At 43.0% G+C, this 240,758-nt stretch overlaps 1 protein-coding gene across 8 annotated transcripts; it reads left to right on the top strand.

Annotated features, from left to right (window-relative positions):
* The first annotated feature begins 58,265 nt into the window (after positions 1-58,265).
* Positions 58,266-183,802, top strand: ZNF462 (zinc finger protein 462). Of its 8 annotated transcripts, none has more exons than XM_014596178.3 (13): positions 58,266-59,415; positions 110,279-110,530; positions 111,058-116,552; positions 117,586-117,750; positions 119,939-120,210; positions 123,064-123,182; positions 127,149-127,340; positions 155,562-155,817; positions 157,668-157,804; positions 168,879-169,102; positions 171,296-171,428; positions 177,155-177,269; positions 181,123-183,802. In XM_014596178.3, exons 2-13 carry the CDS (start codon positions 110,311-110,313, stop codon positions 181,325-181,327), a joined length of 7,533 nt encoding a protein of 2,510 aa, XP_014451664.1. In that variant the 5' UTR covers positions 58,266-59,415; positions 110,279-110,310; the 3' UTR covers positions 181,328-183,802. The 8 variants fall into 8 exon arrangements, with proteins under 8 accessions (XP_014451664.1, XP_019346235.1, XP_019346234.1 ...); XM_019490685.2 differs by lacking the exon at positions 58,266-59,415 and adding an exon at positions 59,761-62,276; XM_019490686.2 differs by lacking the exon at positions 58,266-59,415 and adding an exon at positions 59,761-62,276 and having other exon boundaries at positions 119,942-120,210.
* The last annotated feature ends 56,956 nt before the right edge of the window (positions 183,803-240,758 follow it).

Genomic DNA, 240,758 nt, shown 5'->3' on the forward strand with positions numbered 1-240,758 from the left:
ATACATAATAACTTTCTTTGTTTTACTATAATGTTGATGGTTTCTTCTATTTTCAACTTTAATTTTTGCCTGCTTCTCATAAACTGGCAAAAACTAAGAGATGCTAGGTTCCTTAGAGTACAGCTAAGGAATAGAGTACCTCTAGAGTACCTCTCTTTGTAACAAAAATTAAAAACATTTTTAAGTAAATTCAATTAGTAAATCTGTAATTATTGTCTGAATATATTATACTTTTAAATGTAATAAATATACCAAACATGAGCAAATCAAGTTATACATAATGCATTTTATATTCTTAAAGTATCAAAGTGAATTTAGATCTATAAAGGGTGCTAAGAAAATAAGTAATGCATATATTTCAATTTCCCCCCAAATTTCTGTTTTTTCCAACAACAACAACAACCCCCCCCACCCCCCACCCCGGGAAAAAAATGGTTTAATTCCATGGCTTCAAAATTTCTGGAAATTTTACATCTCTACCCCCATGTCACACCTACATTCTTAGCCCCACCTGGGGCTCATGCCCTTCCACTGTGTTAACACTTCCAGCTCCACCCTTGCTTTCTCATCCCCTCCTGGGCTCAAACTCTCTCCCTCTGAGCCCTAGGCCTTCTATTCCATGTTTTGCCTCCTTACTGCAAGGCCTTCTCCTCCCCTTAGTCCCTTCCTCAAACCTCCAGTTCAGATGTTAACCAGAGGCCCTGCTGCCCAGTAGCTCCTCTCTCTATGACTCTCAAGGCTAGACTGCCTGCCCAGCTTTAGCTCCTTTAAGTGATGTGACTCCTAACTGCCCCCTGGGACACCTGCAGGCTGCTTCTCAGGCAGCCTGCCTTCTCTTAAAATAGCAGGAGCACCAAACCTCCTGCTACAATGAGTTACTTCAGTCACCCTGACATCAGCTGGGAGGGCAAAACAGCAGTGCACAGGCAATCTAGGAACTTTTTGGAGAGTTTTGGAGACAACTTCCTGGTACAAGTGTTGGAGAGACCAACTAGGGGTCATGCTCTTCTTGACCTGCTGTTCACAAACAAGGAAGAATTGGAGGGGAATTTAGAAGTGGATGGAAACTTGCACAGCAGTGACCACAAGATGATTCAGTTCAGGATCCTGACAAAAAGAAGAAAAGAGAGCAGCAGAGTGTCAGCCAACATGGCTTTGTTGCTGGAAGGTCTTGCCTGACCAGGTGACTCATTGCCTGGACAAGGGAGATAAGGTTGATGTCATATACTTGGATTTCAAGAAAGCTTATGATTGGTCTCCCATGATGTCCTCATGGTCAAGCTGGAGAACTGTGACCTCGACCATCTCATGTTTTGATGGCTGGGGAACTGGTTCTGGAATCAGATCCAAAAAGTATTAGTTGATGGGAGAAAATCAATATGGCACGAGGCAACCAGTGGTGTCCCTCAGGGCTCAGTACTTGGGCCAGTACTCTTCAATATCTTCATTAATGATCTGGATTTGGGCATCAGATGTGGATGGGCTGGTTGCATTTAAAAAAAACCTTAATGGCCACGTCCACACATGCAAGTACGTGCACTTGCAGCAGCTCAAATAGAAGTGGTGCAAATTTGAGCCGGGGCTTTTTGGACATGCACTTTGTTATGGAGCAAATCGTGCCACTTGGGGTGCCTGTGCTGTCCTCAGCAGTATAAAAAGCTGCCCTGGCAAGTAACTCAGGGCTACTCGCTCCCAGGAACTTCTGGGGTCCAGGCAATTGGTACCTGAGGACACTACCCCTTGTGCCAGCTGGACTGCTGCAGCAGCCTGGAGAGTTCCCTGCACCCTCTACCCACTGCAGCAGTCTGGCAGTGGGGGCTGCTGCCTGGCTATGACCTGCTGCACACCTGCCAGACTGGGATGAGGCATCTGCCCCTCTGGGCCAGCTGCCAGTGGGCTGTGACTGCAGGGTTGGCTTCTGTGTGGCACTACTGCCATGTGTGCCCCCTGCCTGGCCACCTGGGCAACTATCACCCAGAAGATGTTCCAGGTGTGACGGCCTGCTTTGTACTATCAAAGTATGTCCTCCTGGCTCCATTTGACCAGGAGGTCAGCCACAGCCAGCTGGGCCCAAGGTGCCAGCTCTGAGCAGGCAGGGTCCTGCCACTGGCCTCCCTCGCAGGAATTCTGGTGTTCTGTATTGGAAAACTGAAAAATCCCTGATAAAAAAAAATCCCAAAGTCACTCTATAAAATACCTTGAAATCCATGTTCCTCCACAAGTAAAACAAAAGACCACAATAAAGAGAGAGAGAGAGTGAGACAGAGCCAGCAATCAGTTGGACAATGTTTTATTGATATATCTACAGTGTTAAAGCATGTCTGTTATCATAATAATAAAGTGAACTCTAACTACATGTTTCATGAATTAATGAATATATATTTTGCTGCCCTCCCACAGGGGCTACGGTCCCCACACAGTGGTTCAGTCCCTGCACAAGGGCTACAGCCCCCCAACACAGGTTTTGGCCCCCCAACAGGGGCTACGGCCCTCACACAAGGGGTATGGCCCCCCAACAGGGACCAAATGACCCCCACAGGGCTACCACCCCCCTGCAAGGCCCAAATGCCCCACCCCAACCGCCCAATTGCTGCCCCACCTGGCCCCATCCCCTGCCAGCTGCTGCATCCCCCCTGATGGCTGCCCCACCCAGCCTCACCCCCCAACTTGCACCCCCAGGCTACCATGGCTACTCCAGGCACCCTCACTTTAAAAACAAACATAGAAAAAAACCCAGGAAAAAAAATGAAAAAAAGCCTCTACTTAACTTAGAAGCAGGGGTGGGGGTGCTCCGGGGCCTCCTGGCAGAGCGCCCCACAGGCAGCATAGGGCAGTGGGGGGCAGGAGGGCCTGAACTGGGGCCACTGGGGCTGTCCGTCCACCCCACATTGCATGGACAGAGCCCCAGTCAGCCAGACAGCAGTTGGAACTGCTGGTAAATGCCGGGGTTTGTTTGTTTGTTTTTTTAAGCTATGGGGATGCTGGGGTGTGGGAGCAGGGATTGGTGGGGTTGGGGGGGCTGGGGGGGATGGGGCCAGGCAAGGCAGGGTTTGGGGGGGGTCGGGGGGGCTGGTGGAGGGAGGGGCCGGCCAGGGAAGTGATCAGGGGGGTTGGGGGGGAAGGAAGGGCAGGGCAGTGATCAGATGGGCTTGTGGGGCTGGTGGGGGGAGAGGCCAGCCAGGGAAGTGATCAGGGGGGTCACGGGGGCTGGCAGGGGGAGGGGCCAGCCAAGGAAGTGATTGGGGGAGTTGGGGGGCTGGCAGGGGAAGGGGCAGGGCAGGGAAGTGATCAGGGGTGTCAGGGGAGCAGGTGGGGGGTGGGGCCAGGCACGGCACGGAGCGGGAAGGCTGCAGGAGCAGGTGGGGCCAGCAGGATTCCCTCCCATGGTCCCCTCCCCCCTCCTCCAGCCCCTCCAACCACTTACTCACTGGCACTAGAGCCCCGGTGCTGAACACATGGTATGGCAGGCCAAACGTTTCAGCACCAGGGCGAGGGGCCAATCAGAGATGCTCTGGCAGCCAGAGCATCTCTGTGGAGGACCCAGCCTCCAGTTGCCTCAGGGCACTGTCCAGGACCATGCCCTGCCCTGCTTTTTTTAGATTCAGTTTTTTTATACCCCTGGATATCCAGGGGTCTAATTTTCTCCCCACGCTGCAAACTTGCAGTGCGGGGAACACTTTTTCATTCCCACACGTGCCTCTTGCCCCATCTCAAAGGGGCTTGAGATGGGGCAAAAGGCACGTGCATGCTGGTCTGGATGTGTCCAATGAGGGCATAGGAACAAATCACCCTGATGTGTAGGAAGAACAGCAAATAAGGCAGGCGACCAGCCTGGCTTAGCAGAGAACTCTTCAGTGAGCTTAAACACAAAAAGGAAGTTTACAAGAAGCAGGAACTTGGAGAGATACCTAAGGCAGAATATAAGAATAGTGCTTTGGCATTCAGGTATGAGATCAGGAAGGCCAAAGTGCAATTGGAGTTGTAGCTACCAAGGAACATGAAGGGTAACAAAAATGGTTTCCAGAAGTATGTTAGCAACAAGAAGGAAGGTAAGGGAAAGTGTGGCAATGTACTGACATATGTTGAGTAAAAGGCTGAAGTATTCAATTCCTTTTTTCACCCCATTCTTCACAGGCAAGGTCAGGTCCCACAAGGTGCAGCACAGTTTCAGGAGAAGGTGAGCAGCCTTCAAGGGTGAAAGAACAGGTTAGGAACTATTTAGAAAAGCTGGACGTGTACAAGTCCATGGGGCTAGATGCAATTGTATTCAAGGGTGCTGAGGGAGTTGGCTGATGTGATTACAGAACCACTGGCCATTATCTTTGAAAACTTGTGGCAATTGAGGGAGGTCCCAGACAATTGGAAAAGGGCAAATATAGTGCCCACCTTTAAGAAAGGGAAGTAGGAGGATCCAGGGAACTACAGACCAGTCACGCTCAACTCAGTCCCCGGAAAAATCATGGAGCAGGTCTTCAAGGTATCCATTTATAAGCACTTGGAAGAGGAGAAAGTGATCAGGAACAGTCAGCATGGATTCACCAAGGGCAAGTCATGCCTGACCAACCTGATTGCCTTCTATGATGAGATGAAGGTCTCTGTGGATGCAGGGAAAGCAGAGGTCATGATAAACCTTGACTTTAGCAAGGCTTTTGATCCCACAGGATTCTTGCAAACAGTTAGGGAACTATGAGTTGGATCAATGAACTATAAGGTGGACAGAAAACTGGCTGGAGCATTGGACTCAACAGGTAGTGATCAATGGCTCAAGATCTAGTTGGCAATCGGTATCAAGTGGAGTGGCCCAGGGGTTGGTCCTATGGCTGGTTTTGTTCAGTATCTTCATTAATGATCTGGAAGATGGGATGGAGCACACCCTCATCAAGTTTGCAGATCACACCAAGCTGGTGGGAGTAGTGGATATACTAGGGCCAGGATTGTGACCTCAAAAATTGGAGAATTTGGCCAAAAGCAATCTCATGAGGTTTAACTAGGACAAGTGCAAAGTCCTGCACTTAGGATGGAACAATCCCATGAACCACTACAGGCTTGGGACCAACTCGCTAAGCAGCAACTCTGCAGAAAAGGACCTGGGGGTTACAGTGTACAATAAGCTGGATATAAATAAACAGTGTGCCTTTGTTGCAAAAAGACTAACAGCATACTGGGCTGTATTAGTCGGAGCTTTGCCAGCAGATCAAGAGAAGTAATTATTCCCCTCTGTTTGGCACTGGTGAGGCCACATCTGGAGTACTGCGTCTTGTTTTGGGCCCCCACTACAGAAGGGATGTGGACAAACTGGAGAGAGTCCAGCAGAGGGCAACAAAAATGATAAGGGGGCCGGGGTACATGACTTATGAGGAGAGGCCAAAGGAACTGGGCTCATTTAATCTTTAGAAGAGAAGACTGAGGGTGGATTTGATAACAGGCTTTAACTACCTGAAGGGTGGTTACAAAGAGGATGGAGCTAGACTGTTCGCAGTGGTGGCAAATGACAGAAAAAGGAGCAATAGTCTCAAGTTGCAGCAAGGGAAATTTAGGTTGGAAATTAAGGAAAACTTCCCACTAAGAGTGTGGTGAAGCATGGGAACAGGTTACCTTGAGAGGTGATAGAATCTCCATCCTTGAAGGTATTTAAGGCCAAGCTCAACAAAGCCCTGGCTGGAATGATCTAGTTGGGGCTGATCCTGCTTTGAGCAGGGGGCTGGACTAGGTGACCTCCTGAGGTCACTGGCTGGACTCTAATTTTCTATGTTTCTATGATACTCCTGGCTCTAAAAGCCATGAAAAACCTGAAAATATCACAACCAGATAGTTACCTATAGCAATAAAAGAAAAACTATCCTGTCAAGTATGGCAGGGTACCTTTGGTGCCTGCCGCTTTAAGGGCCTGAGCAGGCAACAGAGCAGCCTGCAGGTGACTGCACTGCCAATCGGGAGTCACGTGGCCAGCAGGAGACCGCCTGATTGGAAGGAGAGCCTAGCTGCTAGAGAATAAGAGCAGGCCCTGAGCACTAGAGCCAGCAGTTGCTTGAGAATAGGGCCCAGGCATGTCAACAGACACCTGAGACCTGCAGGGCATAAGACCCCATAGGCCCAGTGATGGAGCAAAGTAGTGGCCCCAGTGCAGGGGCACAATGTGTGTAGTAGGGCCCATATGGGGGGCCTGAAGGGCTGTATATAGATGGCCTTACAAACAACTGCCTATCTTATTACAACAAAGGCAAAGCAGGCAGGGCAGACTACCCTAGACAGGTGGGCAGGCTGACCTTGTGACCAGCCTTGTGATGGCCCCCTGTCACTTCAAGTTTTCTGGCACTTCTGTTTCAGGGTCTGAGCTCATGCAAAGGACTCCAAAAACTTAATTTTGTCAGCACCATTACACACTGTGATGGAAGCCTAACTACGAGACCAAAGTGGCATGGGACCCATTTGCTCACCGACGTCTTATGGCCCTTTCCTCAGTCACAGCAAGGAAAGCAATCAAATTAAACTTATGGAAAGTAAATTCATTTTGGCTAGATGTCTGAGTCACAGAGGAAGGGAGACAAATGCTGGGTTACCAAGTACATTCAGAAGAGAATCACTGAGCAGGTCTACTTACTGCTTTTTGTAATGGCTCAGGGATGAATAGGCCTTCAAAGTGGAGGGCTGTTGCTGATGCTAGAAAACAGAGCTGGATGTAGCCAGAGTGGGACAGCTGTATTTTAAAACATATGACAATTTCTATAAGGCACAGTGATACTGCTGATATGAAATGTCTTATTTTAGTGGTCCTTTGCCCAGAGTACAACAATACCAGGATAATGTTTTAAGCATCTACACAATATCAAATGCAAGAGCAAAGAAAAGAAGCTGACTTTGTGCGTCACAAGGGATTCATTTGTGAAGAGCTGCATTTTTTTCCCCCAAAATACATTGACAAGTGTACATTTCATACTCTTCTAGGAGTTTGTTTGCTTGTCCTCAAATGACATAGATAGATGAATTGAGAGCCCTAGTTTCAGTTTTGAATTACTTGAAGCAGATTTTTATATTCTCTTTGGCATTTCTGGTGAATAATATAAATATAAAGCATAATATAAAAGTGTAACCAGCCTCAGAAGAGGGGTTGATACTGTAACTGGAAACCTAACTAAGAATCCAAAATGACTGATAAAATTGTATATGATTATAATTAATTATTAGTTACATGGTCTTGTCAGCAAAGATCTGTGACTCAGTGAGCACAATAACAGGGAGGGAGTTAATGGAAGAAGTCCATGGTGTCTCGAAGAGCAGGCAGCAGATTTTTAAAACTGATATTTATGTATAAAAAATCATTTGTAAAGGACATGTCCGACCTTCTACCCTCATGTGGGAGATTTTGTTTCTGCCCTCTGCATAATTTACATGAAATAGCTGCACATTAGGCAAAACTCAGTTTCTGTGTATTCAGTGAAGTTTATTAAATAAAAAAGGGAAGAGGTAGGAAGCCGCCTTCTTATGACATGTGGCTTTTTCTGGTCTCAAAGTAGATTAAGCTAAACCAGGAAAAAGTAACACCTCTTCTAAAACAAGAGTATCCACACACATAGGCAGTCTGGAATAATTTTATGCATAGACAAGCCCTAACAAGAGGAAGCAGACACGAAGTGGAAAGGAAAACAGAGGTATAGACAGGTGAAGGAGCTTACTCAGGATTGAATTGAGAAGTGGCTGAGCCAAGAGAAGAACATAGGTCACTTCACTCCCTGTCCACTTCCCTGTTCACTGGAGCAAACTGCCTCTCACTCATGAGAAACCCATCCCTAGAGTGTTTATAGAACGCCGATACACATGACCAACGAATTTACCATGCTGCACCAGACTAGTGGCCTCTCAAACACAGTATCCTTTAAATGTGCTCAGTCAGCTGTGTGTGGTTGGAATTATTTCCTGATTCCTGTGCTGACCCCTAAAGCTGACCCTCAGAGGAGGTGCCAGACATCCCTTTTTCCTGTCAGTAACTTTATGTTTTATACACAGAACATCTCAGTCCCCATCCTGCTCAAAGTGAAGCTCAAGGTAGTCAGTTATCCACTTGATAGAATCATTTTTTCTGTTTAGCTGTACATAGAATGAGTATCCCCATATTTGTATCTCTATACATTTAATTCCTGCATTGACTCTAAGGAAAGTTAAGCCAGAAATAATTAGGAAATACTTCTAAAATGTGGACTCATTACAGAAGGTTGTCAGCATTATGAGTTTCTTTGGACTGTAAATAAGGGTCCAGTGCCCAATGAAGTCAACTAGAGCATTTATGTTGTCTCCTGTGTGCTTTGGCTCAGTCCCTGTCTGGCCAATATGTGTTATTCTTAAGAACAAATATACTCCTATGATACATGACACTGTGTTATTAATATGTAATATTAATCTACTCTATTGTAAATAATACCAACAAACTAGGAATCTTTGCTGCTGGGAATTATTAATGAAACTGTCTGCAGTCTGAGTAACACTGCGCAAACCCAAATCATGCATAATATAAAAATTCAACTGCTAGTAGCAACACCTCAAGATATTGTTTGAACATGGGGAACACATCTTTGACGTGACTCCTGATGAGATTCTACTTGACATAAACAATATACTGAGTCTGCATTGGGTTCTTTGTCTTTGTGTCTGGTGGGTAAATTAGGGATAAGGACTTACCCAAAACAAAACTAGTGAGATATTAAAATGCTAAAATCTTTCTATCTTGGCTATCTATTTTTCTTTAAAAAACAAAACAAGCCCCCCTCCCACCCCCCCCCCCCCCCACACACACACACGCTCTCTCTTTTCATGGAATTCATCAAACTGAAAAAAAATCTACTTTGCTTACTTCAGCTCACAAAGGTGGCTACTTTTTTAAGACGTAAGAAGTGTAATTAACTGATGAAAATATTTGTCAGTGAGTTCAATGTGGGGGGAAAACCACATTGACTCAAATGCTGTCTTTAGATCAATTTAAATATTTGGAAAGAAGCCGGGACTGATTTAGTTTTTTCTATATTAGCATTTTTTTCCAGTTTGTGGGCTGATGAGGCCCAGGTGATTAAGGGCAGTGGTGGATTCTTCAGTAAACCAAATGCAGGGGGAGACTAGTTGTCCAAGTGGACTCCAGAAACAGAAGTATCAAGGAAATAATTTATATCTCCGTTGCAACACTGGGGTTGAGAGGAGGGTCAGTTGTGCTCATCTGGATTAATTTGTAAAGGATAGAGATTGCCTACCAGCTGTATGGGATGCCCCCACAGTACCTTACTTTACTTTGCTGCATCAGAAGAGAAGTATTCTCCACCCTTCCTGGGTAGTGGCGGAAAAGACTCACTGCTGCAGCCCCACTGAGTAGATGGGGAAACAGTGTCTTGGTTCCCCAACATGGGTGTCTCTACACTGCAGACTGCAGTACAGGGTAGAGATACCCAAGCTAGTTTTAAACAAGCAGCTTGGGTACCAGAAGAAGTAGGCGTGGTACACCAAAGATTGTGCAGACTCTTGTGTACTTATTCTGCCCCTTGGCACCCAGATTTCTTTAAAGCAAACTTAAGTATTTCTATCCTATCATGTGAGCTGCAAAGGAGATATGCCATAGTCTCAAGAAGCAAGGAGACCGATGCAGTGACAGTGAGCGTTTGATCTTTGGGTGATTAGCCAAAGGCAGTCCCTCAAATCTTTAGCATTTTTGCCCAGAAGCCACTTCTCTCATTTTCTTTTTCTAGGTGCAGAGATGCCTAGGATGGTGGGATGGGATCATTTAAGAATTTAGGGGAGAAAAAACAATGTACAATTAGCAACAAATATCTTCTGCTGGAGCCTGAGATCCTGTCTAGTGTTGTACTGGTGCTCTTGTGCCCCAGAGCTCAGAATGACAATGGCGTAAGCATGATACTTCTATAATACTGTAGTATGTTGATTAATCTCAGCAAACCACTACTCAGCCACCATGCTGCCTCTTTGACATAAGAAAATCACTGAACTGTGATTTGGAACCACATTAGTTCCTGTTGTAAGAGTTAATATAATATCAGTATTTGGGGGCAGGATTTCCAAGGAGGACTAAAGGAGAGGCTAGCATCTGATCCACCTGGTGACTCCTTTTAGAAATTCCCATGCTTCTTAGGCATTCAAATGAGGTTTTCATAAATGCTCACTTTTGCCCTAACTCTGCTCCCTTTAAAATCCGTGGGCATTTCACCATTGAGTTCAATGAAAACTTCTTTTGGCTAATACTGACCACGCTGGAAAATCCTGCCATAGAGTCTGAATCTTTCACTCTAATAGTTATGACCTAAAAGTTTATCGGAAAGGCTAATTTTAGCAAGAGAATGGGTGAGGAGAGGAACTGAGTGTATAACAGATAGATGTGATCTTGACAAAATTTAATAAGTAAATTCCAAGGCTCTGAACTCTCCAAATCTAGCCTGGTTATCTCAGTCTGGAATATACTACAAAGCTCTAATATTTATTTCACTGTAAAAGGAGCAAAGAGTTTTTCAAGATATATGGTACACAAGTGAATTAGAAACCTCACACTGTAGACACTGAGCTGCATAAATCCCTTTAACAATGTTATCTGTATATTTGTGAAAAATCTCTTTTTTACATATGTATCTGCATTATTAGCTCATAAAGAAAATTACTTAATCTTTGATCTGTTAATGGAACTACCAGTGCAATTGGCCAGATGCACATGAAAACGAGATGACAGAATATAGAAACAGAAATTTGCTAGCAACTGCTCCAATTTGGGGAGTATGTGGACAGCTTACAAATTCTGGATGATATCAGAGACTCTCTGTCTTTCTGGCTGCAAACTCCATTATAAAGGTGAGGTGGTTCCATGCAGTGGTTACAAAGGGCAGACAATGGAGTGTTGTTAATCTGCATGGTCTTGGGAGAATCATATGGTTGAAGGTTGGGGATCATCAGTTTCCCACAACTTCTCTGCAAGGTGTTGGGATCTTGAGCAGCAGAATTTCTCCAGAGACACAACAAAAAAATGTGTCAGTATAGCCCTTTAAAAAATACGTCTGAGAAGTTAGAGGGGGAATGGAGAGACACAGAAAACCTAGGTGGACCGAGGAAGGGCTTCACAGCAAGGAGATCCTGTTTAACTGTGCGATCAGCTAAGACAGATGAAAGCTGACCACAAAGGAGAAAGAGGCCACATGAGGCATGTGGGGTTGGGAAGTGAAAGAAGGGGAGCTGCCTGGCCACAGCATAATGCTCTACCAGGGAGAAGCTGCACCTGCATCACAGATGAAGGGAGGCTGGGGTCAGGGAAGAGAAGCAGCAGCAGCAAGGGTGCAGCTAGAAGTTGCCTGGCACATCTCCTAACTGCTTAGCCCTGTTGCAGTCATGGGCACATACAAAGCCATTGGGCTCTGCAGGCTGGATCCAGTGGCTCTGTGGGCCAGATCTGATCTGTGGGTCATACGTTACTGGCCCCTGCCTTAAAGGACTCTGCCTAAAGTCCTAAGAACTCTGAAAGTGGTGGGGAAACTGAGGCAGAGAAATACATACAGCTGGATTTTATTTTGTTTAGAGCTTTATTTTCCCTGTGCTAGCTAGTTTAATTGGGTTTAGCAGCCCTTACAAAGTCTTTATTACTTCTTTGCTTTCAACTGTTATATGTCTCTGAGGAGGTGAGCTGTAAACCCAGGGTGCCCACAAGGTTGTAACTTTGGGAAAGGGTGTAATCAGGCAATTGGAGGGACTGGGTGGCCAGAATTGGTCCTGAGACTATCGGGCCACTGGTCTGTAAAGTGCCATTTTCATGAAGAGGTAACCAAAAGATGGGAAGCATGCCAAATGAAGCCCAGGGAAGAGACAGTACTGCAGCTTATTCAGACTAAAGCAAGACTAGGAGCATGACATCTAATGTACTGGGATCTTAATACCACTGGTGACTGCCATGGGGAGTTTGTCCATGGCTGCAACAACACTTTTTAACTGCCTTTCAGCAATTGGTTTAGCTATATATGCAAGCATAAAAAATGAATATGAGCCAGCTCAGTACCTAGTAGTTAAATTGATTCTCCCTGGTTTATTCAGTTGTTCTTATGAGTAATTATTAGCACTAAAATCATTTCAGACTTTTTGAAGAATCTTCCCCTGTACATTCCTTCCTAGTCCAAAGTTCAGTGATATCCACAGGAGTCTTCATATTGATTTAATTGGGCTTTGGGTCAGGCCTTTGGATTTGGTCTCCCATACCACTCCTGTTTGGAACAGTGAGAATAGATTGTAATGGAAAACAGTCTCTTTTGAGTACATCCAGAAATCTCTTCTCTCTGTGGGTGATGGAAATATATGGAATGCACGGGGAAAAGTTGCATCCTCCCTTCTAGCAAACAAATGCTCTAGGTGATAGTCAGATTACAAAGAACAAAAGTGTCAGTAGGCACAAATTGCAAAGAGGACTGCAAGAATAACAGTTGATCTGAAATGAGAACCCCTGAGATGAATGATAATAAAAAGATTTTGATTGAAGGGAAGGGGGGGAAACAACACTGTTCTATTTTTACATTCTCCCTTTGCTTAATTCCAGGAAGATGACAAGTATAATCATTAAAAGTCTGTCTAGATTTTTACAATTTAGGCTCAGTGCTGCTCTCCACGGCAACCCCTCTTAGCATGTACTGCTGCAGTGTGAGAATCATGTTAGAACATACCCAGAGAGAAAAATAACTTCTTCTCACCTTCTGGCTGCCCTTCAGCTAACAGGGTTTTGTTTGTTAGCATCAGAAGCATATATTTTCATCTCCTGTTTGGAGTCAGCTCCAGAAAAGAATTTGCACACATGGGCGAACCACAACTCAAGCGAAGAACTCCGATTTGGCACTAATGAACTCAATTCTCTCTATAGCCAGCAGTTAGGCACATATCCACCGAATGTACAGTACTGTAGGTTAAATTGACAACAACTATTCTCCTGGATGTGGCTGACTGGAGATGTTTCTCATATTATTACTGAGACTATGAGAGCAAATGGGACCCAAAATCCTACTTCTATGCACCCCCCCTCCCCCACCCCCTGCTCAGCGCACTCTCCTTCACCTCTTGGGTACGTTTAATTGTTCAATGTGTCTGATATTGACACAGAACATTAATTCTTTTTGATCCTTCCTAATGTGAGAGCTGAAACAACCCTAACTGCTGATTTTAATAATGCCAGTTACAGTGATAGTTTGTTACCAGGTTCCTTGCTGTGAGGATCCTAATTTGTACGGGAAGCCATCCAGGTTGCCTTGTGAAGCACTTGGTGAATAGAGGGCTGACCAAAAATTGCTTCAGTCTCACATAAACCAATTTATATTAGTAATGGATTTGGTAGGCAGTTGGTAGGTAGCTCAAGCAACTTTAAGATTTCCAAAATTTCTAATGGGGACATACTAATTAGTCCTGAACTTTTGTTCCCTTTGGTGGGTACAATTATTTTACAGCCTTCATGGCCCAGGCTGCATTTCAGAAGGAAAATAAAAATAGCTCACATGCCTCTATATCATTCCTCTCTGTACATGCAAAATGTGTAAATGAAGGACAGGACTTGAGTGAAACTAATACCTTTACCAACATATTAAAAGCAACATGAGAGGCAGCGTGTGCTTATGGACAGAGCACTATTCTGTGACACTGGAGACTTGAGTTTTCTTCCTGAGCTTCTGTGTAGCATTGGAGGAATTACTTCACTTCTCTGTACCTTATTTCCCATCTATTTATTGTCTATCCTTCCAATTTAGAATGCTTAGAAAATTTACACTAGTTAGAATATTTATCTAGGAAATACTTTGACATGGCCTAGCTATTTTCTAGGTTAGATGGGAAACATCCCCATACCATTTATTTTGACTGTTTGACTGGATAGACTAGATAATGGGACTCTGATCTCAGTAAGGGGCTTGTAGGCAAGATAAAAACAAACAAGTATCTGTCAAACCAATTCCCTTTTACTGGATCTTTACTTTTTGGAACTTGTGTGAATTAAATCATCTTAAATTTCCACTGCATTTTTTAAACTTAAAGGCAATAATAATCGAACAATATACTGTATAAAATAAATCAAAAAGCTTTTCTTATTCTCTTCACTAGTAATGCTCTGTCCATGTATATGTTTATGTCTATGCCCTTTCCAGTTAGCCTTTTCCTTTATTTTCTTAAGAGAAATATTGACTGATGAGGAAGTGTGGCACTCAGCACCTTCCATACCTACACACTTTCGTCCACATTTTCATTATTTCAAATGAAAGAGTTGGTTTGGGTATCAGGTTTTGTAGTAGGATGCCATGAAGCCAATCCACAGCTCACTGATATCAACAGTCTTTTATTTGACTCCTCTTGGCACTGGATCTGGCCTGTGTGTTGTTAGTTGCTTTAAACATCTTTGTTTTTTAAATAGAAACAGGAGAAATTACAGCAGAGTCCATTGCTTCCTAGCTGTATGACTATGACTTCACACTTAGGGATGAAACCCCTTTTCAGTGGAAAATGGCTTTGTAAGTAAAATATTGCCTTTAAAAACTGTGCTTGTGGTGAAACACTATTAAAAGTGTAAACAAGGAGTTTTGTGCCATTGTGATTAATTCCTGTGCTTCAAGAAAATAATTTAATAGTTTCTAGGGTTGGAAGGGACCTGAACAGATCATCAAGTCCAACCCCCTGCCATGGGCAGGAACGAGTGCTGGGATCATAACACCCCAGCCAGATAGCTATTCAACCTCCTCTTGAAGACCCCCAAAGTAGGGGAGAGCACCACCTCCCTTGGGAGTCATTCCAGAGCCTGGCAGCCCTAATTGTATAGTAATGTCTCCTGATATCAAGCCTGAACCTACTCTCAATTTATGGCCATTATTCCTTGTTATCCCAGATGGTGCACGGGGGAACAGAGCCTCACCTATTTTCTGCTGGTCTCCCCTGGTGAGTTTATAGACAACCATCAGATCTCCTCTCAGTCTTCTTTTGTGGAGGCTGAATAGATTCAGGCCCTTTAGTATATTTTCATAGGGCCTGGCCTGCTGCCCCCTGACCATGCGAGTGACCCTCCTCTGGACCCTCTCAAGGTTAGCCACATCCCTCTTGAAATGCAGCAACCAGAACTGGACGCAGTACTCCAACTGTGGCCTGACCAGCGCTGCATAGAGGAGAAGGATCACTTCCCTGGACGTGCTTGAGATGCATCTGTAGATACACAACAGGGTGCGGTTAGCCTTACTGATCACTTCCTCACATTGGCGGCTCATGTCTATCCTGGAGTCAACAATGACTCCAAGTTCCCTTTCTGCCACCATTTTGTTGAGAAGAGTGATCCCCAGCCTATAGGTGTGTTGCAGGTTCCTTCTCCCTAGATGCAGCACTTTGCACCTGTCTGTGTTGAATTCCATTCTATTCTCATCTGCCCACCTCTGTAACCTGTCAGATCTAGTTGGATTCTGTCCCTCCCCTCCAGTGCTCCCACTTCTCCCCACATCTTTGTGTCATCAGCAAATTTGGACTGCGTGCTTTCCACACCCACGTCCAAGTCACTGATAAAGATGTTGAACAGCACAGGCCCGAGGACCAAGCCCTGGGGAGCCCCACTGCCCACATCCCTCTGGGTCAAAAACGACCTGTCCAGCACCACTCTCTGGGTGCAAACATCGAGCCAATTTGCCACCCATCTGACTGTGCAAGCATCAATGTCACAGTCGCCTAGTTTTTTTACGAGCATGGGGTGAGAAACAGTGTCAAAGGCCTTCTTAAAGTCCAGGTAGACGACATCTACCTCAACTCCCACATACAAGGACTTTGTGACCTGGTCATAAAAGGAAACAAGGTTAGTCAGGCAGGATCTGCCCACAATGTACACATGTTGGTTGCCCCTGAGCATTACCTCCTATGCTGGGCCCCCGCAGATGTGCTCCTTGATAATTTTCTCAAAGGTCTTCCTAAGGACCGAGGTGAGATTAACTGGCCTATTGTTATCTGGGTCCTCCTTTCTCCCTTTCTTGTAAATGCGGACCACACTGGCCCTTTTCCAGTCCTCTGGGACATGGCCAGAGCACCACAAGCGCTCATACAGCCATGCTAGGAATGGAATAATAATGAATAAAAAAATTAATGATTCCTCCTCTAATTCTTGAAATAGCAACAAAAAATGTCTTTGAAAATGGTGTAAATGGGTGAACTTGGTGTTTTGGATTTGTTTAAGGAAACTGAATTCTCTATAGGTCACATAGGTAAGATAATCAAAACTCTTTCACTAGTGATGCATCATAAATGTACTTATTTGCATTTACTGATGACTTTTTTCTGTACTGGAATTACAATATTCCTGCTGGGATTGTACCTTTTCGGCGCACCTATGAGGTCACCAACCTCCTCCTGGGTCCAGTTGGGGGCCCTGGCAGGCGGCACAAGCGTGTGCACGTGGGCAGGCTGGGGCTCAACAGGGAGGAAGTTGCTGACATGATGTCCCGCACTGGGTCTCTGGGCCCCTGCATGAATATCCCTGTGATGTTGGCCATGGACAGCCAGTAGCAGTGCTCAGCGCATGTGCAGAGCCAGTTCTGGGAGCTGTGCAGCAGAGGCACTTCAACACAGGACCTGCAAGCACAGGAGACAGCTGGGGGTGAGCAGCAGCAGGGAGCAGGTACTGGCCCGGCTGGCAGAGACACCCAGGCTGCAGCCCTGGGAGGATCTCAGGGATGGGCAAGGGGTGCAGCAGGCTGGAGCACTTAGCAACACTCACCTGTGGCTTAGCAGCAGCTCTGAAAAGGGGATGGACCAGGCAGAGGCAGTCTGTGGCCTGTCCAGGGGGGTACATGAGGCCTGCACTGGTCCTAAGGAGTGTACGGGCTCCAGCAGGCTTTTGTCCAGTTTTCCCCAAGGCACAAAATGGCTCCAGGCTTTTACACCCTGCAGCTAGGGGCTGTCAGAGAGCAGCCCAGCCCTGGACAGCTGTCCCCACAGTGGCTGGGCAAACCTGGTACTAACTGTAGCGCCGGGTCGCATCTACATGTGCGTTACTGCACATTAACTAATCATGACTAAATTTGATACCTGCATTTGCATTTGCAGGTATCAAATTTAGGCATGATTAGACATTTTTACTGCACAGTAAGGGTGCACACGTGTAGACACAGGTCCGTACTGCGCAGTAAATTAGGCTAATGCACATGAATGCATCTCATGTAGACATGCTCTATTTGTTCATTTTGGGGAAGAGTCAAAATACAGTTACTGTTTGAGGATGTTATTCAGAACTTATTTAGACCAGGGGAAAGAGTTAAACAGCCTTTGTATCAGAAGAGCAGCTTGAATTCTAAATTTGCTATCACTTTTTGTTTTTGATTCTGTTGTTCTTGAAAAGTAATGTGAACTCCAAACATTGATATGAGCCCTTAGTTCTAACAAACATTTCTTCCTGTCCCTACCCCACTCAGCATAGCAGGACAGGTTGGTGTACCTATCATCAAAATAAAGAACATAATTTATGGCATTTCATCAGCTGAACAGAGAGGTTAACTCACACAGATTGCATGAATTTGACCTTCTGGTTCTGCAAGGCATTTCTTTTAATTTTACAGGAATTGTGCAAGATGTCACTGGATCCTAGGAAATGCAGTGCAGGCATCCAGCACTCTAGCTGTAGACACTTCACACAATAAATATAACCTCCCTAATATCCTGTTAAGACCTCTGGGATAGGCAGGGAGCAGATCCCTAGAGAAGAACTTCTGCATTAAAGCAAGCTTGAGGAAGGGAATGCTTATGCAGAAAGCAATTTGCCATGTGAATAACCATTTTGTTTACTAATGTTACTGAAGCTACAAATGCACACAAGGTTTTTTCCTTCTGGTCCTAGTTTTGCTTCTGTTTTGCTTCTGCCTGACTCTGTGTCACAACCTAGAACATAAGTAACATGACCTGTCAATCAATTACTATGGGAAACAGTGATGATGATATTACAGATGCAACATTGCAGCCAGATTTGAATGTTGTATAAGCAGATGCAACTATGGAATTACACTCAAGTACACCAAACCTCATAGGGGACATACAGATATCTGAACTAATTAGAAAAAAAAGCATTGAAGGCTAAGAACATCAACATGAATGTGTATGTATGTAGGCCATAGGAAGTTAACTACTACCCTACCTGTCTTCTCATAAGGTCCACAGCTCTGAAAGAGGACAAGTCATCCAGGAAAAAGAGAATTCTTAACCATGCTGTACAGTTTCCAGTGCTGATATGTGTTATCTTCCATAAACACAACCATATTCCTGCATGTCACTGTGTGTTATCACTTTTGGTCTTCACTCTTTCCTAGGAAAATAACTGCTTCCAGTTGCTGCATGGCAGTGTGACATCGAATGCAAAACTGCACAGCACCACGAGTAAATAAATTCTGTCTGTCACCCACTTAGCTGTCTAAAAAGGACTGCTATAAAAATAAATTAGCACTGCCCTTGAGCATTGCTTAAAGAGTGAACATCTTACATGTGACTGCTAACTAAAGGACTTGCCATGGTCCTCCTTTTAGCAACAGAAACCTATACAAGCAGTCTCTTTCCACCTTGTACTTCTCCTTGAGAGGTCAGCCATTGTAAGAAATAATCACTGGGCTAATAAGGATCAAGCAAGCAGATGGATCAGGCCTTAGTAGCAGGGTCTAAAGTTATTCTGCAATAGGGAATGCCTTCTTTTCAGTGTTTGAGGCTTTATAGAGTTTTGGCCTTCAGGCAGAAACTAAGCTGGAAAAGCCCTATTTATTGCAGTTAATTCACCAGGCTCTCCCATGAAAATTCACTGTCCACTGAGACTTCAGCAAGGAATTGGTAGCTATGGACAAAGATCATCCAAAGGCCTATCTGAGCCTTTCTGGTGATATCACACCTGTGGACCAAGTCCTATTGGTACAAACCTGGTACCTCATGATCAGGAAGAAGAGGGGAATCCTTCTGCCCATTTTGATGAATAGGTAAGAAGAAAATTAGGAAGGAAAGGATGAGGTACACAGTGTCTTTGCTTAGGCCATCCTATTCCCATTTATGTAATGGGTAATGAGCTGGGATCCTGGTTTTCTCTGGTTTTAAAAAAATCCCCAATTTTTGGTGAAAAAAAGTAACCTCGAATCCACATTTTTCCATAATTTAAATGAAATACCACTTATATACAGAGTGATGTTTCATTTTAATTATTTTAAAAATGTGGATTTGGGGTTACTTTTTTTTAACCAAAAATTGGGGCTTTTAAAAATCAGACAAAACCAGGATCCCTGGTAAAGATGTTGCAAGGGCACTGTACAAAGATGTTTTTAAGATGTTATAAAGACAAGCTCTGTCCTCCTTCTCTTCTCTGATAAAATTCCTAAAAGTCTTTAGCCAACTTCTAATTCAAGCCTCCAAACCAAAACTTCAAAGCCACTGAGAGCTCCTAGAGCTTAGTAGTGAGGGAAAGCAGGAATGCTGGAGTTCCTGTTTGAAGCTTTCTTCCTAGCATTTGACCTTTCATCTCCAGCTGTTCTGAATGGTCACTGCCAGCAAGAGGTGGGCTGCTGCTGCTAACTCATGAGAACAAACTTCACTGAGCCCCCTTTGTGCCATGTGGAAACCCCTGGAGGGAGGAATGGACACCTGCTGAGTCAAACAGGTGCCTCTACCATTCCTTTGAGCATTCTCATTCCAGCTGTGTGATCTGCCATAGCATAAGGTGCTGTGCTTAAAAAGGAAGTAGTCGGAGGAGGCATAATGTGAGCTCCACTACCTGTCAATATAATCCAAGTTTCAACATACTAAGAGACTACATCTGCTTTACTTGCAGCAAATCTGAAGGCAGGTGCTAAGGTGAAAAGATGGTGTTCCCTGCATAGTTGCACATAGATCAATCAGTAGTTTTATAGCCAAAGACTCAGTATTTTTGCACTATTTGTTTTGCTTTGACATGCTGTCAACATCACTGACCAACCTGGAATCAGCACGATGGACAACCAACTTAGTTAGCAGGCACTGGAATGCAGCTTGCCAGAAGTATTACCAGCCACGGCTGAAATGTTAGCTGAAAAGCTGGGTGAAAGGAATCTGTTTAACAGGTGTGCTAGGAGTCTGGCAAGGAGACTTGGGCTGAGTCCAGTACCACTGAGCTTGTCTGAATGTCTTCTGTGTTGATTCACTGACTGGCTAGTGTTACAGGGGCTAGAGAAGGGGTGGAGAGAAGCTAAACCAAATGCTTCTTTGCTTGCAGCAGCTATTCAGTTGCTAAAAAATTCTCGTGGCCTTCAGTGTTCTTGATTTAGCTATTGTCCATCAGCAGCTACTCAGTTCACTGTATTTCATAAAACCATCAGCATGAAACGTGCCCGACCAAGTAATTTCCCTCTTCACTGGTGGTCTTTGTCAGGTGCTTCAAGGTGGGTCCACAAAACAATAATGAAGGTGCTCTGAAATAGTCCTGAATTTTGGCCAGCTCAGTATAGCCATAAAAATTCTTTCAGCTGTGAATATGACAGCTGCAAATACCTGTGGAACCACAGGTAAATCAATGAATATATGATAATAGCTTAGATCAGGGTTTCTCAACCCACATGTCGCAACCCAAAAGTAGATCACAAGAATATATGAAAGGGTCGTGAACAAACTTTAAAAATGGATCCACAAACTTTAAAAATGGATTCTCCTTTAAAGGAAAAAAATGTGAAAAACCGTGGCTTTTCCCTTGCAGGCTGACAGAGTTCCTGTCTGCGAGGGGCTTCAGGGATCGGCTTGGGGCCCCCCATACCCCGCACCCCCTGCCCCCCACACTGAGGGCTGGGACCTGTGGGCAGGGGGTAGCAGGTCAGGAGTGAGAGGCACTGAGTCAGGACTGGCCATCGATGTTTACAAATGAGTCCTGGTACAAAAATGGCTGAGAACCACTGACTTAGATCATCTCAGACTGTGGATCTATGTAACAGACTCTTTTTTTATTGGGTTACTCAGTGGAATGCCAGAATTACCTTAATCTGAGGATGTAAATTATTCCATCTTCCAGACTGTCATTTCAAAGCTGCCAGTGTCAACCTTCTTAATGGCCCTCTGAAAAATTATGATTGGAAGGGAGCTAAAAAAGCTACACTTGACGTCTTGAAACAATTTCAGGTAATAATTTGAGCAAGTATATCCTAAGTCCAAAGAGTACCCTCTGTGTCATCATGACTTCAGCAAAATGTCACACAGTCCATTGCTGGATACGACTAGCTACAAATACATAGAGACCATACTGCATTCTTTAGCATCATTGACTTTAGTTGGGAATCATGATCAGATGACAAGAAAATTAGTCAGCTCACTGATTTATGTTTTTCAAATATGATATTACCAATTAGTACATCAGGGCTTGATCTTGTACTGCTGAGGTCAATAGGAGCTTTGCAGCTGATTTTAACAAGCATGAGGATGTGATATTTAACCATGTACCCTCTGGTCCAAAAATAAAAATCAAAGTGTAATAAATACGAAAAAGTATGTAGTAAAAAGGACTTGGAGCACGCACTTATATACAAGTTTTACTGCAAAGTCTTATGCTAAAATTCTCCAAAATAGACTTATAAATTGGTGAAATGTGAGCAAACTTATGCATGTGTTTGCCTTTATACATTGCAGTTAATTCCGTTGTCTTTAGTAACACACTGAATTAAGTACACAGTAAAAACTACAGGATCAGGGACCTAATCTTTTAAATTCTCTAGGACAGATCATACCACCCTTCCTGCTGATGAGTATGGTCTTACTTCCTGAGTAGTCCAACTGATCCCAATGGGTGAATAATGGTGGCAGAATCCATCTTACTATGATTAAAGCAGAAATGATTTTTTTTCCTGAGCCTTGAAAGATAACCAAAGGAACTGGAAACACAGTTGAAGAAAAGTAAATTTACCTTTTAGGTAAATGATCATCTCTTACTCCTTACAGCGAGTATGTAATCAGGTCAGGGAAAATTGCTAACCTGAAACAATAATTATGATTTGCCTTTTGTGATTTGGCAATTAATTAGCATATGACTAGCAAACATTAGGGTTATACAAGATTGCAAATCTGTGATCCCAACCCCAGCTGGAGGCTTTGTTAGACTACACTGCTTACATAAGTTTTAATAAGTAGATTGGTAATGCTGGAAAATCTCTGTTATGGGCTTGTCTCCTATTCAAAGGGTAGGAAACATCCCATTCCTCTAGGTCTGAAGCAGGATTAATTGATTGGTCTCATAAGAACCTGAAAGCCATTAAGAGCATGAAGGATGAAAAGCAATTCAAACTGTTTTATTGCCATTTTCTAGTAAAGTACCAGTTTAGACTCTGGACCTACTGTGAAGCAGCAGGTTTCCAGATATTGACTGTGCTGGCATGTGCTCCTGGATAAAAGGAAATGCCTGGTTCCTAAAAGCAGAAACATCTGCTCAAGTCATGAACAGGCTTGCTAGCTGAGGCCAAATGGTTGTAAAGCTGCAGAAGTTCATGTGCTCTGCTGGTCTCACCAGTGGGTGTCACTGCAAATAAGAGACACGCATAGGACCACGCTGACCAAAACTTTCCTTCCAAAACATGATTTTTTTTAAATATTAATTTTAACAAAAAATAGATTGTTTTCTGGAGCATATCTCAGACAGGTTTTATAAGACAGTGAAAGCATTATTATTTCTCTTTTAGAAAGAGAAATGGTGCTTTAAGACAAAAAGCTAGTTGTCCAAGATTACTCTGAAAATCTGTGGCAGAGGTGGGTATTAAACACATGACTCCAAGTCCAGTGTTGTCACTATAAGACCATCTCTGGCATGGTAGTTTTCCTCCAACTTGTTTCCATTATTGGGTTTGGTTCCTTTGTCATGGAAAAAGGGTGAAATGGAGGAGAAATTTCACTGACGTTCCAGTAGGGCCCAACTAATCTGAAGTATGGGGTCAGGCCGAATGTTTAAGGTACCACTATCCACAGTCACTTTGTCCTCTGCCACCTTTCCTATCTGTTGACTTGTATCTGTACTAGTGGTAAAATCAATACTGCAGGTGTCCACTACTTTCCTGCCCAGCTCTCCACTCCCATTGAAACCACAAAGATGTTTAAAGAATGAAATAAATGGGAGGCAGGTACCTGAATATTTTTTGTGGATCTATTCCTGAGTATCTAATAAATATGAATCTTGCCGCCTTGCTGCAGTAGCTTCTTCTAAATTAAGATATGAGAGAGAGACTTATTTGCAATGGGAAAATTACATAAAAGCTGCAAGGACTGTATGAGACACAAATGTTAGAAGCAAGGATGAAATTCCACCCAGTACAGATGAGTCCACCCTATAGGTCTCAGTCCTACAAAGGCTTGGCCTGTGTTGAACTGTATACACTGTGAGTTTGTCCCATGGAAGTTGAGAGTGATTACAGCTAAATAAATGCTTAAGCCTTATGGAATGAGGGCCTCCTCCTCTATGGGATATGGCCCACAGAGGAGGATGAGAGCATTCCTCATTCTCATGCTGCAGATCTGCAGTGTTCCCTCCCTAACTGTTCATCCTTCTTCTCTGCTTGATCACCTTATACCGTCTTGCAGGTCTTGCTTCTCTGATTAGTCCCACTGGAGTCATGGGAACTGCTTTTATGAGTGAAAGCTATACTCATTTGCTCTTTCTTCTTCCTACTTGGAACACTGGAGAAACTTGTTTTAAGGCCCCGCTTCAGGAAAGAACTCAAGCATGTGCTTCAAATTAATTGCATACAGGATTGAAAAATGTGATTTAAAATGAAGAATGGATTTAAGTGCTATGCTCAATCTAAGCTTCCCTGAGAGTTATAAGTCTCGTTGGATGGATTCAACTATCTTGACTTGTCTGAGGGGTATAGGTTGTAGTTGTGTTAGTCTATGGACATAGGTAGATGAGGTTCTTTGGGTCAATCCGGTATCTTTTATTAGACCAACTAAAATAGTTGGAAAAATTCTTCTTTGCAAGCTTTTGGGTACGAACACCCTTCATCAGCCTGAGGAAATGTCTGAGATGAAGGGTGTTTGTACCCAAAAGCTTGCAAAGAAGAATTTTTCTAACTATTTTAGTTGGTCTAATAAACGATATCAGATTTACCCCCCCAAAACCTTGTTTGCCTGGAATTGTTTGCAATTCATCAGCTAAATTATTTTTTCCCAAAAGTCATAAATCATACACCATGTTGTATAATGGAGAATTTTAATTCTTGTATTTTTACTATAGACATCTGCAAGTAAATATTGATTGTTCTCTCTCTGAGTATTTGAGTTGATAAGTAGGATTCCATAACTCCCCTTCCCCCCATCAAGGTTCTTAAAGCCTTTTGTGCATTAAGAAAATACGTTAACTATAAAGAATTTTTGGTGCTTTCAAAGTTCAAGCAAAACTAAAATCAATTTCTGTAAAAATTTCAAGTTCCAGCAAACGAGGTTAAAAAGCAAAAAAGCAGAGGATGGGCTTGGTTTGTGACTGAACAAAAAATGTTAATCACAATTGTAACAAAGATTAATGTCTTATCCACTTTTTAGCCACTGAAAAATTCTGAGGCATAAGTAATAAAAGAGAATATTTTTAAGAAACTTCCTTTTTTGTTCCGAGTTCAGGATTTTCAAAGAGAAGACTCAGACCGTGCTTGTGGGAATGAGAAGCAAAGGGAGAGTTGTAATTTCTGTTCTACAGATTCAGTTCTATGGATTATACCAGTTTATTGCCATTTAAAAAAAAAAAAAGCAAAAGATCATCTGCATCACTGCTGTAGACAAATTAGCCCAGTGCCATCTGGAAAACTTCTCATTGCTTATACAGAATTTAATATGTGAGGATGCACTTACTACTCCATGGCCTTGAATATTATGTCAGTCACGTCCATTCATCCAGATGTTTCAACTGCAAAATATTTTAACAATGCTTTTCCAATTTACCTATCAACCATAATCTAAACAGAAACAGTTGATCTTTCTTCTGATTTTTAATCCTTTCCTTGTTCTATCCAGAAGGACTGCTTAACCTAAAACCTTAATCCATAAGCTTGGAATGTCTGTAGTCACTTGCCTTCATAACCATGTTAGCTTTATCACTGGATCATCAGCAAGTTCTATATGTATATATATATATTTTAAAATAGAAAAGTCAGTGTGCTAAGCCACACCTTTAACACTGCAGTCCTCCCATCCTTTCTTCCTGACACCTTTATAGTGGCTTTGTTGAGCCTAACAGTTGGGGTACTTTCTAATTTTAGATTCTCTTTGTTCACTGCAAAATACTCAAGGAACCAAGAACAAAAAGATACATTTAACTAACTTTGATGCATTGCCCTAAAGAAAGAAACATAAAGCTGGTTACAGTAAATGGACAGTCTAATATGGACATGAGATCCTGGCCCTGATGAAGTCATTGTAATATCTGTCACTAACTTCAGGTTTTTACACAAGACATTTACTGAATTCCACAGGAGGAATATCAGATTTGCCTGGCATTGGCCTTACTCTGCTACCCTTGACCTCACCTTAATTATATCCTTGTTCTCTTTTATTAACACTGCAACCCTGACTTTGAGATCAATTTCCTACTGTCCACACTTCCCATTCTTGCAATCCCTGTTCTGCTACTCTACACTTGTGGAGACTGGGGTTCCTTTTTGAATCTTATAGCCACTATCTCTCATCAACTGGAGGAATTCATGTGAGAGTGCATGAAGCTGTCCATCTCTACATGGGCCAAGGACTGCCTCAGAAGCATTCCTTACTGCTGCCAGCTTAGACAAGGCAGGGACAGACCTGGTTAGCACCATGGAACTCCTACTAATGAAAAACTGGGTTTCCTTTACATGGGATCTTGCTTATGAAACTTCAGCATAGCTAATTTCATCAATCAGAAAAGGGGTTTCCTTCCCATGGAAAATTTCATGAAAGATGAAAATATTGCTGTTTTATAAACATTTTCAATGGAAAACTGCTCATTAAGATGCAACAAAATAGTTTGAAATGGTTTCGTTTTCTAACAAAAAATGAAAATCTTAGAGGGAAGCAGACGCTTTCTGTGAGTTTTCATTTTATGAATGTCTCACATCACAAAAATGTCCTGATGGAATTTTCTTCACCAACCCTAATCAAGGTTTCAGACAGGATTAGAGTATACAACTGAGAAATGGAATATGTAGAAGGGAAAGAACTGAATCCAAAGGTATCTGTATGAATATCAGGTAAGACAGCTAATAGGAAGTACCCTCATGTAATGATATATTGAATAAAGCAGAAAACCTGTATTACATCCTCTGAGATGTCAAGGCCCGCTTTATAACGTTGTGATATTTATTTATACATAGATGGGATGGGAAGTTCACAGTACTGAGATGCTTTAACTCCAATATTCTAGAAATTAATTTGTTCCTATTATTATTACCAATACTATTTCTTAGGTATTTATTACAGCAACATCAGTCAATCAGAATTCAGCATCAGTCAAAGAAAAGATGTGATTTAACAAACCAGGTAAACCTAAACAAAGATGGATATGTTATTAAGTATTCTTGGAATAGTGTTATCTATGTTCATAACCAGAAAATCACATAAGATTGGCTAGAAAAGTCCTTTGATAAACTTACTACAGTCTTCCTTTTGAAACATTAAATGACTTGCAGGACAGCAAATCCACAGAATATATACAGCATATTTCTCTTCATGAAAAATCTAAAAAAATGCAGTTCTAAATGTGCTCTGAAAGAATAGCACCTTATCACCGTGTTGTTCTTTAACCAGACAAAATTATATGGAATACCCACCCCTGCCAAATTTAATTCTTTCACTGCTGGGGAACTGAAATGGAAAAATATGACTTAATTTGGAATCAAGCAAAACTCAACCAAACAACATAGGCAACATCAACATGGAACTGAGCTATTCACTACACCATAGACCTAAACAAAGAGGAATCTAAGGCTCTCAAGGGGTGAATTATTGTTATGAGGATGGTACTCTTAAGCCCAATAGTTACTAATGCCTAACCTTGTAAACTACTTTGCCAAAATACAACACGCAATCTCTTCATTTCTATAGAAGAACCTACACTATACTGAATTTGGATAAAAGGGATGGGATTGTGTGAAGACTGACTTTATTAAATACACTCCAGAAACCTGGCTAAAATCAAACTTATTATGTTTGGTTGATGGGTTCTATACTTTTCTCTACAGGTTCTTGTATCATGTTCATCGCTGAAGTACCTGAGCACCTCCACATAGTGCATTAAGCATTGTAGCTAACATCTGTTGCATATTTTCCCTTCTTTTCTTTGTTGAAATTTTTTAACATATGTATTTTTTAACTTATTATACACACACACTGTATATATATTTGTGTGTGTATATCTAAGAACATGTGCTGTGTGTTTGGATGAAAGAAAGCTAAGTAAAAAAAATATGCATTGTTCTGAGTGGAAGTTTTTGACAGTCCTTAGATCCTGTGGGAAATTCATTCTACTATTTTGACCCAACACCCAAAAAAGCTTTACCCCTAATATGGAAAGTTCCATTGTGCCAGAGGAGTGGATTATATTCTTAACTTGCATTAAGTGGAGAAATTGATCATAGAGAAGAGCAGCTCATGGTACATTCCACATTTGATTAGCTGAAAAATAAGGAATCTGTTTTGTGAAAGGGCAAAAGCACAAATAAAAAGCAAATGGATCTGCTAAATGGTAGAGGGGAAACTGCTGAAGCTACGAGTTTGGATAGGATTGGCTACCTGCGCTAGACAAGACTGGCATAGTAACAATGGGAGGGTGCCACAGGAAACTCACAGAGGCCTGCATGACTTCTTGCCTTGTATAAATAAATGATGTTTTAGTGAACTTTGCCAGATGGCAGGCAAGGCTATGATCTGGGTGGCAGTAAAAGGGGCTCCACAGACTTAGATCTAAGAAGGTTCCCCATATGTCCTGCATCTGCATGTGAACTCTTGGCCATACTGGATCTGTCTGAAATAAACAGTTCTTTCTCAGTGGAAACAGCAGGAGAATCCATCCTTCCTCTATGCAGAAGTATAGATCTATATGTTGGGGGATCAGGATAGATAGGATAAGGGAAAGATGGAAATAAATGGCAGGTGCTGAACATGACAACTCTGGGAGTACTTGCAAAGTAAGGTAGCACTCAGCAAAAGTGAAGAGTAGCAGAACTGGGCCATGAGGGTCAGATTCAAATCCCAGCACAGGCAATGGAAAGGCTCCCATTCATTTCAATGGGATTAATGAATAATGAATTATTCATGAAATGTATTATTCAGACAATAGTAGGTGAGCAGTTCTATATAACAGGAATACAATTACAAACGTGCAGCCCCAGAATGCATACTGTGCCTCTTTTAAAATATAAATCATATTGCAGGAAGCCTTTGGTCTTTGAAATGGGTCCTGATCCTTTCCTGACCAAATCAGAATATTTATGTACAATAGAGAAAATAATCCTTTGAAACCCATGATATCTGGCATGCTACAGTGGTTTCAGCCACAACCCAGATACAAGCGAGGAAATGCAGATTAAGCTACCCCTGTTTATTTCTAAGCTACATACAATAAGTCTTCTTTTTCAAAGAAGTCATATTAACAAGAATCCACATGACACATCAACTGTACTACAAGGATCATTTGCATCATCCGCAAGATCATACCATCTGCAGGTCAGCATACCTCATATAACCTGCTCAGGAGCTATGATGATCAGGCCATGTTTTAAATAAGAACACTTCTGCTCCTGAACTTCTGTTGATGGAATCTGAAGAATGCAGGACCTTGACTTTCCGCAGTATGTAAGCCACAAGGGACTCAAGTATATGCCTTGGGGACCAAATATATCAGATTAAACAGGAATTTAAATATTTTTTTCTCTCTCAACATTTGGGTCTTGGTCATGTCAAGCACCGAGCATTCTGGTCCCAGTCCAGCAAAGCACTCAAGTATGCGCTTATTTTTAATGTGTATTCATGGCTCCACTGAGATCAATGGGACCTCTTGCGTTCCTTTAGCTAAGAAGGCAGACAAGGTTCTTTGGGTAAATCTGATATCTTTTATTAAACCAACTCAAATAGTTGAAAAAAATTCTTCAAGCTTGCAGGCACTAACATCCTTCATCAGGCTGAAGAAGCATCTGCAGTTGGTCTGTGCTCTTCCTATTTATCTAAGAATGTACTTAAATACATTGCAGGACTGGAACTTTGATGCTTTGCAGGCTGATGCACAAAATGAACAATGAGCGAATCTAGCATGAGCAACACAGATCAAGCTGTAGTGTATGCTGCTAATTACAACACATGCTAAGAGTGTAAGATTTACAGCTGTTGAAGGTGCAATAATTAGCCAGCCAGATGATTAATTTCCATATTTATTATCTTCCCTGACCATGTCTATGTTAGCATTCAACTGAGCCAGGAAGCCCACTTTCCTCCAGTAAACTGGTTATTGAGAGGTCAATTCTGCACTGGGTACTGTTAATGGTACTAAAGCATGGGTTATGTATTGTAGCCATTTTCTGTGATGCTTTGCATGCTTGTTGTGGAACCCCCAATCTGGCATTTTTGACTTATGGGTAATGTTACTAGCTCTGAAAATACTCCTTTGAGAACTGCTCACTCAGCCAGTCTTTGCCAACTGTTTCTGTAAGGCCTAGTTATCTTCTCAGGCTTAGGCTAAGGAGTAAACTCTAATCTGTGTTAAAGTTATTTTTAAAATTGTATCACAAATATTTATTTTAAATCTATCATAGAGGGCATGTCTACACATGCTGATTTAAGGCTCATTAGCCATTTTTAAGGCACGTTAAAGGTGTGGGTCTAATTAAGGGTGTCACCCTTAATGCGCCTTAAAAATATCAATTTTAAGCTATTTGCACCTAAATTTGATACCTGCAAAAGCAGGTATCAAATTTAGGTGCAAATAGCTAAAGTACCTTAATGCACTTGTAGAAGCGCTAATGTGAATTAACACTGTGTATGCTGACCCACTTGGGACAACTTTAGTCCCAAGTAGGTCCTTAGTGCATGCACATGTAGATACATGCCTAAATTGCCTTAATGCACATTAGGCAAATGTGCATTAAGTTTAGGTGTGTATAAAAGCACATGTAGAGACATCCGAACTGTGAAAAAATTGAGTTTTTTCTTAATCTTTAAACATATTTCAATTACTGTGTCTAAAAAGTTCTAAGTTAGTGGAGGAATCTGTTTCGTAATTGGTATGTTAACTTTCAAAATTTATTATTAGAGCTCTGTGAAATATTCAACTCAAACTCAAGCACTTGAAATTTCCCATTCATTGGTATTTCCAGAATTTCCATGAAACTAGGGATATTGCAGGGAATTATTTTCACATATTCTAAAGCTTTACTTTAAAATGGTGAATTGTCTTTGGCTGTCAGCAAGTTATTAAAGTTTTATTTATAAATGGTTAATGAACAGCTAATGAATTGGTATAGAAACCAATAGGTAAATATGGGGGCACAGGGTTTAGCTCATGGGTACTCATGTTTGTGCATTCTTATCAGGTTGCTAATATAACTTTGGAATAAACAAGTTTCCATTGGAAAATGCAGTTTTCTCAATATGTCTGGTAATAAATCATTTTGATTGGTTTTATTTTGTTTTGATAATGTCAAAGCTTTATAAAAACAAAGCATGCTCTAGAATGCTATTCTGACTTTTATGTTAAAATTCTTTATAAAATATTTGTGTATAAACCTGTTCCTGGTTTCTGCCTTTATTTAAATGATTATTTTGGAATGTCTATGGAACACTTTGACTTTTCATCCTGATTCGGAACAAACACTAACATTTATGAATGGAAATCTACTATGTGGTATGAGGAAAATTTCTTCTCAGTTTCTCATGGTGTATTCTTTTAACCTTTGACCAGGGCTGGTTAGATTTCATTGTATGTCTGAAGTGTGTAAAACTCAACCAGTAGGTACAAAGCCTAATATACCTATTGTACACAGGAAGTTTAATAGAACGTTATGCACAGAAGGTTTAGTGAAACCATTTTTTTAATCTTTTACCATTTTGATATAAGGAAGTGTTAATGATTTATGTTCCCAAGAAAACCACAAAGAGGAGAATGGTCCTAGGGCTTTGAAAGAAGTTGTGCTCACCTGCAGAAAGACAGGTCTGTGTTTGTTTTCAAAGGTGTAGTGGGCTAATTCAGTGCCCAGAGCAGTAGGAGGGGGAGGAGGTGTATGCCAACCACTGTAGACAGGGGGAATGGGTGGGAAGAAAGGAAGCTCTCTGCCTCTGAAGGAAGCCACTGCTGATGCTGTCTGTTACTGCTGCTTTAGCAGTGTTGACTCTGGTGGAAGCAGCCCCATGGTGTGATCTCCCTGGAAGCCACATCTGGTGCCTCATTCACTCATCCTACCCCATTTATGTTTATTTTTCCTATAAAAGAGAAGCAATCAAAAATCCTTGGTCTACTGGACTTTCATGTTTTCCAGGTAGTTAAAACTGAGTTAGAAAATTTGAATCTAAATCCAGACCTGAATTTCCTCAGCTTTATGGCATTTGATTCCAAGGCTTTATTCTATGCCCTTTGTTTAATTTCTATTTTCTCTTTCACTTTTTTTGTAGACTTGCTCAGCACTGGATCTTGTCCATTGTTATCTGCAGGAATAAACCAAATGACTAAAGAATTCTTATTACTGACATAAATGAAAGATGCTGTCAGAATTAAAGAAACTTTTTTTTTCATCTTACCCTTTCCTTTCTGCTAATGAGGACATGCAGAGAATGAACAACATGACATGTTAGTAGAAGTAAGCTGGTAAATTAGGTAGGATGGTAATAAATGCATATTTTGTGAGCCAGAAAAAACTGAGAAGGAATTTGGCATATCAAAACAGGCCCTAGAAGAGAGAATTGGAGAGGGAAATTCTCCCCTGTGCAGAGAGGTAACTCAAGGAATAAGTACTGCCACACTTCCATAGCTTTAAGTAAAGTGTAATATAGGATAGTCTGTCCCTTTAAAGCCCTGTAGCTATCCAGCCCTGAAAAGCACTGGAAGAAATCAGCCTAATGAACAAGAATCTAAACTAGATCATAGATGAGGTGTCTGTTTTTTAGAAGGGACAGGCAATAGCTTATGGGACACAATTGCATTACCAGAGGTGAGGACTCCAATGGATAAGGATAGTCTCTGTGTAAAAGGATGAATTTTACCCAGTAAAAAACATATCACCAACTAGAAGATAATGTGTGTAATGCAACTCATTCTAAATTAAAATAAGATAGACAGGAGGTTTCCATAACACTGTTTTCCATTAAGCCTGTCATTGCTGTTCATCTTGGACACTAAGATATAATATTTTTTGTCAATATTAATTAATAGTCATCAAAAATATGTTAATAAAAGATCTGTAATTTCTTGCATTACCATATACTTGCAAATAAGATGCTCACCTTGATTTTGGGAAGGCAGAACGAAGAAAAAAGATTCTTGCAAGTTATGGCAGCATAGACCAGGAACAGAGCCTAATTTTTAGATCAGTTCCTCTTCCTCTCCTGCTCAGGCAAAAGCTATAGTTTTAACCCTTTTCCCAGCTGAATTATCAACAGTTCTTGGCTGCTTAACTAAAAGCTGAAACTAGATGTGGCTGAAAACTGGAATCCATGGGTGGACCTAGGATTTAAAAAAAGAGCTAAAAATTGTCTGCAGGACTGTGAAATAGCTACTCCTGGTCTTTCTTCTCCTAACTGACAGCAAAAGGATAGCTTGATTAGTGGAACATCAAAACCATTTAAAAGGCAGAGGAGGTCATTAACATTTGTGGAGTGAAAAGCAATTAATGGAAATCAGGTAGGTTATCATGGCCCATGAAGTCAGTTGACTCCCTCAGCACCATTGAAACCCCCCGGATCTGCCTTTAGTGGACTCCATACCTCCCTCCCTCCATGCAGCTGCTGGAGAAAGAAAATAAGCAACGGCCATCTTACAGCATCACCATGCCTCTATTCTGGGTAAAAAACCCACCTTTCTCACTTAAGACACGCACGCCAAATTTGGAAGCCTAGCTTGGGAGGGGTGTGTGTGTGTGGAGTAAATACAGTATATGTTTGTAAGGTTGTTGCAGAAGATTCTTGTCCTGCATATCTGAGTCTGAGTCACAGTCCACTTCCTTATATTTGTCTGCCATGCCTTGATGGAAAAGAAACAGGGAAGCTGATTGTTAGACGCAAAATAACATGGGGATGTGACCACTTCCCACAAATAGGTCCTCTTTGTGGCAGTGCACCTGTGGGGGCGCCTGAGAAGGCTGTGAGGCAGCCTGCAGGTGACTGCAGTGCCAATCAGGAGGGTGCCATGGCAATCAGGAGACTGCCTGATTGGAGCAGGGCTATACAATGGCAGGATAAAAGCAGGCCAAGCAGGCCCTAAGTAGTAGAGCTGGCAGTTCCTGCAGGGAGCCAGAGAGAGAACGTCACCAGCTGGAGCTGCTGTTCCCAGAACCTCTGAAGGTTCAGGGTAAGAACTATGGGGAAAGAGGAGGAGGTTCCTAGGGACCCAGTGGGGTCCCAAGCCCTGGGGACAAGGCTTTGGGCCTAGGGAGAGCATGGCCAGCCTTGCAAAAGGGGTTTAGAGTTGTGGGCCTACATGGGGGCTAGGCAAGCCCCTGATTAGAACTGGCAGGGGTGAGGCGGGGTGCTCAGGTGAGCCCAGTTGAGTGAAGGGTTGCTTCATATAAGATCTCTGGGGCTCTTGGCAAGCCTAGTATGAGGTATGGACTTATGGTGGGGCCCATCAGGGACCCTTATTGAGGAAAGGAGTCAGCTGCTTGCAGGATTGGCCTGGGGCTCTCAGGTGGCCCAAGCTGGGGCCAGAGTGGCTGAAAGGCAAGCATTCCCTCCGTGAGGGGTAGGCCAGGGTAGCAGAAAGCCCTTGCACCCTGATTGGCCGGAGAGCGGGTCCAGGCTCAAGTGAGTGAAGGTCTCTCACAGAAGAGACCGCTCGTGAGAGAGCAAAATAGGTTGGTCAGCAAGCAGGCTGGATTGACAGGGGCTGAAACCCAGCCTCCTGATGGGAGGAATCCAATAAAGGGGCCTGAGAGTGAAGGGGCCAGTGACTGAGAGTAGGCCATGAGGTGGAGGATGTATCAGTCAGCAGGAGTGAGCAGCTAAGAAGGAACATCTAGGAGCCTGGTAAGGGAGAGTTAAGACCAGGGCAGGTAGGCCTGCATGGTCCTGGGGAATGACCTAGAACTACACTCTGCTGGGGAGGATGGTGTGGTGGGGCTGCTGATGGCGGGGCAGTCCTCAGGAAATGTCACACTAGTGCCTCCCTAGTGAATGGCAAGTATAGGGCACTGGAAAGCCTCAGCCTCTGCTGCCTTTTGGGTGACCCTATGGAGGGGAAAGGCTAAGAGAGCACACCCTGACATAAAAACAACAGGCTTGGGCAAGATCACAGAGGCCAAGAGGGCCTGAGACCTGAAGCCTGAGAGTAAGGCTTGTGCAACAGCACAGGGGCCAGGAGGGCACGAGGCCCAAGGTCTAAATGAAAGTGAGGCCTAGTGAGAGGCCTGAAGGAGCGTGAGGTCCAGGCACATCAACAAATGCCTGAGGCCTAAGGGGCCTCACTGAGGGGCGGAGTAGTGACCCCCGAGAGGGGTAGAGTAAAGGGCTAGGAGCCTAATGAGGCAGGAGGCCCAGAGTGAGGGGGCATGAGTTGAGGCCCCAGTGAGAGGTATGTGGCCAAGGTAAATCTCTGGATGCCTCAGGCCAAGTTTTGGGCCCGAGGCTGAGTGCAGCCCAGCAATGGGCCAGTGGACTTAGGAGTGATTTGGGTGCCATCTGCAAGGCATGGGACACAGAAAAAGGGAGATCAGAGTAATGTATTATGCCCTTGACATCAGGGCATTAAATGGGCAGCCTCCTGCCTAGAAACATCTATTTATTTTACAACAAAGGCATGGTAGGTGAGTTAGGTGGGTGGACTGCCCTAGACAGGTGGGTGAGCCAATACTGTGACAGGCTGTGGGGATGGCCCCCTGTCATACTCTTCACAGAGCTCCACTTCCCTTACACCCTGTCCACACCACCTCATATGGTGAATATAAGATCTTCCACAACACCTACACCCCAAGCAGTCAGCTCGGGAGCAAATCCTGGCAAATCATGCCCTCTCAGGTCCCACACATTCTCTGTCAATTGCAGTTCCAGTAAATGCTTGGATGTGATCCTCCAGGTCAGCACCCACTTTCTCCCAGTCAGCCCTAGCAAAGTCCTTCGTAGGGGTCTCCAGGACCAAATCTCATAAACGGTCTTACCACAAGTCCAGAGTCCCAAACTGGATGCTAATGGTCAAAGTTCCTTATGCTGGCTATTTCCACTCCGATGTTTCTTCAGCCTGACATCTTTCTCCGATGAGCTTCAGTCCTCAAGCTGCGCAGCCCGGCAGTTCTAATTCACCACCGCCAGGCCTATTTGTGTGCCTCTGCACAGGTCCGCACAACTCCTGGCTAGGAGGTAGTAATCTTTATCCCCTCTCCAGGTAAGAGTGAGCCTTTAGCCTCATACTTTTAAACAGGTCAGCTCCTGTGATATCCAATTACCTTTGGCTCCTTTCCCCACATGACTCCCTGTAGCCAGGGAATATTCAGTCCCTGGCTTCAGGCACTTCCAGATTCACTCCAGGTCACCTGCCATGGCTGTCAGGCACAGCCAAAGACCCTCCTGAGTTGGGAGAGGATCCAGCCAACCCCTGAGACCCCCTTGCTTGCCCCAAGGAAAGGAACTGACTCTTCACTGCCCACAGTAAGTCTCCTAGTGGGGAAAATGGAGTCCCAGCACAGGTCTCCAACCCAGGAAGCAGAAAGCCCTGCCAGTGCCAGTCTCCTGCATGTAACAAAGGCCTGGGATTGGCTCCCTGTTATATTGGCATATTTGGCTTTATGGACCTTAGAAAGACAAGTGTTAGTATGTAGTACTACAAAACTATTATAGTTTGATGCGTCCTTGAGTACTTTTAATAATGTAGGCTACTTGCAGATGTTCAAAAAACACCAAAAATGGCACTTTACTTCAAACTTGGTGCGTTCCCACGCTGAGCCCTGTGCATGCTCAGAAGAGGCAGCGCCTTAGTTGGACCCAGCTTGCCTAACATCTATATATATTGAGATATTTAGTTGGGTTTTTTTTGGCACTTTTATCTAATAGCTGATCGAATCAGCTATTAGATAAAAGTGCCAAAAAGTCCTGTTGAAATGCCTTTTCTATACAGCCACTGCAGAGCTGGGTCAAAGTAACACGCTGCTGCTTCTGATAAAGCACATTTTTTTTCGAGGGGGAGGTAATTAAGCAGCAGTAATGCTTAAAATAAGCTATAGTAAAAACAGAGAGAGGAAAAAACCAAAAAGAGTACAGAAGGAAGAACAATGTTTCTTGGCAAAAGAAGGATGAGCAATGTCAGGTAATGGTCCATGCAGGACAATGTCACTAGTGAAATGAATAAAAGTGAAAAGTGAAAGAGAGACATAAGAAAGGTGGGGTGGATATATGTTTTGCCTGCTGTCATTAACAACAGTATGTTGTTGAAATCAGTGTCTGACACTCAACACCGGGAAAAAAACAGAGTAATGGACTCTCTTGTTTCTTCCTGGTAACAATAGGGTCTTCATCAAATACCAGAATTTCTTTACTTCATGCAACCACAACTCTAGAACAAGAATCTCTGGCTCATATAAGTCATCAGCAATCCCTCAAGGTTGAGGATGATTGCCTTCCATGATAGCCTTATCTGTGGGTTCAAAGATGGCTGACAAGGTCTTTCTGGGATCAATAGACTCTGTTGAAGCTCAGGCACATTTCCATCTTGGGTAGGTGGGTCTGAGTTCTTAGTTTAGTCCATGACATGCTGTTTTTGCTCCCATTTTTTCCATCTCCTGTTGTCACTGTATGGGTTCAAAATACTGAAATCCTTGTGACAGGTTCTTCCTTCATTTGGGATGGTGAGTCTGGCTGATAGTCTCCCATGAGGTGATGTTGATGTTGCATTTTTTCAAGTTGCCCTTGAGGACATCCTTGAAGCGCATTCTCTGCCCTCCTCTTGCGTACACCTTGACTGAGCTGGGAGAATAAAACTCTCTTCGGGAGTGGAGTCGGATATCTGAATGGCATGGCTAGCCCAGTGAAGTTGAGTTTGGATGGTCATCGCTTCGATGCTCATGGTGTTGGCTTCCAAGAGGCCGTTAATGTTGATACATTTTTCTACATACTAGATTCAAAGGATCTTCCACAGGCAGCATTGATGGTACTTCTCCAGTGACTTGTCTCCTGTATGCTGTCCATGTCTCAGCTCCATTCAGTAAGGTAGGGATCACAACTGCTTGATAAACCATGTGCTTGGTTTCGGATCTGATTTCACAATCTTCAAACACCCATTTGATCAGAACATCAGATAAGTATAGCTAGTAATGACAGAGAAAGGTGTGTCCAATCAGCTTCAAATTTGTTTTCTGGACTGAAGCCATCCATTGTTTGGACTGTTCAGATTTTGGTACGGCTGCTGGATATCTCTGGAGAAGGCTTTTGCATAGGTTTGCAAGGCAGAGAGCAATGGTAGCAGAATGTGAAATGGCTAATGAGGAGTCTTGGCTCATAGGCAGGGGCTCCAGAAATTGGATGAGTTCTGAAGCTGAAATGCCAGGGTGCTTTGCAGAAAATAGAAGGAACTGGAATGCTTTGTAATCTGAGAGAGGGATATGACCAGCCATGTGCTCGTAGTCAAAATGTCTTGGAAACTCAGGATAATTTTCTAAGACCTTGTCTACACAGGAAAATTGACTGACATTATTACAGTGAAATAATCATGCAGCTACAGTTATACCAGCCTATTTCCCAGTATAACTATGTCCTCCTTTATTGGTCAGAACTGCGAAAATTCAGCAGCTAGGAATGCTTGCAGTTCTACTTCTTGGTAAAGACAGTAAAACAACTCCTGACAGATGGAAGGAGTTTGAGTTAGGAAGCATAAGTATTTCTGACATACAGACGCTGAGACAGGATTCCACATGTTATGTTAGTGGCATTCATCATTTATTCAGGTTTGTGCCTATTCCTAATCCTTGCTTTCATGGTATTTCTAAATTGCTGTTTCTAAGGAAACACGGGAGATCTTTTTTATGTTTTTGGAAATGAGAGGGTGTTTAAGTACAGTTTCAGAACTCAAAAACTTTGTGATCCAGTGCTTGGTAGGTGCAATTAGAGGTCCTTCAGTGGACTGAGGTCTACTGATACCAACATAGGATGTAGCTCTTCCAAGGGTAAGTACAAGACAAATCTAGAAAGAAGTTTAGTTTTGTGTCCATAAGTTATACGATCAAGTGACACCTAAATTCTGCTGTAAGATTCCTGTCACTATGAACTAGAAATGATGTGGCAGCTTGATTTCAAGAATATTAGTCCTTGCAATACATACTGTAATATGGAATTTTATTTGCTGCACCTGTGGTCCCCTCCCCGTTTGTGTTCCATCATAAGTTAGCATTACCACTCCTGTGCTAGCTGGAGCTAGCTGGCCATCTTATTAACTGGGGACTGTCTCTCCTGGAGAACATAAGAGCATTCTGGAGTTATGGAGTAAGGGCAACAGTTGGATGTTTCCACTGAAACGATCACAATAGAAATGGTTTTAAACATTAATTAGAGCTGAGTTGCTAATTTTCAATAGTCTGACATTCTGATTGGAAAAGGAGACAATGTTGTCAAGGTACCCATTTTTGGACAGCCCTAATGCTGATGTTTAAGATTATCAAATCCAACAATGACAATGTAACACCCTATTAAGATGAATGAGACTGTACAGACCTCTCAGAACTATTGTTCTGCTAACTCCAGTGGAGATTCCTGCATCAGTTTAGTCTTAATCTGCATGTTAAGAGTTTCTCTTGCATTTAGGAAAATAAGTTTCTAGCCTGTACAGCTGCAAGCTTAGAGTCTAGAGCTCACTTGAGAGCAGTGGTTTCCAACTCAGGGTCACAGCTCAAATGAGGGTCGCAGGGGCAATGCCAGCGGCACCACACACAAAAAACGAGCTGCGTCGCATGTCGGGAGCTCCCCTGCCCCGGGGTTGCCGCCACCACTGCACTTCTCCCAGCACTGGGTTGCAGAAGAATAAGGTTGGGAACCACTGCTCTCGAGTATACAAGGCCACTCATATGAGGTGAGATCATGCTGAGATTTGAAATGATGTGTCATCTGTATGGTAGTGACACCCATCCCTACCTCTCTCTCTCATCTGACCTGGGCCTACAGTCACTGTCCTTTCTCAGTATCTGGCTGCAGTTGGGGATTGGATGTGGGTGAACCAATTGACACTGGATCTAGACAAGACAAAGATGATGATGTTGGGCAGTCTGCATGATCTTGTGGCGGGGACTGGGGCACTTATTGCTGTGTTCCAGCCTCCCCTTGTCACTCAGGTTTGCAGACTTTGAGTGCTCTTAGATCAGGGGTAGGCAAAATATGGCCTGCAGGCCTTATCTGACCCCCCAGTTGATCCTATCTGGCCCACCAGCTACCACTGGGAACCTGAAGAGGAAGGGCTGTACTCCACGCTGCTCCACTCTGCCACAGCCAGGACAGGGCTGAGCCACGCAGCATGCAGACTCGCCCCCCCACACCTCATAATCACCCCTGCTCAGATTCCTGTTGGCTCTGAGGCTGCACAGTCCTGACACCCTGGATGCCAGCAGCCTACCCACCCTCTTCAATGAGCTGCTAGTGCTCATTGTACAGCTAGGAGATGAGTCTGCTCATTGAACCACTAGAAAATGAATCTGGGCTGGCTACACGGGTGGGGCTAGGCTCAGGGAAGCTGCCTCTGACTTTCCTAGTGCAGTGTGGCAGCAGCAGCTCATTGTGGTGGGTGGGCAGGCAGGACAGCTACTCAGTGTGCTGCATAGTGCCCTGTCCCATGCAGGTCCAGCTGCTGGTGGCCACAGCACCAACAGGAAGCCAAGTGGAGGGGGATGGATGCAGGGAGACAAAAGAGTCTGTGCACTGTGTGGATCTGCCCTGGCCCTGGCTGTGGCACAGCAAAGCAGCACAGGGTGCAGCCCTCCCTCCTCAGGCTCCTCGTAGACGATGGTGTAGGGTTACCAAATTTCCAGGTCCAAAAAAGAGGACATCTGTCACAAGAGGGTGAGGGAGGCAGAGAGGATATAATTTTGGGGGGGGGGGGGGGGAGAGGGCAGTGACATGCCAGTGCCCTGCCCCTGCCCATTCTGTTGCCCCTCACTGACAAGCCACACTCCCTCCCCGCAGCCCTGTTGCTGCCCCTCACTCCCAACCCACTGTCCCCAGCCCTGCCAGTGCCCCTCACTCCTGACCTGCAGCCCCCTGGCACTGCCAGTACCCTGCACACCCAAGCCACAGTCACCCATCCTATCCCCCCTGCCCCCCTCCCAGCTCTGCTGGGGCCCCTCACTCCTGACTTATAGCCTCCGCCCCCGCAGTGCTGCCAGTGTCCTGCACTCTGGACCCACCGCCTCTGCCCTGCCAGCCCTGCTGGTGCCCTCACTCCCGACCTGCAGACCTCTGCCCCCCACAGCTGTGGTGCCGAAGCAGCTCCCACATTGTGCACACGCCTGCTCACTCTCTCTCTCTCTTTCTCTCTCTAGCTAACTATCTACCTCTACCTGGTTTGCTGGAGCCTGCTCAGGGAGCACACGACTCCCGATAGTCAATCGCCTTGCCCACTGCTCCCAACCCAAAGCAGCCAGCCTGGGAGAGCGGAAAACCTGGGCATTTGCTCTTATTTTGAAAACCTGCCCAGACACAGCACAGGGGTCCAAAAAAGAGGACGTGTCCGGGAAAACCTGGAGGCAGGGTAACCCTGTGCTGGTGGGCCAGATTATGATTACTGGCCTCTCTCCTGCCCAGCCTTCAACAGCTCACCAAAACTCCTTTAAGTGGCCCTTCAGCCCAAATAATTACCCACCCCTTTCCTAGATTCTTTGCTGCACCTGCATCTTAGGATAGCAACAGTAGCTATGAGTACCTTTCACTAATTCCATCTGGTAAAAAGGCTACAACACTTTCTTTTAGATTTGTATTCAGACCTGGCCACCATCACCCATGCCTTTATAATCTCAAGGCTAGACTACTGCAGTCTACTCTATGTGGGGCTGCACTTGATGATCATGCAGTAGCTGCACTGGCACAGAATTTGACAGCCAGCCTGCTGACAAGGGAAGGTCACCAACAGCACATAACTCCAGTGCGCCAGAAAACATGGACACATGTAACACTTAGATTTAAATGTGGTTTAAACCTGAAATGGACATCTGTTAAACCAGTTTAAAAATGCCTGGAATGACTCAAAGGTGTACCTGGAAAATCAGGTTTAAAGTGGTTCACAGTGCAGCAGTTCAGTGTCACATGTAGACATCAAGTGATCCATGATGTTGGTCTGGTGGGTCCACCAGGCATCCCACATTGCATCATTCCTCCCCCTGCCACACACTGATGCAAATGGCCACTTTGATATGCAGTCAGAACTCTGCTGTTTCCTTTTTTTACCTTTTGTTGGCACTTTTTATCAATGAGCTCCCTTGCACACCCAATCAGCTGTATCTTCATTCCCTAATCAACTATGGCCCCTCATTTTGACTCCCCATTCCCTGGGAAACCAAAAGTGTGGGTCCAAGCACTCCCTCTGCTGCTCCCTCCACTCCAGCCGGGTCAAGTCAGACAAGCATAAAGATGGTCATAATTTAAAAAGGAACTTTCTATGTGCGTGTCAGAATTTGCCAATTCAAAATCAAAACATTTTGGAAATACTTTGATCTGGTCCAAATTCTAAAGAAAACCTTCCTGGCTGCCTACTTACTTGCCCACCTGGCTTGTTGGCAGAATTTTACCTATGTTTCCCTTTCTAGTCTAGGCTCTGTACAGAACCTAGTATTGTTGTGGTGCCTTCTGGAAGGTTGAATAGCAAACTCTTCTTCTACATGCTGTTTCCCTGGGGTGAAATACACTTTTGCGAAATACTTGCAATATGTTCTGATAGAAACAGGTTTTGTTTCATGAAAAGTCATTGAAAGACCTCTATGAAAAAAAAGGAATTTTAATTAAAGCTTTTAGCAGCAGATTTGAAATTTGGACCCATTGGAAACTAAAGACCACATACCTAATTTTTAGCAGTTCTTTCACACCCACTAGCCTGGGGGTAGAGCTGCCACCATCCAGGGACGGGCTTGATTCTAGCACGGTGTCCCCTGGGAACCACAGGCCTAGTAGCCCTTGAGGGTACTTGACTCACTTCAAGAACTTGGGATGCTTCCCTCAGTCGGAAGCACAAGTAGTGGTCTCCCTTAGTCAGCCAAACCAAGGGGACCCCAAGGCATAATCTAGACCCACTCCCAATAAGTCTCCCACGCTAGGTACAAAAGAGAACTTTATTGGTTACAAGGATTAGGTTTGGAATAGGGTACAGAGTTGAGTAGTATCAGAGAAATCCCATAGAGAGAACAGGGTGGCTGGAGTAGCCTGTGATCACACATCTGAGTTACTGCAAGCTATATATGTAGTTAGGTCTCAGGTAACTTACTCACAAGTATCATCCAGAGGCAGGTGAAGATTCCCTCTGGAGGCAGGCCATTCATCGATCATGAGTTCTGAGAGAGAGAGAGCAAGTTTCAGATGGTCCAGCTCTTCTCTCTGAGTTTTCATCATGGCTACTGCCCCTTCTCCCAGGCAGTCCTTAACTTATATAGCCCTTATGACCTCATTTACATGGTCCAATGGAGGCCAGCACCTGTTGGCTGTCAGCCAACCAATTTGAAATGCATCACTGGTTGCTGGGCAAACTGGCAGTCTCTAGCCCACCAGGGAGCCCAAGCCCTCACCCAGGTATGTGATGCCAGTCACATAGGCAGAGGGAGCAGGTTTCCCCCCTCCCTCAGGAATGTATCTAGCTCAGGTTACCTAAAGAGATACGGTAAGGTGTGTACCCTCTGCAGGGCCCATACTTGCAGATGAAGATATTAGGAAGGTAATTGCCCACGTGACTAATCAGTCCAATTGCAGAGAGGCAAATCCTGCTGCAATGGTTACACGTGTATGGCTGATAGCTGCTAAATGAAGATGTACCTTTCCTATTTCTCCTCTTCTCCTTGATGCTGGCTCTGTGCTGACATTCAAAGAGGACTGTTGCCTTTTTAATTTGGAGCCTCCAGGCATCACAATCTGCAGGCTGTGTTTTCTACAGTTCGTGATCAATACCACAGGCACAAAAGGACTTCTTCAGAGTGTCCTTGAAGCACTTAAGTGGGGCCCCTCTGTCATGTTTCCCAGTCATCAGTTCCCTGTACAGCATGGCCTTTGATTAGCGGTTGTCATCTATCTGGGCCACATGACCTGCCCACCACAGCTGAGTCTGCAGGAGAATCACCTCGATGGCCCTTTGGTCACCCTTTGGATGACCTCCATGTTGGTGACATAATCCTGCCAGTGGATCTTCAGAATGGTGTGGAGGCAGTGCTGATGGAAGCACTCAAGGATTTGTACATGGCGGTGATATAAAACCCATGACTCAGCACTGTACAGCAGGATGGAGATAACAGCTGTGTACGCCTTAAATTTGGTCTGTGCCCATAGACTGTGACTATTACAGACCTGCTTGAAGAATCTACTTTTGAGAGTCTGTTGTCTACCTTCTTGTTGATCGTGGCATCATACAAGATGACGCTCCCCAGTACCTAATTAAAGGTATGAAAAAGACATGTTACTTCAGTTATGACCTGGATGTATCTCCAGAGATGCAAAGGTGGATCCATTAAGCTGTCAGAACCTATAGTAGACAGCAGCAGATGGCCTCATTGCAAATGTTGGCTCATTAAGGGCAGATGTCTGTCTACCATTACATCTTGAAGCGCTCATTACAGGTGAGGACTTTTACGTGAAGGCAAAATAAGATCTTGACTTGCCAGCTAACATGGCTACGAAGTTATGAGCCAACTACTCAAGAAGCTTTGGGAGATTTGTAAATGTTTAAGGTCAAGAGGGACCAGTAGATCATCTACTCTGATCTACGTGCATTATAATGCACTATAATGTGCCATTATAGTTACCCAGTTACCCCCATACTGAGCCACATATATTATGTTTAGCTAAAATATATCTAATGGAAAGGAGTCCACTCTTTGAAGTCAACAGGAGATGGATAATCCACTCCTTCCCTTCATAGTTTGTTCTAATGGTTTATCACATTCACTGTTAAGAATCTTTGCCTAATTTCTGGTCTGAATTTGGCTTTTACTTCCGTATATTTATTCTTGCATGCCTGGTTATTTTTCTCAGTGCAGCTTATACTTTTTAAGTCTCTAACCATCAGCCAATTCACTTTTGTGGCTGTTTTTCTGCACCCTTTCCAATTTTTTCCTGTATCTTTTTACAGTGAGACCCAGTAGCCAGATGCAGTGTTTCAGCATCTCCCTTACCAATGCTGTACACAGCAAAAACACTTCTTTCCTCCTATTCATTGCTTTCCTATTCCTACATCTGAAGATGTCCTCAGTCCTTTTGGCTGCAACATATATCAAGTGCTCATGCTGAGTTTCTTGTCCATTATGACCCCTACATTCTTAATTTTGCTCTACTCCTCATCTAAAGAACTGCATCCTTAGTTTTTCCTTCAACTCTTCTCTACATTTACATTTGTCAATAGAACAAATCTTGACAATTCTTCCTGCATGTGCCCATTTCACTTCATGCCCAACCTGTAAACCTTTGGCCTAAGTGTTTTTTCTTTTTGGTACATTATCCATTTTGCAAGCTTTCCAGACTCCCACTATGCACTCTTCAATCTGTCCAAAATAACTACTGCCAAAATTTGGTCTGGCATTCCAGCTACATCTCGGCCCTCTCTTCCGTTCCCTTCGCTGGTTCCCACTCAGTTTCTGCTTCAAATTTAAACTTTTTATCCTAGCTTTCAAAGCTCTATAAACTAGCTCTTTCCTACTTCTTTTGATCTTCTATTCCTTTGCTTTCCCATCCATATGAGTAGACAACACTCCAGGTCCTTCTCCAAGTCTATTTGTATTACAATAACAGGGAGAGACACTAAACTGAGATGGGAGGCTATTGTGCTAGGCTTTAGACAAATGTCATGCGCTCATTCATGCAGCCCCTTAAAGCCAGAGCACTCTCCTCTAGTATGTAAGATCTTACCCCCTCATAGCCATGCTTCTCCTTAGAATATCTTTTTCCAAGCCATCTTTAATGCTTACTTCTCCGAGAACAGAAAAAAAAATTATTAAAGTGCCGAAGCAGAAATCATGGGACTAACATATCTGCTAAATTTCTGTTCAGTCACATCACTTTTCATTAAAGTCCACATCAAACCTTTGATGTTACATAAGCTTTATCGTTAAACTAGCAAGCACCAAAGTGACCACAGCAGTATGTTATAAGTCTCCATGGTTAAAAGACCATCAACCACTAGCAACTGTCAAATCTCAGATGAATTAGTTCATTATTGAAGAAATAATGCCATTTTGCCATTTTCTATTGAGTTAAATTCAAATGTTAATGTAATGAAAGGACATGAAACATATACATGGAGACTCATTAGTATGAATAATTGTTATCTTACTGACAGCAGTGGAGTTTGTTGCAATACTGGTGCAACTGTAGACAAGTTTTTCTTCAAGTACACGGGTTCCATTTTTTGGATCTTCTTTTAGATTAATTACAATCTTCCTTGCTTGTATTTGTCTTCATCTTTTCTTTTCCTTTTTTAACTGGATCCATCCAGTCACTTGCAAACTAAAGATGGAGAATGAGTTCCCATAACGCTGTCTGAATTAGGATGTTTGCACGCTGCTGGCAAATGCCTTTGAGACAGGTTAATGTGGAAACTTTACCATGAAAAGCCCTGGCAAGAGTTTAGATTATAATGGCTGCAGATTGTTCTAAAGAACTGCTTACCATTAAATATGCAGTATTTTGTGTGGTTGTGGAACTGTCTACTTAACTTGCTCATCAGTTCATGAGTGCTACTGTAAAGATGGTGGTATCATTATAAAAGGTATCTTTTTTTAAAATCACAGCTACTACATCACTATAGCACTGTCACATCTTTTTTATTTAATTTCTATAGGATATTCCAGATAACTGTAAAGAATAGGACATGAAACATAATGTCCACTTTGTGGAAATTATACATACAGTATACATATGGCAGCAACAGGATATTGTAGAAGAAGAAAACAGATTAGGAACTTGATAGATGGAAAATACTTATTGTGGAGAGAAAATCAGTAATGGAAATTCAGTAATAAAGTGAGAAAACAAAAAACAGAATAAGCTTATAAAAGGGAAAACTTGCCAGGAGAAGAGGAACTTGACTTTAAAAATGGAATAAAGAAAACTTCAGTGAAGAAAGACACATTTGTAATTTCAATACATCATTATTTACAAGACGAGATATAAATTAATCCCTTCTACTTAAAGTAATTGGTAAAGATTTATTAACCCAATTAGCCTCATGAACCAGAGCATCAGCTGGTACAAACTAGTAGTCTATCCATTGAAGTCAATAGAGCCTACCAATTTACACCAGCTGAAGGTTCAGCTGATAGTGTGCAGAATCGAGAGTGAAAAACAATTATGCCATAAATACATAGGATAGTAATGGAGATGCCAACTTTAATACAGATAAAGGGTCAGATCATCATGGGTGAGAGAGACCTTGGCTTGTGTCGGTCATAAATTTGAGATTGTGACTATGTGAGATTATGGCTAAAATAAGTGTAGGAGAGTATGGTTTTAAGCAGTAATCATAATTGTATCTGGGTTAAAGAAATCTATCTTTAATACTGAAATTGTGTTTTAAAAAAGCACCATTATTATAAAGCTAAGAAATCTCTGTCTCATTCACCCTTTAGGAAAGTGCAGCTTTTCCAAGTTGTCAACTAAATGCTTACAAGAGAAAATTAATTAGAATTGAGCTGCATGTGCCATATGAGGGCTAGATCAAAAAAAGCTGGGGAAGAACCAACATATTGGTTACTAAGAAATGTAAACCGTAACTTAACACAGTTCAAAAGAGGTGATAAAAGGTACTGTTTCTTAGTACAAGTGCAAAAATGCAGTGAAAAAATAATCTGTGATCACAATGCTTCAAAGATGAAAGAAGACTGAAAACTTCCACTGAAGGTGCCCAAAAGACCTTGAAATTTGGGATAAACACTTAATATATGTATGAATACAAATATTCTCAAGTCTTGTATATTGAAACTGATTAGTTAGCATTATCAGGCACTCCATGTGGACCAAAGTGTCTTGCTCTTTTTCATGGTAGGTTTAAAAACACATATATCTCAAATCTATTGGAGGCTGTATATAATACAGGTAAAATATACTTTAAATAATAAAATAGATATAAATAACATAGAAGCATACATTAAAAAAAGCAGGAAATAGCAAGTGTCAGGTTGTTTGAAGGAGATGCCATTGCCTATGCTGCATCCAAATAAAAAATAATAACAGAAAGGGAAACTTGTTTTCTTTTTCTAATATGGTTAGACAAGCAAAGACAATTGCACCAATGTACATGTGACTTCCGAAACATTCACTAAAAATTGCCTTTCTAATTTGAGAAGAAATATTGTTGAATAGTGATTACCAAATAGAGCCAGAAAACAAGAGAACCATAAAATCCAGCCATCTGAGAAACTTCATTATTCCACTAGTCATTCAGGGTTCATCCATTGCAATGGAAAAATCTAGCTCCTTGTCTTGCTCCCTCTCTCCCTAGCAGAATCTTCTTGTTGGGGAGTGCATGGTCATGTTGGGATAGGGAATGTTCAGCAAGAAATTGATAGCCAATATCATGATCCTGAAAGTCAGCTGTTGTAAAGAGTTATCACAATTTCAATATTACCAACTCCATCTAAAACCCTTTGAAAGGCATATCTAATTGAAGTGTTAGTGAATCTAACTGCGTAGTTCTGAGAGACTGAATTTCATAATAATTATTTTGCATTTATCTTTACAGAATATCTTTAATCTAAAGCTTGCAAAATGCTTTGCAAGCTTAAGTTTTGCTTTTCTGATCACTGTCTCCTGTATAGTCAAGAGATGTTTCTGGTTGCCATAAATTCTTTAAACAATTTTTGCCACATAGATTTCCCAAAACCAAGTTTGTAATTTCTCCCATAATAAAGAATAAGCACTTCTGCAACTGAACATTTTTTAAACTGGGTTAAAATAGGATTTGAGAAATCCCATTAAAATAGGATTTGAGAAATCTTGGCTGTAATTTGGGGAATTACTTATTAAAAATTGTGAGCAATTTGTGATTGCTGTCATGATTAGAAAGAGCACAGCTTTCTGTTAGGTTACAATCTCACTCCCTTCAAAGTCACAGAGAGACTTTACATTGAGTCTAGAGGGAATTATTGACCTTTAAGAGCCAGATTTTATTCCATGTATTAGACACATAAGTGGACTTAGTACTTACATGTGATCTGATTCCATCCTACTTGAGTCTCTGAAAATCACATACCTCTGCAAAAGGTAGATGGGTCCTCCTCCTTCTCACTATTTTTTTCTTTGACTCAGTCTTAAAGATAAGATGATGGTATTTTACAAAAGTTAGATACATGAATTTTCAGGACTTACTTAAACAAGGTGGAATAACATTGCATTTAGACACCTAAATCTTCTTCTTAAAGGACTAACAGGCAGAATATAATCTTACTCCAAATCCATATTTCCTACAATTTGGAGGGTCTATATTTACAAGTTCTGGAGAGGAAAAAGTGACAGCCTTTTATGCGGGCAACACTGGGTGTGTTTACACTGTCACAACCAAATTAAGTAGTGCCCATGTCACAAACAAGTAAAACCATTCAAAACAGTTTTTTTCTGCACTAGGTTAACTAAGGGTTAACAATAATGATAGTAACCGCTTTTTTGCTGCGCGTGTCAAAAAGAATTTATAACTGCGACACCAACATGAAATAGAACTTAGCCTTCTGTGCTGTACATAAATCATTGTAATTGGTTGGAATGACAGGGGAGTGTCCGGGAGTGTCCCTATGATAACACCCTAGCAAAGACCGCTAGATAATTGGCGATTCTAATTAAATTTATGACATGGCGAAAAGCAATTGGCTATTACACAAATAAAACCCGTCTTCACTTCCGTGAAGAACGGGAGACCTCCGCACACACACCTGAAAAATCTCTGAACGTATGCGTGAGAATAACCGACAAATTGATCACTTGTCAGTCTCCCCTGTCTCGACCCAATTCTCAGACGTAAGTCAACGACCTGCCGGCCCGATCTTTTTCTCCATTTATCTGCCCGACCGACGAACTCTTATGCAGACCGACATACGACCTACGAACCTTAAGCTGTAACTAACCAAATATCTCTGACCTCCGCTATTCACCACCTTGACGGCATAAGTAAATAATCTTGCTTTGCAACCTATAAGCGTCCGCCTAATTAATTCCACTCCAAGCATCACAAGTACCCGCCTGACGGCCTTCTAAGGCCCCGGACCCTTATCTGCCCAGGTGGGAGTCAGGGAGAGCTGCTGGCCGGCTGCCCTGGGTCCCGACATACACATGCATTAATGTGCCATTGCTACTGTGCATTGTTTAGTACCTCTAGTATTAGTGCATTAGCACAACTTTTGCCATGACACACTAATGTGCAGTAGAATTAGTCTACTGCTAATTAAGCATCTCATGTAGACGTGCCTACTGTCTCTTTAGGCATGCCTACAGTGTACTGGACAATGCTAGAGAGTACCACTGTGAAAACATGCTCCATCCAATCACACATTTCTCTCTGTGTACCACATGCCAAAACTATGTCATGTATCTGCTATTATAGCAGCACTAGTTATATCAAGGGTATAGGACATTTTTTTAAGCATCTGTCCCAGGTGGAGCAGGAGCAAGTAAATTTCAAGGTGCACTCCCTAGCCTCATCCAAAACAGTTAAGACCAGTGGGTATCAACCTGGGTGCCACAAAATCCTGTAGCACCAGTACTATTGTTGCTGCTGCTGCCACAACCAAGTGAAACTGTCCTACACACCTCTTTTTAGGAGGTGTGTGGAGCCAGATTGGGAAGTGGCTGTGGCAGGCGTGTCCACTCTTGCTGCATCCACTTCTCGGTCCCACCTACACACACCTCTGGGAAACATGATACAGTTTCACCTGGCAGTGGCAGCAGCAGTCTGGAGAGGCAGCTGGCAGCTGGTTGAGAACCACTGTTCTATGGATTTATTTCCATACTGCAGCTGTCATCACTGTGGCCAGGTGGTACTGTCTGTCCCATGTGCCTCTGTTTTCAGGAGGCATGTGTGGCACCAGACCAGAAAGCAGCTGCAGTAGGAAAAGGGGTTTCTGCCTGCATTCATTTTATTTATAAACTAGGTAAACTGAGACAGTACAACCGTAGTTCTCAACCATAGTGCTGCTTAATTTAGAAAGGTTATGGAGGGGGTGCCTTGAACCTAAAAAAAGGTTGAGAACCATTGGTGTAGACTATTATTCCTGTGGTTCCTTGTCTGTCTGTCACCATGTATTGCCCCTTGACTTACATTAATATTGGAAATTCTTTGGGGCAGGGACCATGTTTTAGTTGTTGTATAGCACCTAGCATAACATCTCCTACCCAGTCTTGTCTTCTGGTTCTAGTCTGTCTGTTTGCCAGTGGGATTCTGGTCTAGGCTTGGGTCTCCTAAATTAAATGAATAATTGCTTAATGGTCTAAGCCAATGTTTCTTAACCTGTGGGTCACGACCCAAAAGTGCGTTCCCACACACTGGGGGGTTGGGGCCTAGGGTCACGGGGCAGAGGGTCAGGAGTGAGGGGCACTGGGTTGGGACTGGCCATTGATGTTTACAAATAGGTTCTGGTAAAAAAAAGGTTGAGAACTACTGGTCTAGGCTTCAGTAGAGGATACCAGGGAAGAAAAGGTCATTTTCAGAGCAGGACTGGGGAGGACTTAAAGGGCATGTCTACAGGACACGCTTAACTGCGCAGTAGCATAATTTACTACGAAGTAAGCATGTGCGTCTACACATGCATATGCTTACTATGAAGTAAACCTTGCTAATAACAAATAAATTTGCTACCAGCAGATGCAAGTAGCAAATTAACTTTCAATTAGTAACGGTGCAGTAGCGCTCGTATAGATAACTGACCGGGAGCATATTGGCTCCCAATCTGCTGTCCACCAGGGGGTGGAAGACTGCTCCCTGCCCCAGGGAGCTGCCTGCTGCTGGGGCAGACGCTGCCACCAGAGCCTGGACAAGGACATTGTCTCCCTGCCCTGGCTGCAGGGAGCTCAGAGTTCCTTGCTCTGAGATAATGATTGGGGAGTTGGGGCTGGTCCTTATCTCCCAGCACCTGCCCTGCAGTCACAGAGCTGATGCTGGGACATAAGTGTCTCCCAGTGCCAGCCCCATGGTCATGGAGCTGGCACTGAGTGATAAGGGTCTTCCAGCCCGAGCCCCGTGACCACGGAGTTTGGGCTGGGAGGTAAGGGTCTCCTAGTGCCAGCCTCACAGTGTGGAGCTGGTTCTGGGAGCTCCCTGCTGGCAGAGGCTGGGGAGCCTGTTCCCCACCCAGCTCCATGCTTGCAGAGCTGAGCAGGGAACAGGCTTCCTAGTATCCACCCTTTGTATGGGGCGGGGGCTTGGAACTGTTCTGGTCCCAACCCCATGCACTGATCAGGTGATCAAGTCACAGGGCTTGGAAAGAGCTGCAGGGATGGGGTAGGTGCCAGCAGCACCCTGCCCCAATCTGCCGGTGGGGCAGCTAGCAGTGACCTAGCTGCTAGCTGCCCTACTGGCACATTGGGGCAGAGGGCTGGGACCTGCCCCTTCCCTGCAGCTCTTTTCAAGTCCTCTGCCCCGATTGGGGAGCGAGGGCCAGGAGCTCCCTGCTGCTGGATGCAGGGTATAATATCCCAACCCTGGCCAGGAGACAACTGTTTCCCTGCCTAAAGCTCCCCCTGCTGGCAGCAGGGCCCATTGCAGGCCTGCAGGAAGCAGGACCAGTCTGCTGCCATTAGCAACATATCTGCTCCCGCTTCCCTGCATGTGTAGATGCCTGCCTGGGAGCATTTACTCACGACTAGTTTGCTCACAAGTAAACTAATCCCAGATCAAATGCATGTGTAGAAGCACAACTAGTTTAAGATAAGCATGTTCCTCTGTACCTTTCCTTGGAATAAATGACACTACTGGATCAGTTCTCTGATGTAGAGAACTGGAGACCATAGAAGGAAGCTTTCTGAATTGGGCAAAATGAGTGCTGTGGCCAAATTTTCTACTGAAGCTGTATTTTGATAGAAATTGGATGTTTGATTGAATTAAGGTTTCCAGTGTATCTGGTTTTTATAGTAAATTTGAGGGTGACAGGGGTATTTTGTTTGCTTGTTTGTTTGCTCGGACTTTGGTGGTAGTGGTAGTGGTGGTTGGAAAACTGAAGTTTTTGGCTGATAACTAAAAAGTCCTTTCTTTGAAGGGGAATAAAAAACAATTTCTGAACAGCTCTCATGACCTGTAAATCCTTCACATAGTGAACTATCATCAACCGCCATTTTGATACCATTCCCTTACATGAGGTTTTCCTTACGAGCTTCCTAATGCTTGATAGAAAGTAGCTTGCTCTGCATCTGAAAAGTGCTTAGCATGTTTTGAGATGACTTCTTATAAATAATCAAGACCATCAGTGATTTTATACCAGTGGTTTTATAACACTTTGGCCCAGGAAAGGGTTAGAATAGCATATTTGTAATCTTCCCAGAGCTGAGAATGAAACTTATTCAGTAGCCAGAGAACACAATATCTTAAGTGGAACCATGATACTCAGGCCTTCAGTGAATAAGATCAGATGCTTGCATGTCAGTTGAATAGATTGGAAACCTCTACACTTCTTAGATACAAAGGTCCATAAAAAGTATTGTGTAAACAAAAATTTCCTGGATTTCCTCTCAAATTCATGCTGACCATATTTGTGAGAGAGGGCATCCTCAGCTCTGCAGCTGGAAGACTATTAATCAGAAATTAATGCCAGAACCTACTTGCTACAACAAATTAAGAAAGTAACTGTCATGGTTGTCCAACACAAGAATCAGATAATCAAACTCCTCAGCAGAGAACCAGATCCTCAGAAAAAAATAAACTGCACATAATATGGAAAAACAATTTGAGAGTATTTTCCAAACTGAGTCAGAATGAGTGACATTCAAATAGTGTATGGATTAAAAAAATCAATTGCATTCTCTCTTCAAAGGTCTTTGTCTACATATGTAGTATGTTGAAGTGGATTGGCAAATGTGATGAACAGAGAAGGTCTATGAGTGCTTGATTCACTAGTGTGCTACTCCAGTCTTATGTGGGTTCTGAAAAATTAAGAATACAGGTTGCCGTATTGGTCTACAGGCAAAAGGAATCAGAACTCGTGGTAGAGGTGATATCTTTTAGGCCAACTGAATATTTGCAAAAAAGGGTTTGGAGCACAGCTACAAGGAGTCTGAGCTGAAGTGTGTAAAACCTGCCTTATAGTGAGAGACCTCAAATTCTTTATCTATTTAATTTATTGAAGACAAGGTTAAGAATTCACTTGATCACTCTACGAGTCCCTATTAGGGGAAAAAAACTTCTGATGTTAGATGGCTTTTTAATCTAGCAAAAAAGACTTGATGAGATACAATGGCTAGAAGCTGAAGCTAGACAAATTAAGACTAGAAAGAAGGCTCACCACTTTTAAAGGCAGCAGTAATTGTTGCAACAGACTGCCTAAGGACAAGGTGGATTCTCCATCATTTTCAGTCTTTCAATCCAGACTGGCTTTATCTCTAAAAAGATACATGATCACTCAACCAGAAGTAATGGGTTTCACACAGAAATTAGTGGATAAAGGTCTATGCCCTGCATTATACAGAAGATCAGACTAGTTGATTATGTTGACCCTAAAATCTCTGGATTCAGATACTTTAACAACATTCACTCTTTTGTGGATCCAGCAGATTCCCACCTGGTACTAGTTTAGAATATTTGAGGAGTGTCTGTATGTTCTCAGATTGCTTTCCATCCATAAGTTTGTCTCTTATATGAAATACTGGGCATGGAATACCAAGTACATTAATGGAATATATTAATATACTTTTTTCTCTTAATGCACACAAGACATATGAATCACACTGGCAGGTCACTCTGGCTTCACATAGAGATTATCTTTCTTAAGTAGATCAGTAGTCCTATGTATTCCAATATCCTGTCTCTAAAAGTAATCAGTGATAGAAGTGTCAGAGGAATGTATTAAACATCTCATGAAGAAAACCATGCCATAATATGCCCTTGTGGGGGGTGGCTGGTAATCGGTCTATGTTCTAACTATTTTATCTTATCAGTGAAAATTCTGACAATTATGTAAATGTCTAATTTTTTTCTTAAATACCGCTGTATTTTTTTTCATTGCTATTATCTGGTAGAAGTGAGTTCTACAGACTGATTATGCACCGAGTTTAGGATGCTCATTTAAATTTGTCTTCTAATTGACTGTCCCTTTCCTTCATCATAGGAGAGAGGCAGCTGATTGACAGCCATGATCCATTACCCAATTCATCAAAATTTAATAATCCTGATACGTACACACACACACACATATATGAATATATATACTTTTTATATACATACGTTCACACACACACACACACACACACATATGTATGTATGTATACGTTTATATAGGTTCTCCCATCCCACAGAACAGAAATAGGAAAAGTTCAGTGAAGCGCATCTATATATATATATATGCTTCACTCAACACGTTTACTGAAACCCCCTTCTCAAGACTTCCTTGCTCGCTTTATGTTATTGCTCACTGCTGCAATAACATAACATGGAGTGGTTGTTCTCACCAGGTTGTTCACAGTGCACCTAGCTTTCCTAACTAACAGTAGTGTAAGAGTGATGTTGTAGCTAAGATGGTCCATAAATTATGTAAGAGACAAGGATTTCCTAGGGTGGTCTCTTTTATTGGACCAACTGTGTAGTTGGGATAAAGTTAGACAAGCTTTTGAATACAAGGCATTCTTTGTCAGGTATTCTACTCCTAGAGACCTGACAAATAATGCCTTGCATTCAAAAGCTTGTCAAACTTTATCCCAACTATGTAGTTGGTCCAATGAAAGAGATCTCCCTAAGAAATCCTTGCCTCTAGCTAACAGTAACATTTGATGTAGAATCTCTATATAAACATATCTAAAAACCGGGACAGTATGAATGACCTTGAACTTCCTTTAGTGTTGCTGCTTGGCCACCTAGCTTTTGGTCCTCCTCCTCCTGCAAGGTCCATTGCAAAATTTCTCTTGGCTGCCATGGTGAGAAGAAGAGTGCTGCAATGTTAAGCCATGGATACAGGAATGGAATTGCCTTGAGACAGGGAACATTGAAGCCTCTGCCTGGGGCATCTGTGGGCAAAAGAATAACTGTACTAGAAAGACCTTGATGTGGATGAGTGATCTGGATGGATGAGCCTGGATAGGAACTGGAGTTAGGACACATTTGTCTTAATTCAAGGGATTGTGTTATATGGCTGCAACTTTTTTTTCTTTTTGGGGCCACTTAGTCTTTTTGGGAGATGCCCTGCTCATATGTGCATTGTATTAATAAATGTTCAGGTGAAACATGCTGTAAGCTGTAAAAATGAACAGGAGTATGTTTGAAATTCTTCATGGAATTACATGGTGATAAAAATATGATAGGGCAAAGAATACACAACGTAGAGATCTAGTGTCTTCTAACAAATTTAGCTGCTTTATACAAGCTCCAAGAATTCTTCTTCTTTAAAGTTAAGCTAGTTCTAGATTCTTTGGTTGTCACCTTAATAGTGTATTTGTTTACATTGTGGAAGTTGTCTTGTTGAGTCATCAGAGACAAAATGCCAGCACCAAGAGAAGTGCAAATTTTCCTCATTCATCTTAATGGGCTGTTAACTTGTGAGACTAATTAGGATCATTGAGGTGTTAACACAGTTAACCTCTTTATTGCTGGTCACCACACCTAAAACATTGCACTAATATGGTCATCTTCTATGGTGGAACCCACCTGTCACCTCTTGACACTTACTTCATTTGAAACTCTAGGACTGCAACTAACCTTTGTCGATCAGACTCCCTTCCCTTTACTGTACGTGGGGAGTTTATGAACTTCCTAATGTCCTTTTTGGATGGGCTGCAGTGTCTTGAGCTAAAATGGTGGGACTCCGGTGCATTTTTGAGGTAACTAGATCCTGGAGCCCCACAGAAAGCTCAGTTAATACCTATGCAAAAGTACACAACAAGTAACCCTACTGCAAATCTCTGCAGAAAGTCAACAGACTTCGTATAGTTCTTTTTAGATTGTCCACTGCATCCAGCAGTCTCTCCCTGGCAGTGTCCAGCAGCTGCTGCTTCAAAGAAAGGTGGAAGAACCTCAATCAGAAGGAAGTAAAAAATTAATCTTGTCCACAGGTAACAATTCCTCCTCACACCCATCAGTGTTTGCTTAAGTGGAAGCACGAAGCTTTATACCCCAGCCACCTCAAGAAACTTGCAAAGCTTGACCATGTCTTAGAGAGGCTCTAATATGTGGATCACCAGTGTATGTGATATATTTATGGCAAGCTTCCCTTTTCAGTCCTCTAGTCAACCTGTGGCAAAAAGGGGGATGGGGGTGGGAGGAAAGAGTGCAGTATCCTTCTGGTACATCGCATCCCAGGACCACCCTCTTTTGTGCAGAGAGGTCACAAGAACAGGACTCCTGCTTTCTCTTGGGGTGCTTCACTCCAGAAAAAATCTAGTTCAATGCAAGGAATTTTTTTTTTTTTTAATTTAGCTGGCAGGGCAAGAAGGAGGTCAGAGGGGGGCACACACTTCTAAATAAAAAGGAGAAACCAAGAGACAATCTCAATGAAGATTTTATCTCAGACTTGATGTGCAGCCCTAACAAGAACCTTCATTTTGAAATACGATTGTTATTTTCCTGGAGTCTAGCTTGACAGAAAAAGTCAGATCCCCCCCCCCCCTTAAATTAATATTAAAGACAAAGAGGTAAATTATCCGCTTCGGCGCTGAAGGTACGTCAAAGGCTCTGCACAGCCCTGGCGTTGCCTTCATGAGAGGGGATGATTTATAGAAAATTGCAGGCAGAACACATGCACATCCTGGCAGCCATAAAGACAGTCCCTCCCTTCCCTAATGTTCTTTTATCAGCTTCTTAGGAGGTGTCCGCTTCGTTTGTCTGCATGAAGCCATGAGAGCAAGTATGAATTCCCGGGATTTCCCCCCCACCCCCCCTTCCAGAAGGATTCTCTAAGTCCAACACTGCTCCTTCTGTCCAGAATCTCCTCTCCTCCTATTTCCAGCACTTGTTGGAAATGTCTGTCTTAGCTGTTAACTTGCACGGCTCAAGAGAGAGATTTAATGGGAGATCCTCCGTGTGTGTTTGTGCGTGTGCGTGTGCGTGTGCGTTGTACGGCGAGCAGGATCAGGGATGAGATCATGGGAGACTCTATGATTTAAATATCTGGTTTGTGCATGGCACGGTTTCGACTCCCCTCCGCCCCCCCAATGCCTGCGTTTGTTTTTCAGTTGATCGGCTGGGATAGCTAAAGTGAGCAGAGTTGCAAATTGCTGCCTCCTACATCGCTCCTAAAATCTTGACGCCCTTTAAGAAGATCATCTCAGCTTCACCACTCGCATAGAAATGCCTCAACTCACGGCCAGGAACTTCCCGTTAGCCCCAACCCGGGCGCGATGGAAAGAAGCTCTCCGGTTCTAGTCCGTCTCCCATCCATGCAAACTAGAGGACTAGGGATCAGGCACGTCCTTGAACTCTGATTACTTTTTTGTCTGACTACTAGGTGTTGATTTTTCGAGACCTCCGCCGCCCCCCCCTGCTCCCGCAGCCCCAGACTAAAGCCTGGAAGGTATTTGACTTGGCATGGGAAAGAAGCAATATATATATATATATATATATATATATATATATATATATATATATATATATATATATAGCAAAAGAGGTAGCTCCGAAGGACTCTTGGAAAATGACACTACGTTAACAAAAATCAGGGTAGAAAAAGCTTCATTTTTGCTCTCATGCCTTCAACATCGTGACACCTGATCATTCTCACTTCCCAAGGGTTTAAGCGAGCAGACGCAGAACTGCAGACAACTTGGGGTTGGAAGGTGGAAAAGTTATTTTAAGTGGGGTTGGGTTGTTTTTTCTCCCGTCCAAACATTTCCTAAATCTAGGAGGTGCTCTTGGTGCTCCGCCGTACAAGCTCTCTGTTCTCCTACCTGCTTGGGAGAAATAAAAAAAACGGAAACGGCCGTGTCTCTCTTTCTGGGAGAAGACTTCAAAATACGTGCCAGAAATGGACAATTCCAGCCTCTTGTCTCCACATCAAACGCGAACTGGAAGGGGGAATTAAACGCCAACCACGTGGTAGATCTGGTTTTATACTTTGCAACCTCCAGCTCCATTTATGTTCTTTATCCTGCTCCGGGAAGATTAGCCTCTAGATAGATGTTTCTGAGGGATCAGCTCGGGGGCACATCTGCCTGCAGGAGCGGGGTTTTGCCATGGCTGGTAGAAAGCTATGACCCAGCAGGCAAGATCCATCTGAGCGGGCTCTCCCGGCAGCGCCAGGGCTAATGAGTGCTTCTGTGCAGGAGGCTTTGTGAAGGCAACAGCTTGGAAAGGGAAGCTCTTCAGATCGCTTCCCCCCCTTCCTCCTCCTCCTCCCTGGCCTGTGAGTGACTCAATGTCCCAAACCTTAACTTTGTTACCACCTTCCCTCCTCTCCAGCTCCTCCATCTTCACCACCTCCTTCTCTATCAGCATCATCTTCTGCTCCATCTCCCTGCCTCCTGGAGCTCTTTCTTTCTGCCTCCCTCCCTCTTCCTTGCCTTTCCCCTCTTTCTCTCTCTCTCTTTCTTTTCCTCCTCTTCCCCTACACGTTGTTGTTGTTGTTAGAAAGGCTTCTTGCACCCCCTGGTGCTCTTGCGTTTTGTGTGGTAGGAGAGGAAGATTGTCTTCTTTCTCTCTCTCTCCCTCTGGTTGCTCATTATTCAGAGAGAGACACAGAGGGTGAGTGAGAGAGAGAGAGAGAGAGACGGATATCTCAGGTCATCTGCAGCTGCAGCAAGCCAGTGAAGGAGAGAGAGAGAGAGAGAGGGAGAGAGAGGGGGGGAAAAAAAGCAGGGAAAGATGGCGATCCTCCATTGCTGAGACCTGGCAAGGAGCACATGAGACTCACAAAACAACTTCCACAACAATAACAAGAAGAAGAGCTGGGCAGAGAGGAGGAGGAGGAGAGGAGGCGGCGGCAGCAGTGGCGGCGGCGGCAGTAGCTCCGGGACACCACTGTAAGTTCTTGCCATGAAAACCCATCTCCGGGTTGGCATGGGCAGGATCATCTCCCTCTCTCCTTCTCGGCTTTCTTCCGCTCTTTCTTTCTCTCTCTCTCTCTTTCCACCACCCCGTCTTCCTCGGAAACCCATTCATTCAGCCAAGGGAGGAAGGAGGAAGGGGAGAAAAAAAAGAAAGGGGGGGGGTGTTTTGTTTGAGAGAGAAGTCTCTCTTGCATGGAGGAGGAGAAGGAGGAGGAGGTGCTGGTGGTGGTGGTGGTGGGAGGAGGAGAAGGAGGAAGGCGGCTAATTAATTTTTTGTTGTTGCATTCAAGGGGGGGATATGGGGAGATCAGTGAGGTAGCAGCGGGGCTTGGTGGTGCCCGTGTGTGTGTGTGTGCATGTGTGTGTAAGGGCTGGATGGTGCCTGTGTGTGTGGACTTGGAGCAGAGACGGGAGAGACACAGAGGAGAGAAAAAGCTCCGTGCTGGCACGACCCAGGCAATCGGGTGACCTCTTTCTTTCTTTCTCTCCTTCCTTCTCTCCCTCCCCCCCCTCCTTTTTTCTCCTCCCCTCTTGCGAGCTGGTCCATCACCCAGGTATTTGGCTCCTCACCCCTCCCTCCCCACCGCCTCTCCTCAAGTTGGGATGTGGGGGTCTCTGGCTGCGTCTCCGGGCGGGGGGGGGTTTCTGAAGGGGGTTGCTTGGAGGAGGACAGCGCTAGCTGGAGAGCAGAAGCCATTACACACACGCTTCTGCTCTCTTTTGAGAGAGAGCGCGAGAGAAAGGGGGGGAAAGGAGGGGGCAGGAGCCCCACTTTTTCTCGCTCAGCTCCCGGGTTCCTCTGTCCTCCTGGCACGCCGGCAGGAAGGAGCTTCCCCCCATTCAGAGCAGCTTTGCTCTATCTCTTCCCCCTCTTTCCCTTTCTTTATCTCCCTGTCCTCCATTTGCAAGCTGTCTGCTTTGGTTCCAGTCCAGACTCCACCACACAAAGCTTCTCCTCGCACACACGCAGTCTCCAGGCTCTTTATGTCTTCTAGAGTAACCTTCCTTTTCTCTGAAGCATTGTAGTTTCTATCCTGCGGGGAGAAGGAGAGGGATCCTACCAGAGCTTCTGGTAGATGTGATGGGATAAGAGACCCCCCCCCCCCCCTCCTCCCCACCTCCCTCTTTTTTTTTTTTTTTGTTACTAAAAGTTTCATTCGTTTTTAATGTCTGGGATTGGAAAGACCTTCAAGTCTGGGGGCTTTCTACTGCTGCTTTTTGTGTGTGTGTGTCTGTCTCATGAAGCTGCTTGCATGTCTAAGAGGAAGTGACTAGTTTGGCAGAGAGCTGTGATCTGAGTCAGGTAAGCCATGTCATGTTCAGTAGCTCCACCAGAAAATGGAGGAGAGAGAGAGCAAGCTTCCAGTAGACAAAGCTGAGATAGGAAGTGCTCAGAACATTATGGATGCCTCTCCATTTTTTGTGTGTGAAGCTTTGCTGGCAATGGCTGGCTTGCTCATGGTATTTTTTTCCCCCCAAAGGTTTCTTCAGCTTTGCACTGTGCAAGATTGTTGATGGCTCTCCATTCTCTTAGGAAATGGAGTGGAGGAAATTTCTTAGATCCTTCTCCACATAGAAGAGCATGTCCTAAGGGGTTTCTTTCTCCAATTTTCATGTTGAGGTCAATGCTTTAGACTTTTCTCCCTCTGAGTAACCTTCATAGGAATTTAGGTGTTGATGAGTTGACCAGATGCATCATTTTTCTTTCATATTTTGAGGCAAGTTTCCATAGCTGGAGGCTGCTCGGGTTCTTCTGCAGAACACCATGAAACATCAGCCTCGAAGGTGATCCTGGTAGCCTTATTTTTAAGGTATTTTCTCTTGTGTTGCTCCGGAATGTTCCTTTTGGATGCATTTTAAATTGCAGTGGAACATTTTCCCCAGCTAACTTTGTTGCATACTGGAAAGCTTTTAGAGGTGCCCTGGGGCTGGCTGCTAATAGGAGGTTCTTAAGATACCATAAATGATAAGGGTTTTTTCCCCTCAGATTTTTAACCCTCAGAATATTTTTCATGTTCTTCAGTGACCCAGACTATTTATTTCTGAAACTTTTAATGTCATTATGGAAACCTAAGAACTTTAAAGTATGATGGCAGCTGAACAGAAGGCTTTTCTCCCCCCTGCTGCCTTTTTATTTGGAAGAGCTTAGGGAAGTCTCAAAGCCAGGAGACAGGAGTACCCATCACACTTTGCTAATCTGTTGTTACAAGTATATGCTTTCTCAAATTATAACCCAAAATGAAGTGCTGCAATGCTTTAGGATTCCAAAAGGACCATTACCATACTGGTTGAAGAATGGGTCAGCAGAGAGGTGTAAGCCATGTGCTTTCATATATGGTGTTTAAAATATCTGGGAGAACTCAAGAAAGGAAGTATGGTGTATGAAATATCTGAGTGAAATGAGTCTTAGAAGACCAAGTGAATGGATGTTAGCCATTAGCAGCTAACACAAGTGTGCCTGTGCAAAGGTAGAAAGACTTGTAAGATGGTGGTTGGAGTAGAACTTGATGATTCCAGCTGCCACAAGATTAAAAGCAACATAATTGTTCTATTTTCATTTCTGGGGGAAAAAAAAAAGTGTGTGTGTGTCTGTATATCTGCATGTGTGTATATAACACTGAACAGTCAAACCCTTGAATGCACACTGTTCAAGGGGTTGTGTGGTTCTAGAATGGTGGCTGCAAATTGGTCTTATTCAATTGCTTGAAATATCATGATCGGCTTTGAAACAACACATGTGGGATGGACCTTGGCACTTTTAACTTTAGATATATTCAAGCTTACACAGCCACTGCATGAAAGAGAAGGAGTCTTCATCTACTGTCTGATCAAAGGTGATCAATGTTTCATTTTGTCACCCTCCATATAAGCCTGATTTGGTGACTCAAGTTAATGAAAAGGCCCTTTACTAAATTTTGCAGACTTTGGATCAGGCCCTTGATGCATGTCTCTTCCCCTTGATACTGATTTCAGATGTAGAAAATGGCCAAGAACACTGCAGGTTTCTAAATGAGAGAAACCACAGGGCTATATGACCGTCTCCTCTGTCTTCTCTGATCTTAACACGGAAGCACACAACCTACTCTATCTGAGCTATCAACTCAGTCCTAGCAGTATAATTTGGTCTATAATTCATTGCTATAGAAAATGACACATGCAAATGGACAGTTAGTGTGAGATTTAAAAAAACTGAGCATCTAAAGGGAAGGCCTCCCCTACATGTTACAGTGATGGGCACTATAGAAAACCATAACTGTTACTATAGATGCACTATTCTGCATAATGTTCTCCATATTTGGATGAGTGTAGACTAGTTCTCACAAGTATGTTGGTTATTCAATGTGAGATTGAAATCCCTTGGGACAGGAGTAGTTTTGCTAATTAAGCTACTTTGGGTATCAGAGCAAGAATGGAAATTTATAGTAAATGGACTTCATAAGTGTCACTTCTGATGAAAAATGATAGAAGAATGATCTCTTTCTCATGAAGTACTGTTTATTCACAGGTATTTATTGAAGTTGATACTTGGTTCATTGGTTTAAACAATGAATTCAGCTCATTGTTGGGTGTTGTCATTAAACTTGTAGCATGCTATTGAAGGATGTGCAACTTGAAAGGCACCACTGAAACTGATAGAGAAAAGAGACCCCAAATAGCAAAACAGAAGTTATTAATTATGTTGTGCATATACTGGGTTGAGAATATGTACAATCTGGTGTGGCTGTGTAATCTTATGGTTTATGGGGAAATAAGCAAAAGTAAAAGGCTTTTTCGTTTTGTAACTGATTTACAGCAATGAAGTTAAACAATGAAATGGTTACTGTATTGGTTTGACTTAAAGCAAGACTGGTGTTTGCAAGCCATCAACCCATTGTGAGCGAGAACTGATGGGTATTGGAAGAGAATCATGCTCTACAAAGATGCTTGGACATCTGGCAGATGCTGGACCCTAAGGAATGGACAGTTTAATTTTAGTGTTAGAAAGGAAATGGGAAGTACTAAAATCTTATAATAGTACATTCTGCAGTTTGAGGAAGGTTACTCCAAAAACACAAGCATACTTCTTGAAATTCTGAGCTCTCAGAAAGAATAGTGAGCTAATAGCAGGGTGGTTTTTTTTGGATTATTTACAAACAACACATGTAGTGTTACAGTATGAATTAAGATTGCTCTAGTCTGCTGTAACAGTTGCTCTGCATGTTGTTGCAGATAATTTCTCAAATTAAGCTAAAGAGCACTCCTTTGTAGTAAGAAGCTGTGGAAAAAGGGCTTAGATCTGTGAAATTGGTGAATAGCTATGTAATATTCATTAACCAGTTTTGTCCAATTCTAAAACCATAACTAACCAAACCCAGGGAGGAAAAATGCAGGTAACAAAGTTGTTGAAGAAATGCTAAAATGTTGCAAAGAGAAAATTGAGGAGAGATACTGGTTGTGGGAGGAGACCCTTTTTGGCATATCAAGGAAAAGTCTACAGAGCAGGTGTTAGTTGTATCACTTATGTCTCTTTTGCTTGTTTGTTGTTCTGGACTTTGCTTTGTAGTTCTGTTACCTCACTGTATCTGCAGGCTTGCAGTGGTCTCCTGCTCCGATTGAAAAAATACAAGTTATAAACCTGTTCCAAACTGTCTTTTCCTGCCACTGTAGCAGGGTTGGACTGTTGTAGCTGTGATGATCCAGGAAATATGCAAGACTCAAGGGTGGGTTTTTTGGTTTTTTTTGGTGATCTCATCTACTGGATTAACCAACATAATCATTTAAGTTTGTCATTGATCAACTACTTTCACTATTAATCAAACTTCTCATTGGTGAGTTCCCCCCAGAATATTTGACTGTGTCCATCTAGACACATTTTTTTTTTTCCAGATGCTTGTCTCTGTGTTGAACTGCAGAAACCATGAAGTTGCTAAATGATAGCCAGGGTGTCTTTTAGAAATCTCTCAGAATACCAAATTTAGTATGAACCCATATAATTTGAACAGCAGTCTTGAATGTGTTAATTAAAGAATATGGGAAGGCAAGTCCAATTTACTGTTCAAAGAGTGAAAGTAGGTTTGAAGAAAAAGCAGGGTGAGATAGGAGTTAAGCATGCTTAAATTTTTTTTTTTTTTTTTTTTTTTGAGAGGGGGGGAACACAATTCCCTTAACCTAAAAGGGCGTTTGAGAAGGTGGCGATGCAAGTCTTCAGCTGCTGGCAGAGACACAGTTAACACTGTAAACGGTTGAACTTCAGCATGGCACTTCTCCAAATGAGTTGACTGTTGAAAATAAAATGTTCCAGAAGAACTGGGAGAACAGGAAAGAAGTTAAAATAGCATGGTTTGTATGCCAGTGCTGAAAGAAGAAAAGGGGGGGGAGGAAGAGAGATAGCTCAACTTATGATAATTATCTTGTTGGTTATAGTGAAAAGGGTTGAATAGAAGTTTCCAAATGAGGAGACTTGATTTATATAAATTCAGATTTCATTTTTGTCCTGTATTTTTTGGAAACGCTCTGTCTACTTGGCTGTGTTTGAGAGGTTGAACACATGTGCAAATAAAAAATAAATGAAATTATATTTATTGTTTTGGTGTTTATTTTTTAAGACAGTTCCACAATATTTAGAATTTACCATTTATCTCAGACTTCTATAAAGCTATCCTAGAAGTTGCAGTATGAACCCAACATTGGAGGTGTTTTGAGATATGGTAAGAATAGCTCTTCATTTCTGAGAATCAGTACTTAAATGGACACAGGCTTCTTGGCATTTTTTTATTTTTACTGTATTCTGTCTTCAACAAGAATAGTTTCATTGGCCAAATTGCTTTGTTCAGCTTGAGACACTTTCTAATTATTGCAATATCATCACTTCTTGCCTAATTACGAATTGAAGAAACATTTCTTAAGCTGTATTTAGAAAGAACTCCCCCCACCCCTCAAATGAAAGTTCATGATGATTTGGTATTCATTTTCTAGGCATCACCTGCTTTGTTTTTCACTGAACTGAATGTCAGGTCCAGATCCAGCAATTAAAATCTGTGCCTACTCACTTCCCTTTTTCCTTTTTGTCCTGAAAACCTCTGCAGTTTTGGGTGGCCTTCATGAATGCATGCGATGCAACCATGAAAAGATGAACACACAGGTGACTTCTGATGGAGTGGGAATTCATTAGGTATTGGGTGATGTCTGTTGATCTAAAGGTTTATTTTGTGAAGAGGGTGGAGATCCCTTGAGGAAGTTTCATAGTTAAGAAGCATTTCAGAAATTTTTTGTGTGCTGAAAGACAGTACAAGCTAGAGATCTCAGAACACATATCCACTGTGCTTGAATTGCGGGTCAAGCACTATTTCTAAGAACATACACTTGATAAAGCCAGTGCAAGGAGCTGTAGGCACAGGAATGATGTTGTCAATGATTAGGAAGGACTTGGGGAGAGCTTATCTGGATAGCAGTCACTACAGGGCCAGTGTAAGACCATATGCTTCTAGATGCACAGGATTTACAAGACTCCTCCCTTATGGTGAAAGTAGTTAATTTTAAGAATCCAGTTGTTGCTATTTAGATCTTCCATGGTGAAGAAGATAAAACAGTATTCTTAGGTTTTTGTTGAAATCTGTAAGACTGTTTCAGGATCTTGTGGGTGGAAAATTTATAGATCTTTATCCATCATCTGTTGCAGTTCTTTGTATGCAAATAATAACTTATTAATTGCTAAGCAAAAGAATGAGTGGCAGCACAGTATGGACTGTTAGAACAGCTTACAGATAAAACTTAGTATTTCCATTTGAAGATCAAGAAAAGATGTTGAGGCATTGCATTGCTCTTGCTAATTGGAAAAAAAAAAAAAAAAAAAAGCTTTGGAATGGACCTGGGAATTAGAACCCCAGCTGTTGTCATGAATGAAGAAGTCAGGCCTTCAAGTGATGCAGGGATTAAAATGTCAGGAAAAGGAAACTACAGCATCAGCACAAGTAGAAAATAGGCAGGGCTATTTAGCAAACAGAAAAGTCACCTAAGACATGATATAACTATGTGGAGAGGAATCTTGTTGGATAGTTATTGCATGAGGTGGAAAGGTAGTAGAATGGTTGGCAAGCAAAAACAAAGCAGAAATTGCAAAAAATGACTCTGTATGGTGGTTGAGACTGTAGTTTGTTCATGAATGTATTTTTCAATAAAATCTTCTCTCATAACAACAATGGAATTTTGTGACATGCATGGGCAATAAGAGTATCCATGATCACTGCTCATGCTGAATGAATAAATTCCCTACCCACTGATAGCTCCCAGGGCCTTGCATGGGAAAAGAGGGTAAGTGCATCTCACCTCCCTAATGTTGTAAATGGAGAATGAATGGGACACAGCTAGGAAATAAAATGAGCTGGACATTAACCGAAGGACTAACAGGTCAAAAATAGAGTGGTTATTTGTTACTGTGGAGGTCACACTTCCTTTCATTTCAATATCCGGTTATTTTCTAAGGGTAGAAGGAGGTGGCAGGGGGAGACAAAATTCTATATTTGTACCTGAACATATTTTAATTATTTGATGAATAACGCAAACAAAGGGGGTGAGGAGGTGAGGGGACAGGGGGGACACAAGGCTTTATGTGCCTGGAGGTTCAGGTCAAGAGTTGATGTCACTTAACATCCAGGACAGTGTATTTACCTTTTAGTGCCTTGAAAATTGGTTTACTGAAGACTTTAGCTGGGAAAGGGATCATTAAGACAGAGCTCATTGCAGTCTGAATGTCAGAGTTCAGCAGGGCTGCTGCTGAAACTAAAAGCAAAGTAAATACTTTTTCCTTTTAGCCTCCTTTCTCCTGTTGTTAACACTGACAATTCAAAGAACTCCATAGTTCTTTTGCTGGGTTAAGCAAAACTTCTAGAATGACTAGGGAGGTTGGTTGATTCATCAGGTTTTGGCTAGGTTTTATGTAAAGTGGATTCTCCATGGCTAAAAATGAAGGTTGGATTTCTCCCAGGATAAAGGTTTTTATCCTGGTATCCTACAACCTGGTACAAGCAGGTTGTTCCACTTTAAGTACCTGTAAAGTACCGAGATCATACTTTTTTCCCAGGACTTGGGAAGTGGGAGCTAATTCAGTTAACTTCCATGGGCAATCAGAGCCCAGGGGACTTGGGATCAACTGCCTGTTTTTAGCTCAGATGTGAAGGAATGGTTGTTTTGTGATGAAGGCATATTGCTGAACTAGACATGGATATTTTCTTTCCAGTTCTGTCAGGCTTTTCTAGTATGAACCTAGGCAAATCGCTTGTGGCCACAACTTTAAAAAAAAGTCTGGGGAAGGGGTTAGGGGGAGGGTTGCTGATATTTGACTTGAGATGTTTTTGTGTGTTGCTTTCTGAGAGTGGCTGAATTTGAGAAGACTAGCTCTTTTGAAAACTGGGCTTATATGTGGCTCTTGGCTGAGCATCCCAATAGTGAGGATATAAAATAGGGATAATAATCAAGTCAAAGGGATATTGAGAAGCTAAGACCTTTGGACCAGTTTCTGTTCTTCCAACTCATTTTGAAATTAAGAGCATTAACACTTCTCTTGCAGTTAGAAACTATTCAGTCTGTGGCAGAGAATGTCCCATTGCCTTTTGATTCTGGGATGTTGAATGTCACCATAAAAGCCTATAGATTTTATTATTTATCTCTTTACACTGTTGAGCTGCCCTGATGACACTTTGACAATAATTGCCTTTGGTTGACTAGTCACCTTTCTTGGACCTGTAATGGTTTATAGTAGACAGGGCTAAAAATATGCATACTATCTCTGGAGTTTACTGGTTATTGGCTTGGTGAGGTGATGTGGTTCAGGAAGGAAGCAGCCGCAAAGCAGTTATCTGTAAGCAAATCTACCATTCTTCTGGAATCCATTTTCCTGCATGTGTGAAGTACAGTGCTCTCAGTGGAGAGGAAAAAAAACTCAGCTGTAAAGTGATTAGAAATACCAATACTTTTTCTTGTCCTGGTGAACTGAAAGTTCTTAACATACATTTTAATTTTTGTCTTGCTTGTCTTCATTTTGGTAATATGTTGTGGCTAAAGGATGTTAGCAAGCTTGGAAATCTGTGTTCGTCCAATCTGGTTTGGATGATTTGTTTCCTTCTGATGAAGGATGATTTGTTTCCTTCAAACCAGATTTCGGTCGCACACAAAAGCATTTACAAATTGTTGACTGGAGGGTGAGGGGAGAACTAGAGTATGTAGACAGTTGCCTAACTAGTAAAATTGCAACTAACTACTAAATTGTTGCTATCTAATTTAGTACAGTTGCAAAAGGCAGAAGATTCAGTGATGGAAGAAAATGCTTCGGTTCCTTGCTGGTAGTGCATCTGCAAGTTAAATCCATGTAATTTCAAGGCTACATGTACCAATTCCTTTTGGTCTATTGACCTTTTATCTTCAGTTGGGGGGTGGGGAGAGGAGAGAGGGCATATCAGCTTTCAGCTATTTCAGGTCATCTGGAGGTCAAGTTCACTTGTCTATGATCCAGCATATTGTGTAAAACAGCATTGTGTGTGATAGTACAGTGACCTATGAGAGAGTATTTTACCAAGTCCTTGGGAAGTAAATACCACTTGAGGCCATTGTGTGAATCAGCATATATGATACCTCTTCTGGCCTCTTGGCCTAGAGGTTGTTATGCTTTAAAAACAGAGAGCGAAAGAGAGAAGGAAATAATACCTCTTTTTGGAGGTTGTGTGCTTTGTCTAGGGAAGCCGTTATTTTATCACATTCTATTAGACAAGGAAAAGTTGCTTCTTGAGGTATATTGACCTCAAGAGGTATATATTGTTGGATACACTATGTTCGTATAGGATCTAGTAGACTTTTGGATTCCTTTCAGTCAAATGCATAATCTCACTACATATTGAAACTGTTAGAGGAGCAAGTCAGTGTATTTTGGTTACCTAACTACATGAACACAATAAATAAAACCTGTATATGTTGTTTTTTAGTTTAGCACATTACATAAAATAGCAGAGGTGAGAGAATGAAATATACCTCTCTGCCATGCACCTCTCCTAAACATGCATGGCTCCCACCTAGGCAGAGAACAAGGTAATCAATATACTGTGACACCATGAAATTGCAAGGAATTGTGTCACAACTATTAATATTTTAATTATGATTTTATAGTCAGAAAACTTAATTAAAAAAAAAAAAGCCTTGAACCAGAAGCTGAAATGGCAGGGTTGTACATGGATTGACTTGAAGTGAGCAAACCAAATGACCACAGAGTTTTTCCTGGTAGCTACCTCCATTTAAACACTAGTTGTCCTCCAGGGCTAAGTTGCTCTTCATAGTGCATTCAACTCATTTCAGTGGCGCACAGTAATGTAAGGTCTGCTTGCCTGTGTCCTGGTCTTCTCTGTGGAGATGTTTATTTTAAGACTTCATGTCTACTTAGGCTTGCTAATGCTATCCTGTAATATCAGATGGGTTGTTGAGACCTCAAGGGGTGAGTATCTATTTTTAGTGTGTTTGAAGGGTAGATGATGTTTCAGATTGTGGAATGACTTTCTGGAAGGCTTGTTACCATATACTGAAGTTTTTTATGCCATGGCAGTGGAGTTCAGTCATATGACCGATGAAGCAGTCACTTAAATGGCACATACAAAAAGGTGTACAGTTCTTTCCTACTCCATGGGAAATTTTAAAGATTGATGGAGCTAAATTGCTACACTGGCTTTTTCAAAGTCATGAAGAAGGCCAGTTTATCTTTACAGGTGAAGTAAGCATTTTCATGATTTGCAAGATGCAGGTTTGCACCCAAATCAGAAGATAATATTTCTAACTGGGATGTGGAAAGTGGACTTAGAGAGGTAGTTAGCCATGTCTGAAGTCAGTCAGAAGACAGGGTAGATCTGCACCTTTATAGACTAACTAAATAAGATAAATAGTAGAGCACAAGCTTTCCTTGGCTTAAACGCACTTCAGCAGGTGCTGTGAATGAACCTGGAGAAAGCAGATTATAAGAAGAAGAGAGAAATTAGAATACAAAAGACAAGGGTGGGGGAAGTGAGGAGGAGGCAGGGCAGTATTAGGAGGGACAAGCAAACAAGTGTTAAACCCATAGGAACAAAGGGGTCACTAAAACTAATCCAGGTAATGAGATAAGAATCCATAGTCCCTGTTTAAACACAAAACATAAAACATCAAACCACTTAACAGTCCAGTTTGCAGATTATTTCTTGTTCTTCAGTTTCCTATTCAAGCTGGTTTTTAAAAATGTTATGCCTCAGGTCAATGTTGGAGTGTCCAGGGAGGTCCAGGCTTTTGTATCTTTCTGCATTTGATGTCAGATCAGTTTTCATTCATTCTTACACACAGCAATTGCTCTCTCCGATGTAGACAGCAGATGGACGTTGTAATCAGGTGATGGTGTATATAAGGCTGATAGAGTTGCAGGTAAATGAAGTTTGGATTTTATACTCCATTAAGGCAATGTGATAAACTCAAGCGCAAATTGCATCAGTTTATCATGGCACCTTAATGGCACATGTTGATACTCTAGCTGCTGCAGTCCAGGGTGTACTTCTAGATGGTGTGCTTGGGACTGCAGCAGTTCGAGCTGGCAAGAGGCTCAGGGGTCAGCCCTGGGCTCTGGATGCCAGCATTGGGTGGTAGAAGGGCTGTCTGGGACACAAGGGTGCTAAAGTTCAGGGCTGGTCAGCAGGCAGCCCCCACACTTTTGCACCTTCATGCCCCAGTCAACCCTGAATACCATCTACACATGTGCTTCGGTGCAGGAAGTAACTGTGCTCTAAGATAGTAGTGTCCCCGACAATTAATCTACTGCACTCTAATACTGGCACGTGTAGATGGTGATGCTCTACTGACGAGCTAATTAGTCAGCTCCACAGTGAAGTGTACATGTAGACACGCCCCTTGTTTATTAGGTCCAGCAGTGATGTAGTCCAGTGTTCTCCAACCTTTTTATGGTGAAGATCACTTGTAAGTAAATAGCATGCCAGGATCTACTGCCTCGCCTCTCCACACCATACCCCCGCTGCCTCCTGGACAAGCTGCCCGGGCTCTGACCCCACTCACCCAGCCGCTGGCCCGGGTGGCAGGAGGCGTGGCTCAGCCCAGCCACACGTGTCATGCTGCTCCCAATCGTAGAGCCTCTGACAGACTGAGATAGACTGTCAGAGCCTTCACGATTGACCATTCGATCAAGATTGACTGGTTGGTGACCACTGATGTAACTGGTACTGATGAGGGGACACTGGGCATTTGGGTCAATTGCAAGACCCAGTGCCTCGGTGAGGATGAGAGTTCATTAGCTTGTTTGAAAGACGCCAATTTGAGTTTGGGTGGTTGTCTGTAAGACTCAACAAGTGTGTCCCCAAAGCTGACCTGAAATTATCATCATATTCCAGTAGGGGTTAGACATCATCCATGATGTATCTTAGGTATTCAACTAGGGGGCTGTAGGTGATAACCAGAGAGTCTGTTCTTGTTCTGGAGTTGGTATTGTAGTGGGTGAATCTGAGGTCTGAGTCTGGCTTTGTTGATTTGAATGGCTACAGTTTTGGGATTGTATTGCAACTGTAAGAATCCCTTAAGATGCTCATCCTAGTTAGGGGGATCAAAGAAGATTCAGTTTTAACGTAGGGCTAAGTGGTGGCTTGCCACTTTTCATATTCCCATTTAGTAATATGGGAGAAATGGGATAGTTTGCAACTCTGTGACACACATCTGAGAACATTGGCAACCGAGGTTGGAAATTCTGTGTTGAAAAGATTTAGTGTAACAGATTATATATGATAGGAGATTCAGTCTTGAATACAAGGCTCCTTTGGCAGTACTGTAGGGAAGTGGTAGCCACAAAGAACATATTTAATTTTAATGATTTATTGTGGTTAGACTGTTATCTGCTTTGGCTTCCTGTTTTCTTTGGAATACATCAAAATTACAATTTTTATAGGACTCTTCTTAAATTCCATATATATGTATATAATATGTCTTTACTGCCATTGTTACGATGATTAACAAAGTCTTTTTAACAGGTCAGACCTCTTTGCTCCCATTGCATGTTCTCGTTACTATGTTACTTTGGCAAGCAATAGAAGATGAGGACTAAAAGCAAAAGCTTATCCATGTGAGTAGTGCTAGGAATTTGATTTGAATTTTATTGCTGTTACTCCTGTGAGTAAATGTTTGGAAGATCACATTCCTAGTTACACAGAGTGTTCCTCTTGGGGGTTGCAGCAGTGCAGTTGGAAATTATATTAATGTACTTAGTTTTTGACAGCTACTCTCTAAATATATAAGGTGCTCATTTGTGGTTCTGTATGGAAACACGGATGGACTTTGTTCACATTAGCCAGCAGGTGCTAATATAGTAGATGATTTTCACTTTCATTCATAATCTCCTCACTTCTTCATTCTTATATTTTGCATTTTGGCTGGAGGAAGCATGTGTAGTACATACTTAAGTTAGATTTCATTAGTGTCTGCATGCTTCTGAGGTATGACTTCATAGAGGATGAGGCTGTACAGTCTTTAGGTGTTCATTTATCTTATATCACTATCACAGAAAATAGTGTGTGTTTCTTGAAGTTGATGATTTTGCCTTTTATAAAATAGGTGGTTCTGTGTTATGAGGTAGTTTTGTGTGACAGGCAATGTCCACTAAAATTCAGTTGTCTTGGATCAGGAATAATGCTACCAGTGAAAAAAGAACATGCATTGGTGTGTGTGTACAAATAATACAAGTTGCTATCCATGTGGTTCATACTGCCATGGTACTTTATCTGGCAGATCATTTAAATATTTACTCCAAAAGATCTTGTTCTCTGTTGGTGTGAAGCAGTACTTCCAGTTATTTTTAGGTCATTTTCATCTTAGCAACCCTGTTGGAGATGAACCAGACATGCTGCTCTAAACTGTCCCTGCGTTTTGATAGAATTTAATAAAATAAAGTTTAATGGTTTGATCCCAAGGGAAGGACAGACCATCTGGTTAACAGAAGGTTAGGCCAAGTAATGTATTGCTGAGAATGCCATAAACCAACCCAAAATATCTAGTAATGTCCAGTTACTGCATGTATTAAGTATTGAAATGGTGCTTTCAGATCTGCAAAGCCAGCAGTTCTGTTACCACTGCTGTGACGCAGGAGATAATTCTGTTGGGCAAGCAGCAGCATGGGGGTGGATCTACAGTACAGGATGTGTAATGTCAACATGAAGCATTGGAGCTGGCAGTAAGAAGGAAAGCAGCCATTTCATGCCAGTGCAGGAAGCCTAAGTAGATTTTTCCCCTCTGCATCTTGTCCTTTTATGTTGCTTTCATATTCTGTATTAAATGATTACCTTGTGCTTTGTCATCTGAAAACTTCAGCCCAGCAGGTTTTCATTGCTTTCTCTTTTTGAACCTGTCTTTTTAAACAACTGAAGTGTACTCCAAAAGCATGCATACTGGATTACAAAAAGAGGGGAAAAAGCGTTGAGTGAATTTGGAGAAAGAGAGGAGTTCGGTCATGTGAGTCTTGAGCTTCAGATGAGGTTTCATTGTGGATCCTTTTGGCTGTAGTGCAGAGACAGTTTGTTCAGAAGCTGCAATCATTTGAGAACATTGTGCTGCAGCTGTGAAATGAAGAAAGGTACAGAATATACTGCAAGTGATACTCCATAGACTTTGCAATTATGTAATTGCTAAGGAACCATAGAAAGCTATCACAATGGTCTTTGCTTTCCTCTCAGGTGGAAGGTTCTACAGCTTAAGGTTTTTCTCCTTTTTGGGGTGGGAGGTAGCTACAAGCAAACTTACCATGCCATCAACTTTAAGCCAAATACAATCACTAGAGTTCCTAAATCTGTAGGAGGGAAATTCTTACCTAAACCTGCTGGACTCTTGGGATTGTGAAAACCCAGTGACTTGTAGTGTTGTAGATTCTTCTGTCAGATGAATTGGAAGTCTATCTTTGTAAAATTGGAGACACCTTCCCACAGTCACAGCATGGAGCATGCCAGAGCTTACTCAGTAATGGGAATGGCAGAGCTACACTTCATAACCAGAGCCTTTTCAATTTCTCTTGCCTGTTCAGCAGGATTTTCAAAGAGTAATATTACAGCCTCACTTGAATGAATGCTTCTCTTAGATGCTGTTTTGCGGTAGCACTGCAAGGTACGACTATCTTCAGATGTTCCTAAGGGCTGAATGACCGAAGTAGTCAGCCCACAGGTATGTTTTCCCAGTAGCAATTTGGGGATGGGAGGAGGGGATGGACATAAAACATGGTTTGTCTATGAAGACTGTTCTTGGCCAGTAATAATTTCAACCCTTCACTCTTGCTCATTCCACTGGCCCCATTCAGACTATTTTTTGATTCAGGTTCTGTAAATCTGGATCTTGTGTATTTGAGACTATTTTCAAGACCTAAGTAGAAGCGACACTGAAGAATTACATGAAACTTGACTGCCATCTCATAGTGAGGAACATTATCTTGGTTACATAAAATCCCCCCATATTTCAGTAGCTCCTTCTCAACTAGGATACATCAGAGTTGAGAGAAGTTATTTTAATAGTGGAGGATGCAGTTCCTTCGTTGTCTCTCCTTGCGTACTTCTTTTGACACTCTCTGAAAAGCTTTATTTTCCATGGGCTGGCAATCTTGTGTTTTCGGTGTGGTTTGATAGCTCTTAGCTCATTTTAGGTCAGTTAGCATCAGATCCGTTTCCCCAGAAGTAATGTTCTGTTTTCACCGGTATTTTCTGTTCTTTGCATTTAAACTTTTATATATGGAAGAAGAAAATTCTTTTTTTTTTTTTTTAAATCAAGAAAGGTGTTATTTGTTGAAGATGGTCTATTATAAATAACTCCTCAGACGATCTTGCCACTGCAAGCTTGGCAGCTTTCCACTGAGTTAGCCTGTTTCAGTAAGGAGCTATCGCTTAAGATATAAAGCAATCTGCAGGGACATATGATCACACATAATGATTGTTCTTGGTGTCATTGTGGATACATCATTGTTTCCTATTTCTGATGACTGAGCTAGAACCACTGTCTGAAAAATCAGTAGAATTTATGGTACATATCATTGGAGAAGCAGCACTGAGTTCTTGCCTTTGAAAGTATTGGGTGAGAAATGTTTGGAAATTTTAGGTATCACTGTGGATTTGCCTGCAATAATGTTATGAAGAATTCCAAATGACTGAAATATCCCAAGTGATATTTGGAAGTAGATGTCATGCAGATGCATTATGTAAATTCCTGTAAGAACACGTACTTTCTACATAACTGCTATGCCACCTTCCAGTGACATCTCATAAAATGAGCTTCCCTATGATTTTTAATGCCTACAGTGGTGGCAGTGGTGTAGAGCAAATAAGGCATTTTGTATTCTGTTTATTCATTTATTTTAATAATGACCTTAACAAGACAACATACAGTAACATGGAACTAGTTTCCAAAAGGAAATGGGAATTTAATGACAATGGAGTCAATATCCATGATTCTGAAGATGTCATAAGACCAATGGTAATGTGTTCTTACATTCTACTTCATGCTTTGCCTACAGTTGCATTGCATGGTAGTCATGTCATTTAAAGATCTTAAAGTATAGTATTGGTTTCCAGTACATAGTAGTCCAGAAGCCATATTGTGACATTTATCTGAGGCTTCTCAGTAGCTGTTTCATGCAAAATTGATCCTGGAGTATAAGCTAGTCAGGAGATACTTGGCAAATTATCCTTTTAAGTTGCATGAGGAGATTCAGCCAATTGACTTGTTTCTACTCTGGTGGCACTGCATGCTAATGTGGTGACCTCAATAATATGTATTAAAACCGAACCCCATATTAAATCTGAATGTCTGTGTCTTGAAACTAATAATAGTTATAAACTTCTAAATAAAAAAGCAGTATTGATTTCTCTTCATGGAATTTTGGCACACTATGGTGCTAGTATTGGACACCTTTTAAAAGAAAACCAAATAACAGGACAACAATATTTGTCTGGAATTAGTGTCATGAATAGTTATACAGTAAACTTTAATTTGCCATTAAAGTTTTAATTTATCATTGCTCTGATATCATTCCCAGCTAATGCAGCTTCTCCCCCTCTTCCTCCACGATTTACCTGCTCCTAATTATTGGTTACTATTGGATAACTTGCCTTTCCACTGGAATGGCAAAGTAACCAGTGTTTACTGTAGATGTTCAGAAAGTAATTTCTATGGCTGCGTAGGGTCAAATACAGATTGAAGAAACCAACAATGATGATGGTATCTCAAAGGTATGATGCCAGGTTAATAGGAAAGTCACTCATGAATGCAAACCTTTAACAATATTTTATTTTTTACAAATGCAACTAGTGTTCAGAGATGACTAATCTGGGAAATAACGTGACCCCTTGTGAAGGGTATATGCGACATAAGGGAAGGTGAAGATGCATGCTGCCCAGTAATTCAACACTACGAATGCTACAGTGAGAGATGTATGTTGTCCAAGATGAAGTTGTGGGAAGGAGATAAAGATGGGATGGATGGGTTGTGATCACCAAAAAAAACCTGAGGAAGCCATGGGAGCCCATTCCCAGCGTTCTCTGAACAAAGGTAGAAGGTTGGCAGTTGGGCCAGTGCTTCATCTCTAATGGCTGGCCAGGCTGCATTTTGCATTTAAGAGTGAGCTGGACCATTCTAAATCTGACATGTCCAGAAGCCTTCTAACTTGGGTGACCTTGCAGCTTTGAAGAAAACCATTGAAAGTGTTAGCTTCAACCTTACTGAAGGACACATTCTGAAGAGCTAGCTCATTAAGCAAGCTTTTGAAGGGTGTGCTCTGCAGAGCAGCTTCCTGTTATTTGGTTAATGGTTGACCTAGTTCTATTGCCATATGCTTCCTGGAACGCATTCTAATATAAAGTATGTGCTAAGACTGGGATAATAGCAGGAAAGTCAAAGGCTTTATGAAACAGAAAGCATGTTACTGCTATTTCATTTTGGAGCATATTATAGTTACTAAAAATGGCAATGTCTTCTCATGCAACTATTTGTTGATTTTTTTTTTGATTGCAAACCCTTGAGTATTAATCAATCCCATTTTACAAGGAGGGTTCCCCCCCCAAATCACCTTGTACTAAAGATTTGCATCAGTGTTTTCTTCTTTGTGTGTATGCAAGGCTAAACTTAGCAAGTGAAGTGCTTGGAGTAAAATTATAGCCGGAAGGTAAGATTATATAGATTTGGTTAAAGGTAGGTGATTCTTTTTTCTGGGGTGGGTTTTTTATTGCAAACCAAGGATTAACAAATCTTTTTGCTCTTTCAAGATTGGCTAGGAGCCAGATTTGGAGATATTAATCTTTTTACCTGGGATCAGCTATACAAGAGCACATGCTTTTAAATTTAGGGAAAAATACAAGCTGCCTGGGGATGGTAGACAATGTCAAATCTCCAAGCTGAATATCTACTTTGTAACAGATCGAGGTTGTGAAAACCTTTGGGTCTTGTTTTTTTTGGTTGATAGGAAGACACCTGCCATAATGATGGCAGCAGTGGTATGTAGCAGGCATTATGCTGATAGAGGTGAAACAGACATTAAAACACTGATGCATAGCCTTCTGAGAGCTTTTAGTAGTATCAAGAGACGTGGTGATTTATTATTCTGCTGTCAGTGTGGAAAAATCAAGCTGCTTGAATATTCAGATAACTGGTGGTTGAGGAAAGGAGATCCTTTTTGCAGTTCCCCTTTGTTCTTCTTAAGACTGTAGGATTAATGCTTGTATAGGATAGTAGCTGCTGTGAAACTGGTCCATAGAGTAGTGGAAAATAGTGGGTCTTGTGTGTTAATTGTACTGAATGCCAAAACCCCCTTTTTGTGAGGATTTCACAAATATGGTGATTAGGGCAACTTGATCAAAACAAAGGAAAATGTCATTGCTGCTTGACTTGAGAGGTGTGAAACTTCTACTTCCTGAGGAAATGTACAGGGGAAACAATTGTTTTCTCTTCTTCCATTGTCTTAAAGGTGCAGTTTTATTAACAAGGGAGGGATCTCTCCATTCCTTCTTTTTTTCCTCTCTCCTCTGTCAAGTGAAATGAGTAGTGTGAGAGTGATGTCATCCAGCAAATATGGAAGAGGCAAGGATTTCTTAGGGTGATCTCTTTTACTGGAACAACTATGCAGTTAGGATAGTTAGACAGACTTAGAATGAAAAACATTCTTCTATGAGGAAAGCCAGCAATAGTTTCTGGATGTTGTGGATACTCTTTATAGGGGCACATAAACTGTGTTGTAATGGGAAACTGTAGCAATGGACTAGTAGTATTGAACACGTCCTCTTTGTTTCTTCACTTTAAGACTTGCCCAGAACAATGTATTGCTTTTGAGAACATGGTGAAACCTTCCAGACTCATTAATATAGAGCCAAGCTTGTCTTGAAGCCTTGGGGAGAAGTTCAGTGGGCTTGAAAATGCATTAATTAATGGCACATAGCTGAGGAGCAGCTAAGACATTATCTGTAAGAGAAAATGACTATCATAGCTGTTCAGATATAAATTAGCTAAGAATAATTCCCTAAGTTCTCTTCCACAATGGAATGTCCATACAGGGCACTTAAGCTAGAATAGCAATGCTGATCTATTTCCTGATGGACAAGCCATGAGACTGATGATTAGAAAAGTTGTTATAGATCTCCTTGGTCATCTTGTTCTGGCAGAGGGGTTGCTGCCTTCATTGTGCTAATGAGGTTTCTACTCTTGGCCTCTCAGACTCTACAATTATTATGACAGTTTTCACTGAGAAGAAGACCTGTCCTTAATCTCCTTAATCACAGGTCACTGATGCTCCTAGTTGCAGGGAGACCTCAGTCATACACTTGGGACTAAGATCAGCGCCTCCTGAAGAACACTTCTTATTTTTACATCATATTTACATTGAGTGTAATATAAATTACATTGTAGATAAATGATGTCATATTTGGATGATTAAATATAAAACATGATGTACCCTGCCTATAAACACAGTTAGACCGTCACCTTGTAAACTATCTACTTACTATAAGAGCATAGGGACCTGGGGAAGGAATCTGCTTGCCATGTCCTATATTACCTAACATTTGTTTATGATAATAAGATTCTCAAGAGCTGATAAAATAGCTACAGAGAGAAACTGGAAGGCTTTTCATTTTGAAGAGGACTAATCTGCACCTGGAAACACCAGTACAGCAAGCCATGGATGTATATGGAGAATAAAGGTGTCCTGCAACTTGATAAGTTGCATGAGGAGGACTCATGCAAACTAGAAAGGCCCTTCTTCCATCCCGCACTGCTGCTTACAAAGCTTTGTAACGAAGTGATACTTTCTCTGATGGAAATCTGTTCTGTTTTTTTTATGAAGAGGCAGCAACAATCAGAGTAGCAACCGTAGACTATGGTCCCATTCAGGGATTACAAAGGAATACGATTTGACACTATGCAAGCTGACAGCATAAGAAGAATTGCTGTTTACTGGGTCAGACCATAGGTCCATCCTGTCCTCTATCCTGTGCCACACAGTGACAGAGTGGATGCTGAAAGGGAGAGTGAACTGGCTATGACCAGGGTTTTTTTTCCACTGTTCCTCTCTTACTTGCAGCTTCCAGCATTTAAAGTATAGGAAATTATGACTCAGAGGCTATATCCCTAACTCCCATGCTACTGATACCCCTTTCGTCCAAGAATTTGTCCAGTCCATTTCTGAATCTATCTAAACTTGTCATCGTCCACAACATCTGGTGGCAATGAATTCCACACTTTAATTACATGCTGTGTGAAAAAAACCTTCATTTTGTTAGTATTAAACTTCCTACCTACTAGTTTTATTTTAGGACTCCTAGTTCTCATATTGCGACTAATAGTAAATAATAAATCCCTATTTTCTTTCTCTTTGCCATGGCTATCATGCAGATGGATGTTCCATAGGTTGGGAACAAATATGTATTGACTTTGATGACAGATCTATATGTATTGACTTTGATGACATGTCACCCATAGCATGGAAAGGAGCCAAATTACCAGCCTTTCACGAGAAGAACCTGATGCTAACCTCCCTGGCAGGGAGCCATTTCAAGACCCTGTAAGAACTATCAAAAGGAGATCCCACCTTGGCAGCAGAGAGCAGAAAAAATCAGTGGATTCTTCAGAAGAGAAGCCTCCATGTGGAAATGGTGCTACAGTTCAGCTGGTGATTGACTTGTTTTGCAGCCAAAAGCAGTGACAAAGACCTGTTGTTTTCCTAAGAAGATACAATCAATGGATTGTCTCTGTGGATGTGCCATCCTATATATCTGACCACCAGATGGTTCTCTGTGGATTTCCACCCTTTCTGAACTGGAGAAAAATCAAACGAGAGAACAATGATGCTACTAGTCATTCTTTGCTGCCTGAGAAGTCCACTCATTCTCTTGACTACCCTTGAGTCTACCTTTTAGTCAGCACAGAACCTGCTGTCACAAGAAGGGCTTTGGGCAGGGTAATCAACAGATGAATTTTATCTAGAATATAAACAGAGTTCACCCACTTCTTGGACAAAGTTCAAATGTGGGGTAGGGACATGAAAAATTCTGCCGGATCAGATCATCCACCGATTCATGAATGTTCTTTAAACTGGCAAGTACTTAAGCCATAAGGCCATAGAAGGAAAGTGGAAAGAAAAGTATATACGCCATAGGAAGAAAGTCATTTTAATATCAAGACAGACTCCAGGGCTAGGGACAGAAATTGCACAGAAACTGGTGTAAGTGGTCGGAAACCAGTTCAAATCTGTAATGCAGCAGAATTTCAGTGCACATAAACCACTCTCAAAATGGCCGAAAGAGGTTTAAGATAAATCTGGATGGATGTAGTATCAGAATTAACTGATTTAGGTTAAATCAGTTTATTGAATTTCTGTCTACATGCCCTCCAGATTCAAATTAAGTCACAATCCCCGAGCATCCCAGGATGCTTTGCACCTCCCCTGCAAACCCCCCCTGTCAGGGTGGGTGGGCTAGTTTTGGCCCAAGCTGCCTGCTCCAGCCAAGCAGGGAGGTGTGCTCTAGTACCCCTGAGTTTCTGGCCTGGGCCACTGCAGGATGTGGCTGCATTTACAGAATCAAAAGTGAATGTCTGTTCACTTGCTTATCAGTTCTATCTAAGCAGCTTAGACTAACCTGCGAAAATTGAATTGATTCAGCCTCAGGCTTTTTCATTGTCTATACTTAGCCCAGGATAGTTTGTAATGACCTTTTTCAGTGACAGAAATTCAGACTGCACTGCATAGGATTTTGGCCTGTTTTTTGAAGCTCCTCATAAAGCCATCCTTTGAGCCAATTAACAGCTCCAATTAAGTAGCATGGATTTTTGTTGTTGTTTAAACCAAAGCTGTTCAAATGGGCAAATATTGGAGCCAAGGCTATTTTTCAACAGTCACAATACTGTACATGTAATGTAGATAAAGGTGTACCAAGACAGACATAGGTTTTGCATCAAAATAATCTAAATACATTTTGCACTGTCTTTATTACTTATTTCGGCTTTCTAGTTCAGTGGGTCCATGTTGTTGGATAATTGCTTCAGATGACGCTCTCATAGCTTTAGGTTAATGGAACTGTCTGTTTTTGCTTGTATCAAAAGAACAGAGGAGACCCAGTCATTCTATCCATCTTGTTCTGTTGGTGCTAGTGCGCATCTCTGGCTCTATAGGACAGAAGTAAACATTGACTTTCCTTCAGCAGCTCAAACAGAGACTATGAATGTGCTTGCCTTAAGGGCCTTTAATCCAAGAGAGAAAACCAGATGTCTTCCTTTTTTTTTTAGATCTGTTCCACCTCAACCGCATCCTAAGTGTCATACAAAAATGTACCTTACAAAGTTCAAAGATACATTTCTGATCTTTCTTTCAGTCTTCTATGCCAGTAGTTTTATATTTAGAAATAAAATAAACTTTTCCAGACATAGATGCTACAATCCTAGGATCATCCTTGGAGCATCACCCAGGTGTCATGTTTGAGTTGTTTATAGCCTCTTCAACAAGAAGCGAATTGTGTCTTTATTCGGTCTATATTTGTAATGGAAGCATGATTTGGAAGTGAGATTATTCCATGACTCATTCGAGAAATGACTTTGCTTTACATTCTTCCTAGATCAAGTATCCTATCTTCCTTTTCCCGCCAGATGTCAGAACTATTGTTCTTGTGTTAGCATACAGTTCCCCTTACAGGTCAGGGGAAACTTGTCCTGGAAAGCAGTGACACTCAAAAGAAGGCAGATATAGATAAGCAGCTAAACATGAGCTCCATTTGTTAGGTTGTGGCCAAAAAGGCTAATGTGATCTTTGGCTCTGTAAACAACAGAATATTCAGTAGGTGGCAATTTTACCCTAAGTAATGGGAATGGTTATATTGCTGTTGGAACTTTTCTTCAGTTCTAGAATCAACTCTTTCGAACAGCAGTTCCCAAATTGACGGACTGAGTACCACTAATTTAAAATGATACAGCCTTAAGTATCAGCAGCAAAATTTTCATACACATAGGCAACAGACTATGTATTAAAACAACATCAAAACCTGTAGTAATCATAAAACATTGTTTTTATCAGTTATGGTAGCCATATAAAACAGTTGTAAATTGGAAAAAAGACAGAGTAAATTTACCTATCCAAAGATGCTTTTGGGGATGTCTTTAGTGGGAGGGGTGATGCAGGGTACTGTGGGTCAGGAGTGAGGGGAAGCAACAGGGCTGGGGGGGAGGGGGCTGTGGTTACACACACACACACACTCTCTCTCTCTCTCTCTCTCTCTCTCTCTCTCCAACAGGTAAGTCTGTGGAAGGGGAGGGGCAGAGGGAGAAGGGCAGATCAAGGCCCCCACAGTGAGTGGGGCAGGGGTGAATGGAACCCTGAATCATGGGACAGAGCAGCGGGAGGCTCATCCAGGGGCACTGGGGGGAGGTGTGGCTCCCCACCATTGTGCGTACCCTGGGTAGGCATGGGGGCATGTGCCCTCGTGGATCTGTGTGTGGGGCAGAGGTGGGCTGTCTGCTGCAAACTGGGCTCTGCACTCCGCTGCCACTGGCCCAGGAGCCTCGAGGGATGCCATGTGCCTGCCGCACGCTGGCTACACTGTGTTCTCTGGCTGCCCACCAGTGGCAGGCACATAGTGCCATGTGGCACCAGAGAGAGCGGTAGACCACTGCTCCCTGGGGATTTTCTCCCCTTGGGCTGGCTCACCCTGTTCCTGCAGCAGGGCTGGCACAAAGATGGCCTGCGCCTTTCCAGATACACAGGGGGGCTCCCCCACTGCTGGGCACACCCTGGGGCAGGCATGGAGGGCAAGTGCCCCCATTCTGTGCATGGATGGAGGTGGGCTGCGCACTGGGCTCTGCACCATGTGGTGCTGCCTCCAGACCTGTGTGGGACACCATCTGCCTGCCTTCTCCAGGCAGGCAGAGGCACTTAGCCAGCATGCAGGATGCACGTGTTATCCTGTGGAGGTCCAGAGGCAGCAGCAGCAACAGCATGGTGCGGAGACCAGCATGCAGCACATAGCCCACCTCCGCCTGGATCCAGGGGACATGTGCCTCCCATGCCTGCCGCAGAGTGCACACAGCACTCCCTCTCCCACTCCGCCCTCCTCCCCCCCACTCTGCTGCCTCCAGATCTACGTGGGATGCTGTTTGCTTGCCACCACCAGGAAGACAGTGGCGCTCGGCCAGCATGTGGCAGGAAGATGGCATCCTGCGCAGGTCTGGAGACAACGCCACATGGTGGAGAGCCCAGCGGGCAGCCCGCCTCCAGCCGCACACAGAATGGGGGGCATGTGCCCCACATGCCTGCCCCAGGGTGCACCCAGCAGGGGACAACCCCCCCTGCCCCACATCCCTGAAAAGGCCCATGCCACTTTTGTGCCAGCCCTGCCACGAGGACGGGATGAGCCAGACTGAGGGGAGAAAACCCCTAGGGAGCAGTGTGCTGCTGCTGCGCTCTGCACCACACTACCGCTGCTTCCATAGCCACATGGGATGACATGTGCCTGTTGCCACTAGCTAGGGAAGAGGATGCAGCCAGTGCAGCCAGTGTGTGGCAGGCACATGGCATTGCTCCCAGGGCAACAGCAGCAGCATGGTGCAGAGCTCAGCATGCAGCAGCAGCCCACCCGTGCTTCACGTACAGATCCAGGGGGCATGTGCCCCACATGCCTCCTCTGGGGTGTGCGCAGTGGTGGGAAGCCCCTCCTCACTGCCCCTGGATGAGCTGCCAGGGCTCTGACCATCGCCCCACCTGCCCTGGGGGCCCATTCATCCCTGCCTCTGCCCCACTACCTCCCTCACCGTGGGGACCTTGATCTGTCCTCCCGCTTCTCTCCAACACACTTACCTACTGGGTGCTGCTTGACATGGTGCTGTGTTCCTGGCTGTGTGCATCAGGCTGCTGCTGGGCACTGGGTGTGTGTGGCCCCTCCCCCTGGCCTTCCGTCTGCCACTGCCAGGTCTTCTGCATACCATTTGTGGTATGCGTACCAGTTTGGGAACCACTGCTTTAGAAGGACATTAGAAAAAAACTTTGACTTTGGAGAGCAATAAATTAAAGTCTAAAAAATGTGTCTCACAGTAAGAGCCTCCAGGAACTCAGTCACTAGCTGATCAAAGAGAAGATTGTGGAGGTGACTTGACCACTAAAGGTATCTCGCTTTTTTGGAAAAAGTATGTGCTACTGCTTGTGCAAGGGATCGGAGTGGATTTTTAAAGTGGTTCAGGTTCATGTAATTGGGGAATCTCCTCTAATTCCTTTTTATTGTCTAAGCTGATGTGATCTTGATAACTGTGACTGGAAATAAGACACTCATACATACTACCTGGGTGTTTGAAAGTGTACTTCAAGGGAACTTCTTTATATCTGGTTGCATCTTCTTTGTGTGGTATGCCTGATCATTTATAAGAAACCTCAGCTTCACTTTAAATGCTTGAAGTCCACTGTTTAGATCTTTCTCTTCTAGAGGTCTGCTCAGATAATCATCTCTTAGGGACAGCAGCTCATAATCATGTTGGTATTTTGCACACATGCTGAGTGAGCATTACATGTTATGCAAATGACTTGTTGCTTCTAACTTATTTGAGATTGGTGCCACAGAAGCTATTAGCAATACCACAGTACCCGTAATTCGCTGGTTTCCCAGGAATCATCTTGCAGTCTGTTTAGCGACAGCTAGACAGCAGTGGCACAGGTAAATTTCTTAGTAGGAACAAAAAGCATGAAGCTGGACCATAAAGTTACCTTCTGGAGAAGCAGGACTTATGATCCAGAGCAACGTGCATCAAAAGGTAGGCAAAGCATTCAGGCTGCTCCTGTTGTCAGTACGTAGCATATAAGTCAAATGCTGTTTTATGACATTTCTGACATTTCTGACTATGTCGCGACTGTCCTTTTTGTGTTTTGGGTGTTTTCCTCTGCATCCAGACTCAAGCATAATGCAAAGTATTTGCATTTTGTTCTCAGAAATTGGGATCTCTGATCATGCTTGATAGAAGCTTCTTTTTTTTTCCATTTCCCCAGTTCTCATTTTCATTTTAAGAAGAGATGAGACGGAGTAGCTGCAATCCTGGCAGCACTCAGACCACAGCTGCCTTCTTTGGGAATCTAGAGAATGTTCCTGAGCTGGAAACTTCAGATTTTCTTAAAAGTCTCCTTCCTCACTAAACCAGTTCCTCAGACCTTCAGATACAGTTTAACACCTTGGAATTTGAAATTTTGATCCTTCAGTTACTACTGTGGTGGTCATAAGAGCCCAAAAAGAATTCAGCAGCATGGCTGTTCCTGGAAATTGGCTAATTTTTTAATAGTCTCAGAAACCTCCTACATAACCAGAACATTTCATGAAGATGAGAGAGACCTGTTCATGCATTTCCATCCAAATCTGATCCAGTTTTCTGTGGGACAGCTTTCGAAGTCTCATGGATGGCCTTCACAGTGAAACTACATTTCAGTTGCTTACAGGGTCCCTGTCATCTGTGAATAGTTTTAGTATTAACTTTGACCTTGGCTTTTCTGTTTCTTTGTGGCTGCTGAATAAACGAATTTCCTATCTGGAGAATGGCACTTTTAACTTTAATTTCACTAGAGTTCAGTGTAGGTCTTGTGGTACATGCTTTTGTCTCCTTTCTTCTGCGGATAGTGTGAATGAAATGAGCTGGAGTTCTCCAACTGAAAAGAGGATTTTCAATTCTTAACTTATTTCAGGGTGGGTTTTTTTTGCCATCCATTTTCATGGAAGCCCAAGTACAGTGCTGCATAAAAATAGTTGGGGGAAACAGAACTCAGTGGTCGTGTTTACATGAGACGCTGACTGTGCAGTAGCTTGTTACTACTGCGTGGTAGTGTCATGTGGCACAAAGCATGATATGACGCTACTGAGCAGGCAGTGTTACCTAAAAGCCATTTGGCGATGCTACTGCGCAGTAACTCCAGTTACTGCACAGTCATTTAGTACTTGTGTATAAAAAAAGTACTAAATGACTGTGCAGTCAGCATCTTGTGTAGATGTGGCCAGTGGGTATAGGAAGGGGAGGAAATGGGTTTGAACTGTTTCCTTTCTCTTGTGTGTAGGTGTGTTTTGGGCTTTGTAATAAGCAAATCTAGTCCACAATTAATGTCCAAACTGGTGGACATCTTCCATATGAAAAACTAAAAAGGTAAATTTGAACTTTCTCTCTCCTGTGTTTTTAGTGCTTTGAAATTCCTTCACAACAAGATTTAGAATTAGGGAGTAAGAAAGGTGTTTTGCTTGTTTGTTTTTGTTTTTGGCCATTCACCTAAATGTTTTGTTTCTTTTACTGTATAGAATCAGAATCCTTCTGTATTTGGCTGCAGAGGAAAAGTTGTTTTGGGGGTTTTTTTGGTTTTTTTAATTTGGCAGTAAAGCTTCACTGCTAAAATGATCTTCTGTTGCAGATGACCAGACATACAAGATACCAGTTAGAGTTAGTTTGTTAGCTTTGGAACGTGCCTTTCAAGGGCAGGCTTTTCAGCAGGGGTGAAGTTTAGCACCAATACTGTGATTAGCTGGCTTAGTTCTGCCTCCTTCAGCTACAGAGACCTTGATAATGTATTACAAGTTGTGTTTTCAGGTAAGTAACAGCTCTCCCTCCCCACCGCCCCCCAGGTCTCCTCACTCCAGATTTTAACTCTCAGTTTTACTTTAGGGGATGTGGTCAGTAGCAGTGCTGCTTGAGGTTTGATCCTCAGCTAGTGGAAATCAGAAGTCCATTAAAGTTTCTTGATTACAAACTGGAGGAGTTTCTGGAGGTATTAAAAGTATCAGGACTTGCACAAAAGTCTGTAGCTAGTAAGACAGAAATATGGGAGGTGGGCATCATACTGGCAGCTTTGTCTTGTGTTTTCATGTTTTAATAGGAGGATCTTTAGGAGAGGACTCTCCTCCTGTTCTGCTTTGTGGCTGTGTATGGCTTTTTGAAAAATGATAGCAGAAGAATATCCAGCCTTCAGGAGGAAAGCCTTTACATGTGGCCCATGTGACAGGATCCAGGGTTTAAAAATAAAATGCTAAGCTGCCTTCCTGAGGATCCAGACATTGCGTGCACATCCACACACACACACACACACACACACACACACACACACACACACACACACACACACACACACACACACACACACACACTCTTGACTGATCACAGCACTGTCATTTATAAGAACAAAGGAAACTACAATGGGAAGCAAAAGGGAATCTTTTCTCTTAAAGAGGGGGGGTGGTAATTTAGCACTTCTGCACCCTCAGATACCTTTTGATGCATGGGATGTCCCTCCTCATCAAATAGCTGAAAGATTGCAGAGCCAAATGATTGCTAGCCTCCCTTGATGGTATTTGTTTGGCTCTCTTTCCCTTTACCCTGACCTTCCCACTTTTCTCCAGTTCCCTTTTTCTAACTGGGTGATACGTCTGAGTTGACCAACTCCTTCAAAAAACATGTTCCTTTGTTTAACTTGAGTAATCAAGTAAAAAAAAAAAAAAAAAAGGCAGAAGAGGATCCTGAGTGGATTTGGCTTAGTCCTGACTATTGTAGGGCTATCAGACTAAGCATATGCAGAAGAAGAAATCAAGGAGCTGTCTCATTACCTTAAGAATGCATGGGGATAAGGGCTGCCTCCTTAGTCTGCAGTGGTAACAAAAGACTGACTTGCACCCTCCTCACACATCCAGGAGAGGGAAAACTATACAGAGAAGAAGGAAGGCACTCTCTGAGGGAACTTCTAACTGAAGAAAGAGAAAACATAGGCTAAATGCTCAGAGGGATGAGCTGTCTTGGGATTTTAAAATGCTCTTTTAAAAGGGAATGAAGATGCTTTAAAAACAGGACTGGACAAAGTTTAAAAGAATGCCAAGGTGCAATTTACCATTGGTTGGGGTGGATCGAGATGAAAAAAGATGGTGGGTCCTGTGGCCTAACATTTATGGGTCTTTAGAGTTACTGTGTAGGTGGTAGCCTCTCTCCTTCATGCCTGCTTTGCCCCACGAAGTTGCTTCCTTTCTTCTGGTGCTAGGCCTTGTCTGGTGGTCATTGTGAAGGGGACTAACAAGGAGGGGTCTTCATGCTTTTATAATAACTTTCCTGAAGGAATCATGTTTTCGCACTTGAGCATCAGTAGTTTAAGTCAGCTGACTTAACTGACTTGGCTCAGTGAAACAGCAACAAGATGTCTGAGCATGGAGATGCCTTCTTGAGTGGCATCTCTTCAGCAGGAGGGTTAATGAATCAGACACAGCTCTCTTTTCTTGATTTGTCCCCTTAACTGCATAGATTATAAAGAAGCAATCTCTCTGTGGCCACATCTAAATGAGACACTGACTGCACAGTAGCCAAAGACTACTGCACAGTAGGGTTGCATGGTGGAAACCGGGATGCAGTGCTAGTCTTGAGCTACCGCACAGCGTCACAAAAAAGCCGTTCAGCAACGCTACTGCTCAGTAACTTCAGTGTTAAAATAAGAGCATAAGAAATGCCACACTGGGTCAGCCCAATGATCCTTCTACCTCAGTGTCCTGTCTCCGACAGTGGCAGGCAGTATCCTGTCCTGAACAGGAAGGCTTCAGAGGGCGAACTGAACAGGTTTTCTGGTCTCTTGTGTTCTGTTCCTGAAACTCTGTATGTTCCAACTCTTGGATAGAAGGTGCTCACCTATAACTCCTCAGTTCCTCTCACTTCCCTTCTCTCTCTTTCTTTTCCCCCCATTTCCCATTCCTTTTACCAACTTGCCCTCCTTGCAGTGTTGCCCTACTGTAACACCTAGAGGCTTCTCCTCAACATCTCTTCATACCTCTCCCCAGAGGTTAGTTCCAGTGTCTCTCTGCATTGTTGTTAGACTAGGCTGTGGGGCCTCTGTTATTATCATGGCCAAAACTCTCTGGGAAGAGGCCTGGATTCTGTATCATACCAGAGAAGCATACTAGAAGTTCAGTGACAACCACTTCAAAAACAGAAGGAATCCTGTATTTGAACTGAATATACAAACAAATACCCTTGTTATGTTTTAAATAGTGATATGTTAACTTTTCTTTTCCTTTTTTTTGTTTGACCTGTTTCTAAACTTTTATTTTTCAATGGACGACATGATTTTGTATTAAAACTGTTGTGGAAAATGGGAGCAGGGAACTGAAACTGTTGGCAGCATGGTCTGATGGAAAGAGCACTGGAGTGGGAGTCTGGACTCCTGTGTTCCATCTCTGGCTCTGCCACTGTGCTGCTCTGCAGCTTTGGGCAAGTCGTGTCTCCGCTTCTGGGTGTCTCTGTCTCATGTCTTTGGAACAGAAGCTGTTCACGGCATGAACTGTCTCTGCAGTTTGTATAGGCCTCTCCCAGTTTGCCTTCAATCTCTGTAATACAAATAATTGGCAATTGCACAGAGAAAAGCTGGAGTTCTGGGTACAGGAGTTGATCATTTTAACCCTCTGTTTCTATCTCTGATATACCATAACCAGGGTAGGAGCTTTCTGATTATGTTCACTATTCCAAATTTGTTTGAAAAACATAGGCAAATATTTCAGTCTACAGGCTAGTTGTGAATTAGTCACTTCTACTGCATGACTGTCTTCAGTGAGATGTGCATGAAATGTGGCTAGTAGTCTCAGCAGCATGGTGTTGTTTCTTCTTCCTTACTAGAGTCTGCGTAAGTAGGAGGAAAATGAGATTTCAGCACATCCATGTAAACAGTTCTGACATGAACCTTTTAAGCCAGTGGAGTCACATGGATATGAAAGTTTTTGCTTTACACATACCTACATTTCAATACATACTTTCAGGAAATGACTGAAAGAGATTGCATAAGGGGCTGCACTGTCCCTGCTTTTATTCACAAACATGTTCACCACAAATTCTTGGAGTGTCTGTGCACCTCTAGAATAGACATCTTAGTTTTGATTATGCTTTCTCTTTCCTGAAATTCCTTTTGGTATAGAGTTAAGGAATGAAATGAACTCCAAAATACTGACTGCTGTCTTGCTTTTTAGGTTTCATACAATTCACACAGTAACTTTGCAATGAAAGAACAGTGAAGAGGCTAGCCTGAATAGAAAACAGTGGTATTGGAAATCGTGTCTGACTGGCAGTGCAATCACTTAAGATGCTATTTGAAATGGATGCCCTTGATGATAACTCAGAGACCTATTGTCGTTTCCTATATGGGATCATCTGCTGCTCCTTTTCACTTGTACTTGGAAGCATGCAGCCAGAACCTCAGCCTGAATTGCTTCAGTTTACATCATTTGAGATTGTGCCTCTCCTCCATACATCCCCCCCTTCCAAACTATATTCTTCACCTTTTTTTGGAGAAAAATGGTTTAAAAAATGCAAACATACCTCAAGTAAATCCTAGGAGAGCCTGTGCATAATGCATGTTTTGCTACATGGTGGTGCAATATGTATTATAAACTATCACTGCCTCATCCTGGAGCCTGTCATGTGGAAGGTACTTGTGCTTTGAAATCTTAGTTTGCCAAAGGAGATATATGGTGCAGCTCTTGGGGAAAACAGTTCGATGGGAAGTTTGGGGGTTTATTTTCTTTTGGTGGAACACTTCATTTTTCAACCAATTGTTTAATCACTAGGGATTCCAGAAATACATTTTCCATGGAAAAGTGCAGAAAAAAGCAGAATTTGTGGGGTTTTTTTTTTTAAAGAGGATCTGTAGAATCACTTGGGGGGGGGGGGGGGAATCTTACTGAAAATAAAATGCTGGTTCCCTAGTGGGAGCCAGTGGTTCTCATGGCTGCTGTGGCAGCCTGGGGGGAAAGAAGGTGTCAATAGGCAGGGAAGCAACCAAGATGGCAGCTGCTGCTGCCTCCCTCTGCCGCTGATTGGACAAAAGGGCTGCCTGTCACATGGCCCCCACCTATCAGTAGTGAGGCCGCATGAATGGCAGTCTTATTGGCCAATCAGCAGCAAGGAGTGGGCTTCCACAGGGCCCCTCAGTCAATCAGCATTGTGGGTAAGGTTGGGGGGGGAGGGGGACATCATTGCAAAAAAACATGGATTTTTATGGGGGCGGGTTTGGAGAATTTGGGGTTGTTTGTCATGGAAAACTAGGATTCCTATAATCACCAGTAAAACCAATCTGTTATGTTCCTTTATCTTGGAATCCTGTTTGTACAATTTCTGCATTGCTACCAAAGCTGAAGGTTGTGTCTTGTTTAATCTTTTTTTGCTTTAGAAAGACTCTTTTGAGGTTTTTTGCTGGGCACGTCTAAAATATTATGCGCTTTGCTTTTTGTTTTGTTTTTTAATAATTTAAATTACCATCTTTGCTATGCAAATACTTTGATATTGCCTTTACCCATTTTTTTGTTTGTTTTTTTTGTTTTTTGTCCCTACCTTTTCTGTCTGCAAAGAAAACTTAAGTTTTCCTATGCATGGTTATTTAGGATTGGGCACTTTAAATTCCCAGTCAAACTTAATCCAAGTTCATATTCAAGTGTGGGCAAGCCTTTACTAAGAGTGGTTCTGGTAAACTTAATTTGGTGTACTCAGCAGACTGAAGAATGGCATAGAAGAACATGCTAAGGAGACCTACTTAAGACTGCTGCAGGGGTTGTAGGATGTATGAGACCACACTGAGGTGGGGAGGAGGGAGCTGAATGAACAGAGTGTGAAAGAGAGGGAGTGTCTACCATGTTAATGCCAGCTGGGTGTTGCACAACCACGTCATGCAGAAACACCCGCATATTGCTGTGCTTCTATGAAGAACCGGGATAATGCTTTTGGCAGCCAACATCTTGTTTTCTTCTTTCCTCATTCTCTAAGGAACGCTACAACATCCCCAGGAAATAATATGCCAGTGACCACCACAGGCATTATTTTACACAGAAAAATAGTAATGTAGCAGCTGAACATGAAGAGAACCAGCACCCTGTGCCACCCCCCACCCCTCTGGCTGCCCTGGCTTATGTGGACTGGAAACAAACATTCACAGACCTGCTGGTCTATCGGGTGACAGTACAAATGTCTGTTCTATGCTGCCCCAATATATTTATTATTATTTGCGCTTTTGGAGTGATGTTAAAGAGAGCAAGACTACTTCTGGACATGACCAGTTTTTCCTATTCTGGGCACTTTGCATAGTTCCTTTCCTCAAATTTCTCTTAATTGCTTTTCGATAATTACCTCTGAAAACGAAATCCAGGTGTAAATCTAGGGTTTTTCTCCCTATCACGTTGTATAGGGAAGTAGAAGGCAGGCAGTGCTTTCCTTGGATTTATCTGGATATTTTGGAATTTTTTTTCTTGGCATTTTTTTTCTTTTGGATAAATTCCCATTGTTGATTAAATACATTTGTGAGAGCTTTCCAAAGAATCCTCTGAGACCCATTCGTGTATTCTCTATTGTTAGGGGAGGAAAAGTGAAAATCTCTTTCTACATTCTCCTTGTTTTAGAGAGATAGAACGTGATTTGTTGGGAGTCATGGCTTTTTGCCTCCCTGTAGAAAAGAAAATATAGGTTTATTTCTTGATCATTCTAATTTCCTGTGGTTAAGATAACTGCAAGGGTGATTCAGAAACTAACAGCAAAATGGCTGCCCACTCCATATGTTTGTCACAAAGTGGGAAACTGTATCACAGTGGGGAACACTGGCGGTGACACTACGTTGAGAAGTGATGTGATCCAGTAAATGATCATTACATACAAAATAGTATTATTTAGAAATTGGCATTAGGTTCTGATACAACTTGTTAATTAACCAGCCTTTTTCTAAGGTGGACAGTCATGCGATTTAAATTTTCTATAAGGCTTTCTCCTAGCGGTATACGCTTTGAATAGCATACAAGGACCTGTTTTGCAACTGGTGATGACTCAAGGTGACTAGTCTAATTAATGAACCATTAATTATTAGAAGTTGTTACTTTAATTCACTAGTAATGCAGAAAGAACTCTGCATGGAAAATATCATGGTATCCAAGATAACTCTTTTGCTCTCTCGCTCTCTCTTTAAGCACATCTTATGTCTTTTTCCAGTTGACTTCAAGAGTGTTCAGTGCAAAGAAGGCAAATTAAGTAAATAAAATATTCACACGTGGTCTTATTTCCATATTTAATAGCAGGCTAATGGTTTTGTTAAATGACCGCAAGCTTCACAGTATTACCCCAAATTCTATCTTTGGATCTTGGTAATAAAAGAAAAAAAAAATGTTCTGCTGTATTCTCAAAATGAGGGAAAGCTAAAGACGATAAAAACAACTTTAAGCTAAAAATGTTTTTACTTATTTACATTTTAGGTTCAAAGTTGAAAAATTTGAATTCCTCTACAAATACAAGAAAAAACAAGGAAACCTCATCTGAAAGGCTTATGCTTTTTTTCTCTCCTATACTACTATATTGTCTACAGACTTGTAAGGTTCATGGCTTTTCAAGAGTGCAATCCATATCATAGCCTTAGTTATGGGATGCATTTTCAAGCACGGCCTTAGTTATTTTTCTTTCTTTCCTTGGTCCATTTCCTGTTTGGATATGTCTTAACAGGAAGAATAAGAAATTGGATCTCTGTGGCTGACCCTCAAAGAGATTATTTCAGGAAGAAGAACACCACTAGAATTTCATCTACTTGCCAATTTTGATACAATTCAGCTTCAAAATTTTTTTTCTCACTTTAACTTGAATATAATTGGAGTGGGTAGGGAGTAGACATTATCTGGTGGTATGTACTGATGATATGACAGCTGCTTTTGCGTACTTTAACCTTATCCAACAATGCTTTGGTTCAAAGACTTGCTGGCTAGAAAGTTTCCATGAGCCTGGCTAATTGGCTAGTTAGTATTTTGTACTTGTAACGTTGGCAGTTCCAAACTGATGATACTAAGGTTCCTGGCCCAGCTTGCTGCTGGGCTCCAGCCTCCTCACTCTTGCTTATGGGCTTGCTGGGCCCTGCCCCCTCATGGTTATCTTGCCCACCACTTGATGTTATAAATTCATAGGGGAGCTGGCCCAGGAGGCAGATGCAAGGTTTGGCATGGTTTCCTGTCTGAACTCGGGCCCTTCTAGGCCTTGGCTCACTTTTACTCTGGCTGGGTCTTATGGCCTACTGCACCAGAACAGTAGGGTCTTGGGCCCCAGCTCCAACTCAGCCCTCTGGACTGCTCCGCCCCTAGATATGGCCCCTTTTGCAGACACAGGGTTTACACTCCCACCCGGTCTTGTTGCCAGAAACCCACCCTTTGACATGCCACAGTCCTCCCTGTTTTAAATTTTATTTGGGCTGCTGCCCTCGCACAACACCCCAGAGCTTTGCCCCCTTAGGAGCATGTAAACTGAGTGCCTCTGCTGCACCCCAGTGGCCTCCAATTTGCCCCTTTTACCCATCCCAATCCTCTGGTGCAAACGTAAATCAAAGTATGAGCTTCTGCTCTCAAAAACCAAGCTTGCCAAGTGCAAGCTTTCCTATCAGGGTTAACTCTTGCCATGTTGCTTGCTATGTAATGTCTTTTCCACCCATCTGTGGTACACAGTCCTTGCCTTACCTCCAGGCCGTCCAGACTGGCTGTCCCCTGGAGCTTTGCCTCCAGCGGCTCTTACAGCTAGATTGCCTATGAAAGACTAAATCTTGAGTCTCTTCCTGGGTCATCTGACACTCAACTTCCACCCCAGGCCTGCCAATCACTGCCTACACCTGTGGTGGTTGGCCATCTTTATTAGATTCCTTTCACCATTCTGTTCAAAGGGGCTGGGCTGGCCAGTAGGTCCTGGCTCCCTCCCTTCTTAGTAATGGGGCAGGGGCCCTGTAACACCAGCTTTTCTATCTTTATTTCTTCTTAAGTATGTTTTGGAGTTCCTGTTTAGCTTTGCCTATACCACATAGGATATTTTTGTGTTACACCAGTTAAGAAGGCTGAGCCAATAAACTTATCTTGTTTCAAATGCTTTATGTGCAATCTTCTACAGCCTGAAGAAAGTGCTGTTCACTGAAAGGAGATGGAGCAGAGAGACAACCCAAATAACCCAGCAAGATTCTCATGCAGCATAAGAGTCTGATGTCATCAGAACTGAATTTTTTTCCATCCTCCAAGGTGAAGGCAACCATTTGCATTTCTAGTCTAGACTCCTAAGTGAAGCCTTCAGCAGGAAACAAGTAAGAGCCATGAAGAGCCTCTCGAGATGTTTTCTGTAGAGTTGAAGTGTTCTACTCTAAAGGCATAGTTTCAGATTTTCCAATGACAAACACATATGGCATTTAAGTTATGAGATATCTCTTTCCTCTAGAGGCAGATTTTTTTTCATTTTTTTTCTTTAGGACTAACAGTGGTTACTTTTTCAGCTGTTCCAGTCTAGTCTACTGTGTTGCTGTTTGGTAGAGTCAATAGTGAGACTTGACAGCAGATTGTAATCCCATAAAAACAAAGGAACAGATTTGGTGGCTAGGTCTTAGAATCATAGAAAATTAGGGCTGGAAGGGACCTCAGGAGGTCATTTAGTCTAGCTTTCTGCTCAAAGCAGAACCATCCTCAACTAGATCATCCCAGCTAAGGTCTTGAAAAACCTCCAAGGATGGAGATTCCACAGCCTCTCTGAGTAACTTCTTCCAGTGCTTTACTACTATCGTAGTGAGAAATTTGGAATAATTTACTATCTGGCCTAAACTTCCCTTGCTACAACATGAGACCATTGCTCCTTGTTCTGTCATCTGCCACCACTGAGAACAGTCTAGCTCCATTCTCTTTGGAACCATCTTTCAGGTTGTTGAAGACTGCTATTAAATACCCTTTCAGTCTTCTCTTCTCCAGACTAAATAAGCCCAGTTCCCTCAGCCTCTCCTCAGAGTTCATGTGCTCCAGTCCCCTCACCATTTCTGTTGCCCACTGCTGGACACACTCCAGTTTGTCTACATCCCTTCTGTAGTGGGGGCCCAAAACAGGACACAGTACTCCAGATGTGGTCTCACTAGTGTTGAATAAAGGGGAATAATAACTTCCCTCGATCTGCTGGCAACACTCCTACTAATGCAGCTCAGTATGCCATCTTGGCAACAAGGGCACACTGTTGGCTCATATTCAGCTTATTGTCTACTGTAACCCCCCAGCTCCTTTTCTGCAGAGCTACTGCTTAGCCAGTTTGGCCCCAGCCTGTACCAGTGCATGGGATTGTTCTGTCTAAAGTGCAGGACCTTGTACTTGTCCTAATTGAACCTCATCAGATTTCTTTTGGTCCAATCTTCCAATTTGTTGAGGTCTCTCTGAATCCTAGCCCTACCCTCCAGCATATCTACTACTCCCCCAGCATGGTGTTATCTGCAAACTTGCTGAGGGCGCACTCCATTCCACCTTCCAGGCTGTTGATGGAGATATTGAACAAAACCAGCCCAGCGAGACATTGCACCATTGATTACTACCCTTTGAGCCTGACAATCCAGCCAGTTTTCTATCCACCTTACAGTCTTTTCATCCAACCCATACTTCTTTAGCTTGCTTGCAAGAATGTTGTGGGAGACTGTATCAAAGGCCCTGCTAAAGTCAAGGTATATCATGTCCACTGCTGTCATCTCATCATAAAAAGTATTCAGGTTGGTCTGGCATGACTTACCCATGGTGAATCCATACTGACTGTTCCTGATCACCTTCTTTTCCTCCATGTGCTTAGAAATGGATTCCTTCAGGACCTGCTCCATGATTTTTCCAGGGACTGAGATGAGGCTGACTGGTCTGTAGTTCCCCAGATACTCCTCCTTCTTTTTCTTAAAGATGGGTACTATTTTTGCCCTTTTCCAATCATCCAGGACCTCTCCCAATCACCATGAGTTTTCAAAGATAATGGCCAGTGGCTCTTCAATCACATCTGCCAGCTCCCTCAGATGCATTGTGTTCAGCCCCATGGACCTGTACATGTCCAGCTTTTCTAAATAGTCCCTCACCTGTTCGTTAGCCACTGTTGGCTGCTCACCTTCTTCCCAAACTGCTGCCAGGTGCGGTAGTCTGGGAGCTGATCTTGTTTGTGAAGACCGAGATGAAAAAGACACTGAGTATTTCAGCCTTTTCCACATCATCTGTTACTAGGTGCCTCTCCTATTCACACTCTTCCTGATCTTCCTCTTGTCGCTGACATACTTATAGAAACCCTTCCTGTTACTGTTTATGTCCCTTGGTAGCTGCAACTCCAATTGTGCTTGGGGGAGCAAAGGCTGTTGTAAGAAGCACTGGTCCCAGATTAGGGCCAATGGCAGTTTGTCAATTGTTACACATCTTAAAGTGCACAAGAATGCAGGTGTTCACTGCCTAAGGCAGTACCTAGGCAGAAATCCGTGCTGGGGTTTTGCCAATAACTCAAATAATATCTTGTGTTCAGTGTTGCATTATAAGCTGGTTAGCTGCATGTCTGAATTTACCTGAGGAAATCAGATGGCTGTTACTGTGCGCCCAAGGAACATAGTCTGTAGAAAGGGAGTTTAAACAACTAAGAGAATAAAATATTGCATTTAAGTAGTAGGGAAATCAAAAGTGGCTCCCAAAGTGAGGGATACATTTCCTAAAATGGGCTGAATAATGGAGACATCTCTGCTTCTGACAGCAGATTCAAAGCCTAAGACAATGTTCATAGATTTCTTTAGGGACTTTCTGTTACCAAAGGAAACTTTAGCTACTGTAATTACTAGAACATAAGAAGTGCCATATTGGGTCAGACCAATGGTTCATCTAGCCCAGTATCCTGACAATGGCAAGAGCTGGATGCTTTAGAGGGAGAGCATTGGATCAGATAAGAACGATCTATCCCCTATTCATTATCCAGAGAATTTGGGGCCCCCGGACTCTGATGGAAGTGGCCATTGGTGGAAGATTCCTAGCCCCATGCTGCCCAAAATGAAGCCTTGCACTACTTCCTGAGTGTGGATCACTGCAATTGCTGATGGCCCTGTGGATCTGGCCTGGGAGGAGCTCCCGTGATCCAGATCTGGCCTGGTTTGAGTTGACATCCCTACTTTGAGGGAAACTTATGACATGAGTTAAGTTGCAAAGAATATAACAGGCCTTTAAAGCTATATCTTTGCTAGCTCTAAGCAGTGCTTCAGAAAAAGGCTGATGGCTGGCAATGCTTTTGGCTTTCATCAGTTTGTTTCTGGACATAAAGCAACATGAGCAGTTACAGGGTTAAAGCCAGGCCAGAAACCACCCTTTTTCATTTCCATTATATGCTGCATTTGCATGGTCAACCAGTAAGATGGAAAAAATTTGCAAGTACTTAAAGCTTTGGGCAGAATAAAACAAATCACTCCTTCCTTTCCAAAGTCCTTATGTTGAAAGTTTATGCTACTGAAGAAAGTCATCAGTGGAGTTCAGTCTAGAATGGATACTGTTCTAGGAATTCATTTGTGTACTCTGGGTTTCTGACCGTGCTTTAAATTCCATTTAGCTGGGAGCCTAGAACTGTCACCCAACTGGACATTGCATAGCATTTGTTAGAAGTGACCCCTGGTAGTAATTTAGTAATTTAGAAATTTTGGCAGGAATCTTATGGTATGACTGCTGCCATATAATTAACTGGAAAAAGCTATACTTTGCTTTAGACCAGCTCTTAGAAAATTCCAGTTCTTAGTTTTTACTTTTCTGTAGTCAAAAAAGAAGAAAAAAGTAGAACAATTTTTTTGCTGCAAAGAACACAAAAAGACTACAACAGACCAGAATACTTTTAACACTATGAATTTCCACTTCAAATCCTTGATTAATTTTGTATGTCCATGCTTGCACACCTAACAGTACTAAAGTTTCATGGTACCCTGTCATACCTCTGAAAGGATCTCAGGGCACCTTATGGTGCTGTGGCACCCTGGTTGAGAATCACTGCTTTTGACTCTTAGTTAGGTTGGTAAATGTTTCTGCTTGCATTGTTAAGGATGGGCATGTTCCAGATACTCTGTTCTAATGTCTTCAGTGGCTGTTTTTTTCTCTGTCTTTAGTTTCCAAGAAGTATATCTCTTTATTATGCTGTGGCCATGTCTACATGAGACCCTGACTGTGCAGTCTGACTGCACTAATCAGAGCTACAGCTACTGCGTAGTAGTGTCACCGAATGGCTTTTAGGTGATGCTGACTGTGCGGTAACTCATTTTACTACTGTGCAGTAGCATTGCGGCATGCTTCCTGCCATGCAACACTACTGTGCAGTAGTAACAAGCTATATGCAGTGAGCAACTCATGTAGATGCAGCCTGTATTCACTCTTCGGAAGATTTAAGCAACAGGTCTGATTCAGAGCTTTCCTTTTTGGTTCGAGCCTAATTTCTACAACTGTGATCTTGGGGAACCTCTACTCCAGTTTTATGGCCATATTAGGTACTGTGAACTGAGCTGATAAGATTAAAACCGTGGGCTAGTAAAACAGTCAAGCATTTTACATGTTTGCTAATTAATAGAATTCCTGAGTTAGGGACAGAAATTACACACAAACTGGTATAAATGATCAGAAACTGGTTCAAATCTGTAACACAACAGAAATTCAGTGCTGAAACTGGTTTAAGGTAAACCTGGATGGAAGGAGTATCAGACTTAGCTGATTTAGTTGAACTTGTGTCCTAGATCACCTCCAGATTCAAGTTACCTCACAGTACCCCAACATCCCAGGATACTTTGCAACTCCTCTGCAACCCCCTCCCTTGCAGGGTGGGCAGGCTAGCCTTGGCTCAAGCCGTCTGCTCCAGCCGAACAAGGAAGCTTGCTCTAGTACCCCTTGGCTTCTACAGGCATGTGGCCGCATTTCCAGTGTGAAGCATATAACCACCATACTGCACTTGGCTTATGCTCACCTATCTGATTGGGTACTAAAATTGGTCTTCCCAGAAGCACACCTACAGCTTATGGGCAATTGCACCCTAAGCTGTCAGACCTGATAGAAGTGCATGCTTACTGGAACAAACGTTTAGATTGCTTGTTTAAACAGTGCCTGGGCATGTCTATTTTGAACTGGGCTTGATGCAAGAAAGTATCTGGGGATGAACATACAGAATTGTAGAGTACTGTTTCTTCTTTCAATTTAATGTATAGTGCTGCAGGGAGCATGGTCCTGCTAGCCATATCCAGTTTGCCAGAAACTGCAAGGTCTAACGTTGGATCTCTTTTGACTTTCTTGGCAAGACAGAAAACTTTGTAATGGTATTTTGCCATACTGTGAAGCGTGCTTCAGTGGGCACATCTACATGAGCTATTTACTGCGGAGTAGACTAATTAGAATTAGTTCCGCAGTAAATGTCTTGCATCTAAATGTGCAGGGCTGTTAGGCTGGAGTAAACTAATACATTCTGCAGCAGGGTAGTATTTTTAAACATGAGTACTATCCTGCTGGCTGGGAAACGCTGGCTGGGGCACAAGGATACTTCAGTGTGGGGGCTGCCTACTGGCTAGCCCCACCCTGGAGCAGCCTTGTGCCCCAGCCAGCTACTCTGTAGCATGTTGAGTTGGGTCAGAGCTGCCCCAGGCTGGCTGGCAGGCTGCCCCCCCTCCCCCAATCCCCCTGCTACCCAGGGCTGCTCTGACCTGACTCAGTGTGCTGCAGTCCCAGATGTACATTCAAATGGCATGTCCAGGAGTAAACCTCCAGCATTTATTGCTTTGAATGAATTTCATGTGTAGATACGCACAGTGAGGTGGAGACTTCTTTAACCATGGATCTTGTTCTGTTGTGCAAAAAGTTCCTAGAAGAAGCAATTTGCAGCTCACAAGGGGTTATAAAAACCAGGAGTTATGCTACTATGTTCTTGAGCTCCATCTACTGGCACCTTTATCTTCTATTAATTGTAAGCACAGAGAGCTTATTCCAGCAAAGTTTGTAAGATGGAAAGTGGTTTATAATGGCAATCTCCATTTTATTGTTTTCAGTATAAAAAGAAAAACAGCCTGAATTTTTGCTCGGGAGACTAGTGCAAAAGCAAAGGCCCTTGACTCTGATATCAGAGTTTTTTATGGGAGGGGCTAGGCACCAACTTCTTGAAAGAGGATGCTTATTTGTGACAAGGAGAGGGTGCAACTGAGGTGGTCATTTTTTTTTTTTTTTTTTTTATCATCTAACACAAATCTTTTATCTTCCTAGAGTTCAATCATTGTGCTCTTATGCCCCTTCCTTTTTGGGATCTGACAAAATGTATCAGGTTAATGTATCTTTTGGAAGATGGTTTTGTCTAATAGTATCTTCCTTGAAAAATACTTCATAGAATCTCAATTGTGGTCTAATAGAATTATTTCCCCAGATAATTTTCTTCAGGAAGAAGATTCAACGGTCTTTTTTCCCCCTCCCTCCTCTTTTCCTTCATCTGCTGCTCAGAGGAAGTAAACCTTCTTGTCTTGGCTTGTGGACCTAAAGGAACTAAACTAAGAAGTTTCTTTAGTAAATGTCACATTTTTTTAAATATATGTTCAAAGAAGTATTTAAGTGTTTAACTGCTAGAGCTTTCCTTTAACCCATCAGAGGAGTGTCTGCTTATACACATCATGGTCATTTGATAATGAAGTTAAGGAACACACTAAACTTAAAGTAAAAGTACATTTCTATCTGTAGTTTAGCCCAGGATGACATTCCTCATGTCTCTCCAGAGCCGCCTTGATTTTTGTGAGGATTGCAGTCTTGCACATGACATTCCTCCAAGGAGAAATCAAGGGATTAAAAGAAGATATGGAATTGATGATTGACATAACAACTTTTTTGGGCCAGAACATCTCTTTTTAGAGGATTTGAAAATTGTATTTTTATGTCTGAGTTTGTTTATAATGTAGTCTGGTTACCCCCAACATCAATCTTCACTTCCTAGCAGCTGAATTTTGATAAATGAAGGCAAAGAGAGAAGTTCAGAATGCTATTTTGTAGTTTTTTATAAACTTCCTCAGTTAGTCTTTGCAGATAACTGCTGTCTCATCTTAAATGTCCCTAACTTTACACATTTGAAGTCTGAAAGTATCCTCCAGGAATGCAGACATCTTCAGCTGTTTTTGACAGGAACAAGACACGCACCTTTTTGCATCATAAAAATATGAATGAGGAGAGAGTAAGTAATTGAAAGGAACCATATATCATCACATCCATACGACCATGGCCATGCGATATATGGTTCCACAGATTTGTTTGTGCTGCCACATACTGCACATTCAGGCATTTCCCATACTGCTATCTTGCAGTGCAAGTGGGTTTTTTTTGATCCCAGGAGATAAAAAAAAAAAAAACCCACATAGGGGAAAAAAGCGGGATGGTGGCACATAGAGGTGTAGTGTGTGCCGACTGAAACCAGAACCTGATCAGCCAGAGTCACGCTCCAGCTACTAGTGAGGCTCCTAGCTGCAGGAGTGCCATGGCTGCAGCTTCCCCAGCCCCAGGTAAAGCTGCTGGGACCAGCACAGTTGCTGGCCCCAGTCTTCCCTACACCACCCAGGGTAATCTGCCACGTCCCAGAGGGCACGTAACACGGGCATTCCCCAGGGACAACTAGCAGCAGCACAAGGTGTGCCACTGCCAGTTGTTCCTGGGGAACCAAACATCTGTGCTAGTCTGGATGTGGCTTATTAGGGAGGCTCTTTCTCCTGGTCCAGTTTCTTCCCAAATAACACTTGAGTTCCAAATGACATAATTTTGATTTTTGTCTTTATTACGAAGAAAATGTTGTGTGTTTGTGGGATAACTAATGCTCCTGCAAAACTCCATGGAGACAAGGCACCAAAGTCAGGAGGTAACCAGGCAAAATCAATACTGTACTGATGTACTCTGTCCATGGTTCGCTTCGCCAAACTGCCTTGTGGTAGAAAGTGGTGTTGCTAGTGTGTGGTGGTCTACTGTTAAACAATAATCAGGAATTATAGCCTTGGATGACAGGTTGGGTCCAGTAGCATTGTAGCTATCCAGTGGTTCTGTCTGCAATACTAATTTGTGTTTGTATGCCAAGGACTCCAGAAGAAAATATCACAGCTTTTGTGAATTCAGTTTCTCACTTGAACAGAGAGATCTCTGTATTTTTTGTCCAGCTCCCAAGATTACCTCTGTAAAGATGACCTTTTTATAAAAAAGCAACACCACCACCACAGTACTAGTGCAGGTCTATTTGTTTTTTTTTTCATTTTTAAAGGCTTGGAGGAAAGGCTTTGCAGGCTAAGAGCTTGAAAACTCATTTGCATGCATGCATCTTATATTGCAACAATATAACTAACTATATATGCCAGTTTGTATGCATTTATATATAACTTTTTTTTTTTGTTTTTTTAATGGATTCACTCACTGTAAAGTGTAACAGAAAACAGTGGTGTAAGCAGGTGCAATGCTAAGGATATCTTTTGAGTTGCAGCCCCACTTTTACCAGTACAGAATCTGGTTCTGTGCATATATGGGTGTGTACACATGCACATTTCTCTCTCATTGTAAAGCCTGGAGTACTTGGCTTTCATAACAGTCTAATCAATCGAAAGTTCAGCAAATACAATATAAAGAACGCTCGCTTGCAAGACTTCATTTTGTGGAATTTGGCTTGAAGGTCATTCCACATTCAGAAGATCACCCTTAAAATATTTATGTCCAGATAAATAGGTGAAACTTTTTTAGATCTAATTGCCGCTGTTCAGATCATGGTTTTATTATTAATTATGGCATGGAACAGATCCCTGATCTATATATTCTTCCAGAAAACTTAGTTTTGTAAAACGTCTGTTTCTTTGTGAGAGAATTTTATTTATTTGTCCTATCTAATCCATTATGTCCTTCATCTGAATTAATTGGGATCTTATAGTTAAGTGAATAAACCCTAATGGAGGAAATATAGGGATAATATATAGACTTATTTTATCAAATCATATAACTGGTATGCTATTTAACTGATGGATGCAACTGTTAAATTTTATTAATTTTCAAATTTCTTTTTAAAGTAATGCAGAAAACTTGACCATTGGAATTAAATACAGAATTTGACTCTGAAATCTATAACCACATACTAATGTCAGAATTTAGCCTTAGATTCAGTTGTACTTAGGCTGGAACTTCAAGTAAAGAAGTAATGGGCTGACAGCAAACCAGGTGAGACCAATCAAAACTCTCAAAACTGAAGGTTAAGGCAAGAAAAAATACACACATTTTTCTCTCCTTGTTTTTGTTCCCAGGTAGAAAACATTCCAAAACCAGTTCAGGGAGAATTTGAGGTTGCTCCTAGTTTGGCCAGAGGTTAAGTGGAAGAAACCACTGAATCAAGTGAGATTGTTATGGGTATGACTGAGGACAGAATTTGGACTTTCAATTCCTCATTATTAATGGTCTCTGAAGTTTACAGATGACAGATGCACCTGTTTGTTATAGAGTAGCCTTTAGGCTTCCCATTTCTCACACATGTCGGTTTCTCCATTGCTAGAAAGTCCCATAATTTTATTCAGCATGTCTCTTATTTTTGGTGTCTTGAACTGAAAAGATGCATTAAAAAACCCTCAGCAAGTTGGAACAGAAACTGCATGTGCATGAACCTAAACAAAGTGTTTCACTAGTAATCCAATCTATAATTGGAGAAGGTTCTTGTCTCATGCTGTGTAAACTCTAGATTTCTGTGGCAGGAGAAAACACATGCCCCGCAGTATTAGTTGTGGGATTTCAGGTTCTTCTACTTAAAGATTTTGTAAGGTCTATAATTAGTTGCTGGTGAATTACATTGTTGTAATGTTTATTTCTGGTAATCTTCAGCAGAAAACCAAGTGGATCAATATTGAAGCTTCCTGCATTTTGTTAAAGGATAAATTCGCTGAAATGCATGAGTCTAATCCACACACACACATTTTATGTTGATCTACTTTGGCCATGCACAGCAAGTCTTCAAAAGAATTTTGTCAAGTAGAAAGAGACTTAGCAGTATTTTCTCCGGTAAAAACCATACTACACTAGTGTAGCTTAGTATCAGATTCACCCCAGCAGTAATAAATCTTGAACTGAACAAAAAGAAAGCTGAGTGTGCCTTCTTCTTCTGTGTCTAAAGAAGCTTCTGATTTTCTGAATGTTGGGAGACTTGAATTGGAGCATTCGTTTTAAAAGGTGGTGATACTAAAATTGAACTGGAAGTTCACATAGTGTGTGGTCTGCATGACCTTTTCAGTTGTGGTTGTTCGTGTGCATATTCTTAACTTCTAGAAGCACTGCTGACTCCATCTCAAAACATCACGGATGGGTAGTCAACCATAGAAGCTCAATTTTGAGGTCAATGCTTTGGGCTTCACAAATAATCTTGTAATTTGCAATATCAACATTGGATCTAAAAGCAAACTTTTGCACCATACCTTTACAGTTGTTGCCACATCTAGTGTCTTAGACTAATCTCCTGTCTTGTGTTTTGTCTCACATTAAAAAAAAAAATTGAAGCCTAAAACATTGGTTCTTGGTATTTTAGCCATTTTATGGGTATTTCAAAGAAAGGCAGAGTATGAGACTTCAGGCTGAAATTTTAAAACTGCAAGAACTTGAGGAGAAATGTTTATTCAAGTTCTTCTTTTTCCTTCCCCAGTTGGAGAATCAGAATGCCTTTTCTCTACAAAATGTTGGAACCATAACATTTAAGAAAAGCTTGTATTCTACATAGACTGAGCAAACCTAGATAGTGGTGCATATTGTATTTCACTTTATGCTTTTTTAAACCATCTACATACTTGATATGAGCATGGTTATTTTAGTAGTTAGATTATCTATAGTCAATGTGGTCTCAAGGGATAGAGTATGAGTATTTTAGACTTGCTGATTTATGGATTCATTTCATGGTTATTTTTTTGGGGTCCCCTGCAACTTCCTGTTCTGCTTTTGATTTGCTGATTTGGTCAACTCCCTTTCCTTCTATACATAATCCACTCCCTCTACCCTTTTATCTACCTCCCTCTCAAATCCTGCTATCCATAACATTTGGATAGTAGATTGTGGGTTTTATGAAAAATGGAATGGAGAAGCACTGGTGCTGTTTCTACCAATGGACAGTGTGGCTATTTCTGTTTGATCCTCATGGAGAAGAGTACAAACTTTGCTCTTTGTCTCTCTTTATTTGGTGCATGTCTTGACAGAGTATTAACATCTGCACTGAAAATAAGCTCTTAGTCGGCTAATAGATGGGTCACTCTTAGTTGCGTGACGTTTGCACACGCGCACACACATGTGCACACACATACGACACGCATCATGTTTCAGTTTCTTTTGATAGCTTTGACCAAACCAGCAGTTTCTGTGCTTTGTGGAACACCTGAGTTTTAAAGTGAAAAGTGTGAATAGTGAGACAAAATTTCTCAAAAAATAAGATTCATCCTGATTTCAATCACGCTTGGTGAAAACTTCAAGTTGAAGGCCATTCAGCTGTAGTTCCTCTACTGCAGTGAGATTAGCTTCTTCAATGACTCAGTGCTGCTTTTGTGGTACTGACATTTTAGCTAGAAAAGCTAGAACCCATTAAAAGTGCTCTTTCACCATTTAAAAAAAAACAAACCAGAAGTTTTTTACTGTGCTCATTTCCCCCCCCCCCTTTTTTTCCCCACTATGCTTTATAGTTGAAGGAAACTAGGTTTGAGATTGTCCAAACAACAGCCAGCATCCTTGAGGATAACTTCAAATAGTGTCGACATCCGAAAGAATTGTCACCATGCATACAATTGTTGCTGTTATTGTGCAATACTGAGGCTGTTAGGCATATCCTGGTCAGAACCTCAATTTGTCTTGCCTTTGGTTTTTATTTAGTGACCGGGTCTAACAGTTTCCAAAAGGCACACAGTGGAAAGATTTTTCTGGTGGTGTTTCTAAAGGCACTGAAGTTTGAAGGGAAGAGAGGTTTTTTGTTTCTTGTTTTTTCCCTCTCTTCTGCACAATGGAGCTTTCAGAGAACCTCTTTTAAAAGGAATAGCTACAGCCTTTGTGTTGAAGGGTGTGTCTCTTGGCAGGATTTGCTGAGGCAGACAGGCTGGCTGGTGATTAACAAAGGTCATTAGACTTTGGAATCTGGCAAGCAGAGTCAGATGGTCTGTCTGTCTTCTGTGCAGAGAAGGACAACTCCCAGGAGGCTGAGGCTTTCTGGAGGATCCTGCCCCCCATCTCCCCCTGCTCCCATTTAAGAGCTTACACTGTGTGGCTTCAGCCTGTAGGACAGTTTGGACAAGTGTCTTGGTTCCTTAATTCTGTGTTGCTGGAACTAATCAACACATTTATCATTCATGGATAAAAGGACCTTCAGAGATCTTTGCAAATGATCTGTTTGGAGGAGGGGGGTGCTGGTGTGACAGCACATGAGAACAGCCACTCCTTTGTTGGAAAAGGTAAATCACACAAAAGGGGAGAGTATTGCTTTCAGAATGCTGATTTTTTTTTTTTCTAGCCTCAACCCAGCAAAAAAAAAAAAAAAAAAAAAAAATCTTGTGTGCTTCAGATGAAGCTGAGATAAGTGAGGCCATGTTGTGAGCAGGCTAGAAGCTCTGAGCCTCTGAGTGCATGAGTTGTCTGAGCTAAAATGGCTGCTCCTAAAGCTCAGAGGACTAGGGCAGCTTAGTGAGTCTTAAAGCTTCAGTGACGCAGGAGCTCATATCTCTTGAAAGTGTGATAAACACATTCAGCAGAGCTGTGGCTTGTTTGGCTGAGATGAAAGGACTAAGCTTGGGGGATGGGTAGTGAAAACTGGATGATCTGCTTTTTGTGAAGTGCTCTAAATGCAGGAGTCGTCTGCTCCATGGAAAAATTTGTTTTCAGGTCTAATGGACTGTGCTAAAGGAGACGTGGGGTGGGGCTTCACTCACTGCTGTAATTTGATCCAGAGCAGATAGCAACCTCTTCCACACAATTTGGCCTGGTGCTTGCACATAAAAGCTTGAGTATCTCGATTATTGTAACTTTGTTAGCTGCAAAGAAGCTGGTGCAGTGTTCAGTTTCTTTCTTTGGGCGGGAGAGAGGGGGAAGGAGAGAGAAAGGACAAATTGCAGCAGAGCAAAGTAGACTAGGTAAATATCTAGAGTGTCTGTGTGCTCAGCCTGGCCAGAATTTGCCTTGCCAGAAGTTTATTTTAGCAGGCTATCAGAAGGAACATTCTTTTCTGCAGAACCCTGATGCCACACACCCTTGTGTTTCGTTGACACAATATTATTGGACTTGGATCTGGCTGTAGGAGGACTTTTATATTCCACAAATAAAGGAAATTTGTAAAGTATTTTTGGCTGTCATTCCCTTTCTCAGACTTCTGCAACTCCTAGATTAACTTGGCCCAGAGAAGGAAGTGGGAAATGTTATAGTAATTGGTCTAGTTATAGTAATTGGTCTATAATGTTATAGTAATTGGCCTAGTAATTGGTTCATTAAGATAGTAAGTTGCTACTGTACCCAAGAAGCATATGGAATAGGTGGGCCTCTACCTTTTTTCTTTTTTCTGAGATCCTGTTCCTTGTTCTACACCAGCGTCCAAAAACTTTGAGCCTAGTGATAAATTCCTCCCCAGAATTATGTGATGCTGCATTAACTAATCATGCATTGAACAATAATGTGTCATGTTACTAAGCTCAGTTTACTACTTGGTATATTAAACTAGGTAGGTTTATGAAGGTAACAAGGAAGTCAAAGTTTTAGGGAGGGGCCTTTTTAATCCTTGAATACTGTTGCAATGTTTCTATCAAAAGCAGCAGAAAATGGCCCATTTCTGTATTTTATTTTTTTTTGTCTCTATTCCTATTCCATGAAAGACATGTTCCTTTAAGGAGGCTATAAACCATGGGTATAATCATAGGAATTCTAACCAATAATGGACATAATCTTGGAGCTTTCTGGAATTGTTAAGTAAATGTCCAAAAATCTATGTATCCAGACATCACCTTGCCACAATGTCTATTTTCCCCACTGAAGTCAGTGTTGACAGAAGGTTTAAAATAAATGCAAAGGTTTTTGGAGGTTTTCCGTTTCAGGTGGTAAGGCAATCACTAACCTTCAGAAAGGTTAGTGCTGGATGAAGAGAGGCAGAAATACCCTTTTTTTTTTTTTTTTTTTTCCCCTGCTTGCAAATTTCAGTGCATTCACAGCTGGAAATTCCAGCATATGCTTCCCTGAGTCTTTGTGTGAGACAGGCTGCCAGAGGAACAACAAACCCATATGAGAAGAACCTGAGTAAGGAAAAAGCCAAGAGGTCAAGGTCCACTGAATCAATATACATTTGTCAGAAGGCTTCAATGTTTGTAGAGTTGAGATCAGCAACTTGTGTGCTATTTAGGTAGGACTTTCTGTGAATTTGAATGCCTTGATGTGCCTCAAAGTATTGAGCAAAGTTTGAGTTGTCAGTTGCAGTAACTATAGCATTTTTGGAGCCTGCTGAACCACGTGGGAATAGGCTTGGTTTTCTATATAGTCAGTTCATTGAAGAGTCTCTCTAAAATAGGGTTTTTCCTCTTCTTTTCTTTCAGAATTCTCTAATGTGAAAGATCATCCCAGAACCATGGAGGTGCTGCAGTGTGACGGCTGCGATTTTCGAGCTCCCTCCTATGAAGACCTGAAAGCCCACATTCAGGATGTTCACACTGCTTTTTTGCAGCCCACCGATGTTTCTGAGGAAAGCCCTAGCCAGCCAAGGTCTGGCTCCATGAATGCTAGCAACCAGACTGAGGTTGAATTTTCTTCTGTAAAGGATGAATTTGCAATTGCAGATGAAATAGCAGGTAAAAGTCAACCTAAACCTCTCCTCCATGCTTGTTTCTGCATATTTTAATGGTCAATTTTAATGCGATTAAAAAAAAAAATCCTTTATCTTTATTGCCATGATAGTGAAGTGAATTTTGCCTAGCTACTAGTTCTGCTTGCCACTTTTTATGTGATCACTAAAATAGGGGGTAGATTTATCTCTCTGCTCTTCTTCATTCCAGTGTTTCTATAATTTTTTGTTTTAATGTTGAGTTTGAAGAAGCTTTCCTTTTTAAAACTTACTGCATTTTTGTTCAAAGAAACTTAATTTGGAAGTAACATTTTTCCAGGTGATATATATTGTTTGCCCATGACCTATATTGGGTGCACAAGCATGTCATAAATAAGAATGTCCAGTGTAGTATTGCATGCTCTGCAATCCTGATATTCCCAGTGCCTTTCATGGACATGGCTGTTCTTGAGTATTATGATGTCAGTGTGATGGGGGAAGAAAACAATTGTGCGTGTTTTTTATTTTTGTTTTTTCCCCCCACCTTTCCCTTAGGGCAAAATGCAGCAACTCAAATGGGGACTGGAAGTTATTATAGCCATAGCCAGAGTTTTTATGGTCAGCACATGGCCCCAAATCCTAAACCAACAAACAAATTTTTCCAGTGCAAATTCTGTGTGCGATACTTCAGATCCAAAAACCTGCTCATAGAGCATACCCGAAAGGTCCATGGAGCACAAGCTGGAGGGAGCTCGGTGGGGCTGCCTGCTGCCGGATCATTAAATTACAACATCATGATGCACGAGGGGTTTGGCAAAGTTTTCTCTTGCCAGTTCTGCACTTACAAATCACCAAGACGAGCAAGGATTATTAAACACCAGAAAATGTATCACAAAAACAACCTGAAGGAGAGCTCAACTCCTCCTGCTGCTGCAGCTGCTATATCTGAATCTGGGTCTGCCTCTATGCCAGTGCAGGAGCCCTGCAAGGAGTTGCCTGCTGAGGTGGTAGAGCGTAGCATTTTGGAGTCCATGGTGAAGCCCTTGACAAAATCCAGGGGCAACTTCTGCTGCGAATGGTGTAGCTATCAGACGCCTCGAAGGGAGCGCTGGTGTGACCATATGATGAAGAAACATCGGAGCATGGTGAAAATATTGTCGAGCCTGCGGCAGCAGCAGGATGGCACTAGTCTGCCTGATATGCAGAATAAGAATGCACAGAACCCCTCCCCAAACTCCAACTACATCTCTATGAATGCTGCAGGACGTGAGATGTCAAATGCTAATGTTTCAAACTTCAGAAGCTCTATGAGCAATTCCCTTATCAGATCCAATTCTTCTACATCCTCCAAGTTTCCTTCTGTGTCTTATCCTCAAATGAAGCCTAAGTCACCTCATAACTCTGGCATGGTTAATTTGTCCGACAGATCCCGCTATGGCATTGCTGACATGACAAATTCTTCTGCTGACCTGGAAACGAATAGTATGCTAAATGACTCTAGCTCGGATGAAGAGCTAAATGAAATGGACAGTGAGAATGGCTTGAACGCCTTAGATCACCAGACCTCAGGAATGTCTGCAGAGCAACTGATGGGATCTGATGGCAACAAATTATTAGAAACCAAGGGGATTCCCTTTAGAAGATACATGAACAGGTTCCAGTGTCCTTTTTGCCCTTTCCTCACCATGCACCGCCGAAGTATTTCCCGCCATATTGAAAACATCCACCTGTCTGGGAAGACTGCTGTATACAAATGCGATGAATGTCCTTTCACTTGTAAAAGTTCATTAAAACTTGGAGCTCATAAACAGTGTCACACAGGTACAACATCAGACTGGGATGCTGTGAATTCTCAAAGTGAAAGCATAGCTTCCTCTCTGAATGAGAGCACTGTGTCTTATGACAGTGGAAATATAAATGGCAGGAAGTCAGGAGGCATAATGGAACCTGTGCAGCAACAGCAGCAGCAGCAGCAGCAACAGCAGTCACCACAACCCCATTCACAGCACCCCTACAAATGTACCATGTGCAACTATTCCACGACTACTTTGAAAGGCCTCAGAGTTCATCAGCAACACAAGCATTCATTTTGTGACAACCTGCCAAAATATGATGGACCGTCATCCAACGCACCACAAGAGAGTGAGGGGGATGCTCACACCTCTTCCAGCACTGTGAAGAAAAGCCAGACCTCCATTCTGGGTTTGTCATCTAAAAATAACTTTGTGGCTAAGGCCCCTCGAAAGGTGTCAAATGACTTCCCCTTAGATCTATCACCAGTGAAGAAGAGAACTAGAATTGATGAAATAGCAAGCAACTTGCAGAGCAAAATCAACCAAAACAAACAGCAAGAAGATGCTGTGATTAATGTAGAGGATGATGAAGAGGAGGAAGACGACAATGAAGTGGAGATAGAGGTAGAATTGGACAGGGAAGAAGAACAAGCAGAGCCAATGATGGAGGTATCCAATTCATATGCACCCCAGCAAATGTGGGGAAGAGATGCCAATGATTCTCAGAAGGAGGCTAACTTCAGAAATATGCAGCATGATTATAATTCCACCAATGGGGCAGAAATTGAGCTCACATTATCAGAGGATGAGGAAGATTATTACTCTTCTGTCAGCTTGAAAGATCAGCAGGGCCCTAATGCTTCTGTTCTGGGTAGCCAGTCAAGTCTATATGGATCTGAACAAAACAATGAAAATGCAGAGTTTAATGACTCTGGGAGGCTTTATTATTGCAAACACTGTGATTTCAGTAACAAATCTGCCAGGAGTGTTAGCACCCACTACCAGCGGATGCACCCGTACATTAAATTCAGCTTTAGATATATTTTGGATCCTAATGATCACAGTGCAGTGTACAGATGTCTTGAATGTTACATTGACTATACAAACTTTGAAGACCTACAGCAGCATTATGGTGAGCATCACCCTGAAGCTATGAATGTACTCAACTTCGATCATTCTGACCTGATCTATCGCTGTCGCTTCTGCTCTTACACTAGCCCGAATGTGAGAAGCCTGATGCCCCATTACCAAAGAATGCACCCAACAGTTAAAATTAATAATGCAATGATCTTCTCAAGTTATGTAGTTGAGCAGCAAGAGGGGGTAAATACAGAATCGCAAACACTGAGAGAGATCTTGAATTCTGCTCCCAAAACCATGGCAACATCAACCCCTGTGGCCCGTGCAGCTAGCGTGCCTAGTACTTTTAACAAAAATGCTACCAAAAGTTTTAGTCCAGAAAATGAAAATCAGAAGGAGCCTTCAGTAAATACTGTTGTAGTTTATGACTGTGATGTATGTTCATTTGCAAGCCCTAACATGCATTCAGTTCTGGTTCATTACCAGAAAAAACACCCTGAAGAAAAGGCATCATACTTCAGGATTCAGAAGACCATGCGCATGGTGTCTGTTGACCGGGGCTCTGCCCTGGCTCAAATGTCATTTGAGATGGGAACCTCTGTGTCTCCAAAACTGTCCAGCCTGGCTTCTCAACCTCCACCTCCCCCACCGCCACCACCAGACCTTGCCACTGAACTCTACTACTGCAAACACTGTTCATACAGCAACCGCTCAGTTGTGGGCGTGCTTGTCCACTACCAGAAAAGGCATCCAGAAATAAAGGTCACTGCAAAATATATTAGGCAGGCACCCCCTACTGCAGCAATGATGAGGGCTGGTGAGATACCACCTGGTATTCAGAGACCACCAATGTCTATGCAACAGCTGAATAGGGGCAGCTCTGAGAGTGCTGTGACTCCCCCCGAGAATGAAATGTTCTTTTGCCAGCACTGTGATTATGGAAACCGGACCGTTAAGGGTGTGCTCATTCATTATCAAAAGAAGCATCGTGACTTCAAAGCTAATGCAGATGTGATTAGACAGCACACAGCCACTATTAGAAGCCTCTGTGACCGTGGCCAGAAAAAACTGACCAGCAGCCTGCCTGCTCCCACTTCCAGTACTGACCGGGACAAGGCTAAGCTACGAGCTCTCAAATGCAGGCAGTGCTCCTATACATCCCCTTATTTTTATGCCTTGAGAAAGCATATAAAAAAAGACCATCCAACCCTGAAGGCCACTGTCACATCCATTTTGCGATGGGCATTTCTGGATGGCTTAGTAGAAGCTGGTTATCACTGTGAATGGTGTATTTATTCGCATACTGAGCCCAGTGGTTTGCTTGTGCATTACCAAAGGAGGCATCCTGAGCATTATGTTGACTACACATACATGGCAACTAAACTCTGGGCAGGTCCGGATCCTTCCCCTCCAGCTCTAGTGCTGCCATCAGAGACAAAAACCTATAAATGCCGTGACTGTGTTTTTGAAGCATCTTCCATTTGGGATATTACTAATCACTACCAGGCTTTTCATCCTTGGGCCATGAATGGTGATGAGTCTGTGCTGTTGGATATCATAAAGGAGAAAGATGCTGCTGAGAAAGCTGGCATGCAGCCTGATGAACTGGGGGCCAGGATTAATTCTGAAGACCAGATAACAGCATCACAGATGGAGCAGGATGCGGAGTGCACTGAGGACTCGGGTCTTTCCCAGGAAAAAACAGTCCAGCTGGCCTCTGCAAACCCTGCAATCTCTTCCACGCCGTATCAGTGCACAGTCTGCCAATCTGAATATAATAACCTACATGGACTTTTGACACATTATGGCAAAAAGCATCCTGGAATGAAAGTGAAAGCTGCAGATTTTGCACAGGACATAGATATTAACCCAGGGGCTGTGTATAAGTGCAGGCATTGTCCATATATTAACACGCGCATTCACGGTGTCCTTACACACTACCAGAAACGGCATCCGTCAATAAAGGTCACTGCTGAAGATTTTGTACATGATGTAGAACAGTCTAATGACATAGCTCAGAATGATGTGGAGGAAACAAGTAGGATTTTCAAACAAGGTTATGGCGCTTACAGGTGCAAATTATGCCCTTATACCCATGGCACTTTGGAGAAACTTAAAATTCACTATGAAAAGTACCACAATCAACCCGAATTTGATGTGTTTGCACAGTCACCACCAAAGGTGTCTGCCTCTCTGGAGCCAGAGATTACTCCTGAAATCAAGGCTTCTCCAGAAATTGCTCCTGAGGACATTGGAGAGATCACAGTGCCGGCTCCTCATTTTTCCAGTTCTCATTTAGTGTCTCATACGGTGTTCCGATGCCAGCTCTGCAAGTATTTCTGCTCCACCAGGAAAGGGATAGCTAGACACTACCGCATCAAACACAACAATGTCCGGGCACAGCCAGAAGGCAAAAACAATCTCTTCAAATGTGCTTTGTGTTCCTACACCAATCCCATCCGCAAAGGACTTGCAGCACACTACCAGAAACGGCATGACATTGATGCTTACTATACCCATTGCTTGGCAGCCTCCAGGACAATTAGTGACAAGCCCAACAAAGTAATTATTCCATCTCCTCCCAAAGACGATGCTCCTCAATTAAGTGAGGAGCTGAGGAGGGCTGTGGAGAAGAAGAAGTGCTCGCTTTGCTCCTTCCAATCTTTTAGCAAAAAAGGTATCGTCTCCCACTACATGAAGCGTCACCCTGGTGTTTTCCCTAAAAAACAGCATGCAAGCAAGCTAGGGGGTTACTTCACTGCTGTGTATGCTGACGAGCATGAAAAGCCAGCCCCACTAGAGGAGAGAAATGACTTTGAAAAGCCTGAGGTGGAGAACGAGGCTCAGGAAATAGAGTGGCTTCCCTTCAGATGCATTAAATGTTTCAAACTGTCTTTCAGCACAGCAGAGCTGCTGTGCATGCATTACACTGACCACCACAGCAAGGATCTTAAGAGAGACTTTACCATCCTGGGAAGTGGCACCCGCTCTCAGAATTCTCTCTACCAGTGCAAGCACTGTGATAGTAAATTGCATAGCATGGCAGATCTGACCTCACACTTGAATAGTCACAATGAGGAATTCCAGAAGCGTGCCAAACGTCAGGAAAGGAGGAAACAGCTTTTGAGCAAGCAGAAATATGCAGATGGTGCTTTCGCAGATTTCAAACAAGAGAGGGTAAGGGAATGTGTGTTCATTATTTTTCCTCCCCCCTCCCCTACTCCCTCCATCCTTCCCAGGCCCCCACTGTTCTCAGTAGGCTGCGTATAACTAGTGCTTACATGCATGGTCTTTGGCAGCCAAAAAACAGACTAACTAGTGACTTGTGCCAATGAGCTCTGTAAGTCAATTTAAATATTCTAGTTTGATACTATCATCTTCTCCTTTCGTTTTCCACCTCTTCCTAGAGTTCCCTAGAGGATTCCCAACATCTTGTCCTCACCCTCAACAATTATCTAGCTTTTTCTTGAAAAGTTACTGTGCGCTTAGTTTTTTTCAGTAAATGTGTCGTCTGCCCCATGGTTCCCACCTCCAGGGGTCATTCTTTTGAAATAACACGCAAATCTTTTTTTCTTCAGGAAGGCATGTGATTGATTGATTGATTGACACTTCTATGGTAATAACATATCTTGTCATGGGTCTGATTCAAAGTTCATTGATATCAGTAGGTGTCTTCCAAGGACTTCAGACTTTGGATCAGTCTCCATGTGGAATACAGAAAAAATTGTGTTGTGTACCACTGTTGTCAATCTGGAATAACTCTGCTTTTGAAAGAGTTATTGACAGTTTACCCTGGTGTCCTAAGGGCAAAATTTGGCCTGTCAGGTTTGAAACCTGAGTTATGGCCTGTTACCATCCAAATGCACAGGGTTCCTGAGGATGAAAACAAGGCAAGAAAATATTTTTTTACCAATAGATTTTACAGGCATTAGTGGAGGCCAAGTGAAAACTTGGGTTGAAATTTTGGAAAGCGACCTTTGGGACTTAAGATCACATCCATTTAAATTTTAATGGAGATGCGTTTAAGTCTCTAAGGTTGCTTTGCCAGATCAGCCCTTTGCCCTTTAAAGTGCCCAGATAGTAGATTTTTTTCCTTGTCTTTCCTAATTTCATTTTGAGATTTGTGCTTGTCTGAATCTATTCATGATAACTTAAAAATGTGGAAGCACATTTCAGTGCATGAATTGATTTTATACTTGTGTTCCAACAGACTTTTGGTCACTTGGAAGATATGTCAAAACTTAAGGAGAGGAAAGTTGTTGGATATAAATGTAAATTTTGTGTGGAGGTTCATCCGACCCTTCGAGCCATCTGTAATCATCTTCGCAAGCATGTTCAGTACGGGAACGTCTCTTCAGTGTCAGCTACAGTAAAGGTAAGCAATCTGAGATCTGTCTGCTACGTTGTCGTTTGAGGCTATAAGTTCTGGTCCAAAGACCAATGAAGTCTGTGGCAAGCCCTCATTGAACTCAAAGGGTTTTGGAACAGGTAAGGTTAAGCACATGATTTATCTCTAATGCTTCAGCTTTCTGTAGTATGTCTGGCTTATTTTAAGATACTAGTTTTAACTTTCTTCCATTCTTGATTCAAGGGCATGAAGACTATTTTCCAGAACATGTCTGATTTCTCTACTACAAATGAGTTTATTTTCCTGATAACAGAATGCCTAGGTCTCTGAGCAAGACCCTGTAGTCCAACTATTGTAGGGTACTTTCTAACACACTTAAAGCAAAATTTTTAGTGGAGGAAGCCAGAAGCACATAGGTACTAATGTGCATGAAAATGTGTATTTTGCTTATTTTTTCACAGTTACCACTGCAGTCTACTAGGGCTTGCATCTGCAAATCCCCATTCAAATAACTAATTAGTCACTTGCTTAGCTGGGTTCAAGTGGCTCATTGTCAATGCACTTTTTTCTGTGGGCGTCGGGACTTCCACTTCTAGAGAATCTGGTCTCCAAGAAGGATCTCTGTCCTCCACTCCCCAAGCTGGTTCTTCAGGATATCAAGAGCGGAGTGTGTACACAGTAATGGAGCAGGAGCTGGCAATGCATTCTTCCTGCTGCTGCTGCTGCAGTGAGCACTTGGATTATGTTGAGGAAAAAAGATGCCACCGCTGTGCTCAGAACTTTACTTATAGCGTATTTCTGTTCGATAATGCTGACTAACCTGCCATGAGGAAACTGAATCCAGCTGGGTCTGAACAGCTCCACGTGAGAGGGCTTAGACTGTTCTGCTGTCCTCCCCTTCACATATGTGATGATACATAAGTGATCAAGTAATTTTTCTCCTATCAAACTATGGCTGTTTTTACAAGCAAGAAAACTGCCACATTTTCTCTCTTTAGTTTTTGGACAAATAGAAATTGAGGGTACTACGTTGATTTTAAGTTCTTGATTGCATCATAATACTTGCCATAATGAATAACACTAAGGAAAAGGAATAAAAACTAACAGGTTTTTTACAAAGAGGGTTATCATTTCCTGAGAGGGCCTGTTTCTCTTTTGTGACATTAGTGTTGGTGAAAAGTGTCCACTTGTGAGTTTTGGGAAACATAGGTATATATTAGCCTACAGAGCAGTTATTATAGTAGTTGATAGCAATGATAGCTTGCAACATATCATGGCATTAATATTCAGTTAACCTGTTCTGAAGGATCTGTGTCCAGAGGTTAGCAGGTAGGCAGTTCAGTTTCTGTTTTAGTTGTTTGGCCTTGTTTCTGACTTTGTTCAGTCTGAACACTGCCAGCTGTGAGACGTGGTCTCTTTTAGAGTGCTGCTGCTTCTTGTGGATTGCCACTAGTGTTGTGGGACTTGTGTAGAGAGATCGTTAGAACTGTGAACGTAGTGGGTGTGTCTACACGAGATGCCTACTGCGCAGCTGTTACTAAATGACAGTACTAAATGACTGTGCAGTAACTGGTGTTACTGCACAGTAGTGTCCTGGCACGGTTGCCTAGTGACATTTACTGCGCAGTAGCTCGCTACTACTGCGCAGTAGCATTGGGTCATAGGTTGTACCCAGCGACGCTACTGTGCAGTAGTAACGAGCTACTTTGCAGTAAGCATCTTGTGTAGACATGGCCAGTGGGACTCCTGGGTGAGGTCTTATCTGGCTTCCTTCCTATCATGCTTCCTTCTCCAACATCTGCCACTGACATGATAAGCACTGCCCACTCACTTCCACTGAGGCACACCTGGACACTGACAGTTAGGCAGAGAAGAGGGCTCAGGACCAGCCCTAAGTGGGTCAGCATAAATCTGAGCACCGCCTCCCCTCAGTGCTGCTTGTCGAACACAACCTGAGCCTAGGTGTGGGGTGCTCAATCAAAGCCACTTCAAACCATGTAAAACTCTGCCTAAGAGCCAGTCTCCAAGTTTGAGTGGCAGAGAGTAGGTTGGGTTCATTTTGTCAACTCTGGACTTACAGTCCGGAGGGTGGCCATGTAGACACGTCCTTTTAGATGTTGAAGGGAATCTTAGATCTTAAAATTAAGACATGGAGAAGACTTGAGGGCAGAAGGGAGAGAGAATTGATGGCTTTGGGGGGGTATGTGTTTTTTAGCAGGAAGCTGAAGATTCTTCAAACACAACTTTGGAGGGTTTTGAGGGCGTCAAAGACCCTGGCATTATGGAATTTACAGAAGCTGAATCTGGAGCATCCTTGGAAGATGAAACCAGGCCTGGGGGCTACCACTGCAGCCAGTGTGACCGGGTTTTGATGTCTATGCAGGGTCTGCGATCTCACGAGAGGAGTCACTTGGCTCTGGCCATGTTTACCCGGGAAGACAAGTACAGCTGCCAGTATTGCTCCTTTGTCTCTGCTTTCAGGCACAAGTAAGTTGTTTGTTTGTTTGTTTTTGAATAAAAGCACAGACTATAGGTGCTGCTTTCGCATGTACCAACAGATGAAGAACGTCATATTCAAAAGCTTGTCTATCACAGCTATGTAGTTGGTCCAATAAAAGATATCAGATTAAGAAATCCTTGCTTCTGACATTAAAAGGGGCTCTGTTAGCTTGGAATCTAGGCAATTTTATTTTTAATTATGTTTTTTGCTTTCTTGGTTTTCATGTATTTCCATGCCCTGCAGCCTGGTACTATTGTCCATGATTATTTTTAGAAATTATCATGGATTCCTTTCTTTTTTTTAGTACACCTGCTTTTGTTGGCTGTGGGGAAAATGCACACAAACAAAAGGTGAACATTTCCTACATGGAGAGAATGATAAAACTAATGATCTACAGAGCACTGTCAAATAAGTGAAATAAGCTGGAAGGAGAAGGGGAAAAGATTTTATTCTGTAATCTTTTGTGCATAATGAATTTGAGTGTTGCACGTAACAAATTTAAGTTGATTTAGAGGGATTTAGTCTCTAATGCCAAGCAGGTCTCAAAAGCTAATCTTCTTTTTTTTTTTAATCTTTTTGAACAAGTTCCTCAACATATTTGACTGTCTGATGCAACAAAATAAAAGTGTTACAGATAGTTGTTATAAATAAACAGACTCCCTGAGAATTTGCCCAAGTGGGTATTTAAGACTCCAGAGGTAAGGTGTTCGGTTTTTTTTAATTAACTTTTTACCACAACTGCCAAAAATGAATGGGTTTGTGGTACATGATTTCCTTAAAGACAGACATCAGCATATGCACATTTCCTTCTTTGCCTGGAAGAGAACTACCTCCCTACCTACTCACGACCTTTAAAAGAGAAAGGGAGATCTGTGGTGTGTCCTGCCTTCAGTGGGACCAATCAGGTTTAAGTTTTGACTGCTCAGTGTTGAAATCCCATGTATGAGAAGAAAGGCTGTATATGAGTGCATTCAAATAATGCATGCCAGAAGGGCAAAGCTTCCACTGGCACGACGAGTGCATCCATGCAGGCTATAGGCTTAATATGGTGGGAGGCTCTGAGAGTTGCAAGGATTTGAGCAGCCATCAATAAGTGTGGTTTGGAGGAGAGGAAGCGACTGGTTAGTTTCAGGGACTTTCCCACCTTTGACTGGTGGGACCATGTGGACAATGTAAGGCTCTACCACCTTTAGAGTGTAACAAGAACTTCTGCCCCCATGCAAAAATATTTTGCCCCCAAAACCACTCTGGCTCTAAGGTTGTCTTGCACTCTCTTTCTTTTCAGTTGTTACGTTGGTTCTGTGGGTATAAAAGATCGTGGAACCAATAGTGTGGATGAAGGGAGAGAGCTATAAACACTTTGGCTGCAATAGTTGGCCAATTTAGAAAGACACTGCATCAGAGATTGCCACACAATCTTCTTCTTTTTCATAACCAGAGTAACCCTAAGAAAACCCCAAACTTAGCTTCAAAGAATCTGACTGATTGGCAGGATGTGTGGCTTAAAAGGTATACTTGTACATGCGCCTGTGTAGAACTCCTACTGTTAGGAGAACAGAACTTCTATATTATACAGCTTTGGATTGGCAGGATAGTTTAATTTGTAAGCAAATTAATTCACTATTGGCTTTTAACATGGAGTTTTGTTGTGTGGAATATTGATCCAATCTGATAATCAGCATTTTTTTAATTAATTTTAGCAGATTTGTTCATTTCACTAGACCAGCAATAGTTATATTCCATCTTAGATTCCTTATTGGATTTATACTAAAATGATTTTCCTGTGAAGTGGTCCTGAAAAAGACAGACGGGACATTTTGTAGTGTTGCTATCATTGGGCATTTGAATATATACTGAGAGTACAGCTTTTTTTTCCACTGATGGACGGACATTTTCTGGTAGTTTAGAACTCACAGCAGCATGAACTTTTTTGTTTTATGTAAAGACTGTAGTGGACTCCACTTGAACTGGAAGCTGATATTCAGTAGTAAAGGGGAAGCAAGCTTGCATAAAATAATTGGAACCAAGAGCCAAGTGTATGCATGTTTTTTAAAAAGCTAATTTTTTCCTTTTGTTACACTGCTATGCACATCTCCATATTCAGACTCAGAGTAGAACTGGATTCCAAAGTGCTGGCATGCTAGAAGGAGTTGTACAAGAGATGTTTGTAGCTCAACCTAAAGTTGGTGCCTGCTCTCCTGAGACTGCCAACTTATGGGGATTGAAGTTCTGCCCACTTACTTGTTGAGCTCCCTGCACAGGCCTCCAACTTGTATGTTGTACCATCATTTTTCTTTCTTTCTTTTTTTTTATTCTGAAACTCATTGATTGGTTCTTGTATAGTCTGCTGGCATTGTCCCCAGAAGAGACTCTCTAATTGTTTTTATTCCCATTACTAAAAGAAAGCTTCTCCTTAGAGGTGGTCAGGAAAACAAACAAAACCCTTTTTTGACTGGAAGGAAGAAGGGGGCTATACGTCTCACAAAAAAATCCTTTGTTTTTCATTTTGTCTTTTATTCCCCAACCACATTTATTCCTGAACTCTCATCTTGTTAGTTTGGACCCTGAGTAAAGAAGCTAAAACTAGATTTTTGTCCCATTAGCCTCTTTTAAAGTGGCTAACATTCTGTATAATAGTTTTGGTGACTATTCTGTAATCATTCTTCATACTGGATATTACTTCACTGTGCAAGTAATTCCAGGTGGTTAAAACATTGCCCAACATGAAGAGTAGTAGATACTGTCCCCAATATATATTTTTTTTCACATTTGTACCTGAACTAGTAGCTGAAATTCTCTAATATTTTGTTTCCTTTTTTTTTTGCCTTTTCCTTGCCAAGTTTGGATCGCCATATGCAGACTCACCATGGACACCATAAACCATTCCGTTGCAAACTCTGCCCATTCAAGTCCTCTTATAATAGCCGCCTGAAAACTCATATACTCAAAGCTCATGCTGGTAAGTTTCTCTGTTTTACAGTGCAGCAGGCATAACAACCCTTTGACTTTTTTCTTGTTGGTCAGTGCTGTTGATTTGAGTTAAACATTTTATCAACTTTGTGTAGGATTTTCAAAGGTAAAGCATTGCTGCAGCTCTGCTCTCATTGTAATCAATGGAAATCTTACCACTGATTTCAAGAGGAGCAGAATTCAGGTCATTACCAAACAGTTTGGGAAATTCCATATGCTTCTGAAAAAGGATTCAGTCATTCAGCTTCTAGAGACACTAGCAAGACAGCTTGGTACTGAGAAGTTTGTTTTCACTTAGTTTACTCTGTAAATGACTTGAGAAAATGATTGAGGATCACATTTTGGTTTCAAGCTGTACTGTCTTAATGTTGGCTTTAAGATTCAAATTTAGCAATAAAGTTTTGGAGCCAGATCTGCAGCTGGCTTAAACTGGAATAACTCCATTGACTGAAGTGGAAGAATGTTTTATAGACTGCCATGCAGTACAGAGTTATGGACAAATAGGTATTTATGGTGGTTGGGAATTGAAAAAGGGACAATGAGAAAAATGATCAAGGCAAAATATTGCATGCAACTTTTATAAAGGACTGAGATGGAAGATTTCCTGATCCGGATGTGATCATGACTTTCTAATTTCAGTTGTATTGCATGGTTCCAGGTTTTAAAATGTATCCTTTACTTGGGATCAGCAGCCATTGGTGATTGTTGCATCTTTTTTTTTTCTTTTGAAATGGTCAAATGCATATTAACCAAAACTAACCATCTTAAGCTAATCCAATTTATGTTAAAACCCACAAATAAAGACTTGTAGAATAGAGGGGGATAGGGTGCCATATGTATGGTAAAAACTAACCTCTCTGAACTCAGTGGCTCTTTGATCACATGATCATTTCTTGTTCTTAGAACAGATGCTTCTACAATGGCCTGTTTTATGCTGGGGCTCAGAGGTGCGGGGGAAAGAGGGGTATCAATTGTAGTCCACCAATAAGAAATTGAATCTTTCCTGTTTAATTCCAATAGATCAAAACTAACCTTGGACCAAGGGCAACCAGACATTTCCTTCGTATTCTGTTTCCTATATTGATTGCAGATTTCACACTTGGATGCCTTATCTTCAACAACAGCATTCATGCCAGACTCTGTTCTAACACTTCTCAATACTTGGATGGGCACTTTGGATTAGCTTAACATTTCTGACCTCATGTTGTATGTAGCTGGGCTATGACATGGTCTACTTTCTACAGAAACCCATTGTATGCATCTGTTTCGTTTCTATACTTGAACATTTTAGGTTTTTAGACGTGCCAGAGATCTTTTTGTTGGCCTTCCATTAAGAATTGTTTCTCAGGCTGCTATGTATTTGGGTCATTTTGTATGTCTTTTCTGAGCTTGTCAGATTTTTATGTCAAAATATGTATGCAAGCCATATTTATACTGCAAATTTCTTTTTTCCGTAGAGCTTTGATTTTTGGGTCTGCCCCTCCCCCTGGTATATAGGTGTTCTTGAACAGGTCTGCTATCACAATATGTTTACATGGCTTGTATCTCGCATTATACAAGTATTTCTGCAATTGCATAGTCATGTTTTGGAGATTAGGTGATGCTTTGCACAATGGCTTCTGTATTAGGGTTTTTAAAAGTTTACAGTCTGTTTTTGCCTCAACTCATTTCTTCCCAACAAACATTTATGAAACAGAAATAATTGCTTGAGCATTTTTGTCTGGTGTTTGCTCTGTTGTGTTTTAGTCGGTCCTCTAGAAATATATATTACCTTGCAGAAAGACTATGCCTAAACCATGTTACTTTGAACCTACTGAGATCTCGGTAATTCTAAAAGCTTTTTGCCTACTAATCTTGTCAGTGCTATTTTTATGCAAATTTAGGGATGAAACTGCATAGCATGTTCATGCATTTCCTGTGAAATCTTCTTATTCCAGGGTTGTCTTCCAGTGCAATTGCCTCCCTCATCTTTTTGGATCTGTTCAAATTCCTTTTTCTGGTGGAGTATGTTCTCTACATAAGTTAGCTCTGTTTACCTGATCTGGTATCCATACTCCCATTCAATATGTTTCTTCTTTGGATTGTGGCAGTGCCTTCCAGTGTGTTGTCAGTTGTTTTTACCCTGAATCAGTACATTTGTAGATTTTGGGACAAGATTTCTTCATACATCTCTGATGCTCAGGCAGACCCCAGGGGAAATCAGTTAAATATTTATAATATACAAAATAGTGAGTTGAAAAAGTTAAACACTCTTCTACTTGGTAAGATTTATTAAAACTATTTCCTTGCATCCAGAATTGAAAGTTTGCTTGTTGATGCTCATTTTAGTTGCTGTGATAGGGTTTGAAAGCCATATTTAAGTCTTCTTGATCTCTAACAGTACTTTACTTGTGTGAGTTTAGTATGGTTGCTTTAATGTTAACAGTCAATTGCTGCCTGTCTTTATTCAGAAACATCAAATTTTACCATATTGTGAAGCTTTATCTCTTTATCTTACCAGTGTCTACATCAGTGGCATGTATTTTATCTAATGCATCCTGTTCTATTAAGCAACTCATCATATCCTGTAAGAAAATCATTTATATCCTCTCTGTAAACAAGTGATATACCTGTTTGATAATACGCATTTGCAGAATGCCATTTGACACAAGAGTGCATGGGACCTCTTGTTCCACAACTTCAGACTGTGCTGTGCGGTCTGTTCTTTTTCCAGACACATTGGTGTGGGTTTGCCAGGTGGTCACATTTTGTGTCTGTTACATTAAAGAAGTTTAGGTTTTCATTTTAGGAGAGGATGGATGCAAATCTTTTTGTATGTGCTTGCCGTGATTACATTGCTTTCAGCTGTAGTACAGACCTTGAAATTCTCTCTTTGTTCATTTCCAGTGTCACAAACCAATCTGTTCCAGAACCCTGTTGTCTGTATTTGAGAAACCAACCAATTTTTTCCCCTGTATCTTCATTATTAAAGGAATTGTTTTCCAATTAACATTCATAAATATTTTACTCTTGCATTGTTTTTGGCAGATTGTGTGTAACCCATGCTTACTCAGTTGGGTGCTTTGTTCTCTTACACGTGAAAGCAGAGTTTGAAAAAATTGATTGCTTTTATTGCATGCATAACATCACACCATTTTGTGTTCCAATTGCCTTCATGCTTACTGCAAACAAATCTGGTCTCTGCCATTTGTTTACCCTTGATTCTCTCTTTGCGGCTTGGAACATACTTAGAATTACATTTGCTTCTATTCATTCACTTCCATAGACTTTTACTTTAGCTTTACATCTACCCACAGTCCCTAACATGGTCATGTCCATTTCTTGTTAAACTTGCTTTGGCCTCAGTAATCGTAATAATGGTCTCAGCTGCCAGGCAACACCATTGCTCACATAAGGAAAATATGTACCTTTCTCACATTGGATATATCGCAGCATTCTTGAAAATTCTGAAGGACCTTGGCTAGGATTTTGTCATTTCTTTCATGCTGCTTCTGGAATGTGTTTAGGCTTTCCACATGTAGACGTACAGAGGAACTGAGCTCTTCCCTGTTACCGTTCTTCCAAGAAAACAGGGAAATGTGCCACCAACATCCTTCAGTTCTCTTCTGGATTCAAATGATTCCATTTTTGCTGAAGATTCAATTAGCTTCCAATACCATGAAATAAAATTGTGATGCACAGGAGTGCTGCTTAGAGTCTAGCTTCTCTTGTTTGGCCTCAATCACATGACAAGCAGCCAGGGTTACTAAAAGATGATGCCACTGTCACATGTAGGTGTTAAGATCCACAGACTCCAATATTCCAGCAGGAAAGCTAAATAGCTTGTTCTCTTTGGGAACAGTCTTTTACTAATGGAGAAAATGGGAGTTTTACCACCAAATTCTGTAGGAGAAGGATAGGGGACCCCTTTGTTTCTTCTGTGAGCTGATGACGTGCCTGTATTTCGCTCACCCAGGTGAACATGCCTACAAATGTTCCTCCTGCTCATTTTCCACCATGACAATCAGCCAGCTGAAAGAGCACTCCTTGAAAGTGCATGGGAAAGCACTGACACTACCAAGACCCCGCCTTGTCAACCTTGCAGCCTCACACGCCCAACACACCTCCAAGAACCACACTCCTGCTGAAGAAGTGGAGGACTCTAATGGTAAGTGGTGCTTTAGAGCAAGAACATCACTGTCTAAGGTGCCACTTATTTTGATTTTTTTTGAAGGCAACAGCTTGCCCTAAAAGAAGTTTCTTAAGTCATTTTGTAAATGCTTCTTAAGTTGTCAAAAATCAGAATAAATTCGATGCTTTAGGATAGTCTGTAAAGCATGATCACTCACTCATACTCCAGCAATTTGCCCAGCTGACAATTGGCCTTCAGTATGTGTTAACCTTTCTTTCTCAAAGACCCACTCATTAGGTTTTGAAAGACGTGATTAGGTGTCTGGATCTCCCTGAAAGTCGATGGGAATGAGGCATCTAGTTCACAGAGTGCTCTGGTGAGGTGATATTGGGGAGTTCAGTTTAACCTTTTAATGGTGGTTAAAATAATTTTCCTTCCCCTGCTACAAAGGGTTAAAAAAATATATAGCTAAAAATATGGGCTATTCCTGGGTAGTGGGTACAGGCAGCAAATGACATATAAATAGCATTTTTTTTCTTTCCCTGCTGACTGTTGTATGTGTGCAAGAGCAGTAGGCAGCTTGTGTCCCTGGTATTTTTGCAATGGGTGGTCAATCAAATAAGGTGCAGATCCAGAGGAGAGATGTGGCTTAGTGCCCTGGTGTGCTTGCCAGAAGCAAGTGCTAGTAACTCTAGCTTTCTCTTCAGTCTTGGACCTGCAAACCAGAAAAAGGGATTTGATAGTCAAGAAGTCAGCATGGTTGCTGGGTAAACCATATGAAGGGAAGAGGATGGGTTGGGGAGTTGAAGCTCTGGTGGTTTCTGTCAGTGTTCAAAGGTCTTACTGGTTTCTCTCAGATTTAATATTCCAAGGAGACTTTTAGAAAGAGACATTTTCAAGTTGTCCAAGCAATTCCATGGAAAAATTGTTAAATGTTTTGTTGTTGCTGAAATGAAAAATTGAACTTCTGATCACTTCAAGAAGTGATCAGCATTCAAGCATTTTGGTCACTTTTCCTCCCTTTTTTCCCCATTGGGCAAAGGGGGAGGGGAGGAAAGGAGGGACATACCCAATAAGGCAGAAGCCAGAATAACTTTGACTAGAATAGAAGCTATATTATATAGCTTTGACTAGAATAGAAGCTATATTATATAGCTTCTATTCTATATAAAATATACTATATTCTGTATAATATAGCTTCTATTCTAGTCAAAGTTATTTTGGTTTCTTTAAATGAAAACATAAAGTATTATGAGCAATGCAAAAAAAAATATTTGTGCAATTCAAAAAGCGATTTTTGGTCATAATCTTTCCAATTAAAAGGTTTTGAACAGCTTAAAATTTTCCCTTCCCTCACAGGACTATCTGGAGCTGTGGATTTGAATTTGTTTTCACGGAAGTGTTTTTGTTATCATGAGACTTTTGATTATTTATGCTAAAACTAGCTTAAAGTAGTTGAATTAGCAAAATTCATCTTTGGATGTGTTTTATTGGTTTTTGAAAAATGTATTCCCTCATTCTCTAGTTTTCAAAAGGCAGAAATTTTCATTGGGTCTCCTAGTCTTTAATATTAATTAGTACCATTCTACTAATACCGAAAGTATTAAGATGTGTACAGAGAATATTTTGGGCTTTGGCAGGATGATGCTCGCTTCCTGTAACTCATCCTAGGAGACTGAAATCATGATTATTACAGCCCAACACAAAATGAAATTCTGTCCTGTAGCCTAAGTATTCAGCATTGTGGGTTTTTTTAAAGGACCACATATTAATATATGCTAGTTTAACAAGTTTTTACATGCACTAAAATACAGCCCTTATTGGGATGTCGCAGTTAACCAGGTCAGAGTTGCATTCAGAGGTTAAAGCAGGACTTGTCCAAAATTGCGTGATCACCTTTAAATAGGGTTAATGGTTAAATGACATTGAAAATAATAGAAGCTACTCACTGAGGAGGTAGTCAGAAGAGTACAGGGTAGCGATGATTATATTGACATTTTATGGCTCTCTTGTGAAAGAAATACCTGGGGGGGTTGTTTTGTTTGTTTGTTGTTTTAAGTCATTTTCTTGACATAATGGATTTGGTTGCAGACCAAATTAAGGAGCACTTTGCTTTTATCATAGTTCACTTTGGGTTTTAGAAGGGAGCAAATAAAGTTCCATGTGACCCAGGCCTGTAAACTACAGGTGTTACATAGGAATAGATAAAAGACTGGTTACAATAATAGAAAATAGGGAGTACATGTGAAGCACTGTTATGCCCAGCTGGCGGGAAATATTAAGTGGGGTTTTCACAACACAGAGTAGTTGGACCTCTGCTGTTTTAATGTATATAAATAACTTACACCCAGGGTTGTAATCTAGTTAATTCACTGATGACACAAAATTGAATCAGGATGGGGGAGAAGTGGCAAGCGTGGAGGCTATGGCAAATGAACTTGGACTTATTTCATGGATTGGTTGCTACATGGCAACATAGTATAATTAAGTGTTTGTAAATGAGAGCTATTCATTTCTTTGCACATGCACAGTAGTTGGAATAGAACTTAAGCAGGATGGCTTGAAAGAGATTTGGGAGTGAGTAGAATTCATCCTGGAAATATGGAACAAGTAAATATAAAGAGGGGAGAGGAAAAGGAATATGCAGCTAAAATACTGAAATGCACATTTGATGAAGGCTGATTTGAACAGAACAGTTCAGTGTGGAGAGACCAAAGGAAATTTTGTCTCCAGTTGCTTCAGAATTTGTTTCCAAAGGTACCACTGCTAAAGATGCAACAAAATGCACTGAAGCTGATCTGTTTATTATAACATAAGAAGAAGATTCTCAAATTTGTATGTCTCATTTGTTTTAGCTCTCGGTCAGGAGCAATTAGTATAACTTTTAATGTACTCGGAAGATGGGAAGTATTGGTGGGGCTAGAGTTAAGATGAATCTCTTGACCATGTTAGGTAGGCATATCCTTGGTAGTTCTGTAATTCTCAAAACCTGATTATAAGTAGGGATCTACCGAACTTGAGAAGGCAGCTGGCCAACTTTGTGAGCAGATTTTGGGACTAGCCACCATTTTCATGGGCTGAGTGCAATAGGATCCCCCACACCTGGCTGAGGGGCCCCAGGAGTCCCGCCCTTCCCCACAGGTTGCTATATGGCCTGAAACCACATCTTAATTACTTAGATTAAATTTGGGGAAGCCATTAATCCATGCATTATTAAGCATGAATTAATGGCTTCCCCAGGCTTAATCAGTGTAATTAAGCCATAGTTTGGGACCATACCCAACTGGTTAGCTCTACGATTTTGGTGGGCTTGCTATAAGAAAACAAAAAAAATGACAAGCAGAAGAAAGGGCGGGAAGCCCTATAGTTTTGGGGCATCTATACATGTGGAGGGAGAGGGGGGCAGCACTTTAATTAGTGTGACTCTGGGAGCCTCTCTAATTAAAGCACCCACAGCATCACATGTACAGGCAGTCCTTGGACTTGCAACACAACTGAATCCTGAAAACTTCATCTTAAGTCGAAACACTAACTCAGAACCAATATTCCCATAGGAATCAACGTTATAAATGGGGGATTGGTTCCTGAACTACTCTATTTTTACCAAAAATAACCCAGAATTTTATACTCAATCAATTATAGATGAGTAATATAGCTACATTAATGTATTTATATTGTAAATAGCAATGAGAATGATTTGGAAGGACTTCTTTGAGGTGACTTTGCTGGACTTTATGAAGGGCTCTCGGTTGGACTTTTTGAAGACTGGAAGTCTTCTCAGGAGTCTTGGTTGCAGGTTTTTTTGGAGTCCTGTATGCTTTCTTAAAGAAAGTATTGAAGGAAGTTTGGATAGATGTTTTCCAGGGAGATGGGCAATGCAGTGAACTGGTTTGCTGGCATGGCATTGGATCAAACGTTGTAAAGTTAAAACTGACATTAGAAAGTTGAAACAGGGTGTCAATTTCTAAACGTTGTAAGTGCAAAGTGTTGTAACTTGAAACGTTTTCAGTCAAGGACTGCCAGTATCTTGTGCTCCAAAATGTTAGGGGGTATGCTTGAACTAAAGCTCATTTCACAAGTCCCGCTGCCATTTTAAAGCACAGGGATGCTGAATAAAGATGATGAGGAGGCTCCTGGAGTGTGTTAATCAGCACACTCCAGCAGACTCGATTAATTGAGTCTGTTCTGATGCATGCTTATTAGTACATGTCCGGCATGTACATAGGTGCCTTTGGAGCATGGGTGGGGGAGGGGCAGGGACAGGGTGGAGTCGGGGGCAGGGCAGGGCTGCTCACAGCAGGATGTGCAGAGGCTGCAGGCAGCTCCTGCTGTGAGCAGCCCTTGCCCACCTGCTCCTGCCCCTCCCCCCACTTCCTGCCTCATCCCTCTGCCCTCTCCCCCTCCATCCTTTTCCTTCTGCCTTCCTCTTTAGGCTCCAAGACTGCAGGGCTTCCCACCTTTTTCTCTGCTTGCCAGGAAGTTTTTTTTTCTCTTAGTTTTTTGCAGTGAGCCCAGCTGAATTCATGGTATCTGCGAAAATTGCTCAATCACAGATTTGGCAGGTCCATAATTATAAGCCTTCCCAGGTCAGCAGGGTCTGGATGTTTAGCAAGACTGACAACTTATGTCCATCACTTATTTTACATAGGCAAGCCCCTGGTAGACATTAATTTAATCTTGTGATAGAATCTGAGGAATTTTATCTCGGATCCCAAAAATGATGCATCCTGCCATGCCAGAAGTTCAAGATCTAAGAGACTGGAAAGTTTGGGCTAGAGCTAACAGGACAGTGTTAAATGCGGGCAAATGCAAAGTTCTACACTTGGGGAGGAATAATAAAAAACATGGTGGATGCATTATGGAAAAGGACTTGGGAGTCTTGTCGTGCAACCTCTCAAAAGGAAAATGTGGTTTTGGGATGCATCAGTAGAAGCATTAGGTGCAAGACATGAGAGGCCTCTCTACTTAGCACTGGTTAGGTGTTCTCTGGAATCCTGTGTGCAGTACTGGGCTCCATATTTTAAAAAGGAGGTGGAGAAGTTAAAGCGGGTTCAGAAGTGGACAGCACAGATGACAAAAGGGCTTGGAAAGCAAGGAGGCTGAAGGAGCTAGGCATGTTCAGCTTGCAGAAAAAGTGTTTAAGGGGTGCCATGATAGCAGTCTTTAAATACCTGAAGGGCTGCCATAAAGAGGGAAAAATACCTTTTCTGTCTTGCTGCAGAGAGGAGGACATGGACCAATGGCAGCAAAGTAAGTTTAGATTGGATATCTGGAAAAGCTTCACTGTGAGAATAGGAAAGTAGCTGAATAGACTGCTTAAGGAAGTTGTTGACTCTCCATCACTGGAGGTGTTTAAGAAGAGGTTGGGCAGCCACCAGTCAGTGATGATTTAGGTGCAGCTATACCTACGTTCTACCATAGTATTTCCAATGCTTCTGTGCCTTGGTGATTGTCCCCCCACACTTTTTCCATTATGTGTGTCGGGGTGTTTTTAAAGCCTTCCCATAGGCACTGAGTGTTGGCTATAGCCAAGAATGGGACTTTGATTGAGGTGTGCCAGTGCTTTTGCTGGAATCAAAGGTTCTTGCCTAGAGGGTCTTGCTCCTTCACTCTGGGTCAGACTGATCACCATATTTAGGATCAGGAAGAAATTTTACCCCAGGGTCAGACTGGTACAGACCATGGGCATCTTTGCCTTCCTGTGTAGTGGGAGGCATGGCCTTCTATCCAGGATCTCTTGAGTATATATTGAAAATGTTTTATAGAAGCAGGACTTTGGCTGTCATGGTTCCTCTGCTTTACCTGTGGAAGGTTAGGGTGTTAGGTCTATGTTGTGTCAGGGTTGATGGTGATCTTATGTAGAGTTTAAATTATGGTTTGTATGGGATTGTTTGGATAGGGCTGATCCTGCTTCAGGTAGGTGACCTCTGGAGGTCCCTTCCAGCCTTACTTTTCTGTGACTCCATCTGCCGTGGCAGGACGCATGATTTTTGAAACTTCCTCAGAGATACTATTGTGTATCTTTTTGGGTTTGGGGAACCCAGCTACACAAGGTGGCTCCCTGATGCTCTGCTGCACATCCGTCCTTTTAACTTGCCTGTGCATTGGGAGCTGGGGAGCTTCCCAATCTCCAATTCCCCATGACCTAGACCTTAAATGGTATGTGAAGATAGAGATCAAGGAGGTCCTTGATTTCACCCTCCCCGTCGCTGTACCCATACCTTTTCAAAATGTTGGTGAGTGGAAAACCAAGATTGGGAAATGGCTGTCTGCCCATGTGCCACTTTACACATGACAGTACCCAGGGAGCCTAGCATCAGAGGTCTCTGGCTCTCTTGTGCCTGGTGTTAGGCAATTTAAATAGGTGCCTTTAATATGCCACATGGTAAAATTAAAGCACATTGCAAACCAGCTATTGAGGAGTGTTTGGTTTTCTTCCCCACACCCAACCAGCTACAAAAATGTTCCGCATCAAATGTGGAACATTTTTGTGGTTGGTTTGCCATTTTTATCATGTGATTAGTTGAATGTGGGACATTTTACAATTTATCACATGATTAACATGCTAGTAATATAAATGTAATATCTGCCTGGCGCCAGAATGGTCTGCCGGCCAGCATGGAGACTTAGGAGCAGGACTTATCCTATACCTGTTGCATAAGGGCCTTGTTTATGTCTATAATATTTTGTTTATAAGGTGTCTGTTGTTGTGGTGTCTGAGTTTCCTTAGAAATAGATCTTGTACCTTCTGTAAGCATCGGTTCTCTCTCTAAAAACCAAAAATGACTGGCCCATTTAAATATTGTACATTAATGCATCTGTTTTTTGAGTTCTGTGTGTAGCCTAACCATATAGTGTGGTGCTGTTCAAAACATTTGTATCCATCTAAATTGAAATAATAAGGCTACCAATGTTCCCTACTATGGCAGTATTTTCAAGGATTTCTCCTCTTCCAAAAGGAAACCATTTCCTCTGTATATTTTTAGTCAGGTACAAGATTTCCAGGGGTTTGTTAACCTTTTTGTGATGTGCTGGAATTTGGTATAAAGCATTTTGAGTTCTCACACCATGAAGATCAAGCTTGGATTGAAATTTGCCATACTGTTTTGTCATGGATTAAATGGCTTCACAGATGAATCTGTCTGTTGTGGTTTCATAGTTTTAAAGTATGAGTAGTGTCTACATCAAAGTATGTAAGAACTGAATATATATGAAGTGCAGATTTTTTCCTGCCTATTCTAATCTTGCAATCTAAGTAAGAGCCAAAAATTATTTTAATCTGCTTCCATCCAGCCTGTATTGTATGGCACTGCTAGTGCTATAAAATATCTTGAGTAATTAAAATGCCACTGTATGAGTTTCAGATAGTGTTTTATACTTTGTTTAACTCTTGGCTTTAGTGGAAGTAAAAGTAAGTCAATGCTGAGAACTTTTGAAAATCCCACCCTCCACAATGTCTGGTTGTAGGAAAAGAAAACTCTACATAGAGAATAATCAAAATGCCAGTACAAACGTATTGCAGGATGTGGAAGAGTCCATTTGGCAAGCAAACTGAAACAATCCCACAGAAATCAATGAAATGAGAGATCCACGAGTGGGGACCTATGACACTTAAAGTTCATAACAATTATTCAACAGACTGATGAATGCTGTCTCACATTTACTATTACTTCCTGCACTTCAAAACGTATTTTCATCATGTTACTTGCCCCAACAAGTTGTTACGGCTTGCATCCCTTGCTTCATTTCTTGGGCCCATTTTTCAGAGCAACAGATTTCTCTGTATGAGCAAGGTTGACAGAAAGTTAGAGGTTTGCAAATTATTTGTATCAGCTTTGGGCAACCATTCAAAATAAGCATTAGTGACCTTACTAATTAAGAATATTTGATCAAGAAAACCACACTGAAAACATGGTGATGCATGCAGGAAAAACGAGCAAATTGATCTAAACTACCATAATGTAAGAATCTTTACTTTTAGACAATGGCCAGAGATACTCGGTGAAAGAGTTTAAAATGAACTGTGTTTCTTCCTAAACACATCCATGAAGCTTGGTAACCATTCCTAGTCCCCTTGCTTGCCAAAAAATGAAAATAAATTGTCTACCATTAATACAGGCACATATTAGAAAACACATGTAGTTAATAACATTCATAAATTGAAGATTTGGAGCTTTCTCAGATAGCTAGGACTTGTAACTTTTTTTGAGCAACTGGAAAAACAAACAAACTCCAGTTTAATAAAAACAGTATGGGAGTTGCGATTAAAATAAAAGTAACGGTAACCTGAGCTCAGTCATTATCCAAAACTCCCAATGCCATCTATTCTAGCTCTTCCTGAACTTTGTTCTTTTCCCTTTGATAAAGGCCATCGCATCATATGGAGACTGACATATAAAGACATGGCTGCCTTGATTCACCAGAACCTGGCTGGGTACAGAACTGCTCAACTGAGTCCCGTCTTTTAAGCGGTTGCCTGACAGGTGCAAATCCCTTCCCTCCAACCCCACTTTCAGAAGCTATGCTGTATAATCAGGATAAATGCCTATCTTGCGCTCCTTGACAGTTGAAATCCTGTTGGGCTCAGAGGGCCTTCAGAATATTTATTAGAACTGTTTAATGTGCCACCAGAAGCCTGAAGAGGCTTTTAGAACCGAGCGTCTGAACTGACACCAGAGAGACAGAAACAGATGCATTATAGAGGTCTGTTATATCAGCAAACTACTTTCACCCTCTCCAACAAATATGCAGACCCTAAAAAAAGAAAGGGGTGGGATGTGGGCAAAGTTTTCAAATTAGATCCTTTAGTGCATTTAGGCTTCAGTTAATTTCTTAACTTACACTGTAGCTCATCTTCTGTATTTTTTAGCTACAGTGCATTAGAGCTGTTTTGATAGCCTCCTATCAGAGCAGAGAACCTCTAAATCTATCACTTATAAGGCCAGGCCTTGAATGCTTACTTAAAAGAAGAAAAAACAATTAAACACTTAAGGGTGCTTACAGATATGGGCGGGGGTGGGGAACAACACTTTTACTTCATTAGGTGCGCCCCCCCCCCCTGCCGAGTGCAGCACGTGCCCAGAAGAGGAGGTGTGTCAGTTTGACCTGACTCACCAAGCATCTGCATAGCTCATGCAATTCAGTGGGGCTTTTTGGTACTTTTATCTAACAGCTGATTGAATAAGCTATTAGATAACAGTGCCAAAAAGCCCCTCTGAAGCTCATGCGCAACACAGACATTGGGGAGCTGGGTCAAACTAATGAAGTTCCTCTTGTAGTAAAGCACTGTGTGTGTGTATTTTTGTTTTCCCACATCTGTCAGCACCCTAAGGCCACGTTCCTATGAGCAGGGGTGTGCAATTGCTGCTGGGGAAAAAAGCAGCAGCATTGTGCTGCTTCTTTTTGCCTCAGTGCACACCCTTGTTAGCACGGGGAGTTAGCATGAGGAAAAGTGCTCCAGGTGGTGTAGGGGAGGCTGGGGCCAGCACCTGGACTGCCCCAGCAGCCTTACCTGGTGGCCTCCTGGGACTGCAGTGGTGACTATCCACGTGCATAGAACCAGGCCAGCAGCTAGAGCATGGCTTTGCCTGGCCAGGTTCTGGTGTTGGGTGGCACACTGCTGCCATGTGTGCTGCCCTGCTTTTTTGTGGCACAGGATTTTTGACACCAGAATCTCCCAGTGTCAACCCCCCCCCACCATACTATAGATTAGCAGTGTGACAAGTGCTTGCAGGTGTGATGCATGCAATTTACGGTGCTGCAGATGGGTCTGCATTGCCATAAATACACGTGTGCACTTGTCTGGATGTGCCCTAAGTGTTTATAGTGTGCTATCCAGCCTTTTTATATGAGGATCCCACACATGTATTTAGATTCTGGAAGGCTTACATTGAAATGGGTGTCTCATAGGAATATTGTCAGTGAAGAAACATGAAAGTAACCTTAATGAAGCATGGACCACATGTTTTTGAAAGAAGTTAAGAGTCCTTTATTTGGAGTTTGTTTGGGGAGGCAGGGAACTGTAGGTGATAAGTGCAAGTTCAAATAAAGCTTAATAGGTAACTACTTAAATGGCAAAGTAACTTGTATGCACAACTGCACAGAACATTTGTGGGAATGGCATACCAGGGAGATGAGTAACCTGGATGTCTTCATGTTTACAACCTTGCTAGGTACTTTTGACACCATATAACATTTTGACATTGTTACACTGCATCAATATGCACGTGCATTTGTTGTTTACTATAACCCTGCTGGTCAACAGTTACTGCCCTTGCTTAGTAAAGTTGCTATTTCAGTTGTTACTAAGTTCAGCCTCAATTCAAAAAAGCACTATATACATTTATACTTAAATTGACACTCTTGTTGAGCGGATCCCATTATTGCCTATGGAAGAAGTATCTGCGTAAAGTTAACCACATATAACATTCTTTCTATGGATCAAGACCTTAATTTTTCCCATTTATGTGTTTGCTTTTCTTTCACCTACAAGGACTGGTCTTAGTGTATACTCTACAAACTAACTTAATTATTTTAAGACAATTCTAAAACAGGAAACGATTGCTTTTCTGACTTAGCTTTGCATTGTTACATCCTAAAATGCCAAGATAAACATTACTTAAATAAAAAGAGATGAAACTTCATCCAGTAAAGGATGAAATTTAATAGAAACAAAAATTATTTCCTCTTGAATGGCTATATATATGCAAACCTTTTGCTTTCCATATTTGCTCTACAGTGTTTATGACCAAGTTGGAAATCACTGAATACTGGGTTTGTGGCTTGATTAAGAGATGAAAGACCTTGACCATAGTGCTGGTAAAGAGCACTGATGTACTGTGCAATTCGTCTACACATTCTTATTTTTTGTACCCAACTGAAAATTCTAATGGAAAATAAATCTTTGCTAATATATTGCATTATAAATCTGGAAGGATATGGAGACACAATTTTTTTCCAGGTGGTCACCTGTGAAATTGTACATGTTAACTTGACATGTTGTCCCTAAGGAGGTCATAGGAAGGTGTTTCCAGAATATTTTATTGAGGAGTGTTTGGTTTTCTTCCCCACACCCAATAAATGTTCTTTTGTGGTTTTCTTGAAACAAGCACATCATGAAGATGTTGTATGAAGTTTGTACAATGCCTAATACTTAAACATTTCTCAAAGGACAAAGTCCAATATGTACATACTGAATCTAGAATCATTAGAATAATTCATTCTAATTTACATTCAAAGAGAGAGGTGGGAGCCAGGCAGAGGATGGCCTGATGGAAGAAGGGGGGTGGGGGCAGGGAGTACAGATAAAAAGATCCAAACTGTGAAAAAGTAAGGTGAAATTTTTACATAGCTTAGCCTTTGTTTAATTTTGCTCTTAATTTTAAGTCACTGAGAGTTTTTTGCCTTTGACTTCAGGGGGAGTAGAGTTAAACCATTGTAGAAACCTTTGTTACTTATAAAACATGCATATTCCGTAGCTTGCTCACACCCCACAGTGTGTGGTTGTATCTTGTCTGTCAGTTCTTCTGTGTACTCTCTCATTTTTTCTTCTGTTTCTTGTATTTCTCAGCACTCGGTCCCTTCTCCCTGGGCCTATATCTTCTCCCTCTTCATCCTATCATCAACTGCACCTTTTTTCTCTGCTAAAAAAAAACCCAACATTTCTTCCTAAGGTCATATTCCTTTCCTGTTCTTTTGATTTTTTTTTTCACCTCGGTTAGGACTTTATGCTAAGGAAGGGGAAAAAAGCGTAGACAGAAGATGCCACTTGTGTTTCTGTCTTATTTATTTTGTGAAGACCCAGTACTTGGTAAATGCGATGCTTGCACTATGCTTCTATACTACTATAAAACAGTGGTGCTCAACCTTTTGGCCCCACGGGCCAAATGAGTGGCACAGAACCTGCGCCTCAGGATTGGGCCCACATGCTCAGCTCTGCCCCCCCCCCCCACCTTTGCCCAGCCCCACATGCTGGAAACAGGATCCCAGGACTCCTCACCATCTCTGCTGGGATTGGAGCCCTGGGGTCCTGTACCACCTCTTTCCAGTCCCTTGAGCCAATTTTTCAGGGCATCAGGATCCTGTACCTGGCCCTGCATACTGGGATTGGGGCGCCAGGACCCTGAACCTCCTGGGACTCCACACTGCCTTTGCCAGGCTCCATGCACTGGTGTTGGGCCCAGCACTGTCCTGTGTGCCAGATCTAGTACACAGGGCTATGGCCTGTGGGGTTCTCCATGGGCCTGTAGGAAGCCCAGTGGGTCAGATGACAAGGTGCCAGGAGCTGGATCTGACCTGTAGGCGCTCCTTATTTGTGTAATTTTTGCTTGAGTAAGATGACCTGGAAAAGAGCTGGTCCATGCCATCTCCATCTGTTAGTAGAAATGCAGGCAATTATTTCAGCTGGAGGACCGCTTAACAAGTTTTGGTGAGCTGTCGAGGGCCGCAAGGGTAGCTCTGCCCCTTGACAGGTACCCTGCCCCGTGATCGCTGTTTTGGGACCAGAAGTCCTGTCACCCAACTCCTGATCTTTGCCACTGGAAGTTCCTTCCCTTGTCGCCGGAAGTATTCCTTTTGGCAAGGGGGTTTGCCATCTTGGAACCAAAAAAAAAAAAAAAAAAAAAAAAAATATATATATATTCTAAAAATCAAACATCTACTATAACATACATTACTTTGATTTCAAAAAATATTTTTGTCCTGATTTATATATGCTTGCATAGTATACATAGAGGTGATTGCATAATAACTTAAAATGAAATCTTACTTTTGTATATTGAGGGGGTATGGAGGGGTGTGGGTGGGTGGGTACAGCATTTGTGGGGGGCTGTGGGTATGTGTTGGGGGGTATGTATGTGGGCTGTGGAGGATGATGTGTGTGGGGGGTTGGATAGGTGGGTCGGTGGGTGAGTATGAGGTTTGTGGGGGGTATGCCAATGTGTGGGTGGGTATGGGGTTTGTGGGGGCCTGTGAACGTGTGGGGGGAGGATGGATGGGGTGTGTGAGGGAGTGTGGGGTATGAATGGGGGGTGTATGGCAGTGTGGGGAGGGTATGGGACACAGCTCCCCCCACATGTCCTCCTCCCTCTTTGGGCACAGTCACTGCCACAATTGGCTGCAGGAGGCAGCAAAGCCTCAGGGTGCTCACGGCCTACAGCAGGCAGAGACCCCTGACGGCCAGCAGAGAAAGGAGCGGAGCCAATCCGGCTCCATAGAGCCCCTGCCAAGCCTGGGCTCTGTGCTCCCGCTGCTGTGCCCTGGGTCCCTGCTGGCCCTGGCTCTGGGGCACTGGCGTGGGCCCCATATTGCCACCTGCCTACTTGCTGCCACTTCCCCCACTCCTGCCTGCTGCCACTGCCCTTCCTCTACCACTTCCCTAACTTCCTGCCTGCTGCTGCCCATTCCCGGTTGCATGGGTGGGACTCCAGAACGCAGCAGGAGCCAACCCGGCCCCCATGGTTCCTGGCTGGCTCTTGCTGCACTGTGCAGTCCCAGCCATGCAGCTGGAAACCATGCGCTGCTGGCTAGGCTGGGTTAGTTCTGGCACCACACAATTCCTGGCTGCGTTGCCCGGCCTGCTGGACATAGCAGGAGCCAGCCTGGCCTGTCTGGCACCACACAATTTTTGGCTGTATGGTTAGAGCCACACGGTATAGTAGGAGCTAGCTGGGAACCATGAGGGCTGGGCCAAGCTGGCTGTTGCTGTGTCCTTTGGTCCCAGCCATGCAGCCAGGAATGATGTGGTACCAGTAGGGCTGGGCTGGCTCCTGCTGTGCCAGTGAGTTCCCCCTCACTGTTTGTTCTTATCTGAGTTTCCACTCTCAAGTGGAGGGAGGGCAAGGGAACAGCTCCATGGTTGCCAGGCCAGAAGCTTGTGCTACACAGAAGCTTCTGGTTGGGGGCTGGGGGTGGGTTGGGGCTGGGCAGGCCTTGCCGCTGCCACCAATAGGTCCTGCTGCTGGCTGTTCCTGCTGCTGGCGTCTCATCAGGTTTTAGATAGGTACTCACCGGCAGGTAATAATTTTCTAAATTTTAGAGGGATCCTGCAGGCCAGATGCAATGGCCTGGTGGGCCTGATCTGGCCCACAGGCCATATTTTGCCTGCCCCTGTATTAGTAACTTTTGTTTGTTAGCAGCATTTAGCTGTTACTGTCCCTCTTGCACCTTCTATCACAGGATCTCAAAGATGGTGGCAAAAGTGGGTTAGTGTTGTGTCCATTTTTATGTACAGGGGATCCAGCCCAGGAATGCAGGTATCATTCCTTTTTTAGGCTAAGTGCCTGTTGCTTGGTATCTAAACCCATGTTTAAGCCTCTACATTATGCAGTTTTGTTTGTTCCTCAACTCTTGTTTGAGCATTGCATTTTGATAATTAGTTGTGAAGAAGCTGGCTTAAGACATCACACAGCCAGTCATTTGCAAGGTCACACAGCCAGTCATTGGCAAAGTCAAGAATAGAATTTAGGTCTCCTAATGCAGGATAGATTGGCAATAGTGTTGTCAAGGTGTCCATTTTTAATCTCTTATTCTTGAGATGAAGTTTGGCAGCTATTATGCTGCTATAACTTGATTGGGTTACACTAACTGTCTATCAAAGCCAGTATCCACTGCTGATAATTGCCAGTTCTAGAAGTCTTGGAAGAGCATGCAAAAAACATGACAGATAATGGCCTACTCCAGGGGAAAGTGGGTTTCCTTCCCTTTTCCTCCCTAGTTAGAGGCTGTCCAAAACCCAGGAACATGGTGGCTTAAATGCAAGAAGTGCACCTCACTGCTGAGTACAGACCACTGCCAAGAAACAAGGTCCACCCACCCATTCCTGTTTTGTGTATAACCAAGTCCATCAGTTAGGTAGCGTGTAGGGCTTAGAGCAGCATTGGGGTAAATACTCTGGACTACTTTGAACTCTATACACTGCCTGATTTTCAGGCCTGGGTGCACATGGAGCAGGTGTAAGTGGGCAGAGCTTTTTTCTCCATGGCATTCGCAGGCTCAGCAAGGAGGTGGTATAGACACGGTCTTTGATGACACAGTTCTTGATGGTGTCTGCGTATACATAGAACCACAGAGCTAGAGTAACAATGGCAGCAAAGCTGAAATGCTGCTTAATGTGTCTGATGAAGTGCGTGTAAAATTGGAGCACAATCCCAGAGCAACAAAATATGGCTGAGATGGTTACAAATTCAAAAAATAAACACCAACAAATTAAAGTCTGAATGAGATGTAAATGGAAAATTTATGCAAATTAAGAGAGTATCTATTACTATTTAATCCCAATTGTTGAATGGCCTAATCTGTGTCTTGCTACATTTGCCTGGCATATAGTCACTTAGCCTTTGTCTTCTTTATGCAGATATAACTCAGTTTGTCCCTGATGTAACTGCATATACCTTCATTTTAGTTGTACCAGAAATTAAACCAGCTCAGTAGATAAAAAATTGTGCACATATTTAGTATATTCATTTTTTGGCAGTTGCAGACCTATTGCAGTTTTGACATATGAAATAGAAATGCCTTGTTTGTATATGTCCGACTCAATATTTAGACTGTGGAATATTATCACTGGAATAAAGCTAATTATGAAAATGCCTGGTTGAAACTTGACCTATGTATTGAATTGTTCAACCAGTACATGCAGGTGGCAGCAAACTCCCATCCAACTAAAGGGCCCATGCTTTAAACAGAAGTCACTGAGTAAACATAGATGCCAGAAATGCAAACACTATGGGAATAAAATTCAAATATGTAATGTTGCTTGACACACATTGACACTGTATAATGAGGAAAATCACAGTATAGAAAACAAATCCTACTTTAGACTGTTTTTCTGGCCTGTAGTACACTCAGAAGGAAGCAAGCTAGAATAAAGGATTGTGCTCAACCTAACTATAATCATATTTGAGGCAAACCAACTGAAAAGTAGAAGAATAACTAGCTTAAAAGTGAAACCAAGAAAGCAACTTTGGGAAGGCACTGTCAGGAAGGAAGGCGGATATTGGGCATTAAGAAGTAACAGAATGAATGGTCAAAGACTGAATGGATACACAGAAAGAAGTGTCCTTTCATCCTTAAAATGAATCATTCCAAATAAACATTTTTGATAGTGCAAAAAGGGATGCAGGCAATGATCTTGGTCAGCAGGCCTGTTGAATGTCTCTGGGTTAGGGTCAGAGGGGAGAGCAACAAGGATGATGTTGTGGTGGGTGCCTTTTTCCTCAGGAGCCCTGCACTGGCCATGCATCCCCTGCCCACCTGGCAGCGGGAGGCATGACTCACCGGCCCTCACTACTGCTGGGCAAGCAGGGGGCACACAGCCAGCTCAGAGCTCCTGAGGGAAAGGCAAGAGAGCAGAGGGCCCTGGGCCCACAACGGGCAGCCCTCATCTGACCCCATGCAGAAATCTGGGGGGACACATGCCCCCCTGCCCATGCCTCCCCCGGTGGGTGCAGGTCGTGGAAGGGAGCGCTCCCCCACCCCCCCAGCAACTCCTGGATGAGCTATCTGCAGCTTTGTCCTGCTCCCTACCCCAGCCCTGGATCCCATTCACTGCCCTGGCTGGGCAGTGCCCCCAGACCCTGCCTTTGCACCTCCCCCTACTCCCTCCCTCACCATGGGGTCCCAAATCTGCCCCCCTCATTCCCCTTCCCTCCCCCATGCTCCCTTTCCCTCCACAGCCCAGTATGCTGTTAGCCTTCTTGGCAACAAGGGCATATTGTTGATTCATATTCAGCTTATTGTCTACTGTAACCCCCACATCCTTTTCTGCAAAGCTGTTCCTTACTAAGGCTGTGCGAAGCTTTGGTTTCCGATTCAATTTGGAGGAGATTCAGCCCGATTCGGCAGCTGAATCTGAATCCAAATCGAATCAGGAGACACATTAATCATTTTGAATCGAACGCTGAGATGGTGAGGCAGATGAGTGTCCCATAGGAGCACAGAGGGGTCCTCCTGCACGCTCAGGAGTGGACCCTGAAGTGGACCAGCAGTACTTCCAGTCCACCGTGGAGCATGGGGGGACCCCCCCAAAGCCTGGTGATTAGTGCCTCCTGGGTCAGGGGGAGCACCCCAGGGTCCACTTCCAGGTTCACTGCCGAGCATGCAGGGGACCCCCGCCATGATCCCATGGGACGCTCCATCTACCCCACTATCTCAGCGCTCGCAAGCTGTACCTTGACGTATATAGGAAAAGCATATAAAACTGTCTATAGCCAAATTGCTGGTTCTCTGAATCAAAATCGAATCTTCACATTCAGATTTGGCTGAACTGAATCAGGACAGTGATCTGAATCAGCAAATTGAATTGCTATTCCCCAAATCAGGCTGAATCCGAATAGAATTCTATTCAGGCTGTGTTAGTAGGAGTGTTGCCAGCAGAGTACTATGTCCAGTTTTGGGTGCCCTACCACAGAAGGGATATGGACAAGTTGGAGAGAGTCCAGCAGAGGGCAACAAAAATGGTTAGAGGGCTGGGATGCATGATTTCTGAGGAGAGGCTGGAAGAAATGGGCTTCTTTAGTCTGTAGAGGAGAAGACTGAGACGGGATTTAATAGCAGCCTTCAACTGTGGCTCCAAAGAGGATGGAGCTATGCTGTTCTCCATGGTGGTAGATGACAGAAGGAGGAGCAGTGGTCTTAACTTGCAGCAAAGGATGGTTAGACGTCATATTAGAAAATGCTTTCTCACTAGGAAGGTAGTAAAACACTGGAACAGGTTACCCAGAGCGGTGGTGGGATTTCTGTCCTTGGAGGTTTTTAAGTCCCTGGTAGACAAAGCCTTGGCTGTGATGATCTTGTTGGTGATGGTCCTGCTTTGAGCAGGGGGTTGGACTAGATAACTTCCTGATTCCAACCCTAATTTTTTATGATTCTGGGATTCTCCGTTGTCCGTGATGTACTTGCTCCTTGTATAAACAGAAGCCTTGAATGCTTATGTTCACAGAAATTCATGGCAATGTTGGAAATCTTAGGACAGGAAGCTCACGGGTTGGTCTTCCTCTTGCAGCTAGAAATAGTATAGTACAACTTCTTTCTTCAATTGCTTTTCTCTTTTCTGAGACCCATTGCTTTATTTTATACCTTATTATATAGCATATTCTTACTGTTTCGTACCTGATCTGCAGGCCATAGAAAAATTGATTATAAAACTCCCATGCACTTCAGTGGAGAACTGTATGGTGCTTCTTGCTGGCTTGTGCATGTTCATATGCATGTGCCCTCTGCCTCTCCATTTCCCTAGCTCATGAAAAGAATCTTTGGAATTTCATTCTTTTTTCTTCAGAATGTCATCTTCTAAATTCCTTTATTATTTTTATCTACTTAGATTCAGTACGTGTCCCATCTGTGTGATATTTGACACCAGCACAAGTTGTATAGCACATATCATTCTTCTATTCTATTCAGAATTACGTGTACCTATAACTCAAAGCAAAAGAGAAGACTGAAAGTCACAAAGGAGTGAGAATATAGTCTCTCAATTCTTTTTCAAAAGGTTAAGATCCTGCAGTTCATGTATTTTTCTGGTTGAGCTCTTCTCTGTATACCTTCGTATAGAAATAATATCTTTATTTTTAATGCAAAAATGTCCAAAACAGATCAAAGCATTCTAAATGAGGCTCAATAGACAACACTTGGATTCACATCTTTGTTTAGCAATCCTTCCTTTTTTATGCATCCTTAAACATCACTAGTTTCTCTTTACCATAGGAAGCACTGTGGGTGGTAGTTTTGTTTTTATTTCCCTACTGGCACTAAGATCTTTTCCCTGCTCTTCCCTTTTGCAGTGTATTAATGCTGATGGCATAGTTCGCATCAGGTAATGGAGAGGTGGCTAACATGAATGAGAATTGGCCCAATATTAGGTTATTTTCTTCTTTAATATGGATTGTATTCAGTTCCTCAACATTCACAATATTTCCATGAGCTGTTTATACTTCAAATCTGTATTGAATCCTCCTGAATCTTGTTGCTGTTTTCCTTTTTTCCTCCCTTTCCCCACCCCACCTTTATTTTGCCTTCAGAATATTTCACCCTCCCACATATTCCACCTTCCAAGTCAATGTTATGCAAAAAAGTGAACAAATGTGTAAAGTCTTAGTGATCTTTGTGAATCTTCACTTAGTCACCTTCCCACTTCCCTAGCTGTTGACACCCGTGAGAAAGAGATCCTCTCCCACAGCTGGGTAAGCTGGTGCTATTAGTCCTACTGAGTTTGGCAGAATTTGTGCTGCTAAATCTCAAAGGCTCATTAGAAAATCCCATTTTACTGATCTTGGTCTGAACTTGGTCCTGCATCATGACTTAACTGTCAAGAAGCAACCAGTTATCTGTAATTATTCTTCCTCAGAAGTTTTTTTTATCTGACTTTTCCTCATTGTTACCTTCTCTTGCTGAATCTGTGCACAGTAAATTATATTGTATTCCAGGTGTTTAGCCATTCTAATGTCTCTCCTTGTCTCCCCTAATGCTGAAGTCAGTTTCACTGTAATGTCCTGGCTTGTCTTCTTACATTTACTTACTTCCAGTTCATCATTTCATTTTCCCCCAAACAGGCTTTTATATACACGTTACAGTTTCCCAGTCTCTTCCCATCTTTGCTCTAAACCTGGAAGCTACATATTATACCTTCCTGAATTTCTGATTTTTTTTCTTTCTGTCTTTTTTTATACATAGCTGATGCCTTGTGACTTTGTGTTTAATGTTTCAAAATGAATTTCATAAAGAAACAACATAATTAATTGTTATCTGTTTCTTCCTTTGGTTGCCGAGCTATTCTTTGCTGTCACTTAGGTATAATACTCTTGTGCCTGATGCACTCAGACAGTCTGTTCCTTCTCTTAGGCAATATATTTATTTTTCTCTCTGCCTCTGATTTTACAAACATGTAATTTTAAGTATGCATTTAAATTTTTGTAGTTCCATTGATTTTTACAGAGATTGGGTTGCTAATTTGTATTTTTTTTATTTTCTGTAATTTTCCAGTTGCTCGACTGTGCCTAATACTTACACAGTCACAGGTGTATCTTCTGGGTTAAGTTTATGTATATTTTCTTTTGTATCTTTCCATTGATTAATCTTCGGTTAGCCAAATGTATGATATTTTAACTTGATTTCTTTTTTGAGGATATTCAAGTAAATCCACATCTTGTTAGATGAAAAACTAAACTTGAGTCTTTTTTTTTCTCTCAAGTATTCCATTTCCCCTTCTTTATAATATTTTTATTTTCATTCTTTTCCATCATTTCCATTATTTTGGTATATGTTTTCACAGTATTTTGGTTTTCCTGCAATTCCCTGGTTAAGTAAGCATTTTCTGTATTGCCTTTATGTCAGTTACTTTATTTCAGATGAGCTTTCAGTCTTTTGGAGTAAAGGAATCCTGCTGTGCCTTAAATATTTATGTTTATTGTTTTATATGTTCTGTTAATGCAACATTTTTATCCATAGACTCCTCACAGTGTAACTTTTAATGAAGTCTGTGAACAGTTAGTGCCTCTGGCTTCGTTACTACACCATGCATTGCCCTTTCCCATCTAAAGGGAGGTCCATGGCTGTTCTTTGATAATCATTCAGGGGTGCTGCTGCTTTGTGGTAAGATCCTTTGAACTAGTTTGTCATTTAGTTCAGCCCTAAAAGCTACTATTGAAATCTACAGTAAACTCATAGACTTTAGCAAGAACAGATTTATGCCACTAGTAAGGGCTTTAGGATAGCAGGGCACATATACACGTGCCTTTTTAATGTGCCTTAGGGTTACTGTGCCGGGTTATAAGGTGCAGTAAGCTTTCCCCGGGAACTCATTGATGCACGTGCCCATCGGGAGCAGTTCAGTGCAAGGCTGTTTCTGCCCTGCTCTGTCTCCCTACAGCAGCCAGGAGGAGCTCCGGGTTCCCTTGGGTGTCAGCCCCAGGCTGGCAGGGGGCCCAAGGGTTAGGCCTGGGCTCCCCGGGTGTTAGGGGAGCTGTCCTGCCTCTGGGGAGGCTGCTTGCCAGCCTTACGTCCCGATCTGCATCGGGGGTGGGTGGGGAGAGAACAGGAAACCATCCAGCCTCCCAGGCAGCAGCTGTCCAGCTCCGCATCCTGATTTTCAAGGGGTGGGGAACTGTCAGGTTTACCGGACAGCTGCCTGCTAGCCCCATGCCTCAAGCTGCATGGGGCAGGGAGCTGTCCTGTCTCCTGGGCAGCTGCTTCCCAACCTCACACCCTGATCTGGGCAGGGACAGTTCCCTGCCCCCCCCCCCCCCCCCCCGTGCATATAGGGGCGTGGGGCTGGGAAGCAGCTGCCCAAGAGACTGGACAGCCCCCCACCCCATGCAGACTGGGGCACGGGGCTGGCAGGCAGCTGCCTGGGAGACCAGACAGTTCCCCGCCCCCAACCCCATGCAGATCTGGGTATACAGCTGAGAAGCAGCTTTCTGGGAGACTAGACTGTTCCCCTGATGCCTGGCTGCCTGGGCTGACCAAGAGTAATTTTGCTCCTGATCAGCTGTCCCTAATGCGTGATTAATCTAGGACCTGTACTACAGGTCCTAGATTAACCATGCATTAGACTAATTTACTGGTCAGTAATTGCTGCACATCTGTAGATGGTGACAATTTACTACACATTAGATTAGTCTAAAGCTCAGTAAAGTGTTTTGTGTAGACATACCCACAGTATAGACAGGGGCTAGGTGATTTGTTTTTTGATGTTTCTCCTTCTGTGCAGATAGCCTACAGGAAAATCTCAGGTCTTAAATTTCAGGCCACCATTTTTATGCTATCTCCACTGTTCGCTCCACATTTTGCAGCCTCAGTTGCAACCAATTCTTCCTTCATTGGCAAAATAGTAAATGCAGCCTTTCCTTTTTTCTATTTGTTTTGTTGAACGTTCTGTATTTTGTCTTGCATTTTTTCTTTATGTGGTAGTGTTGTCACTCACAAAGATCCTTGCCTCTTGCAGTTACAAAGTACAAAAATTCCTAATAAAACCCATCTTTTTGGTAGAGTTTCCCCATTGGTTAAACAACAAATCAGGCTTAAATATTCAGACTTTGGTCTTGGTTATCAGGTCTATGGGCATAAATATCTTTTGTCTTTGTCATACTTGCCTTTCTCCTCTTCAGTTTGTTTAAAAAAAAGTAGTTCTCTTTCCCTCATACACTTAGCTCTAGTTTCTTGGTTGTTGTAATATTTTTCCCGTTTGAACCTTCTATAGTTTTTCTTTTGGTATGATTTATTTCATTATCAAAAATATTTTTTCTAACTGTTACTCATCTGCTTATTTTAATGCCTCTTTTCTCCTTGCTGCCTTTGCAGATGTCTTAAGACTATTTTTCTTTGTTTCACGCCTAGATTTCTAGGCTGTCTTTCTACTTTGGGTGGAGATTGGTAATAGGGGTGTGTCTAAATGAGACACTACTGTGCAGTAGCACCAAGCTACTACGCAGTAGTGTTGGCAGGCACTAACTGTGACATGATGTTGTTGTGCATTATTAATGAGCTCTTGCTCATTTGGTAACATCTGAAAAAATCCATGCGGGGACACTATTGTGCATTAACACCAGTTACTGTGCATTCATTTAGTACTTGGTTATGCAAGTACTAAATGACTGTGCAGTAACAACTGTGTAGTCCACCGCTCGGATAGATGCAGCCAGGTTTCTTGAGTTTGCCCCATCCATTTTTTTGTCTGGATACAGTAAAAGAGTAGGATGTAATTTCTACTATGTGCCATAATGACTCAAACCATTGGCTTATCCATTAGTACCTTCCCCCAATGTGCAAAATCTTTTTTTTGTTCTATAATAAAATAAATATTAAAATTAGTATTATGACACTGCTGGGAGGCTTCAGCCAGGAAGGAGTATCATTGTGTTAGGCACTGCACAACATACAATAAAACAAGGTCTTTGTTACAAATTCTTGTTACTTTTTGGCCTCAGGCCAGCACAATGCTGGAGTACACACCCAACTATAGGAAAGAGAAACACATACCTAAATGGTCTACTGAGCAAGGGTGGTATTATAGTATGTATGCACATTTAAGTGTTTTACTGAGCTGAGGCTATACTATCTTTTGCTTTTTCTACCAAATTGCGTCTTTTGCTTACAAAACCTTACAGAACCTTCTCTTGTTATTATACTATGTGACATCCTGTTCTGGCATGATTTCTTCTTTTGCCTTTACCTGCTCACAGGGCTTGCTGCACTGTATGCCCAAGGCAGAGGCTTAGCAAGGCAGGTCCATGCCTGGGGCAGCCACTGACCTACGTCGTACTTTCAGTTCCTCCTATGCCAATTTCAGTGACATATTCACACCCCCCCCCCCATGCCCCCCGTACGAACACTGCCCAGGACAGGTGTTTCAACCATGTTTCCTCTCCTCCCTCCCGCCCCACCCTCCAGTTCCACTGCTGTGCTCAGGGTCTGATTAAAAGCCCTATAAAATAAATTAGTGTCTTTTTCTATTGACTTTGTTTGGGACTGGGTGTTACAGTCCAAAGCCCATTGCAGGCTATTGAAAAACTCACATTCATTTTGGTAGATTTGAATGTGGTTCCAACTGTTCTGGGCCTAGCTGTGTCTCTGTGTGCCATCTGTGAGCTAGAATAGTAGTCTGGCAAGTTGAGTCTCAGAAATCAACAGAAGCTTCATACACACTTGTTAATTTGGGTTGTTCTCCCTCAGGAAGTGCTAAACCTTGCATTGCTCCAAGCCATCCATATCAATGGGGAAAAAAGGGGGGAGGGGAATACCTCTGCAAAACCATAAGCACTAGGGCTTTGTGAAACTTAAGCAGCCGTTTCATTTTGGAGGTGTTTTGGCCTGTTTCGGCACCTGAAACACCAAATCTGAAACTAAAAGGAAGGCTCTGAAACGTTTCCAAAACAAAATGAAACCATCCAAAATGTTTTGGAGGCAGGCTTGTGGGGAAACAGAAACTTAGAAGAGGGAGGGGAGAGCGGGGCAGGAAGGATTGCTCTAATATTGACCATATTGCTGGCCAGTGTCTGATCTGTCCCTGAGGTCCCTTCCAAACCCAGTGCTCTGAGGAAGGGCTGGCAGCCTGCTGTCATCACACGCACAGATCCGGGGACCTGTCCCCCCTAGGGAGGAGTCGGGCACAGGCCCCCAGATTTGTGTGCGGGATGACAGCAGGCTGCTGCTGTTGGCTGGGGCCAGTGGCAGCACCAGTTATCCCGGCGCTCAGTGTGGGCTGCATCAAGCACTGGTTGCAGCCAGCTTCGGCAGCCTGCTGTCATCCTGTGCACAGATCTGGGGGCTTGTGCCCCCCCCCAGGAAGAGTCCGGCACAGTCCCCCACGCTCCTTGTAAAGTGCCGGGAGGCTGGGGCCAGTTGGGGGATGGGACTGGGCAGGGCAGCCATGGGGGCTTCTCCCGTGGTCCCCTGCCGGGGCAGAGGCAAGCACAGCCAGAAGAGCCACGGGAGAAGCCCCCATGGCTGCCCCACCTGGCCCCAGCCTCCCAGCACTTAAAGCAAAAGAAAAAGCCCCACACTCACCAGTTGTAGCAGCAGTGATCAGAGCCTCTGGGGGCTTGTGGCAGAGCCCCCCCTGTGCAGCACAGAGTAGTGGGGGGCATCGGGGATGGCCCCCCCTGCTTGGTACCCGCATGGCAGTTGTTGCCTCACGCAGGTACAGCGCGGGTCAGCAGGATGCTGCACGCTGTCTGGGAGCTGGGCGGCACCGCTTTTCATCAGCCGGAGCCCAGCACCACTCAGCCCCAGCGGTCCCAGCTCCCAGACAGTGTGCAATGCCCGGCCGAGCCATGCTGCATCCGTGCCATGTGACAGCTGCTGCCTGGGTGCCAGGTGTGGGGGTGGGGTGGGGCGTAATCCCCACTGCCCTGCGCTGCACGGGGGGGTGCTCTGCCATGAGCCCTCAGAGGCCCTGGTCGCTGCTGCTACAGCCAGTGAGTATGGGGCTTGGTGGGGGGTTTTTTGGGGGGTGGGGGGGTTGGTTTTGTTTTTTTTTTAAGTGCTGGGAGGCTGGGGCTGGGCGGGGGATGAGGCCGGGCAGGGCAGCCATGGGGGCTTCTCCCGTGGTTCCCCCCACCTGGGGAGAGGCAGGCACAGCTGGAGGAGCCACAGGAGAACCTACAGTCACCTGGCTGTGCCTGCCTCTGCCCGGCTGATCCAAATCTCTGAATCAGCGCTGAAACAACGTTGAAACTCCAAAACGGATTTGGCTGAATTGAAACAGAACAGTGATCTGAAATACCAAAACGAATCACTATCCCTCCAAAATGGCTGAATCTGAAATGGAAACAAAAACATAGCCGTTTTGCACAGCCTTAATAAGCACGTGTTAACACTGTTGAAACATGTGACTGTATTCACCACTTATAGAGCCATGGTTCTCAACCTTTTTAGATTCAAGGAACCCCTTAGAAAATGCCAGCTCTTACTTTTCACTCTGTTTATGCCTATGGAAAACTAATAATCAGTTTTTCTGTTGCAGAGAACTCAAAGACCACAAATGTGGATTTCTGTTTGAAATCTCTGGGTTTATCTTGTAAATCTTATTTGTGAATCACCCTTGAAAGAGCTTAAGGCATCCTAAGATGCTGTGGCACCTTGGTTGAGAATCACTGATATGGAGCATGTTTGATTAACATGCTTTTTTTTAATAAACACTGAAGTTCTGATTCAGTGTAAACTATTATATTAAAAATATCAAAATGGAAATACTAACCAGCACAAATTCAAGCTGAAGAAATAGATTCGAAAACAATTTATGTATTTTTATTTTTTTTTAATATCTTTCCCAGGACATGAAGTTCATCTTCGGGGGCGGGGGGGGGCGTTGTTTTGTTTTGAATCATAATTTGGTCAGTGTGTTTCTCTTTCTGCAGGTTTTGTGTAGTGGGTTCCATATAAATAGTAAATAGTGAAGGCTTTTTGTGTAAGGCTTTTTTATGAGAAGGCTGGAGTTATCTGCAGCGGACTTTAGGGAAAAGAAAAATGTGTGAAATAAAGTAGACTGGATCTTCCACAAAACACTTCTGGTTAAAAGCTTAACATCATTTTTATTAATAGTTCATATCCAAAACATTCCTGAGTGAAATAAAGACTTACCCAGGCCTTGTCCTGTATCAGGAGAAATGTGGACTAGAGCTCAGATGGTATTTGAAAAAACCCGAACAAACCAAACAAACACTGCAGGTATACTGCGGCTGACAAAAGTTGCATCCATTTATCTTAACTGAAGCTCTAGCTCAGAACGGTGAAAATGTGATAGAAATTGTCTATTATCTTGTTGCTAAGGAATGGATCAAGTAGCACCTTTGGTTGGTTTCAGTCAGTGTTTTGCAGGAAGCTTAAGTGGTTGCATACACAACTGTCTCCTGTAACATCAAAATTGTTAAGATGCCAGGTCGTGGTATGGAAGGCTGTGTATAACTGGGACTTCAGAGTTGTTGTGTCATAGCCCAGGCACTAGGCCGCACCTTTGGAGTTTACCAAGTGTACAGTGAGCTGTGCATCATTTTTTGGATCATAAATCATGCAGTAAACAGGGACACATGCCATTGTTGTCGTAGAGGGAGAGCAGGCTTTCAGAGGAGTCTGTTCTTCTTCCAGGTCCAATGCTTACATGGAGGGAACACGGGAACGTTTTTTCATTTATTTGAAAGAAACATTTGAGATTTTTATGGAGAAATGAACAGTGTAAACAACCTTCAAAAAGATAAACAAACCTGCTTTGGAAAGAACGAGTGCAAAGATGATAAATGCTGCATTGTAATCTGGTCTTGGTTCATGAGAGGTGGGTAGAAAAACAAAGGGGAGAACTTAATTCATTTTACCAGAAACCTTCATGTCTCTGCCTTTGTCTTCACTATACACCTGGTGATGAATCAAGGGGTGGCTGGAGACATTATTTAACTCTTCTCTGTGTTTTGTTTTGTGTCTTTTGTTGTTGGTTTGTTTATCGTTTCTAAAGCAAGTATACCCCCCTTTGTGGCAATGAAAAAAGAAAGCAAGCATTTTTACTCTTTTGAAGACAGGTGGAGAGAAATCCACACACTGAGTGCTGTATGGTACTCCTTCCCTTTTGTTTGTCTTTACTAATTAGTTAGAATGGATGGTATTAAGTTCCAGTGACTATGGGTGTTAGAATTCCTGCATATCCTGCCTCAGGGAATTATACTCTGGAAAATTAAGTATCCATCAAAGCAGGAGGTGGCTTGTACAGTTTGTATCTCAGCTTCTTCTTTCTTTCTTTTTCTCTCTCTCTCTCTTTTTTTTTTAAAGGCTTAAGAAAAGAGCTTTTTGTCTTCTTTTCAGGAAAGTTACACTGAAATTCATCTGTGCTTTATTCATCTGCCTTCATTTCTGCCATTCATGGGCAGCTGTGGGTTATTTAGGACAAAGCTGATGAATTCCTAACCTCCGTGTTCAAAACAGCATATTGGGAAAGGTTCAAGACCTTTTTTTAGTACTCTAGTTAGTGTGCTGAGATCTTTCTCCCCTTCCCTTCTCCACTATCTCTAGATTGAATTTATGTCTTACTGTTTAATGGCATTTAAGTTTCTGTTGGATTCCTTCAGACTCATGTGTCTGGATATAAAATACACGGACATTTTTTCTCACTATGGCCAAGCTGCAGAAATAACTTCCAAGACAATCTGGTTGAAGATTCATTTGCATGGTGTTTATTAATAAATACCATTTTTTCGAATGACGACTCAGTTTTAGACATCAGCTGCTAGAAAAATGTGTCTTCATTTTATATTTTTTGAAAATTTGAAATAATTTGGAATGTGAGGATTGGGACATGTAAAATTTGTAGGCTTTTGATGTGGTTTGCTTAAATAATTCCATGAATTTCAGGGGAAATACCATATCTTTTTTTTTTTGGTAGGTTACTCACATACATCCTGTGTCCGATTAGGCTGGTGTAAATCAGCATAAGCCAGTGGAGAAGCTCTCATTTGATTTGTCATATGTATAACAAGAATGCTTCTATTGCACTGATTTGTATTACTTGAGCCATGCATTACAGATGCCTTGAAATCAGGCTCCTTTTTAAGCTTAACCCTGGAACTCCAAAATCAGACTAAAAGCCCTCATTTCATGCACCTACCTTTAATTCAGAATATAAAATTAATTTATAGTTAATCAAGTATCCTTCTTCATCCCCCACCTACACCATTTCTGAGAATGGAGGGCTTCATATTTTTAGGCTTCCTCGAGCTCCCTTTGTAGTTAACAGAAGCTGGATCAGTTCTCTTTTGTAACTACCCCTTTCTTTCTTCACAGATTCTTCATACTCAGAACCTCCTGATGTTCAGCAGCAGTTGAACCACTACCAGTCAGCAGCTCTGGCCAGGAACAACAACAACGTTAGCCCTGTACCACTTTCAGGGACTGGGGAGAAAACAGAAGCCATCCTTAATTGTGAATTTTGTGAATTCTCCTCGGGTTACATTCAAAGCATTAGGCGTCATTACCGTGACAAACATGGAGGGAAGAAGCTCTTCAAGTGCAAAGATTGTTCTTTTTATACAGGCTTTAAGTAAGTTCTTTGCAAAACAGATGAACTGAACTCACTTTTAAACAGTTCTTTAAAAGGCAGGCACTTTAGCTCCTGAGATCTCTGGGGGCTGACTGTAGCAGAAGGAAGCAGAGCCCAAGGAGACCTGGGAGAGAAAATAGGAACAGCCACCCCAGGTCACACCAGGGTTCGTGTAATCCATTTTCCTGTCTGTGACGCCAGCTTGTATCATTGACTACAGAAGAAAGTGTAAGAAGTCCTTGTAGTAGATTCTAACAAAATAGTCTCTGTACAAGAAATTAATCTTGCTCTCCATCATCGTTAGTGAGAGGCAAGTTTGTGCGATAAAGAACAAGGATTTATATCATGCCTAAAACTGTTGGGATAGCTTTTCTAGGAAGCTCAAAACCAGCTTGAGGCATGAGAAAGGCAAATGTCTAGTGAGGTAGCAAATTTCCCATTGACTAAAGAAATCTCTACCCGTGGGACTTTATATTCTGCTCCCCTTTAACCATCCAGCTGAAACAGCAGAAATGAAAGGCATTCCCATAAGTATTTGATGGCATATTGGAATATTTCACCCAGTCAATTAAACTTCCCAAACCAAAGGAAAAAAAACTTATTTCCAGGAGTGCGTCTCTTTCCGTTACACCCCAGTTCCTGATTACTGTTTATCACAGGTCTTATGCTGTTACGCTTCCCCATAGTGTTAGTGCAACTCTTGTTCGCATTTTCTTCTCCATCCAGTACTACTGGTGGCAGCCAAGCAATCTTAAATTAAGATGAGGCTAACTTTGACAGTTGTGGCAGGGAGGCTTGCATTCTTTTATGTGGTATGTCAGTCTTTTGTGGATGAGGTAGCAGAGCTGTCAGAAAATCCCATCCTCCACTCATTAGAGAGTGAAGAACATGTATTGAAGTCAATGAAAAAGTACCTATTGACTCCAGTGGCTATTGGATCCAGCCCAAAAGCCAGCAGAGTTCGTACATTCCTTTGCTGTCAAGCTAACCCGCTAGTGGAGCTTGAAAGGGATCCATAAATTCCTTAATCAAGGGCTAAGCAGCCTGCCTCATTCACTAATTGCACCTCTTCCTAAGCCAAAATTATTGAGCCCCTTTAGTTTACAAACTCCTCTCATTTCAGTAGCTGAGCTTCTAGCCAGGTTAGGTGCGTAGTTAGTTTCCAGTGCATGCTGATGCCCTGCATTGGTGTTTGTAAGCATGTAACTATGGTGGTATCATGAAATCTGTTTGTAGAGTTACTGGGCATTCATGGAGTTTTTAGACCAGCATTTCCAAACTTACATGACTGTTGTTTTAACTATGATTTGTTTTTAATTTTGGGGGACACTTTTTTTTTTTAAATTATAAGGCACTTGTTGCTAACTAAAGTCCATTTACATAGCAGATGTGGATGACAGAATTTCAGCTGCTTTTGAGTTAATCCCACAAAGGAAAGGTACTATCAGAGTTAGGTCTGTCTTCACCCTTGTATCTACAGAACAGCCAAAGGGATGTTTCTTAAGCTTTCCAAAAACATCTCATTTTTGGCTGAGACAGAACATGGAAGATTTCAGCCCAAAGACATTTTTAAATAACCCGCATGGGGAATGAAAATTGTTTTTCTGTCTTCCATATAGCACTAAGACATGTAAAATAATGTTTTGGCCCATATGTGGTGGCTACATAAAGGTACACATCTATACACATGAAAATTGCATAAGAAGTCCCACTAAAGTAGCATGTGGCCTTATAGAGACAGGAGTGAGTAGCCTCTGCAGTATTTAATAATAGCTCTGTAGGAAAGCTATAATACTACAAGTGTGCAAAACTACAAAATCACTAAGTTACCACTTCTTCCTGTCTTACAGATCTGCTTTTACTATGCACGTGGAAGCTGGGCATTCAGCAGTTCCTGAGGAAGGACCCAAAGACCTCCGCTGTCCTCTCTGCCTCTACCACACCAAATACAAACGTAACATGATTGACCACATAGTTCTGCACAGAGGTAAAGTCCTTTATGGTATTTGTTTTTTGACAAAGAGCTGACTGAGCAATAACCTTTTCTTTCAGACTGGTGAAACGAAGCTCTTTTCTTCCAAATGTGAGCATTAAAACACATAATAGGCCAGCAGACCTTGTGCCTTTTTTTAATGATACATTTTGTTTCTGTCCAATGAAATACAGCAGATTAGACTGAAGTTGAAACGGGTATGATTGGAAAGTGCTGTTTAAAATTTCTGCTAGGAAGGTTTACAGTCATCAGGCACCTGTTCAGCAAGAGCTACACTACCCCACTGCTCTGTAGAACAGAGAGGGTAGCACTTGCTGACCTCTGAGCATTTTTTTTCTCTCACTGCATATGTATTTCTAAGATACCTACTGGTATTTCTGTGTTGCGTATCTTCTCTGTACAATGTTAAAGGATAAATCACTTCTCCCAATTCCGTTCCTTATCCTTGAGGCTCAAGAAGAGCCTCAACTACCTGTTTTCACCCTGATGCATCACCTGTTATTAGAGCCAAAACAAAAAATATCCAATTTTTATGACTTCTGTAAACTAACTGAGAGCCGGGTTAGAGATTTTTATATTCTATTAACCACAGGCATGCAAGCTCAGAAGAGACAGCTGTTTGGACTCCCTGGGCTGGGATTCCTGCCCACAGCCATCACACTTGATGCTTATAGATGGTCTGTTGGCTGCCTAGCTCCAAACCCATGTGTTAGGATGGCACTCTGCCTAGCTTGCAGGTTGGGCAGCATCTCGCAGTGGGTTATTGCTGGTGAGCAAACACAAGTTTTCATATGCCATCTTTTCCTGGAGGAGATCCTTGTGTGACAGCACTGTCATGCTACATTGTAGCATGCCACTTTCATCCGCCAGTTGCTTTAGTTCCTCTCTATACCTGAGCAGTGAAGTAGACAGAGCTCATATGTATTTCTGACTGTTGGAAAGACTATACTGAAAGAGCATTTGGGGAAGTCGTAAAGACCTTTCTGGGATTCAGAAGGTGTTTAATACAACCACCTCACTGAGTATCAGAAAAGCTAGGCAGACGGTGACAGTGCTCAGCTTGTCTTCCCAGGGTGTTATAGCACAAGGCATACAGAGCCTGTCAGTCTTCAGGGCATGCCATAGGGGTTACTTGTCTTATCAGAAGAGATGGTTTGGAATGGTGCATGTCAGCTTGTTGAGGGGCTGTCTATATAGAGTTCTGGCCCAGTGAGCAGATGAAAATAATTCATCATTCCTGCTATCTTGTAAAATTTATTGTTTTTTTTCTGTTATGGATTTATGCCCACATGCAAAGGCACAACTTTTAAAATGTGAATAAACAGAGATGGGTAGAATGCTGTTTTGTGATGCTAGACTTGCTTGGAAAGTTTCTGCCAAAGCTAGTTTGTTTCAGGAAATTGTGAGCAAAAATGTTCAATAATAAACTTGTGTTCAGAGTAATATACAAAGATAGTTATGTCTCTCAAAGGCCCTTGGAAGTAGGTGGATCTGGGGCCAGTTCCTTAGCATATCTATAGCTGCTGCACAATATTTTGAGAGCACAGAGTGGCTTTGAGCACTGGAGCAGGTAAACCCTTGGGTTATGTAAACTTGCTCTAACCAAGAGTGTGGTTCAAGGCAACTCTTACCCAGTTTCCAAAACAATGTGTCAGGTGTCATTGGCAGCTGTCAAATGATAGAGAACAGACTGATGCCTAGACAGGCCTGGTGGAGGGGGGTGTGTGTGAAGTTGGCACACAAGCACATTTATACTTTCTGAGCTGCATTTCTATTTCCATTTTCCAATACGCTCTGTTAGATACTCCTTCATTTTGGTTTGTACCTGGTCCAGCCAAAAGAGATTTATGTTTATTTTTATTTTTCCCTCAATTCATCTAGTGCTCCTGTCACAGACTTCTAGACATACCAAATGAAAATCTAAAAACACGGGCCAGAAAACCAAACTCTGCTGACAAAGCCAACACTAGTAAAAAGCCCTTCCAAAAAAGGAAGACAATCTTCCCAGCTCAACCTCTCTCTGTGTTCTCCTTAGATAATGCTTCATTGTGCATAGCTTTTATGAACTTGTTGTAAGAAGTTCTACAGAAAATACATGGTAGAGTTTGGGTCTGATTTCTTACTTACACTGTGGTCCCTCTAGGCCCCACTAAGACTGCTCTGATTATGAAATGGAGCCTTAAACTGGGTGTAAGCTGCAGTTATGAGTAGTGTAAATGAGACTTGGCCCTGCAGAGTGTCAAAGACGTTGGTTCCTAAGGGTTTTCTCAAATGCACAGCACTTAAAACATAAAGGATGACCCATTCAAAAACTGTGCACTGTTCCTCTTAGGTCACCCTTCCTAATGAATTATGATTACTTCAAAAACCTCACCATGTGTGTCACTAATCATGGCATCTGCAAATTCATCGAGATTTTAGTGCATGCAGGAACTGAAATACTTTCCCATCTTTAGAAGTGATCTTTTGACAGGGTGGAGTCATGCTGAGCATGGTCTGGAGTAGTCTGCTTTGCTTTGGTTTGAAATGGCTGTGTCCCTATTCTGTTGATAGGATGAGGGCTTTGATCTTAAGCGATCAGTTCAAGTGCTGTCATTTTGCAGGGGGTTGAAGTGAGGCATAAAATCAGTAATGCTACACTGATTTACACTAGCTGAAGATCTGGCCCATTTAAAAACAAAACAGAACTCACAGCTAATTAGTAGTAGGACATGACCCTTTACTTGAGAGTTTTCATTAGGTACATGGTACCAAAGGAGGAAAATGTCCTATATCTGTGTTTATTTATTTATATGCTGCCCTTCCTAGAAAAGGCTCAGGGTAGCAGTAAGAGACAGAATAACATATAAAGGCAAGTGGAATATTAAAATGAAATATGAAACAAAGATTCCTTAAACTAGGGCTTGGCAACCTATTGCCTGCAGGATGGATCTGGCCCATGAAACCATTTTATCTGCCTGCAGATGTGGGAGGCTTCAGTGATGGTCACCACCATGGAGAGAAGTGGCTGCAGCAGTCGCTTTCTCTGTGCTGCCGGACAGAAAAGCAGTGGTTGTTGCTGCTGTGTCCTAGCACCCACCTGCCTCTGACATGAACTGGGTAATTTTGGCCTGCAGCCTAAAAAAGGTTGTTCAGCCGCTGCAACAGACAGACAGACAGACAGACAGACAGACAGACAGACAGACAGACAGACAGACAGACAGGCTCTAATACCCTACTCTAAATGACGTTAAACATCCAGCATGGAGCTGAAACTAACAGCTTCTTGACTTCTCTGTAACCATGGTAAATGGATGGCTAGAGAAGCAGTAGTCCATACTAGACTAAATTCACTATGAGCTAGCATATGGAATGGGTTGCCTAAGAAGTATGACAAGGAGTATGCTTCCCATTAAGGGTTATGGTCAGCAGAATGTTGTCAGTTTGTTTCTGAGAGCTCTCTGCCATGTGTCACCTACTCAGCTCCATCAGTTACGCATTGTCGTAAGTGTGGTTTAACTTCCCTTATATGGGCACAGAGGGAGCCACAATTTGTTTTCCTGCCCTTCAGTAGTCTGGAGATGGAAGGACTTTATAAAGCCAGAGCCTATTTTGCAGTCAGGCAGTGCTGAGGGGACGTTTGGCTACTGAGTTTCTCTTGGCCCTTGCAGCAGTCAAACCCTATGAGCTCTTGGAAGTTCCATAGCTGCAGCTCTGCACTCCAGTGCTGTGCCCAGAGGAGCTGTTGGCCTTTAATTTAGTCCAGACAGTGCAATTAGGTTTTATTGTCCATTCCATTATGTTTTCCCATCCAGCATGTTGAAATGCCCTGATATTTTTCCAGGGTTGAATGCAGTTTACCAAGACTAATCGTGAGCCTTCATCCTTGTTTCTTTAGGGTTTTTTTAAATTACTTATTTTACTTGATTCTTCTTGGTCCAGGCCCAAAATGGCAATTTAATTTTCATGGAAAGGGGCACAATTTCTCAAGAATGTTGTTTGCAGGTAACAAGGCTCAAATATTCAGAACCCCCAAAACAGCCTTCACACCCAGTTTCTTTGTGCATGGATATTCTCTGCACTGGCTGTTGCACATATAATTTGGTCTATACGTGAAGAACCAATTTATGCTTCGTTTTGTGTGTGACCAAATATATACATACAAGGGTTACAGCTGGTCCTGTTGTGACCATAGGCAAAAACAGATGCATGCAAGTAAACCTATGTACTGAATAGCTTCTTGCTAAGGTACTGGGAACGCTGGTCCAGTGTTGCACTGCTTCATTGGCACTTGACTTGCATAGAAGCAGAGAATGATACGCAAAGGTTTTTAGGTGATATCATTTATTGGACAAACTGCATAGTTAGGAGAGATGTTAGATGAGCTTTTGGGCACAGGAAGAGTTGGTCCAATAAAAGAGATCCCCAAGATACGCATCTCTTGTATTTCCTGGATCATTACATCTACAACATCACTCCAACCTACCACAGGAAAGGAAGAAGGAAGGAACTTGCATATAATACTGAAGTGTTTTGAAGAGTAAAGATTTACCACATTTCTTTGCGTGCAACATACCCATGTATATAGTATACACCTTTCTTTTGAAGAGGAGTCTGAATGAAAAAAATAATGTCATTTGTGGTAAGCAGGGCTCCTGGTTTTCTCTATTTTTATCAGAGAATTTTGGATTTTTAAAACCTCAAATTCTCTGACTAAAAACTGCAAAATCTGCATTTTTCCATGATTAAAATGAAAGGCCACTGTATGTATATAGGTATGAGATGAACACAATGTTTTATTGATATATTTACAATTTTAAAGCAGTTTGAAAGGCTACCAGTGTCTCAATCATTATAATAAAATACTTTCTAAATACCTATATATTTTGGTGTTTGATTTTGTTTTTTTATAATAGAAAATCAGAGCTCCCCCTGCCCCCTTGGCTCACCAGGACATGGGTCCAGCTGCAGCTGTTCCCACACTTGCTTTGTGGTGCTGAGCAGCACTGATGTGCCGGTGCCCTGCCCTTGCCCATGCCGTTGCCCCTCACTCCCAACCCACAGCCCTGCCAGTGCCTCTCATTCCTGACCTACAATCCTTGCCTGCCCCCCACTTGCTCTCTTCTGGCAGTGCCTGCTGCTTTGTGGCTCTGAACAGTACTGGCCCCTGTTATTCTGCTCCCCACATCTGTGCCCAGACCTCAGCAGCCCCCTTGCTCTTCCTGGGAAACCCTTGACTCGGGCTCAGAGACTGGGCTGGCCCTACCTCTGGCTGGGCAAGTCCCTTTCCTCTCAGGCCAGCCTCCCCCTGGACAGGTTGTTTTAGCGGGCCAGGGGAGCTCCAGGCTTTGCTCTGGAGGCCACTTCTACGTGGAGTGTGCCTCCCCACTCCCGTCTCTGTCTTACACCCGCCCCCACCCCCCGCCCTTGCCACCCCCTGCCCATCACACATACACATAGACCCTACTACCACCCTGAGGACCGGGCAGGGCAGTATGTGGGCTAACAATGTTGCTCCTCTCCTCCCCTTCTTGCACCCCTCTGCACAGTGCATTCTCAGCCACCACCTCCAGTGCTATCCCCAGCTGAGCTGCCAGTAGCCATCACAGCTGCAGGCCAGCGGGATGTGGTGCATTAGTGCAGTGATCAGGGGGGCAGTGGCCACTGGCACAGCGGATGGGCAGTGCTTGCCCCCAGAACTCTGGCTCCAGCCCTGAGCACCACCCTGGCTGGACAGCACCCTCAACCCTGCTCTAAAGGCACCTCGTCTGGTGGGCAGGGGTGCAGTATGCCATCCCTCCCTCCCTCCTGCACTGAGCTGCTGCCACTGCCGCTCCAGCTGGGCAGCACCCCAATCCCCAGCCTGAGCCCAGCCAGGATGACCCACAGCGGGATGAGGCAGCCTGCACATGCTCTGGCCTTGGCCCGTAGTGCAGAACAGAGTGATTGCCACCCACACACCCCTGCCCTTCCCCCTGCCAGCTCTCCTTGCAGGCCTCAGTCCCCCTGGCAGCATGACAGTCACCCAACCCACAGGTCCCCCACCCGGTCCTTGAGGGGGCCCCCAACTGTCCCTCATCCCCAGGGCCTAGCTCCCAAAAGCCATACTTACTCCAAAGGCCACAGGAGGAAAAGCCAATCTGAGCCAGCCTTGGCTGACTCAGATTCTCAGGCCTTGCCCTGGCTCCCTGCAGACAGGGCTTAGAGTTTCCTGACCTTCTGCAAATAGTTTGTGCAGGCTGGAACTCTGCCAGCCTGCAGAGAGCTGTTTGCAAAAGGGGAAACCCACGTTTTCCTGCTTCAAAGGGGAACATGTCTATTTTTCCTCAGGAAACAGAAAACCCATATCCCTGGTGGTAAGCATGTAGCAGCAGGTAGAGAACTGAGCCTGCTGCTAGACCCAGGTGCCAGATGGGGCCCAGGAACTGACCTGGCACACCAGGTTCAGAGCCACGTGCTAAGTCCAGCCCTGTGTGCTGGCTCTGGAGCCACGTTCCTGGTTGGGCCTGGTATACCAGGTTCAGGGCTGTGTGTTGGCTCTAAGACCATATGCATGTTCTGTGTCCAGGATTGCACCCTGGGTCTGGAGCCACACACTGGCTATGTGCTGAGTCAGGCCCTGTGCACTGTCTCTGGGGCCACATGCCAGGTCAGGCCTACTGTGCCAAATGTGGAACCTTATGCCAAATCTGACCCCATGCACTGGCTCTGGAGCCATGTGTTGGGACCCAGTGTGCCAGGTCCAGGGCAGTGTGCCAGGTACAACCCCATCTGCTAGGTCCAGCCATAGATGAACTCCACACACCAACCCAGTCTACCACATGGGGCAATGTTGTCCAGCTGAAGGAGACCCCCACGGGTCCAGAAATCTGGTAGTGATATGAAAACACTTTATTTACAGGAACTTGTATAAAGAACTCCATACAGTAAAGGGTCTTACTGCTCTCCTTGCAAAGGCCTGGGGCCTAACCTTGTGTGACAGAGTAAGTTCTTCTGGAAAAATGGTGTGTCCAGGAAGTGTGGCATCCCAGAAGTCCTATCTGACATACTGGGAAGTCCTATGGGGCTATCTCCTAGGATGCCACACTTTCTGGACATCCTGTGTTACCCGGACGACTTATTCCAAGTCATACAGTCATCCATGACTCTGGAAAAATCTTTTTTTCTACACCAGGGGATGGCAACATTTTTAAGAAGAATGCCAAAAATACCTGCAACCTCAGCTTGTAAGATGTTAGTGTACCAGGGCTAGATGGCAGGGGAGCCATGAGGGCCCCAATCCTTGTGGCAGCGCAGCCTTGACCCACCATCTGCCCCAAGGTGCACGTACCAAGCAAAATGCCTTTAAGTGCCACGCTCTGGCACCTGTGCTGGGGGTTGCTTACCTCTGTTCTACACTTTCCCTTCCAAAAACAAAATGCATATTTTATTTGAGGGCACAGGGGTATTGTGTGTGAGAGAATGCAGGAATACAAACACTCATCTATTGCTAGGCCTGAATTTCTTCAAATGAGCTGATGCACTTAGCTTTTATGTACCAGTGCATGAAATGAGATGGTCATTGGACTATCTTTTTTTTTTATAGATTTATCTCCATTTTTTAGGTTTTTAGGGAAGCTTCTACTATGGGAACCACTGAACTTTAAGAAGTGCTTCATGGAGAGGAAGGCTACATTTTGCAACCCTTCCCTATGGCCTACAGTTTGCTCTAACTTTGTCAATTGCTCAAATAGAACTAGTGTGTTTCTAAATAGAGATTTGGGGGAAGTGACTGTTGGAATGACCCCCGTTTATTAAGATGCAACATTCTTGTTGCAACAGATTTTTATAACTTTCAGAATTTTGCCACCATAAATATATTTTAAATTGCAATATATGAAATCAGAATTCATCAATTGAAAGTTACTTTGTGTTTTTCTTGCCTTTCTCATTTTGTTATGTGGGCTAAATATTATGGAGAGTATGTCTGCATGCTAATAGATTCTTTCCTACGTGCGTTAGGAAATGTAGCATTATTCAGACGTGACAGATGAAACCTTTTTGCCACCTTGCATTTCATTTGGTTTTCATTCATGCCTTATATTACAGACAAACTAATTTTAAAATATTCTACATAGTCAATGTACAAAAAAGATAGGGCTTCTTTCACGTTTTAAAGCCAGATGCTTTAGATCCATGAATCTAAATGCATGGAGCTGTAAAACCTTCTAAAATATTTCCTGTGCCCCCCAAATGTTACAGCTTTAAATCCTCTTCTCTTCTAATCCTTTTTCTTTCTAACCCTGAAGTGCTGTAAGTTGACTTACTTTCATAGATGGTAGAGCTGTCCCTGATACAGGGCTGCCTCTTACAGGATAGCTCTGGGAAGAATTCCACATTTGTCAGGAGTGGCAGAAGGAAATAGCTGAGGTTGTTTGAAATTTCCTGATTCAAAGGAAAATGCTTGAAGGGGCTGAGGGTTTTAGGGTGTGCTCAGAATTCCCAGAAAAATCTGTTAATTGGCAAGAGAAAAAAAAAAAATTTAAAGGGCATGCAAGATAGTCATGGATGCAGGATAAACAAATGTGCTATATGGATATTGCCTCTTTATATGCAGAGGATGTACATAGTTGTGATTCTTTGCACTTGTGTACCTATATATCACTGGGGAGCTTTTAAACAGAGTTAAAGGCACTAACAGAGCAGTAGCTTAATAATACTGGACAGTAGCACGTCACAGCATAAACAGCAGTAATATGCTACTGCACACTATTATTAGGCTACATTAAAAAGGCATTTGCTGGCACTACTGCGCAGTATCTCTGGTTACTACACGTTTATTTAGTATTTCATTATACAAGTACTAAATTAAAGGTGCAGTAACCACTGCACATTAATGAATGTGTAGACTTGCCCACTGAGAGGTTAACAAATGGTGTCCAGGGAGGAGCACCTAAAGGTTGTTACAGGAGATGTGCAAACATGATGCATAAGTGGTAACTTTAAAGAAACTCCACTATATAAATGTGATAAGCTTCAAGTGATTAGTCATGCAGTAAATGACTCCATATAGTTCTTCCCTGGGGGAATAACAAAACTTCATAGGGCATACCCTGCAGATCTTTACTGATTATCAAACCCCAACCTTAGATTATAGTTGCTGCTTATCTCCATACAGGAAAGGCATTAGGGACCTTGCTTTATTTTAATTCTCCAAATTGGAAGCCTCAAACTCACCAACTTGCCAAAGAATTGGATATAATGGTTCAGATCCTTACCTGGTATAAATTGCCAGAGCTCCATTGAAATTCCTCGGCTGTCCTGCACCAGCTGCGAGTCTGTCCCTTTTTTAAGCAAGTTGCTGTTAGTTATGACCTATGTTAGGAACCTCAAACTCCATCTTTCCCCCTTATTACACAGGTTAAAAGGAAAACTAGTGCTAATTTCAATATGGTAGCCCAGAGGGGCAGTTGAATAACCAAAGAACTGTAATGAAAACTTTCCAATAATATTATAATAAAAGGAGTTTCCCTGTATGCATAATACTCTGCAGCCCAGAGTGAATGAATGTAAGAAATATCAGGATTCTGGGCTTGTTGGAAATGTAAAAATGACTTGTGGCTAGAGTATTGTTGCGGCCATGGTGGCCCAGGAAATGTACAAGAGGCAAGGGATTTCTTTGTCATATCTTTTATTGGACTAACCATAGAGTAGAGAGAGACATTAGACAAGCGTTCAGGCAAATATTGCCCTTCCTGAGGACCTGGGAAAGGGAAGTTTGAGTTGGAGCTGGGGGTTGGACTAGATCAGTGTTTCTCAATCCATGGGTTGACACACAAGTGGGTCACAAGAATATATGGAAAGATCACAAACAAACTTCAAAACTGGATTCCCCTTTAAAAGAGAAAAATGTGGAAAACTATGGATTTCCCCTTGCAGGATAGCAGTTTGAGCCAGCAAGGGGTTGCTTTGGGCTGGGAGGAGCAAGAGGAGGGTGATCAGGCAGGAGGCATGACATGCATGTGTGCAAGCATACATGCATGTGGCAGCCAGGCAACATATGGCATCTCTTGCAGTTCTTAGGTAAGTTTAGGGGGTAGGGAGGGCATAGATGATGCATCAAAAGGGGGAGGGGGCAAAGGTGATGTTTCAGGGGGCCATGGGGTGACACATCAGAGGGCCAGCAGCATGAGAAGTAATGGACGGTGGGGGGGGGGGGGGGGGGCGGCCTACTGTACTCTTACCTCTTCCCACCAACAGTTGCTCACGTGCTGGGCTGTGGCTCTACCCTGCCACAATGGCTTGGCTGTTGCCACCTCTGCTGCTGCCCTCAGGCTGTGGCTCTACCTCTGAGGAGAGGTTAGGTGGGGGGCAGTGCGGGCAGCTTGAGAGAAGCAGCAGGCAGTAGGAGAATATGAGGGCAGTGTTGCCCCCCTGTCCAGTCTGTAACTTCTTGCACTGCTGGCCGTGTGGCTGGCATGGGGGTCGCAGTGGCAGCAATGAGTCTTGCTGCCCTGCTCCACTCTCCTGTATTGGGTCCTGCCTGCTGGACCACAGGGGCAGCTCCTGCTAAGCCGCACAGATGGCTCCTGCCCATGCTGGTCCAGCCAGGCTGCAGCCCCATGCCTGCTGTGGGCACACAAATCTTGGAAGGTATGTGCCCTGCCATACCTTCCTGCTCCACACATCCACCCCCTACCCACACACTGGGGAGCTGTATCCTGAGGGCTGGGGCAGCAGGTCGGGAGTGAGGGGCACCAGCAGGGCCAGGAGGCTGTTTTCTACTTTAATTATTTACTGGGTCTGGACTGGCCATCAATGTTTACAAATGGGTCCTAGTACAAAAAAGGTTGAGAACTGCTGGACTACATGACCTCCTGAGATCTTTTCTAGCCTTATTTTTTCTAATACATAAGCCTGGAGGGTTCATCTTACCTCTGTGAGAGAAAAATAGTTGCATTTCTTTTTCATTCTAGTTTAGTTCCTGCTCCCTGGTAGATAAATTGCATAAGTAAATTAGCAAAGCTTGTTCTGTATGCTTGTGTGTGTGTTGTATGTCCATTTTTTCCCTTTAATAAACACTTTCATTTCATTGTGCTTCTCCCAACAGAAGAGCGAGTTGTTCCCATCGAAGTCTGCCGTTCCAAACTGTCAAAATACTTGCAGGGAGTCGTTTTCCGCTGTGATAAGTGTACCTTCACCTGTTCCAGCGATGAGAGCTTGCAGCAGCATATAGAGAAGCACAATGAACTGAAACCTTACAAATGCCAGCTCTGTTACTACGAGACCAAACACACAGAGGAGCTGGATGCTCACCTTCGAGATGAGCACAAGGTGAGTTCTCAGTTTTATTTGCAGCTATAGACCTCTTCATATGTTCTTCAAATGGTGAAATTTAGTTTGCCACATGTATACGCTGATGATTCAGAATCTGATTGGTCCCCACAGCCTGGAATTTACATTTTCTGAAATCCCATATTTTCTTAAATTATGGTTTTGAGGGGTTTTTCTTGAATTGTGGATACATCTTCTGGAATGTATCTACCTATGAATATACAGAATGATTACCTGAAAAGGAAATTCATATAAATACTTAGATAAATATTGTTTGGATTTTTTGCTTTGATGTTTTGTTTGTTTGTTTTCTAAATTAAGTCATGAAGCAACATGAAGTACTGTTTGATCCAGCCTCATAAAAGTCAGGAGATTCCAGAAGTTAAGACTGCTTTGGCAACTACAGCACATGCCGTGCATATTTCAGTAACAAAGAGTGCCATACATTCCCATTTACATTTCACAAGGGAAAGATCCACAACAAATAGATCATGTGCACAGCATGCTAAGTTAGGGCTACTTTGGCAACATCAGCTTTTGGAATTCTCTGACTCCAGACCTGCTCCAGACCCATAGGAGTCGGTAGAAGCCTTTCCATGGGCTTCTTTTGGCTTTAGGGGGTGGGGACAAAGTGAGTATCAACAGCTTCAGCCAAATTCATTTTGCTTTGAAAGGTTACTCCACTACATTTTTTAAATTCACACTGTGAACTGTAGTGCAATTTCATTTGCTCATGTTGGCCTATTGGCAGTTTGCATGCCTGCCTCCCCTTTTCCTTGCTGGTGCTTTACACTCTTCCTATGCTTCTCTGCTCTGCTATTTTAGCTGGAACATAAAGATCTCCCATTTCCCCTGCTGTTTGCAGCTAAGGTCCCAGTTGCATGAAGAGGTGGAGGATTCCTAACCTGCTCCTGAGTTCTTCAGGCTAGGAAGGTTTAACCCCATTCAGACTCTCACTGGAGATGTGTATTTCCTTCTTCTCCAATAAGAGTCTGCAGCAGTTATCTTACTAGTTACTCTGTTTTTCCCTCTCCTAGCTTACCTAGCTTAAGTTTCTATGCATGATTTATGTACCTCGCAGTGCTTTTTAGTTCCAGCTGCTCCTGTTTCACTCTTGTGCTCATTGTAGTTTGCCTGTTGGAAACCACGTTGCTTAGTAAAAAAATTCCCTGTTATGAAATGACCTGCGCTTTAGATTAATTCCAATGCCCCTCCCTACAAACAGCTAAAACAAGGTCAGACAAGGCCAGCACTTCATTTAAAGTGCTACAAGAGGGATTCAGCCCTCTTTTAAGTCCATACTGGATTGGTTCCCTGGCATAATGCTCGTGCTGCTGGAACCACTGTCTTTTTGGATGAGATGCAAATCCAGTCCTGACTATTAGCCTGACTGAAAATCACAGGGCAGTTGTTAAACAGATGATATTAACCTCAGTGTCATGGCAGCATTCCACGTTCTCCACCTGTGTCATAAACCTGACCTCTGCCATCTCCTCCTACTCTGTAGTTTGTGTTGGATGCAGTAGAGTTCTTCACTTGTGTTTACTGTTCCTGTGAGCTGCTAAATAGCTGATGAATTTTACCTAAGGGTTATCCGCTGGGTGAAGTGTTCCCATTATAGTCTGTAAATCAGTTTGTTAAGCACTCTGCAACCTTCATAATGAAAATTAATCTGTTATTAATGAGTGCAAGGGAACATGCACAGGCAGCAGCCATGTGCTTAGTAAAAGACCCATCTCTTCACAAAAGAAATTGAATGAACCATTCCCAAAGGATATTTTTACACTGGTGTGGTGCTATGTTACTGCTATATTGCATCAATTTAGTGTTCCCCAGGCTAACATGAAGGGGCATAGAGTGATCCTGGGGGTAAAGAGTGCTATTTAATTTTGGGGGTTTTGTTGTTGTTCTTGTCATTGTTTTTAAAGTCATGTTCTTAATATCTGAAGAATCTTTCTTGTTCTATGTTCAGGTACCCAGATCTCTGCAAGGAGAAGCAGGGAGAAATGCAGTATAAACACTGAAGAAAAACAATTAGCTGCATTTCTAATTGTGTTTAAAGTGATTGGGTATTAATTTGACAGGGTGTGTTGCCAAGTTTTCATTGTCAGGCTTTACTCTGCCAGTAGAAGGTTTTTTTGGTAGATGGTGATGTTGTTAATGTTAATTGTCGATCGCATTGTTTCTTTTAAGGTGAGTCGTAATTTTGAGCTGGTTGGACGGGTTAACTTGGATCAGCTGGAACAAATGAAGGGGAAAACAGAGAGCTCCAGCAGTGATGAGGAAGAAAAGGAAGAAGAGATGAGCCCCAAAACTGAAGATAGAGGTCAGTCTTGCTTCCTTTTTTATGCTATAGATCTTCTAATCTAAGTGCCCACTATCAAGCAAAATCTGCTATTGACTCAATGGCCCTTTACTTCAGGCATGTAGAGGCATCACAGTGGAAAGAGAATGAAATTTTTTGATGGGTCACTTCTACTGATGCAGTTTCCAGGATTACTTCAGAATTTTGCCCAAAATGTTTTTTGGGAACACCAAGAAGTGTGTTGGGTGCTCAGAAAAACAAAATGATATGAGAGTGACATGTTGAGAGAAAAGCAGATTATATTTATAGTTGCATGTATGAGCAGTTGTTATGTAGCATGGCTGTCCATTCCATGACTTCCAGTTATGTGCTGATAACTCATTTGCAATTTTATTATGACATAGTAAACTTCTTAGGTTCAAAGTTAGGAGAGAAACTAATTTTGGAGCATCATTATTGATCTGTCTTGCTATATTTTGCAGAGGAAGGGTGGGATTGTGCATTTTCTGCCTTTTTAAGTCTCATTCTGTCTGGCAACTTGGGAGTGAGGGTAGGACCATATTTTGTCTTGGAAGGGCACTACTTAGGAAGGCCCCAACTGAGTAACATACTAAAGCATGTCCCTAATTTTAAGCATGTGAGAAGTTCAAATTACTTCAGTAAGACCATTCATGTGCTTGGGCACGTGTTTAAGTACATTGCTGAATCAGTGCCCGAGTGTGTTGTAAGTTTTAAATTACCAAGGCTATGTAGAACTAGTCTTAATAGCATACTCACTCTTAGGGGAAACTAATTATCAGGCAAAGAATAGCATCATTCTTGTTTTACAGCTACAGATCCTTATTCGGCCAACATTGGTTGGGTAGGGAGAAGAAAGGGAAAATCTGCTGCCTATCTTACCATGGGGGTTTTTTACCCTTCACTGTTCAAATCAATGCACACCAAGGCCCCTGAGAACTAAAGAACTCCATGTAATGCATATTCCCATCCTGCCATCCACCCCACACAATATAGCAAAGACACTTTTAGTCACTGCTAATTGGTTCACTTTGAACTGATGATGCACAGAAGTCTGGCTTTGGGTATCCCATTACCAAAACCCTGAACCATCCAGTCCTTCAGTCTCTTCTGGCAGCTTACTGGCTTCTACACCATTAACTAGAGGATCGCTATGATCTTTTTGTGGCCTCCATCTCTCTCTGAACCTAAAGTCAGAGTTGTATTGAAAAGGGGTTTTTTCCAAAGAAAACAAAACATCTACTCAAGTTTTCTTTTTTTTTCTAATTTATACAATTGACAACTTGCTGATGACTCACAGGCAGCATGTAGAACAGAATGTGGACTTAGGTCATGCCTTTCTTCCTAGTGAAATCCCAGTGTGTTGGCCATTTGTTTAGCATCATTGCACCATAAGTACTTGGCGCTTTTCTTAGTGTATGCTTTGTGATGGCTCACACAGAGTTGTTATTTAATGAGAGGAGAGACATGCCAGACAGGAGACCACTTAACTCCCACTGAAAAATAGTGCCAGGAGATCTTTGCTGGTGGCCCTAGAAGAAGTGAACAGATGAACCAAAAGAGATACGTTTCACATATAGTCCATGCATACCACAGTTTGATATCTCTAAATGTACAGCCCCCACATAAAACTGCACTTCTGTGTCCTTATAAACAGTGTGTTATCTGATCAACAGTGGCGTTTTGAACCTTGAAAATTCAGCGCTGAAAGAATCAGCCTATACTCCTTTTGCTAGAAGACCAGTTTTTTTAACTTGCAGCTGTAGCAGACTGATTAAAGCCTTGCATAGACCAACAGTAAGAAAGGAATGAAGAGGCATGTTCTCCTATGGATTGCATCAGTGCTACGTAGGAACCCAGGTGCTATTATGATGCTTGAAACCATGGTATTCAGACCCAGAGGGAAGAGTGCTGCCAGCTGAGCCACTCAGAATCCCTCTACATTCTCTATGAAAAAAGAAAATATCCATAAAAATCAAATTTTTGTTTTCAAGATTCTTAAACCCCTTGACACTTATGAAATGTTAACACTCCAGGATTTTACTCAGCAGGGCTATCAAACCAATATACTTTCTTTGGACTGGTATTACAATGCAGACGGTATCTTAACTATTTAATATTTTTTTCACTGGGAGCTGTATCATTACATGCGAGTATCTAAAGAAATCTATATTCAGTCATTAAAATGGTGGGTCCAAAATCATGCTTCTTCCCTCTTCACTTCCTGACCCTTTCCAGGATCAAAACTGCCTTGGTACTCTGAAAGGAATTTGGGCAAACATTCCACAATCACCTACCTCTTCCCCTTTATGGAATAAGTTAAAATAGCATTTTAAAAGGCCAAGCTAAAATAATTTTTTAATGGGACTTAGTCTCCTGTATCACTTAGGCTATTAGGACAATTATAGACTCAATCATGTGCTGGAGAATGGAGATCATGTAAGAGGTCTTCTCTCATCTCAGTGCCAGGGATGAAATATGGCCGTATTGAAGTCATAGACTTTAGCCATTGTGAATTCACCCCAGTAGTCCCGCTATGGCCTATATTGTGATTTGGACTACAATGCTGGGGGGCAAAACACTTCTTGTAACAATACATGGTCTACTGAGACACTGAATCCAAGCCCGCAGGAGTAAGCACAGCTATGTACCCAATTGTTTCCTCTCCAGAGAAAATGAGTCATGGAGGGGACATAGGTGTATCTTCATACCATAGCAGTAGGCCTGTGTGAAGTGGCTAATATTCGCTTTGGATTCGGATTCGGCCAATTTGGGGGACAGTGATTCGATTAGGTGATTTGAATCACTGTCCCGATTTGATTCGGCCGAATCTGATTTGGAGATTCGGCTGCTGCCGAATCTCCAGATCAGCCCGGCAACGGCTGCCCCGCCTACCCCAGCTCCTGGCTCTTTGGAAAAAAAAGCCCCAACTCAGCAGGTGCTGCCAGGCAGGGGGCAATCCCCACTTCCCCCACTGCCCCATGCTGTGTGGGGGGCTCTGCATGAGCCCCCCAACCTTCCCCCCACACATGCCCCACCTGGGCCAGCTCTGGCCCTTTAAGAAAAAAAAAAATGAGGCCCCCCCCGCCAGACTCACTGCTCCTGCTAGTGGGGGGTGATCCCTGCTGCCCCACACTGCCTCATGCCACGTGGGGGGCTCTGCACGAGCCCCCCAAACCCTGAGGCCACTGCAGGAGCGGTGAGTCCTGAGGCTTTCCTTGCCTTTTTTTTCCTTAAAGGGCTGGAGCTGGCCCAGGCGGGGCACCCATGGGGGGGCTGGGGGAGCAAAGGGGGGCTCGTGCAGAGCCTCCCATGCAGGGCAGGGCAGTGGGAGGCAGCAGGGATCGCCCTCAAACCTGGCAGTACCCAGTGAGTACCGGAGATTTTTTTTTAACTACTGAGCTGGGGCAGGCAGGGACACCCATGGGGCGGGGGCTGTGGGAGTGGAGGGGTCGAGGGGACTAGCGGGGGTCCCCCCATGGTCCCCTCCCCCACCCCTAGTACTTACCAGCTCGGAGTCAGCTGCAGCTCCCTACTGCAGCCACTGGTGACTGCCCAAATCATCAAAGCTCTCCAAATCTTTTCCAAAGATTCAGAGAGCTTTAAATCAATTCGGACCTTTAAATTGGTCCCCTGATTCAATTCGGATTTAGAGATTCGGCCACCAAATCGGGCTGAATTTCCTCCTAATTGAATCACCACCCGAAGCTTTACACAGCCCTACATAGCAGTATGTAGGGATGGAGGAAAGGGATAACTTCTTGCTAGTAAGAACAGTGACTAAGGTCTGTATCTGGGAGCTACAGAGTGGGGAAAGGATAGGGAAACCATGTTCCTTCTCTGGGATACTTCTGGAACCCCTTGATATGGCTAGACAGTGTCATAGAGGCACAGGTTATCCCTATGAATCTGTCTTTTAATTTTGAAGAAAACTTAAATTGTAATGATGCTCAGTGTAGTAGTAAAAAAAAAAAAAAGTGATGCCTGTGTAGAAGATGCAAGGACACTAAAAGGAAGGTCAGGTGTTCCCGAACATACAAATATTTTCTTTCCCATTTGGAGCCCTGGTGCCAACCCAGCTCCTGTAGATTTGAGATGAACTTAATGCTTTCAGCTTGTTTTCTATTTCAAAGAGCAGCCCACATTCACAATCCTTAAAACCAAACTGATCGGGAAGTCATGGGGAGAGGGAGGGAAGAATATAGTCTGTTCTGAAAGGGTAGAGGATTTACTAGGGGTAACACTCATTAATGTTAATGGGAATTACAAGTATAAATCCTCACTATTCATTCGAGCAAAATAGGCTTCATTGTCTGTATCTCCCCTGCATAGGCCCAGAATAAATTTTCTATTGTCTGCTGTCGTCTAGGTGCATTCTTGCACAGAAGAGCAGCTGTTGCCTCCAAAGTTTTCCTTTGAATAGGTGTTAGACTAGCTTTGGTACAGAAAAGAGGTGTTATAGTGATGCTTCTAAATTTGTACCACACGCATCAGTATCTAGGACTAAACTTAAGGGCCAGATCCTTAAATGGTATGAATTGACTTTGCAGAATTAAGTCAGTACTAATTCACATCAGAAGATGTTTGGGTCCTTTGATTTTTAATCATGTAACAGACTGCCATATTCAGTGGTGAAAGGATAAAAATATTTCAACTGCAGCTACTTAGGGCAGCCTCCAGCAAAGTCTTTGTAAAACTGCCTGTACAAAGTGTATATGCAGGAAAGGAGAATAAGTGTGGGAGAAGTTTTGAGTTCCTGGATTTGGACTAGTATGAAGTAAAATTTTAAAATGAAAAAGACAGGGAAGCAGAGATCAAAATTAAATGAAGCACATTCCCTTTTTCTTTCATTAGGTAGTTTGGGAGGAGTCAGAAAGGCATTCTGTTGATTTCTTGCTCAAGATAATCCCTGCTAAGGAATTAATGCTCTGAGCAGATGGTGCTGTCTCATTTCCAGTGAAAAGAATCAAGTGAGATAGTCCGTGCAATTATTTTTAATGGCTTGTGTGGTGATCTTCTTAATTTGTGAGAAAATGTTTCATCTTTTGTTAAAGCTGGCTCTGTTCACATAAGGCTTGGTTTTTCAGAAGTGCTGTGTCCACAGCCTCTAATGGCTTCAGTTGGAGTTGTCTGGCTCTTCTACAAATGAGGTCTCTAGCATTTTGTGTAAAGGATTAGGACAAGATGAGACACCTGTCCAGTGGTTACCACTGAAAGAATTTTGTTTTGTCTTGCGCACAAGAGACATCGTGTGCAGGGTCATGGGGGACTTCATATATGGTGGGTCACATGCCTTATATAATAAAACCATGTTGCCTAAAATTTGCCTCTGTCTGAAAAATCTATAGGGACTTATGTCTTTTCTCCCCCTCTTACAAGTTGTTTCCACATTAAGCTTCTGTCAAAATAGTTTTTGAACTGAAAGGAGGAGGTGCATACTCTCCCTACCCCCTGAAACATGGAGACTGAGACTGTAACTACGGGGACCTAACACCAATCGTATCATATCTCTGCAGATAGATGTAAAAATGGAGTTTAGGAATCTTCTTCTGCACAGTTTGTATGTAGTGAGAGTTGGAGCCAGATTTTTTCAAAAGTCCCAGCAGCTTTTCCCCCTCTTCCCCTGAAGATTAAAGGGGAGGAGGTCACAGTTGATGATGATCATAACGGTCCCTTCTGGACATGACATTCATGAACTTGTGATTAACATTTGTTCCCTCCTGCAACAGATTCTCTGATGTTTTCAGACAACGGAGCTTCCGAGAAGCGTTTTCCATGCGAGTTTTGTGGCCGGTCGTTTACAGAGGGCTCTGAGTGGGAACGACATGTACTGAGGCATGGCATGTAAGTCGCTTTACAAACTGCTTTTCATAACAACCAAAGGCAACAGTAGATCTTTGTTCCCTCCAATACCTAGTGAAGGCAAAAACAGGGAGGTGAACGAATATTTCTAGTGGTAGAGAAGAATTCCCTTTGCTGCAGGAATTTGGGCTATGTTATGCTAGAGGTTTGACTAGATGATTGTAATAGTCCCAGTCTTAAAAATGTATTTATCTTGGGCACTCCAGACTCTCTAAGGTAGCTGTGGGACTAGAAAATGACCTAAAATGGTTTCTCATTCCATTAACCCGGTATTGGATGTGGGGATGACTAGTTTAAAACCCCAGATCCCAAACTAGAAGGAATATCTCTTCCAGAGATGGCCAAAAAGTACATAAGTCTAGAAAAGGGTACAGCTAATCTTCAGAACATTTTACCAATTTGGACCAAAATCTAGAGCATCTTGCAAGAATTATGAGACCAAATTGAGGATTATCATTAAATCTGACCTCAAGGCATCAGTGTCCTCCCACTCATTGATCCAACTCCATAATTAGTGTTGCTGGAACTTACTGTTGCCATTTGTCAATTCCTGGACCAGCACGAAGACTTCTTCAAATAACTGTGACTTTTTCCTAGGGATTTATTAAGTGTTTTGCCTTTCTACTATTTCTTTCAGAAGGCTGATTTATTAAATTTATGATGTCACATAGAATTAAGAATTTGATCTTTCTCTTAAGATTTTCAGATAAGTGCACCACCTCGCTGAAACTCACAGTCTCGGGTTAATACTACAGCCCTCTGTGTTGTTTCCTGCATTCATAGAAGCCCACAGCGTGGGTGGGTGGGTGGGTGGATGCATTTGTGATACTCTTGCTAGCCTTCAAAACTTTTATCAGCTAAATCTTGTAAATAGAACCGATAATATCTAGGGCCCTAATTTCTCCAAATCAGAAGGCTTGCTCACTGTTACTATTAGAGCCAGGAGCTGGGGGATACCATATTTACTCACATTTAAGATGACTCTGAATATAAGATGACACTCCTCCCAATAATTATATTCTATATATTTGTTATAATTTCCCAAGTACAGAATCTATGAATTGGAAGGTTGTCTTAAATACCCCTTTTCCCTCTTCAGCCTGCCCGGCTGCTTGCCACCTGTATCCCCCACCCCCAGCTCTCCATAGCCTCAGTCTCTCCCCCTGTTTGCCCCAGTCTCTTCCCCCCCAGTCTCTGCCTCTTTCCTCCCCACCTTCCCTTTATTGTCAGATACTGCTTGGGCTGCTCTGTTCTGAAGCATGGCACGTGGAAGCTCAACTCTTGCCTGTACCAGTGTTGGTGCTGCTGTTTGGCTAGGCAGGGGAAGCAGTTTCCATGTGCTCTGTGGGAGAGAGCCGAGCCCAACCTGGAGTTGAGATTTGCTTGACATTAATGGGGAGGGAAGAAGGTAGGGGGTGGGAGGCAGAAGCTGCAGAGGGGAAGGAAAGGGGGGAGACAGGAGGCTGCTGTGCGTCTGACTGCAGCCCCAGCCAGAGATGTGGGGTGGAAAATTTTCCAGTGCTTTATTTTTCCGTGGAAAATTTTCCGCTCCACATCTCTGCCTTTACTGAAAGAGAATGTGGGTCAAGTAGTTCTGAACCAGATTTGGCTCAAGTGGATTCTGAAAAGGACCAATAAGTAGTGCAAGTGAGTCTACAGATAGTGATAGTGACACTGGAGGTGCTGCAATGGCCTCAGTGGAAGAGAGTTAAACTCTGCTGAAGTAGATGAGTGGACAACCATGGCATCTTGTGCACGGTTTTTTGGGTGTGCTAAAATTAGTGTGTCAACAGTTTCAGTGCCTTCGGTTTTTTTCCTTAAATTTAAACAAACAATGTAAGGGAAGTACATGCTATTGTGTATTGTCTTTACATTTTTACAAGTATTCCAATAAAAATAATTTCTTTCCACATAAAGCTTTGAATTTGTTTGAATATAACATTTAAACCACATTTAGTGTACTGTATTTAATTTTTTCTTAATCAAATATTTCAGTTGAAATACTTGTGGCTATTGGGGTATAAAATTAACATGGGGGTACTTTCTTAGTTTTGTTTACTAAATACAAGTAAAATAAACATGCTAAATCAAATCGTGCTCTATGTAGGGCAGTGGAAAATTTTCCAATTCAAAATTTTCTGGAAAACCCACATCTCTAGCCCCAACCAGGGCTCAGGGCCAGTGTCAGAGCTCCAGCAGCTGTCTGCTCCCCCCTTCACTTCATATGTATAAGACAAGGGGCTTTTTCCCCACGCTGATGGGTGGGGGGTGCACCTTGTTTTATATTCAGGTAAATATGGTAACATTCATTTTGTGTAGTGCTAGAATGTTAAAGATAGTAGTTATGTCTATCCTTTCTCTTGCCTTTTTAGATGAGAGTAACTTGAGTGATTGAAAGCCAGTGGTTGAAAGGGTTTAGGGGCTGGGATGAGGGATTCTTTTAGATAGGCCTCTGGGGAAGGACAACTTTCCTAGCTGTTTGTATAGGGTACGTTCAGTCATTCGTCACACCTGATTTATGCTCATGCAGCTTACTTTAAGTTGCCTAAATGTAGATCAGGAGTGGTACATACAGCCTTTTGCTGCTCCTGGCAGCCACACAGGGAACCCCATGTGAATAACTCAGTGTGTGGGGACGGGTGGGTGGAATGGGGGCAGCCGGCAGGTCTACAGGGCGGAAGGGAGGGACTGCCAGTTGATGGAGATGGACAGAGGGTCCCACTCCATCAACCAAAGGGTTAAAAATAGGCCAGTCAGGGTTGGGGTGGGACTAGCACAGTCCTGGGGTGAGTGGTTGGGCTTTCCAGGCCTGGGGCTGTGCTGTTAACATGTGCAGGTGTTCAGCAGGTTGGGTTAACCCTTTCCTTCCTAGTTCAGGTTAGCCTGATCTCAATCTAAGTTAATGCATCTCCTGAGGTGTGAACTAGCTTAGATTGGGCACAGCATTTTTTTGGCAGTTTAAACCCTCCGAATGCTTGCATGATTGGGTATGTAGATTGACCTAACCCTCATTGGATAATGCCTGTACAATACCCATACTCTCAAAAGCACTTTGGTTGATGAAAAGGTAAAATTAGGATCCTTCCTTCTTTGCCATCGAGGCAGTTCATAATCAATGAATTTCACAATTTAATTCAAATGATCACAGAATCATAGAAGGTGAAAGGGCCTTGTGGTCAATTGAGTCCCACCCTGCACAGTTGCAGGATTCAGTATTCCTAAACCATCCCATATAGGAGGAGAAGGTCACACAAGCAGTCCAGCACCCGAACTGTGGAAAGAACCCAGGTCATCTGCTTCGTGGGCCAGTGCCTTTACTACTATATCATGCAGCCTCCCTTGGTTCTTGGAAACTAAAATGTTCATTCTGTTACATCACCTGTTACAGGCATCTGTACTGAAGTACTGGAGTCGGCAACCTATGGTCTACTGGCTGGACTGGTCTGATTGCACAGGGATCAGTAGCACGGAGCTATGCTGTGCTGTCCATCCCCTCTGCAGTGTCCTGTCTGCTATGGAGCCTACTGCTCTCTCATATCTGTGCCTATCCTCACTGCAGAGGGGATAGGAATCGGCAACTAGGGTAAGCCAGCTGGCACCGAGAGGTAGAGACTTGTGGTCTATGGCAGTGACGGGGCTGGATATCAAAGCAAAAAAGTTGGCAGTCCCTGCTGTATGAGGTCCCAAGGGGCTTGACTGATCATGTTATCTCCAAAACATTATCACAGGAAAATTGCACTCTTTTTTTTTGCTAGAGAAGTAACTGTATAGATTGGTTTAGTTTTATTTGATTCTAATCCTAACTTTTTCCACTTTTCATTGCTCACATTTCCAGGGCTCTGAATGAAAGTAAGCGAGGGACCAGTGAGGATGGGCAGCCAAAGGAGAATGCCGAGGAAGCTGTTAAGGTTCTGCCTGTGGAAGAAAAGGAAGGCAGCGAGCAAATAATGGTAGACTTTTCCCACAAGAACGAAACTTCAGTCAGTGTTGCAGCCACCGACAAACCTCTCCAAGAGAACTCAGAGGCCAAAAATGAATAAGCATTTTGGTGTGGTTTTAATCAAATTACTTGAACATTGATGAATGGGGTGGGGTGGGTGGGGTGGGCAGAAGGACAAAATAAAGCTGCTTTTAGGACTGAATGATCTATTTTCAAAGCACTGGTACCTGTGTGAGTGTGTGTATATTAAAGTTATTTAAATGATGGAATAAGTGGCTCCATTACATCACTGCATCTTTTCTTCTGGATCATGACAATGGGAAGTTACATTCATCCTTGGACTAATGAAGCAACTCCCCATATATCTCTACATTTACACAACGTGCTTTGCAATGGAGACTTGGATTGTTTGAGAATGGAAGCGTCGCACGCGTGGAAGAAAGGGGGGGGACAACTTTTCGACGCACAAATTTCGGTGCGTTTTTCTAGTTTTAATACATTACGCTTTTCCAGACTGAATGCAACTGCTTTAGAAAAGAAAAAAAAAACTGCTTTGCTTAAAACAGTCACCTGTTTCCTAGTACCTCAAAATTAACCAAGGGAAATCTCTGCATTTGTCAGTACTACCTGTTGTCATTGTGGTTAAATGTAGAGAGACTGCTGGGTAAGATGGTGAATGGAGGATGAAAAAAGTTTTAAAGAAAGGAAAACAAATTGTGCTTAAAATCCCAGTGTGGGTTTTATTTCTTAAAATACTGTGATTTTTTTAATTATTTTAGTAAAAAAAAAAACAAAAAAAAGAAAGAGACTTTAATTCCTAGATAACTGTTTGTGAATTGTCATCCTTTATTCCAGGTAAGCTGTTTGTTAGTATTCAACTATAATTTTAGGATTTGATAGATTTCATGTGACTGATTGTGCGGTTTTGTTTGCCACATGTTTATTTTCTATCAGCCTGAGGTGTTACAAATACAGCACAATTAAGTTTGTCATGGAAAATGATTTTTTGGGGGGCTGGAGGGGAGGGGGTGGGCAGGCAGGGAAAGGAGATTAGTTCTTGTGAATAGAACTGTTTTTTTTTTTATTTTAAACACGGAAATAACAAAGATGTTTTAACTTTTTTTTCCTCAAATTTAAACTAAAGAACCAAACTTATGGCACAGCTATGCAGCTTGCGGACCAAACACTTAGGTCCTCATAACCATTCTGTTGCTTGTCATATTGACATCTATCAGTCTCACACCAGTAACTTTTTTTTGTTAAGATTGGCTGCCTTTTTGTACGTGGAGTGTGTGTTTCTTTTTTGTTTTGGTGCAGTGGGAGGGAGAGGTGTCTGTTAACACATCATTTTGCAAGCGGAGGTGAGATAGTTTCATACTACATGGAGCCTGGAGAACTACTCTTACCTGATTCAAGATGGGAGTTGCTATTTTTTCCCTCCTCCTTAGCTTTTGGCATGAGGAGAGCAGCGTAGACTAAATAGGAATCTACACGCCTTGGGACTGATCCTGCACTTTTCCTTGGGTGAAAGTTCTGCTGAAGCCAATGGAAGTTTTTGCCTGAGCAAGGAATACAGGATCCAGGCCCGTGGTATGTTCTGATCGAGAACAAAAAGAGTTTCTTTCCAAAAAAGTAGAAAGTACTTGACTGAAACCTAGTTTTAGAAAATGCATGTGTCTTTGTTTGTTTTTTTGTTTTGTTTTTTTGGGGGGAATATATCGGGTGGGGAGGGAAAAGACAGGAAGCTGCTGAGAAGACAGTGTCCCACAGAGCTTCACATAAAAATCAATGGCAAAAATGTTGCATTTGTGGAATAAGTGCTACTTGAGAAGCATGGTGTTTTTTGCTTTTAAGGATTCATCCTTTGTGGGTTTGGGGGTTTTGTTTTTTGGTTTTTTTTCGGAGGTGGGAGGGAGCATCATGTGGAAAACGCATCAGAGGGACAAGTATAAACACACATTTTGTGTCTGTATTTGTTTTTTAATTGGCCTCATTTCAAATGTATTTAAACAGTTCCATACCTGGATTGGGTGTTTGTAATGGTTACCAAAAATGAAAAAGAAAAAAAAAAATGAAATAAATGATTGTGACATGCTTTTATCACTACTTTATTTTTCAAATAACATGTAAATATTGTAATCCATTGGATTTTGTTTTGCTAACCTGTTAATAAAAATATGGGACCATTATCCTTTTAACAAGCCTAAAATGTCATATTTTTTTCCTTTTTTTTTCTTTTCCCCAAAATGTATACCTGATATATTGTGGACACACATTTTAGAAGCATTATTATGAATTATGTTGACTGTAATGATGACATAGAATTGAAAATAACATTTTTTTCATTGTTTAATTTATACAGAGGACTTTTTCAGAGTTTGACAAAAGGAAATAAATAGCAAAATGCTAACCCATTGGCTCCAGCACTCAGTATTTCCTGATTTATTTTTTTTCTTTAATTACTGCTTATTGATGGGGTAGGAGAAGGGGAATCCTGAATTGTTGCACTGATGGGTTTGGGTTTTTTGGTTTTTTTTTTTAAACAATGAAAATTAATAAAAACTTTTTAAGAGTGTATGTGTGTGTCATTCTATATTGCAGTCTATGCTACGGGGTCATAGAGGTACCTGAATGCCTCACACACAACCTACACCCCGTCACACTTTTTGAAGTATTTATTCATGCAATACCCCCATGAATTAGGGCAATTATTTTCAGAAAGAATGGGGACTGAGGGACAAAGGCTTTAATTGACTTACCTAGCAAGGTGTAGGTAGTCTACAACAGGGGTTATCAACTGGGGGTACACGGGAAGGCCCTAGGGGGTATGCGTGGGCAGGCGGGGATGGAGTGCCATCACCCACCACCCCATGTCCCCACCTCCCAGGAGCAGGGCTGGGGCAAGCCGAGGGCAGTGGTGCTCTTCTGCGGGCCGCACAGGCGCTGCTTAGGTCCAGTGAGTCTGCTTCTCAAGCCGGATGCAGAAATGAAGAATTACTGCAATCTATCCTATAAGATCACAGTAACTGGAGTTAAACTCGTTATCTAGCTCATCAAATCAAATCTGTAAGAGCAGGATTTTGTCCATTTCAATATTTCATGATCCATTGAATCCTTAATTGATTTTTGCATTTTATTTTAGGCAAATGTGAGCCTAGCAGTGTGTGTGTGTGTGTGTGTGTGTGTGTACCTGCATGCACACCATTTCTTCAGAGAATTTCTTCAGAAAATTGACATGACAGTTGTGGCGTAGGCTTCAAAGTCCAAATCTTTCCACAGCAACTATAGGTTGTTAAGATGTGAGAAGAGTTCATTTTTGGAAGCTTTTGTCCAAGCGTTACTGAGAGCAGAATTGATGTGGTTGGACAAATGATAAATAACACCAATATTCTGATTGTTTGGTCACCTCATCTGCATCCTCTTCAGGGGCTCATGCTACCATGATCAAAACAATGTGGGTGCTAAAAGACATTTCTTTGAACTATATATCAAAATAATGCATTTGAAAGTTTCAGGCACTGGTTGCCTCAGAGTTTTTTGGGAACATCAAAGTGGAGAAAATTAATAAAATATGCAAGTACTCTGAACTGTACAAAGTCTATCCCACAGCCAACCTGTATTTGTAAAAATAAGTGTTTGTCAATGGTATGTCACTAATAAGCTCTATGTTACTAATGTAATGAAAGACTTCAGGATAATTTCTAGTTTGTCATTTACTGGTATAAATCTGAAGATGGTTACAGACATGTAACTCCATTGCAATGCCATGATGGGTGTGAGTGAAGCAAAATATGACCTCTTGACCTGTTCTGAGTTACCCATTTGCAACTGAGAACTGAGTAAGGTTCAGAGTTCAAGTGTTACAATATCCTGAGCTAATTCAAGTACAGTTTATAACCTCCCCCCGCCTCCCCACTGAAATGGAAAATGCAGTATGTGGGGGGAGATGGTAAGAAGGGAATGGCAGTCCTGTGTATTAAGCTGGGCATTTATTAGTTTAATTTGTCTTTCTGATCTTTTTTATTGTAAACCCAGGCAGAATATTCATCTTCCATTACATTTAACTTAGTTGAAAGCAATTCACCAGGTGCCTGGAAAGCTGTCAGTCCTGTGGAAACTCTTAATGTTTTGTGAAATTTAATGTGTTGAGAGTACAGGGTACTTAAACACTGATTACCTTTTCACTTTCAGGGAATATCTATGTAAGGTTTTGTACCTTGATGCCAATGTACTGCTAGTTGAATGTTCTTTAGCCCTGGAACACGGTCTCCATTTCCTTCATACACAGAACTAGCATCAGTGTATGGAGCTACTTCGAATGTACAGCAGTACAAAGAGAGTGCATAATCTGCCCTGGTAAATCTTAGGTTTTGTGCTAGCTCTATTCTCGTGACTATCCTGGAAAAATCCTGAATTGCTTGGCCACAGGACTGTCTCTTTGGTGTTGAAAGCTGTACTTATGAATTCAGACAATTCATCTGAATTGAACTTGAACTAAATTTGCTTTGACAGAGAAGTATCATTCATTAGTTGGTACATGTGGCTTGATAACAGCCCTTTCTACTGAGAAAAAGAATGTTGTATTCCTTCCAGATGTTCTATGCAACCAACTAACTCAAAGGTGGGGGTGTCAATACAGTGACTTCTGAGGTTTAGCTACTGCCTATTGTTTTTAAAACAGTATCTCAGGCCCAACAAGAAACGTAATGTTAATGCAATGTTAAGAATTTTGTGCTAATATCTGGCCGCTCCTATTCTAACAACCAACATCAAAGAACAGTACCTTGGGCAACTTAGGGCCTTGGCAGATACGACAATCATGATGTGATTAACTTTGTCAATCATGCCAGAAATAGTAACCTGGACACACATTCAAGGATTTTAGTGATATAACAAACAGAAAACAGCCATAAAAATGTTCCACAGAATAAGTGAAATGTTTTTGTGGCTGTTTCAGTCATACTCTGCCCTGGGGCCCAGTGCTGGTTGAATAGCATGTCTTGGCTGTCAGCCACACAGTGCAGCTCTGTATGAGATGGCACCCCATGACTTTAGCTTCCTGTCCTGAAAACCTATCAGCTGATGGGCTCCCCCTGCTTTGGCACTGTGTGGTTTTCAGCATGTGGATGCATGTGGAGGCCAACAGCTGACCTGTGATACTACGCTATGGCTGTGGGGCAAAGTGAACAACATGCCAGAGTATGGGGAGCCATGGGGCTTTCTGCTACCTGGCACTTTCATAATTCTTTCCCTGCAGCTCCTGAGAGGTGTGGGACAGTGCAGCTAAACAGCCCACTTTGTGCCCAGCTGGTTGCTGGGCTTGGGGGAAGGTTAAACTCCTTGGTGGGGGGCTCCCCTGATGCAAGCCTCAGTCCCTGGAAAAATCATGGAGCAGGTCCTCAAGAATCCATTTCTAAACACTTGGAGGAGAAGAAAGCGACCAGGAGCAGTTGGCATGGATTCACCGGAGGCAAGTCATGCCTGACCAACCTGATTGCCTTCTATGAGATGACTGACTCACGCGGGGAAAAGCAGTGGACACGATAAACCTCGACTTTAGCAAGGCTTTTGATATGGTCTCCCACAGCATTCATGAAGCAAGTTAAGGAAGTATGGGTTAGATGAAGGGACTGTATGGTGGATAGAAAAATTGTTGGACATCTTGTTATGGATGCCATGCTACCCAGCCCTTATGTGAGGAAAGAAATGCTTTCCTCCCCTCATGTGGCACTCTGCAACTTCCCCAGCTACTCAGCAGCACCTGTAGCTGGTCCTCTAGGACTGTTGCCACTGCTGTCCTCTCCTGACTCCCCAGGTAGCCTCTGTGCTTGCTTTCCCCACGCTCCCAACAGCACAGTCTGCAGCATGCAGGCAGTTGGCTACATGGACATGGGGCTGGAGCTGTTTTGCAACCTGGCTTGTCATCTCTGCTCCTCCAAGACTCCCAGGGCTGGAGAGAGGGGCCAAGTGGATGGTTACTGATGCGTGAGACCCTGAAGGAACAGCTTCAGTGGTGGGTGCTGTCCTTGTCTTTCAGGTACAGAATGGGGCGGGGCGGGGGGGGGTAGAAGTAGAAAAGGCAGCACATAGCAGGATTAGGTCCCATTCCCACTGGCCTCTCCTGGTACCAACTAGATCAGTGCTTCTTAACCTTTTATCCTGAAGGCAGCCCTCCAGATCTCTGAATTTAAATTGTAGCTCAGCGATTCTCAACAAGGTGTCATGAAATTCAGAAGAAATAAGTAGGGGTGCCTTGAGGCTGTTGTTTGTCCTTTGAATTTGAAAATGACCATAAATATCACTGATTGGTTTGGTTTCTGTGAGCACGTGAGTGGCTGATCAGGCCAATTTGTGCTTTGAACTGTCTGTGGCTAAAAAGGCTGAGAACCACTGCCCTAGCCAATGTGGATCTGCTGGGAAACTAAACCCCTCCTGCCGGATCCCTTATTGGGGCAGGCAATTATTTGGGGTGGAGGTCCACTTACTGAGTTTTGGCAAGCCATCAAGGGCCGCATGACAGGCAGCCAGGGGCAGATTAATACTACTTTTCTAAAATTTTTAGAGGCCCTGCGGGCCAGAGAGAATGGCCTGGTGGGTCACATCTGGCCCACAGGCCACATTTTACCCACCCCTGCCTTATCTGGATGCAGCTCCAGTATCAGAAGAGCGTTTCTGCCCAGAACTTCTGTTTGTGTAGGCAGTAAATAGTATTTGTTGCTATATGTTGAGTCTCCACTTGAAGGGTTTAACTTCTTAGTGCATCCAGCAAAGCTGTGGCAGTAGTAGCCCTGTAATGTAGTTAAGCCTTTAGTAATATCTCTGAACAAAATTATCTATATTATTAGTGGACCACGGGTATTGAACATACCAGAAGTCTGCAAACTGACTATTGTGCATGCAGGGATATTGATCCAGATCACTGAATGTCACCTTAGACAAAACCTTTTACTGCTTCACTCTTAAATCCCATGACTCCTCTTTTAAACCCCATCCTATTTTATTCAAGGATTTGCCTAAATCAACTCAAACTTTAGGGGAAGTGTCACTATTTTTTTTTTCTTCTTTAGCTGGTGCTCTTGTAAGATTTGGATGGAGGAAGCCAGGCTGAAGTTATGTCAAATCTAGATCCCAAAAGTTGCTGATGCAGCAAAAGGAGCAAACAGAGTATGCAGGTAACTTTTAGGTTAGTATCCATTAATTTTTTTTTTCTTTTTTTCACATTCTAAAAGCATTTTTTTCCAGAGGAACAGAAACTGCCAGACTGGATGAAAGTCATGGTCCATTTAGTTCAGGAACATGTGACCAAAGGAAGATGCAAGAAACTTCCAGGTGATTGATTTAAGATTTTGTGTCTCCCACAACATTTTCATTTTAATTCATACCAGATGACCTTTAAACCCAAAGTATGAAGATTCAGGCATCTCCTGATATGCCCTTTTCATTAGCATTTTTTGACTTTAAATAATCTTGATCTTAATGTGCAGATCTCTGAAGAGAAGGAAAATCTAGTTGGCATGAAATGTGGTTTTGCTAGCATCCTGATATGCCATGTTTTTAACTTGTACTTTCTCTGACCTAGTAAATCCTCTGATTTATATTTCCCTGTCCAGTCCCTTCTGCTTCCATCTTCTGAATATTTCTGAACAGGCCCAGCACCAAGCTGACTTTCCCTGCAGCCAATTTGGCCTCCCTTGGTTTTTCCCAGATATATCCCAGTCAGTTCCTTTGGGTCTCTTCTTCAGCTTTCCTTTTGCCTTCTCCCCAGTCAGAGCCCTTCTGCCCCACTGCTGCTGCTAGGGCCATTCCTTTTATACTGATCTCTGGGGCATGGCCTCCAGCCTATCTGGTTTGCCTTAAAAAGCCCTGTCCCATTTACTCTGTAATGGGGACTGACAAGGTCTTGTTACTTCGGCCTTAACAATGAGGCTTGACAAAACATTCTTTAAAAAAGTCATTTGTTTTTTATTTCTTCATTTAAAAGTATTTTGATAAAAGGAAAACACTTGGTTTGAAGAGTCCTGTGTCATTTACAGAATTTGATGTTTATATGTGTGTGTATATATGTGTTTGTGTGTGCATATATGTATATATTCCATGTGGAATTCAAAGGGGTCCTTTTAATCTAGAATGCTCATGGAAAAATTAAGTCAGCTGTTGGAATGAGAATGGGGAATACCTCATCTCTGCTTCTCAAATAATTTGGCAATTGAATAGTTGGTATAAGAGCAAATATGCCTCAGTTTGATTTACAAATTCTCTATTGAGTTCAAACTCCTATTAATGAAAAGCTTAGCTTTGTCAGGCCAACTCTATATGCATGACTTCCAAATGCAAATGAAATGTGTCTCCGCAGCTGTGCTCTTGCACTTCCAGTAGTGTTTAAAGGGAGGAACCACATATGCCTCAAATCAGCTAAGCTTGCATAAAAACATTAGATTGAAATCTTATCTTGTCTGCAGCTGAAATAACTCTTGTTGAATTATCTTCCAGAATTATACTTATGTAAGTGAGAAGACAGTTCTGCTCATTGTCTAGCTATATACTCTTAATGACTAGAAGACAAGGTCTATCAAACACTTGGGTCCTTTGTTATGTTGCTTAGGGAGAGTTGTTCCTTCTGCTTAGCTCTCTCTAGAATCTAAGCTCTGTGTTTGTAGAAACCACTTTTTTCTTTTTCTAAATCAAATGCAAGAATAGCAAGAGTTTAGTTTCCCACTGGCACATATACAGCATGGAAAGGAAGTTGTACAAAGAGAGAAGGTCATTAAGTCCTCTGGAAAGCAAAATTGGCTACTGACACAAGGTATGTTCTCCTCCTGCCTGTCACCGAAGCTTTAAATCTCCTAAATAAGTATTTATTTGCATTGCAATAAATAAAAGATGTAAACATAAGGTTTGTCTACATCACTTCCTTGCCACAGCCAGATGGGTTGCCATAAGCACAATCCTATCTATGCACTCCTGCTCTCCTTTTGCCCACTCCCCAAAATGAGACAATATAGCAACCTGCCAGTGACTCTGAGTGTGCTCATCCCACTCAGAGGCTCTCTGTCCTGGGCGCTCATTCTTACTACATAGCTGAATTTTCAGATATCTTGTGCCTTTTAGGTGCTCACTTTGAGAAACGCTTAAGGAACCTCACTGTCAAAGCACCACGTGTGCCCTTTGAGAAAGGAGCTGCTCTGAACATTATTGAAAGTGCCCACCTCAGTGTGTAGGTCCATGTGACTGCAGCCTTTTCCACCAAGGAGTCTCCACTCAGGAAGTGGTAGGGAAGTGAGGAGGTCAGCTGTGGCTTGCTTTTCTTTTTCTTGGCCTCTCAAGCCCATTTCCATTCTGCCCCATCTTGGGTGTTTTGTTGTGTGGTTCTACTAAGACCATAGGATGAAGCCCTGATCCTAGTGAAATTTGGCCCCTATCTTTGTGGAAACAGACTTTCTCTCCTATACGTTGTAGCTGATTAAGCCCCATTTATTTGTACATTTGCTTTCTGTGACTGAATCAAGGCTGTACAGATGCCCACTGAAGAGGGATTGGGTTCCTGGCAGGAAGATAAGCATGTATGCCTCCAAAGTTGGTGGGAGGGAGTGGGCCAGATAGATTCATTCTGGACCACCACAAAACAACCTGGCAACTAAAAATTGATGGCAACTGATTTCTTGGAGGTTGTTTCCCTTTGGTCAGGTCATCCGGTTTGCATGTTCTAGGAGGGTGGGAGAAAACTGAGTTTGTTTTGACTCGGTCACAGTAGGGAGGTTTTCATGGTTGTTGACTTAAAAGGTGTCTTTCTTCAGGTCTGACCTAAGTCTTGGAAACACACAAATGACCACTGTCACATGCTGAAGTCAGGAATGAGGAGGCAATCAGCTGTACAGATCCAATCCCATGTAATTAACTTAGCTGACACCAGCAACAAAAGTATAATTACATTCTTATCAATGGATTAAATTTATGTTGTTACTTAATCCATTAAACATATGTGTAGAGCAATTAGGATCCCATTCTGTAGGGACTTATGCTGTAACTCAGATTTATTTCTGTGTAATTTAATTGGAAAATTGACAAGAAAATGCTGCTCTCCTACCTAATTTATACAAAATGGATGTCAACCCAGAGAAAGTGGGCTGTGCTGAGGGATATTTTGCAGGTGTACAAGTCTGGAAGCCTCATGGCAAGTGGAAATCTAGGGAATAACTTCTTCAGACTAGTGAACCTCACCATCTCCCTTTGGCAAAGTTGTGTGTGAATTCTAGCGATGTCCCCAGTATATTTTAGCTTTGGTTTCATTTTTGTAAGTCTTCATCTGCAAGCACCACTCAGCTCAATGACAGTAATTTCTGACATTTCAGTGAGGTCAGCACAGGATTATCAGCAAGGTTGTGTTGTCTCAAGAACCACAAATTCAGTAGGAAGCAAATGAACCCATTAATTCAGTAGTCATGGGTGAGGGGGTGGAGTTAACAGAAAGACTGGTAAGGTTCTGGGGTATCTTGCATGGGGTGCCTTCCCACTCCCAAGTACAAAGCCTGCAGCCAGGTAGAAAAGTGACTGTGTGGTTCAGCTAATGGGGTGCGACTCAGAAGATAACGGGTTCAGTTCTTAGCTCTGTCATATTCTCTGTGTGATCTTGGACAAGTGCTTGGTGTCAGATTTACAAAAGGATGAAAATTCCTACAAACACTAATGGGCACGTTCGTGCTTTGAAAAATCACACTTTGCATTTTCAGAAACCTGTATCCCTTTCAATATCTTTAATATCTCTTTGTCTCGGATGCTCCTATCTAAAATGGGTGAGGAAGCTTTATTCCTCCCACTTTTTGTCTTGTGTAAGCTTTTGGATTTTGGGCTGTCCTACCCTGTGTTTGTGGTCAGTGCCCCAATCTCAGCCAGGGCTATCCAGCACTACTGTAAATACATGCTACTCTTGCTCTGGGGCATGGCAGAGATTTTGTGAGGACAGGGTATGTATGGGCCACGGTAAGGAGCAAAGACTGGAAAATCTCTTTGTCTTCACAGAAGTAAGTGTTGCTTGAAGCACAGACCAAGTTGTTATAGTCAATGGAGCTGTGAGGTATATGTTTAAGTGAAAGTTCCTCTCTTGCCTCTTTGGTGCCTAAGCTTCTAAGTCCACTCCTGCTTCACTCTGCTTGAGTCCCTGAAAAGTCATTAATGTAATGTGTCCATTTCTGTGTAATATGCTGTCCTCTTAGACTTGAAACCAATTTTAGGTGTAACTAGGAAGCTTTTTGCCTAAGGTAGCAGCTACTGCCACCAAGACATCAGCAGCAATTGCCATTCTTGGGCCCAGTCAAAATCAGTGGCCAGGACTGGTGCCCCACTTACCCACCCCTAGTTAGTCTACTGAGGCTGATTCACAAAGAAGGGTGAGGTGGAGGAAGACCTTACCCCATTAACAATTTTGTCAGGGATACAAGCAGCAGAATATGTTTGGACTTAGATGCATAAAAAATAATATTTATATCTAAGGTGGAAGAGGAGCTGGTCCTGGGTGTCTTGCTGGGTTATTAGATTTTCTGTTTCTTTCTCTTGCTCCCGGGCTGAGGCTTACATCCTAAAGCGAAGATTACCAGTGGAGATCCTCATTGCTTAGCCAGTATAGTTAGGCTGCTCTTTGCTTGTGTCCCTAAAGGCTAGGACAACTCCTTACCCATCAACATGTCCTTTGGGACATACCCCTTACTTATCCTCTATTCAGCATTCAAGGAGTGACACATGATTATGTACAGTATCAATCAGTGATAGGAAACGCTCTGTGTATAAGTGGTTAATTTGCTCTGGAAAAAAGGTGATGATTCTGATTTTTATGCGAAAAGTACTTTGCAAAATGAGCCTCAAAGATTTCTCAATTAAAATAATCATATTAAATTTTAAAGAGCTTGGTTCTAATGAGAGATTAGCAAAAAAGGAAAAAGAAAGAAAGAAGCGTGATAGCAAGGGTGTCATACAGATGAGTCATTCTTTGGTGCCCAGGTGAGTTCCCACTTCAGTAGGACTGTCTGATTAGATTCTCTGCATTCTGCTCTATTTCTGCAGATCACATGGAAATGCACTTTGCAGTAGGACCTTATGTATGTATATGTAGGTTGTTTGTTGACTTGTTAGCATCACAACTGAAGTATCTGGGACCTGGCCATGACATTTCTATTTTCCAGTTGTCATTGGTCATTGCTATTATACACACGTTTGGTTCTTCCAGAAAACTAGCAACATGAAAAGAAAATGCAAACATATTGGGTTGTGGTGCATATTCACTTTTAAAACATTATTTACAGGTCATTATTGTTAGCTACAAACATTAGCAATACTTAACTCTTCAGAAAGTGCTCGTCATCTGATATCAACGCACATTACAAAGTGAAGGAAATGGTAAGCATTGTCTCTGGTCTTACACACTGGGGGGCTGTGGCATGGAGCATTTAAATGGCTTGCTTACCGTGTGCAGCATGAGCAGAACTAGGACTAGAACCCAGATCACTACTCCTCATTTTTTCTAGTGAGGTATCTATTGGATGGCACTGCCCATTAGGGCTATGCAAAGCTTTGGTCGCCGATTCGATTCAGAGGTGATTCAGCCTGATTCGTCAGCCAAATCTCTGAATCTGAATCGAATCAGGAGACACATTAAAAGGTCCAAATTGAATCAGAAGCATCCAAATCGATTCAGACATTTGGAAGGCTTGCAGCAAACAGAAACTGAGAAGAGGGGGGGTCAGGTCGATCTTCCATATATGGAAAAGGCTGGGTGGCGAGGGGACTGCTCTGATATTGACATCTGTAGCTGACCAGTGATTGTGATCTTTCTCTGAGTTCCCTCCAACCACCGTGCTCTGGGGGAGGGACATGGAAACAACATATAAAGCTGTGTGTGAAGTGATCTGTGCCTTTTGTGAGCTGTCTCTCCCTTAGAGCATCAGCATCTAAAAGGCTTAGTCTCTTGCTAGCTAGACTTTCTTCTTGTAAGTTGTATCCAATCCTTTCCTACTTACCCTTGCCTACAATCCCTATTGTTATCCTTATCCATTCCTTTCAATTTATTCTTTCCCCCAAATCCTCTTATTTGTTCTTGTTAGTCTGTAGCAACCCCCCCAGTTTTTATTTTTTTAGTATTTAAAAATACATTCCCTTCCCTTCCCTTCCCCAACCATTTCTGACTTTCTCTCTGCCCTCTCTTTCCCTTATGAGTGATTACAAGTAGTACTAGGTAAACTAAGATAAGTTCTTATACTCCCTTATAGTAACAAGCCCCTTTTATATTGTAACTAGTGTTCTATTATGTTTGTATTGATTTTTACTGTTTTATATTGCATTATATTATGTTCCTATTATGTTTGTATTGATTTTTACTGTTTTATATTGAATTAATTTGATTTAGGCCTATGTCTGTAAAGTAATGTCAAGTTGCCATTTTGTATGTCAAGCCTCCATCTTATGTCCTCTGCCCGGATGTAACCTATGTTGTAACTGTGACTCGTATCTAACCAGTCTCATGTAAATTGGTTCCTGAATTAATGGGAATGAATGAGGTTGCTTGAGGTACAATGGTAGCAGGCCTCTACTGAATGATCAACTCAATGTCTGGACCATCAACTCAACAACTGGACCATTGCCTTGCATTGGCTCACTCAGGAACCACGGACCTCACCCAGGAACAGAACAGAAACCCAGCATTTGAAAGACAAAGAACCAGCAGCCCCACCATTGCGTCCTACCGGACAATGAGGACACCTGGATCTGCACATAGGCATCTCAGCAGGACACAGGTAGCCCACCCCTATAAAAGGGGTGGTAGAGTGTGACCTCTTTGGGATGCCCTCTCCATCTGGACCAGCACTGTGCCATGCCACCTATCTACCCAGAGGCCCTGCCGGCAACCCCCTCTGGACAACACCTTGCTGGAGAAGACCCCAACTGGCCATCGAGGATCAACTCACAGCCCAGGATAGGTAGCTATCACCCACCTTTCTTCCCCAAGTAAAGGACCTGGACTCTGTCCCTACACACCTTGACTTCAATCCCTCCACCAAGCCTTTTTCTGTCTCCTGCTACCATTGTGTGGGTGTGTATGTGTAGGAACCAATAAATTTGTGGGCTGTAGAGTACATTGCCTGTCTAATAAAACTGATATTTTTGACCCCGAGTTGGTCTCTGTCTTGCTGCAGGCTCCCAACTAAATCCCCATCTCTCTGACCTCCCTCTGGACTTCGTTCCTTTCTGCCACCTCTATCACCCCCAGCTCCAGCTTTCTCTCCCTCTCTGCTGACCTCCCAGCCCCACTCTTTGGATTCCCAGCTTTAGCCCCTGCTCTGTCCTCCACCTTTGCTTTCTCCCTGATCCCTGTCTCTCTCTGCCTTCTCTCCCCGATTTCTCTCCGTTTGTGTCCCACCACCTTTGTCTTCTCCCTGCTCTCTCTCTCTGTTCCCGCTTGTGTCCTGCTGCCTTTTCCTTCTGCCTGATCTCCCTCTCTCCACTCCCCCGGTGTGCCTCGCCACCTCTGCCTTCTTCCTGACGTCCCTGGTACTTCTGCAGTGTCCCCCAACCTCCCAGCTTGCCTCCGCTGCCTCCAGTGACTCCTAGCTTCTTTCCCCAGCACCCGTGGCTCCCCAATCTGGCTCCTAGCTTCCCAGTTTCCCCACAGCCTCTCCTGGCACTCCTGCGTCCTCTCCCCTGCTCCCCAATCCAGGTCCCAGCTTCCCGGGCTCCCCCTGATCCAGCTCTGGTACCCGGAGCCTCCTTTGCAGCTTCCTGATCTAGCTCCAGCACCCAGAGCCTTTCCCGCTGCCCCCCAATCCAGGTCCTGGCATCCGGAGCCTTCCCCAGCTCCCCAATCCGGCTTTTCCCGGGACCCACAGCCTCTCCCCACAACCAAGGCTTTTCCCTGGCTCTGCCAGCACCTGGAGCCCCTCTCCAGCTCCCAGTACTGGGAGCCCCTCCCTGGCTCTCCTGCAGCCTCTCCCCCACAGCTCCTCTCCGGCTCCCAGCACCCACAGCTGCTCCCCCACAACCCCTCTCTGGCACCCACAGCCTTTCCCCGGCATCTGGAGCCCTGATTCAGCTCCCAGCACCCAGACCCCTCTTTGGCTCCCCTGCAGCCCCTCTCCAGCACCTGCAGTCTCTTCCAGCACCCCTGTAGCTTTTCCCTGACGCCTGCAGCATCTGCAGCTCCCCTGCTGCTCCCCGACCTGGCTCCCTGCAGCCTCCTTCAGCTTCCCCACAGCCCCTCTCTGGTTCCCTGGCTCCCCCCAGTCCCAGTTTCCCTCTCCCCATACCTTTTGGCTCCCCCGCAGTCTTTCAGCTCCAACTCTGGCCTCAGCCTCTGTGCTAGCTTCTCCCCGGCATCGCTCCTCCACTTAGCTGGCTTTCGGGTTTTTCCTTTGATTAATTAACACCAATTAACCTTGAGTAACCCCAAACATAGACGTGCCCTCTTTCTTGGCAACGATGAGTCTTGTGTTGCTAGTGGGAGCAAGGAGGTGGTAGCAGTGCTTGCGCCTGCACCACCACCACTAACACCAGTGACCAGCAGCTGTACAACATTTTCCACCCCAATTTCAGTTCCCAGCATGAGCCTTCCAGTGCCAGAGGAGGAGCTGGATCTGGAAGCAGAGGAGGTGAGGGCCATAGTGAAGGAAATTCTGGGGATGAAGAGGGAATCTGAGTTTGTGCTCCACACCCCTTAAAGTTCCCCGAGAGGCAGGTCTCCTTCTCTGGAAGGCACTTCAGAGGAGGTTGTGGGGGCAGGTGGCTCAGCTCCCCCTGTTGTGTCTCTGCCTGGTGAGGAGGGAGATAAGGCAGGATCCCCACCCTCAACCCAGAAGCGGGTGAGTAGTGTAGTGTGGGATCATTTTGAGGTGGCAGATGATCCTAGGTATGCTACCTGCCAGCACTGCCAAAGGGAGATCAGAGGGGGCAAGGACATGAAACCCTTTGTACCAAGTGCCCGCATGCACCACCTTTAGCAGGACAGTGGTAGCCTCCCTGTATGAGGCATGAAGGGGGTACTTGAGGGAGGAGCTACGGAAGGCAGGTCTGCAGGTAGCCTTACACTTCACCTTGGACATCTGAAGCACCCGGGGTGGAGATCATGCCTACCTCTCCCTCACAGGGCACTGATGTGATCAATCAGGGTGTTGGTGGGCTCTTCTTTAAGCCGAGGTGATGGCTGAGTCCCACACGGCAAGGGAGATCATGGTGGCCATGAACTGCATGGTGCAGGGGTGGCTCATTGGGCAGGGAGAGCTCACCTGCGGGTTCGTGGTCACCGACAATGGGGCCAATATGGTTAAGGCATGATACCACTTCATAGTCAGGGATGCCTTGGAGGGTGACAACACCCTCTTGTTTTGAATACTGGTCAGTGGACAGGACAGGTGTTCTTGGGCAACAGTGGCCAGATCCTGCCACAGTACAGCAGTTCCTCGTCCTTGGCCACCAAGGCCTCTGCACTACCTCCCTGATGGTGGGGTCTGGTGCCTCTGGACCCCAACATTGAAGCCATGCCCTTGGCCCACATTGGCAGTGACTACGGTGGAGGAGATGGCTCATGGTTGGAGTGCTGGCATGGGAAAGTTGATCCCCCTCTTCCATGTCCCCCACCTCTGCCCTTCTGCCTCTCTGACTGTTCACCAGCATCTCCGTCCAGTGATTGAGGGTTTTGCTGCTGCAAATGCTCCCCCTCACCCTCAGGTCACACATGGCCACCAGCACGTGGACTGTACTGAACTGTAACAGATCCAGCCATTTTTGATGCCCTCCTTCAGCTGCTTCACCAGTGCCTGTACCTCTGGTGAAGGCGGCTTGCCCCAGCCAGGAACATCAATTCCCTGGAACTTCTCCATTTCATTCTCATGCTCTTTCACTATGGGGATCACCTGGCTGAGGAAGGCATTACCAGTGCTGAGGTTCTTGGTGGCCTCAAGGAATCACTTCAGGACCACCAAGATCTGGGAGATGGTATCCCACACCATTTTGTTAAGGGGGCCACTGATCCAAATCTCCCCAACCAACCCATGTCATGGATGGCCTCCTGTTGCTCAAACAGTCTTTCCAGCATTGGGTATGTGGAGTTCCACTGAGTCTCCACATCCTGCATACAGGTGACCTCTGCCGCCCCAGTGGGCTACTTTAAGATGAAACAAAATGAAACCACATCTCTTCACAAAATGCCAAGACATCTTTGGTGTTACAGAGGAAATACCATCAAGTCAGGATTTTTGCACTGACTGAGGATCTGATTCACTTAGGACACTCCCATTGTAATACTTCAAGGTGAAATGGAGACAGGTTTACACCAAATTCCCAGATCCAAACCCAGCGTATGCTTTGGAAGAGCTCAGATCTAAGTCTGAGCACTGATTTGCCATTGTAGTGGGATTAGATCCAAATCTCCAATCTGAGCATCCCTGAATTTGGGGCAAGTCAGAGTCTCTATGGCTTAGCTCTATTGCTAAACTGAACATTGAAAACAATAGTAGCTCTGTAACATATCTCTGCAGCTGCTCCAGTGCTGAACTGCTTCTTTTTATCTTGAAAGTTTTGCAGATGTCTTTAACGGTCTACAAACAGAGAAGTATCTTGCTTGCTCCTGTGACATTCAGGAATAATTTTCCAGCAGGGTTTTAACTAGCATATCAAAGTTCAGGCTAGGATTTTTTTTTTTTTAAGGAACTAGGCAAGAAGAAACAGCATTATAAACTAACTTCCCACCAGTTTTAGAAACTCCTACTCAACTCTAACATTCACGATGTGAGTTTTCCTAAAAATCTCAGAGCAAAAGCCACCTTATTCTTTGCCAAAAGCTTGTAGGGTTCAATTTTATCTTATGCGGTGGAAGGGGACTCCAAAGTGATGATAAATATCTTTAGAATCTCCAGTGAGATGTGTAAAAGTGCCTGAGTATAAATGAAATACTGTATGATTGTTTTCTGATCTATAATCCTTTTCTGTATCAGTAATATGGACTCTCCTGCCATTATTTCAGCCAGCAAGCAGGATTACTATATCCTTTTCATCCTAGCAATAATGGAAAGGTAAGAATATAAAAAAAAAATACTCTCATGGGTCAGATGACAAGTCCATTTGTTGCAGTATCCTGTGTTTCTCAGACCCTGGAGGATAGTCCAAAGGAGCTGAAGGCTGGTCCTGGACAATATCACCCATGCCAGGGGCCTCCTGGACTTTGCCAGGCAGGGATAAGTTGATCCTTCTACAGTGGCCTGGTGCATAGAGCTGTCCACACTGTGTGCGCCATGCCACTTACTTCAGGAGGTCAAGGCTGCCCTGCCAGACACTGCCTTCACCTACATCAAAAATGTCCTGCAGAAAGGTAGTCCCTGCCTCTCCCCCTGCCCCTCCTTGATATCCTCCAGCCCTCTAGAGCTTGTTGGGGGGCCCCTGCCTTAGCAGTCTTCACAGCACTCCCCACCATGTCAGTTGAGTAGGATATCAAATTGGTATACTTCCGACCAGCCAATTGCAGGCAGCTCTACATGCTCATGCTAGGCATGCTTCACCAGCCTGTTCTTACATCCTGCCCTGACACCAAGTGGTGGGACACTCTCAGTTAGGGCAGGGGTCCCTGGTGGACCACCCTGATCCCATGAGCCTCTGGAGATCTCAGTTGGTGGCTCCTGCATGGAAATGTCTCTACGGGCTTGTGTCTGGCATGCTTCACAGACTCGTCTAACATCTGCCCCTTTTTTCCAGCAGAAGAAGACATGTTATACACCTACCTTGAGTACATCAGGCTGCAGCCCCTTTACTGCCTCCTCAGGAACCTGCTCCTGAAGTTATGGCTGCACTTCTTGCACTATTTCTTTTACGTACTCCTTAGCCATGTCCCCAGTAAGTCCTGGCACCTCCTGACCAACCTCCTCCTGGCTCTAGCTAAACTCCCCATAAATCAGACCAGGAAGGAGGCTCTGGCTGGCAGAAACCTGGGCAACTATAGGGCTGTTTTCCTGTCACTCCTATGCTCACACCTCCTAGCAGTCCTTCACTGTGCAGCATCCCCTGGCTCCTCGGACTCATTTGAGGGGCAGTGGGCACTGGTTGGTGTACTCTGCTTGGTTTCTCCCCTTGGAACATCCATGCTTCTGTCTCTGTTTTCTCATTTGTTGTCCCCAGGAATCTCTTGTTACAGATTTAATGACCTCTAACAACAAAAGGAGGCTTATAGTTTCTATGTGGGCCTAGGCACACAGTCTCTTGGTGCAACAAATAGGCCTGTCTCATAGAGTGCAAGGATCCCTAGTGGACTGGGCTGTCTTCCACCTTAATCCACGAGCTGCTGAGGATCTACACTAGTGGCTGTCATGCCAGGATGTGGTTGGCCAGGTCTTGGGCCACTTGGGGATTGAGGTGTCAAACAGGGTCACAACGGGTGAGGAGAATCTAAGGTCAAGCCAGGTAAAGAAACCAGTAGATCAGTCTGAGAGTGGGGTCTAGCAGTGAGCTGAGTCAAGAAGGTGAAAAATTAAAAGAAGAGAGAAGATCAGAAGCAAGCCAGGTCAAGGAGCAAGGAGGTCAAGCAGAGAGTGAGATTAAGGAGCAAGTCAGGTCAAGAACCTGGGAGGTCAAGCAGAGCCAAGGAGCAGGCCAGTAGGAACAGCAAAACAGTCTTGGACTAGGTTGAGCCCTGTTGCCCAGACACTTCCTATTTTGGGTCAGGGGTTTATAAGGAGGAAGTGAAGGGTCAGCTGATCCCAGGCAACCACTATGGTGACAGGAAGTGAGCAAAGTATTAGATTGTACTAGAAGCTTCAGCCAGCTTTGACCTGCTTGGGTTACTAGCCACATGATGGCAGAATTGAAGGAATGGCTGCACTGGCAGACTGAGGCCTCAGGTGAGGCTGTGACCTAACAGTGGCTTTTGCTTGGAGCTATCAGCATGGCCATATACCTGGTGCTCTTTACAGACTCCCACATCCCATGTACCTTCTCAGAGTCAGCGGGAGAGGCTGTTACATACCTACAAACACTACCTCCTCAGGAACTACCTATTGAGGTCCTGGCTGCTCTTTGCCCTACAACTTTTACTTTATGAACACCCCATATGTAGGCCCACTGAGTCCCAGGACCTTCTGGTCAACCTCATCCTGGCCTTGGCCAAACTCTCCATCTGCCAGACCAGGAGGGAGGGCCTGGGGGGAACCTGAGTGACTGTGTGGCTGTCTTCCTCTCACTCACCCATGTATGTCTCTGGGCAAAGTTTCACTGGGCAGCAACCACAGGCTCCTTAGCTATATTCAAGGGGCAATGGACCCTAGCCGGTGTTTTGTGTTTGATGTCCCCTCTTTGGAACCCTAGGACATTTATACACATGCTCCATGAGGGGAGATTTAATTAGATTGCTTTAATTAAAGCACCTGGAGCATCTCGTGTATCAATGTTCCCACGCTGAAAAATGGAGGCAGCGGGACTTTAATTAAAACTCACCAAATGAGCTGTAGTTAAAGCTCCCCTACCACCACTTTTCAGCACGGGGACACTAATACACATGATGCTGGAGTCTGCTGGAATGCAGTAATTACCATACTGCAGCAGACTCAGTTAATCAATTCTACTCTGACGCGCTGTAATTACAGCATGTCGGAACAGCCTTGCTGCCTGTGTATAGGCACCCCTAGTTATTAGCTTTTGATCTGAATTCCCATTCCTGTTTTATCATCCTTTGACCCAACAATTTTGCTGTTATATATCCCATGTCCTCCTAACCATTAAGGCATGTTTCCTGGTGGGCCTAGGCCCATAACAAGTGTATAACACAAAGGCTGGTCTCTCTCAGTGACAGAGAGGAAGAGTATTTAAGCAGAGACTATTTAGACCAGTGGTGCTCAGTGTTTCTCCTGCAGGCCAGATGGGCAGTGTCCCATCCAGATGCAGGCTGGATCTGGCTTCATAGAAGGATCCAGGGGCATCCTGGCCCTGATCTGGCTGTGGAGGGGGAGGGAGGCATGGTCCAGGGCTGATCTAGCTACACAGGGTGAAGGGGGTGTGACCCAGGCCCAATGCAGCAGCATGGGAGGGGACTGGGCCTGGCCTCAATCTGTTTTTGCAGAGCTTGGGAACTAGGCAGTGGTGGACAGCTGGTTGTATTACTTGCCACCCCTCCCCCAGCACCGAATTTCCTGACTCCTGGGGAGCTTTGTGGGTTGGATGCCATGGCTCCATGGGCCAGATTTGGTCCACAGGCCAAAGGTTGAGTACCCCAATGTAAATTAATTTGTCCCCTGCCCCTCCCCTGCTGCAGCTTCCAGCATTTAGCTAATAGCCCAGGTCTAGTAGGGCTCAGAAAAAAAGCTAATATTTAATTATTACAGTAGCACCTGCGTGCCTCAATTGAGACTCCGTCTCCATTGCAGTAGATATAGTACAAACACATTGTAATAGAAGGCCCTGCTCCAAAGAGCTTACAGCTTAAGGCCATATGTAGACAAGGTTGGATACAGAGGACAGGAAGGTTCCTTATCCCTATTATAATACATGGGGACTTCAGGCAGAGAGTAGATTAAGTGACATGCTCAAGATCAAACAGGAAGTCTGCAGCATAACTGAGAAATCGACTCAAGTCTCTTGAGTCCAATGCTTTTACCAGTAATCCTGCCTCCTTCTTTATTAAATAGTAGATTTTTTTTCTCTAGATATTTGCAAAGTCCAAGCAAGCATGAGGTGGGGAGGTGGGGGGAGAGTACTACCTTCTATACTCTGGATTTCTCTTTTCAACCTTGTGTCTTATTTCTCTTTAAACTGTTTGGTAAGGATACAAAATATTTACTTCAGAGGTTTGATGATGCCAAGACTTCGCTTGTAGCTGATTTGCAAAGATACTAATCAGCTTGCCAGTGAATAGAAACTCTCTAGCTCTTTGTCCTAGAGCTGACTGAATTTTATATCCATCATCTTGCTAATCATATATTGAACAATTACAGTTATGTCAGGGGAAAAATGCAGGAACATTTGCTTTACGTTTAAAGTTTCGGCTTCCAAAGCATGCAATTTTTTTTATTGATGATATGCTGGGTAACTCAATTATACTACAGGGTAGTTGGGTGAGTGAGAACATTTCAGTAAAAAATGAAGTAGATTCAGGCAAAGTTGGTGAATATGAAGCTATATCTTAAAGTGACAGCAGTTAAGACACGTTTGGGAGTAACCACAGTAACTGGGATATTGGTAATGATAGGAAACCTTCATATCACACTTTTTCCTTAGGAACAAGATTTTTCCAACTACCAGTGAGCGATATGAAATGTAGATGTGTATATGCTGGCTGGACTCATGACAACATGACCTGTTGGTAGATTCTCACTGTCCCAGTTCAACAAGGCATCTTTACGCTAGAGCTGTTCCCATTATTTCAATAAATTGGCCACAGTTCCTTTCTCTACTCCTGTCTCCTTTACAAGGACCCATCTTCCTTCCTACAATAACTTATCTAGCTTGCTTTCCTCTTCACCAGCTTTCAGCAACCTCTTCACTCAGTTATGGCAGCTTCTTGCTTTCTGTAGCCCCTGGTTCTCCTCTGTCAAATGCTGCAAAATTCTTTGCAGCCATCAGACCTCCTGTTTAAAACAAATTTGTCCAATTTCTTCACTTGACAGTTGATCCACTGCAACTCCAAATCTACCTGGCCTATGGTGCTTGCATCTATTAAATTTACCACATTTGTGCTTAATCCTCAACTGGTTTAAATTTGTATTGGCTTCAGTGGAGCTACTCCAGCTAGAAACTTGGCCCACGTGCATCTGTCTACTGTACCCATCTTATCTCTTGTCTGTTTATAATGTTCCCATGGTTGTGACTACCATGCCTTTGAAAGAGCTATTCCATGCAATATACTATGGTGACCATTGATGGAAGGAACCACGGGACATGACTCGTACTAGATCTCTGAACGGTAATTGAGAACACCTAATAACAAGGATGACCTTAGCACCACAAGTGAGAGGTCAGTTAGCATGCTTATTAAAGAGATTAACAAGAATTTTAGAAATTATTTGATATTGAACTTTGAGCCCACAGTATAAATGCTAATTAAATGTTTTAACATGCCACACATGTTTTATGTATTAATAAGCAATAAGTGTACCAGTTACACTTTTTATGTGATTTAGAATTAATTGCAGGGTAGTGAGATTTTCTCCTTTATATACCTATTAAACCTGCTTAACTGCTGTTTTTACAGTTGATTGGTGTTCATTTAACATACAGTAATTGCTCTTTAAAGGCTTTAGTAAGTGCATATTTGAGACAATTTACAGTGTTGGCAATTTCCTGGTAGTATTCCTCAGAGGCATAGGAAAGCTAATCACTTTCAGCTTTGGAATTCTCTTGGTATATGACATATATTTCGCCCTCCCCCCGTGTTTTGTGAGGAGTATTCACCCACTGACTTTACCTTGGAAGGTAGCAAATTCCCAGCACTCAGCTGATTTTGAGGGTGGGAAATGTAGGCAGCTGCCTAACCTCCAGAGAAGTTAGAAGCAGCAAAAAAAAAACAAATTCACAAACATGAAAGATTTATTATTCACAAGCAGTAATTATTTTCTGTTAAAATTGGCAAATTGGAAATGTTATGGAACTTGCTGCTGGACAACAGCAGATGACAGAGGGTGCTTTCTCTTTGGATGAGTCAGTTCATACTTGGTTCTTTAGAAATGGCCACAGTAGTTTGTATTTGCATACACATGGATTTGGCAAGTGGTCTTCAGCAATAATGTAAATTGCCATGGCAGAAACAGAAAGCAATAATGATCCCATCTTCCAAAAATAGAAACATCTTCCTGAAGCAGAATATCAAAGAAGAAAAGCTGAAAAAGGAGCCAACAATGTTGAGCACTTTTAAAAATGTCTGAGATCCACAGCTTAACTTTCAGCTGATACAGAGGGATGTTGTAGTCGTGAGTTTTCATCTAAGCAAAACATTGCTATTCCTACTTTGGAAAATCACCTTCTTTGTGAGAAAGATTTTGATTCTTCTGATCATCCCAGTGGGCTTGTGTAATAGGGAACTTAGTGCTCCTGTTACTTTAGGAAAAGAAAGGCTGCAAGATAAGGCTCAGGCAACAACCCAGGGAAGACACCTGACAGGAAGGGGGCAGGGCTTAGAAAGTATACAAGCCAGGGACCTGGAAGGAAGAGCTTCTGAGTAGGAAGACTGCAGGGATGCTCCTGACTCACACCTGGGATATCTTTGAGCAAGGCAAGTACAATATTGCTGACTTGCCTAAAGAGACTGTGACTCGGGGTAAAGGGGAATTGTAGAATGTGGGTAGGCTGGGGTTGGGACTGCTTGGGGAAGCCAGAGGTCCTAGCAGGCCTGGGAGCAGGGCTGGAGTCTGGGAACAGGGTAGAAAGGGTCATAGGTCTGGGAGTAAGGCCAGAGGCAGGAGCAGGGCAGAGGAAGAACTAGAGATGGGGCAAGAGAGAGCCCAGTGCCCAGGGAGGGGCAGGGATAGAGCTAGAGAGCACAGTGCCCAGGGTGGGGGTGAAGAGAATGGTAGTATAGTGGGGGCTGAGACAACTTAACTGACTGAGCCTGGGAGCAGGGCAGAGCCCAGGAGTAGGGTTTGAACTGATTGACTGAGCAAGGCTTGGGCGTGACTAGAGGGGGGATGAGAAGGCCATGAAATTAACCCTGAAGATGATGAGCTGTTAGATCATAGCTTGTGGTTGGATGAGGTCTCACTCAGGGATCCCTGGAGCAGCCTCCCATTTCTAAATTGATATTTATATCAAGGCATAGCAGGTGAGCAGAAGGGGAGGTGACCTTGAGAACAGGGTGCAGCAAAGGTTAAGGTGCCACTGGGGGGACAGGTCATGGCCGCCCTGGGGGCAGGCCTTTGTTACAGTGTGAAAAAAAAGAAGAAAATGCTGTCGTCCTTGAGGCAGCTCTGTCTGTGGATGTAGGCAGGTGTTTGAGTAGTAATAACTTAATACTGTTGTACAGGCGATATGAGCAATACAAAAGAACTTGGAGAGAAAGAAACGCTGAACACTGAAGTTCTGAAAGAGTCTGCCAAATGCCTAGCAATCAATGACAGAATTCTCATTTTGCTTAAGGATGCTAGGTCAGTGGTGAAAAAATTGTAGTGATTTTCCTGTGGGATAGTAATGGAAGAAAATTTTGAGCTTTCAGTTTTTCACATTGGCTTTTAAATGCAGCATATATGAAGTGAGAGAGAATCCAGATGGAATGGAAAAGAGTCAATTTATTGCTTCTGCTGCAAGTTGTTTAACTCCCAGGATTTAATTCAGAAGAATGTTCAAGAATGCAGAAACATGTTGTGAATAGTTACCATATATAGAGATGCTTAGACGTTAAACTGAAGCAAGATCATGCAATTGATAAAGAAAACTAGCATACAATTAATTTTTGGATAGATCATAGACTAATTACTTTGAACATGCTTTTTTGATTTCTTCAGACTACTTGGAGTGAAAACATTTGCTTATGAAGTTTTAACAGGGCATGCAGGTGCAGTTTGTTTGAGGTACTGGAAACCGCACGTGCACCCACTTGCTGCACCGCTAATTTGCAGCGTGGAGGGTTGTTGTTGGTGGGTTTTTTTTCTTTGATCCTGGTGTCAAAAAAAGTTCCGCTGGAAAAGCGGTGTGGTGCATGTGACAGCAGTGTGTGTTGCCAGAAACAGTCTAGCTAGCCAGAGCCGTGCTCTGGCTGCTGACTAGGCTCTGAATGGCCAGCTCAGGTGCTAGCCCAGCCTCCCCTACCCCACTTGGGTCACTTTGCTGCATACTGGAGTGTGCATGAAGGGGTGTGCCCTGGGACAAATAGCAGCAGCAGGAATGTCACTACTATTTTTCCTATGGGAAATGTGCCTCTGCACATGCATGCTCATCAGGACGTGCCCATATAGTCCATTCATCCCACACTAGAAAACTTCTGGAATGTGGCATATCATGGGGGAAATGATGAATTTTCTTTGAAGAATTTGTCTGAAATGTTTTTTCAGCATCATTTTCTGGGTAAAAATATTCCAGTCAGGATTATTCAGATTCTTGAGAACCTGATCAGAAAGGAAATCATCTCTGCCTTGTATTAGCATCACCCAAGATATTGGTAAACAAGCATAGATTATAATGACTGTGCTTTTGTTTCCACAGTACAAAACAACGGAGGCTGGAGAAAATGGCATTGTAATCAAATAACGTTTCACTGGATTTTTGGAAGGATGGATTTTATTGTGTGGGAATGACAGAAGTTCTTCCTGAACAGTTTCAAGAAATGGGAATCTTACTCAGTGACTTGAGGTCAAGACTTTGCTAAGGAGACTAGTACAAAAAGAAAAGACAGCAGAGTTCAGAAGAGATTTGGGAACTTTAACAATAGAGCAAGATTATTTTGTTCCATTGCAAAATATGCTCTTTGAGTTGCATAGTCATGTTGTTGCACTGAAGCTATGATACTTGGTTCAAGTTTCAGAAGTCTAGGACGCTTGTTTCATTTGCCAGTGATTCAAACCTAAGGGGACTTGCATGAAGTGCTATTAAACTGCCAGCTCATAAAATCTGCACCTATAAATTCTTGTTCAAAGTGGTACTTTGACATGATATCGTTTGTGAAGGCAACAGTACTAGAAAAATGCTTCCAGAAGTTCAATTGAATATTGAAAAAACTATACATTGACTAAAAGCCTTGAAGAATTTTCTAATAAACTACTTTTCTGATCAAGGATTCAAAAGTATCCTGACTGATACTTAGGAACAGACTAATGTGCTGGTAGTAGTAACTGCTTTCTCACAAGAATGAACTAAAAAAAGAGCATGTCTGATTACAGGGCCAGGGTGAACTCTCTACAGTTTATACTGTCTATAATTTTGAGGTGAGCCATAAGCTGTCCAGTTTTTCCATATGAGTTCTCTAAAGCATCAAAGATGGCTCGCAGAGAATTATAACAGCTATGCATTATTTTAAGCAGGGCATTAGAAGAGGGACAGCTTAGTGAAGAGACATCCTGTGGCATAAATACCCTGGGTCCTTGCAAGGAACTTCAAGCTCTTGGTAGTCAGCTGAAACCTGGAACAAAAGCCACATTGGATCTTCTGTGCAAAAATAAGCTTTTATTCTTGTTTCCAAAATGTAGCTATTGCACTTGGATACAAGCAAAGCTACTGGAATCCTATCACATGCAAAGAGTGTAGCTTTTACTTTTTTTTTTTTTAAGTGTATAAGGGTATATCTGTATTCTATGAGAGTGTCAGTCATTACATGGGTAAGAGGGATCCAGCTGATACAGTACGTAACAGTTTCAAAAAGCTTTTGGCAAGGTCCCTCACCAATGGGATCACACAGAAGGTTCTCTCATGGATGGAAAACTGGTTAAAAGATAGGGAGGAGGGGGGAAGATGTGACTAAATGGCCATTAAATAGTACAAAGTAGTCAGTGGAATCCTTCAAGAATTTCTGACAGAGGCCTCTTTTGTTCAAAATATCTGTGTATCATCTGGCAAAGGGAGTAAGTGATAAGGTGATAAAGTTTGAGGATTATACGAAATTATTCTAGTTAATCGTATCCAAAGCTAATAATGAGGACTTAAGAAAGATTTCAAATAGACTCAATGGACGGTGACATTGGAGATGAAATTCTACAGTGATAACTGCAAAACTCTACACATGAGAAAAAATAATCCTAACTATACATACATTGTGATGGGTTCTGACCCAGCTGCTAGTACAACTAGATTGTGGGGTCATTGAAAGATAGGTCTCTAAAAACATCAGCTTAACGTACAAACACTAGAAAGGGGGGAATCTTTAGGAAATAAATCGAAAAAGACTCGGACAACATCAGGATGCCATTCTACACAGCCATGAGCTCTTGCATTTTTAATACTATTGTGTGCAGTTCTGATCATCGCATTTCAGCAAGTGTTATTAAGAAAATGTTAAAAATTAAAAAATATGTCCAAGACTGGAGCTACAAGACTAATAAGATCCCATGCATGGTAACCATGGGAGTATGTAATTGTGGGCTGGTAAAGGAGACGGGCATTTTGTTAAACATGTGGTCTGTGTTTCCCTGGGGTAAAGTACTGTTAAAATAAAAAGTTTTCATGATATGGTATAAGTATTGGAGATCACTCCCTCCCACCATGCATGATAACCATATTAGTACATAGTTGTTAGATGGTAAGGCATTCTTGGGTATTGGTTTTTAACATGTGGTCTACATTTCCCTGGGGTGAAGTACTGTCAGTAGTATTTGCAGTCTCTAGTAGAGTCTATAGTATAAGGGAGAGATTCTTTTTCAGTCTATCCCCCCACTCGCACTTCTGGCAGGGTGTCTTGACTGGCCCCCTACATAGCAGTGATGACTGTTGGTGTGCTCACCCTAACTGCCCCATGACCCTCTGATATCTGATATCATGAGGTGCCTCAGCAACTAGGAATAGCTCTGGGGGATTCTGCAGGCTCTCAGGACACTCATTACTCAGGTCCCACATGCTGAGTGCCCTGACAGTCGGTTCTTCCACAGTCATGTTGTATCCTTTCTCCTTCAGGGTACCAGCCAGTGGGCTTTCATTCTTGGGCTTCAGCAAAAGCCTGCTACTGTTTGTTTGTTTGTTTGTTTGTTTGTTTTTGGGGCTTTTATTTATTTATTTTTTTTTGAAGGGGATAGTCATGCTGATGCTGTCCTCATTGATTACAACAATGCCTGGGCATAGTGGGCTGTCACAGCCTGGGATGGTGTAGTTTATGGCCACTGTCCCTACTGAAACTGAGATGGCCTGGACTAGGTAGTCCTGTATGGCATTGTTGTAGATCTGCTACCTTCTTGTGTGGGTTTGCTGCCACACACAGGATGTGGGGTAGGGTTTTATTTTCATAGCTGCATCTCTCTAACATCTCTTGTCCTGGTTGCAATAGCACCACTGAGTACCAGGCAAGTGAAGGAAGTGCCAATCCACAACGTGCGTAAAGTTGCCTTGAAGCAGGAGGTGGTTGTCGACATACCATATTGAAATGACTGAAAATTCTGCCCTGGTCAGGTTTTCCCCTTTGGGTTGCTGATGTACCTCACCTGCATGGCTTCTTTTCAGGAACCTCTCCAGGCAGATTCTCCCTCAGGAGTGATGGTGATTCAGTTGGCAGTTGGGGCTGAGAGCAGTGAGACCCCCAGCTCCTGCCTTTCCTTGTATTACATCCAGTATCAGCTGATGCACTTTCCAAGGCTTCGCGTGGTGGTGTGGGCATGAGTCCATAGTGGCCTGGGAATCCTCCTTTGGGTATTTCTTGCAACAATAGTACTCATCAGTTCATTGGGACAGGTCAAGAAGTAGAAGGCAGGGGTCACTACTGCAATGTCACTGAGGTCTCCTATATGAGGGACATTGCACCTCCCTGACAGTAAAGAATGTGCAGAAGCAAGTTGCTGGCCCACAGCAGCAGGTTCATCAATCAATCCTAGGGCATTCCTAAACCTATGACTCCTGGTGACTGGTAGGGCCTGACAGAGGATGGATCACTCTACCCATTCTCTGCTTCTTATACTCATCTTTTTCTATAGTATCTATTGTTTGCCCAAGTTGGATGCTGAATCTTTTTTACTGACCCAATATTGTACTTTCTGTATTCTAATAATAGCTCAGTCTCAACAGGTGGGTCTTGCTTTAATTTCAACTGATGGCCAAACTACAGAAAATATTGATCTAAAAATATCACTTGCCTGTATTAAAACAAGAAAGGAGGGAGTTCACTAATGACGCTAGTTGTCAGTTTCAAATCTTTGTGAAAAAAGCTTTAAAGAATGGACTTTGTTTTTATTTGGTTTTTCACATTTCTTCACTCTGTTTCATACTTGTGTCTCCCTCCGTAATGAATCTAATGTCTTTGAAGTGTTGAGGAGAGTTAAGATGTTAAGGGTAGCAAAGAGTACTCCTGCCAGCCCTGGATAGTAGGCACGTTTTATTGGCTGTATAGTGGTAATGTACAGCTGGCAGTAGTTAAATGAGTAGGAAGGATGTGCAGATCTATCGCTAGACAACAAGTCAGCAGGGACTACAGTAAGGGCAGTGTAACTCAGTGTCTTCACAGGTACTAAAGTCACAGGGGCCACATAAATAGCTGAGGTAGATAAAAAGACACATGTCATCCTCCTGCCCCATGAATTTGGGAATATAGTGAATATTTTTGGGCAACATAAAACCAATTACTGTTTCCTAAGTGACTGAGACAGCAAGGTGCATAATGTGCCTGTCATTTAAATGACACCAGTATCTGAAATCCAATACACAAGTCATAAGTGACGGAAAAATATGGCTTGAAATCTGTATGCCAGAGAGGCTGAGCACATTGAAGAGAGAGCAATTTTTGGTTCACATCATTCCTTTTGTATAATGTTGTATCCTTCTGACAAGGCAGCATAATAAAGCTTAACTTTTTTCCCCAATTGCTGCCTTAAAAGAAAACAGCAAAGACCTATCTTTAGCGTCAAATGAACAATGGGCACTCTTCCAGTGAAGAGAAATGAGCTGCTTTTGAAAGAGTTGTGGAAGAAAGTGCAAAATGTTCTAACTTCACATGAAATAAATATTTAAATGATAGTCACTTGGCACATTGTCTTAGAGACATAGCTTTTGCGCTGCAGGTTTAAATAAAATACTGGCTGTCATGGGATGGGTGGCAAGAAATCTTTTAGCATAGACAGGGATAGACAGAGATGCAATAACATGAATCCTTTTCAAATTCAAAGCACTTTAGAAATAGTAACTAATTAATAGTCCCATTATACCATGCAATATTTCATCCTATAAAATATATGCACCTGGGCTGAAATGTTCAAGTCTACCATAAAGGCACATTGATTTTAATGGAAATTAAGCACCTGGGTCTTTTAGGCAGCTTTGAAAACTTCAGGAGAAGATCTCAGGCTGTGCTGTTCCAGCCTACATAAAAAAAACCATAGAAAGCCCCTGGGAAAAATGAAAGCAGCATAGAAAATAGTTTCCAATGGAGTGGCTCCCTGAATCCAACAGAGTTTTGCTGATTTACGCCAGGTGAGCAACTGGGCCACAGAATTTGGGTCTGGATTATAAGGAAGAAGAGTAATAAGTACTTCTGGTCTTGAAGCAAAGAGTATGTAGTCTCTGCCTTTCCCCAATTTTATCTTTGTTTTATGGTACAGGGTGGATAATTCAGGCAAATCACTAGTTTGCAACAATAAAAAAAAAAAAAGCCAAGAGAAACTTTTTCTGGAGCCAATTTCAAAGAGGTTAGAGCAGGTTAATGGATTATGTTATTCTCTGTATTATCATGATAGATTTATTATTTTTGAAAGAATAATGACAGTGTTTTTGCATAAACCATTTCAGAGGGGCTGTGGGAGAGCCTGTAAGTTTCCTTCCCCATCCAAGCAGTCCTTGGTGATTAATGGCAGAGCCTAAAAGATTAAACTATGAATATGTTCACTGGAAAAAAAAAACCCCTCATACATCTGTGTTAGGCCACATACCCCCAAGAACACAGGTTACAAAAAATCATGGACTCAATATAGACATTGGATTTATGACGCATTACAACCTGCCTAACATCTGATTCATCAGGTACCTGCCTGACCTTACCATTTACACTTTTCTTCCTCCTCTCCTCTCCCCCCCGCTTAAATTGTAAGATCGTAAGGGGCTGGAAGGGACCTCAGAAGATCATTGGGTCCGGCCTCCTTGTGCTAGGCAGAAAAAGACAACTGGGGTGAAGGTTTCTTGAAGATTTCCAGGGTAGGTGATTGCACCACCTCTGGAGGGAGCTTATTTCACAGTCTGGACACCCTGACTCTGAAGAAGTTTTTCCTAATGTTGAGTCTGAAATGGTCTTCCAGGAGTTTGTGGCCATTACTCCTGGTTTTCCCCAAGGGTGCCCTGGTGGACAGTTGTTCACTGAGCCCTTGATTTATTCCCCTGATGTAGTGGTAAGCTGCTACCAAGTCCCCTCTCAACCTTCTCTTGTGTAGGCTGAAGAGACCCAGGTCCCTCAGCCTTTCCTTGTATGGCTTGCCGTGCAAATCTCTGATCATATGGATGGCTCCTCTCTGGACTCTCAAGCTTTACCACGTTCTTGCTGAAGTGTCACCCAGAACTGGATGCAGTACTCCAGCTGTGGTCTCACCAATGCTGAGTAAAGTGGAAGAATCACTTCCTTGGTTTTGTTTAAGATGCATCGGTTGATGCATGCCAGAGTATTGTTTGCCCTGCTAGCTACAGCATCGCACTAATGGCTCATGTTCCTACTATGGTTTATTATTACCCCTTGGTCCCTCTTGGTAGTGGTGCTAGTCAGTTTGGCACCACCAAGCCTGTAACTATGTGGGGGATTGTTCGTCCCCAAGTGGAGCACTTTACAGTTTTCAGTGTTGAACTTCATCTGGTTCCGATCCACCTAACTTGCCAGCCTGTCTAGTAGTGGTGTGCAAAGCGTGCTCTTTTCAATTTGGATTCTGATTCAGCCTGAACCAGGGACAGTGATTCCATTCATTGATTCAGATTGCTGTCTCTGATTCGATTCAGCTGAATCCAAATCTAAAGATTTGATGCTGATTCAGAGAAGCGGCAATTTGGACATAGACACAGCTTTAAATGTTTTTTCTACATACCTTTAGGCACCAGCGTGGCTTGTGAATGCTGTGATGGTGGGGTGGATGGAGCATCCCACAGGTGTGTGGGGGGGCCCCCCACATGCTCAGCAGCGAACCCAAAAGTGAACCAGAAGTACTTCCAGTCCACTTCCAGGTCTGCTGGGGAGCACACTCAGGCCTCCCCCTCTGTGCCCTTCCAACTCGGTGATTGGCCATGGGGGGACCCCGAGTGTCACCCCCAGACCCAGGAGGCACCAGTTGCCAAACTAGAGGGGTGTAGGGAGGCCTTCCAGCATGCTCCCTGATGGATCCGAAAGTGGACCAGAAGTGCTTCTGGTCCACTTCCAGGTCTGCTGCTGAACACACTGGGGAGCCTCCCACACTTCTGTAGGACACTCCATGTGCCCCAGCATCGCAGCATTCACAAGCCACCTGATATCTAGAGGTATGTAGAAAAAACATTTAAAGCTGAGTCTATGTCCAAATCGCCGAATCTCTCCGAATTGATTCGGAGGGTTCTGATTCGATTCGGAGAGATTAAAGGGTCTCCTGATTTGATTTGATTTGGATTTGGAGATTTGGCCACTGAATTGGGCTGAATGTCTGCCAAGTTGCATCAGGGACCGAAGCTTTGCAAAGCCCTACTGTATAGGTCTGCCTGTATCTGCAGCCTATTTTCAAGTATGACAATGCTCCCCCGTAACTTGGTGTTGTCCACGAACTTGGCCAGTGAGCTCTTCACCCCCACATCCAAATAGTTAATAAAGGTGGTGAAAAGAACTGGACCAAGCACCGACCCCTGAGGGACACCACTGGTAACTTCTCGCCAGGACAACACAGATCCATTAGAGCTCTCTGGGTCCTACCTTGCAGCCAGCTTCCTACCCACCTGATTATTGAGCAGTTAAGCCCGCAATACTCCAATTTTCCTGTGAGAACACCATGGGATACCAGATCAAAGGCCTTTTGGAAGTCAAGGTATACATTGTCGGCTTCCTCTCTCTTATCCAAGTGGCGAGTTACCTGGTCGTAGACGGAGATGAGGTTGGTAAGACAAGACTGTTCCACAACAAAGCCATGCTGGCTGCCGTTCAGTATCCTACCTTCTGTAAGTGTATCGCACATAGATTCCTTGATGAATTTTTCCAGGATTTTCCCTGGGATAGAAGTTAGGCTAACTGGATAGTTAGGACAGAAATTAGGCTAATTAGGACTTCCTCCCCTTCCCTCCTTTCCTACCATTTGTCTTCCTAATTTCCAGCTATTTACTTTTTTGAAGACTGTCTCTTTTCTACAGTGGAGAACTCAACTACAGTAGTCTTCCTTTGTTACCTTTGGCATTTTCCCCCCTCATTCCCTCTCCCCACTCCCCACCCTTCCCATTATTTTCCTAACTTCCACCTATTTACATTCTCACTGACATTCTGTCACACTTTTAGCTTCTTTCATTCCCTGGAGTCTCAGAACAGCAGAGACCTATTTTGCCTGAAGAAGGGTGCTTGTGCCCAAAAACTTGCAAAGAACCTTTTTTCCAACTACTCAGTTGGTCTAATAAAAGAGATCACATCTATCCAAAGAACCTTGCCTGCCAGGTAAAAATTATAATTTTAATAGATATGTTGCACAATATCAAGCTGTCTAGTTTTTCCCAAGGAGAGTAATGCCTGTAACAGCATATGCCATCATCACAACTCAAGCATTATGTTAGCTACAGAAGAATCTTCAGACTTTGTTCTCCCCCTGGTACTTGGGCTATTGTGTTAACTGGTATAACAGTTTTCATTGGTGTTAATACCAGTATATTAGAGCTTGCAGCATGTAACTAGAAGAGACATAGTTTTATAGTTAAGGTCCTAGATTAAGGTTCACATGAACGGTGCTTGTTTCTTGACTCTATTATGTGTTTTTTGCCTGGCCAGTCATCTTAAATAGGACCAACTCTGACCTACTTACATGGGCATTGTAAAGGTAAACTTACTGACAATGATGAGACACCAAGATGGGTGATACAGACAGACCACAGAAAATTGTTGTTTAACAGGACCATATTGCTTACCAGTTCTTTGGGTGTTGTTTATTTTCTAACCATTTATAATAAGGTTCTGTCCTGGATCTGGTATTGTTTAATGTCTCCATTAATTATTTGGAAGATGAGACTGAAGGCATACTTTGCAGATCTGTGGATATGTCCAAGTTGGGTGAAGTTGCAGGCACTCTAGAGGCTAGGCTGCAATCCAGGATAATCTGAATTTATCCAAGTGCAAAGTCCTGCCCTTAGAATCAGAATCAAAGGACCAGAAGGGATCTGTAAGATCATCAAGTCCAGTCCCCTGCCATGAGCAGGAAGTTATTGGTCTCAAATGAGCTCAATGAGGTGCTTGTCCAGCCTCCTCTTGAACATCTCCAAGGATGGTGAATGCACCACCTCTGCTCACTCTGCAGGGAGGGAGGGGGCGGGGGCAGGGGCAGGCACTACCTGGGGGTGTGGGGGCACGGGACGGAGGCATGGCTCATGGGGGGGCAGCTCCTGCTGCTGCTTTCATCCTGGGAGGGTGGTGTGGGGTGTGCCCCCCAGATCTGTGTGGGGCAGGGTGGGCTGGAGCTGCACGGGCTCTTCTCGGCAGGGGCTGGGCTCAGTGGGCACCAGTGGTGCTGGGTGGGGCTGCAGCCACCCCACATGTTGCCGCAGCTCTGCTTCCAGCCCCGTGGTGCCAGGTGCAGCCTGGCTTCACGTCCCACCTCCACTCACACACTGGGAAGAACCAAGACTCTGCTGGGCAGCTGGCGGCAGCAGCGGTGCTGGGAATGGAGCTGCAGCAAAATTTAAGGTGGCTGCAGCCCCTCTCAGCACCTCTGTTGCCTGCTCTGAGCCCAGCCCCTGCTGAGAAGAGCCCTGCACAGTACCAGCTCCAGCCTACCCTGCCCCACCCCATGCAGATCCAGGGGGACATGCCCCCCATCCTCCTGGGGTGCAAGTAGTGGCGGGAGTCACCCCCCACAAGCTGTGCCTCTGTTCCACGCCCCTGCCCCCCTCCTGGGCCACACCTGCTCCTGTCCCCTCCCTTCATCACCATGGGGGGCATCGACCTGCCCCCCTACACCACTTCCCTCCCTCCTCCCCTTACACCACAACAGACTTACCACCTGGAGGCAGCTGTGTCAGATATTGGATCAGTATTGGTCGATATGCCCCCTTAAATATTGGCTATTGGTATTGGCCCAGAAAATCTCTATCGTTGCACCCCTAATTGGCTACACGTTGGCTGATGCACACCAGAGTTCTATGTGCCCTGCTGGCGACTTCATCACACTGTTGGCTCATGTTCATCTTCTGGTCAGTTGTCACCTCCAAGCCCCATTCAGATGCTGTTCCAGCCAGTGGACCACCGACCATCATATAGTTATGGTGAAGGTTCTTCCTACCCAGATGAAGCACCTGGCACTTGTCCCTATTGAACATCATCTGATTGTGTTCAGCCCATAGGACCAGTCTGTCAAGGTCATCCTGGATCCTTAAACTATCCTCAGATGTGCCCCCATTTCCCCACAGCTTGGGGTCATCCTCAGATGTAATCATTGTGCTTTTTACCCACTCATCCAAGTCATTGATAAAGATGTTAAAGAGAATGGGCCCGAGCACTGACTTCTGGGGGACACCACTGGAGACAGCCCTCCAGGATGAGGCCATCCCATTGATTACACCTCTCTGGAATTGGCCTCTGAGCCAGTTGCCAATGCACCTCATCGCAGACTAGTATAGGCCAGTACCCTCCAGCTTAATTAAGAGAATCTCACAGAAAACAGTATCAAAGGCCTTCCTGAAGCCTAGGTAAATGATGTCAACCTCATGACCCTCGTCCAGCTGGTTAATTACCTGGTCATAAAAGGATACCAGATTTGTTAGGCATGACCTACCCTCAACAAAGCCATACTGGTTGCTTCTTAATACCCCACCAGTTATGAGCTTGGGATTGATGGCCTCCTTGACAATTTTTTCAAAGATTTTTCCAAGGACCCAAGTCGGACTGACCAGTCTATAGTTTGCAGGGTCATCCCTCTTCCCTTTCTTAAAAATGGGTACCATGCTAGCTCTCTTCCAATCGTTTGGGACCACTCCCGAGTTCCACAACTCTTCAAACAGCTTTGCCAGAGGTCTTGCTATGAGCTCAGCCAGTTCTTTCAGGACTCTCGGATGCAGGTCATCTGGCTCAGCAGACTTGAACATGTCCAAATGTTTTGAGAGTATGCTTACCTGTTTGGGACTGATTTCATGTGGACTGTTGTCTTCTCTATGTTCCCTGGGCCTCTGCACAGATGAACAGCTCTTGTCTGATTTCAGGAATACTGATTTGAAGCAAGTATTTAGGAGCTCTGCCTTTTCATGAAGATCAACTGTGGGCTGCACCTCCATATTCAGTAGGGGTCCCACAGTGGAGCTTGATTTTTTTCTTGCTCCCTCTGTACCTATAGACAGACTTTTTGTTGTCCTTTATTTCAGTTGCCAGCTTGATCTCCATGCCTGCCTTGGCCTTCCATGTCTCATACCTGCAGACCCTGGCCATATGAGTGTATTCCTCTTTGGATGCTGAACTGTTTTCCATTGCTTATATACTTCTTTTTTCTTTTTCAAAAGTTCCCCAATATCCCTGTTGAGCCAAGCAGGTCTCTTGGCCCCTTTCCCACTTTTTGACTGTGTGGAGATGGCCTCTTTTTAAACAGTGAGAATTGCCCCCTTAAGGAAGAACCTCCATTCTTGAACTTCGAAATCATCCAGTTGCTAGTCATGGAGGGCCTCTCTAACTAGACTTCTGAGTTTCCCAAAGTTGGCCCTTCTGAAGTCTAGGACTTTTGTTCTACTGATTGAATTCCCAGCCTTTTGGTGGATGGTAAACCTAATCAGATCATGATCACTGTCACTCAGAGTACCTCCAGTCCTCAGGTCACCTACCATGTCTTTCCCTTTGGTCAGCACTAAGTTCAGAGTGGCTTTACCCCTACTCAGTCCTTCCACGGCCTGTGTCCGCAGCCGGTCCTTCCACAGTCAGTGGATCATAGTCGGTCCGTCCACAGCCCAACCCTTGGGATGGAATAATTTCATGCAAAAATGTAGACTAGGGAATGAATAGCTAAGCTACAGTATTGCGGAGAAGAGCCTGCAGATATAACAGACCATAAACTGAATGTGAACTAAAAGTGTGTTCTTGCGGCAAAAAAAGCCAACGCTGTACTGGGTTGTATTAACAGTAATGTCACTTGCATATCAAAAAGTTGTTTCTTCCATCCTGTTCAGCACTGGTGAGACCTCCCCTGGAGTACCCTGTACAGTTCTGGGCTCCACACTTCAAGATGGATGTAGGCAGATTGGAAAGGGTCCAATGGAAAAGCAACAAAATGATTAGAGGCCTGGGAAGCATGATTTATGAGGAAAGTCTGAAAGTGTTAGGGTTATTTAGCCTGAAGAAGAGAAGACTGAGAACAACAGTCTTCAAATATCTGAAGGGCGATTATAGAGAGGATGGAGATGGGATTTTTTTCTGTAGCTATAAGGTACAGGATTAAGAGCAATGGACTCAAACTCCATTGAAACGGCAAAAGCAGAAATTTAGTTGGAGATTAGGAAAAATTTTCTGGCTAGGACAGTGTTCAAGCACTGGAACATGTTACCCAGAGTTGTGGAATCTCCATCCCTAGACATTTGCAAGAACAGGTTAGACAGACACTGAGCTGGGAAGATTTAGTTAGGTATGATCCTGCCTTTAGCAGGATGCTAGACTAGATGACCTTGTGAGATTCCTTCCAGCCTTACTTTCCTATGATCCTATGGTCATACAATATACCAAAATAATGTCTCAAAAAGCCTTCTGAAGAAACACAGAATATTAGTTTAGATCTCTTAACTTCTTTGTTGTATAAAAGTGTACTGGAAGCTTTAGGGTTACTGGAAGGTGACTATTTAAAATTATGGGATAGTTTGTTGGAAGATGAAGTTGCCTCAAACTAAACTTTGTTTCAAAGTGCCTGTTAAAGTGTAACTTGTTTTAGCATGGTCTCCAAAGTAGAACTGGTTGGGAAATTTCTGATACAAAAATTTCCCATTGAAAAAATCTGATAAGGCAAAATCAAAACTTTCTGTGGGAATATGGTGGTTTTCAATGAGTTTTCTTGGAGGATCAGTAAAATTTAGTTCACTTACTGAATTGTGGAAGGACATTTTTGCTTTATCTGTTGCTTTTTTTTTAGTTTATATAACTCTAAATCAATGTGAAATGTTTCATATCTACTTTAAAAAAAAGTTTCAACTGATCCAAAATGAAATATTTCAGATTTTGTTTAATTAAGAATTCTGAATGTTGATGGTTTGCTCAGATTAAAAAAGAAAGAAAACAGACAAGTAAAGTGTTTAGAAAGACCAAGGAGCATTGTCACAGAATAATATATGAATTGCCATTGTGGGAATCCCCAGACATCCAAATGCCATTATTTTTAATGGGAACCATATTGACCCCATGGTGCCTGTTAAGAGCGAATCATTTAAAAAATTTTTCCCCCACAGAGTGCTGCACCATAAGGATGTTACCTCCTTGTCTTTATGCACCACTTAATGCCTCAATTTTTTTCTGGCTTGTCCTAAGGGATGGGCCCAGTATTTTAACTCTTTGACCAAAAATGAGCAAAAAAGATGTGTCCCAGATTGCTCTTTTCCTTTCATTAGGGAAGAAAGCATACAGGGAATAGAATTCTACCATTTTGGCCCCATCAGAACATGATCAAATACAACAGTCACTTTCAGGTTTTTTTCCCATAATCAGACCTAATACTACCCCTGGTTTAAGTTCCTGCTCTTTTCCTGAAGTCCACAAATCTGCATGTTTGTAACAAGAGAAGATTTTGTCCCTTCACACAAAACTTGATATGGTTATAGATGTTTGGGTCAGAGGGGACCTCAGCAGATCATTGAGTCAAACCCCCTGCCCTGGGCAGGAAAGAGCGCTGAGGTCAGATGACCCCAGCCAGGTGCATGTCCAGCCTCCTCTTAGACGCCCAAGGTAGGGGAGAACATCACCTCCCTTGGACACCCATTCCAGACTCCTTGTAGGGCTTTGCCTGCAGGCCCCTAATGTTATGCCTGGAGTTGTACAAAATAAAACTTGTGGTTGGATGTGAAACAGTGGTACAATATCGGAGGACTCTATAAAGGCCCACTTGGTTGCTAGGAGACCCCAGGGAATGTTCTTTCATGTCAGCAGCTGGATGGGGGCTTGTGAAAAAGAGAGTTGAGGCTTACCAGTGGGAGGCAGACCTTACTGAAGGTGACCAAAAGGACTCTCAGAATATGACAGAGCAGTCCATCAGAGACTATAAGGGTTACATCTACAAGGAAGGTGGTAGAGACCAAGTTTGGAGGATGCAGCAAGGACACCTCTAAGCAAACAGTATACAGTTAGCTCACTTAAGGGTATTAATTGTAAGTAATTAAGCAAGTGATTGGTAACTGAGTCTGTAACTGAGCTATAGTGACTCAAAGGGCCTTCAAAGAATACCTGCTGCTGGGGCCAGGGCCCTGGGACTAAGTGAGCAGTGTAAGGCCCACCCAATATAAATTCACCCAGCAAGAAGGGTGATGGTGGTAACACTTGACCAAGCACTGGAGAAGGAAATCTAGTGCTGGGTCACACAGGATTGCATGCTGTCTCTAAATTTTCTTGTGTGGTTATCCATGGCACAAACACTCCTAAAGAGATCTCTGTGTGTCATGGCAAGGCTGCTTAGTTAAGCTGTCAGCCACATCCTGCTCAAAGTATTAACCTCCTTTCCTTAATGCTGCCTGAGGTACTGCAGATATAGAGCTGTTAAAGCTTTTGCTACATGTAGAAGTTTTCCTTTTCAAAGACATGGGTGTTTATCATTGCATGGGTCTCTAGGAACAGGAGAGGCACATTCATGTCCTCGGAATGGAAAGTATGGGAGTCATGAGGAAGGAAACTATCATGTTGTCTGCTTTCCTACTTGCACAGAATGAAGAGCACCAATTCCTTATGTCCTGGTTTAAGAGTGTATCTATGTTGGCACCCTGGCCATAAACCATACATCATCTGTACACAGCACTCCCTTTAAATCCAGGCGTTCCCAGACTGCTGTGCAAAATAAAGTTCTTTTCCATTATGGAGCATGACTTGAATTAATTTTACCTCCCTATTACTTACTCTTTGCCTAGGAGTCCCAAACACTGGCCTCACTAGATTCTGCTTCAGGAAACTTTCTTCATGCAGGAAAAGGACCCATTTAATGGAACTGAAAACCAACAAAAGCTCATCCTCTGAACCTCTGCTGTAGTGAGAACATTTTCTTCTGCTCCAGAGCTAGCTTTACTCTTCTTCCTGGGTTCTGACTGAGCACACATTTTCACAGACTCCCATAAATCCATTTCCCTCTTTGCACAGGATATCTGACACCCTCATTGGCCTGGAGATTTAGTTAAAGTAAAACTGACACCTTGAAGTAGGAATCTCTCTTCTCAAATTACTATTAAACTCATGGGGAAAAAAGAGCACTAAACGAAGCAGATTTCAAAGGGTGGATTTAAGTAACATGCTCTTGTCTCTGCTGAGTCAGAGTAAGGGAGGCAACCTTGTGAGTGAATTCCAGCACCATTAAGATCAAGAGAATTAAAGTGACTGGGGTGGGAGACAACCATTGCCCTTTGCTTGATAGCTTTTCCAGCATTTGGAAATGTGGCAGGCAGCCAGTTACCAAGATCCTGTTGCCACATCTCGATTCAGGTAAGACAACATTGAAAGAAATGCATTAGTATTACAGAAAGATAGAGGCAGAGGAGGTCAATGAACATCCTTAGTTTAGCATTTTTACATCTTCCATTTTCAGACTCATCTTTTTACTTTCCAAGATATATAAATATCCAATACTTTCCAATAAATATCATAAAGCTTTAATATTGCTAACATGACACCAAAAGGAGGGGAAAAGATTCAAAGGAAAAATACTGTATTGGTTTGGGGAAAAACAGGATGAGAGAGGAATAGGTTTGCATGTAAGAATCCAACCGGAGCTATTTAGAGATTTCATAATGAGCCATTTTTCATTTTCCAGTATCTCCTATGAATAGGGGTTTCCTGATAAACCGGAATATGTGACTAAAGTTTCTACAGGCCTTTAAAAATCTCTAAGGAGCCAGATCCACAGCTGGCACAAATCAGCACAGTACCATTGACTTTGGTGCATTTGTATCAGTTTTCACCACCTGAAGATCTGGCCCAAATGCTTAGGATGCCCTTCATTGCTTTGTAGGATAAATGGCCATGCTAATTTGCATGGCCTGATAGGCAGAGCTCCAACACTGACACACTGCCTGTTAGATACTTGGAAATTCCAGCCATTTGTTCCAGTGGCAAAATGACTCATCCCTAATCTCTTTTTTCAATGTCTTGGAAACTATTCAGATGACATTGTATAAATAGCTAAATAGATCTCACTCTTAATGTCTCCAGTGGTGATTGTGGGGAAGTGGCTTGTGGCACATAAATACAAGCTGTTCTATGAGCCATTGCTCAAAGTATTCAAAATGTAAAATTGGGGATGTATTAAAAGCCAACTGCATGTGCAATTGCGCAAGCAAAATGCTACCAAGTTCTGCTGTGCTGATGCTTGTATAACAGTGCTGAGTGGTTGTCTGTGAAGTGGGACTGTTGTAGCATAGGCAACAGTCCTGACTGTGTCTGAGTGTTGCCTTCTGAGGTTGAGTATTACTTGACACCTCTGTATTCAACATGCTGTAGGACAAAGGTAGCACTTACATTGTGTTCTGAATCCTGGCTGTTATGACAGTAAAAAATGTACTCTCCAAGAATGTACTTGACAAGCCAACGTGTCCGATTGATGCACAGTCTCGTCTGTTGAAGTAGTCTGAAGAGTGGCTGGAAAAGGGCATTGTCAAGTTGCACATTCATAGTTTCATAGTTACTGATCACATGTGCCTAGTTTATAATTAGAAAGCTGTTTATTTTCCATCTGCCAGCCCTGCACACTTTACCTCAGGTCTGAGACCAAACTGGTCTCATTCTTCCTCTCACATTATCAACTGAAATAATGGTTCTGAAGAGAAAATTCACCCTCGCGTGCACCTGCTCAACTCAAGTGTTTGGGGCTATGCCCTCACTGTCACCTGTACTACCGTTAATTTTCTGGGATAGTGCAAGTATTGATGAATATAGTTTGGTTAACAACTGAGACAAGGGTCCACAACAACAAATTGATTCAAGATTATTTTATCTAAGGTAGGTGACTTCTGCAGGATATATGGAGAACAATGGTGCCATCGAAAGATCTGATTGCTGTAAAATGAGGAGGATTACCCAGATCTGCTATTGTGGTTCAGCAGTAGAATCCTTGCTTACCATGTGGAAGGCCAGTGTTCAATTCTTGGATGTGCATATAACTATAGCTGTTGAGACACTGAATGTCCTGACTCAGTCTGGCCTTGGAGTCTGTCTCCAGGTCTGGGCAGCCTTCACTCTTCCATCCTTCTGCCTAGGTATATGTGTTGAAGGTCCTGGTGACCTCTCATGCTTACACCAGAATCCAGAAGAATTGATGGTAGCCTACTTAATATGTCTCAGCAATGTTTTTTCTGCCTGAGTGTTTGAAGAGCATTGGCTGCCATTTATTTTTATATGTTCTGCAGCTGGCTGTTGCAGCAAAGATACTGGCCTAAATTCTGCACATATTTGAATAGGTAGATCTGGAGCAACAGCACTAGAGTTGAAGGAGTTATTTTGGATTTAAACCACCTTGTAACCAAGTTCAGAATCAGGCCAAACAATAATCTGAGTCTCTCAGTGAGACGGCTGAGGGACGAAGTAACCACTTTGTAGGAGGAATGACAGAGTCTGGTTCTGAGGTGGTATTAGAGATAATGGGCTACACCCTTCATTGGTGTTAAGGACACAGCCTCACTGATTTCACTTGAGCCATGCCATTTTGCACCATCTGAGAATCTACTGCATTATATAGCAAGATATATAGGACTACAGGCATTGAACATCAAGCAAGGAAAGCTATAAAATATCAAGCTTGAAAAACTGCATCTCAGAATTTGACAAGTAGTAGTCAAAAGCAGCTTTTTGGTGGAAGAGTTCACCAAAAATGGGAGTGAAGGGTGGAGAGTTGTAATGATTATAGATAGATAAGAAAAGGTTCCTGGAATATAGGAACTATAAGGGAGCTAGGAAATGAGAGGGTTTTTTTCTTGTTTCTTTATCTTTATCTTTTACAAAAACAGTGATAAGGAACAACTCACACTGGTAAGGAATAAAACCACTCAAATATGATTTCCACTAAGTTAAAACTCAAGGTAATTAGAGGTTTGAGAAACATGACATACGAAAGAATGGGGATTATTTAATTTGGTGAAGAGACATTGGAAGGACGGATTTGATAACAGTCTTCAAGTATGTGAAGGGTGCTTATACAGAAGATGATGACAGTGTTCTCTGTGTCCACAGGGGACAAGACAAAGAGCAATGGTCTTAAACTGCAGCAAAGAGACATTTAGATTGGATATTAGGAAGAGCTTTTTTTAAGTATGATGGTGGTTAAACATTGGAAGCATCCTAGAAGGGTTATTGGGACCTCCATCCTCAGGATTTTTTAAAAGCAGGTGAGAAAAACATTTATCTAGGATAGTTTAGACAGGCATGATCCTGCCTTCAGTAGAATTGCACTAGGTGACCTCCTGGGGTCCTTTCAGCCTTACTTTTCTATGATTCTAAGGTCTTTGCTTATTTGTATGAGTACTTTAATGGTGCAATTCTCACTGCTGTGTGGGGTTTTTTTTTTTTAATTGGGCATTTTTATGGATACTTGGATCTATTTACAGGGTTACATATACAACTACTTTTTTACATACAAGTTCAGCACGTGTTCTCATAAAATACAATTAAGGCCTCAACTTTTTAAAATCTAGATCTCTGTAATTTCATAAAGAACAACTAGTGAGAGTCCACAAGAAGTGCAGGATGGATACTTTTATTTAACTGCTTGTACTGGGATAAAGAACTTGTCAAAAACTGGAATGGATTTGCCACTGTTATTCTTGTTTCTAATCCAGTTGTGCCTGGAAGTCCCAGCTGAGATCAGAGTAGGTCCCATAAAAACACAAAATGGGGGGCAGTCCTTGATCTAAAGAGCTTGTAATCTAAATAGATAGGACAAAGGGCAAGTGATAAGAATTAGGTTTGTCTCTGAATGTTAATTTAGACTAAGGTAAGGTGTAAATGTAAGATGCAAGAGCTATGCCTGCCTGAATCACCCTGTGTATGGACAGTCTTATTTAGGAATAAGCATAAATTGTTCATGTTTCTCTTAATAAATCAAAATACTGGTATATCTACACACACAGTTTTTTGGGCACAGGCATTCCTGAATAGCTATTATGGAATATCTCTATGTATAGACAAGACTTTATTATCAGTGTCCTGTGTCCTCCATACCACGGTAGAAAAAAGATTGTGACAAAAGCTACACATCCCACAGTAACAGTAATTTATTCTATTGTTATGAATTACCCTTTGTCTTTACTCTCTATGCCCCCAAACAAATACACCAGTGGCTCACAGTTCTAAATACCCAGTGATGAGACATCCATTAATGATGGGGGATTTTTGGGGGGTTTGTTTTTTAATTAACTTTTTGGCTCTCTGAGCACCCTGGTGGGTGCTCTCCAGGTCTTGGCTCTCCAAATATGCAGGTGACATGGATGCCTTTGTAGCCAGGTTAAGCAATTCAGCCTCAACCATGCTGAGCACTTTAGGCCAGGGATCAGCAACTTATGGTCTGAAGGCCAGATCTGGCCCATGGAACCATTTGATCCAACCTGTGGATGGGAGGCTTCGGTTATATTCAGCAGGAGTTGCTTTCCCATGCCACTGCAGGGAGAAAAGCCAGCTACAGGTGCTCTCCCCATGCTGCTATGGGCGAAAAGCAGCAGCGGCTGCTGGGTTCGTGTGTCTGCTGTCTGTCACTGGCCCACAGCCTAAAAGGTTGCGTTCTGGCCACCCAGCCTCCCCAGCCAATATTTCTCTACCTCAACCCACCCTCAGCACACTCCCTTGACTGCAAGCTGGATTTCAGCTGTCTCCCTGAACTCCTGTTGCTTGGGTCTGTGGAGGAAGGCAGGAAGCATGCACTGTAACCTAGCTAGTTTGTCTAGCAAGAGAAACTGAGTAAGAGGCCACAGCAGGAAGAGAGATGGAATGCAACAGATCAAGTGTCTGCCTGCCACAGGATAGCCAGTCCCACATTGAAAAATGCAGAACTCCATGGTCTCTTGGAAATGTTTCCAGCTTTTTGCAGATTCAGGTAAGCAACTCGCCATAGCTAGGTACAAACAGTCAAAACACCCGAGGCTGAATTGATTCAGTCTTTGCAGGTTAGTCTAAGATGTGCAGATTACATTGAAACAGAAGTGAACAGACATTTACCTTTGATTCAAGAAATGCAGCCATATGCCTGCAGTGGCTCAGGCTAAAAGCCTGGGGATACTACAGCATGGCTCTGTGACTGTGTGTTCACTTCCTCTTCCTGCTACCCCTGAGGTCTCTGGGATTTGCAGTCCAGACTTACAACAGCAGGACTCTGCAGAGTTGCTCATCACTTGCTCTTCCTCCTTCCAGGTGCCTCTGGGAATTGTAGTCCACAGTTGCAGCCAGCAGTAAGTTTGAGCAGAAGTTTAACCCCCCTCCCTGGACCTGGATCCTAGCCTGGGTTTGCCTGTGGGGGCATCCCCCTCCCTCCCCCTTGCAGACTGCGCTGCATCCCCAGCCGGACTTGCCCTGTCAGCCAGCCCTCACTGCTCCAGCTAGGGAGCAGAGGGGTGGGGCCAGAACTGCTCTCTGGAGCAGACAGCATAGCATAGCATAGCCTAGCCCAGCTCAGGGCTGTAAAACATGCCAGGATGCTGGAGGACTCTAATTTAACTTGAACCAGGAAGAGGTCTGGGACAGAAATTTCATAAACTGATTTGACCCAAATCAGTTAAGTCTGATACTACATTCAGCCAGGTTTATCTTAAACCAGTTTCAGCCATTTTAAAACTGTTTTTTGTGCACTGAACTTCTGTTCTGTTACCGGTTTAAACCAGTTTCTGATCACATAAACCAGTTTATGTGCAACTTCTGTCCCTAGTCCATTTGTTTACATTCCCATTGCATTTTTAACTCGCATCTGGAACCATGGTGTTAGAAATGACATATATTTAAACAAAAGGTGAGCTTCTGGAGCACAGTTCTTATTCGAGGTCTGAATTCTGCAGTCACTGAATACACTGATTATTACCGTGTACAGAGGTGGTTAGCTGTGCTCATCTGAAAATAGGCAGAAGGTAGGGCAGGGTGGTGCTTAAGGGCACAGACAGAAGTTACATTTTTTTTGCATGATTGGCCCACCTGAAGTGCTCTACAGCTGTGCTGTGACATGTATGAACAGCTACAGGGCTCTTTTAAAGTGGCCGATTGCATGAAACATTAGCCCTCCTCAAATGAGGCATCAGATAACAGCGCTCTACTTTAGAGCACTTTAGGGAACTTGTGTTCCCTAGGGTTGATTTTGTTGCATGATCGGGCCTGGGCTGATGCAGCTCAGTCTGCCCCTGGGGCTGTCAGCAGGAAGGGAGGGGTCAGGGAAGAGGGGCAAGCTGGAGTTTCCCAGCCTGAGCTGCAGTGGTGGTGGTAGGGAGGTAGATCGGAGCCCCTCTCTGCCTTGCAGCCCCTCCTAGCCCCCCTCCTTTTAGCTCAGGTCAGGCAAACCCCAGCCAGCAGCTCGCTACTGCTGGTTTGCTTCTCTCCCCTCCCCCTCCTGCCAGCTGTGGCTGCACTGTCCTGGCTCAATGTACTGCAGTCCCGGGTGTATGCCTAAATGCTGCACCCTGAAGCAATAAACTCTGGCATGAACAGTGCCAGAGTTTATTGTGTTGCACTAATTTCACATGTAGATGTGCCCCAAGTGTAATATCACGGTCCCCTTTTGAATTATAATGTACTCCACCATGTGATAACTCCAACATCCTGGCAAAATTATCTCTCTTGATAAGCATATTCTTAAATTCAAGGGGATGAATTCAGAATAGTTAAGCCAGTCATTGGCCTTAGGTATGTAATCACTTGGTAAAACAATTTGGGATATTCTGTGGGAAAGGTGCTGCACAAAAATTAATTTTCCTCTCTTTGGTTCCATTTTAAAATCATTTGGGTAACAGAAGAAGTTCCCTGGACTGAGGAGTGACTCATGCAGCTTGATGTACAGAAGGGAAAGGAAATGAGGTAAGGGGCCAAAAATAGTCCTTGAGACTATTGCTTACAAGGGAGCACAAAATAGAGTACAGACCAGAAAATAAAAGACCTACAGTGATGTGACATTAAGACCATCTGGACAATGTTTGGCAGCAGTAGAAAAGGCAAATGGAGTCCTGAGATGGAATTCTGAGAGTGCGGAAGATGTAAAGGACTGTTCTCCACTGAGTAAGGAATATTTAGAAAACACTGGGCTGTTCTGCTTCAGTATGATTGAGATCAAAAAGCTGCTAGCAAAGCCCAGCAAAAAAATAATTCTGACTCAGGATATTTTAAGAGTATGACATTTGAGGATAGATTAACCAGTCTTGGATTGTGTTAACTGAGAAGTAGGGAGGGGCAAGTAGGAAAAAGGGACTAACAGGAGAATCTGACTGAGGAACAGGGAATTTGAATGGCAAGCAATTTACTGATGCCAAACAGCCATGTAAAAATGTTACTGTTGTCGAGCAGGAAGATTATCAGCTGAAGCTGCATGGTCTGGGAAATAAACTTGTGCATTTGTATAAATCTTTCCAAAACAGGATTCTGGTCACGACTGCATATCTTGCAGTACAAAAGAAAAAAAATGATATTATACACAGTCTAGGAAAAAATTGAACACTTAGATTTCTAACTATAAATATCATGATTTCTGTTGAATTGGTAGTGTCCAGAAATTGTAGGCACTTGGCACTCAGGGAAAAATGCTAGTTCTCTAGCATGAGAATTTTTTCTGGTTTTGTTTCAGGGTTTTCTGTATAGTTCTTTTTTAAAATTGTTTTTCAATCCTTCCTTCTTTCCTTCCTTCCTGAAAATTCAAACCCCAGACAGTAGCTACCAGTTTCTCAATGGGAAAAAAATAGAAAATTTTGGGAGCAAAAATTGCAGGTAGAGGATGTTCAGTTTGATAAAAATATATATAGATTTTGTTGGAAGCGTTTCAATTAGCTTCCATCCTAGCACCAGTTGGAGCACTGCTGGCATACAGCAGGCCCATTTGGAGGGAACCTTATGTACACTCTATCTGGAGTTATGCTGTTCACTCCTTGTCCATAGGGAAGTCAAGCCATTATCCACAGAACAAGTCTTGGTCATCAAGGAAAAAAAATGTTGTCTTTACATAGTTTTCACAGCATTTTTCAGAGCTTGATTAAAAATTATTGAAGACAAATTGTATCTGTCCTTTAACTACAATCTGTTTTGGACCAGACCCTAGCCCCTCAGATAAAAAATTAATATTCTTTCTCCCCTTTAAAAATTCTGTGAAGTGACTGTCATTTGTGGGAAAGCAACATTATGTCATCAAGATGTCCACTACTTTTTTCTGAATTTGATTTTTTCATGGGGATGGTCTCCATTCAGGTTAACATAAACACTTATTTTCTGATTCTGTTCATTTTTGTCCTCCAAGCTGATTTCTAGATCCACTTATCTTGCTACCAAGTTTGAAAGTTTGTTCTTATCTAAATTAGCTAATGCAATCTTGCATCTAAACTCTAAGTGTACAGTAAATGATCCACTATCCATCAGGTTGCAACATCCTAAGCAGTTTTCAGGCAGTTCCTCCTGGGATTGAAAGTCGAGTTCTAAACCTTTGTGCAGGGTCATCAGAAGTAGTAGGCCCATGTGGCTTGGAAATAGACAGCATGCATTTTGAGGCTGATGGCTGTGAAGGAGAGGAAGGAAGGTTATTTAGCCAGGAAAAGAAAAAGGAAGTATTTTTTCATGTGCCTCCTGTGAGCCTTGTAACCTCCTGTGCTTGTCCTTTGATGCTCGGTGGGACTTCTCGCCCGGAGAGGGTGTACTTGTTCCCTGGTACATAGACAGCTTGCCAGTTCACGTGTCTGTGTGGGTGCTATAAGTTCTTTCCTGCCACGTCTTTGGTGTCCTTGCCTTCTGGTAAGGTGTCTGGCTCCTCTGAGCTGGCTCTGATGAGAGCCACTTGCTGTCACGGTTCCCACCACTTGCCCCTGTAGGGGCATTCCCTCAGGCATGCAGCTGCGGCAAGGATGCCATAGCCACTTCCTGTCCCCCTGCCCATCGGTTCTGGGTGGTTTTTAAACTCTACTGCCACATTCCGCACCTCCTATCGGGTCCAGCGGGTCCTTATTAACTGGGCTCGACCTGGGGCCGGCATCCTCAGATGTGCCTGACATGCTTCTGGGTCACAACCTGAGCGCCTCAGTCTGACTGCAGCCACGGCCAATCGAGCTCCACTGCCACAAGGCTCAGAATAAAACTCCCAGCATGGGGAGGAGAGAAGGAAACAATAGATTGAGCAGATATTTGTGTCCCGAAGATTCCAGGCTGCTCCAGGGACTGAAATCATAGTATAAATGAAGAGGATAGAGGACTATTGTATATACATGAGGACATGATAGCAATTTAATTAATTCTTTTAGAAACTGGTTCAGTAAAATTGATGCTCCCCTCTTGTTTTGACATTGTTTATGGCTTACAAGTGACTGCCATAGATTTGCTTAAGTTCATGGATCCTCACGGAGTCTGATATTACCTAACTGGTTCTTAAAGCTGGTTTGGAATTTCAGTTGGAATGTATTTCTATTGGTGAATGCCAATTCTCTGAAATCAGTGCATTGCATGGAAATGTCTTCTGTTTTGATAAAAATCCATTAAGAGACCTGAAATGAAATGGCCTGATAACAGCAGACCATAGAACTGAGATTTTTCATTTTGCAACCACCATTTTTTTCATGGTTTATTATTTTTTTAATTTAGTTAATTTTTTTAATATATTTTGTAATATAACAAGCACAATTTTTTTTATTTAAAAAAGTGTCAGTGGTGAATCAAAACATTTGGATTTCATTGAAATTTTACAACTGATCTGAAACAGATATTTTCCAGAGATTGAATTTTGTGTGAAATTATAAGCTTCTGCTTTGATTCAGAAAAAAAAAAAAAATGTTCTTTTTCACCATGTCAGAGTTTCCCAGAGAAAAGAAATTCTGGATTTTGACCAGCACTTACTGATTCTATTATGGCAACCCTTACAGACTAGCCTTTAGTTTACATCTGCAGACTGAATGATCACAGAGGTGTTCACAACAAATATGTCTACACTGGCTCTGCCTTGATCTTGCAACTACCCATAAGAAAAAAGCCCTGCCCTCCCTCTCCTGTTGTACATATTCCAAGCTTGGTACTGAGATGGTTTTGAGGACACCTCTTTCCAGCAACACACTACTCTGGAGTTTTCTGGCTTTAGTGTGCTTGAGAGTGGGTGAGGCAGGGTATCTTCAAAGCTTCCTCATCATCTCCGTTCCACTTCTGGAGTGTGAAGTGTGGGAGCCTATTTTTCAAAAGCAGTCTTGAGGACAGTGCACAGCCAGGGTAGACATAAGCTATGGATATGTAGCCATGCTCTCAGGATACTCCATATACTAGTTCTTGAGGTGGAGGCCTGATGGGGTTGGGTAACCTGGCTTGAGCTAAGGCAGTCTCCTGGTATGGCAGCAGAAGAGAGCCATAGAAGAAAGTCGAATCACATTCGTAAAGTGAGAGGCCAACGATGACTGAGATTTAAAAAATCAAATATTATTTATCTGTTTGTGAGGGTGTGGGTTTTGTCTGTGCAGGTGGAAAAGGAGTGATAGTAGTGTGTGCTTTTGTTTCTTTGCAAGGAATTTTCTGTCATGCCAGTCCTCCAAAGCTTCCAGTTTTTCAGTTTATTATAAAATAAAACCGTGTTGTTGTACTGTATGAACTGTGAAATCCACAAAAGGAAAAAGGAACAAAAGCTAGGTTAGATTCAATAAATGTTCAATTAAAAGAAGAAACAAAAATCTTTCAAGTTATGTCATTTGAAAAAAGAAGTAAATTTGTAGACATGATGATGTTTGTTTATATGAAAATTATCACCAGTCATGGGAAAAGTTTATAAAAAATGTAACCAGTTAAATTTAAAAATTAGCAGCCTTTAAAATTAACTTGAGTTAAAAGTTAAATATTTCCACTTTCAACTAGTTAAAAAGTAAGTTAAAAAGAGAATAACTAGTTAAAAGTTAAGTTGATTAATGAGAAATGGGTGAAGCACGGTGAATTGCCTCTTAGCATCATTTTTCTTTTTCAAATCCAGTGAGTGGGTTTCTTTTCCATAAGCCACAGAAGCACACCAGTTTACTCAGAACTGACCCTGCTTGACCTGAAAACAGTGTTATACTTGTCATACAGTTTTCAGAATAACGGTTTACCAATACCTATGTAATGTTAGATCCTTCTCACCCTCTCCATGTGAAGTACTTTGTAAAAGTCAATGCATCATATAGGTATACCAGAATATCAGAAAGGAGATGTTCATAGCCAGGTGACAAATGAAAGCTGTTTCCACAGGGAACCTGTGTTGTTACAATTTTTATTTCTCAAAAGGGTATGAAATACACCCGAATTAGAAATAATGAAAGTGTCTGAAAATCAAAATTAGACTGAAATGAGAAAATCAGTTTAAATGAGAAAAAGAATGTTCCGTTGCTTAGCAGAAGCTGTTTAAACATGCTTCTTGAACTTCAGCAAAAGCTGCATTTCAAAATTTACATCTGACAATTTTCCTCTTCTGTCTTGCAAAACTAAGCCCCCACTACCGAACAATCGCTTTACATGGGCAAATGAGGGAATGCTTGTGTTATAACGGATGAATAGCTTTTTCATAGTAGGTGACATCTCAGATAAGTTTCTCACAGATGAGAAGTAATGCTCAACTTCTTGGGCCTGGGCTGCTGGTTCTGATCTTCATTAAAATTTAAAAAGTCATCATCTACTTCACTCTCACTACTTGCTCCCACTCTTACTGGGATCAATGTCTCTGCTTGCTTGTGCTTGTTCCCTCTCCTGCAGCCAACTGGCTGCCCTGTTGACTTCTGCAAATGCACAGAAAATGCCAGCATGAACTAAGGAACTCCGGTCCTTAAGAGACCATATCTCATAGGAAGGTGCACTACACTCTTTCTCTCAAACAAGAAGTCGTAGAGTTTAAATAAAGAAATATCTTTCCATGTAAGTCCTAGAGAGTGGCTGTGTCAGGAAAAACTGGGAAAACCGGATTTCATTTTTTTTTTAACTTTTAACTTTATACTTTAAAAAAGTTATAGTTAACCATTTTTTTTAACTAGTTAAAGTTAAAAGTTCACAGCTGAAAAATTTAACTAGTTAAAGTTAAAAGTTAGCCATTTCTTTAACTTTTTAACTAGTTAATTCCCATGACTGATTATCACAAACAGATTTTTATTACACAGAGATACGCTAGTCAGATAATGATGATCTCATTCTCAAAAGGAAACCAGTAAAGATGGCTTATTTTTACAGTAGATATGAATGGTATGAGGGTGATTTTTTTTTTTTAGTGTATTGCTATGGCGATAATACACGTATTTTCAAGGAAGCCAAATTCTGATTTAGATCAGGTTTATGTATTGTAATAATGTTAGGGTTCAAGGTTGACTTTGGGCCAGGTCCAAGGCCCATTAAAATCAATGGAAATCTCTCTCCTATTGAGCAGTATAACTAGGTATGTCATTTTCCTAGCTGGTCAGCATAGTATGATGCATTTAGCATTGTACAGGAAGAAATCTGTAAAAATGTCAGCGCTTCCCCTTATTTTACAACTTAACAGTGGCCCCAAACTTCCTGTAATATTCACCAAGGATTACACAGACTGCCCAAGATTATCTTTTAGTACAAGTATTTCATCTGCATAATACACTGCTTTATGCTCCCCACTGCTTTCATGAATTCCTTTGATTCCTGAATCTATTCTTATTACAACAGCTAGAGGCTGAAGGGCTTGCATAAGATGAGAAAAGGTGATAATGGATATGTCTGCATGTTTTACCAGCCAAAGATATGGCCTGAGACACCAATTTATTACTGATTCTTTTAGCCAATGCTTTGTTGAATAAGAAATTTACCAACTTTTGCAGAACTTAAAGCAAGTTCTAAACCTGAATAAACTTGTTCAAGTCATAGTTCTATATTTATACATGGATCCAATAAGAGAACGCAACATCCTAAAGCAGCTGCATACAAACTCATATTTGATTTTTCAGTTCATCCATTGTAGACACTTTTGGTAACTCTATGAACTACATATTACATTACAAAAAGAAGCTGTTCCTTTCTGATGTTGGTGTAATTACCCTTCAGAAAACCAGGGTACTTGGGCTGTTTGACTTATCTTTGCTATTTTTGACATAGGCCTGGACATGTTCCCACTGACATAAAGAGCTATAGATAATAAATGGGCCATATATTTAGCCTAAAGGCATTACATGTGGCCTAGATGAGTGTGTGAAAGGTGCAGCTAGGGATACCCCGTGGTGTCATTAAGTTAGTATATTTAGCTCTTCCCTGCCTAATTCCTCACTCTGTGCCAAGGGTATGTTGAGGCAGAGAGAGGCAGATCTGGGACACAACAAGAGCATATAGAAAAGCATCCTGTGTTTTGCTTGATGTAGTTTGGAGCAGCCCTTAGGATGTTCTAAAATCTGCTTTAATACTCATTGATGTCAATGGAAAGATTACCATTCGTTTCAGAAGTCACTGGATCAAGTACCTATGTCACAAAAGGAAGCATTTAAGCCTTGATTGGGCTCAGGAGAAGGGAAGAAGAAAAGCAGGTTATAGCAACTTCTCTCAACCAACCCTCACTCTTCTGCACAAAGAATAAGCTAAGTGTTTAACCCAGAAACCCCTGCCCTGTAACTAGGAGGGCTTGATTAGGTTAAGAACCAGAGGTCAGGCAGCTAAGAAAGCAATTTTCAGCTACACCTTGCCCTGGGGAAGAGGGGCAGAAGGGCAAGTCACATGACTGGAAGGAGGCTGGGCTGGGGAATATAAGCCTGGTCCTAGAATGGGCAGGGGCAGCCCTGGCTTGTGGTAGGGAAGGGAGTTGGGCTATTCAAGCTGTAGCAAGCAGAGTTTGAGGGAGCAGATGGGTGGGCTGCCCAAGGAGAAAGAATTCTAGGTTACATGGGAACAGGAAGGAAGCCTCTGCACCACTGGGCAATGCAAGATAATTGTTTGGAGCCTGGGTGGCAGTGCCACCACAATGTGGGATTAACCCAGGTGGGGGGTCTTTTCTTTGGAGTGGATGATCTTGTTTTTTCTTTCTGTTGAATATTGAAGGACTGGATGTGGCTGGAAGGGACAGACTGGAAGCCACAGGGGTGCTTCAGGGGGACCCAGCATAGAGCCCTTCCCAGGTCAGGGACCCAGTGTGCCGCATGGGGCAGAAGCCCAAGCAGTTTAGCAGGAGGGCTGCTGTTTATTGGAAGACTGCTGTTCCAAGCAATAAGGACTGGGAGAACAAGCCCAGAACCTGCAAGGGCAAACTGCAGACTGGTACTGTAGGTACATTGGACAATGGGCAGAAGGACTTAAATACAGTAAAGCAGGCCAAGGCCAGAGAATCTCAGCCCAGAAAAGGGCCTACCTCCCATACCCCCTTTTGCCCTCAGGTGGCAGCATCCCTGTCCATGAATGCCATGTGCCCTGGAGGCTGGTGGGGCATGGCAAGCTCCCACAGGTGGCAGCAGTGCTGGCGGGAGTGTGGCAGCAGTAAGCGGGGAGCTCCCTCAGGCAGCTGCGGTGCTGTCAGCAGCTGGGAGGTGGGGGTGGCGAGTGCCAACCAGCAGTTGGCGACCACCTGCAGATGCCACCGGCAGCATCGGCAGTGGCCAACAGTGATTGTGGACCACCCGCAGATGCCTCTGGCAGTGTCAGCGGTGGGGGAGGGGGCAAGAGGCAACCACCCACAGGCGCTGCTGGCAGTGTCAATGGCGCCTTTTTGCAGGGGGTGCGCCGCCATGCTCAGGGGATGCATGTGAACCTGCGTGCATCCCCTACATGTCACCAATGTCCCCGTCAAATCTTAACATCAAGGCATGGCAGATGAGATAACAGCGTGGGACTGCAGGAGGTCTGAGGTCTGAGGAGCTAGAGTGGGCAACAAGGTGAGATCCAGACAAGAGCCAGGATACGTGACTTTGCTCTCCCAGCACTGGGCATATTAAAATCTTAGAGAAACATTTTATTTCAGTTGTGTAGAGCCAAAGGTCCCTTTGGTCACTTCAAAAAGCTCTACTGTGCATGGTAAAGATTTATGTTTAATGAATATAGCTTTACCCAGAAAAAAGAAATCTGTGTAGTTCTGAATTGTCTTCTCCCACTTGGTATGAACTTAATAAGGTTTAAACTAGTTGCTGTGTTCTTGTCTGTATTTTCTCAGTGCATGTATATTTAATAGGCTGGAATTCACACAACTGTATATAGAACAAGTAGTGATTCTTCAGGAATTAAAGTAGTTTCCTATAAAATAAATGCTACTGCAATATTTTGGCTGCCCAAGGGAAGGGATAAAAAAAGAAACATAATTAGAAGTGTCCCAGACTGTGTTTACATTGCTAGTAAGGGGTGACTTTAAGGCCATCTACAAGCCCAATGCCTGCTGACCATCTATGCTGTCAGCATTTTAACATTTTGAAACTGCTGCAAGTTTTAGCACAAGTACCCATAAAGTACTTTTAAGCACCACTTTTGTACCTACTTATATATAGTACAAACTGGATGCATTGACATATCGCCCTATAGCAATGTTGCTATGGTGCCGTGTTTTAGTACTTCCTTTTGGAGTACTTTCCTTCCAAAAGGAAGTACTAAAGCACGGCGCAGTATGGATGGTTACTATACCGTGCATGCAGTGCGCAGGTAGATTTCACCACTATGGCACCGTAGCAGTGTGTTATACCGCTATGGCAACATAGTTGGAGATCACGTATAGACACACGTGATTGCTATATCACTATAGCATATCACTACAAATGTGTAGATGTGCCCATTGGGCATTTTTACACGTGCAAATGATGATCTGCTGCTCCTGCCAGCAATCTGCTCCCACCCCTTTCAGCCCTGTACTGGCCCCCTGCAGCAGCCAGGGGAAGCTCTAAGCTCCCACTAGGTGTTAGCCCAGGGGCTAGCAGGGCTCATGGGGCCAGGAGATAGATAGAAAAATATTAATTAAAAAAAAAAAAAAGGTAGGTTCCCATCAACAGCTCTTCTGGTATGGGGTAGTACCTGTGGAGGTAATGCATAGTTAACTTCCCATTTTTATTTCTAGTGGGAAGATCTTGGCTTTATGCCCACTTTATGGAAATGGGAGGCTCCTCCTTAACTTGCTCCTGTGGACATGCATCTGAGGGCAAGTGAAACTCTGGGGCATCCGAACCCCAAGCCTCCAGGCTTGGGCCTGCATGTAGGATGCTCACCAAATGATTTAGAAGTATCAGAAGCCCCAGGTGCAGGTGGAGGATGTTTGCTGGTAGTAGGGCCACATATGATTCTTGAATGACTCAAGGATTTGGAATTGATTTGGCTGATTTGACTTGAAACAGGAAAATTTTTCCATTAAAAAGAAAGAAAAGAAAAGGGCTCCCATCAACAATATAATTCTTTGGCTGTCTCTTTGTTAAGACCAAATATAGTGGCTGGGGAGAGGCTCAGTTTACTGCCTGGATTCATGCCAAGAACCCAGGGGGTGGGGAGAGGGAGGGATTTTGATGGAGGACCAGGGTGGAGGAGGAGTTTCTTGGAGCCTGGAACAGCATCAGTGGTGGTCTTGGAGAGGAGAGCCACAGCTATGGAAGGGAAAGTGAACCAAGAGATGAGAAGCAAATCAGAGAGTGGAAGCAAAGATTGAGAGTCTGTTGGAGCATGGATGGAGGTATTGAAGAGGGAATGAAAGAAGGTAGGAAAGAAAGGTGTGGTGGGATTGGCAGTTTTGGAGGAGGCTTTATTGAAAAAAGTAATGAGGGAAGAGTCCAGTCAGCAGGAGAAACAGGAGATAAGGACAAGAGGAGTTCAGGAAGGAGAAATGAGGAATGAAACAGTGATTGAAGGAAAGATGAAGACTAGTAGGAGGAATAAGCCAGACCCACAAACAGAAAGAAGATGGGAGGAAGCAAGAGAGAGTGGCAGGTAATCTGGGTTTGAGAATAAGAACAGTCATAACAGGGGAAGGAGAACTGATATAAAGAAAATTGACTGTATCGGAAATCAGCTTTTTTTGCCTGAAGTGGCTGATAATGTGACCAATTAAATGCCCTGTACATGTGCACACCCGCAGCCCAATATATAGATGGCGAGGAGTACAGCCCAGCAGCTTAGAGAGCTGCATCCAGCTGGTAAGTCTGTTGTAGTGGAAGAGGAGGGGGAAGGGAAGGGGTGTTGGGGAGGTGCAAATCAAGGCCCCTGCAGTGAGGAAGGGAGTGGGGCAGGGGCAGGTGCTGCTCAGTCAGGGCGGGGGGTGGGTGGATTGTAGGACAGAGCAACAGCTCATTCAGGGGGCATGGGGAGTGGGGGTGGCTCCTGCTGTGGTGCATACCCTGGGAGGGCAGGGTGGGTTGTGTGCTGCCTGGATTTACATGGGGTGGGGCAGGCTGCTGTTGGGGCTGGGGCCGGGGCTGAGCCAGGCTCTTTTCAGTGGGGGCTGAGCTGGGCTGCACTTGGGGTGGAGTGGGCAGTGGCACTGGGAGGGGGCATTGGGGGTCTAGAGCAAATTTGAGGTGGCTGCAGCCCCCCATAACCCCCCTCCCAGTGCTCCTGCCACCTGCCCAAGTGCAGCCCAGCCCAGTCCCCTACCAGGAAGAGCCTGGCACAGCCCTAGCCTCCAGACACAACCTGCCCCATCCTGTGAACAGGTCCGGGGGCACATGCCCCTCATAACTTCCTGGGGTGCATGCAGTGGCAGGAGCTCCTCCCCCGCTTCCCCATGCCTCCTGGATGAGTTGCAGCTCCATTGTGCGCCCTGCCTTGCCCCGGCTAGGCAGCACCTACCTCAGCTCCAGCCCCAGCCCCACTTCCTCCCTCACCGCAGGGGCCTTGATCTGCCCCCCCCCCATGCCCCTTCCCTCCCCTTCTACCACAACAGACTTACCAGCTGGACACTGCTCTTCAAGCTGCTGGGCTGCATATTGGAAATTGTATTGGCCCCAAAAAAATCAATATTGGTGCACCCGTAATTTAAAGTTTTGGATGTTAAGGCAGAGGGCTTGAATAGTCTTATCACTCATTCTAACTTGAAGTCCTAGGAATTTTTCGTATTGGAGCTGAGAAATTATGAGGATTTTTGGAAGATGTATGCTGTAGAAGATGAAAGAGAAGAACTTCAAAGGATAAGTTTTATTGCAGGAGAGAAGACAAGAAAAATTATTACTGATTACCATCAGTAATAATTATTTGAATGTGCATGAACATTCCTGAGATGGGGGAGAGAGTTCTCCAACCACTTTTCTATGTACAAAAAGTTATGTATGTTGAGAAGATATGTGATAAATACGGTATGTGGACAGAATCATGGAGAGCTCACGTGGTAATGAAGGTGGATGAGAGCAGTCCTCGCAGGATAATGCACATACAATCAGTAATCCAAATAGGGCCACACCAAGGGTTTACAATGTATTTCAGACAGATTAAAATCTGTAGCAATTGTGGGCAGGAAGGATACCTGGCTGCATACTGCTGGTATACAATATGCTACAGATGGGAAGGGAAAGGGCACAGGGTGGCAAAG

The sequence above is a fragment of the Alligator mississippiensis genome, chromosome 3, assembly GCF_030867095.1.
Source record: "Alligator mississippiensis isolate rAllMis1 chromosome 3, rAllMis1, whole genome shotgun sequence".
Taxonomy (NCBI): Eukaryota; Metazoa; Chordata; order Crocodylia; family Alligatoridae; genus Alligator; species Alligator mississippiensis.

Excerpts from the sequence above, each read along its gene's own strand:
- ZNF462 (XM_019490685.2), top strand. The coding sequence starts at position 62,156 with ATGATCGGCTTTGAAACAACACATGTGGGATGGACCTTGGCACTTTTA. Across the intron at positions 62,277-110,278 it reads CATCTACTGTCTGATCAAAG|AATTCTCTAATGTGAAAGAT; the intron begins GTGATCAATGTT and ends CTTTTCTTTCAG. Across the intron at positions 116,553-117,585 it reads CAGATTTCAAACAAGAGAGG|ACTTTTGGTCACTTGGAAGA; the intron begins GTAAGGGAATGT and ends GTGTTCCAACAG.